Source organism: Squalius cephalus (genome assembly GCF_949319135.1).
Source record: "Squalius cephalus genome assembly, chromosome: 1".
In the NCBI taxonomy this organism is placed as follows: Eukaryota; Metazoa; Chordata; class Actinopteri; order Cypriniformes; family Leuciscidae; genus Squalius; species Squalius cephalus.
The window spans coordinates 16,221,827-16,510,184 of NC_137122.1; the positions used below are offsets into that span (position 1 = coordinate 16,221,827).

The window sequence follows — 288,358 nt, forward strand, 5'->3', positions numbered from 1 at the left end:
ACAATGTTTATTAAATATTTTGAATTATAAGTAAAGTACTGATAATCATAGGCTGAATAATCACTAAACTGCAGCTAACAAGTTAAAGCAAACTATCTCAAAAAGTTTTCTTTTTCAGATCACAGCATGATTATGTCAAAACATAACCAACACTATAAGATAACACTTTACTTTATTCATTTAACTGTTATAAATCAATAACAGCAGACAAACAACAGTAAATATTAAAATAAACATATAATTGTCTAGTGCCCAACTAAAGCAAACACCCATCACCTTAATGGTAACTTACAATTTGTGATTTTCTCCTTCAGCGATTCTGCTTGTTAACATCAGGTGTCTTCAATAATGCTCAATCATCACTAAATTAATCACTTAATTATCTCATCAGCCCTAAATGCCGCTTCATCTGAAAGCAGGTGATGGTGATTTACTACTAATGAAGGAACCGGCTTTACTGACGAGATGCGCATAACAATCTCACGATATATATCGCACAGCCCTAATCTAAACCTCTGTTAATTCTCAATAAGATCTTCTGTAGACGTCTGGCAGAAATAAAGTCAGTCTGGTTAGTAATAAGTGAAGCTGGTAATGCTGTTTGTGGAGTTGTTTAATCAGATCTTGATAGAGTTAATGTCTTTTATCTTCAGTTCATCGTGTCTGAATAAAGTTGTAGTTTGTGTTCTTATTACTCTTTCATTTTTATATTCTTGTAATGTTAGAAATCAACGTTCCTATAATGTTGAATTTTAAAGGAGTCATAATGTTGTGTTACCTTGGATACCCAATGCTCTATTATAGTCTTTCAGGCACTTCTAAAAAAGAAAAGTGGAAAAAAAATCAACACAGAGCCCCTCAGACCCTTATTTCTAAAGGCATTATTGTCTCGCGAGATCTGATGCGATGTTTTGGCTGTCGTGGACGGTCATTATAATAATGCAAATGAGGGGCGCGTTGATTGGTCGTTGAAAAAATACACCATTTCCAGATACATTCTTACAGAAGCCCCACTAACTGAAAGCTATTTTCAAACTGCATGTTTTGCATGAGTTTGGCTAATAATGTTTAGTGGTATATTGTTTTCATACTTGCATTTAAACAGTTTTAGCCACTGAGCATGGACTCCTGTACCGTCACTACTGTAGCTGCTAGTGTAAAACAAAGTGGAAAGATGTGGCTAGCATTCGTAGAGTCCATTCCCCGTGTTTACCTCGAAGGTAACGTTACATACAATAGCCGCATTAGCAGTTAGCTGCTATTTGTTAACCACAGTAGAGCAATAAAAACACAGTCTTACCTTTTCAATTTCTGGCAAGTCCCTGATGGTTGGGATGGCACCTTTTCCCAAACGGAGCTTCGAGGCCAAGTTCGCCTGATATTGCCCCAAATTTGTAAATGATTCCGGTGTAAAATGTTTAGCGCACACACCTAACGATACGCCACTTGAAAGAGTTGTTGGGACAGCGTCATTAAAAATGAATTTCCTCCACTGTTCCCTGATAGTTTCGTCCGTTTTTGGTAGATAAAACACATTTGCATGTTGTTTGTGGCAGTCAACCACAGAGCATCTCAGGTGTGCACTCGGTTTCTCCATCTTTTTCGAGTCGACTAAACTGAATCTGAGGGGGAGAGGGGGAGAGGGGGAGAGGGGGAGAGGGGGAGAGGGGCGGGCTTCCCGCGGCATAGGTTTGCGGTGTCCATATTTGGTATATCCTCCCCCGTCTTGACGTCAAGAGGGGGAAGAAATCAAAATCTCGTTTTTTCGTGCGCGTGCACGTGGCCTATTTTACAAACCCCGAGGTAAACAAACGCTTCACTTTTAAATATCGGCTTCCCGGCCAGTGTATAATCATTATGCAATCATAACATACATTGATTCTCGTGGAAAAGTGAAATTTCTACATTATGACTCCTTTAAATCAAAATTAAGTTAAAATAACGTTTGAGGACCATTATACCTTTTGAAACACGTTCCTCTAACGTGATAACATTTGTTACATTCCCAGAACACTGAATATTTTGGAGAACGTTCTTATAACAAAAGTCTGTTAGCTGGGTAATAGAGAGTCAGAGAACTCTCTAAGTCTCTATTATATCTGACATATCATATAATCATATAAAATTATATCTAAATATCTATACAATATTTTCTCAGTTGCAACATTTTAATTAAAATTCAAATGCAAACTTGCTTAACTGTTATCTTCATGAAGTTTTCTCAAAAGCAATTTGAAGCATAAAAATGTACAGTACACATTGAGCAAGCATGAAACATTTTATTGTACTTTGTGTTCACATGCATTCTGTACTTGACTATTGATTAAATTGTTTTGCATCTGCCTGTTTCACTTTTTTTTTCAAATTACACATCTGAGTAATTAGTAATTAATTACTCAGATGACACAATTTGTGTTAATATGACACATCTATTTTGTTAAATTTGTCACAACATTTTGTCCCTGAGCACACAAACTGATACAACTGATACATGTGTTAAAACTGATACAACATGTGTCATTTTTAACACATCTCTTTTGCATCACACCGCACCTTAATGCAAACCGCCTCATGCTCCTTTTGGTAACAGATAGCAAAACAAAACTGGCCTTTCACTATTCAGTAGTGGGTCTTTAACTACAGCACCAGACGGAAACCGTACACTCTAAAAAATGCAGGGTTGTTATAACCAAAATGTGGGTCAAATATGGACAAACCCAACCGTTGGGTTAATTTTCATTTAACCCAACAGCTGGGTTTGTCCATATTCGACCCAAATTAGGGTTGAAACAACCCTGCATTTTTTAGTGTGTACCCTCTTCAGTTTCTTCTCCTGAAGTTTCCCTCGCCGTTCGCCCGTCACTAGTCCTCCCCCCATCAGTGTTTAACCTCACAAAGCTGTCTGCTTTCTGTCAACTTGACATTTGATACTCACGCTGAACAAATATGCTCTAATTTTAGCTGTCTGCCTGTGTTGAGCACTATTATTCCTTGATGGCCTCTTATGGCCGTACTCATCGCACACAGGAAGGCCTGGAATGCTTACAGGAAGGCCTGGAATGCTTTTGTAGCATGTGAACATACCGTATTTCGCACACGTCGTGTGTGTGTGTGTGTGTGTCTGTGTGTGTGTGGTTTCGAGTGTGAGGTAAGAGCAGGACGAGATTCCATTCAGAACAATAATCTAGCGTTACATAAGCAGGCGGCGTTTAAGAGAATAGGACGATGAATGCTTTCCATTGGGTTTCATCAGCCTCAGATTTCCTTGGATAATGTCTTTGATGAATAGCTCAAGGATTCCATGAAGGGTTTTGGTTTTAAAGTAGTGGTTTTGGTCTGGCACAGTCCCGACTAACAGGCCTTATACTTTATGTGAAGGGTCCGATAGCTCGATTAGACGTTTAACCCTGTGTAAAGCCTGACATATAAAATAATAGTCTGAAATGTATTCAAAATCTGAAAAAAGTTTGCATCATATCAGTATCAGGTTTTTATGGCTCATATAATCTGATATAGTGAGAATATGAATGATGAAATCCATATGTCTCAGTAAGTTGATATTTAGAATGCTTAGTTTCATGATTTAAAGCTCTTTAGTTTTAAAACATATAATGCAATGCAATACAGTAATGACTGAGAGATGAACACATAAACCTTCCTCAAAAGCCTGATGATCATATTTGATACTCATGATTTCAACTGACTCAACTGATGTCTGGATAATCAAGTAAATTGAAGTTGCTTCAGTCCAGTAAGTGTTCATCTTGACATATTACTAACAATATCAAGTTATTCTCACGTTTACTTGATAAAAATCAGTGCAGATTTGACAGCAGAAAGGCATCCCAGCGTGCACCTTGATGTCAATATTAGGTCAAGAAATAGGTCAAAAATGAAAGTCATATTGACGTCAAAGTGTCGATGTCAATTTGACGTCAAGAGTTTGACCTCTGCTGATGTCATTTTGCCAAACAAAAAGGTGAAACGCATGGCCGTACACTTATTACCAGCTTCACTTAAAACTAACCAGATTTACCTTATATAATTTCAATTTTAATGAAATCATTAAAATTTTGTATTTTAAAGTCACCATGATGGTGGTTAGTGTTTGCTTTAGTTGTGCTCTTGACCCTTCACTCTTTAATATAAAAGTTCTTTGGCTGCTATACTTGTTATAGGCAAAATAGTCATGAGAAGATAAGGTCAGGGGATGTTGGCTGTTTATAGATGATGACGACAATACCATCATGTAAATGCCTGATTCCCTAATTGTGTTCAGTGTCAAATGTTTTGATTATATAGAATTTATGGTTTTTATTCCATATTACAATAGAATCTATTTAATTTTTACAGCATTAGAGCAATTTTGTTTAACGAAGACTATAAGGGATTTTAAAAACATTTAATGCATTAAACATTTTCCTATACATTGTTACTTAACCATCAAGAATCAGTGTATGACTCTCAACAATGGTGACAATCAATGAAATGCTTCATGCCGCAGTGCATGCTGGGTACCACCAATCAAAACTCAACAAAATCTCCCAGCATGCATTGCAGCTTTAATAAATTATGCACCTGGAGTTGATCTGATTATCTGGATATTTTGTTTGATTGTCACCATTGTTGAGATTCATATGCTGTTTCTTGATCTCTGTGTGCGTCTAAGTAATGCCATAGATGACAGGGTTTGTGCACTAAATAGTTTTTAAAAACCAAGTACATTATTTGATAAACAAAAGTGCTAGACATGCTGTAGAATCAAATGACTTCTGTTATGAATAAAACAGTTTTGAAACCGCAAGTCCTATATAATCAGAACATAAGACACTGAATAAGATCAGGGCTTCAGGCATTTACATGATGATATCATCATCATCAATAAACAGCCAACATCACCTGATCTCATTTTCTCATGGCTTTTTTAGCTACAACAACAGAACTTTATAAACACACAATTATAACAGCCAGAGAAAATTTAATATTAAGAAGTCAAGGGTCAAGAGCACAACTAAAGCAAATGCTAACCACCATCATGGTGACTTTAAAATGCAAAATATGATTTCATTAAACCGGAAATTAAATAAAGTAAATCTGGTTAGTGTAAGTGAAGCTGGTAATAAGTGTACGGCCATGCGTTTCACCTTTTTGTTTGGCAAAATGACTTATTATCAAACTCTTGATAGAGGTCAAACTCTTGACGTTAAATTGACATCAACACTTTGACGTCAATATGACTTTCATTTTTGACCTATTTTGTGACCTAATTTTGACATCAATTTGATGTCATATTGATGTTAAATTGACATCAAATGCCCACTGGGATGTGAAGCTCGAGCTGAAAGAAGTTTGTACAATTATACTAAATGACTTTTACTTGCTAAAAAGTCTAAACTATCAATCAGATGACAGAAGGAGTATATGAGATTGTGCACGACACGTTTATCAGCAAAGGGATTCATTTAGATGCCTTAAATGTGCATATCAGCTATGATACAGTAGGCTTTAAAGGGTTAAGGATGCACGTTAATTGAGTAGTTTAACAGTCTGTCATTGCATGTTGTTCGATACAGTAGCTAAGTTTACAAGGACACTTTTTGCTTCAGTCTGAATGAATGAATTCCGATTAATGAATCCGAATGTAGTGTTTACGCAATATGCAACGACAAGCACATGAACCGTTGCCGCTTGTATTCATCCAGCAGTAAAGCGCCCCTTTCCGTGCCCAAACCTGTGTGTTCTGTGGATGAGCGTCTGAAATGAGGACTGTCCTGCTCCACTTCACAGACGATGAGTGAAAGGAGAATTTCAGAATGACAGGACACTCATTTGACACTTTATTCAACAGGAAGCGTCATTACCCTATTTCTACGGCTTCTTGAAACTGAAACAGCTGAAGCAAATGTGGCATATTAACACCCGTCTCCACGGGGACCCCTAGTGGTCAGAACAGTGTAAATGCAACAAAAACCCAGGCCAAACATACATAAAAACACATTGGCAATTTTTTTATTGACAGTAAAATCTTTTAAATTCAATTATCTAATCATCTAATAAGATTATCAAGTGACTATATGTTCTTTTATCAATTGTCAGGGTTGGTTTTTGTTTGTTATATAAATGGCTCAGCTAAACAGGCCAGTAAAAGACTATTAACTACTAGTATTCATCTTAATTATACTAATGTCTAATTAAAACATCTACAAATGTATAAATCTGATCAGAGATCAGGTAAAACCCACAGACACTTGTTCTCATCGCCCCCAGTGGTGAACAATTGAAATTTTGAAGTGTTTCGAAACGTTTGAAACAGTTATGACATAATGAAGCCTCGTTTACTGAAAAACTTGACTCTGGCATTTTGATACACGCTCCGAACCATTGATTCGAAACCAAAGATCTGTAAATGTTTCGAAGCTTCATGAAGCAGTGTTTTGAAATTGCCATCACTAGCTATCTCGTGCATTTCTTGTGTGATGATTCATTATGCTTGCTAGCGGTTACATTACAGTACATGAGATTTCACTTACCAAATAAAGAGTAGAGTAAGGAGAGATGGCTGATAGGACAATGGTGAATGGTTTGCAGATCCTGAACGCCATGTAAATACAAACATGATTCTGAACCTCATCAACATCGAGCCAGCAACAAATTCATCAGTTACTTTATAGACAAACTGAAACATTTCTTCAATTAAAAACAAGTATTAACCTTTTTATGTAAAATAATGGCATTTTTAGCAATTAAACTTCTGTCTGAACGCACAGCTGCACAGTTTAAAACAATGTGCTCAAACTGATGAAGAAATACGTTCAGAAAAACTCAGAGCTGAATAAACAAAAATACAAAGACAGAACATACACATGGTATTCACTTCAGTTTTTGCTGACAGAAGCAATACAGATTCTGAAGGAAACACAAAATGGATGCAAGTCAACTTATCGAGGAACAAAGGTTGAATTTGACGAGAATGTTCTGAACACAGAGGTTCGTTTCGGCTCATTTACATCCTCCTCTCTTAATCGTAGAGAAGCAGAAGCATATGGAACTAAATCTTGTTTTGAAATCAAAACTTGTGAAGGTGCTGATCTGACAAAATACTCAAAGTTTCCTGATGAGGAAGAGGTGCTGATTCCTCCATATGAGATGTTTAAAGTTACTGATGTCAAGACGATAAGAGATCATGCAGGTCTCTGGTGTGACACTGTGTTTGTGTTGGAAAGCATTGGAGTAAGAAGTGAACTGAACTGTGATCTAACAATAAGATCAAGATTCAGGAAGTATCGGTTTGGTAGACGCTTACGAAGACAGCGATTAACTTCGCATTAAAGGTATAGAGGCCATGCGTTTTCCAGTTTACGAGGAATTTATGAGGACCCCATGACCTTGGCACTGCAATTCTGCTCTTCAGTTTGAGCTGTATAATACTCAGAGGTGGAGATTCCAGGGGTCAGAAAGTAAAAGTCCTGCCATATGTTTATTCCACCCATGAACTCACACAGCAAAAACTCCAGTGTTAAATTAACTCTCCTGGGAGTTTATTTGGCTCCAGACTCAAGAGTGTTGAAGTTAATGAGATAATTAAGTGATTGTTTGAGTGATGATTGACCATTATTGAAGACACCTGATGTTAACAAGCAGAATCACTGAAGGAGAAAAATCACAATTTTAGACACCGTTATGGAGATTAGTGTTCGATTTAGTTGGGCAGTTGACCTTCAAATGATTATCTTTAGATTTTGTTTGGCTGTTGATCTGAGTTATTACAGCCAGATGAACAAAAAGAAAAGTTGATCAGGTGGTGTTGGTTATATTTGAACATAATCATAATTTGATCTGAATCACTGAACTCAATTAGAGCCTAATCTCTGACTTAAATGTGTATTGGTCATTACAACATCACAGTAATTCTACAGATTAAGTTCCAGATTTTTCAATATAATTCAAATTATTTCTTAAAAGTTGTTCTGATAAAGAAAAAGAAAATCTTTCTTTAAGGCACACACAGACATCAAGATTCAGTGTATGAATCTCAACAATGGTGACAAAAAGAATATTCAATTAGGAAAACAAGACAATTCAGATCATAATTTATTCATACCGCAATGCATGATGGGAGCCATGGATGAGTTTTGATTGGTGGCACCCAGAATGCACTGCAACATGCTTTATTATTGTCACCATTGTTGAGATTCACAGGCTGATTCTTGGTGTCAGCGTGTCCAAAATATATATTTTTTTTAGAGTCTTTTGATCAGAACAACTTTCAAGAAATCTTTCTGATTACATTGAAAATGATTAACATGGCATAATATTAGAATCACAGGCAGCTATACTCACCAAGGTAAACTTAACTCTCTAAATGAGTTTTGTGATTCAGGTCAAATTATGATTATGTCAAAACATAACCAACACCACCTGGGGTGCGTTTCCCGAAAGCATCGTTGGCCAACTATGGTCGCAAGTTCATCGCAATGTCCATTGAACTCTATTGGTAACGACGGAACTTGCGACCATAGTTGGCCAACGATGCTTTCGGGAAACGCACCCCTGATCAACGTTTCTCTTTGTTCATCTGAGAGTTATAACCCAGACAGCCAAACAAAATCTAAAGTTATTAGTTTAAGGGTCAAGAGCCCAACTAAAGCAAACACTGATCACCATAATGGCAACTTGCTAACAAAGCTAATATGATTCTTTAGGGTCTAAATTAAAAGTTTGTAATATACTTTAATTAAAAATTCTCATTAGTATTGTAAGAAAACACTAATTTTACCTGGTCAAAAACAGCTCTGTTTTCAGCACGCCGTTTAAGTGCATGGGTCTTTAAATGATAATGAGCTTTGCTCACCCCGCCCCTCTGTTCTGTGGGCGTTTTGCTACAACAACACATGTGGAGTGTTGCCTTGACAACAGTTGAGGGTAACGTTATATTTTGAAGAATGGCAGCGGGAGTCTCTGAGGACACTGTGCAACCTTATCAATTTGAACCGGAGTTGGAAAACAGGATGTTTCTGAATGGTTGGTTAACGTAATGTCACTTTGATCTATCTTTGTATGTACTGGGGGATGGGGGGGTCTGCAATATATGTACACTGTAAAACCCAACAAGTTAAGGTAACTCATTTCATTTGAGGCAACCGATTGCCTCAATTCAATTAAGTTTATAAAAACAATAGTTATGAGTACTCTGAACTTATTTTAATCGAGTTCACTAAAACAATAATATTTCTTAATACACAATTAAACTTTACACTGCATTTGAATACTTTATATAGCTGAAACTTCACTTTATTGAGTAAAAACAGTGACATGACAAACTTTAAATGAACTCAGAGCACTTGCAGTTACTGTTAGCTCACAATGTCACACACAAAGTCAAATTCAATAAGTTAAGCTAACTTATTACATTTGAGGAAACCGATTGCCTTAATTCAATTAAGTTTATAAAAAGATTTTTGTTTCACCAGGTTCAGTCCAAACTGGGTTCAGAGATGATCAGTTCTGTGTGGGTTAAGATGTCAGTTTCTCTTCTTTAACCACATGAGTTTCTCTAATAGCATGTGTGGTTAAACTAACTGAGTTCTCACACTCAGCAGAAACATGTTTCCAAACCTCAATGGGAGGGGAAGGAGAGTATTAAAACTGCAACCATCATCAGAGCCGTGTTGGTCGTGGCTTGACTGTGTGCAACAGCTTTGAGGTCTCGTCTTCAACCCCAGACTTGATGTTTTGTTGAAGCCAGTAGTTGATAGTGTATCTCCACCTCATGTTGTGTTCTACATATTGAAGTAGAGTCTGTCTCTCCTTAGTCTCTTTTTGATCACACTATGATTTTAGACTTAAAAGACAGAAGTGTGTTAACTTTAATGATGATTTATTGTATGGTTTAATTAATCTGTTTTTCTCTTGGTTTACTTGAAATTTGCTAGTTAATCTTTTTTTAGTTTTTTTATTTGTGGGGTTAGGGAGGTGTGTGCCATTTATTTTGAACTTGACTTTTTCTCCTGTTTATGTTAGCAAGCGAGTTAGCTTATTTTGCTGTACTTTTTTTGCTGTACAATTCTGTGTCTGGAGACGGGGTGACTTAATGCTGTTGCACATTCATTTCACCACCATCCAGTTTTGCTGTTGCTTTCCTCCCCTAGACCAATCAGGAAATCGTAACACCGCTCTGAAAATACTGCTGAAAATATGTAGTCACACTAGTTCCACATTGCTAAATGAAAACTAGACCAAAGGTTATTAAAACAATTCTGGAAGCGCTAGAACTCAAAGCCAGAACACAACCCACATAGCAACATTGTTTCGGCCCAGATCCGGCCCACATCTGACACTTGTGGAAGACTGATCTGGCCCACATGCAGCATGAAAATAAACCAGAACTGGACCTTATCTGAGGCACAAAGTCTGTGTATATTAAATATGGAGTCATTTCAGCCTTAAAGGGGTCATATAATGCCATTTTTGTGCAAGCTAATATGATTCTTTAGGGTCTAAATTAAAAGTTGGTAATATACTTTAATTATAAAATCTCATTAGTATTGTAAGAAAACACAAATTTTACCTGGTCAAAAACAGCTCTGTTTTCAGCACGCCGTTTCAGTGCATGTGTCTTTAAATGATAATGAGCTTTGCTCACCCCACCCTCTGTTCTGTGCGTACACCGTTTGTAACACAATAATACAATAACCATAACGCGTTGTTCATTATAAACGTAGGATTATGAATTATATTGAGAATGTCGTACATAGAAAACATGCCTCAACCCAGCCAGCACAGCCATGTGGGGCCCAAATGGGTTTGACCTGGGCTATCTAACTGGGGCCCAGCCAGTTTTGTCCTCGGTTTCCATGTAGGCCCCACATGGGTTTGCCCAGATGAAATGAACACTGCTTAGTGTGCACAGTACAGGCTGTTTAATGTAACACTTAATCAGTGTTGGAGGTAATGAGATAATTAAGTGATTGAATAATGATTTTGTATTAGTGAAGAACACCTGCTGTTAACAAGCAGAATCACTGAAGGAAAGAGAAACACAAGAACTACTTCCAGCCACAACCTTGGATGAAATCAACTGAAGATAAAATACATTACAACTCTCAAGATCGGATTAAACAACTCCACAAACAGCATTACCAGCTTCACTGATTAGTAACCAGACTGACTTTATTTCTGCCAGACGTCTTCAGAAATTCTTATTGAGAATTAACAGAGGTTAAGATGTTGATTACTTATTTCAAAGTAATAGTTTGATTTGATGTTACCATTGTGGCGATCCGTGTGTGCTTTGGTCAGGCTCTTGACTTTTTGTCATTTGTTTTTTCTCAGGCAGCTGTATCTGTTTGTTATGGCGAGAACAGCAAGAGAAAATGCAATCAGATGCTGTAAACTTATTGATGATAAAAATATAATCATCGTCATGTAGTGGCTTAACTCACTGATATTTTGTGTAAGGTTTATACAGGTAGTATGCCATTCTTTTTGTTTTATTGTTGTGATTCTGCAGCAAGAGATCCAGCACAGTTTAATCAGAACATCAAATGATTTTTAAACCCCATTTACACATGTTGGACTACTGAAAGTTGTACTTGCACACAGACATCAAGAATCAGCATATGAATCTCAACAATGGTGACAAGCTTCATGCTGCAATGCATTCTGAGTAGGGCTGGGCGATATATCGCACAATATTGTTATGCGCATCTCATCAGTAAAGCCGGTTCCTTGATTAGTAGTAAATCGCCATCACCTGCTTTCAGATGAAGCGGCGTTAAATTAACACTCCTGGGAGTGTATATGAGTATACACTCAAGAGTGTAAAGTGTTAAAATATGAGTGTTAAATTAACACTCAAGAGTGTTAAAGTTAATGAGATAATTAAGTGATTAATTGAGTGATGATTGATCATTATTGAAGACACCTGATGTTAACAAGCAGAATCATTGAAGGAGAAAATCACAAATTGTAAGTTACCATTATGGTTATGGGTGTTTGCTTTAGTTGGGCTCTTGACCCTTGTATGTTTAAATTTTACTGTTGTTTGTCTGCTGTTATTGATTTATAACAGTTAAATGATCAAAGTAAAGTGTGATCTGATAGTGTTGATTATGTTTCGACATAATCATGCTGTGATCTGAAAAATGAAACTTATTGAGATAGTTTGGTTTAGCTTGTTAGCAGCAGCTTTGTGTTTCTACAGCATATAATTATCAGTACTTTACTTACAATCCAATATATTTAATAAACATTGTTCTGATCAAAACACTTTCAAATAAATTCATTTAGAAACACAGACATCAATAATCAGCCTGTGAATCTCAACAATGGTGACAATAATAAAGCATGTTGCAGTGGCTGCCACCAATCACAACTCATTAATGGCTCCCATCATGCATTGCGGTATGAATAAATATAATCTGAATTGTCTATGTAATTTACTTTTCCTAATTGAATATTCTGCGCGTCACCATTGTTGAGATGCATAGACTGAATATTGACATCTGTGTGTGCCTAAAATAAAGATTTTTTTTTTTTAAACAACTACTAAAGAAATCCTTTATATTATATACAAAATTCTGGGCATTTATGCAGATTCACAGTTATGCTGTGTAACCAACAACATAAATCGAAGTCAGAAAGAAGGATCTTAATGAGTACAGTGATCAAGTTCAAATGATGATAGTCATAATATAACCAACACCATCAGATCACTTTATTCTTTGTTCAACTGGCGGTTATAACTCAGATACAACAACCAAACAAAATCTAAAGTAAACATATAATGGTCAAGAGTCCAACTAAAGCAAACAATGATCACCATAACGGTGGCTTACAATTTGTGATTTTCTCCTTCAGTGATTCTTCTTGTTAACATCAGTTGTCTTCAATTATGTTCAATCATCACTAAATTAATCACTTAATTATCTCATTAACTTCTTGAGTGTTCATATACACTCCCAGGAGTGTTAAATTAACACTGGAGTTTTTGCTGTGTACAAAGAGCCGTAGTTAACTGACAAGCTGAGCCATATCGCATTAATTATCGCTGGTGATACGTCCGCGATATTAATGCGATATGGCTCAGCTTGTCAGTTAACTACGGCTCTTTGTAGTAAATGCCGCTCCATCTGAAAGCAGGTGAAGGCGATTTACTACTTATCAAGGAACCGGCTTTACTGATGAGATGCGCATAACAATATCGTGCGATATCGCCCAGCCCTAATTCTGAGTGCACCATACGAAACTTATCCATAGCTCCCAGAATGCATTGCACCATGAAGCATGTCACCATTGTTGAGATTCATATGCTGATTCTTGATGTCTGTGTGCGAGTAAATCTCACTGGAGTCCAAAATATGTAAATGGTGTGTTAAAAATCATTTGATGTTCTGATTAAATTCTATTATTCTCTTGCTGTAGAATCACAACAATAAAACAAAATGAATAACATACTACCCGTATAAACCTCAGACATAATCAGTGAGCTAAGCCACTACATGACGATTATATTCTTATCACCAATCAGATAACAGCATCTGATTATATTTTATCTTGCTGTTCTTACCACAACAAACAGATACAGCTGACAGAGAAAAACTAATGTTAAAAAGTCAAGAGCCTGACTAAAGCACACACTGATCCCCCACAATGGTAACATCAAATCAAACTATTACTTTCAAATAAGTAATCAACATCTAAACCTCTGTTAATTCTCAATAAGAATTTCTGAAGATGTCTGATAGAAATAAAGTCAGTCTGGTTACTAATAAGTGAAGCTGGTAATGCTGTTTGTGGAGTTGTTTAATCTGATCTTGAGAGATGTAATGTATTTTATCTTCAGTTGATTTCATCCAAGGTTGTGGCTGGAAGTAGTTCTTGTGTTTCTCTTTCCTTCAGTGATTATGCTTGTTAACAGCAGGTGTTCATCAATAATGCACTATCATTATTCAATCACTTAATTATCTCATTACCTCCAACACTGATTCAGTGTTACATTAAACAGCCTGTACTGTGCACACTAAGCAGTGTTCATTTCATCTGGGCAAACCCATGTGGGGCCTACATGGAAACCGAGGACAAAACTGGCTGGGTCCCAGTTAGATAGCCCAGGTCAAACCCATTTGGGCCCCACATGGCTGTGCTGGCTGGGAATGTACCCTGAGTGTAAACCGCATTCATCGTGAAGCGTGCAGCAAGCGATTTGCAAAGATTAAAGCTGCCATCGGCACAAATTTTTTGATCATATTCAGTGAAATTGACACTATAATCCGACAGAACAACATAAATAAGGTGGTTTTAGAAAAAAAAAAAGAGCTTCTAACTCCACCTGAAGCGTGTTATTTGTTTTGCAAAATCATCGGGTCCAATCAGCGCAGGGGGGTGTGAGATCTGACTGTCAATCACAGGTCATGCACACGCCACAGATCCCCCCTCCCTCACGCACGTTACAATATCACATGCACACGACACGCCAGAAGTTCGCCTGAAGATTGTACGAAGCGTGATGGCGGAGAGAAAATCTACTAACAAGCTTCCAATTCCTCGGTTATTGCTATCTATGGGTAGATTAGCCAGGGCAGCCTACCTCCGAGTCCATGGTGTTGATCGATGCTGAAGAGATGGACGCGTTCACAGAAAATCAAGTTCACACGCACAGTGAAGCACTGACGAGCACGACCTCAATGGGAGGGTGCTCGCTGGTAGTGGGGGAGGGGCATGAGAGTTGTAAACATTCAACATTTTGGCTAAGTCGACCCAATCTGACAGACTTGCCGACTGCAGCTTTAATATAAAGGTCAATAAAACGTTACACTCATTCAGTTCTTCTGGAGGTTCAGCAGGAACACGGATAGTTGGTACTGATCCTTTTTTCAGGAGCAGCTTCTTAGCAAAACCAGCTTTTTACTGACCCTCGTTTATAAAGCAGTCTGGTGTGAAATGATTCGCGCAAACATGAAAGCATTGACGTTGATCGTGGGGAATATTCCCTTCGAAAACAAACTCAGCCACTGCGTCTTCAGCGGTTCGGATTTAGGAACATCAAAATGACTGCTGTGTTCGTTATTGCACCCAAGAACAGAACACCACAATCGCTTAGACGCCATTCTGCTCCAGCGTATCAACAGCGGGCTATGATTGACAGCTCGCTCACGAGCGAGGGCGGGTCTGTGTTGAAATGCTGCTGTCAATCAACAATTGTGGGAGGGGCGTCGATTTTGTGACGTCACACGTTATGACGGCTCGATTTGAGAGAGTGGAAAACATATAAGAAGATTTAAAAAAAAAACACTGGATGGATTTTTATCATTTTATGATGGTTGTGTACAGGCACTGCCAACACACATTTCAGTACAATCAACTTGTAAAAGTGCATGTACCATTATATGACCCCTTTAATAAGCCTGTTAACAAGCAGAATCACTGAAGGAAAGAAGAGAACAGAAAAAGAGACGAGCAGAAACACAAGAACTACAACTGACTCCAGTCTTAGATGAAATCAACTGAAGAGAAAAGAAGACATTACATCTCTGAAGATCTCAGCAGAGGAGGATAGTTTTGTCTGCAGCCGGAATACCACACAACAATAAGTTATGATGCTTTTTATTGTGCAGCGGTATAGAAGCTGATCAGCAGTCTGGGGTTGTGTCTGATACAAATATAGCAGTTGTAGAATTTGAAAAGTACTGTATTACAAAATATAAAGTGATTTGTAAAGGCCTACTGCATATTTTGGCTTCCAGATATTATGAGGTTATGTATTACCAGAAACCTCTAAATGACTCAAAGACTTATTTACATTACAAGTTAAAAAGTGTGTTGTGCAGTTAGAAAGTCAATTTGAATGTCATACTTGCAAAATAAGCTTGAATCTCTAGAAGCATGATGCAAGCTTGCTTTGCAACTGAGGTGTTTGTGGTTTCCTTAAACCAGTGGTCTCAAACTCAGTTCCTGGAGGGCCACAGCTCTGCACAGTTTAGCTCCAACTCACACCTGCAAGGAAGTTTCTAGTAATCCTGAAGACTTGATTAGCTGGATCAGGTGTGTTTGATTAGGGTTGGCGCAAAACTGTGCAGAGCTGTGGCCCTCCAGGAATTGAGTTTGAGATCACTGCCTTAAACGGACAGTATGGAATTTTTCTCCACTATGGGTCGCTAACCTCTTTACAATAACAAAGGCGTAGTTTGATGACGCAACATTTGCTAAGAACTATGGATCTTGTCGTCAACGTCAAGCCGACCGATCTAATAATGTTTATGGATGAGTGAATACATCGATGCTTTTATCATGACTGTGATATGAAGCAGTTCGGGATTGCTAAGAGACCTGGTTTGTCTCCTGGTTTGAAAGTTGTTGGAAACAGTCGGGATAATGTAAGTACACAACTAAAAAAAAATATATAACATAGGTATAGTGATTTTTGCTATTTTTAAAGCAAAAAAAATACATATTGTGCCTTTAAATCTATCTGAATAGACTGTTGTTAAACGCAGGTGTTAAAACGACATGCCTGCTAGAGATGCGCGGTTGGCGGTTACAGCCGCGGACTCCGCGGATAAACCGCGGATCGGGCGGATGACGTGACGAAAAATAATATTTTAATTAAATTCGGGCGGGTGGCGGGCGGTTGAACGAATCAAATGAAAAATATATGTATACACCAATCAGCGGATGGTGAGCAGGTGCGGTTTTGAAAATTGGTCAAAAACGTTGGTGCGGATGGATGGCGGACGGATGATGAGTTTTGTGATGCGGTTGCGGATGAAATAATAGCCCATCCGCGCATCTCTAATGCCTGCTGATTTGACCTTTTCTATGTTTAAAGGGGGGGTGAAACACTCAGTTTCAGTCAATCTCATGTTAATCTTGAGTACCTATAGAGTAGTATTGCATCCTTCATATCTCCAAAAAGTCTTTAGTTTTATTATATTTATAAAAGAAAGATAGGCTGTACCGAGTCTTTCCGGAAAAAAACGAGCGGCTGGAGGCGTGCCGTGTGGGCGGTGCTTACGCACCGATAGCTAACAACACACAGACATTTGAAGCAGTTTGTCTATAAGTTTTACTCACCACCTGCGGTTCCAACGCACGACCGTGAACCTTTATCGTTGGGACTGCTAAATCCGGCATCAAACTGGGCCTTGTTTATAAAACAATCATCGTCGAAATGCAGGGAACAAACAAAGTCCTGTGACTGCAGCGAGCACAGAGCTTTGATGGGCGTAGCTGCTACTTCTTTCGCTCTCTTGCTCTGGTCTATGGACGCGTGCGCGCCCTTCCGGGAGAAGTGCCCTTAGGACCGTATAAGGAAATTCCGCCCCATCTGACGTCACACAGGCCCATACTCGAAAAAAACTTTCCGAAACTTGTGACAAACCGGAAGGAGTATTTTTGGTACAGAAATACTCCATCAAACGTACAACTTAATTTTTGAAACTTTGTCCATGTTTAGCATGGGAATCCAACTCTTTAACCCCCTGGGGTCGGTGGTATCGCCGGCGATACCAGCTCGCTTTTTTTTTTTATCAGTTCAAAAGAGATTAATTTTGCTCTGTTGACTTTGATATTACAAACAAGTTTCATACATCAATCGATTCTGTTAAATGTGTATTATTTTTGTGTATACTCACAATAAAAACAAAGTGTTGTGCTTTTTGCCAAATAAAGAAAAATAAACACGAAGCGAGTTCTGCCTTCTCTCTGTCAGTAAAGTCCATTCTTAAACGCGTCCGAAAATGAACTGTAACTCAGCGAATACTCAGTCAAACAGACATACAGACACACAGGCATGAAGCTTGAATTATCTTCTTTTAAATGAAGTAATTTATATAAAAAACAAATATTCTCATCTTGTGAAATCTGTATTAAAAGAGAGCGATTCCAGTCGAGTTAATTAGAGCTAATTCAAATGTAATGTGACCCGCCCACGGAGAGCGTGCGCTATTCAAACGCAAATGACTGAGGCAATCCACGCAAACCTGTGAACCCCCATATCAGCTCGAGAAAACACAAGTTTATTCAGATCATTACTTGTTTACACAGTCTCGCAGCGCTGTGAGGAATAATAATAATGGAAAATGTACCTCAGAAGTGCGGGTATTTCGAGGAGCAAGGATCCGACTGAGCTGAGGAATACTGTAGAAAGTTTTTTTCCTTCTCAAGTGAATCGCGTTTCTGTTTGTGATGAATGAACGGCAGAGATGCGCGCTGTTTACCACAGCTCGCAAAAAGACAGTTTAATTTAAATCGCTTGTGTGAATGAATGATGATGTTTTAGCAAACTGTATTGCTATACTGAGATGAGTAAAAATCGACTAAAATATGTTGAAATAAAATGTAGGCTATTTGTATAAGCAACGTATTAAACTGCAAATTAATATTTATATGCCCTAATATTTCATAAAAACAACGTTACAGTCAGGCGAAATATGAAAGACAACATTTGTTGACTAGATTTGGGTACAGTTTTTAATGTAGAATATACTGCCACATCAAATAAGCTTTTGTTTAGCAATTTCTGCTCATATTTATAAAATACTATTTTTGTCAAAAATAAAGTCATCAACTAAGATGTTAGCTGTTCCAATGTTGGCTATATTCAAACTAATGAATACATATGATAAAATGTAGGCCTATAATCTTTTTTTTACAAAGAAAGAGTACACTTTAAATATTGTTGAAATTGTAATTATTGTTGTAATTGTAACCTTTTTAATAAAATAGCAAAACATATTTACAAGATAGATGTAAGCAAAATCTTAAATGGTCAATATAAGTCTTCTTCTAAATATATCTTTTGTCCTTGCATTGTGGCTCAGTCAGTGTCACACCTGAATGAATGGCTCATTATGCATAATGGGTGGGACATTGTATTCTCAGGTGTAAACTACTCCCCCTTTACGCCCCCCTCGCATATTGGCTTTCCAAGCAACACAATTTAAATCAATGTATTGTTTTATTGTGAACGATAAAGCAAGACTATTTTCACATAATTTTGAAGCTAGAACTCAAAGGGACAACATCCATTATAGTCCAGGCAAAGTAGCGTTTTACGACAGACTAATTGTAAAATAATTTTTTTCAGCATAGATCTTTTCTATGAGGTGTCCAGAACAACATACTAAAAGTCCTAAGAAATCCTAGTTGAGGAAATATGTTAAATTCTCATCAATCCGAGATGTGTGCCAATAAGGCCAGGCAACAATACACCCCAATGGGGCTATTTTTTTCCTTTATTCCTATCAAAATGAAACTTTACACAATGAAAGTACCCATGAAAAGTAAAATTTTTTGTATTACAAGTTTCTTTGAAAATGAATTTTAATATGCAAATGAGCTATAGACTAATCGAATATGCCCAAAATACACCCAAATAGGCTTAATTTTTTTCTTTACTCCTAACACAATAAAACTTTACATAGTAAAAGTATACATGAAAAGTTACTTTTTTTGTATTACAAGTTTCTTTTGAAATGAATTAGAATATGCACATGAGGGCCACACCTATTGAATATGTCCTAATTTGCATAGGCAGAAACACCATTATGACAAATACATCGGCCCAATATTCATCCAATCATCCTACTGCCAATGGGTGATGGCAATGCTGCTTTTAGACTGACCTCTAACCTGAAAACTGCCTGGCTTGGTAGTACCTGCCAGGGGTATAACCCCCGGCGGTAGTCTTCAGGGTCACGGAGGCACACAAGCCTCTCCACCACGACAAGGTAGCAACAACAGGGGAGGTTTCTTTCTGGTGTTTTTTATTTTATTTTAGATTTTTTTTGTTTTTCTTTAACTAACTAGATATTGCTGTTGCTAGCTTCTCATAACACTGCAAAGCTACTTTACAAACGGTGGAAGTCTGATGTGTGGCCCGCCTGGTCTGAAATACTTGGTAACTACAAAAAGAGAAGCAGTTTTGGTGTCTGGCTAAATTATCTTAAAGGGATACTTCACTTTAAAATGAAAATTCTGTCATCATTTACTCACCCTCAAGTTGTTTCAAACCTGTATGAATTTCTTTCTTCTGCTGAACACATAGGAAGATATTTTGAAGAATGTCAGTAACCAAACAGTTAACTGGAACCATTGACTTCCATAGTAGGAAAAAAAAAGTACTATGGAAGTCAATGGTTCCAGTTAACTGTTTGGTTACTGACATTCTTCAAAATATCTTCCTATGTGTTCAGCAGAAGAAAGAAATTCATACAGGTTTGAAACAACTTGAGGGTGAGTAAATGATGACAGAATTTTCATTTTAAAGTGAAGTATCCCTTTAAAGAGCTGTAATGTCTGGAAAGTGTGTCTATCTGGTTTTTCATCTGTCTTCTGTGTGAGAGTGAATCGTTTAGTTGGTAAGAATGACTTCTCCCTGTAATCTCGTAATCTCACCAACAATACCAATCATTTGTAAATCTACCAGCCCAAAATTTAATCTCACCATGTTACTAATGACTAAGATGGCTATTCTGACTTTCTTCTTATGTTATCTATGGGGGAATGTCATTAGGTAAGGCTTGAAAAGAATAAGAAAAAAAAAATAAAAAAAAAATTTAGAAAGCAACTGGAGGCAAGATTGTGCAATCAATTCTTAAGGTCAATATAAGTCGTTTTGTGGCAACTGACCCAGGTAAGTGTGGCAAGTGACTTTAAAGGATTAGTTCACCCCAAAATGAAAATTTCCTAATAATTTACTCACCCCAATGCCATCCAAGATATCCATGTCTTTCTTTCCTCAGTGGGAGAGAAATTATGTTTTTTGAGGAAAACATTTCTGGATTTTTCTTCTAACAATGGACTTCATTGGTGACCATCGTTTTTAAGTCCAAATCAATGCAGTTTCAAAAGTCTTTGAAGTGTTTAAACGGGCTGTACGCAATCACAGCTGAAGAAGAGGTTGTTATCTAGCGAAACGATCGGTCATTTAAAAAAAAAAAGCTGATCAACAAACGGACAGGGAACTACGTCATCACGTTGAAAGGTCACGCCGGCGGCGGCAATACTGTTTGAACTACTATTCTTATTCATCAGAATGTTATTCATATACTATTCATATTCACTGAATACTATTACTATATATATAATAGCAAACAATACTATTGGATCTATCCTCCTACGTACGGTCGCATTGTAAACATTGTACTTCTGCCGGCGCCGGCGTGACCTTTCAACGTGATGACGTAGTTCCCTGTCCGTTTGTTGATCAGCTCAAGCCGAACTATTGAAGTTAAAGCAGGGCTCAGTAGTTTCGGGATTTCTTCGCTGTATTCTCGCTTTTTCTCTCTAGAGCTCCCCCCGCAGCTTCGGTATAGATATTTGACAACACTGTTGTAAAAACTCGTTGGCGATTCTCAGACACCAGAGGCTAGTAGATCAACGACATCAAAGCAGATGGGACATTCTTTCAAACATGTTCTTCATTCGGGTTCGAACAGCGTGAGGGAGCGCAATAATGACAGCATTTTAGCAGTTTTCTTTTGGCCGTAAAGCAATTGTTTACATCGCGAGACCTGATATCACGCGATATTTCCTGCCCCGGCGGCCCGCCGGCTCAAAGTTGCAAGTGCGAATTTTCCGCTCACGGGCACCAGGGGGGTGCGAAACGACCACCATTCAACACGAAATAAGTTATATAACCATTCCAATGACTCCGAAGCTGTTCAGTTAAGGTAAAAAAGTTACTTAGTTCACCTTTAAAAAGTCCACAAATTATTATTATTATTTTTTAAATGACCTATCGTTTCGCTAGATGATAACCTCTTCTTCAGCTGTGATCGTGTACAGCCCGTTTAAACACTTCAAAGACTTTTGAAACTGCATTGATTTGGACTTTAAATCAATGGTAACCAATGAAGTCCATTGTTAGAAGAAAAATCCAGAAATGTTTTTCAAAAAACATAAAAAAAAACATAATTTCTCTCCCACTGAGGAAAGAAAGACATGGATATCTTGGATGGCATTGGGGTGCGTAAATTATTAGGAAATTTTCATTTTGGGGTGAACTAATCCTTTAAATTTATCGTGTTTATTCATAGGTTAACTTACTGAATGGACATGAATGTGTTAGTTATTTGGCCCCTGTTTTTTCTACTTGTGACTTTATGGTATCTTGGCCATACAGTAAGTCAATTAGGCATAGTGTTGAGCTCATTTGCATATTTAAAATAGATTTTTCAAAGAAACTTGTAAAACAAAAATGTTACTTTTCATGTATACTTTCACTGTGTGAGGATTGATTGTGATAGGAGTAAAGGAAAAATTAAGTCCATTAGGGTGCATTCTGGACATATTCGATTAGTATATTGCTCATTTGCATATTCAAAGTCATTTTCAAAGAAACTTCTAATACAAAATGTTTTACTTTTCATGTATACTTTTACTATGTAAAGTTTTATTGTGTTAGGAGTAAAGGAAAAAATTAAGCCTATGCAGGTGTATTTAGCCTACACTGTAAAAAAAAATCCAAATTTGACAGAAAATAACTGTGATTTTTTTACGATCATTTTCTTTCATTTTAAATTGTATTTAAAACACTGTAAAATTACAAAAAATATCTGTAAAATAAAAATTCAGCTGTTATTTTAGGTATTGTGACATTAATGACAAATTACAGTAATTCACACTTTTTATACAGAACATTTGTTGTATTTTTCATACAGTATTTTTTCTGTTTTCTTAAATTACATAAAAATGTATGTAAAATTACAAATATAATCTGTAATTTAACAGAAAGAAAACAGTTAAATGATAAAATGGTCAAATGACTGTCAGCTCCCCAAAAAACTGTAAAACATCCTAAATTAAATAAACTGAAAAACACTGTTATTTTACAGGTATTTCCTGAATAATCACGATCAAAAACCTTCATTGTAAAAAAAATCGTAAAAAAAAGGGTCAAATGACTGGCAGCTGCGGCTGCCAAACAAAAACCTTAAAATTAAAGTCAAATATGGTAATTTAAATAAACCGAAAAAGCACTGTTATTTCACAGGTATTTCCTGCATTATTATGATCAAACACCTTCATTGTAAAAAAATCGTAAAAAAAGGGTCAAATGACTGGCAGCTGCGGCTGCCAAACAAAAACCCTAAAATTAAAGTAAAATATGCTAATTTAAATAAATTGTAAAAAACTTTAAAATAAATTTGATGTCACCATGATTGAGATTAGTGTCTGCTTTAGTTGGGCTCATGACTTCAATTTTTAACTGATGGTTTTCTTTGGTTGCTTTAACTGTGTATTTCATGCACATTTGTTATAGCAATAAATGCTGGAAAAAATTTCAGATGTTTTTGGTCATTCTTTGATGATGTCATCATATGATGGCTTGATTCTCTGATATGACAGTCAAAAATATGAATATATTAGCTTAGATTACATGTAGATGGAATTTAGCTTTATACAAAGTCTATAATGTCATAATTTCTCACATGCATATCATTTTTTAAAATCGTAATAATTCAGGAAATAGCTGTAAAATAACAGTGTTTTTCTGTAAAACATTTAAGGAAAATTTCTGTAAAAGTTTTTTGCACTTCTAAAATAGGATATTTTACTTTATTTTTACGGTTTTTGTTTGACAGCCGCAGCTGACAGCTTTAAAATAAATTTGATATCACCATGATTGAGATCAGTGTCTGCTTTAGTTGGGATCATGACCCGTGAGTTTTTAACATTAGTTTTCTCTGGCTGCTTTAACTGTGTATTTAATACACCTTTGTTATAGCAATAAATGCAGGAGAAATATCAGATGATCTTGATCATTCATCAGTGATGTTACAGTCATCGTGATGATCTGATTCACTGATATGACAGCCAAATCTCTGAATATATTAGTTTAGATTACATAAAATGTAGATTGTATTTAGCTTTATACAAAGTCTATAATGTCATAATTTCTCACATGATCCTTGGCAACAATATTGTAATAATCTGAAATTTAAAAAGATATGTATTATATGGAAAAAGTTTTGATCTGGTTAATTTTTTTTTTTTTTTTTTGGTGTATAGACATCAAGAATCAACATATGAATCTCAACAATGGTGACAACCCAACAAAGCCTTTTTGTGACTTTATAGTAATTCAGATTTTTTTTCGTTGTCACCATTGTTGCGATTCATACGCTGATTATTGATGTCTGAGTGAGTCGATATGATCCTGTCAAAACATTTTCTGTATAATGACATAAAATCTGAGTATCACTTCACTGCAGGATCTTATATAGCAGTTTTATCATGCAAAAATTAACAACTAATATTTAATTACTTAATCAGATATTACACTTCAGGTGGTACCAATGAAGCAGGACACTACATGATGACTATTGTCACTAAAAAGAGACCAACATCATCTGATCTGAGTTTCTCTTGGATTCCTACCATAACTAATATGCATCAAAGACACACAGTTAAAGCAGTTAGAGAAACTTTAAAGTCAAACACTAAAAGTTCAAGAGCCCAACTAAAACAAACACTGATCTCCATCATGGTGACATCAAACTTTATTCTTTTCAATAAAACTTCAACTTCTAAACCTCTGTTAATTCTCAATAAGAATGTTAGTATGAAAGAAATAAAGTCTGGATTGTAATAAGTGAAGATGCTGAGATCCTGATAGTGTTTAATGTTCTGTTGGGGTTTAAAGTGTTTCTGTATGGTGTGTTTCGTGTGTCACCATTGTGTTGAAGAGTAGAGCCTGAGCTTCAGTCCAGGATGAGCACAGAAACACTGATGAAATGCTGCATGTTGCTTTATTTAACAGACAGTAACTGTGTAGTTGCTGATGTAGTGACGTATAGTCACAGCAAATCATGCATATAATTAACTGCATGTTTTTCAGTAAAAAATCAGAAAAAATGTGAATTAACTGTGTTTTAACTGTGTGTTTCTGTTAAAAAAGATTAATGAAGATTTCTGTAAAAGTATTTTCCACTTATTTAAATTAGGATATTTTACATTAATTTTACGGTTTTTGTATGGTAGCCATTGCTGACAGTCATTTGACTGTTTTTTATGGGATTTTTTTACAATGAAGGTGTTTGATCGTAATAATTCAGGAAATAGCTGTAAAAAAACACTGTTTTTCCGTAAAACATTTAAGGAAAATTTCTGTAAAAGTTTTTTGCACTTAATTTAAATTAGGATATTTTACTTTATTTTTACGGTTTTTGTTTGGCAGCCGTAGCTGACAGTCAATTACTGTTTTTTTACGATTTTATTTTTTACAGTGTATATTTGATTAGTCTATAGCTCATTTGCATATTCAAATTCATTTCAAAGAAACTTGTAATACAAAAAATGTTACTTTTCATGGGTACTTTCATTGTGTAAAGTTTCATTTTGATAGGAATAAAGGAAAAAAATAGCCCCATTGGGGTGTATTGTTGCCTGGCCTTATTGGCACACATCTCGGATTGATGAGAATTTAACATATTTCCTCAACTAGGATTTCTTAGGACTTTTAGTATGTTGTTCTGGACACCTCATATAAAAGATCTATGCTGAAAAAAATTCTTTTACAATTAATTCTATTTTTGGCTCCAAAATGAGTTACTTTGCCTGGACTATTAGTCAAAAGTCTTATTGACACATATTTAGCATGAGTTTTGTGGTCTTATTTCAGCAACTTTCATTTTTATTTTTTCCAATAACCACGCATAAACATTATTCTCTTAAAAATACAAACATCCACATTCATGTTGCTCACATATTATGGTAGCCCTGTTTGTGCTATATAGAGTGAATTTACACCTTTGCCATTATCATGTTTATAAATAACTGAAAAAAGCACAAATGTCAGAGCATGTCAAAACATCCCAAGGGCCCCAAAAACACCTTAGACACCAGAGGGTTAACAGTGTAAAAAACTCAGTATGCATGTCACCCCCCCTTTAACAAGACGTGTGGCCCCTAACCACCAGAGAGAGCAGCTGGCCATGAGGAGCGGGATGTGGTTTTAACAACTGCAAGTGAAAGAACAGTTAAATGTACATTAAGCTTTATAGCGTAGGTGGCGAAAGATGAGATATATGTGTCTTTGTAAGGGATTGCTGCATTATAAGGACAGCCCTAAACTCTTAAGACGGCCCCAATCAAACCATATAAAAGGTTTTGTTTCCCGTTGCTCGGGGCCACAATTCGGGTGAAGACGTATATGCATTTCAGTTATTTTTTTCCTTTTTGAATTATTGTCTTTGTTTTATTTTGAAACTTTTTAAGTAAAACAAAACCATTCTTTGGTGAGTATTTTTCATACAGTATATTTTTCTGTTTTCTTAAATTACATAAAAATGTATGTAAAATTACTGTTATTTTACAGGTATTTCCTGAAATATTACAATCATATATCTTCATTATAAAAATTAAAGTAAAATATGCTAATTTAAATGAATTGATATTTGATGTCACCATGGTGGAGTTCAGTGTTTGCTTTAGTTGGGCTCATGATCCTTGAGTTATCATCATGAGTTTTTCTCTGACTGTTTTAACTGTGTTTTTGATACACATTTGTTAAGGCAATGAATGCAGGAGAAGAATCTCATCATATGATGTTGGTCTTTTATTGATGATGATAAGAGCATTACATGTTGACCTGATTCACTGATATGACTTTGAGTCAATTCTCTGAATATATTAGATGAGGTTACATAATATCCAGAGAGACTTTAGTTTTTTACAAAGTCTATATTAATGTCCTACTTTATACACACAACCCTAATTATATTGTGGCAGTATTATAACATTCTGATATTTCAAATAAATATATACTATACAGAAAATGTTTTTGGGCTGGTTTATTTATTTAGGAGTATAGAGACATGAAGGATCAACATATGAATCTCAACAATGGTGACAATCAGCAAAGCTTTTTTGTGACTTTAGTAGTTTGTATTGTGACGAGGTCAGAGTTGCGATTCATACGCTGATTCTGGATGTCTGAGTGAGTCTATATGATCCTGTCAAAACATTTTCTTTATAATGGCTTCATAAACTCTATCAGAGTATCACAGCACTGCAGGATTTTCTGCACCAGTATTGGCATGCAAACTTAACAACTAATATTTTACACATTAATCAGATATTAGACATCACGTGGTAGCAATAAATCACATGATAACTATCACCAGTGAAAAAGTAACCAAGTTCATCTGATCTGAGTTTCACTTCCTTGATTCCCACAATAACAAATATGTATCAGAGACTCAGTTAAAGAAACCAGAAATAATCTAATGTTAAAAACTGAAGGGTCAAGAGCCCAACTAAAGCAAACACTGATCACCATAATGATGACAGCAAACTTGATTATTTTCAATAAAACATCAACTTCTAAACCTCGGTTAATAACAGTGTTTCTGTATGTTTTTTGTGTGTCACCGTTGTGTTGAAGAGTAGAGCCTGAGCTTCAGTCTAGGATGAGCAAAGAAACACTGATGATATGTTTTATACGTTGCTTTATTTCGCAGACAGTAACTGTGTAGTTGCTGATGCAGTGAAGTATAGTCACAGAAAATCATGTATTTAATTCACTGCAAGTGATGCACTTTTTACTAGCGATGGTGAAGTGAAGCTTTGTGAAGCACTGAGGCTTTCCCCCTTGACTGTATTGTAAAATGGTTCATTACTCAAAGCCTTTCAACACGTTGCACACTATCGACATCTTGTGGTCAAAAGGTGGAAAAGCTGCCTTTCTGTCCCAGAAGACCAATCCATTTTTTTATTGTTTTGTTTAATAAATATCTTTGTGCTCTGTAAACCACAAAGCAGTACAATTAATCCTCATAATTCATGTGTTAGTGTTGATGTAGTTCTTACACAATGTATGAACAAACAACTGTATGAGTGAATTTATAAAAAAATAAAAAAATAAATGAGACTAATTACCTTGTACAGAACAGTTCTTATGAATCTGCTTTGATCAACAAATGCAGCCTTATTCACATAAACTTTAGCCTCAGTCCTAATCCTACGAGTTCAGGCAAGGCTCATGTAGGCATATATAATCAAAATAAAAGAATATTAATGTAGAATGGTGAAGTGTGAACTGGGTAGTGAAAGTGCTTGTGAACTGGGGAGCTGACATTGTATTTTGTGGGTAATTTAATAAATTAATGTTTTTTATTAAGGAACAGGACTTGTTCAACAGTGTGAGGGCTAAGTCTATTCATTTATTTTTTTGTATTTACTACTACCGAAGGGCATGTCACTCGAAACCTGCTCAAGGGGTTCGCGCTATTTCTGAATCTGAATATGAAGCAGTCACATGACTGTGTGTGGAAATGAAGCTTCGGACGTTACATCACTACTTTTTACAGTGAATGTGTTGTTTAGTAAAAATTCAGGAAATATATGTGAAATGACCGTGTTTCTGTTAAAATATTTAATGAAGATGTCTGTAAAAGTCTTTTGCAGTCTTTTAAATTAAGAGATTTTACATTTATTGTATGGGTTTTTGTTTGCCAGCCACTGCTGACAGTCATTGACCGTTGTTGTTTTTTGGGGGTTTTTTGTACACTGTATAGATAGTAATGAAACTGAAATATGAATACCTGTGTACTAGGGCTGGGCGATATATCGCATGACATTGATATGCGCATCTCGTCAGTAAAGCCGGTTCCTTGACTAGTAGTAAATCGCCATCACCTGCTTTCAGATGGAGCGGCATTTACTACACAGCAAAATATGTAGTAAATGGGCGATATATCGCCCAGCCCTATAAAACTCCAGTCTTAAATTAACACTCAAGAGTGTTAAAGTTAATGAGATAATTAAGTGATTAATTTAGTAATGATTGAACATTATTGAAGACACCTGATGTTAACAAGCAGAATCACTGAAGGAGAAAATCACAAATTGTAAGTTACCATTGTGGTGATGGGAGTTTGCTTTAGTTGGCCTCTTGACCATTATATGTTTACTGTTGTTTGTCTGCTGTTATTGATTTATAACAGTTAAATGAACAAAATAAAATGTGATCTGATAGTGTTGATTATGTTTTGACATAATCATGCTGTGATCTGAAAAAGGAAACTTATGAGACAGTTTGGTTTAACTTGTTAGCAGCAGCTTTGTGATTCTTCAGCCTATGATTATAATATAGCACTTATAATTCAAAATATTTAATAAACATTGTTCTTATCAAAAAACATTTAGATAAATTCATTTAAAACACAGATATCAATAATCAGCCTGTGAATCTCAACAATGGTGACAATAATAAAGCATGTTGCAGTGGCTGCCACCAATCACAACTCATTAATGGCTCCCATCATGCATTGCGGTATGAATAAATTATGATCTGAATTGTCTATGTAATTTACTTTTCCTAATTGAATATTCTGCTCATCACCATTGTTGAGATGCATAGACTGAATCTTGACGTCTGTGTGTGCTTAAACAAATGATTTTTTTTTTTAAACCAACTTTTAAGAAAACCTTTATATTATATAAAAAAATTCTGGGCATTTATGCAGATTCACAGTTATGCTGTAACCAACAACATAAATCAAAGTCAGAAAGAAGGATCTTAATGAGTTCAGTGATCAAGTTCAAATGATGAATGTCATAATATAACCAGCACCATCAGATAACTTTTTTTTTGTTCAACTGGCAGTTATAACTCAGATACAACAGCCAAACAAAATCTAAAAGGAATAATATAAGGGGTCAAGAGCCCAACTAAAGCAAACATTGATCGCCATAACGGTGGCTTACAATTTGAGATTTTCTCCTTCAGTGATTCTGCTTGTTAACATCAGGTGTCTTCAATAATGTTCAATCATTACTAAATTAATCACTTAATTATCTCATTAACTTCAACACGTGGACTCATATACACTCCTTTTTTTTTGCTGTGTACAAAGAGCCGTAGTTAACTGACAAGCTGAGCCATATCGCATTAATTATCGCTGGCGGCTCTTTGTAGTAAATGCCGCTCCATCTGAAAGCAGGTGATGGCAATTTACTACTAATCAAGGAACCGGCTTTACTGACGAGATGCGCATAACAATCTCACGATATATATTGCACAGCCCTAGTGTACACTGTAAAAATCCACCTAAAAAAGTTTAAATTTAGTTAAAAAAAATTATGAGTTAAAGTAATGTAAATACAGAAGTTTTTCAACCTTACCTAAGAATATTGTTCTTTTTGCGTTTCAAGAGCAATTCAGCCATACAACTCTTCTAACTAGGTTGGCTTTTTATATATCAGTGGACATCACATGGATTTTGTATGTGTGAAACCCGGTTGTTTCTTGTCTGTGCTTCACAATAGCTTCACTAGATCTACTGGATCATCTGAGGGATTCGACTGAATCAAGATGCTGTTGATCATTGAAGCTCTTCTTCTCATTTCAGCTGCTGTAGGACAGGTGAGCCTGTGTTTGAGTATGAATATTACAGACATAAATACTGATGACTGATCATTATGATTCCTGTCACTGCAGGATCACAGAACTGCTGCTGAAGGAGAGATAAATCCACTGGATATGGAAGATTCATTTAATTACCTATATGATTATTTTAACATAAGTAGTTACATGGACTATGAAGTAGCAAGCAGTGGAAACCAAGTTGCTTTTTTAAATGCTTTATTAATTTTAATAGTTTTTTGCTCTGTGTTTAGCTACTAATCAGATAAACACTGCATGTTTCTTGTTGTTATTAAACATCAAATTAATTGTCATGCTTTATTGAATCAAATATTCATGCGCTGGTCAGGAGTGGGATATTTTTATTATGATTTTTATTATGTACTTTGTTATTAAAATGAAACCATTGAAAGTGGTGATTCGTAAAGCTTCTCTATAACAAGTCTCAGAGTGATTTTCTTCTGAAAACTATTATCTGAACCTGGACAAAAATCCCACCGAGCCTCAAGAGCATGAACATCCAGACTGAGTTTGGCACAGACTCCCCTTGGGAATTTCTAACCAGCGGACAGCGCTGATTTGTAGTTCCAAATCTTTTTGGGTACTATACTGTTATCCGGACCACACGTGACCACACCGGACCACACGTGACCACACGTAAATAATTTATCCGGACCACACCTGACCACATGTAAATAATTATCAAAATGGCGCCAAAACCATTTTTAAATTCCCTCCAAAACTTTTTCACGCTCATGCGATCTCCTTGCCTCTCATCTCCCTCAATACCACACAGCTCCCCATCACTCACAACAAGAAGATGAATCTCTGGAGCCTACCAACTAGGGCTGTGCGATATATATATCGTGAGATTGTTATGCGCATCTCGTCAGTAAAGCCGGTTCCTTGATTAGTAGTAAATCACCATCACCTGCTTTCAGATGAAGCGGCATTTAGGGCTGAGGAGATAATTAAGTGATTAATTTAGTGATGATTGAGCATTATTGAAGACACCTGATGTTAACAAGCAGAATCACTGAAGAAGAAAATCACAAATTGTAAGTTACCATTAAGGTGATGGGTGTTTGCTTTAAGTTGGGCTCTAGCCCATTATATGTTTACTTTAATATTTACTGTTGTTTGTCTGCTGTTATTGATTTATAACAGTTAAATGAACAAAGTACAATGTTATCTTATAGTGTTGGTTATGTTTTGACATAATCATGCTGTGATCTGAAAAAGAAAACTTTTTGAGATAGTTTGCTTTAACTTGTTAGCTGCAGTTTAGTGATTATTCAGCCTATGATTATCAGTACTTTACTTATAATTCAAAATATTTAATAAACATTGTTCTGATCAAAAGACATTCAGATAAATTCATTTAAAACAAAGACATCAATAATCAGCCTGTGAATCTCAACAATGGTGACAATAATAAAGCATGTTGCAGTGGCTGCCACCAATCACAACTCATTAATGGCTCCCATCATGCATTGCGGTATGAATAAATTATGATCTGAATTGTCTATGTAATTTACTTTTCCTAATTGAATATTCTGCTCCTCACCATTGTTGAGATGCATAGACTGAATCTTGACGTCTGTGTGTGCCTAAAAGAATGATTTTTTTTTAAACAACTTTTAAGAAATCCTTTATATTATATAAAAAATTCTGGGCATTTAAGCAGATTCACTAACCAACAACATAAATCGAAGTCAGAAAGAAGGGAGTTCAGTGATCAAGTTCAAATGATGATTGTCATAACATAACCAACACCATCAGATCACTTTTTTTCTTTGTTCAACTGGTGATTATAATTCAGAAACAACAGACAAACAAAATCTAAAGTTAATATATGGGTCAAGAGTCCAACTAAAGAAACCATTGATCGTCATAACGGTAACTTACAATTTGTGATTTTCACCTTCAGTGATTCTGCTTGTTAACATCAGGTGTCTTCAATAATGTTCAATCATCACTAAATTAATCACTTAATTATCTCATTAACTTCAACACTCTTGAGTGTGGACTCATACACTCCCAGGAGTGTTAATTTAACACTGGAGTTTTTGCTGTGTACAAAGAGCCGTAGTTAACTGACAAGCTGAGCCATATCGCATTAATTATCGCTGGCGATACGTCTGCGATATTAATGCGATATGGCTCAGCTTGTCAGTTAACTACGGCTCTTTGTAGTAAATGCCACTCCATCTGAAAGCAGGTGATGGCGATTTACTACTAATCAAGGAACCGGCTTTACTGACGAGATGCGCATAACAATATCGCGATTTAAATCGCCCAGCCCTAGTTAAATCATCACTACAACTTCATGGATCCAGAAACTGGCGCTCACACCCAAACCGTGGAAAGGATGTGGGGATCGGCAAAGTGGCGGAACAAGAAACACCGGGGCACCGATCGGCAGTTTCTCAAGTCGTACCTGGCTGAGTTCATGTGGAGGAGCACTATTGGCGAAGAGGACCCGTTCGATGCTATTCTGAGGGAAGTGAAGACACGCTGGCCGCCTACTGTTCGAGGATGCCGGAACAAGAGTTTTGAATAAACTTTGTTTATAGGAGAACTCTAGCGAACTCTAGTCACTTCTTCGCTGATTTTCCCTTTTGTTGTCACATGTTTTCCCCACGAGCTCCCCCTACAGCTGTGGGGAGGGTGTATATTTCACAACACGGTCGTAAAAAACTCACTTGCGGCGGCCTCCTCCCCCTCTCTACCGCTGCTCATGTGCGTTTGTTTTGATCGGAGCAAGCCAACTGTATGGTGTGGAGCTATGTCTACTGAGGTGGGTAATCTGGTAATACATCATACATGCGTGTGTTTATGTCGAATTGCCGTAAAGCAATTTGTGTTTCGCGCTCGTTCTCGTTCTAGTTCTCGCTTCTCATGAGACTTCCAATTTCTATCTTGCCGGGATGGTAGTCCCCAAGTTGCAAGGTTGGTTTTCCGCCTGGGAACGCTGGGGGGAGCGGGGAAAGTCACCAATATCACCAGAACAGGTTGTTTAACCATCCAAATGATTTCTAGACAGTTTTATTAAGTTAAAAAAGTTACCAAGTTCTCCTTTAAAATGTTCAGAAATAGGTGTGGTTTTTGAATAAAGAAATAGGTGTGGTCCGGATAACCGAATAAAGAAATAGGTGTGTGGTCCGGATAAATTATTTACGTATGGTCACGTGTGGTCCGGATAACCGTATAGTACCATATTTTTTCCATACTTTTTGGACTGAGCCTGTTTCTTTTCTTTTTTTTTCTTTTTTTTTGCTCACAATTCTCCAAATTTAGAGAAAATTTGTTCAGATGTTTTTATACAGACTTGAGACAGCTATTATAAAGGCTACTCATAGTTACAGTTCTATAACTCTACTTGTTGCCTAATATTTAATAATAATATTTAACAGCCAGCACACATACACAGTAAATTCCCCAGTGTTAAATTAACACTGCTCAGAGCACATATGGTCCCACTCTACATGGTGTTAAAGTAACACTGAAACAGTGTTAAAGTTAATGAGACAATTAAGTGATCAATTGAGTGATGATTGAGCATTATTGAAGACACCTGATGTTAACAAGCAGAATCACGGAAGTAGAAAATCTCAAATTGTAAGCCACCGTTATGGTGATGGGTGTTTGCTTTAGTTGGGCTCTTGACCCTTAAATTATTAACTTTAATTTTTGTTTGGCTGCTGTATCTGACTTACAACTGCCAGATGAACAAAGAAAAAAAGTGATTTGATGGTGTTGGTTATGTTATGACAATCATCATTTGAACTTTGTTTTTGATTTATGTTGTTTGATTTATAACTGTGATTCTGCATAAATATCCAGAATTTTAGATAAAATATAAAGGATTTTTTTTTTTTTTAATCTTTCGTTTAGGCACACACAGACATAAAGATTCAGTCTATGCATCTCAACAATGGTGACGAGCAGAATATTCAATTAGGAAAAGTAAATTACATAGACAATTAAGATGATAATTTATTCATACCGCAATGCATGATGGGAGCCATTAATGAGTTGTGATTGGTGGCAGCCACTGCAACATGCTTTATTAGTGTCACCATTGTTGAGATTCACAGGCTGATTATTGATGTCTGTGTTTCTAAATAAATACATTTGAAAGTGTTTTGATCAGAACAATGTTTATTAAAAATATTGGATTATAAGAAAAATGCTGATAATCATATGCTGTAGAATCACAAAGCTGTTGCTAACAAGTTAAATCAAACTATCTCAATAAGTTTAATTTTTCAGATCACAGCATGATTACGTCAAAACATAACCAACACTATCAGATCACACTTTTTCTTTGTTCATTTGACTGTTATAAACAATAACAGCAGACAAACAAAGTCTAAAGTTAATAATATACAGTAAGGGTCAAGAGCCCAACTAAAGCAAACACTGATCGCCATAACGGTGGCTTACAATTTGAGACTTTCTCCTTCAGTGATTCTGCTTGTTAACATCAGGTGTCTTCAATAATGCTCAATCATCACTCAATTAATCACTTAATTATCTCATTAACTTTAACACTGCTTCAGTGTTACTTTAACACCATGTAGAGTGGGACCATATGTGCTCTGAGCAGTGTTAATTTAACACTGGGGAATTTACTGTATACTTTATCAGGAGCGATCAGAATAAAGTTTTCCCACGTCAGAACGACCTCTCTTCCTAGATGCTTCCATAGTAATGAAAATAAATTGATATGAACAAACTAATGCTTGTCACTGTAGAGGCTACTACGAACCAAACGCAGTGTTGTATTAAAGTTTTTATGCTTTGAGCGCGCTACAATTCAGACTGGAAACGAGGCGGTGCCAGTCGCAGTGGCAGCACTGACTGGTTCACGTGTGGCGGTCGCGAACCTCTCAGGTGATTCATTTAGGGAATGAAGCAGTTGCTGCTTCGGACGTCATATGTCACATGATTTTTCCGTACCAAAGCAACCTTCGGAGCAGTGCTTCAAATGGAGTTGTAGTTAATGGTTTGAAGCACGTATCAAAGCTTCAGTGTCAGACTGCCATCAATACTCACAGGTGTCTGACTCTGATCCACTGCGAGAAGAGAGAACTGTCCGGCTTGCCTGCGCTTTTTTCACTCCTCCTCTCCTCCTCACTCATATTATAAAACTAATGGCTCCCAGCATGCATTGCAGCATGAAGCATGTCACTATAAGCTGATTGTTGATGTTAGTGTGTGTCTTTGCGTTGTCTTATCTCGCAATGTATTAGAAATTAAAATTAAGAATGTTTGATCTTTGGCAAAAAAAAAAGTATTGATGGTAAAAATCTGTTAGTAACAAATAACCTCTTTTGGTCAGTGATAACATTTGTCAATTTGTTTTCTTCATGGCGTTGAAACAAAAAAATATTATTATTATTATTATTATTATTATTATTATATATATTTTTTTTGGTTCCTTTGCAACAAATTATGTGTTTTGGTAAACACTATTACAAAGACCACAACTAACATACAGTGTGTGGTGCGCAGCCACACGGCAAAATCAACACATCACACACGAACCGATTTGACTCCCGAGCATTCCCAGGTCAGACGGGAAATCTCGCAGACGGGGCTCCCAGCATGCATTGCAGCATGAAGCATGTCACTATAAGCTGATTGTTGATGTTAGTGTGTGTCTTTGCGTTGTCTTATCTCGCAATGTATTAGAAATTAAAATTAAGAATGTTTGATCTTTGGCAAAAAAAAAAGTATTGATGGTAAAAATCTGTTAGTAACAAATAACCTCTTTTGGTCAGTGATAACATTTGTCAATTTGTTTTCTTCATGGCGTTGAAACAAAAAATATTATTATTATTATTATTATTATTATATATATTTTGTTTGGTTCCTTTGCAACAAATTATGTGTTTTGGTAAACACTATTACAAAGACCACAACTAACATAAAAAGTTATGAAGAGTCAAACTGGCCAACTAAAGGAAAAACTGATAACCATAATAGTGACCAAATATTTTCAATAAAACATCAACGTCTAAAACTCTGCTCATTCTCAAAAAGAACTTCTGTAGATGAATGACAGAAATAAGCTCAAACTGGTTTGTAATAAGAGAGATTTCATGTCTTTTCATTTGATTTCATCTAAAGCCTGGTTCACACGGGACGATTTTAAAATTGTCGGCCGATTTTCCAAACCTGAGTGACCCCACACACGGCGATAAAAAATCACGGGTCTACCAGTTTTGGTCGTACAGTGTGTGGTGCGCAGCCACACGGCAAAATCAACACATCACACACGAACCGATTTGACTCCCGAGCATTCCCAGGTCAGACGGGAAATCTCGCAAAATACCTCAAGATCAAACGTGACTTCAGACTAAACAATCATGGCGGACGAAGAGGATGCAGTGGCGATAGTTTGTAGTTTGTTTTTAAACGAAAAAAAACTTTATCAAAAGAAAAGGTGATGATCTCCAACGTCCACCGGACTTTCTGGTGCGCCATGCCGCCGGCTGTTTTGATTATGTTTCCCGGTGCTTCCTCGCCGCCTCGTCACCTCGCTTTCTGATTGGCTACACGCCACAGTCCACAGGCTGCATGCTCGTTTGTCTTCGGGGGACACCACACACGAGAAGAAATCGGGCCAAATAAATCCAACATGTTGGATATCCCCGAATTGAGATCGGAGCGGTCCTGACGTCCTTCCGAGCAGACGAGAGCAGTCTTAACACACCACACACGGCAGGAATATCTGATCAGATTATTTTACGATAATCGGAGCATCCTTAAGATTGTCGGAAGGGGTGAATCGGGGCTAAAATCGGCCTAATTATCCTGCCGAGTGAACCAGGCTTTAGGCTGTGTCTGGAAGTCAGTTGTAGTTCTTGTGTTTCTCTTTTCTTCAGTGATTCTGCTTGTTATCATCAGGTGTCTTCAATAATGCTCAATCATCACTCAATTAATCACTTAATTATCTCATTAACTCTAACACTGCTTTAGTGATACTTTTAACACCATGCTGCTAGTTCCCATATGAAGACATCCAGCACAAGAAAGGAATTGACAACATTACTGTCGATGCCCTGTCCAGAACTCATTCCTTAGACAGGTAAATGTTTTGATGATTAAATTTAATTAATACATTTTTCTCTTGGTTTACTTGAAATTTGCTGGTTAATTATTTTTTTCTTTATTTGTGGGGTTAGTAGGGAGGTGGGTGCCATTTATTTTGAACTTGACTTTTGCTCCTGTTTATGTTAGCAAGCGAGTTAGCTTATTTTGCTGTACTCTTTTGCCTGTTAATAAGCAGAATCACTGAAGGAAGAGAACAGAAAAAGAGACGAGCAGAAACACAAGAACTACAACTGACTTGAAATCCACTTAAGATAATAGAAGACATTAAATCTCTGAAGATCTCAGCAGAGGAGGATAGTTTTGCAGCAGTGCAGCCGGAATACCACACAACAATAAGTTATGATGCTTTTTATTGTGCAGCGGTATAGAAGCTGATCAGCAGTCTGGGGTTGTGTCTGATTAGGGATGGCCCGATACCGATACTGGCATCGGGGGTCGGGCCGATACTGTCCTCATATACTCGTTCTCGTACTCATAAAAATTCGCCGATACCACGCACCGATACCACGTACATTTTGCAAAACGAAACTGGCCGCCGCGAGTGCTTTGTCGAGGTGAACTGAGGCATAATCGCACGAGCTGGTCAAGCACATCCCTTTAAACAGACATCAGTGGAAAGTTTTTAGCTCAGTCGGATGTTGGCAAATAAAATAAAACGAGGCGTGTAGCTTATTATTAACGTTAACTGACGAGAGAGAGATAGAGAGAGAGAGAGAGAGAGAGAGAGAGAGAGCGCACTTCGGTTGAATGCTCTTGATTGTTGATCGTTTACTCAGCACATGTTATTTGGATGAAAACTAAATCGTATATGTAAGTAAAGTAAAACATGAACTGTTACCTGATTTAAACGTACAGTATGGAAATTTTTTTGTCCACTAGGGGTCGCTAACGTCTTACAATAACAAAGGCGTAGTTTGATGACGCAACACATGCTAAGAATTATGGATCTTGTCGTCAACGTCAAGCCGACCGATCTAATAATGTTTATGGATGACTGAATACATCGATGCTTTTATCATGACTGTGATATGAAGCAGGTCGGGATTGCTAAGAGACAGCTATCAGCTCCACACGCGACGCGAATCCGGCGGATATAAAAGGAATATGGACATTTCATTCTACCGAACTACACGCGAGTGCATAATTACAACTCGCAGGTCAGTTTATTAGACAAATTAAACTCGTGTCACGAGCCTGTGGCCTGTGGTGACGAGCAACAGCCAGGCAGCTGTTTTTTCATTATAATGTTTTACTCACCTCCAACTCTCCAAGACAATGCTGCCCACGTGTGCTTATCAGTGATGCGCGGGTCAATGTATAAACAAACCGCACCCGACCAACGTTTTCAACTAACCCGCCCGCAACTCGGACCGCAAAAAACGAAAAAGAAAATATTGTACCCGACCCGCTTCCTGACCCGCATTTTTTTAAAAGTAGTAAATGCTCATCGTAGCGTCTTAATATAACTTAAAATATTCAAATTTTGTCAAGAATTATAAAAAATCGTCAATATAAGCTCATAATTTGTACTAAAATAGTCTAAATGTTTAGTTTTAAAAACAATTTTAAAAAGCTGGCTATGTCTATTTTGATGTTCCTGCGTTCCGATCAGAGCTTGTGAGCGGAGAGCGCATTTCTGAATATTCCGCTCCGCTCACGGTCGCTCGCCCAACCCAGAATGGCCTGCTGGTTCGAAAATATGTGGAATAAGGGCTGCCTCCGACTAATTGTTTTTCTAGTCGACTAGTAGTTGTTCATTTAAGCCATTTGTGGACAAATCGCCCCTTTATATTAAATTAATTACTTAAATAGGCTAGCCTACAGGATAATAAGCGTTATGACCGCACGCATAAAGCTTGCCACAAAGAACCGGTTAAAGTAATGATTATGAATGTGTCTAAATTAGCACGGAGACATTTAATTAATAAACTGGTGTTTTCTGTGTCGCTGCAAAGATGAAGTTGACAATGCGGAGATTGCGGACTCGCCATGAACGCCAGAGAGAAATGCACATTTCATATGGATTAGTCTACATAATCAGAGAGTAGCCTATTTATTTTGGTTTGAATATTTTCGTTTAAAAGTAGACATTTCAAGCTTTCTGTAATATATAGCCTATATTTCTCAAATCTGTGAGGCATACCCTGTAACTACATGGAACAAGAATATATTTCCCAGTTAAAAAAAAAAAAAAAGCAATAGTTTCCTTGAAGCATGTAAGACCAAACTTAAACAACTGCACTTTCGCTACAAAAAAAAAAAAAAAAAACTCTATGCATATACGTACCCTGTAATTTTTAAAAATCCTATACAGTTTGTATTGGTACACCATTATTACAAAAAGGTATGCAGTGTATGTTCTTGCTAAATTGCTCCCAAATGTAAGATTGTTGTTTCATAATAGTAGAATAAGTAGCCTACCTCTTAGTACTATAATACTTACAGTATATATTGCTTTAATTCTCATGGCTGTTACCCATTTATGCCCCAAACTTTGCATAATTATTGTTCCCTTATACTTACATGCAAGTACTTCATAGGTACACTATAATTACCGAAAGCTAAGCTGTAAATTCGTCTTAATTATGCAGTACTTTCCGGGCTATAATCTAAAGCATTACCCATTTGGCTTTTCTTGAGGTTTGAATGAAAGTGAAATCATTTAGAGTCGTTTCTAAGCAGTATAATAGTAAACATTGATTATCTTTATTATCGCCCCAACTAAATAAAAAACTGCAAAAATGATTTTCCATAGTTTAGTTTGTTCTTGGTGAGGACGTTAAAGGGTTAAGAAGGGTTTAACCCTTTATAGGTAGGGATGGGCGATATATCGCACGATATTGTTATGCGCATCTCGTCAGTAAAGCCGGTTCCTTGATTAGTAGTAAATCGCCATCACCTGCTTTCAGATGGAGTGGCATTTTCTACAAAGAACCGTAGTGACAAGCTGAGCCATATCGCACTAATATCGCGGACGTATCGGCAGCAATAATTAATGCGATATGGCTCAGCTTGTCAGTTAACTACGGCACTTTGTACACAGCAAAAACTCCAGTGTTAAATTAACACTCCTGGCCCTGGGAGTGTAGCCTATATGAGTCCACACTCAAGAGTGTTGAAGTTAATGAGATAATTAAGTGATTAATTTAGTGATGATTGAGCATTATTGAAGACACCTGATGTTAACAAGCAGAATCACTGAAGGAGAAAATCACAAATTGTAAGTTACCATTGTGGTGATGGGTGTTTGCTTTAGTTGGGCTCTTGACCCTTATATGTTTACTTTAGATTTAGTTTGGTTGTTGTATCTGAATTGTAACTGCCAGTTGAACAAAGAAAAGAGTTGTCTGATGATGTTGGTTATATTATAGCATTCATCATTTGAACTTGATCACTGAACTCATTAAGATCCTTCTTTCTAACTTCGATTTATGTTGTTGGTTAAAGCGTAACTGTGAATCTGCATAATTGCCCAGAATTTTTGTTATACTATAAAGGATTTCTTAAAAGTTTTTTTTTTTTAAAGAATCATTCTTTTAGGCACACACAGACGTCAAGATTCAGTCTATGCATCTCAACAATGGTGATGAGCAGAATATTCAATTAGGAAAAGTAAATTACATAGACAATTCAGATCATAATTTATTCATACCGCAATGCATGATGGGAGCCATTAATGAGTTGTGATTGGTAGCAGCCACTGCAACATGCTTTATTATAGGGTGGTGTGGTGCAATGGATAAGACACATGCCTTTGGTGTGAGAGACCCGGGTTCGAATCCACTGTGAGACACCAATGTGTCCCTGAGCAAGACACTTAACCCCTAGTTGCTTCAGAGGCGTGCGACCTCTGACATATATAGCAATTGTAAGTCGCTTTGGATAAAAGCGTCAGCTAAATGAATAAATGTAAATGTATTATTGTCACCATTGTTGAGATTCACAGGCTGATTATTAATGTCTGTGTTTTAAATTAAGCAATCTGAATATCTATTGATCAGAACAATGTTTACTAAATATTTTGAATTATAAGTAAAGTACTGATAATCATAGGCTGAAGAATCACAAAACTGCTGCCAACAAGTTAAACCAAACTATCTCAATAAGTTTCCTTTTTCAGATCATAGCGTGATTATGTCAAAACATAACCAACAACATCAGATCACATTTTACTTTGTTCATTTAACTGTTATAAATCAATAACAGCAGACAAACAACAGTAATAATTAAAGTAAACATATAATGGTCTAGAGCCCAACTAAAGCAAACACCCATCACCTTAATGGTAACTTACAATTTGTGATTTTCTCCTTCAGTGATTCTGCTTGTTAACATCAGGTATTTTCAATAATGCTCAATAGTCACTTAATTAATCACTTAATTATCTCATTAACTTTAACACTCTTGAGTGTGGACTCATATACACTCCCAGCCCCAGGAGTGTTAATTTAACACCGCTCCATCTGAAAGCAGGTGATGGCGATTTACTACTAATCAAGGGAACCGGCTTTACTGACGAGATGCGCATAACAATATCGTGCGATATATCGCCCATCCCTATTTATAGGGTTAATTTTTTTTTACTTTATTCACTAGGGGTGTAACGATTCGTTTTAACGATTCGATTCGTATCGCGATTCGTGGTTGTCTATATGATTCAAGGACGATATTGGTTAATTTAGAACGATACGATCCGAAACGATTCAGTGACTTGAAATCGATTCAGTGACTTTTAGCCAAAAATTCTTGTAAGGGAATCAGGTATCAATTAATTATGGATATAAACAAACAAGTCAACAACAATTAATGTCAAATGCATTCACATTTTATTTGAATAAAGTAGGGCTGCACGATTATGACAAAAATCATAATTGTCGATTATTCCCTTGAAATTGTAATTGCATGCTCGTATTTCTTTTGTGCTTTAGTGAAGTGATACAGCGTGCTCGTGCAATTGAAGAGTGTGCGCTACTGAAGAATAGTGGCTGAGAGGACAGGAAAGTCCGTTTTTCTGAGGTGAGAGACTTTGCGCTGCTTGTTTTCTTTGCGCTGCTGCTGGCGCGTCACGTATGGCTATGAATCGAGTAACGTTTAACGCCTTTATCATAAAAAGTGCTGAGAAAAAAACATCCATATAAAGTCTGACGTGCTTAAATCCAATGCGTTATTTTCTAGTATCGATACAATTGATTGATTACCATTTAAAAACGATGTTAGATCGATATATGTCGTCCGGAAGGCCAACTTGCTGAGCACAGATCGATGTAGTTGGATCCAGTGTTAATTTTGGCAGCCATTTTTGATTTAGTCTTAGTTTTCATCTTGAGACGAAAATACTTATTGGTCTTAGTCACATTTTAGTCATTTTGTCTTTCATAGTTTTAGTCTAGTTTTAGTTGACGAAAAGTCATTGCTTTTTGTCAACTTTTTGTCAAACTGCAGTTACCGACATTAATTTTGGCAGCTATTTATATGTAGTCTTTAGACAAAAAATGTCATTATATTTTTTTCTCTCTAGGCCAATTCAATTTAAGCTTATGAGAAATTTAAATGAAGGTAACATGCTGTATTGACATTGCACTTTTTAGCAGCAGCACTTCTACATACCCCTTATCCTTAGTTCAGTGGTTTTTAGAGTGCCGTACCCCCTCTCTTCTACTTAGACTGCAGTCACACCTTTTCCATTAAGGGACAATATTTGCCCCCTTTAATCGATTCTTCCAGTTCATTTTTTACCTTTATAAGTACCTTTATAAAATAAATAATGCTTTAAATTAAACAATGTTCAATAAATATGCAATGATGGTAAAAACGAAGTGATACTTTTATAGAGTCATTCATTCAGTAACGAAGCAAGTTGCATTTTATGAATGGGTCATTGAATCTCATGATTCGTTCAAAGCCACAGATTTGTTCACGAATCACCGCTGTGTGCAGCAGTTCTGCTATGGCTTTCGTTGCAAAATAGAGCAATAAGCCTACTGACAATCCTATTTTAAATGTAGTAGGCTACATCACTTAATGTTACCCTTCTGTTTGTTGAACTAAATCAATGTCACATTTGAAATCGTGTGGATATTTGGAAAACATTCTTGCTCGTATAATATGATCAACATTAAAAACACTGCTGGATATCAGCCTGCATTTTGATCGCAGATTAAGTCGTACAAACAGCGTGGCTCGTGACAGACACAGACCGACAGAATGCCACTTTAATTTAAGTAGAAAATCTCAAATGAAGATCGCTTACTTGTCTGTGTTTTTAGATCATCCGCGCTTCTTCAGCAGTGTAGAGAGCGCGCGTGCGCATGGTTGCTAGATACTATTGACAAGACCGGGTAGAAAAACGTGTTCTTTTAACAGAAAAGCTCTGACTGGGGGGATAAATTATTGAAATCTGGCAACCGTATGCATGAAGGCTTGTAAAAACAGTCGATGTGTTGTCGTCTCCTTTATTTGACACAAACAAGTGGTTTTGGTCAAGTAAAAAATAAAATAAAAATTAAACACATTTCAGTCTCGTCTTTTTTCGTCAACGATAATGCATGTGTTGATATAGTCACAGTTATCGTTTAATGACGTGGGTGTCGTCTCTCATCGTCTTGTCTTAGTCAGGGGAAAAAAGGTCGTCAACGAACATTTTTCGTCATAGTTTTCGTTAACGAAATTAACACTGGTTGGATCATAGGAATATAAATCGATACATCGATGTAGTTGATGAATCGTTACACCCCTAGTAATAACATTTGGAAAAAAATAAATAATAATTATATAGATAAACATTTTATGAATAATAAATAACCATTTACAACATAACTTAAATATCATCTGACAACATAATTTAAATGAACAGTACATTAAACAAGATTTCAGCTGAGCAGGGAGACCCAGGTCATGTGTCATGCACTGACCTGGTCCAGCCCACGTAGGTGTCAATGAAGCGGTCCTGGTTGGAGGCTTGATTTGGACATGGCAGCCGTCGATTGCTCCTGCAGCTTTCAAGAAAGCTCTGTGTCTGGCCAGCCCTGCAAACCCACGGCAAACGGCAAACTGCCTCCAGGTCTTCTGGGGTGTTGGGGAACCGAATGACCTGGTGGCGGATGGCCACTACCTCCTCAGCGACCCGGTGGACAGTGGAACGAGGCATGTCAAACACTCCAGAGACGACCCTGTAGGCCGGATGTACCACACGCCAGCCAGAAAAGAAATACCAGGGTCTCTATTGTGGAACCCCATCCGTGTTGCTGGTCACTTCTCAACAGGTCCAGCAGCACTCTCAGGGCCTCCCTGCTCAGCCGAAAACCAGGTCGAGTGTCTTCCATGTCATTAGAAAACCTGTCCAGCACTGGCACGCTCAGGTTTATCCTGCAGTACACGGGTCTGGTCTGATTTAGAGAAACAAACAAAAGAGAAATTGTTTAGAGTTGTGACAAAGTAATTGTTGGAAGATATAGTGATACTTAAACTACTTTTAGTTTATATTTCTGATTAATTGTTTTGCTCTATGAGAAAGACAGGTAATAAAAACATTCAGGGTTTAAGCCCCCTTAGCCCAGCCCTAGCGCCGCCCCTACTCTAACCCTAACTTGCTGCGCAGCATTAACTCTAGAAAATGCCTTCGAATATGCTTTAATCAAGGCCGGAGGAAAAACTACTAGTCATATTTTAAACCTTAATTATGCAAAAACAAACAAAAATAACGACTTTATTCCACTATTAATTTCCTTCTCTCTGGGCCTCGTAGTGTTTTTGCGCTGCGCGTCTGTGTTGCACGTCATCACGCATCACACACATGACCAGCGTCGGCCAATAGTGAGCCTACGTGGTGACGTGTAAACATGGGCGTCAGTTTGGTTTGAAATGTGCTGGGGACAGAGATCGACGCATTCGGAAGTGCATTTTCAGAAGTGCTGGGTACAATGACGCATTCATTTTTTTCTCTCTTTCGCGCAGGTTATGTTTTGAAAGGCGATGTCCTGTAGCTCAGGCACGCCCCCACTTTTCAACAGGCCCACCCAAAACTTAAAAAAAAAAAAAAAACTTTTACTATATTCTAATTTTGTCAATAATTATATTAAAAAAATCGCCAATAAGCTCATAATTTGTGCTAAAATAGTGTTTAAAAAACATTTTAAAAAGCTGGTTATATTTTGATGTTTCTGCGCAAGTTTAGCAGACAGTGAGGTTCGGGTTTGTTCCGATCAGTATAAGCCCGTTTCCGCCACATTCACTCTCAGAAAATAAAGTACATAATTGTACCTTTAGGGGTACAATGGCTTGTCACTGGGGCTGTACCCTCAAGGGTACAATATTGTACCCTTGGCATAGGGTACATATTTGTACCCTTGTGATTTGTACCTTAAGAGACCAGTCTTGTACCTGTGGTGACAATTTTGTACCTTTATTTAACAGTACAAAAATGGACCCTTCAAAAATGGTACAAAATTGGCTTTGACAGGGTACAATCGTTGACTATAATGAGATATATATTACACACACGCAGAAGTAAAATAAAAATTTATTAAATACTTTGCATTTTCACATTTTCCAACATTTCATTTTAAACTTAATGTCTAGCTGTGACATAAATTATTATCATCTGAGTAAGTGTCATTTGCCTGAAAGTCCATTTCATGTCCTTTCATCTCGACACCGGTTACTTCTATGCCTGCTTCTGATATTTTCTGAAGGACCTCCTCGGTTGAAAGCCCTGTAAGAACCATGAGTAACCGTGCTATGACTTCTTCTCCACCGATGGCCAAAAGAAAGAAAGGCCGCGAACTGGACGTTATTTTAAATTGAGATTCAAGCAGCCAATCAGGGCTGGCTCTACATACACTCTCAGAAAATAAAGTACATAATTGTACCTTTAGGGGTACAATGGCTTGTCACTGGGGCTGTACCCTCAAGGGTACAATATTGTACCTTAACCTTTAAAGGAAACGGTACACTCTCAGAAAATAAAGTACATAATTGTACCTTTAGGGGTACAATGGCTTGTCACTGGGGCTGTACCCTCAAGGGTACAATATTGTACCCTTGGCATAGGGTACATATTTGTACCCTTGTGATTTGTACCTTAAGAGACCAGTCTTGTACCTGTGGTGACAATTTTGTACCTTTATTTAACAGTACAAAATTGGCTTTGACAGGGTACAATCGTTGACTATAATGAGATATATATTACACACACGCAGCAGTAAAATAAAAATGTATTAAATACTTTTCATTTTCACATTTTCCAACATTTCATTTTAAACTTAATGTCTAGCTGTGACATATAAATTATTATCATCTGAGTAAGTGTTATTTGCCTGAAAGTCCATTTCATGTCCTTTCATCTCGACGCCGGTTACTTCTATGCCTGCTTCTGATATTTTCTGAAGGACCTCCTCGGTTGAAAGCCCTGTAAGAACCATGAGTAACCGTGCTATGACTTCTTCTCCACCGATGGCCAAAAGAAAGAAAGGCCGCGAACTGGACGTTCTTTAAAATTGAGATTCAAGCAGCCAATCAGGGCTGGCTCTACATACACTCTCAGAAAATAAAGTACATAATTGTACCTTTAGGGGTACAATGGCTTGTCACTGGGGCTGTACCCTCAAGGGTACAATATTGTACCTTAACCTTTAAAGGAAACGGTACATATATGTAACTTTTAATGCTTTTTGATCCTAAAAAAGTTACATATGATCAAGGAGATACATACCTTGAGGTCCAACAGCAAACACTCCAGTGTTAATTGAACTCTCCTGGGAGTTTATATGACTCCAGACTCAAGAGTGTTAAAGTTAATGATATAATTAAGTGATTCATTGAGTGATGATTGAGCATTATTGAAGACACCTGATGTTAACAAGCAGAATCACTGAAGAAGAAAATAGATTTTTTTAAGACACCGTTATGGTGATTAGTGTTTGCTTTAGTTGGGCTCTTGGCCCTTAAGTCATTAACTTTAGATTTTGTTTGGCTGTTGTATCTGAGTTATAACTGCCAGATGAACAAAGAGAAAATTTGATCAGGTGGTGCTGGTTATGTTTTGACATAATCATAATTTGACCTGAATCACTGAACTCATTTAAAGTCTAATCTCTGACTTAAATGTTTATTGTCGATTACAGCATCACAGTGATTCTGCAGCAAAAGATTTTCAGAAATTTCAATATAATCTAAATATTCGTAAAAGTTGTTCTGATCAAAAGACTTTGAAAAGTCCTTTATGTAGACACACTGACATCAATAATCAGCCTGTGAATCTCAATAATGGTGACAATAATAAAGCATGTTGCAGTGGCGGCCACCAATCAAAACTCATTCATGGCTCCCATCATGCATTGCGGTATGAATAAATTATGATCTGAATTGTCTATGTAGGGCTGGGCGATATATCGCGCGATATTGTTAGGCGCATCTCATCAGTAAAGCCGGTTCCCTTGATTACTAGTAAATCACCATCACCTGCTTTCAGATGGAGCGGTGTTAAATTAACACTCCTGGGGCTGTGAGTGTATACGAGTCCACACTCAAGAGTGTTAAAGTTAATGAGATAATTAAGAGATTAATTAAGTGATTATTGAGCATTATTGAAGACACCTGATGTTAACAAGTAGAATCGCTGAAGAAGAAAATCACAAATTGTAAGTTACCATTATTGTGATGGGTAGTTGCTTTAGTTGGGCTCTAGTCTAGACCATTACATGTTTTCTTTAATATTTACTGTTGTTTGTCTGCTGTTATTGATTTATAACAGCTAAATGAACAATGTATAATGTTATCTTATAGTATTGGTTATGTTTTGACATAATCATGCTGTGATCTGAAAAAGGAAACTTATTGAGATAGTTTTGTTTAACTTGTTAGCTGCAGTTTAGTGATTCTTCAGCCTATGATTATCAATACTTTACTTATAATTCAAAATATTTAACAACCATTGTTCTGATTAAAACACATTCAGACAAATTCATTTCAAACACAGACATCAATAATCAGCCTGTGAATCTCAACAATGGTGACAATAATAAAGCATGTTGCAGTGGCTGCCACCAATCACAACTCATTAATGGCTCCCATCATGCATTGCGGTATGAATAAATTATGATCTGAAATGTCTATGTAATTTACTTTTCCTAATTGAATATTCTGCTCCTCACCATTGTTGAGATGCATAGACTGAAACTTGACATCTGTGTGTGCCTAAAATAATGATTTTTTTTTTTTAAACAACTTTTAAGAAATCTTTTATATTATTATATCAGAAATTCTGGGCATTTATGCAGATTCACTAACCAACAACATAAATCGAAGTCAGAAAGAAGGATTTTAATGAGTTCAGTGATCAAGTTCAAATGATGATTTTCATAACATAACCAACACCATCAGATCACTTTATTCTTTGTTCAACTGGTGATTATAATTCAGAAACAACAAACAAACAAAATCAAAAGTTAATAATGGGTCAAGAGCCCAACTAAAGCAAACACTATTCTCCATAACGGTAACTTACAATTTTTGATTTTCTCCTTCAGTGATTCTGCTTGTTAACATCAGGTGTCTTCAATAATGTTCAATCATCACTAAATTAATCACTTAATTATCTCATTAACTTAAACATTCTTGAGTGTGGACTCATAGACTCCCAGGAGTGTTCATTTATCACTGGAGTTTTTGCTGTGTACAAAGAGCCGTAGTTAACTGACAAGCTGAGCCATATCGCATTAATTATCGCTGGCGATACGTCCGCGATATTAATGCGATATGGCTCAGCTTGTCAGTTAACTACGGCTCTTTGTAGTAAATGCCGCTCCATCTGAAAGCAGGTGATGGCGATTTACTACTAATCAAGGAACCGGCTTTACTGACGAGATGCGCATAACAATCTCACGATATATATCGCCCAGCCCTATGTCTATGTTATTTCCTTTCCCTAATTGAATATTCTTTTTGTCACCATTGTTGAGATTCATACACTGATTCTTGATGTCTGTGTGTGCCTAAAAGAAAGATTTGTTTTATCAGAACAACTTTTAAGAAATCCTTTAGATTATTTCAAAACTTCTGGATCTTATGCTATAGAATAACAGTGATGCTGTGATCAACAATAAACATTTAAGTCTGAGATTAGACTTTAAATGAGTTCAGTGATTCAGGCAATTTATGATTATGTCAAAACATAACCAACACCACCTGATCAACTTTTCTCTTTGTTCATCTGAGAGTTATAACTCAGATACAACAACCAAGCAAAATCTAATGTTAACAGTTTAAGGGTCAAGAGCCCAACTCAAGCAAACACTGATCACTATAACGGTGTCTTAAAAAATGATATTTTCTCCTTCAGTGATTCTGCTTGTTAACATCAGGTGTCTTCAATAATGGTCAATCATCACTCAATTAATCACTTAATTAGATCATTAACTTTAACAATCTTGATTGTTAATTTAACATTCATATTTTAACACTTTAACACTCTTGTGTCTAGAGCCAAATAAACTCCCAGAGAGTTCATTTAACACTGGAGTTTTTGCTGTGTTTAATATTTATCAGTATTTAATATCAGTAAATTGACTTACAAAATGTGTATTTCCTTTATTTCAAGGCTACTCAAATATAGTGATAAGTTAAAATATACCTTAAATGATTAAGGTATCATTAAAACCTTAAAAAAACTTTTTTTTGTACAAAAAAAAAAAAAAAAAATTACTTAGCAGAGGCTGTCTTTTGATATTGTACCGTAACCTTTAAAAGAAACGGTATATATTTGTACCTTTTAATGCTTGGGGACATATATGTACCTTTTTGACCCTCAAAAAGGTACATATATGTACCTTGGGGGACAGAAATGGACTCCTGCTGTACCCCTATTTCTGACAGTGTACATATATGTAACTTTTAATGCTTTTTGATCCTCAAAAAGTTACATATGATCAAGGAGATACATACCTTGAGGTCCAACAGCAAACACTCCAGTGTTAATTGAACTCTCCTGGGAGTTTATATGACTCCAGACTCAAGAGTGTTAAAGTTAATGATATAATTAAGTGATTCATTGAGTGATGATTGAGCATTATTCAAGACACCTGATGTTAACAAGCAGAATCACTGAAGAAGAAAATACATTTTTGTAAGACACCGTTATTGTGATCAGTGTTTGCTTTAGTTGGGCTCTTGGCCCTTAAATCATTAACTTTAGATTTTGTTTGGCTGTTGTATCTGAGTTATAACTGCCAGATGAACAAAGAGAAAAGTTGATCAGGTGGTGTTGGTTATGTTTTGACATCATCATAATTTGACCTGAATCACTGAACTCATTTAAAGTCTAATATCAGACTTAAATGTTTATTGTTGATTACGACATCACTGTGATTCTACAGCAAAAGATTTTCAGCATTTTCAATATAATCTAAATATTCGTAAAAGTTGTTCTGATCTAAAGACTTTGAAAAGTCTTTTATGTAGACACACTGACATCAATAATCAGCCTGTGAATCTCAACAATGGTGACAATAATAAAGCATGTTGCAGTGGCTGCCACCAATCAAAACTCATTCATGGCTCCCATCATGCATTGCGGTATGAATAAATTATGATCTGAATTGTCTATGTTATTTCCTTTCCCTAATTGAATATTCTTTTTGTCACCATTGTTGAGATTCATACACTGATTATTGATGTCTGTGTGTGCCTAAAAGAAAGATTTGTTTTATCAGAACAACTTTTAAGAAATCCTTTAGATTATTTCAAAACTTCTGGATCTTATGCTGTAGAATCACAGTGATGCTGTGATCAACAATAAACATTTAAGTCTGAGATTAGACTTTAAATGAGTTCAGTGATTCAGGCAATTTATGATTATGTCAAACATAACCAACACCACCTGATCAACTTTTCTCTTTGTTCATCTGAGAGTTATAACTCAGATACAACAACCAAGCAAAATCTAATGTTAACAGTTTACGGGTCAAGAGCCCAACTCAAGCAAACACTGATCACTATAACGGTGTCTTAAAAAATGATATTTTCTCCTTCAGTGATTCTGCTTGTTAACATCAGGTGTCTTCAATAATGGTCAATCATCACTCAATTAATCACTTAATTAGATCATTAACTTTAACAATCTTGATTGTTAATTTAACATTCATATTTTAACACTTTAACACTCTTGAGTCTGGAGCCAAATAAACTCCCAGAGAGTTCATTTAACACTGGAGTTTTTGCTGTTTAATATTTATCAGTATTTAATATCAATAAATTGACTTACAAAATTTTTATTTCCTTTATTTCAAGGCTACTCAAATATAGTGATAAGTTAAAATATACCTTAAATGATTAAGGTATCATTAAAACCTTAAAAAAAAAAAAAAAAATTACTTAGCAGAGGCTGTCTTTTGATATTGTACCGTAACCTTTAAAAGAAACGGTATATATTTGTACCTTTTAATGCTTGGGGACATATATGTACCTTTTTGACCCTCAAAAAGGTACATATATGTACCTTGGGGGACAGAAATGGACTCCTGCTGTACCCCTATTTCTGACAGTGTTGAGTAAAAAGAAAAAGATTCTTTAAGTCATAATAATGAGAAACTTTCTCATAATAATGACTTAACATCTCGTAATAATGAGAAACTTTCTCGTAATAATGACTTAACATCTCGTAATAATGAGAAACTTTCTCATAATAATGACTTAACATCTCGTAATAATGAGAAACTTTCTCGTAATAATGACTTAACATCTCGTAATAATGACAAACTTTCTCGTAATAATGACTTAACTTTCTCGTAATAATGACTTAACATCTCGTAATAATGAGAAACTTTCTCATAATAATGACTTAACATCTCGTAATAATGAGAAACTTTCTCGTAATAATGACTTAACATCTCGTAATAATGACAAACTTTCTCGTAATAATGACTTATTTTCTCGCACTTCTACGCATGCGCAAAGCAGCGGAGCAGAAGATCCGCTGGTCAAAGCCGTGTAAATGCATCACAGCAAACATGGCACACTCTGCAGTGAATAACATTAATGATAAATTATCAGTATATGAGATGGGCTTCCATACTAGATAGTCTTTTATTCATTTGTAATATTAATTTGTATTTTTGTGTATGAACAAGTAGCAACACAGAATGTGATCCATGGATTTCAAATAGATGGAGGAATGATAAGACAGCACACCTTTCCAAATCTGTTTAAGAACACTTCATCTAGAAATCTGTGTTTATACAGAACGCGCTTTTTCACTGCTTTTCTAGGCATACGCGCACTAGACGGACGTTGCTCTCGCTCTTTTGCAGCGTCTCGCGCATGACACGGCGTTCTAAAAACGCGGCGCTCAATTGAAAAGTTCAGCTTTTAAAAACACATCTCGACCTTGCGTTTTCCCCCATTCCACTGCCCACTTATGTGTAAATGACCCCAAAGTCATAAACATCTTAAACGTGATTTCTGTATTGATATCTTCCAGATGAACCTGCACATCAAATATCCTAGAAGTATCTGCAAAATACATGTTATATTAACACACAATACCCATATATTTTATGAAGATGTTACACTTAAACTTGACGAATGAATGTAATATTCCAACTTTAATCTGATAGTTTTGTAAATTCATGTAACAATTTCCATCGGTGTGCACAAGCAGGCGTCCGATCGTTACCATGGTAACCGTCCTGCTTCTGCATTCCACTTTCACACCTTATCGTGCGCATGGAAAAGTATGGAAGATATAGGCCTACTGATGATGTTATTTAATGATACTACAGATTGCACTTAGTAGATCACACTGACTTTTAATGAAATCAACTGTTTTGCAGAGCGTGTCATTTTTGCTGTGATGCATTTACACGGCTTTGACCAGCGGATGTCGCTAGTGTGGCTCGCTCTTCTGCTCCGCTGCTTTGCGCATGCGTAGAAGTGAGAGAAAATAAGTCATTATTACGAGAAAGTTTCACATTATTATGAGATGTTAAGTCATTATTTCGAGAAAGTTTCTCATTATTACGAGATGTTAAGTCATTATTTCGAGAAAGTTTCTCATTATTACGAGATGTTAAGTCATTATTTCGAGAAAGTTTCTCATTATTACGAGATGTTAAGTCATTATTACGAGAAAATTTCTCATTATTACGAGATGTTAAGTCATTATTACGAGAAAGTTTCTCATTATTACGAGAAAATTTCTCATTATTACGAGATGTTAAGTCATTATTACGAGAAAGTTTCTCATTATTACGAGAAAATTTCTCATTATTATGAGATGTTAAGTCATTATTTCGAGAAAGTTTCTCATTATTACGAGATGTTAAAGTCCGCGTTAACCGGAAGTTGCAAACGACTTTTCTCCAGTGCTGTGACGTATTTCCCAGTGAAAAGGAATATTGAACAGAGGGCAGGGTTTTACTCTAGCGCTCCTCCTCTCCATCTCTCGCTCATTACAGACTAACGGTTTGAGGGGAGTGGTTAAACATTTCCCAAACCAAGCCATCAAACCTACGTCATCAGGGAAGGTCCTCCAATGCAGAGGGGTGGGGCATTTTCAGATTTTGATTAAAGATTACGAAGCCAAAAATGTTTTTTCTGTGTTTTAACTTGCACGGATTAATTGTTCACCACAATAATAATAATAATAATAATAAACTTTATTTTATAAAGCGCCTTTAAAAGCAACTTCTCAAAGCGCTGTACACAAATTAAACAATACAAAACTCAAGCAATAAAAATAACATCAACAATCAAATGCTAATTTAAAAAAATAAGTCTTAAGTCTACCTTTAAAAATGTCGTAACTCTGGGCTTCCCTAAGATCAAGAGGCAGAGAATTCCAAAGGACAGGAGCATATGAAGAAAAGGCCCTATCACCCATAGATCGTAAGCGTGTATGAGGAACAACCAACAAGTTGGATTGCGAAGAACGCAGTCTCCGTGTTGGGGTATAGGAAGTTAACAATTCAGATAAATAATACGGAGCCAAGCCATGCAATGCTTTATATGTCAGCATCAAAACTTTAAAATCTACTCTGAATCGGACTGGGAGCCAGTGTAAGGACTCCAAAACTGGAGTGATGTGATTGCATACCCTGGACCCAGTCAATATCCTGGCGGCCGAGTTTTGTACATACTGTAGTTTGTTGAGTGTGGATTTAGAGACTCCGGCTAGAAGGGCGTTACAGTAATCTATCCTAGAGATGACAAAAGAATTCATCAGCTTTTCAGCTACTGAGAAATTTAACATAGGACGTAATCTTGCTATATTTCTGAGGTGAAAAAAGGATGATTTAACTGTACTCTGAACGAAAGAATCAAATGAAAGCCTAGAATCAAAAATAACTCCAAGATTCCTCACTTTAGCTTGAGTAGCCAAGACAGAGCCATCAATAGTCAAAGATAAGGAACCAGCTTTGGAAATTTGATGAGGGGAGCCAATAAGCATAACTTCAGTTTTACCACTATTCAGACACAGAAAATTTGTAGTCATCCATTCCTTAATCTCAGAAACACAGCCGGACAGGGAATCAACATCAAGATGTTCACCAGGTTTTGAGTGTATATAAATCTGCGTATCATCAGCATAAAAGTGATAATGGAGGCCAAGCGATCGCAGCAACTTTCCAAGCGGTGACAGATAAATATTAAAAAGCAGAGGGCCCAAGACTGAGCCCTGAGGAACCCCAGTGAGAACAGAGCTAATCTCAGACCTGAAACCACCCATGGAAACGAACTGAGAACGGTCAGAAAAATAGGATTTAAACCACTTCAAGGCTGTCCCCGACACACCAAAATCTTGTTCAAGGCGGATGAGTAATAGACTATGATCCACAGTATCAAAAGCTGCTCTTAAATCAAGAAGGATGAGAATGGAAATTACACCAGAGTGTACACTCTGGTGTAATGGAAATTACACCAGAGTGTACACATGAGTACACATGAGAAAGTTTCTCATTATTACAAGAAAGTTTCTCTTTATTACGAGATGTTAAGTCATTATTACGAGAAAGTTTCTCATTATTACGAGATGTTAAGTCATTATTACGAGATGTTAAGTCATTATTACGAGAAAGTTTCTCATTATTATGAGATGTTAAGTCATTATTACGAGATGTTAAAGGGATAGTTCCAGAGTTGTATAGTCCAGGGGTCAGAAAGTAGAAGTCCTGCCATATGTTTATTCCACCCACCCATATGAAAAAAACCTGCATGGTTCATATACAGCAACCATATATCTTCCTTACTTAAATCGGATAGAATTACCTTCTGTGTTTCATGTAAGGACAATACATGTCCTATACAAAATCAGACCGATTATGGCCACTTTCATACTAAAAAGCACACATACAACTTGTATGGGAATTTTGCATTATATGTGAATACTGTAAGAAGTCTTATATGACTTTTACATGAAAAAAGTATGCAATGGTATATGGTATTAGTAGAAAAAACATGATTTTCATATACAAATCATTTAAAGTTCTTATATTGAATCATATGCTTATTAAAATATAAGTCATATAGGATTTATATATATATATTGTGTAATTTGTTTATATGTATTTTATAAAGATTTCATGTTTTGTTTTATAGGAAAATGGTGTGCCTGCTCTTTGATTTTTATATGTTTCTACCTAATTCCTCATATTACAGCTATAATATTTCTATATTTATAATATAATTACAATACATGATTTTCATTCAATAATACTACACCTCTGCATATATTAATCATATATGATTTCAGTCAATGACTTGCATATACTAATCATATATGATTTCAGTCAATGACTTGCACAAATTTGCTATGGAAACACGTTTATTTCAATAAAATCAAAGTAACAACACACAAATCAAATTATACTCCACATGAGTAATTAAGAATTCCACCTTGATAGCAAACTGAACTTTGCTCAGAACAAAAAAAAAAAAAAAAAAAAAAACATCAACAACAAACCTTCGACACATTGTCATGGTCATCAGTCATCAAAGAGCATTAAGGTTTCTGGATGTTTTTGTGTTTTCTTCTTCACTCTGATTTCAGTAAGTTTGGCATTGATGGCTGCACCAATGCTGGAGGGCACCACATGAGGCCACTTTTGCAACGTTGCTCCTGTGAGACAAATTAATAAAAAGCAAAACATAGATGTTGTTAGGAAGCAAGGTGGCCCACAGTTCATGACAACATATCAAGTTAGATAAATCATCAGCAGCATGGGTGTGGTCTAGTGTTTAGGGTTCTAGTGTTAGCAAAAAAATAATTTCATGTCATTTTTTATATCATCTGGACTTAAGTAAAACATATAAAAAATAAATTTTGAAATATTTGATATATTTTGGATTGTATGAGTTGTGTGACCTGTAAGTCACATTGCCTGTTTTGGGTATAAAAAGGGACCAGTTCATTAATCTGTTTTGCCACTGCATGATTAAAACAATTATATCCTATACTTCACCTAATCTAATGTTAACAAATTATATATCATTGGAAAGCTTACGAACTCAAGATTCAGCCTTGTTTTGAAATTGGACCTTGCTTTATCACAAAAATGGTACTTTTACACTTAACTCTCACCCCCTCTTTTGAGAATGCACTATTCAAACTTAAATGGTTGTAATTCAAGAATGCTTTAGACCCAAGTTTGGTCTTGTTTTAAAGAAAACACTCAGTAGCTTATTAATGAAGTGAAATCACTTCAATGAAAGTATGAAAAAGTTATGGAAGTTTAAAGTAAATCAAAAATACTGTACCTAATACTTTTTATTTTATATAAAATATTTATTTTACCTTCTCTAAAATTGATATAAAATCAAATCCATATATCTAACCAAGTTGTGTTCCAAATTTGAAGTTGATATCCCATGAGATTTTGTTTAGGCACAATATCTAACTATACCACATGTATGCATTCAGCCATAACAAATTAATACATTTCTGTCCAAATATCACTTCTGTCACAAAATATGGAACCTTGAGACTCAGACCTTTCTGACAATAGGCTATGTGTTTTGTCAAGATTAGAAAAGGTATTGAACATAAATTATGAAACATGATGATGTTCAAAAGTGGAGGAGCCAGATAAAATAATTTAGAGTACCGTTTCTATGGTAAAGCAACGTCCAATGTCAATTTCAACAGGATGAATTCTGAGTTTGTAAGCTTTCAAATGATATATAATTTGTCAACATTAGATAGAATAGGATATAATTGTTTTAAACATGCAGTGGAAAAACAGATTAATGACTTGGTCCTTTTTTTATACCCAACACAGGCAATGTGACTCAGGAGTAACATATATTTCAAAACGTGCTAAATAACCACATGAACAACATTTTTATAAATTTTCTTTTTCAGCACCTTAAGATAATGTTCATAATTAATGTTAGCAGTGTTAGTATTATTTTTTTTTTTCAAAAGAAAAGTAAGTTTAATATATATTTACTTTCTTCAAAATCTGAATGTCCTGCACCACTGGCAGCCATGTTGGATTTAGGTCAGGCTGACTAATCTCAAAACATTTTAAACAAATCATGTGACCAGCATACTCAAGACAGACCAGGCTGTGATAAATGATAAAAGGATTTGATGAAAAAATCATTCTTACGCCCCAAAAAAGACAACAAAAACTATGTTACTCCCAGATCACATTGCCAGTTTTAGGGTTAAACCCTGTAGTGCAGCAATATAATATGGATCAAATACTCACTTCTAAATAATTACAATACTCTGAACTGATTTGAAACTTACTGTAGATAGCTTCAACTTTCAATTTATCAAGAGCCTGGCGTTGTGGCCCAGAATCCCTGGATGTTCCTCGAAGATTGCTCACAAGTAGCACATCAATTGGGAACACTGCAGTCAGGAGCGTTCTCACAAAACAGGAGGCAGAGTTTGCATTTTGGGCCACAGCCCAAGCCAATCTATCAACAAATACATTGGATCCAGGAGAAATTTCCACCTGTTTTTATGAAGAGTATGAAAACAATTAATTATGCAGTGTTGCAATAGTTTTATATAGATACTGATTACCAAATGGTTTATTGAAAAGTGCAGTCTTTATTGCCCAGAATAAACTACTACACTACCTGTTCTTTAGACACTCCTTTCGGTGGGAAGGGCTCTGCATTACTCTGTGGCAAACATTGTCCACCTTCAAGGTCAGAGCTGACTGATGACGACATTGATGAACACTGAGACTTCAGGGCCATTTTCACGTCATTTATCATATTTGGTAGCTCTAGAAAAAAAAAAAAGTTATAAAGAATTAGCAATACCGATTTACCTACTCAATTAACTCCTATGTGTACATATGCTCATGCATGTTACAGAGGTTGAATGTTTCAGGTTTCTTGTCATATAAATATAATTATGAACTATTACCAGTTATTATTATTTTTGTCTTAACTGTACATACCAAGTTAAATAATAATATTGAAACAGAATGGTAGTTCAACAATAATTTAAAGTCTTAATGGTGGTATCAGTGATTTCAGGCCCAAAAAAAAAAATCACATTCATCTAATCTTTCCGAACGATCCGCTAGCTGCCCGCCCCATAAGCAGGCCGTCAAAAAAACGCTCTCTGTAGGCAGCCTAGACTCTGAGATCTGCACACAAAAACAAATGGTTTCACCAACCACTCAAAACCAAAACAAATAGTTTTGTGTGCAGATCTCAGAGCCTAGGCTGCCTACAGAGAGCGTTTTTTTGACGGCCTGCTTATGGGGCGGGCAGCTAGCGGATCGTTCGGAAAGATTAGATGAATGTGATTTTTTTTTTTGGGCCTGAAATCACTGATACCACCATTAAGTGCAAAGACAGTAAAAAATAAACCAAGTTAAGTTCAAATCTAAACCATCAAACAGTTTGATAGCTGATTCACCACAACAGGGAGTAACTGTAATACATGCCTTGAATGAGCATTTTTCTCAATTGTTCGTTGTCATTTCTCAATTTTTTGTTTTCTTCCTCCATTTCTTTTAGCTGCCTCTGACTCTCCGTCAAGGTGGTGTCTTGGTACTTATCCACAACCATTTGGGCAACATTTTTCTGTTTTTGGGGAATCATTTTCTTTTTCTTTTGGGTCTGTCAAGGAACAAGAAACGAGAGATGGAGATGATACATATTTGTCTTCTTACCTCTGTAAATGTAAACAGACTGACATAAAATTCCTGGCCAGGGGTACGTTTCCAGAAAGTATCGCTAGCTAACTATTGTCGCAAGTTCTGTCATTATCAGCATTGTTCAACAAGTCGTTGTTTCCCGAAAACATCGCTCCAATGAACATTCGCAAACTGCATAGCAAAGTTGTGTGGTTAGAACGACAGCTCCAGGAGCGAGTGAGCGTGATCACCTGTTCCCCTATCATAATAGTTACAGAATAAACGTGAATGAACATCTGAGGGCATGTTCTCAATACTTTTCAAGTTCTGGAAATTACTTAAATCAAATTAAAGCCCTGCCCAGTTCCAGATGTATCTGAATACAGATAAGAATAATTTTGAAATTGTTACAAATACAGATATTGTCTCCGCTGCAAAACACTTATTTACACTATTGGTTTGTTTATCAGTTATTCTGCAATGTGACCTAACAAGAATGTTTATTTTTCTTTTTGCAATTTATTAATGTAAAACTAGCAGTTACTAGCTTCAAATTGTTTAGTAAACATAACAGAGTGTGAGGTACATTACTACCAGTGTTGGTCATCTTACTTTAAAAAAGTAATTAGTTACAGTTACAAATTGAACGTGGATAAAGTGGATAAAGTTTTTTTTTTCCTGCGTGCATGTTACATAAACATTCCATGTACATTCCATCCTTCAAATGTTTAATAATGGGTAATATGTCCTTACTATTTGTTAATCATTAATTACTAGTGTACTTGCTTAATGCTTAATTAATGCATAATTCTGGACTATTAAAATAAAGTGTTACCAGAGTTCTTAATGGCATGCATATTTTGGACATAGTCAGGAGCAAAAACAAGGTTATCTTGCCTTGTACACATGTCCACGACGTCGGTGTTTGTGCATAGGTTGCGTATGTTTGAGCATAAATAACGAATAATCGCTTGCACCTTGGAACCTATTTCCGGGAGTGCGATCTCGAGCCACCAGGCTCTGTTTTGTGCGGATGGGCAGCCAGAGCGTGTTAAGGGTTTTCTGTTAAAACGTTGTCGTTAATAACTAATGATCTTTGCATGTACTGTAAGTGAATCAGTCAATCAAAACTAACTTTAGCTGGACAATAACTTTATTCTGGGGGCCTATACCACTAAGCTGGTTTAGGTGGCTAGCCAGCTATGTTTCAGTTTAGTTTCCGCCAACCCTGAGTTTTAGGTACTATGAAAGTAGCTTGGCTTTAATCGGTGTTCGTCGCCGGTGTTACACTGCACGGCTAACCTGCTCCTGGGCTGGTCATGTTCTGGATTCAAGATCTCAGACTGAAGTTTGACCAATCCATGAGCAAAGTGACACATGTCTGATGTGATAAAGTCACTTCACCTGTTTCTACTCCAAATTAAAGGTCACGACATAGCAAATGATTTTTTAAAGACAAAATCGTCTGGCTTTTAGTAATGCTAATTTTGAATAATATATTTGTATGATTTAAGTATTATTTATGTAATTATTATACCCTTAAACGATCACAGGTACAATTTTAGTTCATCTATTATTATTATTACGCAGAGTTTAAATGTATACATATATAAAGGTAATATAAATACGCTTTAGATTCAATAGATGAAGATGTAAAATTACTACATGTTCATTTCTCTATATACCTTTATCAACTGTATAAAATAACTTCACAAATTTTACTTGTACTGATTTACAGTAGCAAGACCTTTACCTTTAGCTTTCCTCTTATAGACAACTTTCTTCTTGCTGTAAATTTGTTTAAATATTTAATATTTTAATACTTTTATTTATTAAGTGTATTTCGCTTCTCTCGTGAGAAATGAATCGCAGTTTCACTATTTCTCAGCATGTGATTGGCTGTTCGCTACTGATGTCACACCTAAACTCCTAAATGCAGGATCAAAGCCTGAGTTGACAGAGAAAGTTGATGATCAGCATCATGGTACCAAAAAAGCCTGGTTGGATTGGTTTGGTTTTGTCAACTCGAAACTAATCCTGTAACTCTGAGTTTGTTCAACTATCATCATGGTACAGGCCCCAGAGCAGCTGTAAAGCCTAAACAATCTATGTTACTTTAATTTCATATTATCACTGTAAAGCTGCTTTGAAAGAATTCATACTGTTAAAAACGCTATATAAATGAAGTTGACTTGACTTCCCTTGCATAGGCTTTTTGTCACTGTTGGTTTAATGTTCTAAATAACAATAGGACTTAGCCTAGATATAATACCAGGGGTGCGTTCTCCGATAACGTTGTCTCTTAGCGCGCTACGAAGACTCAAAAGGTACACCTTAACTACAGGTATACATTTCCTACGTGTGTTCTCCGAACTATACCTTAGGATGTTGCTTAAGGTAAACCTTCTTAAGTTCGACCTTAGCAGGCGCTGTCCATGGTGGAGGCGCTGAATAGGTTGATATCGATGCCTCGATGATCGATTGTGCGCTCTTTCCTTCACAGCGGTATAGGTAAAGTATTGAGAAAACAATGTTCTTTATAAAGAAGCGTTTTAGAAATAGTACAAACTGCATTTATCGGGGCTCATTGAAATATGTACATGCAGAAATAAATATGAGTAGGCTATGTGTTTATAATTTAGCAAGTGTGCAATCCCAAACCCTCACGGCCATAATGTTCTCCACAACGTATGCTGATTATCCACCAGCCATGTAGTTGACATACACTAACTGGCTCCGCGGACGTCTTTGATTTAAAACAAGTAGCCTACTCGCTGTCTCGCTGCCATAGCTATAAAGTTTGTGTAAACTCATCTTTCTTTATATAGACTCCTAAGCCTTTTCTGTCAAATGGTTCGCCAGCTGATGTGCCTTAGGATAGTAATTAAAAAAGCTAACAACCATTAGTGTATGGAAACTTTATTAATGAAAACACTTCCATACACTGGGTGTAGGCTATAACAACTTAAGTATTTTATGTGTAAAATTTTAAAGTAAAGTAAAAATGTAATTTTAATACTAAATCAGATTTTATATTAAATGTTCATATAAAATTTTCTATGTGTAATTAAACTGCGATGTAAAAAAGCTTTTTGCGTAGTGGTGGCCACTAGCGGTATGAACCGTCAGCAGCGATAAGGTATAGCTAAGAGCGCTCCAGACCTACCTTACGAACGTATGACTTACAGAAGGTATACTTAACTAAGAAGGTTTCGGAAACCACGTATTAACGATAAGGTACTTCTTAAGGTACAACTTAAGAACGACGTAGCGTTAAGGTAGTTTCGGAGAACGCACCCCAGATCTCTTTGTTTATTAAGTCTGCAAATATTTCAAATGTATTATTATGTAAATTGGTACTTAAATAAATGGTGTGTGATTATGTGCATGAAATTCATTCAGTGACAGTAGAATACAAACAGTCTTACCGGTGTATGCTCAACATCAGTTTCATCTGAATCTGTATATCTTGACGGCGGGACTGAGGGCCTTTTCTTAGGCATTGGGTTGTTCATTTCGTCAGACTCCAACCGTAGAAATTCCCTAATTTTAGAATTAGTATGAAATCGATTGCCTGAAAATGAAAATGTCAAAGTTGGAGGATAGATCAGATTAAGGCACTTTACAGTAAAGAAAACAATATTTAGTGCACTTAATAATTTGTGTGCATATTATTGTGTGATAGTAGTCGTAACTTCACACATCATAACTGCTTCACATTATTTATTGGACCTGACACTGTAAAAAAAAAAAAAAAAAAATGCATAAGATAGATCTACTTACTGCTCACAAACTTGATAGAGGCAGCATACACTGGCCAGCCATGTTTTGGCTTTTTCCCTTTCTGCCATTCCACAGCAGCTGAATAGTCAGTTTGCGGGTATCCATCATCATCCATCTTGGTGTCATCATATTTACGTATGGCTTCGGTTTTCACCTCGCTGTACATCCCTGCATCCTCCCCACTGACCCATTGGACCACTGCAAACTTTCTCATCACACCTTGGGCATTAAAAGAGTTAGGCTTTTAGCGAATTTAGATAGATAAGGTTGTTTACGGCATATAAGGTTGTTTCATCAGATCTCACATGGGAAGATCACATTTTTGTGTCTTGTAAGTCAGATTGTAGCGTCATGGGCATCATTTTTGCTGTGTAATAACAGTTTGCCAGACACAGACATATTGCTAGGCCAGCTAAATGTCAGATGCATGCAAGTTATCTGCAGATTTGTGAAAGATCATTACAGTAGATAATTAAGGCTGTCGATTTAACGCAGTAATCTGATTAATTAACGTTAGTTGTGAGAAAATAACACGATTAAAATATTTTAACTCAATTAGCCCACCTGCCCCTGACCAATAGGTAGATTTGTGTAATTAAATAGATTCAAAACTTAATCGCTTGACAGCCCTAAAGTTAGAAATAATATAAAAAAGTAAAAGTCGTCTAATGTTAATGGTATAGCCTAATACCAATACATAAACCAAAAATACATTCAGTTAACGTTACCATACACGAAGAAACGGCAATTTCAAAGTTGTTGCTGGATGTATTTATACATATATAGCTTATAAGCTCCTAGCAACGTTAAGTTAACCTTAACTCTTGCAAGTCTTATAGGCTAACAAATTTGAACAAACCAACTTGTTAATTTGCTTAGAAATTACTAGATGAACCAACCTGAATCAACACAAATGACTGAGTAATAACTTACTTGTGTAGTATGTCTTTGGGTGACGCTAGAAATCCACGTTTACTTGATCTAAAAACTCTGTTGAAACTTGAGCAATGGCCCGTTTTACCGCTCTCTGGGAGCTTAAATTAATCAGTGAGCTCAGCTGGATTTCTATTGGATCCCGCGCAGATATACATGTGTTCAGAAAATAGGCTAATGCAAAATGCCGAAACGAAAATTGTATTGCTTTAACAGCCACGGAGGAGAAGAAAGAATGATTCCTATTCGTACTCGGACCAGGTGGAAAAGAAGGTAAACCATGTTTTTCCAGCAAAGTTTTTTCCCTATAAATGTGTGTATTAAATATGATATAATATATTCATAAATATGCATTATGCTTAGCCTATTGTTTAACATAATTTTACAAATAATGTTTAGTTATATAGTTTTAAGGTTATTTGATTAAAATGTTGTAACACGCATTGCCAAACAATTATTGTTGATTATTATTACAGGCATTCTATAAATTAGCAGCCTGGCATTAGTACTGTCAGTAAATTATTATGCACGGCTAATAATTTTATGTCATAATAATATATTCATCTGTGGTTTCCATGTCAAGACAACAATATAACTTTAAGCACAACAGCAATGCTAAAATATATATTTTTTATTCTGTCAGTAAAAGTGAAAGGAGCATACAGGTAAATGGTGGGTTGGGTTGTGAACACTAGCCTTAATCTGATTATCATTCTCAGGGGTTGTTACTCAAAAAAGGTTGAGAACCACAGATCTAGACTAACAATAAGTAGTGTAGAGTTGTAAAGCTGTCTCTCTTATATTATGTTGTGTCTGAAACTGTACAGGAACATTGAAAACTGTCTGCATGACTTGGAGGAGGTACATTTCCAGAGTGCCAATAATGATGTAAGTACTAAGTCAGAAAATAAATCACACAAGTGAGGCTACAATTTAAAAAAAATGGTGGCAATTGTAAATTGATGCAAGTTTTATTAGGCACAATTAAATTTAAGGGTTTCTCATCTTTTTAAAAGAAATAAGTCAACTTTATCCGCATTAAAATTGATTGTCCTGTTGTCTTCCTCTTTTGTATATTTCCTTCTGCCCTATATTAGGATGATGTTTCACATTCACCAAAAGGGACTGAAGAATCCATCCTCACATATATAGATCTACAGGTAGAAATGATTGAAGTAAATTACATTAATCTATTGATATGGGCCTATTGTTTTTTTCTTTCACATAAATGAATAATGTTTTCTCCTCTTTCAGGACCATATATTATTACAAGCAGAGACCACAAGAGATTTGCCATCCATAGAAAAACAGGTGAGGAAAAGTTTTGTTTAAATGTCCTCCAGCTGTCAGTAAGGCATATGGATACTGAGGATGACCAAAAGCTATTCTGTTGTTTTTTATGAGTTGATTTATTGTCTTCTTTTAGGAAATGTTACCCCTCCCAGAAAGGAAAGAACAGTCACAATCACCAGACACTAATGTAAGATTTCTTCCTTTGAAAATAACTCTTAATACTTCAAATGGTTTTTCTTAATGAACCTTCTCTTTCACATACACATTTATTAGTTAATTTTGTCATTTAGTACATCCAGGTCAATGTACCGCTGAGGACAGGGCAGGTTATGTCCAAAGAAATACAGGTAAACATTGCCTATTTCTTTTTTAGTTCAATTTCTATTCATTTGTATTGCTGTATTTACTATTGATAGTTCAAATTATATATATATATATATATATATTAAAAAGTCTTGATCTTTTTAGGATGACAGCCCTATGTCACATTCACCAGAGACTGCAGAAGAGGGAACCTCTTCAGAAATACTGGTAAATAAGTCATTTACCCCAGACTATATGTAAATAAGGAATGGTGTATGTCATTTTGGTTTAAATTGTGTTGCATACATGTGTATAACAATTGTCCCTAAATGTGTAGAGACAGCTGAATTTGAGATCAGATGCTTAAATCAGTACGTAGCATAATTCATTGTTGATAACAGTTTCGATTTTTTAATCATTCGCAGGATATGAATTCTTGATATCAACAATTACATTTTCAATAGTAAAAATGCTCATTCTTGATATCAGTAATTAGATTTCAACTAGAAAATTTGTAATTCTTGATATCAGCTATGACGTCATTACTCGCAGAAATACAAGTTCTAGATATCAAGACTAGAATTGCAAATAGTAAAAACTATAATTCTTGATATGTTCAATTGAATTTTCACTAGTTAAATGTCACCATAGGCTGCCATTCAAAATCAGTTGTTGATATCAATTATTGATTCCAATTTCACATATCCGAAATGCAATTGTAATAAAAAATGTATAGTGATACTTAGTAAACATATATATTTCTGTTATCAATAACTCAATTTCACTAGTTGAAATGTTAATTCTTGATACCTGTAAATGTATTTTAACATGTTACATTAGCTAGTGTCAGTAAAATATTATGCATGGATAATAATCGTATGCAATAATACAATATTCCTCTGTGGCCTATGGAGGTGGCTTCTCTGAAAAAGTAATGTTATACCAACTAAAAGACACCAATATAAATTTAAGCCCTACAGCAATGCTAAAATGTAATCTATTATTCTGTCTGTAAAAGTGAAAGGAGCATACAAGCAGATGTTGGGGTGGGTTGTGACCACTAGATTTAATCTTGATGAACTTCCTGGGTATTAATAAAAGTCAAAACAGTTTGCCATATTGTTGAACAAGAATATCAACATTTAGAGTAAAACATGTTTCTTTTGGTACACACTTCGCTTATGATCACTCATATTTGGATTATTTCTTATTTGTTACAGAATACCAACCAATCGAACCATGCGTCTTCAGGTCCCTCGAATGACCATGTCACAGATGCCAGTTGGCTGAACATCCTCGCATTTTCCATGAAGCACAATGTAACAGGCGCTTTAATGGAGGACCTACTGAAGCTGTTAAGGTTATGTAGTGAGGACCCTCTAAGCATCCCAAGTAGCAAATACATGCTAGAGAAGGAGTTTAAAGATTATGTAGACAAATCAGAATACCATCATTATTGTGGTATTTGCAGCTCTTACATTGGCCTCTCAGTGTCAAAGGACGGTGAATTAAAATGTCAGATTTGCTCATCAACCCAAACTGTGAGACAAAGTTTAGAGTTGGGTATTTTTTTTATTTGTATACCTTTGAGGCATCAACTTAAAGCTCTTTTGGAGAATGAGCCTATTCCAAATATTTACAATGACCAAAACAGAGATGGAATAACAGATATTTCAGATGGGAAGTTGTACAAATATCTGAAATCAGTTAGTGATCCATTCTTTTCCCTGTCATTCAATTGTGACGGAGTGCCAGTGTTCAAGTCATCTAAATACAGCATATGGCCCTTACTATGCTCTGTTAATGAATTACCCCCAGATGAAAGAGATAAAAATGTCATACTATGTGCCTTGTGGTTTGGGTCATCAAAACCACAAATGACTAGCTTCCTCAAACCTTTTGTGGAGGAATGCAAAAGTCTTGGACAAACAGGTCTTCAGTGGCAGGATCCAGTAGATAACTCAATCAAAATGACAAAGGTTTATGCATTATGTGCCATATGTGATGCTGTTGCACGACCTTTACTGCAAAATTTCAAACAGTTTAATGGAGAGTATGGGTGTGGGCACTGTCTTCATCCAGGTGTTCAAGTGAGAAAAGGCAATGGGACTGTGCGAGTGTATCCTTGTTTAGAGGAGATGCCAGACCTTAGAGATCATGACACAACTGTGCAAATAGGTGAGATTGCCAAAAATAATGAACAGAGCATTTTGGGCATAAAAGGGCCATCTCCAATTTTGGACTTGCCAGATTTTGACCTGATCAATGGCATGGTCCCTGATTACATGCATTGTGTGTTGCTGGGGGTTTGCCGGCAAATAGCCACTTTATGGTTTGATTCTAAAAGCTATAGTAAACCATGGTATATTGGTTTGAACACTGCAACAGTGGATGCAAATCTTTTAGCAATCAAGCCTCCAAGCATTTTTTCCAGAATCCCACGGTCTATTGTTGAGCGAAGGTTTTGGAAAGCTCACGAATGGCAGAACTGGCTTTTATATTACAGTTTGCCAGTCCTGAAGGGGATACTTCCAAACAAGTATCTTTGCCACTGGGCTCTACTTGTCGAGGGTGTGAGCATTTTGCTAGGTTCAGACATTAGCCAAGAGGATATTGACCATGCTCATGAGGCTCTTGAGTTTTATGTTAAATCAGTTCAGTCTTTGTACGGTGAAGATCAGATGACCTACAATATGCATTCACTTCTGCATTTGACTAAGACTGTGGAAAATTTGGGTCCTCTCTGGGCCCAGTCTGCTTTCATGTTTGAGAGCTATAATGGCTATTTGCTCAAGCAAGTCAAAAGCAGTAATGCAGTGCCTCAGCAGCTTTGCAAAAGAGTAGCATGGTCTCGGGCATTGCCACGCATAGCTAAGGCCTGCTTATCCAATGATGTCTCACCAGAAATTAAATCTTTCTACACTGAAATGACCTCTGGTAAACATCATGTAAATAACTATGCTACATATGATAGCGTGACTGCACTTGGAGTGCCAAAGATCAGGCAAGTGTCTGAAAATGATATGAATGCATTGCATGCATTGCTAGATGTACCTGAGACCTCTATTGGCAGGTACTACAACAGAATAGTTGTCAACGGAGAGGTCATTCACAGCCAAACATACACAAAGACAAAGAAAAGGAACAACTCGGTTGTGATATTGAAAGATGGCAGTATTTTCAAGGTTTCACACTTTCTCTGTGTCAGTGATGACCAACATCACTTGTATGCAGTTGGCAAATTTGGAAATTGTACAGTGCAGAAGCTGGTTCGAGGATCTGCTGTCAAAATATCACTGACCTTTATGCGGACTGTTCATTTTCCTACAGGATTTGAAAGAGCAGTTGACAGCAATGACATTGTGAGGCCGTGTATTTACATAAACTGTGAACAGTTTGGGTCTGTTATTTGTGAACCAATCAGAACATATTATTGCAAATGAATTGAGTCAAATATGTTTCATGAATCGTGATTAAAATGTTTAAAATTGGCTGGAATAAATTGTTGTATATGTGACATGTACTGGTGGTGATATGCATAATAATCACTTCACATTTTGGAAAGATTTATGTTTGTAGGTTAAGAATAGAACTGTTGTAACGTAACTTAGTAATTAGTACTAAAGTTTAGAGAAATTGTGACAAATGAACATAAAAAATCTGGTGATGCAAGATTTAAAATGAAAACTGTATATATATGAAATATGAAACTGTAGAATACACTAATAAATAATTTTCTAATTAAAATGTGTGCTTGTGTGTAGTTTAAATGTGTTTTATCTAAGATAGATACAGTATATGACCATGTTTAATTATAGGGGCTCAATTTAGGACATGAGCATGAGTTAAGTACAGCCTTATACTGCTAAACTGCACTGTTTTATACAAGTCTTAATACGCTGGACATTCATATTAAATTTGCATTATTTTCCTATGTTTTTACTTCATGAAAAACTATGGCTTTAGTTGTATGTAGGACATATATGATTAAACATACATTAATATTATGCAATTTATATATGCTTTTTTTTGCAGCATATATGTCCCTTACAATATTCTGTTGGAACATATAAGAATCACACGTTTTTTTAGCAAACCTTTTCCATATGGGCATGACCTCAGACAGCTGATTTCTATCTCCGGTCTGAAAAACTGCTTATTAGCAAATCCAGGTGACTGGAACAAAATTCTGAGCAGGACTTTTACTTTCTGAACCTGGACTTTACACCTCTGAAGAGAACAGAAAAAGAGACGAGCAGAAACACAAGAACTACAACTAACTTCAGCCACAGCCTCAGATGAAATCCACTGAAGAGAAAAAGAGGAGGATTAAACAGCTCCACAAACAGCATTACCAGCTTCACTTATTACTAACCAGACTGACTTTATTTCTGTTAGAACTCCTTATTGAGATGTTTAATTTGGAGTTACCATAACAGTGATTAGCGTTTCCATTAGTTGGGCTCTTAACTCTTATTTAGATTTTTGTTTTTTTGGCTGCTGTGACAGTGTGTTTGTCAAACATGTTTGCAGCAGCAAAGAAAGCTAAATTTAATCAAGGCAGGTGATGATTGTAACCTATTGATGGTTATGTAATCATGATGCTTTTGCCTGAATTACTGATGAAATTTGTATAATAAAATTATTTTGTACAATTAATATATTGATTTCATAAACCCTGTGTTACTGCAGCATGAGATCAAGCAGAATTATACCTATCAGTTCAAATATTTTAACAAACTTGTTTTTTACCTATCATGTGACACTCACACTTATCAACAATCAGCGTATGTGTCTCAACAATGGTGACAATCAAAAATATTCAGATAAACAGATCAATTCTGAACATTACAAAAAAGCTACTAAATGTCACTACAAAAACAACAGCAAAAAATAAAAGCAAATATTTAGAATTAAACAAAATAATAGGACAATTCAGCTGCATAATTTATTCATGTTGCAATGCATGCTGGGAGTTTTGTACTCTGCTGGTACCCAGCATGCATTGCAGCAAGGTACTTTTGATTGTCACCATTGTTGAGATTAATACGCTGATTATTGATGTTTGTCATAGTAGATTAACATTTAGTGCTTAAGTTTATAAAATTCTTCTCACTGATTCTTATAGTACTTCTGTATCTCATGCTTTAGTAATACAAGGTTTGTGTTTTGAAAAAAATATGGATGTGTAAATAATATAATATTTCTGGATCTCATTCTACAGTAACACAGGGTTTGTAATGTGAAACTATTAATGGAACACAATTGTTAGATTTGAAAAGCAACAGCGGAGCAGGATACTTCATGATGATTATAAAACCATCTTCAGGTAACCATCATCACCTGATCTCAGCTCACTTTAGCTTTCTTTGCTGCTGCAAATGTGTTTAACAAACACACTGTCACAACTGCCAGAAAAGGCAAAAGATATAATCAGAGTTAAGAGCCCAACTAATGGAAGCACTAATCACTGTTATGGTGACCTCAAATGAAACACATTAGAGTTAAACCTCTGTTAATTCTCAATAAAAACTTTTGTAGACGTCTGACAGAAATAAAGTCAGTCTGGTTAGTAATAAGTGAAGCTGGTAATGCTGTTTGTGGAGTTGTTTAATCCTCCTCTGCTGAGATCTTCACAGATTTAATGTCTTCTTTTCTCTTCAGTTGATTTCATCTAAGGCTGTGGCTGAAGTCAGTTGTAGTTCTTGTGTTTCTGCTCGTCTCTTTTTCTGTTCTCTTCTTTCCTTCAGTGATTCTGCTTGTTAACAGGCTTATTAAGGATGAGATGAATCCATATTTAATATACACAGATTTTGTGGCTACGATAAGGTCCAGTTCTGGTTTATTTCTTTACTCTTGGCTGACATGTAGTCAGAGGTGTAAAGTCCAGGTTCAGAAAGTAAAAGTCCTTCCCAGTATTTTGTTCCAATCACCTGGATTTGCTAATTCAGACAGGAGAGAGAACTAATTAGTGAAATCAGCTGACTGAGTTTATGGGTGGAATAAACTATGGCAGGACTTCTACTTTCTGACCCCTGGACTATACAACTCTGGATAGTTCACCCAAAAATGAAAATTCTGTCAGTAATTACTCACCCTCATGTTGTTCCAACCGCGTAAGACCTTCGTTCATCTTCGGAACACAAATTAAGATATTTTTGATGAAATCTGAGCCTTGTCTCACTCCTCCATAGGCTGCTAGGTGGCCCAAACTTGCTGGCCCAGAAAAGTTATTAAAGAGATTGTTAATATAGTCCAAGTGACTACAGTGGCTCAATCTTAAGTATATCAAGCGACGAGAATACTTTTTGTGCGCAAAAACAAGCAAAAATAACGACTTTATTCCACTATTCATTTCCTTCTCTCTGGGCCTCGTAGTGTTTTTGCGCTACGCGTCTGTGTTATACGTAATCACGCATCACACACATGACCAGCGTCGGCCAATAGTGAGCCTACGTGGTGACGTGTAACACAGACGCGCTGCGCAAAAACACTACGCAAACCAACTAGAGGTCGAGAGAGAAGGAAATGAATAGTGGAATAAAGTCGTTATTTTTGTTTGTTTTTGCGCACAAAAAGTATTCTCGTCGCTTGATATACTTGAGATTGAGCCACTGTAGCCACTTGGACTATATTAACGATCTCTTTAATAACTTTTCTGGGCCAGCAAGTTTGGGCCACCTAGCAGCCTATGGAGGAGTGAGACAAGGCTCAGATTTCATCAAAAATATCTTAATTTGTGTTCCGAAGATGAACGAAGGTCTTACGCGGTTGGAACAACATGAGGGTGAGTAATTACTGACAGAATTTTCATTTTTGGGTGAACTATCCCTTTAAGTCATTATTACGAGAAAGTTTCTCATTATTATGAGATGTTAAGTCATTATTATGAGAAAGTTTCTCATTATTATGACTTAAAGAATCTTTTTTTTTTTACTCAACGTGGCGGAAACGGGCTTCCATAGATCAGAGCTCGTGAGTGGATAGCGCATTTCTGAATATTCCGCTCCGCTCGTTCGTAAAAGTAATGATTATGAATGCGTCTAAATGTGTCTATATACACTGTGAATGTGACTGTGCATTATATGCTGAGTTTCGGTTCATTTATGAGACGAACTCCAGTTCACTCGCCGACGCCTCCATGTCGTGATTCTACGGTGACGCATTGCTACCACATATTATTTTTTTCCCCCAATTATGTCATAATAACGAGATCTTATGTCGTTTTAACGACATCTTTTCTCGTAATAACGAGATGTTATGTCGTTAAAACGACATCTTTTTCTCGTAGCCTAATAACGAGATGTTATGTCGTTAAAACGACATATTTTTTGCCCTTATAAGGACATGTACAAAATATGCCTTTATCCACATGAAATTGACAGCCTATCGCGCCTTTATCACACGTTCAAAAAGCTTAAGCAAATAGTAGCTGCCCCCAATCATGAAAAATTAATCAATGAGGCCCTTTTTGAAAATATATTTTATATAGGCTTTTTTATATTTTATATTTTATATACAAGTTTTTTTTTTTATATGATATATTATATAGGCCTAATAAGATTTATTTTTGTTAATAGGCTATATCTTCATTACCTAGAGATATAATTAAACAAAAAGTTGTCAAAACACATCTAACAGAACATAGCCTAAGTTGTTTATTTTTTACAACATCGTGTTCTTATTTTGTTTAATTAACGAAATGTCAATCTTCGTCTTTATAACAGAAGATACAATACAATTTACAATACAAAAATCTTCAAGATGTATAACGGATTGTCACCTTATAAACAGTCCTTTTTTAATGGAATAATACACCCTTATAATAAAGAAAAAGCTTCAGTGGTAAAGAATATGAACGCAATGCATTTAATTATACATTAAGCGTTTTCCTTCCATAGAAACCCTTTATTATAAAGAAAATAGGTGGCTCTTAACGTGTCTTTCTATGGGAGGATGGCATAGCGGTGCACAGCAAATATTAAATGAAAATATTCAATGGTATTCAATGCAAAACAAAAATGAAAAATACAATTAGCCAATAAAATAAACAAATTATTGTGGCATTAATTAGCCCATAAACAATATTTATTTTAAAGCCTAAACGGATTTGTTTAAAGAAAAACACCAGCGTTGGGCGTTTATCTGTATAGGCTAAGTGTTTCAGCCGCCCTTTTCAAACTGGCGCAATAAAATGCAACATAATTTGATTAGTTAAACATGAAGAGGATTATCCGTCTGGCATGGCCGCTCGCTCTAACGTTAACCTAGATAAATGTTTGCTATTATGAAGCGCATATCCGAGTGTTTGTGCGGAGTGTGGAGCGCGCACTATGACATGGATGGAGGCGCCGGTGCCATCACTCGCATTTTCCTATCAACAGTGGAAACAACTTAAAATACTCCATCATTTCTGGTCATACAGAAAATAATAATACATCAGTCGCAACTACTTTTATTTGTGTAAACTCACAACAACAAGAAAACGGTGTGCCTTTGTAAAATAAAAGAAAATGAACAGGGCGCGCTTTCATGATCTCTGTGAATTGGAGCGCGCCTCAAAAATGACCTGACAAACAGTGTATAGACAAGCCTCACAGACATGAGAAATATAACTATAAAGTTATTAAAAAAAATGTCCACCAACGAAAAAAAATCCAATCGAAAGCAAATACGGTAGCTACCATCTGATTATGTAATCCTGTCCATATGAAAGGCGCATCTAGGCTACATTACAGCGGAGATGTGGAGATATGTATGCAGGCAGCCTACTGATTTAGAAAAGACTAGTTAATTAATAAACAATTAAAATGCATCGTTATTTTAAAACAACATAAGATCTCGTTATTAGACATAATTGAGGTGAAAAAATAATATGTATGTGGCAGTAATGCGTCACCGTATGATTCTGCTATATTTACTTTTTATATATTAAATCCAGGCAATTGGTTCATGAAACATTGATTAAAATTAAGATATAATTAATACAAAACGAAATTCACTTTAAAGAAAGGCAGTTGTTCTGTTTGAGGTCTCTGTGAAAGTTTTAAAGCAGTCTTTTAGTGCCGCTTTCAGAGCGCTCACGTCTGTAACTGAGAACTGTCATGTTGTTTTTTCCCTCATAAATGCAAACACGGAAAATAAAATAAAATGAATATTATAATGTTTTTTTGTTGGGTCAGACAATGATTACCAAATTTCTCTTTCATATTGCTCCTCACAACCACTGAAAACGGTGAAAAAAAGGGAACCAAAAGTCAAATTAATATGGACGGAAGTTAAAAGTGGTGGGAAAATGACTCATGACGAAATCTGGTGGGTACGCGTCCCCCCCGTCCCCCCCGAAATCGACGCCTATGCGTGTAACACAGACGCGCTGCGCAAAAACACTACGCGAACCAACTAGAGGTCGAGAGAGAAGGAAATGAATAGTACAGATGGTGGACAACCAGAATGCCTAATACCGCCGCGGTGGCGAAATCACCGCGGCGAAAATAAACCAGCCGCATTTCAAAGTCGTTCCCGAAATGACCGCCAGGTGGCGCAAAGGGACATTGTGCAAAACAGCGGCAATTGCCGTATTTTAAAATGTAAGTGGGTTAAATATAAAACCCTAAGCCTAATAGGCATATTTTTCATATATATAAATAGGCCTATTAGGCTACAACAGAATAGAACCAAAGATAGAATCAATTTTAGAACTGAAAAAATAGAATCAAAAGTTAAAAATAGAGACGATATTAGGAGCAATGACGCGGAATATTTTTACTATTCTATTGAGGAATTAGATAAATGAAGAGCTCTCGTGAGCGATACAATTGCATAGTAATTTATAGTGATTTCAAAAGCAGTCCTTAAAAAAAAAAAAATACATGGAGTAGTGTGGCATAATTTTTGAGAGATTACTCGGAACGCGTTTTAGTTAAGATCCTGGTTTCAATGCCCTTAATGTATATAGGCTAGGCTACTGCTTTAAAAAAAATGTCACAACGCGTTTTGAGATTGTTTTGAATTAAACATTGAAGTTTAAAATGTAGTGTTTTGGCACACCAGGCCGAGTGGCGTTACGCATTGTTCAAAAATCAGGTTTTATTCTGGCATGTTGAATTGTTAGATTTTTTTTTTTTTAGATTTATTAGATTTAGATTTTAGATTTCGTTAGATTTTTTTTTCTCATAACAGCTAAAATAACTAATATATGCCTTGTCTTAATATGACCTACTTAATATAGGCAATATATAGGCATATAATAGCCTATATAATAAATTAGCAAAACTTGGCCACTAAATATTTAATTTTCAATTATTTTAATTATCACAATTAAAGTTTTAATTTTATTAAATTGAACAAGCGCAACAATCAGCATTTAATCAAATATTCTAAAAGATGTATTATTAATAATAATGTTATTTCAACATAATATTTCGTTTTTTCGACATAATGTGTGCGTGCAACAAGCAAGATGTGTATTTGTAAATCCGGTGATGCGTGCATTGATTTTTATCAATAAACTAGTGTTTTCTGACAGTGTCGACTGCAAAGATGAAGTTGACGATCGCCATTTTTGTAGTGAACGCACCTAGAGAGAAATGCACATAAAGACATAATCAGAGAGTAGCCTTTTTCTTTTCGTTTTGAATTATTTCGTTTGAAGACATTTCAAGCTTTGTGTATTTGATGTATTTATCATGTCTGTGTGAGGCATACGCTGAGTTTCGTTAAGTTAGGAGGATGAGATGCGCTCCAGCTGACGTGCAATGCAAGTGACCGCGCGGGCGCCTCCATGATTAGTGTCTGTTATATTTGCTTCTCTTACTTATTTAAATCCAGGCAATTGGTTGATGAAAAATTGATTAAAATTAAGATACAATTTATAGAAAACGAAATTCACTTTAAAGAAAGGTTTTCTACTAAACAGAACTTAATGAAGTGGTCAAAATCATGTCTGACCCACTCCATATCCATCTCTCGATATAATGCATCCTATCTTACTCGTGCTGTTCACTTTTCATATTCAACATAGATGGAAAAAAATAAAATTATAATATTTTAACAAATATGATACTAAATGAGATTATTTAATGGCTACAACAGTATAGTAGGCCTATATACTTTTTTTTTTAGAATAGATTTTTGCTGTGCACTTGCATATTAGTGTCAGCTGGGAAGGAAATATAGAGACCAGGGCCCGGTTTCCCAAAGCGTTCTTATCTCTAAGTAGTTCTTAACCTATTCCTTAACCCCTCTCTTAACCTTATGGGACGGTTCCCGAAACGTTCGTACGCACAGCAAAAAGTCCAGTGTTAAATTAACTCTCCTGGGAGTTTATATGGCTCCAGAGTCAGTGTTAAAATATGAGTGTTAAATTAACACTCAAGAGTGTTAAAGTTAATGAGATAATTAAGTGATTGTTTGAGTGATAATTGACCAATATTGAAGACACCTGATGTTAGCAAGCAGAATCACCAAAGGAGAAAATCGAATTTTTTAAGACACCGTTATGGTGGTCAGTGTTTGCTTTAGTTGGGCTCTTGACCCATAAAGCATTAACTTTAAATTTTGTTTGGCTGTTGTATCTGAGTTATAACTCTCAGATGAACAAGATAAAAGGTGATCAGGTGGTGTTGGTTATGATTTGATAATCATAATTTGACCTGAATATCAACTCTCATTTAGAGAGTCAGATTTACCTTGTTGATTACAGCAGCCTGTGATTCTACAGCAAATGATTTTTATCATTATCAATATAATCCAAAATATTTCTTAAAAATTGTTATTATAAAAATACTTAGAAAATTACTTTATTTAGACATACTGACATCAATAATCAGCCTGTCAATCTCAACAATGGTGACAATAATAAAGCATGTTGCAGTGCATTCTGGGTGCCACCAATCAAAACTCATTCATGGCTCCCATCATGCATTGCGGTATGAATAAATTATGATCTGAATTGTCTTACTAATTTCCTTTCCTAATTGAATATTCTGTTTGTCACCATAGTTGAGATTCATACACTGATTCTTGATGTCTGTATGTGCCTAAAAGAAAGATTTTGTTTTATCAGAACAACTTTTAAGAAATCCTTTAGACTAGTTAGAAAAAAAGATTGTATGCTGTAGAATCACAGTGATGCTGTAATCAACAATATACATTTAAGTCAGAGATTAGACTCTAAATGAGATCAGTGATTCAGGTGAAACTATGATTATGTCAAAACATAACCAACAAAACCTGATCAACTTTCTCTTTGTTTATCTGGCAGTTATAACTTAGATACAACAGCCAAAGACAATCTAATGTTTACAGTTTATGGGTCAAGAGCCCAACTAAAGCAAACACTGATCTCCATAACGGTGTCTTAAAAAATTAGATTTTCTCCTTTGGTGATTCTGCTTGCTAACATCAGGTTTCTTCAATAATGCTCAATCATCACTAAATTAATCACTTAATGAGCTCATTAACTTTAACACTCTTGAGTGTTAATTTAACACTCATATTTTAACACTGACTCTGGAGCCATATAAACTCCCAGGAGAGTTAATTTAACACTGGACTTTTTGCTGTGCGCTAAGTATATCTTTTGTAAGTCACACTTTCGTAAGGTTGGTCTGGACCATTCGTAGCTCTCTCTTAGCGTTGTTGCAGGTCTAAATGAATATAATTCTGAAGTTTTAATACACCCAGACAGTATTAAATTAGGCTAATTCAAGTGTTTTCATGCAAAGAATAAAATTGTCATTACACTGATTGTTGTTAAATTTTTAATTATATTATTTTACAATATTATTAATTGAATTAAAACGCTCTTTTAAAGGCCAGTGAAAGCATAGGCTACTGTCAGTTAAGTCCTATTCGGACGCTAATATTGTTTCTCATGGGCTCGTCCGGTATTTTAAACATTTACAGGGGTAAGTCGGTGATTTTAGTGCCGTCCGAATCCATAATATCAGTGTTTTTCTCACCCAATCCGCGTAAAAATCCCTGGCCAAATTAGTACCTTCTGTTTTTTGACAAACAGGTCGTGTGGTAATTTAATTGCCGTCTGAATCCACATCTCCGAGTTTACAAGAGATTCAAAATTCACGGTTTAAATCCTTTTTGATCACTGCCGAGCACCGTACGCAAGATGTAAACTTTTATTACTGAAATGCTGGAAAGTATTTACAAGAACAATATTTCATCGCAGCTCCACCTCAGCGAACAAAAATGGGAAAGAAAAGGCGGCACGTAACTTTTTGAAAAGGTTATTGTGGCAGCAATAGGCTATATGTTACAATTTTAAAATATGTAGGCTAGGCTATTATAGGCTATTATAGTTTGAATTATTTTTTATAATATCCAATAATCATAATAAATTGAAATTTCAACTATTTCTGAAGTGCTTCTTTTATAAAGATGACCGCTTTTTCACATAAACAGCCCCTGCACGAGAGAATAATTGATTCTCGAGCAATCGATTTCAAACAATTCAGCACCATTGGCACGGACAGCACCGGGTAACGTCCCACGTAAGAAGGTATATCTTAAGCGGCTTCCTAAGGTATAGTTCGGGGAACACACTTAGGAAAATAAACAAATTTGGTAAGATATATCTTTCGAGTCTTCTTAGCAGGCTAAGAGTGAGCGTTATCGGGAAACCGGGCCCAGACCTCTTGGAACTTTAATTGAATACATAGCGTTGGTAAAGCATACTGAAATTACATCCCTACAAATTTATTAGGCCCTACTGAAAATAAATGTATCGAATTTAAGCAAAGTATAGCCTAAATGTTAAGACTGTAAGCCCTTTGCTTTTTTACGTAGCCTATACAGGACTCTTATAGCCGACTTTGTGTTAATTTAATTTGTAGAGGATTTTTTTAACTCAAACATTAACACTGAAATAAATGAAACTAAATTATTGTAATTTTTTTGGCACACCACGACGAGTGGCGCTATGCATTGTTCTAAAGCCAGGTTTTATTCTGGCATGTTGAATTAGTGTTCGACAAACGCGGCGCGGCGCGTTCATTTGAATGAAGAGCGCGCTTCTCGCTCGTTTGAGCGAACACACACTGGAACATTAGGCCATGGCTCAACGAGTGAATCGTGGCCGAGTGGTTGAACTTACGTTACGATCATTTAGATGACACGGGTTCGAATCCCGAACTAACTTGGACTACTGATATTTTTATATTAGCCTATTAATGCATTTTATAGTCTATTGTTGATGCAGAGAGATTTGTCTAGTTCTAAAACATAGTTTTTTGCTTATAGCCTATTTACAAAATAAAATCACCATGCATTTCCATTTTACACTAATGAGGAATATTATACAATGACTTTACTTCTGTAGCCTATAATAATTCCAATCGTAATTTCAAAAGCAGTTCTGTTAAAAAAAAAAAAAAAAAAAAATATATATATATATATATATATATATATATATATATATATATATATGACGTTTAAACGACAAACAATAAAATCAGAACCAGTATTCTGTTGCATTCATGGTTTCAGTGGCAGTAATGCATCCACGGCTTTTCAAAATGTCACAAAGCGTTTTGAGATTGTTTTGAATGAAATATTGAAGTTTATAATTAAGTGTTTTGGCACACCACGACGAGTGGCAAACTCTTTGTTTTGTTTTGCAAACTCAGCTAGCCTGTGGGGGGTTTGGAGAAGGCAATAGTTGCTTTATCGTGGGGGTGCAGGACAGAGGTGTTAATGTTCCGTCTTTCATATGGAGAGTGTCGGAGCCAGCCTGATGAGCAGGCAAAGGCTAAATTCTTTTAAGGATTAATCTCAAAATCTCCAAAAGTCCATAGCCTATGTACAGTAGGCCCTATATCTTATTAAATTATATATTGTAGTTTTATTGATTGTATTTAAAGGTTTTCCACACACAATTTCAATTTAGCAGATACAGAGCTCTTTAATTCGCGACCCACCTCGTTTTATTGTAAGGTGAATTCAGCAAGGCATGCTTTATCTTTGAAGGAACAAAAGCTATTTGTTACAGTTTTTTCTTTCGTGATTTGTGTGGATGACACACAGCGACATATACAGTATTATCAGCTGTATTATTAATGCTTAATTTCGAGAAAGACCCGCCGCGCGCAGTGAGGGAGACCAAACTTAGTAAAAAAATATCCAGCGCGAGAGAGGCAAAGAAAAACGCCTGTTCTTAATTTATGTTGCTTTGAACTTTTTTCGTTTTGTACCGTTTTAATTTTTTAATTTAGCTGCAATTTCTTTGACAATAGAAATTTAAAATGTTGCAAGAATAAGATTCTGTGTTTCTTATTTTGCATCACAAAAGGAATAAACTCTATCGATGCAACCCTGTTTAAATAAATAAACTGTCCCGACACTTTATTCGTACCTTGAAATGTGCGATGGGAATTAATTTTCTTTTTCTTTTACATTTTCATTGTTTATTTTTTAATTGAAAGTAATACTGTATTGAAAGTATTTTTATGATTTGTTCGATCTGTTTTGAAAAATGTCTTCCGTTGCTATGGCCGGGTATCACTGTCAGTCATCTCAATCTCATGAATGATTCACACACACACAAAAAAAATAATTTAGCAGATTAAAGACGAGCTTCATCATCTTCATTTTCTGGTGCAATCGGCTTACAGTCTTCCTTCATCAGATGTGTCGTCTTTGCAGCGGCACAACATGTTGCAAATTTATGTTGTAATGTACAATTGATAATAAAAAAAGACGATTGACTTTAATAAACAGATGCATATTTAAGCATCAAGAACGGAAAAACATAAACACTGTCGGCCACACTGAGATTCGATCTCAGATCGTTTGAAGCTCCTAGAGGTTATTGTTAATGCATTGACCACAGAGCTATCGTCTGAATAGCCTAGGTTAGCTACTGTTTGTTCGGGATTTGAACCGATTTAAATTCAGCCACGAATTTGTTTAGTTTTATTTTGTTTTAAATGTATTTTTACATATTTTGCTTTCATTAATGTTAACCAATTCTGTTGTAGCATAATAGGCCTATATTTTTTCCCTAAAAGTTTGTTTTATTCTCTGCTTTGTTTGTTTATATTTTTACATATTCAATCAGTCTCATTTTTGTTCAAATAATGAAAAAATATATATATTTTTTTTTTTACAAGATCTTGCGCCATGTTTCTTTTTTTCAAAAATTTTTTTTTAAATAAACAGATAGGAAACTTACCTTTTAAAATGCCGCAGTTGCTGCTGTTTTGCCCTGTCACTTGCGCCACCCGGTATAGCCTAGTCATTTCGCGAACGACTTTGAAATTCGACTGGTTTATTTTTGCTGCGGCAGTAATAGGCATTGTGGTTGATTATTTATTAAATAATTCAATTGATAATCATAACAACATGTAAGCCTATTTAATTCTGAATATAACAAAGAATGCTTAAACCGACTAACATCGGTTAGTAACTGCAAGTCCTGAAAATGTTTTAATTTTACGTAAGTAAATGACAAGTAGCCTAACCTATTGATTGACATAGCCTTTCTAAATTATAGAAAAACTGGGCACACAATTTTAACGTGTCTACTTTGTTTAAATTTAATGAATTTGAATTCGTTTAACCACAGTATTTATCTTGAATTTATCTGTGGCCTCTCAGCTCAGATTACTGCCGCGGCAGATTACGTCATAAAGAGAATAAACTGACACTTTTCTCATCATATGGTGACCTAAGTCTGTGATTACAGCGCCACTCAGCGGTAAAAGGCAGCAAATACACATCCCAATTCTGCCGCCGCGGGAACGGCGGCGGTAAAAGTCTCATTCTGGTTGTCCACCATCTGTAGAATAAAGTCGTTATTTTTGTTTGTTTTTGCGCACTAAAAGTATTCTCGTCGCTTGATATACTTAAGATTGAGCCACTGTAGCCACTTGGACTATATTAACGATCTCTTTAATAACTTTTCTGGGCCAGCAAGTTTGGGCCACCTAGCAGCCTATGGAGGAGTGAGACAAGGCTCAGATTTCATCAAAAATATCTTAATTTGTGTTCCGAAGATGAACGAAGGTCTTACGCGGTTGGAACAACATGAGGGTGAGTAATTACTGACAGAATTTTAATTTTTGGGTGAACTATCCCTTTAAAGGTCCCGTTCTTCGTGATCCCATGTTTCAAACTTTAGTTAGTGTGTAATGTTGTTGTTAGAGTATAGGCTAAATAATATCTGTAAAATTATAAAGCTCAAAGTTCAATGCCAAGCGAGATATTTTATTTAACAGAAGTTGACTACAAAAAAACGGCTCGATTGGACTACAGCCCTCTACTTCCTTCTTTAATGACGTCACTAGAACCGTGTTTTGACTAACCTCCGCCCACAGGAACACAGGCGTATTGATGGCGAACAATTGCTCTGTCCATTTCACCACGGACTGTTTTTCTAACCTGGAATAATATCAAGCAGGCTTCTCTCAGCGTTTCATACTGACGAAGGGGACAATTTCAACTATATTCCAGCAAGCGGTAAGTAGTGATTTAATATGGAAGTAGCGATCAACTTCACATCGTTTCTCTTATAAGGATGAAAATAATCTTACTTAAACTGTGATTAATATACAGAAAGCGATCACAGAACAATCCCTTTCCAATCGCCCAAGCTGTCAATCACACAGCGCGAGTTTATCTGGACACTTGCCAAAACTCGTTATGAAATCAATGATGCTGTTACACTGCACAACAAATCTTTTAGTGTATTTATATACCTCATGTTTGCATTGTTGAAATCATTAGTGATAGTGCAGAAACTGCGTTGCAATGATAAGATCTTTTTTCACGCGATCAACAGACTGTCATCTGCTCAATGCTCATCACTGCAACCTTTTATGTGATTGAAATATATCTAAATACTTAAAAAACTTCTCACGATTCGTTAATCCCGATAGCTGTAATAGTAAAAACTTATAATAGCTGTAATAGTAAAAGTTTTCCAGATAGTTCCACATGTAATGCCAGATATTTCATATGCAAGCATGTCAGCCAATCACAGCAGAGGGCGTTTACATTGAAGTCTCTCAGCAGACACGCCCCTTCAAACAGAGCGTTCAAATCAAGGGATGAAATCAGGCTAGGAAAAATGCCTTTTATTTCTAAATTATAAAAAAAATTGATCTAAAAAACATACTAACATTATAAGGGCACCCCAGGAAACATTATAAAATAATAAAATAATCCATGGAATGGGACCTTTAAAGGGGTCATGACATGAGAAACCAAATTTGCCTTGATCTTTTGGTATATAAGAGGTATTTGTACCATTAAAACTTCCTGCAAGTTTCATAGCTTTAGACGCCCTCCCCATTATAAACGAATCATTTATTTAATCAAGCTCTAAATACAGCTCGTTCTGGATCCATGGTAAGAAGTGACGTCACGGTACGAAGTGACGCACCAGTCGTTTGCATATGACCGCCTCCAGCACAAGACTACTGTCTGTGCCTCATAGTCATTTCGCATCGTCGCATGATTCGTTGTCACGCGCCCCACAGGAGTTCAGTCGTCGACGTGCAGCGAGTGGGTCTCTTTACAAGATTGCTATGGGGCCGCCAAAGCCTTATTTGATCGGTGAGTGATGTGTAGAGACGATTGTGACAGGGCGCATGTTACTGAGAGAGCGAGCGAGAGCGCCCCGGCCGCGCACGCGCTCTCTCACTGTCTTTCTCTCTCTCTCTCCCTCCCTCCCTCGCGCATATGCATCAAAATAACCCGTATTCAAGTGTTTCTGGTTACAAATCTGACATATTCATTCAAAATAGCTTCACACTGTCCATGTGGACACGGGGTAATCCATTCTTAGTTGTTAGTGGTGGACAGATGGTTAATTTTCTGGCTTTCTATATCTATGTTAATAATTGATGCATAGGCGCTGACGTTAGCCAATCATAACAGTGGGTGTTAACACTGAACTCTTAAAGGGGAAACACCCCCAAAACAGACTGTTTGAATCAGAGCATGAGAAACAGGATGGGAAAAGGTCATAAATCACTCAATTTTAAACGTTTTTTGTCCAAAAAACTATAGTAATACTATAATTGCACCTAAGGGAACATAATAAAAGAAAAGAAAAAACCATGTCATGACCCCTTTAATACTCATTTTCTGCTTATCATTAAACTTGTTATCAGTGTCAATATGCAGGGCTGCATTTCCCAAAAGCATTGTGAGCCAAGGTTGATCGGGAAGTCCATTGACACCAATGCTTACGGTGCTTTTGGGAAACGCCATGGCATGAGACCAAACCAAGCTAAACTAATTAACCTTTAAATAATAAAACTATATTTAATTGAAACTAAGAAGCTCGCTTGCCAAAAGTCTTTGATTTTTTTACAAAAGTGAGCTGAACAGACCACAGAGAAGTCTTCTGACCTACGGATTGTGAGTATGAAAATTCAGATGCTTATGATTTAGGACAGATTCGACTTACTTTACCTAACCTGAGAATAATCAAAATAAGATTGAAGGTGTCTAGAAATATGCACCATAAAACAGATGGTTTTGCATTAATATTACTGTTGCACTACTGTTTATGTTGCATTTTGCTTCTGAATATTGTAGTGTAGGAAATATAAGCCGACTATGCCACCTTCTTATTTAAGGCAGGAGGAGCCCTCTAGAGATCACAATACTTGATTCTAGACAACAAATGTAGTTTGTAAAACAAGATCACAATTTTTATTGTTTCAGCTTGGACATCAAGTGTTAAAACATATCAATAGTAAAATTCACAAAAGTAGGAAATAGCTCTCCTCAAGACTGCAAGAGGGTCGGGCCTGCTCTTATGCAAGCCTGACCCTGTACAAAATCACTGAGCACTATAACACACAAAAAGAGGAGAGCAGTAGTACAGAAACAAAAGCAAATGACAAACAATATTTAAGATAATCACATTAATCAGTATCAAATAACAACAATAAACCTCAATATAAAACTAAAATATACAAGAAACAGTGGCTGGTCTGCCCCTTTAACAATAAAGAAAACATGCATGTAAGTACACATCAATACAGCCCACAATATAAAACAAACAAACAAAATATAGCCTACTTTAGCGAAAGTACAACTGCAGCACAGTTACCCAATCCCAGCTATCAATCCCCAAACATGATAGATAAAAAGGTACTATAAAGCAAGAGCACAAATATCAAATACATTTTCGTGTATTAATTGCATCAAACTCATAAGCGATCGGCCTCAATAAAGTGTATACTGCATTTACCGCTATTCAGCATTTCAACACGGCTGTCAGCCCATTGAAGGTACCGCAGCAATCAATGTTTGTCTCCCCCGCTTCCCAGACAGAGAATAAAAACCTCTCAGATAATCAACCTAAGAGAAGAAAAGATCACATAAAGATGGAATTCAACACGATCATATACCTTTATTGAAAAAAAATCTTAAAAAAGGGTCAAATGACTGGCAGCCACAGATGACAAACAAAAAAACATACAAATTAAAGTAAAATATGTAAATTTAAATAAAGCGAAAAAAAAGAAAAGAAAAAAAAAGGTTATGTCACCATTATGGTGATCTGTGTTTGCATTACTTGGGCTCTTGACCCTTGATATTTTAACACTGTTTTTTATCTGGCTGTTTTAACTGTGTTTCTGATATAAGTTTGTTTTGCCAAAAATGCAGGAGAAAATCTCATCAGATGATGACGGTCACTTATTGATGATGTTATAGTCATCATATGGTGACCTGATTCACTGATATGACTTTGAATCAAATAACTGAGTATGCTAGCTGAGTTTACGTTATATATATGTATATATTTATAATAAGTGAAGCTGGTAATGCTGTTTGTGGAGTTGTTTAATCCTCCTCTGCTGAGATCTTCACAGATCTAATGTCTTCTTTTCTCTTCAGTTGATTTCATCTGAGGCTGTGGCTGAAATTACTCCATATTTACAGATTTTTTTGGCTACAATAAGGTCCAGTTCTGGTTTATTTCTTTGCTCTTGGCTGACATGTGGCATTGCTATGCAGAGGTGTAAAGTCCAGGTTCAGAAAGTAAAAGTCATAATTTGCTAATTCAGACAGGAGACAGAACTAATTAGTGAATCAGCTGACTGAGTTTATGGGTGGAATAAACATATGGCATGACTTTTACTCTTTGACCCCTGGATTACCCACCGCTGTTCAAATGTCCTCCACATCGGTACATCACATTGATCTGGTGCCCCTTTTCTCCATTTGGCCAACTGTCCCTTCAAATATTTGAGAACAGCATTTGTTGGTCCTGCAAACATGTTTATTGAATATACAGTGGGTTCACACTCCCCTCCAGTATATATAAAGATAAACCAGGGCTCCGCTCCACAACGCAATATCCAGACGTTGATATTGATCTACTGAACAGGATTGTGTCACAAAAATACAAAACTTTGTAATAATTCATTCTGAATATTTCTGTTTCAGTATTCGTTGAGAAACAATGACGGTCTGGACTGTCTACCTGTCTCTCTGTCTTCTCACAGCTTTGAGAGCTTCAGGTAAAGCATTATTCAACGTTTCACATCATTACTGTTATTTTAACATGAATTGTAGCACACCTGGGACTCTGTAATGACTAGAAGAATGATCTAATACAGTATGTGCACTAAAGTAAACCTGAGTTTGTTTCTTAATTATTATAATAACATTTAGACAATAAAACAACAACAATTATATCAGCTAAAGTTATTGATTCTTATGAATGTATTATATGTATTTGTTGTTGTATTTTTTTGTCAACAATAAACATGTTAAATCTGTAGTATATTTACTATTATTATTATTATTATTAGTAGTAGTAGTAGTAGTAGTAGTAGTAGTAATAGTATAGCAGTACCACTACTGCTGCTGCTGCTATTAGCAGTTCTGTTTTAAAAATGTAGTATTTCTTTCTTTTTAAGTGGAAGCGAGGCCTGTTGGAAGTAATTGTGGCGGCTTCTCTTGTCTTCTACTTCTCTTATCAGTGTGTATACAGTCCAAAACCGTTGCATTTCTCTATCTTAAGTGTGTGTGATACCTGATGATCATGTTCTCCAGCATGCTTTAAAATGTCCTAAAGAGCATCTGAACAAGAACATTTGACTGAAAAACAGGTTTGCATGATTAATGTAAACAAAAACTAAAAAATACTTATTTTAATACTTTTTAATGGAAACAATGTTTCCATTAGTTGGGCTCTTAACTCTTAATATATCTTTTGTCTTTTTTGGCCGCTGTGACAGTGTGATTGTCAAACACATTTGCAGCAGCAAAGAAAGCTAAAGTGAAACGAGATCAGGTGATGATGGTTACCTGTTTATAATCATCACGAAATAGAAAGAATCATGTTTGTTAAAGTCTTCTAACTGATTGTTATAATATTGCTGGATCTCTTGCTGCAGTAACACAGGGATTGTGATGTGAAAATATTAATGGATCAACACAATTGTTAAGATTCAAAAGACATCAGTGAATCAGTCTATTTCATGATGATTATTAACCCAACAACTGGTAACCATCATCACCTGATCTCATTTCACTTTAGCTTTCTTTGCTGCTGCAAATGTGTTCGACAAACACACTGTCACAGCGGCCAAAGAAGACAAAAGATGTAATAAGAGTTAAGAGCCCCACTAAGGGAAACACTTATCACTGTTATGGTGACTTCAAATGAAACACATTAGAGTTAAACCTCTGTTAATTCTCAATAAAACTTCTGTAGACGTCTGACAGAAATAAAGTCAGTCTGGTTAGTAATAAGTGAAGCTGGTAATGCTGTTTGTGGAGTTGTTTACAGTTTTTCTCGATTGCTTAAACACATTTCTTGAAACTATGCCTCGTATTCTCAAAACTGTAAACACAAATCCATAACGTCTCACCCAATTCTCCAAACATCCTATTTTCAGGTCAAAATGAAGCTCTACACTCAAAACCATTCACTCTTGCTGAAAAACCAAACTTTGCCCTCAGACTGGACACACAAGCCCTCAAAATCACACACACTACAACATAGTCTAACACACTGGTGCAATAAATTCAAAACAACATTTCCAAAACTGGTAAGTTATGTTGCTTGTGGTTCCCCCCCCCCCCCCTCACAAACCTTTTCACATGATGAACACAAAAGACACAACCAATGGATACATTGGCACATTTTTATTCATTCATGTACTACACAGTACAACACACACACACAAAAAAAATAAAAAAAATGTTTTCCTATTTTACTCTTCTTCTTTTTTTACTCTCTCCTCTAAACATTTATTTTATATTTACTTACAGTAAGATGTGTGTGACCATCATTTAACAGTAAAAGAGCCACACAAGCCTTATTCTAATATGGAATTGTATTGGAATGGTAAAGAGTGTTGTTATGTGACAGGAGGGCCTCCACTCAAGGACACAATATGATGAACACGTCTAAGAATGTTCCACATATGGTTGAAATACCATCATTTGCCTAGAAAGATAACATTCTGGGAGTCAAGACTATAAAGGAGAAAGGATGCTTCACTGTCACACTATAAACATATGGCAGGACTTTTACTCTTTGGCCCCTGGATTACCCACCTATGCGGTTACTTTGCCATGTGTCTGGTGTGTGAGTGGCAGGGGTTAGCTTTCACATGAGCAAGAAAGGAAGAGATGGAGCAGCAAAAACCCGTTTTAAACAAACACCGAACAGAGGAGAAAAGAGAACGCGACAGAACTCGTAATAAAACAAGAACCAACATCAGCTTTAGGAGATGGAGAGAACTGAGGGATTTGAAATGTTGTAAAAGCGAAGTGGAGATGATGGTGTTTTTATTACTCAAAGGTGTTTTATTGAACAGATAGACTGTCTAACAGAGTTCACTGTAAAGCATCTATTGTGAAGCGTCGCCTTCATCTGCACTGTCATGCAAAGCTGAAGCACGACCACAACAATGTCGCATGCCTTTTTGAGTTTTAACCGGTAAAGGGACAAAAGTTACACACTGTACCTTAAAATGATGAATTTAATTACATGAAAGGTCATTAATGGTAAAAATGAAATAAAAAAATAATAACACACAAAACTTCCCTTTAACAGCCTGTTCATCAGGATGGTCTGCCTATGGATGCAAATGCTTCAGGTTTTTCAATTATGCTCAAATGTGGATTGATGCCGAGGTATGATACATTCATCTTCTAATATGACATAACAATCATAAATGAACATTCTTAGTTAAAGGAACACTCCACCAGTTTTTGAAATAGGGCTTATTCACATTCTTTCCTACATTTAGATTGGTGGGTAAATGCATTTTTGTCTCAGTGCATGCATTGTTTTAGTTTGACAGGGTCGGCGCTAGCTTAGCTTAGCACAATGAATGGAATCCTTTGTTGCCAGCTAGCATGGGCTGAGTAAAAGTGATAAAAAAACAACAACAAAAAAACACATAATTACTTCTTGTGGCCTGCGTATTCACAACGAGTACAAAGAGCAATGCAGATTAACACTAGGTGATTTCTTAGGCAGATATTGACTTGGGACTATATTAGGGGGAAGCACAGGCGAAGCACAGCTACTTAGGCGAAGCACTGCTACTTGGGTGCAGAGATATCACGCAACACATGAAATTCCACGACTTCCGTCAACATACCGGCGTGAATAGTAGCTGCCTGGCTATTTTCCCTACAGTACATGAATGGCGATGAACATGGCTGATTTTGTGAGAGACAAAGAGAGTGACTTCTCAGACAGTCAAGAGCCAGAAGGACCATACCTATATGACCAAGAGTTTACAGAAAATGAGTTGTGAGCTTTGGAAACAGAACGACAGGAGGAGGTTGCGATTGCTCAACAGCCCGAGGACGTGAGGATGAGAGCCAACACGAACTGGTGGTGTGAATGTGGGGGAATATGCCGACTGAAATAGAGTGTCTGTGCTGTGGCGAGTGGGACAAGTTTCTGCCATCGATAACCAGGCTCAACGTGTCAGATCAAGATGAGCGTGCCCGCAGTTGTGTCACAGCTACCGCGGATTTCACGGCGTTGATTCATCCGGCAGTACTCGATTTTTTTTTCCCGGTGTGATAAAGTGAATTGGAAAAAACGCCCCACGCCGAATAGACCAAATGGACAGCTGTCCACAGAGTAAGTGATTATTTTAAACATGACACATGTATAGTAAACTGCTTGTAGCCTTCTCCTCTCTAGTAGTTATACTAAAACTCCTGAGTCAAAAGAACCAGACTAACTCGGTGAGAGAAATATAGCTAACTTAGCCCTCAGTCATTTCATTTTACAGGTAACGATAACAGCGATTTTTATTTTAGTTTGCTTGTTCATGCTAAACAGGTTGAATTCAACATGAGGTTATACTAACGTTAGAGGAGGCTAACGTTATTTGAACCGTGGTCTTCTCAGCTTCTCAGCATCTATCTTACAACCGAATAAAGACACAGATTAACATAAGGAAGAGTAATAAAAGACAACTTACATGTGCACTTTGTTCTGCCTGTGCTTTGAAAATAGATGGGATGGGACGGCCGTATGTTTCAGACGTAGTACCGTCTTTCTGGGCCCATATTCCAGTTTTTCAAAGTAACTTAGTCCTCCGGTGCAAATGCAGTATCTCTTCGCAAACACGATACTGTTTGATTTTGTAGAGAGGCGTTGAAGTACAGATCTCCAGAGCAGCTAGCCATTTATTTCTCAGTTCCACATTCGATGGATATCTGTGAAACATTACATTCGTGTATTTCCTTTACTTGTTCTCACAACCTTTTGCTACGCAGGTAATTACCATGTTTGCCTGTAGTTGTAACTTCTCAAAAAAACAACAATCCAAAAGCGAAGACACTCGGTGCAGGTCACGCGTGTTATTCTTCTTCTGTGTTTTGACTCGTTGCACGCCGGTATGTTGACGGAGGTCGTGGGATTTCATGTGTTGCGTGATATCTCTGCGCCCAAGTAGCAGTGCTTCGCCTAAGTAGCTGTGCTTCGCCTGTGCTTCCCCCTAATATAGTCCCAAGTCAATATCTGCCTAGGAAATCGCCTAGTATTAATCTGCATTGCTATTTGTACTCGTTGTGAATACGCAGGCCACAAGAAGTAATTACGTGTTTTTTTTGGTTTTTTATCACTTTTACTCAGGACATGCTAGCTGGCAACAAAGGATTCCATTCATTGTGCTAAGCTAAGCTAGCGCCGACCCTGTCAAACTAAAACAATGCATGCACTGAGACAAAAATGCATTTACCCACCAATCTAAATGTAGGAAAGAATGTGAATAAGCCCTATTTCAAAAAACGGTGGAGTGTTCCTTTAAATACAACTTAAGCTCTGTAAACATTTGTGACAATTGTCAATTATCAGAGGAAAATAATTTCAACTTGTTCCTCAGTTTAAAAACAAAAATATGTTAACAGTAAATAAATTACAATGGAGCTCTAGGAAGATACAGACACAACACATCATGAGAGTAGTGTGTTAGGATCACTTAAAAACTAGATTAGTTATATCTAATCTATACAGTATAAGCAGGGCCGGCGATTGCTATAGGCGAACTAGGCGGTTGCCTAGGGCGACAAATGTGTTGGGGGCGCGGACGCACTCTAGTGTCGCCCTATCTACTTCCCATATTAATCATAAAATTAGAACGAAACGCGAAATAAAACATGTTTATTAAACATGATCAAAGGGCAAAGGGTGCCCCTCAACCACACGTTTAAAATTGCTTGTCAACCTGATTATTAGATTGAATTTATGATTTTTGTCGACCATTTCTGCATTGGCGGGGGGCGGGAGGGTTGCGTTACGTTACGTTAGGGAAGTGCTCAGCTGCTGGCGCGTTGATCGAAAATGAAGCGGTCTAAACCTCAGGTGCACAGGGACGAAAACGGAGAAAGGAAGAAGATAAAAAAATAAAGCTCAGTATAGAGTAAGTCTTCTCATCTTACCAATGAAATAAATTTACTTAGTATTGTAGCCTACATCACCTAATATTGTACGTTTCATTGCTGTCACTAAGCGTTTGCTAGCTATAAGTTAGTTACTTTGAAGGTGAATAGAAATGGCAGAAACAACTGTTAATATTTTATTATTTGAGATAGAACTAAAATAACTTAAATATTTTAATTTTGTAGTGGTACATACATTATCCATAATAGCACATTTGTTTGTTGGGTATAGTTAAACCAGTTTAATGGTCATAATTTGCTTAAATTAATCCAATTTGGGGGGGGGTGGACTCAATCTTGCCTAGGGCAACCAAAGGGCTAGAGCCGGCCCTGAGTATAAGCAGAACCTTTTCTACAAAAGTAGTCCCGCCTCAAAAGGCAGAATTTAGACTTCACACGTAAAATAATACATTTGAAGGCATGTCACAGATTTTGGAAAATTAATTTAAAATAACACTTTTTTTTTTTTAATAATAGTGGTGTTTGTTCATGTCTTTGCCTCTACAGAATATCTGTTCTCACTTTGATGGGAACCTTGCTTCTGTTCACAGCCTTGAGGAGTACACTTTTATACAGAACCTGATTAAATCCGAAACTAACACCGCAACTCGTACCTGGATCGGAGGCAATGATACTGTTCATGTATGCAAATTTTTTTTTTTTTATCATGCATTTTGTGCTTCTGGGCATTAACAGTTACACTTACATTAAAACAAATTTTACATTAAAACATTTTTCAAAATGCATGAAGATAGATATGTTTTTATATATATGTTTTTTTTTTCTTGGTCCTCTGAATAGTTAGTCTAGGGCATTGGCAACCATGAGATGGGCACCGCTCACCATGATCATGACATACTCGAGTGTTTGTATTGTGAAACTTGATGTGAAATAGATGCTGATATGATAATTGAGTAATTTAGCCCTGCCGTAAATATTTTTCACATGTTCTTTACTGATACCCTTTCTGTGAAATAATTTCTATTAATTTCTGTTTAAATTTCTTACATTTTTAAAGTGGAGATGCGGTTAGGGTTCATGAGGAATCATATTTTAGATGAATAAAGATTAAATTAAGCCATGTAAGCTGTGGACATAAACACAACTCTGTTCACAGGAGGGACATTGGCTCTGGAGTGATGGATCCAAAATGAAATTTCAAAGATGGTTGTATGGAGAGCCCAATAACAAGAACGGATATGAGCACTGCCTTGAGATTAATTCCTGTAAGTTACTGCTGTTAATGCTCATAAACTATCTAAATAAACTGAATACACTTTTTTTTTTTTTCATAATGCACAAATGATACAAACAAATATTTTGCAACAGATGGAAACTGGAATGATGACACATGTTCTAAAAAGAAGCCGTTTGTGTGCGTACTGAACCAGCTTAAGAAAAATCAATGCAGAAGAAACAAGCTACTTTGAACCATTTACTGTCCTTTAGAAATGTTCAGTGGAGGTAATAAATGTGTTTTAAAGAAGGTTAATTGTGTTTGTTTGATTGTGTTTTGTGAATGATAAGTTAATGACTCAGTGACACATGTTAAACGCCATTTTATAATTTGGGTATCACTCCACACTCTCTCTCTTTTCACACTAACACACATTAGAATAAGTAATTTGGCATCCTAAAATACCAACAGTAAAACAAAACCCCAAAACACATGGAGATTGCTAGAATAAATTCCACAAATAAATAAATAATGAAACAAGTAAAATTATAATTTGAAAAAGTTAGTCACACTCACCAAATATATTATTTATTTATGTATGTATGTATTTATATTGTTTTATTTATTTTAGAGTTTTTATGGGATACCAAATAAAATCATTTTCATAATAATGCCCTCCACCGAGTGCTATTCTATCCAGTTGCATTTTAACACAAAAATCTACACAACATGTGTGAAAATACCATTAACACACTCTGTTTTTTTTTGTGTTTTTTTAGTTTTTTTTTTTACAGTGTGTAGACTTTAAGTTCCTGTACTCTTTAAAAAAAAAATGTGCAGAAAACGGCAACATTGCTGATCTCGTGCCGTAGAACCACAAAAATAAAAACCTTTTTAAAAATCAAGCATCGCGTTAGTTCAGGCAGGCCGCATCAGCTGATAGCCAGCTGTTCATGACGCGTTTCAATCCACTGTCGACATCTATCACAGCTGCACATATTAACTATTTATCAATTTGTGTCATAGATGTGCTATTTGTGACCAGACAGTGTTTCGCTTCCAGCTAAATTTAGAGGATCAAAAAAATTACAAATATGACTGATCCAAACTACATTAAGAGCAGAACAATCTGTTGAAAATCAAAACATGAAAGTAAAACACTTATACTATAGCCTACAATAATTTATATAAATGTGTACTAATATCGAGTAAAACCCTTTTTAAAACCTTGCTTTAAATTTTTAACTAACTCTAACTGCGAGTTCCCACCAAAAAAACTGCTTTTTGTGATCAAAATCGTTGTACCTGACAGAAAGAGGAACAATCTGACAGACGGAAAGCAACAATATTTCAATACGCCAGTCACTCGACTCTTTGTCATCATCAATAACACAGAAGTAAAGGCGCATCATCAGGCCTGTGTCTGCAATGCTCAGTGTTGAATGACAATAATGTAAACACACACACCGATCTGCAGGCAGGTGCACGAGCGGGAGAGCAAACGTCATCACTGATATCTGGAATGGAGATTTGGCGCCATCTGCCGGACACTCAGCGCACTTTCTCCCTCACTAATTTGAACTTTTCATTGTTATTACTTTGCCTTTCCAACAGACTAGTGAAATATTGTTTAGATTAATTGTTTCAATCTGAATTATTAAATTCATTAAAATAACTAAATGTAAAGAAATAGAGAGACAGAGATAGATAGATAGATAGATAGATAGATAGATAGATAGATAGATAGATAGATACTTTATTCATCCACTAGGGAAATTCAGGTTTCCAGTAGCAACAGCTAAAAAACAAACAAGACAGACAAGCTGCCGAATTAATAAATACAATTAAATTAAATTAAATTACACCCTGTTCACAGGAATAAATTAAAAAGCCAGATCGCTTGAGGGACAAACGACTTCCTCAGTCTGTCAGTAGAACAGGACGGAGAGAGCATCCTGTCGCTAAAGCTGCTCTTCTGTCTGATGATGATCTTGTGCAGTGGGTGTTGGGCATTGTCCAAGATGGAAAGAAGCTTGCTAAGGGTCCTTCTCTCTGCTACAGATGTTACAGAGTCAAGTTTCACACCCACCACAGAACCAGCCTTCTTCACCAGCTTATCCAGCTGCGTAGCATCCCTTTTTTTAATGCCGCTCCCCCAACATACCAAAGGACGCTAGCGATGACTGTCTGATAGAACATCTGCAGCAGCTTCTTACAGATATTGAAGGACCCTAGCCTTCTCAGAAAGTAGAGTGGACTCTGTCCCTTCCTGTATAGGGCATCTATGTTTTTGGACCAATCCAGTCTTATCTGGATCCAGAGGGAGGAGGTATTTATTGATTGATTTATTGTATTTATTTATTGATCCAGAGGGAGGAGGTATTTATTATTATTAGGAGATCTGTGTGTCTCAATGTCAGTCAATAGCAATACAAATATTCTTTAATGATTTTGGTTATACACACACACACACACACACACAGTACAGTAAACAGTCGGACGAACAGCGGCACAGTGCTCATTCAGTAAACGCACAGCTCATCTAGTGGTGAGGTTGTGAACTGCACCCAACAGAAGTTACAGTGGCCGACAGGAAGTGATGTCGTAATGAGGTTTCTTTACAAAGATAAATTAAGAAATTTGGTTTAGATTATTCAGTACAATTATGTATTATTGCGAATAATATTGTCACTTGTTCATCATCGTGTCAGTGTTTTATTTGCTGACTTTAGCTTTAGCTTCTTTACATGAAGAACAACACAGTGACGAGACGCGTTTGTCCGTTCAGGGCCACCGTAGAAACATGTGGATGTAAGGAGACCCGTGGTGTGTGTGGAGAGAAATGCCTCATTCTACGGTAATAAAAACATAACGGTTCATTTATGTTACGGTTCATTATCATTTATACAGTTCGGTATATTATTTTGCATTTCTGTCTGATCCTCCTAAATATTACACAATGCACCTTTAAGAATTAAACAGCATTGAATAAAACAGATGAGGGAATGAAAAGAGTTGAGAAGCTCAGAATGAACTAAAATCCCTTTCTGTGAAGATGACGATGAAGATCATCCTGTGGACACGGAGATGTTGAACTGCAGTGAATCAGATTCATCAGATTTGAGCTTCTTCAGTGAATCATCATCAGATTCAGGATCCCTGAGAGAAACACATTCAGTTTCAGCAGATCAAGCTTCATTCACAGAGTCTCAGCTGAACGTCTGTTTCACTTCTTCATGATCTTCTGATTCAGTCAAACTCTCTTCAACTCTCTCTCGGTTTGATTCACTCTCACCTGTTTTCTGGATCATTACGCTGAAAGATGATCGTCTCTGCTTTTGGAAAATACCTGACAACACATTGACTGATTATTAAACACTATTATATTCAGCAAAGTATTTTCTATTTATTCGGAGAGATTTTATAGTTTAGGCGTCCTTTAATATGACTTATTATTCTTTTAGACACAATTAAACACTCATGACTCACCCAAAGATCCTTTTAGGCAGCATGAAACATATCAAGATGAAGATGATGAAGATGATGATGAAGAGAGCAAACAGCCACCACAGCTGATCTATACAAGTGATCAAATATCAAATCAGCTGATCTATAATGATAAATCAATATTAGAGTTGGTGTTTAAAGCTCTTAAATGTTTGACCTGAGATCTGGAGAGACGGAGTCACTTCATTCAGAACATCTTTAAAACACACAACGATCACAAATATCAGACAGTATGACAGAAAACATTCCCACTGGATTGAGTCTGAATCAGTGTTTTATTAGTGAATCAGACACACGTTTATCAGCTGAAACTCACCTGAGTTTGGAGTCGCTGCAGTTTCATTCCTCACTGAAAAACACATTCACAATCATCATGATTCACTTCCAGAAGATTCAGTTTTAGTCTGATTCAGGACTGATGTTTTACTCAAGAGTCTCTCTCACCTCTGAACAGGGTCTCCATTCTGAACTGTGAAGAAAGAAAGAAGCATTAGAGAATCATGTTCATGAAAGATTAAATATGCAACATGACATCATGACTTTGCGTAAACATACACGCCACTTTCAAGTCAAGTGGCGTGTTGTCTATACGCATTTTGAGCTATCCGCGTGTATGTCCGCGCCGTCATCTTCCGCGTGTATGTCTACGCCGTTAAATGTCAGAGTTATTTCGCGTGTATGTGTACGCCGTTAAATGTCCGAGCGAAACCGGAGCAAAATGTATATCTACATCTGGGGAGCAATATTTTTTTTCCTAGGATGGTAGGGGAAGACTCATAAATGGTATTAACCCCAGTGACGGGTAGGTTTAGGGACGGAGCTGGGGTAGGTCATATTTATACAGTAATGTAACGTTAAGTCAACGGCGTTGATAAACACGCTGAAAAGCAATTATGCGTGTTGATAGCACGCCAAAAATGGAAATACGAATTGGCGTGTCATACATACGCCATTTCATGAGATCAGTCTGAAATATGAAAACAGAGGAATGATGTGTTGAGAGTTGATTTACTCCTGAAGCGTCACAGAGGATCTCATGAAGGACGTTCACACAGCGAGACGTGACGAGACGATCCGATGAGACTGAACTAACAGGATCCATCAGTGTTTCAGTCCTGAACACACACAAGAGGATCAGATCATGAGAGAGTGTGTGTGTGTGTGTGTGTGTGTACAACTATCTTTGTGAGGACCAGTTTGAGTTTTAGACCATTGGAGTGAGGACAAAGAGAGTAAAGTGAGGACATGTTGGCCGGTCCTCCCTCTCTGAGAGCCCTTTAAAGGCCTGTTTGAGGGTCAAGAATTGGTTTTGGGGATCAGGTTATAATGAGGTTAAGGGTCGGTTTAGGGTAAGGGGTCGGGTTAGGCACTTAGTTGTGATGGGTAAGGTTAGGGTAAGCGGCTAGAGGTTGCATTGTGTCAATGAAAGTCCTCATAAAGATAGATGTACAAGAATGTGTGTGTGTGTGTGTGTGTGTGTGTGTGTGTGTGTGTGTGTGTGTAATAGACACCTCTGAATACCAGCTCTGCTCACAGTCTTCATTGAGTGTGTGATTCAGTATAACAGGCAGAATCACATACACAAACCCCACAGCGCTCTCAATCTCTCCACAACACACACTGATGTTAGACATCATGATTCAACTCAAATGAAGAACCTGTTTTAAAACAAAAAATTACCGATTTTCAGCGTGTAGTGATTTAGATATTCACACATCAAGAATCACAATCAACTGAAATATGCAGATTTACAGTGTGTTAGAGACGGCTCTGAGTGACATCAGCAGTTGCATCGAGACCCCGTGGTCATGTGATGCTTTAAACTTCATTAAACTTCAGTTTATTTTTTTTATTTTTTAGCTCAAATATAACAATATACATTATGGGTGAGTCGTGGCCTAATTGTTAAAGAGTCAGACTGTTTTTTGAAAATTATTTTCCATTTAATTAATTTAATACATTTTAGTCATCAAAATCATGTCAAATCAATTGAGTTGAATCTATCTTTCATCATGTAATAAAATGGCAATTGAAAATTTAGTTCGCAATGAAACAATGATTCTTTTGGTGAAATGCAGTGCTGCACAACAGAACTGTATACGAAGCATATGTATTTATCAGTGCAAATATAGTTATAGTACATTCATACTTGTAAGTCGGTATAAGTGAAGGTCTGGTTCTCCTGCTGGAATCTCTGCTTCTGATTGTGTTGTGATTGTGACTGATTGACCTGCAGTGTTTATATGAGCAGTTTGCAGTGGGCGGAGCTTAACATAGAGTGGGGGGTTTCCACTGTCAGCACTGAGTAGTTCCACACAGAGAATCCTCGGTGAGACAGATCACACACACCATTCTCAACTTACTCGTTGAAGTTTGTCCATATAGTCCATATAGTGATGAACATCGAGAGACCAGCTGATCCTTCATCTTCTCCATCTTCTCTTTATTCAGATCTGGATCCAGTAGATCTGGAGAATCAGTCACACACACCTGCTTTTCTCCTATCTGTGTTTTACCATCACACACTTCAGACTCATGATTTTGAACTTTAAACTTTCTTTCTCCCAGTATAGTGTATCTATGAGCTTTTCCCAGAGCCGTTTCTGCCCATCAGAAGAACCTGGAGCACTGGATCATCTGGACTGGATCTCTTGATCACTGAAAGAGACAGAAAATAAGAAGTATGATCGTATAAAAAAAATATACAAGATCAAGTGTATCTTCATCCCTCACATTTAAGAAAAGAATGAAAAACTTCGACACACAAGACAGCATCAGCAAACAAACTAAATGTCATTTAAAGCCGTCAGTAATTGATATATCTTAGCTCAATCTGAAGGTGGTCTGGATAGGAACCAATTGACTTTTGAAGAAATGATCTAAAACTGAACTACAAGATAAATCAACTATGAACTCTAACAGAATGCACTTCTTATTACTCAAACACAATTTCATCAGGAAGTGTTTTAGATGTCGTCACCATTTTAACTGTCTCTCAGTATGAACAGGAGCTCAGGATAATGCTTCTGAGAAAACAAAGACCATTCAAAATGTAAAAACAATCTCAATATTTGTTTATCATTACCAAACATATTAATAAATCAAGAAAGAAATACAAACTCAGCAGGAGTCGAGCTGCTCAGATTTACTTTCACTTCCGGCTCTACGTAATGAAACTCGCTGAAGAAGTTACATAATCTCTGATTTGACCTTTTAAAGGTCAAAGTTCTGACCTTTAGCTGAGAGCATGAATAAGCAGATGTTCACATCACACAAAACAACCATTTCTGAGCATTTCACAATATCTTTCTCACTGTATGCACATTTATGGCAACATTGTTTTGGTATAAGTGAGAGCAGGAGTTTTCAAACTCTGATGCTAAAAGTTGCCGTAAATATGATTATCCTCCTGCAAAGGAACCTATTCCCAAAGCATAAAAGAAGTTTATATCGTTTTTATGGATGAAACCCCATTTATACTGAGTTAGAAAAATGCTAAGTGTTATATTATAACGGCAGAATGTTGTATAATGATATAATTTTGCAATGAATTGTACTGAACGTGGAAATGATTTACTTTGTGTTGAGGTGACAGAGTAGCCTATCTTTCTTCTGTTAGATTAAATGTCAACTTTAAAATTAATTTATTATGTATTATGACGTGCTTTGTATTACAAGCACAACTCTCAGTTTTATTTTGAGTCACGGTTGTTCATAGTCTGAATGTCACGTGAATTTTTTTTTTTCACAATTTCTAAGAAACATTGAAACCCTCCTTACGGTTAAAGCTGTGTGTGTGTATGTGTGTGTGAGAGAGGTTAAAACGCAAGCAGATCATCTATGGGACAAGCTGGATTCCACCATGTCTTTATGTACACAATACTAATATTTTACATTGTAATCCTTTTATTTTTAATATTTGGCATGTTTGTGTGCCTTGTGGGCAGGCAAAAGTTAAACACAACTACAACACAGTTGTCATCGTTTAAACACAACGACTCAAAATAGTTCACACTTATTTCTAATGATGTGACTAAACCAACTGTACATAATACAAGTCCGTTCAGAGAGCCAAAACTGTTGCTCTAATGTTGATAGTAACACTGGATGGAAACAACATAAGAGTGAGAGGAGGAACAGTTTGTGTGTAAGAGGAGGAAGAGTTTTTTTACTGTAACCTTTTTGGCTTTTGCCGTTGAGTCACTGTAATTTCACAATACACAAGTGCTGAATATACAGACATTCAATACAATATTCAGTGTAATACTACACTTGCAGGACATACAGTATTTATTTATCTAACTACGGTAAGCTGTCATTCCTGTACTTTTTTAAGTAATTGCTAAATTTGTTTACTTTGTTAAAATATACTTTTTTTCTGTAACTGCATCTCCATTTTTCTCTGTAGTGTTTATAATATTGACTGATGTGTGTATGATCTGAAAGCATTGTCAGAGTCTCTCTGGATGTGGTTTGAAGATTTGGTTTTGTGTATAAGGGGTTTTGAGAAAGTCAGTGATGGTTTCAAGAAATGTGTTTTAGCAATTCAGAAAACCTGTAATCGATCAGGAATCATGTAATTTCATGCTTTTAAAGAATAATATTTTAAATTCTCATCATTTACCAGATATTTAGTCTAATTCTCATTATTTTTAGCTACATTATATTTACACAAAATACAGTACCAAGTGACCAGTGGAAAACTGTCATTCAGGAGATAATCTTCTGACGAGCTTCACTTCTGAAACTAAAACACCAGTGCACACAGAGTTAATAAAACACTGGAGTTTTTGCTGTTCAGTGCAGACAAAAAAAAACTAAAACAAAAAACAGATGAAAAACAGGAAGCCTGACTCTCTGACGTCTCTGCTTAAATTAGAGCTATTTAACTATTATACACACACACACACACACACACACACACACTGTGCGCAGAACTGGATCTCAGAGGTGAAACACACACACACACACACACACACATACACACCTACTTTGAGCAGAGCTGATTCTCAGAGGTGAATCACACACGCACACACACACCCACACCCACACACACACACACACACACTTTGAGCAGAGCTGATTCTCAGAGGTGAATCACACACGCACACGCACACGCACACACACACACACACACACACACACACACACACACACACAGACATACTGACTGTGAGCAGAGCTGGTTATCAGAGGTGACACACACACACACACACACACACACACACAAACAAACACACATACACGTCTAGTTTACTAACAGGGGACTATCGCTCTACACTGGCCAAGAGGGGACTAGTGTTTCTGGTCATTTTGAAGAAACGAAAATGACATACAACATTTTCTTTAAAGGTCTTTTTTCATAATATAACTTTAAATATGCTTCTTCTTTTTTTTTTTACATGCCAAGTGGGGACCTGGATCTCTGACCGATCTCGACCTATCGAACAGGGTACTTCCATAGCCTGCAATGGAACTGTGTGTGTGTGTGTGTGTGTGTGTGTGTGAAAAGTGAAGTCTGTCTTATGTTCACACAGGCATCAGAGATCACAATATGCATAGATAAACATACACAATGTACAATTTAAAAAAAAAAAGATATCATAAAAAATAATTGCTTGAGGAAAGACCATTTAAATCTACAACGGTGTAAAAATACAGACGGCCCTGCGGCAACAGTTCAAAAGCAGAGGCGAGAAGACGCCTCTTATCATTCATAATATAATTTTTCTTATTTAACGCTCTATCTTCATAGATACTTTCTATGCTTGGTTATGCAGTCCCTAACAATTTACTTGCCATTGTTATGTGCCATTGCACACACACACAACATGTCTACAGTGAGGAAAATAAGTATTTGAACACCCTGCTATTTTGCAAGTTCTCCCACTTGGAAATCATGGAGGGGTCTGAAATTGTCATCGTAGGTGCATGTCCATTGTGAGAGACATAATCTAAAAAAAAAAAAACAGAAATCACAATATATGATTTTTTAACTATTTATTTGTATGATACAAAAGATTTATTCTTTTGATCAGAACAACTTTCAAGAAATATTTTGGATTATATTGAAAATGCTGATAATCATTTGCTGTAGAATCACAGGCTGCTGTAATCAACAAGGTAGACATAACTCTCTAAATGAGATTTGTGCTTCAGGTCAAATTATGATTATATCAAACCATAACCAACACCACCTGATCAACTTTTCTCTTTGTTCTTCTGGCAATTATAACTCAGCTACAACAGCCAAACAAAATCTAAAGTTAATGATTTAAGGGTCAAGAGCCCAACTAAAGCAAACACTGATCACCATAACGGTGTCTTAAAAAATGAGATTTTCTCCTTCAGTGATTCTGCTTGTTAACATCAGGTGTCTTCAATAATGCTCAATCATCACTCAATCAATCACTTCATTCATCATTCAATCATTCATTTAACGCTGGAGTTTTTGCTGTGTAGGAGTCAGTGCGTTGGTGGAACAAAGTGGATTGTAAGTTTACAGTTGAGAAATTAACTAAAACAACTGTGAATGCGATAACGTATAAAGATGTTGAATACTTTGAAAACACACTGATTACTTTTAATAATTTGAACATAATTGGGGAAAAAACTTGTAAAACAAACTGCTGATCAGCAGCAGAGAAAACTGACTGATTTTGGTTCCTGTATTTTATTTTAATGTATTATGTATGTGTTGAATTGGGTAATTCTTCCATGTTATGTCTTTATTTTGCTTATAGTTACCCTTGTAATGAAGAGAAACGGATGTTGGCAGAAAGTGTGGTAACACTGTTTTATTCTCTGAAGATCAAGATGGGAGAAGAGAATGAAGGATTTGTAAGTTGCACTTATTAAAACACACAAAGCCCACTTTAAATAAATGCAAATTGGAATAGTAAGTGTGATGTTAATTAGTTAACAGGTTACAAATCAATTAAAAATTTAGTGACTGTAATTGGTTTTATTTTAATTTTTTAAATTACCAATATTACAGTTACAATAACACCAAAAGTACATCCACTCTGCTGGTTTGCCCGTCACACATCATGGGTTCTTGTGAAAGTTACAATTGTTATCCTCCCCCTTTCATCCAGGAACATTTCTATGACCCAGTTTCCCACAGTGGATTTATTGAGAAGAGACTTCGGAATCTACGGAGGAAACTTCATGATGATCAGCGTCGCTACCAGCGCAAACGTAGTCGAATCAGTGATTCCTCTGGAGTGTCTATCACTTTGGAAATAACTGCTGAAGTGGAGGAGGAGTCCTCTCGGGAGTGGACGACTGTGATCAAAAGGATGAAACCATCTCCAGAAAACCTCAATACCATCAAATCTGGCATGGAGAAAACATACAGTAATCGCAGGTTATGGGTCGCAAACAAGTCCCCAACAGATTTTTGAAAAATATCCTCGATTTGTAGACATGCCTTACTTGAATTTTTTTTTTTCTACTGTTATTCATAACATGGAATGACCCACAATGCCTCTCTAAAGTTAAGATTGCATAGACTTGACTTGAAAAGACTCAATATTTTGTGAACATACTGAGGAAACACAGTAGTGTTGTAATTGTGTATTCTATCCTGTGTTGTAGCTTGACACTGAGTTTGGAAAAAATGTTTCCTGGGAAGGCTGACCTCTTTCTCCGAAAATGGGAAGGAAATATTGTTCCAAAATTGCAAAAGATGTCTACAGTGATTAATCCTCTGGTCATGCCAACTGATAATGAAGGTAGTGAAGGTAGGCTACTTTGCACGTTCTGTCAAAATGTTATTTTTTCTTTCAGTGGACACCATTAGTTTTAGTAGTTCAAAGAGTTTAAAGTCAGCCATTATACCAGCCATGAAAAATGTCATTATATTGTGTGTTTTTCTATCATACTACAGATTCATGTTACAGAGCTTTTCAAATTCTTATTACATTGTTAAGAACAATAACACACCCTTCAAAGACAACGATGATGGGTTAGGTTTAAAACACATTGTGAAGCCAGTATACACTACCTGAGCAGTACATTTTTTGACCTTCTCCACAAACAGAAGGGACTTGGTGGGTATGAGAGTTTCTAAAAGGCATTCCAGTTGGAATTGGCAGTTGAGCAGTTTTTTTTGGGGACGGCCAATTTGCGCAACATCAAGGCAGTATGCCTCACCCCTTGGTGTTTGCTCCACCAACGCAAACAGCATATCTCGAATGAGGGGATTTCTCGGCCTGAGTCCTATTGGTTCGGCAAGTGTGGGTGAAGGTCCTCCTCCCCTGGGGACATGGATCAAAAATGAACTCCAGAAGTTAAGAGTTCTACGTCTCTTTCCCCTAAGAAAGGTGAGAAATCAGCCCAGAACTACACGGGAGGAGCTGGTCAATGACCTGGAAAGAGCTGGGACCACCGTTTCCAAGGTTACTGTTGGTAATACACTAAGACGTCATGGTTTGAAATTATGCATGGCATGGAAGGTTCCCCTGCTTAAACCAGCACATATCAAGGCCCGTCTTAAGTTTGCCAATGACCATTTGGATGATCCAGAGGAGTCATGGGAGAAAGTCATGTGGTCAGATGAGACCAAAATAGAACTTTTTGGTCATAATTCCAGTAAACGTGTTTGGAGGAAGAAGAATGATGAGTACCATCCCAAGAACACCATCCCTACTGTGAAGCATGGGGGTGGTAGCATCATGCTTTGGGGGTGTTTTTCTGCACATGGGACAGGGCGACTGCACTGTATTAAGGAGAGGATGACCGGGGCCATGTATTGCGAGATTTTGGGGAACAACCTCCTTCCCTCAGTTAGAGCATTGAAGATGGGTCGAGGCTGGGTCTTCTTTTTTTTTTTTTTTTTTAAGAAGAAAGTTTTTATTCACATACACATACATATATTCATATGCACTTGAGATAAAACAAAGAACAAATAAATAATCATGCATGTGAACTGGTCCCCAAAGAAGCTATCTAAAGCTTATACTAGGGGGCCATAACAAACCAGGAAAAAAGAAAAATGAAAAATGAAAAAATGTGACTTCCAACATGACAATGACCCGAAGCATACAGCCAGGATAACCAAGGAGTGGCTCTGTAATGGCGCTTTTCCACTGCATGGTACGGCTCGGTTCGGCTCGGTACGGTTCGACTCGGCGCGGAACGGTTCGGCTCGCTTCGCTTTTCCACTGCGTGGTACGACTTGACTCGGTACGGCACGGTTCGGTTCGCTTTAGCTCGGTTGCTTTTCCACTGCAGTTAGTACCGCTTCAAAGTGGGTGGGACTGATCGTTATTACCGTCTCTACTGCCATGACATCATCACATTAAATGCGAATTTTTCATTCCGTGTTTCCCCATCCACTCCTCGGCAACCAACGAGAGGAACGTCTGCACCTCGTCCACTGACCACGATTCAGCCATTTCTTTTTTTTAAGTTTATACTCTTTTTTTTTTTTAAGCAAATACTTTTAAAACAGGCGCTACGGTGTTGGCTGTTGTCTACTGGCTATTTAAATCTAGCGGGTTTAGTGTCTCGTGTCGTAAATACAATGACGCTGACCAAGTGATGATTCTGTCTGACCAATCAGTGATCTGCAGTGTTTTCACGTCACATTTTAGCATCGGTACGGTCCGCTTGGAACCTCAACAGAGGTGGTACCATTTAAAGCGAGCCGTACCGAACCGAGCCGTACTGTACCATGCAGTTGAAAAGCGCCAAAGCGTGCCATACCGAACCGAGCCGTACCGTACCATGCAGTGGAAAAGCGCCATAAGAAGCATATCAAGGTTCTGGCGTGGCCTAGCCAGTCTCCAGACCTAAACCCAATAGAGAATCTTTGGAGGGAGCTCAAACTCCGTGTTTCTCAGCGACAGCCCAGAAACCTGACCTGATCTAGAGAAGATCTGTGTGGAGGAGTGGCCCAAAATCCCTCCTGCAGTGTGTGCAAACCTGGTGAAAAACTACAGGAAACGTTTGACCTCTGTAATTGCAAACAAAGGCTACTGTACCAAATATTAACATTGATTTTCTCAGGTGTTCAAATACTTATTTGCAGCTGTATCATACAAATAAATAGTTAAAAAATCATACATTGTGATTTCTGGATGTTTTTTTTTAGATTATGTCTCTCACAATGGACATGCACCTACGATGACAATTTCAGATCCCTCCATGATTTCTAAGTGGAAGAACTTGCAAAATAGCAGGGTGTTCAAATACTTATTTTCCTCACTGTATAACACAGATTGTGTTGTTTTTAACACATCCATTTTAAGAGTGTAAGATTGTCGTATCATAATAGTAGAATAAGTACCCCTTAGTTCTATAATACTTACAGTATAAATATTGTTTTAATTCTCCTGGTTGTTACCCATTTATTCCCCAAACTTTGCATAATTATTGTTCCCTTATACTTACATGCAAGTACTTAATAGGTACACTATAATTACTGAAAGCTAAGCTGTAAATTTGTCTTAATTCCGCAGTACTTTCCGGGCTATAATCTAAAGCGTTACCCATTTGGCTTTTCTTGAGGTTTGGACACTGAATGAAAGTGAAATCATTTAGATTAGTTTCTAGCAGTATAATAGTAAACATTGATTATCTTTATTATCACCCCAACTAAATAAAAAACTGCAAGAAAATGATTTTCCATAGTTGTGTTTGTTCTTGGTGAGGACGTTAAAGGGTTAAGAAGGGTTTAACCCTTTAAAAAAATTCTTCATTCACTTTATATTTCAAATACATTTATTTGTGTGTACAATATTATTACATGTTTTGTTATGAAAGTGATTAATATAAAGCACATAATATACACACAATGACATCTATAATAAAATGCAGAGCAAAAACAATCTTACTCCTGAATGTCTGAATTCAACAAAGTATCAATTTCCTTTATCTAAAAACAACAACTTATTTCTGACTTTTGACAACGTAAACATCAGTTGTTGTAGGACAATAAAATGTTGAAATTATGCAATACTGCTCATTATCTGTCAGGTGGATCCAATAACAAGTTGAGCCTCAGTAGTTCATACTTTTTAATTTTGTCATGTTAAATTCAAACTGTCTGATAGTCTTTCTGCCTTTTGGTTGAATTCTTTCACTCCATTTTTTAACTTGCAAATTCCTCTCCGTATTTCATCAAATAAAAAAAGATTAACAAAAGAAAAATGGCACCCTTCTCCCTATGAGTTACAAAAGGCACATTCAGCTTAACAAAAGAATTAGAAAAATTATTAAGTATTGTATTAAAATTTTTTAAGTATTAAATATTATAAAATATTGAGTTTTGGGGTTAACACCCTCGGCAGGAGCACAATAACAATACTGACTAGAACAATATCACAGTTTTTACCTTTTAATACTAGGGATCCGCTCAAACCAACTTTCTTCTTGTTTTTGGCAGATTACTACTTTTGTATTATACCGCCACCAACTGTACAGGAGTGTGTAATACATACCATGAACTTCATAGAGTCTTAGGGCGCTTTCACACTTGGTTCGATTGCTCCCCCCTCCCCCTGCCCCCGATGGACTGTGTTCACATTATATTATTTGTATGCGAACTGCGGTACGCTTGCGTCATCAAGTTGCAGCTGGTGCGTAATCGTGTTGCTTGGTAACCGCTATGAATGAAAAGGCACCAAAATGGAAAGAATTGCTCGCTTCACATTTGTTCTTCTTTTTTTGAACCTTTGGTTTTGTTTTCAAAGAAAAGATACAGAAAGAGAAACACAGTTGTGTCTGTCTGCCGCAAAAGTACTAAAATCGTTCCAAAGACAGCGGGCTGTCCGCCGAAGACAATTTTTGCGGAGGCAGCCAGAAATCGCTTGCAGTGCGTCAATCCCGCTTTTCGTCAAGGTAAGTGTATACACACACACACACACACAAGGTAAGTAAATCACTTCCGCGATTTGGTACGACTGCGTTAATATCAGCAGCGAACCATACTGGATTTCACATGAACGGTACCCCAGACCACCCCTTTGAAGCGGACTCGAGTACGGTTTGCGGGTGCGCACCCGAGTTCGGAAGACAGCGTTCACATCATCCAAATGAACCGAACTCTGACGTCATTCGAACCCGGGTGCGCACCAATAGTGCTAGTGTGAAAGCACCCTTAGACTTGAATTAGTTCAAAACTAAACCAACTTTTGTCTTAATACACAGACATCAATAATCAACATATCAATCTCAACAATGGTGACATGCTTTGAAAATTTTCATGTATTAAAATAAAATTCCCCATAATGTATTTTAAAAATCAAAATTCAGAATGTCCGATCTGTGGCAAGAGAGTATTGTTAGATATCAAATAACTACTTTTGGTCAGTGATGAGATTAGTGAATTATTCTACTTTTATGTTGTTGAAAACTATCTGATCATCTTTGTTTCTGTCTTTTCAAATCAGTATAACAGTAAACGTTGATTCTTTCGCCCCAACTAAATAAAAAATTTTTTTTTTTTTTTTTTTGCGGGCAACATAACCACCAGCCAACCTGCAATACACGAATAACTCGCACGGATTGTGGGCGTACTTGAACCTGATGTCAATCAAGTGGAAAGTACAGCCCACTACTTCGTTTCAGTTCAGGGAAGAGAGCAGAAGAATGGCTGAAGCCCTTGGCAAGAGACCATTACCACCACCACAACCACCCGCTGCATGGAAAAAACCGCGCTCGGAGTCACAAATACAATCAGATAAAAAACGGAACAGAACTAGAGTTAACCTTGGGACTGCTTTCCATCGCTGGAGGCAACTTATGGACACGAAAGAAATGAAGTTCGACTCCGAAGTTGCAACATTTCTTTTGGATTGGTAAGTAAGATGCTGTTATTATGTCGCTAGAAGTTAGTTTTATATGTTTGTGTAGTTTTTTAGGTGAAGTTCTAACATAGAAATGTATCGAAGGCTGTCTGATAAACGTGCAACTGTTAGCGATGGCTAACCGTAGCCTATCTGTTAGCGTTTCATAGTTAGCTTTAACTTACCCAGAGATACGATCCGTTTTTCACCTGTTATCTACAGTGGGTACCACTTGGAATTGTACAGTTTCACGTGTGATTCTTAAGGGACCTCATGTGTCTTTTATTTAAATTTCCCCAGTGAAACTACAATGACCCAAACAACCATAAATAATATGTTGCAAGTTGTACATAATATGTCGTAATACGTTGTACGTTATTAGTTGTAATAAATTTCACACAGCTGCGTAAATCACGGAAAGCGTGAATGAAGTGGCCACTTCTAAATGGGACCCACTGTATCAGTGGGCAGTTCACAAGTGCGATGGCTTATTTATACGGTTAATTTACAATAAGATTTGGTAAATTAAAAGGGAGAAATGACACAAAACTTACCAGGAACTCTTCATAGGAGTCGGCTGTTTTGCAGCACCACCAGAAGTGATTTACGATATCTTTCAGCCAAAGGAGTAAGACCGACAGTTCTTTTCCCTGGGCAGCCTGGGTATAAGGATAAAAACCGTTATTAATAGCAATGCACAACGACAACATTATAATGCGCAGGGGTGCAATTAAACTGCTACTATGGACACTCACAGCCGCAATCTTCTTTGCCAAATTCTTGGCACCATGCCACATATCTAAACTGTGATGAATCATATGGTCCTTGTACCTCCCCTTTACAGGATCTACAAAACATGTACATGCACAGATGGAAATAAGTCAAATGTTGACTACATGTTAAGTAACAACTAGGACATGTGGATATAAACTCACCCATCAGGGCACCAATCTGCGAGTGGGCATCTGTACAGATTTCGACCAGTTTAACTTCAGTGACTAGTTGATCCATAGTCAAGATGAAGGCCTCCTTCTCCATCATGGCAGACCGTCTGTCGGTTTCTCTTTTGTCTACTGTGACAACACTGATTATCTCCAATGTCTCGTTTTCCATTGTAGTGTAACTACAGTACTGCGCACAGTGACCCGGAGTGTCGTTTCTGCCATCAGCTAGATGTGTAGGATAAGAGAGTTTGTGTTAGATAAAAATACTGCAACATAATTTCTAGAAAGATAAACTGTATGTGTATCACTAACCAAGGACAACAACATCTTTGTCCTGAAGTCTTGCAATCACATCTGCCCTTTTTTCCATCCAGTAATTTTTGATGGAGTCAACACAGTACGTGTCTTGGGTGGTGAAAAAATAGTTTGGGCCAAAAATGCCCATGTTCATAAATCTAAATAGCAGTGCAATTTTAGCGTAGTTGTTTCCTGATAGCAGGATGTTGGTGCTCAGCATAAAGTCTCCAGCCTGGAGTCCGTACTTCATCAAGGGCTGTGAAACCCATCGCCACACAATGTGTCCATCAGCACAGCTCTAATGATAAGAACAGATAGACTTATAAAACAGCTATAGTAGTTTTTGTACCAGTTAACTTTTTCTTAAAAACATTTAGAGGTAAGGGTACATGTTTGTGTCCATTTGAAGTGTACATTCACATATTTATTGTCATAACAAAAGTGTCACATACCCATTCTAACATGCTTGCTGTGCCTTTCCCTTTGATGTTCACCAGGAACGGTGGATGGTGTTGGCATGTTGCACCGGTCACATTTTTTGCTGTGCACCGTTTCACCGGTGGTGTAACAAAGGCCGCAAGGTACTTCAAGCAGTCATCATACACAATCGATGCCTTCCCAACCAACACGTTTATCTCACAGTGATCTCTCCATATGACCACAATGTGAGTTCACAGTGAGCTAAAAGTGTAACCGCACTGTGCACTCACTGTGTGCTCATATTATGGACACTAGGGCTGGGCGATTTAAATCGCAATATTGTTATGCGCATCTCGTCAGTAAAGCCGGTTCCTTGATTAGTAGTAAATCACCATCACCTGCTTTCAGATGGAGCGGCATTTAGGGCTGAGGAGATAATTAAGTGATTAATTTAGTGATGATTGAGCATTATTGAAGACACCTGATGTTAACAAGCAGAATCACTGAAGAAGAAAATCACAAATTGTAAGTTACCATTAAGGTGATGGGTGTTTGCTTTAGTTGGGCTCTAGACCATTATATGTTTACTTTAATATTTACTGTTGTTTGTCTGCTGTTATTGATTTATAACAGTTATATGAACAAAGTAAAATGTTATGTTATAGTGTTGGTTATGTTTTGACATAATCATGCTGTGATCTGAAAAAGGAAACTTATTGAGATAGTTTGGTTTAACTTAGCAGCAGTTTAGTGATTCTTCAGCCTATGATTATCAGTACTTTACTTATAATTCAAAATATTTAATAAACATTTTTCTGATCAATAGACATTCAGATAAATTCATTTAAAACACAGACATCAATAATCAGCCTGTGAATCTCAACAATGGTGACAATAATAAAGCATGTTGCAGTGGCTGCCACCAATCACAACTCATTAATGGCTCCCATCATGCATTGCGGTATGAATAAATTATGATCTGAATTGTCTATGTAATTTACTTTTCCTAATTGAATATTCTGCTCCTCACCATTGTTGAGATGCATAGACTGAATCTTGACATCTGTGTGTGCCTAAAAGAATGATTTTTTTTTTTTTTTTTTTAACAACTTTTAAGAAATCCTTTATATTATATAAAAAAATTCTGGGCATTTATGCAGATTCACTAACTAACAACATAAATCGAAGTCAGAAAGAAGGATTTTAATGAGTTCAGTGATCAAGTTCAAATGATGATTGTCATAACATAATCAACATCATCAGATCACTTTATTCTTTGTTCAACTGGTGATTATAATTCAGAAACAACAGCCAAACAAAATCTAAAGTTAATAATATATGGGCCTAGAGCCCAACTAAAGCAACCATTGATCGTCATAACGGTAACTTACAATTTGAGATTTTCTCCTTCAGTGATTCTGCTTGTTAACATCAGGTGACTTCAATAATGTTCAATCATCACAAATTTAATCACTTAATTATCTCATTAACTTCAACACTCTTGAGTGTGGACTCATACACTCCCAGGAGTGTTAATTTAACACTGGAGCTTTTGCTGTGTACAAAGAGCCGTAGTTAACTGACAAGCTGAGCCATATCGCATTAATTATCGCTGGTGATACGTCCGTGATATTAATGCGATATGGCTCAGCTTGTCAGTTAACTACGGCTCTTTGTAGTCAATGCCACTCCATCTGAAAGCAGGTGATGGTGATTTACTACTAATCAAGGAACCGGCTTTACTGATGAGATGCGCATGACAATATCGCGATTTAAAGCGCCCAGCCCTAAGACCAAAGAGACCAACTACAGCAAACACTGACCTCTACAATGGTGACCAAACTCTTCAAACAAACTTCAACATGTAAACCTCTTAAACATAATTTCTAAACATCGAAAGTTCCCGCTATAACTGTCTAAGAATGTTAGGGGGGATAATGTTCTATCAATGTCATCACTAAACATGTTTGAAATGTTTATAGAGAGTGTTATCCTACCTTTTAGGAGAACATTCTGGTTACAAAAATAAAATTAACTACAGAAAATATTACAAGAACATAACATAATGCTCTCAAAACATTCATAGAACAATAACATTTCTAGCTGGGATGAGCTCATATTGTGGTCATAGTTTGAGCACACAGTGAGAGCGCTGTGCGGTTACACTTTTAGAACACTGTGAACTCAGATTGCAGACGTTGTGACCACATGGTGACATCACTGTGAGATCATAGTGTTGACTGGGTTGGCACCAACAATGTCCTCTGCCTTCTGTACAGTTGGCACATTTGAATCAGCTGGTGAGGCAGTGGAGCTGTCAGGATCTGTAGATGGTTCAGACTCAAATTCTGCAGTGAGGTCGTGTACAGTCTCTTCCAAACCAATGACTGGCAGCGCATCAAAGTTTGGAACATTTGGTAAAGCTCCACCCAACCTGTTTCAGTCAAACAGTACAAACATAGATATGTTACCAAAAACATGAACAAACATTTTCATTGCAAGGCAGTGTCTGAAGGAGAACTGGCATGTGAGTCCTTTTATCAACATCATAGCATGAAATTTCACCTATTCACCTTATTCCGCATGCAAACATGGGGGCTGACATGACACTTTGTCTCGGAACATCCAATTGGGCAATGCACTGGAATGAATTAGTGATGGTTGTCGTTTCAACTGTCTGATATACGTTGTCTTTTTATAAAGTTGTGCCTCCATAATAAAAAAAGTTTGTAGAGTAGGTCACCAGAACAACCAGGCTGTTTTCAACAGTACGAATACAGCCAAGAATTCTAAGCTATACATATGTGACTTGATGGTAGTATTAAGTTGCAGTACAAGAGACATTAGGAAACTTACCGAAGAGAAAGTGGAGGGATGTACTCTTCATCAGAGCTGTCCTGCTCCTCATCATCAGTATCTGATGCATTTACAGGTGGAGGGTTAACTGCCCAGTCAATCCTGATGAGACAAAACAGTCAATAACATAATATACACCGAGATAACATTCTTCAGTGACATCAACTGCGATGATCAAAATACTCACGTGCTATTCCTCAAGTCATTGATGGCTTGTTCATCCAGATGTTCATCCGCACCAATGCTCATTTCACCAAGGCTAAGAAACAGCATTATATAAGACAGAACATTAAATTAACACAAAATCAGAAAGAAGTAACACTGAAAAGCTCTTAGAAGAAGCTGCAATCACAGTGCACATTATGACCTACCTGCACTCAAGCCTGGTCAATTCTTCCACACCTGCTGAGCCCTTGCGGGCCTTTTCAGAGGTATGCTTGTCTCTGTAACAGGTTGAACACAAAAAATTGACTGGACTAAATAATAAAAAGGTAATGTGACATAACATTCTGCGGCAGAAATGTGAACTTTTCAATTAGTCATGATAATGACATCTAGTTCACAGTAAAACATGCCTGTGATGGGAAAAGTAGGACCTGAAACAAGTCAGGCACACTCACTTATCAGAATCACTTGAGCCGATGCTCGTTAGAGTGAGATCTGTCAGTACTGGGCATTTTTTCATGGGAGTGGATGACAGTGGTCCTTCATACCTAAAAAAAAACAAAAAAAACACACAGTTCAACACTGCAGGTACAAATGTTATGCCTAATGCCAGAAATAGTCTCAGATCACAAAATCAGCTGGTCAGTCGATCGCCACGGCATAACTTCACCATCACTTTACCTAACATCGTCAAAACTGTTGTAGTTTACTTAAAAATTATTTAGTATTCTTAGCTGCACATATAACATTACAAGTGAAACTAGGGACAACATCTATTTCGAGTGGTACGTAGCCTATGCTGTCCGCCTGATACTTATTTACCAGCATATATCAAGTTTGATTTTCATTAGCAATACCTCTTCTAGCAAAGTTATCATTAGTCACCAAAAAACATTGCGTCTCATTACACCTTGCAATGTTTTCCGTTACGTTTCGTGCGTCCATTTGGGGTTCATTATCATCAATGACATTTCAAGCTTCTTAGCTAATTTTACATTGAGAGATTTAATGTATTTTATCTTCAGTTGATTTCATCCAAGGCTGTGGCTGGAAGTAGTTCTTGTGTTTCTCTTTCCTTCAGTGATTATGCTTGTTAACAGCAGGTGTTCATCATTAATGCACAATCATTATTCAATCACTTAATTATCTCATTACCTCCAACACTGATTCAGTGTTACATTAAACAGCCTGTACTGTGCACACTAAGCAGTGTTCATTTCATCTGGGCAAACCCATGTGGGGCCAACATGGAAACCGAGGACAAAACTGGCTGCCCAGCCAGCACAGCCATGTGGGGCCCAAATGAGTTTGACCTGGGCTATCTAACTGGGACCCAGCCAGTTTTGTCCTCGGTTTCCATGTAGGCCCCACATGGGTTTGCCCAGATGAAATGAACACTGCTTAGTGTGCACACTACAGGCTGTTAAATGTAACACTTAATCAGTGTTGGAGGTAATGAGATAATTAAGTGATTGAATAATGATTGTGCATTAATGATGAACACCTGCTGTTAACAAGCAGAATCACTGAAGGAAAGAGAAACACAAGAACTACTTCCAGCCACTGCCTTGGATGAAATCAACTGAAGATAAAATACATTAAATCTCTCAAGATCTGATTAAACAACTCCACAAACAGCATTACCAGGGGCCTGTTTCAATAAGGAGGTTCAACCAACTCTGAGTTAAAACTTGAACTCTGAGTTGACTTACCCTGAGATGGGAAACTCTGAGTTTTCGGTTTCAGAACAGCTGAAATGAGTTAGTTCAATCAACTCTGAGTTGACCTACTCTGAGTTAAGCGCGTGCACCACAACTATAAAAAGCCATTATCAATGGAGCGCAGATATTACGAGTCACCATGGCAACAGCGCCAAACAAAAAGAGGAATTACTGTTATACAGTGTTGGGTGTAATTAATTACCAAGTAATCTAAATATTGTGATTTAATTAAAGGGATAACTCTTAATTCTTCTGTAATTTAAAATAAAATCTGATGTAATTACATTAAATAGGCTACTGCATAGACTATAGAGAACAATTCTGTATAAAACAATAGTGGATTTAACATACATTTTTAAAAGGTATATTTTTGATGTAACCTTCTCCCTCTACACACTTTGGTCAATTCAAGAATAGTTCATGCAATTGTATATTGTTTATTTGAAAGCATTAAAAGTGCAGTTTCTTGTCTCTCCTTGTATTGTTCAAGTGGTTGAGGTTGACATGGGATTTAGTAATTAGTAATAAATAGACCAATACTTTCTAAAGATAGTAATTATTACATTAATCTAATTACACTGTTGAAGATAACATTGATAACTATTTTAGAGTAACTTACCCAACTGTTATAATATCAGAGGTGAAACTGGAAGAACAGTAGGCCTATGTTATTCAACCTAATTTTAATTTTCATGTGGAGCAATCCTGCAGGCATTAAAAGAACATGGCAGCAGCTGAAAATTAAATATAAAAACATAATTCAATCAGGTAAGGCTTGAGCATATCATGGGTGAAGGCTACCTGACTTTACAGACATTTGACATATTAAATAACTAAAGCATCCAGTGTCTAGCAGTGCAGCAGCATTTACAGCTGAGGGAATTCCTGGAGGGACTTCAGAGCCAGTCACTCCCGAAGATCCAAGGGCCTTCATAAAATGTAAGAGGTTTACATATGTGTTATTTTTTAGATAGGCTATTTTTGATATTTCCATTTATTTTACTTTGAGGTTGGGTTTTTTGTTGGTCCCAACAGATTCTGATGGTAATATCTGATCAACAGAACCTGTCCCAACAGAACCCCAGGCAGTTGTAAGTCACCTACTCAATACACCAGAAATTAAATAGTGTTATAAAGTGCACTCGACCAAATGCTCATCTTCACAGGACGATGAGGATAAATAGTTTCTGCTGCCACAGAGAGGCCTACATCAAACAATCTACCCATTCAGATTTTTTCACATTTTTATGTGGATAATCTAAGTTTAAATCTAAGTATAAACGGGTATTCTTATCTCTCCCTCCGCCCCCAGAGTGTGGAAGAACAGCAGGAGGACGGTCCATCAACTTCTGTTGCACAGATGAACACATTTCAGTGATTTCCAGTAAATGCCACAGTTTAATTCTGTAGAATTTGTTTAGAACTACATTATGTAACTCTAATCTACTACTGTATTTTCAGTTGCCAGTTAAGGAGTTATATAGACTTCATCTTATTAAAAAAAAAAATAGAAAAAACTGCAGTAAAAATAGCAATATTTTATTTATTAATAAAATATTAATTTTATTAATAAAAAGGTACTGAAAGAATGAATGAGGTGTTTAAACACCGCTTCCCCTTTAAAAAAGGGGAGGAGACCGATAGAAACTCTGGGTTTACCGAAGAAAACCTGCTCCCGACCAGGGGTGCGTTTCCCGAAAGCATCGTTGGCCAACCATGGTCGCAAGTTCCGTCGTTACCAATAGAGTTCAATGGACATTGCGATGAACTTGCGACCATAGTTGGCTAACGATGCTTTCGGGAAACGCACCCCAGGTTAGGTTCAGAGAGTAAGTTACCATGGTAACTGACTCTGAGTATAAGTTACCTCTCTTTCAGAAACAGGCTTGACTTACTCTGCTTTCTCAGGTTTAACATACCTCCCATTCTGAAACAGAAAACTCAGAGCTTCCCTCATTTCAGGGTTAACATACTCAGAGTTTTCACTTAACCTCCTTTCTGAAACAGGCCCCAGCTTCACTTATTACTAACCAGACTGACTTTATTTATGTCAGACATCTACAGAAAAGAATTAAGAAGAGGTTTAGATGTTGATTATTTATTTGAAAGTAATAGTTTGATTTGATGTTACCATTGTAGCGATCAGTGTGTGCTTTAGTCAGGATCTTGACTTTTTAACATTAGTTATTCTCAGGCAGCTGTGTCTGTTTGTTATGGCGAGAACAGCAAGATAAAATATAATCAGATGCTGTAAGCTGATTGATAAGAGTATAATCTTCATGTAGTGGCTTAGCCCATTGATTATGTGTGAGGTTTATACGGGTAGTATGTCATTCATTTTGTTTTATTGTTGTGATTCTACAGCAAGAGAATAATAGAATTTAATCAGAATGTCAAATGATTTTTAACACACCATTTACATATTTTGGGCTCCTGTGAGATTTACTCGCACACAGACATCAAGAATCAGCATATGAATCTCAACAATGGTGACATGCTTCATGGTGCAATGCATTCTGGGAGCTATGGATAAGTTTCGTATGATGCACTCAGAATGCATTGCAGCATGAAGCATGTCACCATTGTTGAGATTCATATGCTGATTCTTGATGTCTGTGTGCAAGTAGATCTGTCAGTAGTCCCACATGTGTAAATGGAGTTTTAAAAATAATTTGATGTTCTGATTAAACTGTGCTGGATCTCTTGCTGTAGAATCACAACAATAAAACAAAATGAATGACATACTACCCATACAAACCTTACACAAAATATCAGTGAGTTAAGCCACTACATGACGATGACTATATTCTTATCATCAATCAGCTTACAGCATCTGATTATAATTTCTCTTGCTGTTCTCGCCATAAAAAAACAGACACAGCTGCCTGAGAAAAAACTAATGTTAAAAAGTCAAGAGCCTGACTAAAGCACACACTGATCGCTACAATGGTAACATCATATCAAACTATTACTTTCAAATAAGTAATCAACATCAAAACCTCTTCTTAATTCTCAATAAGAACTTCTGAAAACATCTGACAGAAATAAAGTCAGTCTGGTTAGTAATAAGTGAAGCTGGTAATGCTGTTTGTGGAGTTGTTTAATCAGATCTTGAGAGATTTAATGTATTTTATCTTCAGTTGATTTCATCCAAGGCAGTGGCTGGAAGTAGTTCTTGTGTTTCTCTTTCCTTCAGTGATTCTGCTTGTTAACAGCAGGTGTTCATCAATAATGCACTATCATTATTCAATCACTTAATTATCTCATTTCCTCCAACACTGATTCAGTGTTACATTAAACAGCCTGTACTGTGCACACTAAGCAGTGTTCATTTCATCTGGGCAAACCCATGTGGGGCCTACATGGAAACCGAGGACAAAACTGGCTGGGTCCCAGTTAAATAGCCCAGGTCAAACCCATTTGGGCCCCACATGGCTGTGCTGGCTGGGTGGGTCCCAGTTAGATAGCCCAGGTCAAACCCATTTGGGCCCCACATGGCTGTGCTGGCTGGGAAGTTCTTCCAATGAGCTGGGTTGGGTTTTTATTAATCCTCTGCATCAATGGGAAAGCCATAACAAACATTAACATTAAATATTAAAACAATAACAATATCTCACGACATGGTAAGTGGTTCATCCATGCTTCCGCGTCGGTGACGTCTGGGTGGAGCCATTGTTGCTGTGTGTGAATAACACAAGTTTTATTTATTATGCGTCAGGATCAGATAGGGACACATTGCACATTTAAGTCACATTTAATGCAAACAGTCAAGCCTGGCTAAGTTACCAATTTCAAATTTCAACCTGCCGGACAGACTACGACTCAGCAATGAACTTAACCTCTCAGTGGTGTATTTCAGACTCCAGTCAGAAGGAGGTGTATAGAAAATTCTGAATAACAGAAATCACAGACTCATAATGCAGCCAGGAATCATCTTGTGTTGTGTTTGATTAGGCCAGAAGAGAGCTATAAGGTGTAATCTAACTTAGGGGCTGTTTACACCTGGCCACTTCATGCGTTTTCTCAGATGGGATAGCTATCCGATCGTGAAGAGACCAGGTGTAAATGCCCTCCGAAACGCATTCAAGACGGATTTGAATCCGATCGCTCAAACCACTTCAGGAGGAGGTCTGATACGCATTCCAGACGAAACTGGACAAGTGTAAATGCATCTGGTTGTTGAAACCACATATGTAAATTGTACTCCTCCCAAAAATGCTGAAATATAAACGTGTGAGAGCGTGTTATATATGTAAGGTTATAGTCAGATATGACGACGCTACTGGAACACGCGCGTCACCGCAGATGAGCATCTATTCATTAAGCCAACGTGCAAACTATCGCAAATCAAAGTGAAAGTAAATCGCAGACTCTTAACACACAATCATCATCATTAAAAGTAAAGAAACTAAATGATCTTACCAGGGCTGTTGCCGCTCTCTCTTATTGCGGTCTCTGATTTAGAAATTTTAGCTGATGATCAATAAAATGCAGCTCATTACTCATATCTGTTGCTTTCGTGACGTGCACTTCATTAAATCTGCATATAGCGCGGGAATTGAAGATCGGATTTAAATCCGTTTCGCAAAAACACATTTATGTGACCAGGTGTAAATGGAATTTTATGTAGTACATGGTGTGGCAGGGACAGTGGAGCATTTACATTAACTAACCTCATGAGTTAATTTTGAAGTTAACTTTCTGTTACAAGTGGATCACGGAAGTGACGCAGCCAGGTAATAGAAAGTGTGATACTTTTGCTGCTTTCGTTCAAGCTGAGATTTGTTGTTGTGTTAAATGTTATAAAGAATATAAAGGCTTGTGAAGTTATACTTAGCTAATATGTACAGTAGTTGTATTTTGAATGGTTACTTTTGCCCAAACGTCCTTGTAAATAATGTAATACTCACATTTCAGTAAGAAAACACTTGATTGTATCTGATCTCTTTGGAATTCATGTGGATGACATTAAGTTTATTTACTTTTTTTTTTTTTTACTCTTCTTTCATAGTGTTATGGAGAGAGTGACATCTTTGCAGTTAGAACTGGTTGAATAAAACAGTTGTGGAAAACGGAGAGGGTTGTTGTTGTAACGTCTGCCAGAGGGTGTGTGTTCTGTCCAGGTGAAGTAAAAGACGGATCGAGGCGAGAAGGAAAACCCGAGGCACAGGACTGGTAGTCCTTATGGATAGTTCGCACAAGCACACTCTTAACATACATGTCAAGGAGTGGATAAAACAGTAAAAGAGACAAACAGCACGAAATTAAACCGTGTAGTGTCCCGTAGCAATTCGCGGAGGAGCGGCCATCTCCCACTTCCGCGCAGTGTCTCCAGGGTTCTCAAGTCTCACGCATTGGCCGTGAGACACACGCAATTCAGCCAGTTCACACGCTCACACGCCACACCGTGCATTTCTCACGCTGAAAAGGCAATGCCAACCAAGTTGTCCTGCAAGCTTTATATATAACATTGTAAACGAGGCGCAGGCACAAGTTTCCTGCCGCCAGCGCGTTATCTCGGCCAGATTGCGTTCGTTACAAGGCAACATAGATGCGCGAACACACGGAAGTTGACGGAACACTCTCGGCCACCGTACGTTCGTTACTAGGTAACCAACAACATCGCGCGAACACACACGTCGTGATGGAGAAGGCAAGTTGGAAGAAAGCTCGTCTAACAATTTTATGCTAGAACATTTAATATATAACCCATCGTATACATTATTATTGATGCAGTCAAAAATTCTACAACTACTTTACAACCAGGCCAGACCCACTAAGCAAAATGATGTCCGAAAGACGTCTTTTCAATGTCTTTGTTACAAAAATCGGACGTTGAAATGACGTCCACTGAGGAGCCAGAATGAAAGTTTATATGACGTCTTTTTTTGATGTGTTCTGCACGTCCGATATAGACGTTCATCGAACCTTCGTACAAGGTTAAAACTAGTTCAAATGTGGCCATTGTGGACATATTTCAACGTCATTTATGGTCTCATTTAGACATAATTACTTTGACTATTGCTGTCGGATGATCTTAGTGAGAATTAACAGAGGTTTAGATGTTGATATTTGTTTCATTTGAAGTGTCACCATTGTGGTGATCAGTGTTTGCTTTAGTTGGGCTCTTGGTCCCCTTTCTTTTTACTTTAACTTTTCTTTGGCTGCTGTAACAGTGTGTAACACAATTGTTGTGGCAGAGAAAGCCTAGAAAAGGTTTGAGGTGTTATCAGCTCAATGTTGATGATGACATAATCATCACAAAATGGGCATCTAATATTGTGTTTAAAGATTTGTGTTTATATTTGGCATTAATAACCACCAACCTTGTGGAACTGCATTATTGGTGCCAAAAACATTATAATTATGACTTATTTGAAGGTATATAAAAAGCATGTGCACATGATGTTTTGAGCAAATGTATCATATAGTCACACACAGACATCAAGATTGTGCATATGATTCACAACAATGGTGACAATAAAAAAAAGTGTATTCCTTTAAGTACACTTAAGTGGTCTTTCATTTTAATTATATTATATTATCTGCAAGTGCACTTTTCAAAAAGTATACTTTTATGATTTGAAGCACACAAAAAAAAGTCAGCTTTTAATACAATTAAGCACACTTTTTTCACGAAGGTTAGCTTAACTTATAGGATTTGACATTGTGTGTGATATTGTGAGCTAACAGTAACTGCAAGAGCTTAAAAGTTCATTTAAAGTTTGTAATTTCAGTGTTTTTCACTGTCAGTAATACGATATTTAAATGCAGTGTAAAGTTTAATTGTGTATTAAGAAATATCCTAGTTTTAGTGGACTCACGTTCAGGGTAATTATAACTATTGTGTTTTATAAACTTAATTGAATTGATGTTATCGGTGTCCTCAAATGAAATGAGTTGTCTTAACTTGTTGGGTTTTAATTAATTTAGCAAATTAACTGATTTAACTATGAAATTGTTCACTCATTCAAGTGGACTATATTAGTGAACTAATGTAGGGAATAGTGAATGAGGGTATAGGGTTTGATTGGGAAAACAGCCTCTGAGTGTTGACTTTGAGCGCTGTTAATTCACAGTATATTCCTGTAGGCTACTTTCTCGAAAATGACAAATATCACCCAGAATGCATTTTTTTATATGGTATGTTGCTGTTTTAATGGATATTGTTACTGTCAAAATTTGGCCATTTTTTTACAGCATATTTTTTACAGTGAACACTGATTTAGGGTTGAAACCTCAACAAGAATCCGAGCTCTGCGATCAAAGCTCTCCTGGAAGGCTCTACGGATGTGTTCTTCTGGAACTCCATTAGGCACGATTACCTGAGACACGGTGGTGCTTTGACCAGGACCCCGGTTTGTGTTCATCTGGATCTGCAGGTTGTAGTATCTCTGATTGTTGCGGTTAAACGTGCCCTGCATGTCGATACGGAGATGATCTGATTTGATCAGTTCTGATTTTGCCTGGTCCACCAGATAGCCATTGTCCCAGCGACTGATTAAGTTTTCCGCCTCGTTACTCCATTTACTGCCATTAGCGATGTCTTTAGGCGCTGGAACTGCAGTAAGGGTGGATGTTATCTTGTTAGGCTCGTCCTTAAGTGTGCATATCAGTTTTTTGTCACTTGGAGTTTTTTGTTTTTTCTTCTTGCCACCTGGGGCTCTCCTCTTGCGATGTTGAGAGGTGATGTAAGTGCACTCTCCAGATTCAATGGGTCCACAGTAATCATAATCTGACTCTGAGGTCCAGCACCAGTTGTACATATAATAATGTAAGTCACATGAGTGGTCTGAGCGACAGGGCTTGCCTTTATAGGTTACATCTACCTCTGGAGAGCAGTAGTCCCAGCTGTTGGCAGTGTGGCACCAGTAGTAATCACCACTCTCATAATACTGGCACTCGTCTATACAACTATAATGACTCATAGACAGGTGAAGAAACATCTTTGGTTCCACAAGCCCACAGTAACCCCAGCTTCCCTCCGTCAGCCAGCACCAGTTGTAGTTATTACCCTGCTTTCCACATGGACTGTCTTTTTTACACTGCTTATTATTGTAATCTGTGTTTTCTGATGGCGAGCAGTAATCCCATCCGTCCGCAGTATGGCACCAATAGTAGTCTTGATATCTTTGGTCACAGTGGTCGTAACACAGTGAACCTGTCTTAGATCCATAGTGGTTCTTGTCGTCCATCACCAGCCCACAGTATCCCCAATGAAAGGTACCAGTTCCGCACCAATAGTAGTCTTGACCATGCTTTCCACACTTACTGTCTTCCCAGCATTGCCTACCCCAGTAGTCCATCTTTTCCTGAGGTGAACAGTACATTTCTTGGCATTGTCCATCTTTATCAATAGACTTGCACTTGTACTCGCCACCATTGAGCTTGCAGTCTTCTATACACTTTGTTCTGAGATGAGTAAAGAAAGTTTTCCCAGCACATGGTGAACAGAAGAGGAGAAGCAAAACGAGAGAAGTGTGTAGATGTCCCATTCTTTCTGTGTAGAGGAGAAAAAAAGTGAAGAGTAAGGGTACGTTTACACGACAACGATACGCTTAAAAAGGAGAAATTTTTCCTTTGAGTTTTCCGCATACAGACGACACTGTGGAGCTTATAATATGACAAAATGATTTGAATTTTGAAATGTGTAAATTTGAACTACAGACAAGTGTAATCTAACAAAACTGAATATTATGTGGAATTTTAAATAGTTCTGAATTAGATTTCTTCAGACAGATGTTGAGCATTTTAAATGTAACGAATGTAAATGTTTTTTGTATGGCTGAATTCTATAGACATGTATTTTCAAACAGCTGTGTGTTTTTTTTTTCTGAATTCTTAGACTGCAAATATACAGTTTTAAAAAATACAGATTCAAGTTTTCAAGATGAAGAAGAAATTCAGAACTTCAAATTCAGTTTTCTAAAATTCAAAACGCAGATATTTAGATCGTTCAGAAAGTAGTTCACAGGTCATCCACAGGGAAGAGTAGAGGCTCTCCGAAAAGTAGTTTTCTGGCGCAAATGTGGCGGTGTACCTTTGGATAATTTGTTTTCTTATTTTTGTCTTGTGACCAGATGATATCAGCAATGTGATGATGATGATGATGATGATGATGATAACGATGTAAGTGTATAAGATGTAGTGCTCTGATCAGCTGATCTCTTCTAGACTGTCATGTGTGTTATTATTTAATATAATTGATTACAGTAATGTTTCTACAGCATGAAATACAACAGTGTTTTAATAAGAAAATCTGTATAATAAAAAAACACTAAACATTTAGACCTACTCCTAGATAGCAACATTGAACCGGCCCACATCTGGCACTTGTGGAATACTGATCTGGCCCACATGCGGCGTGGAATGATGGCACTTGGGCAGACCGCTCCTGTTTGCCAGATCTGGGCCACAAGCAGGCCATAGCAATGCCACATGTCAGCCAAGAGCAAAGAAATAAACCAGAACTGGACCTTATCTGAGCCACAAAGTCTGTGTATATTAAATATGGAGTCATCTCAGCCTTAATAAGCCTGTTAACAAGCAGAATCACTGAAGGAAAGAAGAGAACAGAAAAAGAGACGAGCAGAAATACAAGAACTACAACTGACTTCAAACACAGTCTTTGCAGAATGTACAGTTGTGAGAATATCGGATGTGCATCATTGCAAATGGATCTGCACACTCGGTCTTAAAGTGACAGTGCGCAATAAACCTAATAGTGTCTGTACACTTAATAATAATCAAACAACAAAATAAAAAGTGAAAAGCATTATCTGCTCTTTAAAAGTCCGATATTGTCAAAAATGAAATTTCCTGGGTTTTTTTTCATGATAACAGAGGTTTAGGGGCTATGAAACTACACTGTCAGAAATACACTGTTAAAAAAAACAGCAGGATTTAAATGTGTGGTAAAAAAAACATCAGCTGTGGTTCCCAGTACTTTACCATAAAAAATACAGTAGGAACCTTTTAGTTTTCATGGGACAACCGTTATATTACATAAACCGATAAATGTTATCATTAAATTTCACTAAAGTATTAAAGTCTGCTTTATATCTTTGTAATATACTGATAACCATCATAATAACACAAGAGATAAAAAAGAAAAGCACACGATGATTTAAGTATACCATTAGTTTTCCACAAACTGAGGCAAATGTTAATATTTAGAAGGTGCACAGTGTCATACACACAAACACAAAACACCATCATGGTGACACACACATGACTCCAAATAATGCCATAAACATTCATTAAACAATATATGATGTAATATAAACCCCAAATGTATAAAACTGATAACAAAAACCAAGAAGAAACATAATTATTTAAATTAAATAGTATCAAATGTGAAGTGTCACACAGGGAATTCTGGGAATGTCCATTTAGAGAAACAACAGGAACAGAAAAAAGAGACGAGCAGAAACACAAGAACTACAACTGACTTCAGCCACAGCCTTAGATGAAATCAACTGAAGAGAAAAGAAGACATTACATCTGTGAAGATCTCAGCAGAGGAGGATTAAACAACTCCACAAACAGCAGTACCAGCTTCACTTATTACTAACCAGACTGACTTTATTTCTGTCTGACATCTACAGTTCTGTTTGAGAATTAACAGAGGTTTAGATGTTGACGATTTATTCTTTCATTTGAAGTCACCATGATGGAGATCAGTGACTGCTTTAGTTGGGCTCTTGACCCTTGACTTTCTGACATTAGGTTTTCTCTGCCTGCTGTAACTCTGTGTTTATAAGACATGTTGATTATGGCTAGGAAATCAGAGAGAAAATAAATCATGTGATGATGGTTGTGTATCAGTGATGGCAATCACCATGTTTAATTCACTGAGCTCTTATCTTTGATTATATGTGTTATTAATTTTACATTATTGATTGTAGTAGCCCTATGCTTCTACAGCATGTGATCCATCATTGCTGTGATAATCAGAAGAATTTTTATAACATTGTGTACAATAACGGTTTGAATTGCTGGATCTTTCAGACACACACAGACATCAAGAATCAGCATATGAATCTCAACAATGGTGATGATAAAAGTGCAGTGCACTTGATGGAGCCTCCAATCAAAACTCATCAGTATCTCCCAGCATGCATTGCAGCAGGAATACATTATGCTGAATTGCCTTAGTATTTTCTTTCATTATTATATCTGCTTTTATTTTTGATGTTGTTTTTGTTGCAGCTTTTTAGTAGCTTGTTTTGTGATGTTCAGAGTTTTATCTGATTATTGTGTTGATTGTCACCGTTGTTGAGATTCATACGCTGAATCTTGATTTCTGTGTTGGTTTAAATCAAACTATAGTTCAAAACTTTTTTTCTACACCATGTATTTTTAAAGTTCTTCAGATTATCTGTTGCTCACTTACAGAGATAGTATACTCAATAATATGAAATATTTATTTTTAATATTATAATTAATATTATCAATTTGCTCATAAAGTGAGAGATAAGACTCTTTATGAGATCAGTGATTCAGGCCACAATATGACGATTATCTCATCATTAACCTGCCATCATCACCTGGTCACAATTTCTCTCTGATTTTCATGCCATAACGTTTGTGTTATATAACCACACAGTTAAGGCAGTCAGAGTAAAGGCCATTGCACACTGAGTCCGAAATTCGCATCCGAAATTTTCGCACGTAAAAAAAAAAATTCGACCTCATGTTATGTCAATCATGCTTGCACACTGTCTACGAAACTTTCGTCTGTAATAAAAAAATTCGGATCGGGTTCGATTTTCTGCGTTTTTCACATCCACAGCCAGTATTTTGAGAGGTTTTTTGACAATTCAGAGCCACCGTACAAGCGAACGACAAAATCCAGAATGACGTCTGACAAGTTGATACACTTCGTCTCGCAGCACAAGTACTGTATGAAAAACAAAATGCGGATTACAAAGACACTGAATAAAATATAACCTGTAAACAGCTGTTCTGTCTGCCCAGCGCTTCTGCCGGCCGCGTGTGTGTGTGTCCGTCCATAGACATGCCAGTCTCTGTTCAGGATCGATTGGTTCACGGAAATTGGTGGTCTTCTTTTTAATATGTGGCTCCAGTATCGCTAGCAAAGCATCAAACTGTTCCACTGACATTCTGAGGTAAATTTTTAATCGCTCGGGATAATTTAGCAACTCCTTGATAAGGAGGTGAAACTCTCCTTCCTCTCGGCACAATCTCAGGATTGGATGGACCCAATATTTCCTCTTTCTTTTTCTCTTTTTAAGAAGAAAGAGGGCAACAAAATCATCCTCACTGCTTGACGAATCCATTTTGTATTTTTTTGCGTTTTTTTCCGCAAAGGTTTAATAAATACGCATCGGACTCAGTGTGCAAGGTTTCTGTGCGTGACGAATTTTAAGGCTGACGAACACGAAAAAATGCATACGAAAATTTCGGACTCAGTGTGCAATGGCCTTAAATCTAAAGTTAAAAAGTCAAGGGTCAAGAGCCCAACTAAAGCAAACACTCATCTCCATAATGGTAACTTCAAACTTTATTATTTTCAATAAAACATCAACGTCTAAACCTCTGGTAATTCTCAATAATTAGATTACAGGAAACCACAGCTGGCAGGTTTTTATTTTTTATTTTTTATATAAAAGTTCAGTTCAATGTTCAATGCCATAAAACCTAAAATTTTACTACCGTATTTTTTACGGTAAAGCACTTGCAAGCTGCTAGTGTTTTACCGTAAACTTTAGTTCAGTGCCGTAAAAGCAAAAAAAATTCTACCGTATTTTTTACGGTACAGTACTGGCAACCACAGCTGCCAGTTTTTTTCCGTAATATTTAGATCACTGCTGTAAAACCTAAAATATTACTACCATATTTTTTATGGTAAATCGCTTTCAACCAGCTGCCAGTTTTTTACCGTAAACTTTAGTCCAATTCCGTAAAACATAAATATTTATACCGTATTTTTTACGGTAAAGTACTGGCAACCAGCTGGCAGTTTTTCAACGTAATTTTTAGTTCGATGATGTAAAACTTTGTAAAATTAGTAAACATTTGCTACAGTATTTTTTACGGTAAGGTACGGTAAATGCAACATTACGTTTTTTTTTTACAGTGTACTTCCAAAATCCGTACATTTAACAGTATATTAATGTAAAATTACATGAAATGTCCCGTGAGAGCTATTACAGTTTTTCACTGTATATAGTAAGGGTACATACCGTTAAGGAATTAACTTTTTTTTTTCGTTGCTTTTTTACAGTTTTTTACAGTTAAAATTACGAACATTTTTTACAGTGTAGGTAGCCTGGTTAAAACCAGACCATTCTCAGTAGTAACTGAGTTATAGTCTGGCAAAGCTTCTTTAATAACTCATTTCCAAAGGGGCGTCACCAACGGATGTCGCTCAAATGCCCCTGGGCGCAATTGGATAGAACCTAAAACCAATCAGAGCGATCGGCATGTGTAAAGCCATATGCTGCGTCCCAATTCGCCTATGTTACACTATGCCATAAAATATGTACTCTTTTTGTGAAGAAAAGGTTTTTACTTTTGAATGTGTAGCAAAAAAGTAGGCAAGCTTTGGGACATACTACTTCGTCATCTTTATCGGACGGATCTGTTGCGTGCGTCCTGTCACGTAAACTGCCCTGTCAATCATCTTGTCACAGTTAAAATCCTCTATTAAATCTAATTTAATTTCCTACCGTTTCGGAGAGAAATGTAGTAGCACGTTCATCTGCCAGTGGGTCTTTCATGGAGACTGTCCTCATGTGTTTGCGATCTGAATATAATAATGCTGCATTTAAAAGTTGGTGCGCTTCACCAACGGAATGGACGTTGCTCAAATGCCTCTGGGCACAATTGGATAGGTTAGACCTAAAACCAATCAGAGCGATCGTCATCTTGTAAAGCCCGCCTCAACGTTTCTGATTGGTGCCGCGATTTCTCGGCATGGGGAAATGGACTTGAATGAGCTCTTTGCCAGACTACTTGCAGAGCAAATCTAAATTTGCCGGAAGTTGTCTGGGTTTTCCCAGGCTAAGAAATAGGGGTACAGTATGTCAAATGTCTTCAATAATGGTCAATCATCACTCAATGAATCACCTAATTATCTCATTAACTTTAACACTCTTGAGTGTTAATTTAACACTCATATTTTAACACTTTAACACTCTTGAGTTCAGGGGCGTCACTAGGCCCTTTTTAGGGGGGCTTCAGCCCCCCTTAAAAATATTTGATTAATACATTTTTGATCGCTTCAGTCCCCTTTAAAAAAACTAATTTGAAACGGCGGTCAAGCTCCTCCCCTTATCTGAGTCTGCTTGGAGTTAGCGCATTTTTCAATCTGCAGGGGCGCCGAGCAGAGCGAACATCAGAGAGTACAAGGTTTGTCGTGAGTGCATTTATTGTCAGATTGCTATGATATTAGGCCTACATCTGCATCGGTGCAGTTCTTTGTCATAAATGCATTGCAATTTACATAATGTAATGTTACTGGAGCATTGGGAGCAACATGGGACGGTTCGGTTTCTCATCCAATACCAATACGTTTCGCTGCGTTCACCTTCAGCCCTTATCACAGTGTGATAGTTGTTTTTTATTCCTACAAAAATGAAGCGATTAACACCCATGAAAACATACTTTAGAAAACGATCATGATTTATTTTAATTTACTTTTTAAACTTTAAAACATATTATTTTGTATTTCGGCATTACATTATGCAGCCATGCACAGAAATGATTAAAGACACACATCATTGTCTGAAAGCACTAGATGGCCCAGAGAGAAACATCATGTGGAGTTATTTTGTTTTGTATTAATAAATATAGTTTTGTATTGAGTAATAATGAATCAGGAGGAGTGTATCATGATACATATATTAGAGTAAGAGTACACAGTAAATTCCCCAGTGTTAAATTAACACTGCTCAGAGCCAGAGGTGGAGATTCCAGGGGTCAGAAAGTAAAAGTCCTGCCATATGTTTATTCCACCCATGAACTCACACAGCAAAAACTCCTGTGTTAAATGAACTCTCCTGTGAGTTTATTTGGCTCCAGACTCAAGAGTGTTAAAGTTAATGAGCTAATTAAGTGATTCATTGAGTGATGATTGACCATTATTGAAGACACCTGATGTTAACAAGCAGAATCACTGAAGGAGAAAAATCACAATTTTAGACACTGTTATGGAGATTAGTGTTCGATTTAGTTGGGCAGTTGACCTTCAAATGATTATCTTTAGATTTTGTTTGGCTGTTGATCTGAGTTATTACAGCCAGATGAACAAAAAGAAAGTTGATCAGGTGGTGTTGGTTATATTTGAACATAATCATAATTTGATCTGAATCACTGAACTCAATTAGAGCCTAATCTCTGACTTAAATGTATATTGGTCATTACAACATCACAGTAATTCTACAGATTAAGTTCCAGATTTTTCAATATAATTCAAATTATTTCTTAAAAGTTGTTCTGATAAAGAAAAAGAAAATCTGGTAACACTTTAAAATACGGATCCTTCGTTAATGAATAACTACACAGGAACAAATGAGTAACACAATATTAACAATCTAGTAACTACAATTAACTAACAAGTAACTCTGATTAACGAATTAGTAAGTAATAGCACACAGATTTAAGTGGTAGTTCACTATTAACTAATCAATAACTACTATTTTTTAATACTTCCCAGAGAACTACTGAATTTTTTTACAGATTTAAGTGGTAGTTCACTAATAACTAATCAATAACTACTATTTTTCAATACTTCCCAGAGAAATAATGAAAAAAATTCACAATTCATGCAAAACTAATTAATAACTAATGCAGGAAAAACTACTAGCACTAGATTAACATTACTGCTAGATACTGTACACTAATTATAAATATGTAATAGCGTAGCAGACTTATGATTTGGGAAAGCTGTCAATAATTAGCCTATGCACTGCTGTCTTTTAGAGAACTATTCAAAAACTAAATAATTTTTAAGAATTGTTTTTATAAATGCACTTGTCTGGAACACTTACCCTGTGGCCGATTTTCCGGCATTCCTCTGGACTGGCTTTGAATAACTACTCATCATGGTGAGTAATGGAACATACTGAGTCATCAGCCATCCAAATATCAGTTATTTTATTATAGCTTGAGTCATTTGAGACACTTGAGTCATTACTAGTTAGTTAACATGATCTTCACTTTAGAATACGGATCCAAATAATTAGTAGTTCCTATAGGGGTATGTAGTAACACTTGAGTCATTACTAGTTAGTTAACATGATCTTCACTTTAGAATATGGATCCAAATAATTTGTAAGTCCTATAAAAGTATGCATTAACACTTGAGTCATTACTACACTCTAAAAAGAGATGTGTTAAAAATGACACATGTTGTGTCAGTTTTAACACATGTAGTGAGTGTGCTCAGGGACAACACATGTTGTGTCAAATTTAACACAATAAATGTGTAAGTCATTTTAACACACAAATTGTGTCATTTTAAAAAATAAAGCGAAAGCGGCAGATGCAAAAATATTAACCGTTTAATCAATAGTCGAGAACAGAATGCATGTGAACACAAAGTACAACACAATGTTTCAAGCTCAATGACTGGACAGACTCACTGTACTGGACATTATTCAGTTATTCACGCTTCAACCCCTAACTGATAATGCTGCTTTTGACAAAAGTTCATGAAGAGATAACAGTTCACAGAGTTTGCGCTTTGAATTTAATTAAAATGTAACAACTGACAAAATATTGTATATAAATAACTTGTATTCACACTGGCCTGTTTGTTTGAGAACATAGCAAACACTGCATACCATTCACAGTGATGGTGAGTGTCGGCGCTCAAAATGATGAGTTGAAAACAACACAACCTGTAAAAAGAGATGTTAAAAATGACACATGTTGTGTAGATTTTAACACATGTAGTGTGTGTGCTAAGGGACAACACATGTTGTGTAGATTTTAACACATGTTGTGTAGATTTTAACACATGTAGTGAGTGTGCTCAGGGACAACACATGTTGTGTCAAATTTAACACACAACCTGTGTCGATTCTTAACACATCTCTGTGTTTATAAGGACTACACATTTTGTGTTACCTTTAACACAACTAATGTGTTATTCCTCTTACACAGAAGTGTGTTGAAACCTTTTACACACTAATGTGTTATAGTTACACAACTTGTGTCAGATATGTGTCACATGTGACTGTAGTCGGTGTGTATTTGCCAGAGTTACTTCCTGTGTTTTTACAACTGAGTGTTTGGATGAACACTGAAACGTATTGTTAACTTGTGTTTATGGAGTCCAGTGACGTTTAATAAAGAGTTTGTTTGAACATTTGGATGTTTTAGACATCATGAATCTACATAGACAAGCTCTTATTGAGAATTAACTGAGGTTTAGATGTTGATGTTTCATTGAATGTTTTATTTGAAGTCACCAGAATCGTGATTAATGGCTCCTTTATTTGAGCTCTTGACCCTTTACTCATCTTTTAGTTTTTCTCTGGCTGCTTTAACTGTATTTAATAAAATACTTTTGTTATGGCGAGTGAAAAGATGATCAGATTTTTCTTGATGATGTCATAATCAACAAGTGCTGATCTGATCAAGTTTATGAGTAAATGGATGGTGTGCATTTAATTTATTTATGTGCTGTTAGTTATAATGATCTTGTGACACTATATCATGCTGTGCAGAAAAATAAAATAAATGTTTTCTGAAAATATTAATCTGCAGCAGAAATTAGTCAAACACAGACCTCAAGAATCAGCGTATGAATCTCAACAATGGTGACAAACAAAAAGCTTCATGCTGCAATGCATGCTGGGAGTCATGGATGAGATTTGCACTATTGTGGCACCCAGCATGCATTGCTGCATGAAGCTTTTTGTTTGTCACCATTGTTGAGATTCATACGCTGATTCTTGATGTCTGTTTGATACCTTAGACTGTAAGATTCTGTACGAACTGTGTATTTAAAAATTAATTTTAAGCTAAGTGCATTATGCTAATCTTTTATGTGTTACACTCATCTTTCAAATATTAAACTCTTTCTGAGCTCCATTTGAATAATCTTACATGTTCATGATGATAATATTATCATCTGAGCATATTTTTCTCATGATTATTTCTGCTTTTTCAAATGCGCAGATTAAATACACATTTACAGCAATCAGAGAAAACTAATGTTAAAGAGTCAAGGGTCAAGAGCCCAAATAAAGCTGACACTAATCACGATTCTGGTGACTTTAAATGAAACATTCAATGAATCGTCAACACCAAAACCTGTTAATTCTCAATAAGAGCTTCTGTAGAGTCTGACAGAAATAAAGTTAATCTGGTTATTAATAACAAGTGAAAGCAGCATTTGAAAAAGACATTGAAAAAGAGGTATGATGTGATTGGCTGAAAAAAAACCACCCGTTAAGTTTTCATTAATTCAGATTTAATTTATTTATTTGAATATATTGCTTTATTTATTTTAGAGCATTTTATGGGATGCCATATAAAATATACCTATAATTTTTTTCATAAAAACAAACTCTCCTCCACCCAGTGCTATTCTATCCAGAGTTACATTTTAACACACATTGTGTGTTAAAAATCTACACAACATGTGTCAACATACCATCAACACATGCTGTGTGTTGTTTTTTTAACACATCTCTTTTTAGAGTGTTTCCAGAGTTACATTTTAACACACATTGTGTGTTAAAAATCTACACAACATGTGTCAAATTCCATCAACACATCTTGTGTGTTGTTTTTTAACACATCTCTTTTTAGAGTGTACACTCTAAAAAGAGATGTGTTAAAAAACAACACACAAGATGTGTTGATGGCATTTTGACACATGTTGTGTAGATTTTTAACACACAATGTGTGTTAAAATGTAACACTGGAAACACTCTAAAAAGAGATGTGTTAAAAAACAACACACAAGATGTGTTGATGGCATTTTGACACAATGTGTGTTAAAATGTAACTCTGGATAGAATAGCACTGGGTGGAGGGCAATTTTTATGAAAGAATATTATAGGTATATTTTATATGGTATCCCATAAAATGCTCTAAAATAAATAAAGCAATATATTCAAATAAATAAATTAAATCTTAATTCATGAAAACTTAAAGATTAACGGTTGTTGTTTTTTTCAGCCAATCACATCATGCCTCTTTTTCAATGTATTTTTCAAATGGTGCTTTCACTTGTTATTAATAACCAGATTAACTTTATTTCTGTCAGACTCTACAGAAGCTCTTATTGAGCATTAACAGGTTTTGGTGTTAACGATTCATTAAATGTTTCATTTAAAGTCACCAGAATCGTGATTAGTGTCAGCTTTATTTGGGCTCTTTACCCTTGACTCTTTAACATTAGTTTTCTCTGATTGCTGTAAATGTGTATTTAATTTAACACATTTGAAACAGCAGAAATAATCATGAGAAAAATATGCTCCGATGATAATATTATCATCATGAACATGTAAAATTGTTCAGCTGAAGCTCAGAAAGAGTTTTATATTTGAAAGAAGAGTGTAATACATAATAGATTAGCATAATGCGATTATCTTAAAATTAATTAATAAATACACAGTTCGTACAGAATTTTACAGTCTAAGGTATCAAACAGACATCAAGAATCAGCGTATGAATCTCAACAATGGTGACAAACAAAATGCTTCATGCAGCAATGCATGCTGGGTGCCACAATAGTGCAAATCTCATCCATGACTCCCAGCATGCATTGCGGCATGAAGCTTTTCATTTGTCACCATTGTTGAGATTCATGCGCTGATTCTTGAGGTCTGTGTTTGACTAGTTTCTGCTGCAGATTAAAATTTTCAGAAAACATTTATTTTATTATTCTGCACTACTGGACAGCATGATATAGTGTCACAGGATAATTATAACTAACAGCACATAAATAAATTAAATGTGCACCATCCATTTACTCATAAACTTGATCAGAGCTGCACTTGTTGATTATGACATCATCAAGAAACATCTTATCATATTTTAACTCGCCATAACAAATGTATTTTATTAAAATACAGTTAAAGCAGCCAGAGAAAAACTAAAAGAAGAGTCAAGGGTCAAGAGCTCAAATAAAGGAGCCATTAATCACGATTCTGGTGACTTCAAATAAAACATTCAGTGAAACATCAACATCTAAACCTCAGTTAATTCTCAATAAGAGCTTGTCTATGTAGATTCATGATGTCTAAACCATCCAGCTAATAAAATGTCCAAACAAACTCTTTATTAAACGTCACTGGACTCCATAAACACAAGTTAACAATACGTTTCAATGTTCATCCAAACACTCAGTTGTAAAAACACAGGAAGTAACTCTGGCAAATACACACCGACTACAGTCACATGTGACACATATCTGACACAAGTTGTGTAACTATAACACATTAGTGTGTAAAAGGTTTCAACACACTTCTGTGTAAGAGGAATAACACATTAGTTGTGTTAAAGGTAACACAAAATGTGTAGTCCTTATAAACACAGAGATGTGTTAAGAATCGACACAGGTTGTGTGTTAAATTTGACACAACATGTGTTGTCCCTGAGCACACTCACTACATGTGTTAAAACTGACACAATATGTGTTAAAATCTACACAACATGTGTTAAAATCTACACAACATGTGTTGTCCCTGAGCACACACACTACATGTGTTAAAATCTACACAACATGTGTCATTTTTAACATCTCTTTTTACAAGTTGTGTTGTTTTCAACTCCTCATTTTGAGCGCTGACACTCACCATCACTGTGAATGGTATGCAGTGTTTGCTATGTTCTCAAACAAACAGGCCAGTGGAAATACAAGTTATTTATATACATAGATTTTGTCAGTTGCTACATTTTAATAAAATTCAAAGTGCAAACTCGGTTAACCTTTATTTCTTCATGAACTTTTGTCAAAAGCAGCATTATCAATTAGGGGTTGAAGTGTGAATAACTGAATAATGTCCAGTACAGTGAGTCTGTCCAGTCATTGAGATTGAAACATTGTGTTGTACTTTGTGTTCACATGCATTCTGTTCTCGACTATTGATTAAACGGTTAATATTTTTGCATCTGGCCCTTTTGCTTTATTTTTTAAAATGACACAATTTGTGTGTTAAAATGACTTACACATTTATTGTGTTAAATTTGACACAACATGTGTTGTCCCTGAGCACACTCACCACATGTGTTAAAACTGACACAACATGTGTCATTTTTAACACATCTCTTTTTAGAGTGTAGTTATCATGATTCCATGCTGTAGTTACTAATGAAGAGCCAACCCGAAAGGGTAGAATCATCTAATCATTCACAGGATATATATACACACACCTATTTATATATATATATATATACATGAACAAAGAGACATACATAAAAACAATTTTGAGAGGTAGATTAAATAATAAAATAACTGGTATTTGGATGGCTGATGACTCAGTATGTTCCAGTACTCACCATGATGAGTAGTTATTCAAAGCCAGTCCAGAGGAATGCCGGAAAATCGGCCACAGGGTAAGTGTTCCAGACAAGTGCATTTATAAAAACAATTCTTAAAAATTATTTAGTTTATGAATAGTTCTCTAAAAGACAGCAGTGCATAGGCTAATTATTGACAGCTTTCCCAAATCATAAGTCTGCTACGCTACTACATATTGATAATTAGTGTACAGTATCTAGCAGTAATGTTAATCTAGTGCTAGTAGTTTTTCCTGCATTAGTTATTAAGTTTTGCATGAATTGTGAATTTTTTTCATTATTTCTCTGGGAAGTATTAAAAAATTGTAGTTATTGATTAGTTATTAGTGAACTACCACTTAAATCTGTAAAAAATTCAGTAGTTCTCTGGGAAGTATTAAAAAAATAGTAGTTATTGATTAGTTAATAGTGAACTACCACTTAAATCTGTGTGCTATTACTTACTAATTCGTTAATCAGAGTTACTTGTTAGATAACTGTAGTTACTAGATTGTTAACATTGTGTTACTCATTTGTTCCTGTGTAGTTATTCATTAACGAAGGATCCGTATTTTAAAGTGTTACCGAAAATCTTTCGGTAAGGCACATACAGACATCAAGATTCAGTGTATGAATCTCAACAATGGTGACAAAAAGAATATTCAATTAGGAAAACAAGACAATTCAGATCATAATTTATTCATACCGCAATGCATGATGGGAGCCATGGATGAGTTTTGATTGGTGGCACCCAGAATGCACTGCAACATGCTTTATTATTGTCACCATTGTTGAGAATCACAGGATGATTCTTGGTGTCAGTGTGTCCAAATAATATAATTTTTCAAAGTCCTTTGATCAGAACAACTTTCAAGAAATCTTTCTAAATACATTGAAAATGATTACCATGGCATAATATTAGAATCACAGGCAGCTATAATCAACAAAGTAAACTTAACTCTCTAAATAAGTTTTGTGATTCAGGTCAAATTATGATTATGTCAAAACATAACCAACACCACCTGATCAACGTTTCTCTTTGTTCATCTGAGAGTTATAACCCAGATACAACAGCCAAACAAAATCTAAAGTTATTAGTTTAAGGGTCAAGAGCCCAACTAAAGCAAACACTGATCACCATAATGGCAACTTAAAAAAGAGATTTTCTCCTTCAGTAATTCTGCTTGTTAACATCAGGTGTTTTCAATAATGCTCAATCATCACTCAAACAATCACTTAATTATCTCATTAACTTTAACACTCTTGAGTCTGGAGCCAAATAAACTCACAGGAGAGTTCATTTAACACTGGAGTTTTTGCTGTGTGAGTTCATGGGTGGAATAAACATATGGCAGGACTTTTACTTTCTGACCCCTGGACTCTCCACCTCTGACTGCGGAAACAAAGACACCTACATCTTGGATGCCCTTGAGGTAAGCTAAAACATACCAAAATTTATTTTCAAAGTGAACTATCCCTTTAAAATGGCGCCGAAATTGAAAGAATATTTTGAGAGAAGAGCATACTATTGGGTTTTTCGTGTAATGTGAAAGGGACATAGGGAGAGAAGAGAATACCATAGCAGGGAGAGATGTTAAAATGCAAGACTTAGCTTCTAAGCGGCGCCATGGTAAAGAGGGGGGTCTGTACCCAAAACACTAATTTCTGAATATTCGCCGCCCAGTAATAATACATAAAGTTAGGCAGGGAAAGCCCTCCACTTAGCCGACTTTTTTGGAGCAAAATTTTGGAAACTCTATTAGTTTGTCTATATTCTTGAAGAAAGATTTGGGTAAAAACAGAGGAATAGCTTGAAAGAGGTAAAGAAATTTTGGCAGAATGTTCATTTTAACAGCGTTTATCCTACCTAGTGGAGATAATGGGAGAGTTGCCCATCTTAAAAAAGCGGACTTCATGTATGAAACCAAAGGTGTAAAATTTGCTGCTTTTAAGGCGGAATAAGAAAGCGTAACATTAAAGCGGGGCTCAGTAGTTTCGGGATTTCTTCGCTGTATTCTCGCTTTTTGCTCGCAGGTTTCTCTCTAGAGCTCCCCCCACAGCTTCGGAATAGATATTTGACAACACTGTTGTAAAAACTTGTTGGCGATTCTCAGACACCAGAGGCTAGTAGATCAACGACATCAAAGCAGACGGGACATTCTTTAAAACGTCTTCTTCATTCGGGTTCGAACAACATGAGGGAGCGCAATAATGACAGCATTTTAGCAGATTTCTTTTGGCCTTAAAGCAATTGTTTACATCGCGAGACCTGATATCACGCGATACTTCCTGACGCGGCCCGCCGGCTCAAAGTTGCAAGTGCGGATTTTCCGCTCACGGGCACCAGGGGGGTGCGAAACGACCACCATTCAACCCGAAATAAGTAATATAACCATTCCAATGACTCTGAAGCTGTTCAGTTAAGGTACAAAAGTTACTTAGTTCACCTTTAACACCAAGATACTTAAATTTAGAATTCACCAAGTGGAAGGGTATGTCATTCTGTTTTAGTTTTTGGCCAGACTGATTTATGGGTAGACATTCACTCTTCTGTAAGTTCAATTTATACCCAGAAAATTTCCCAAAATCATCTAATAGATGTATTATCCCGGGGATAGATGCAGTCGGGCTGGTAACATACACTGTTAACCCTTGCTGTAAAAAAAGCCGTAATTCAGACAGTATCATACCATTTTCCATTAAAACAGTAATATACCGTAGAAAACAAAAATAGCCTACAGGAATATACTGTAAATGAACAGTGCTCAAAATCGACACTCAGAGGCTGTTTTCCCAATCACACCCTATACCCTCATTCACTATTCCCTACATTAGTTCACTAATATAGTCCACTTGACAGAGTGAATGAAAAGAAGTGAGTGAATTGAGAAACTGATGAACACCTGATGAGCAGAATCACTGAAGGACAGAGAAAAAAGAACAGAAAAAAGAGAAACACAAGAACTACAACTGACTTCCAGTAACACTGAGTGTGAAACCAGTTTACAAACCAGTTTATGATTATTTATTTCATACATGTACAAAAGTTATTGTTGAGAATTAACAGAGATTTAGTTAATAATAAAATTTGTTGTCACCATGATGGAGATCAGTATTTGCTTTAGTTGGTCTCTTGTCCCTGGACTTCTTACCTTTCATCTCTCTCTGACTGCTGTAACAGTGAGTTTATAAAACACATTTGATATGGCAAGAAAAAGTTAAGAGGAAGTTGATTAGGTGTTTTTGTTCTTTTGTGATGATGTCACAATCATCTTGGACTATCTGATTTTCAAATTTTTCCTGTATATATTAATTGAAATTATGGGTATGTCATATTTAGAATAAATCTGTCTATCTACAAAGCTTCGGAATAGATATTTGACAACACTGTTGTAAAAACTTGTTGGCGATTCTCAGACACCAGAGGCTAGTAGATCAACGACATCAAAGCAGACGGGACATTCTTTAAAACGTCTTCTTCATTCGGGTTCGAACAACATGAGGGAGCGCAATAATGACAGCATTTTAGCAGATTTCTTTTGGCCTTAAAGCAATTGTTTACATCGCGAGACCTGATATCACGCGATACTTCCTGACGCGGCCCGCCGGCTCAAAGTTGCAAGTGCGGATTTTCCGCTCACGGGCACCAGGGGGGTGCGAAACGACCACCATTCAACCCGAAATAAGTAATATAACCATTCCAATGACTCTGAAGCTGTTCAGTTAAGGTACAAAAGTTACTTAGTTCACCTTTAACACCAAGATACTTAAATTTAGAATTCACCAAGTGGAAGGGTATGTCATTCTGTTTTAGTTTTTGGCCAGACTGATTTATGGGTAGACATTCACTCTTCTGTAAGTTCAATTTATACCCAGAAAATTTCCCAAAATCATCTAATAGATGTATTATCCCGGGGATAGATGCAGTCGGGCTGGTAACATACACTGTTAACCCTTGCTGTAAAAAAAGCCGTAATTCAGACAGTATCATACCATTTTCCATTAAAACAGTAATATACCGTAGAAAACAAAAATAGCCTACAGGAATATACTGTAAATGAACAGTGCTCAAAATCGACACTCAGAGGCTGTTTTCCCAATCACACCCTATACCCTCATTCACTATTCCCTACATTAGTTCACTAATATAGTCCACTTGACAGAGTGAATGAAAAGAAGTGAGTGAATTGAGAAACTGATGAACACCTGATGAGCAGAATCACTGAAGGACAGAGAAAAAAGAACAGAAAAAAGAGAAACACAAGAACTACAACTGACTTCCAGTAACACTGAGTGTGAAACCAGTTTACAAACCAGTTTATGATTATTTATTTCATACATGTACAAAAGTTATTGTTGAGAATTAACAGAGATTTAGTTAATAATAAAATTTGTTGTCACCATGATGGAGATCAGTATTTGCTTTAGTTGGTCTCTTGTCCCTGGACTTCTTACCTTTCATCTCTCTCTGACTGCTGTAACAGTGAGTTTATAAAACACATTTGATATGGCAAGAAAAAGTTAAGAGGAAGTTGATTAGGTGTTTTTGTTCTTTTGTGATGATGTCACAATCATCTTGGACTATCTGATTTTCAAATTTTTCCTGTATATATTAATTGAAATTATGGGTATGTCATATTTAGAATAAATCTGTCTATCTACAAAGCTTCGGAATAGATATTTGACAACACTGTTGTAAAAACTTGTTGGCGATTCTCAGACACCAGAGGCTAGTAGATCAACGACATCAAAGCAGACGGGACATTCTTTAAAACGTCTTCTTCATTCGGGTTCGAACAACATGAGGGAGCGCAATAATGACAGCATTTTAGCAGATTTCTTTTGGCCTTAAAGCAATTGTTTACATCGCGAGACCTGATATCACGCGATACTTCCTGACGCGGCCCGCCGGCTCAAAGTTGCAAGTGCGGATTTTCCGCTCACGGGCACCAGGGGGGTGCGAAACGACCACCATTCAACCCGAAATAAGTAATATAACCATTCCAATGACTCTGAAGCTGTTCAGTTAAGGTACAAAAGTTACTTAGTTCACCTTTAACACCAAGATACTTAAATTTAGAATTCACCAAGTGGAAGGGTATGTCATTCTGTTTTAGTTTTTGGCCAGACTGATTTATGGGTAGACATTCACTCTTCTGTAAGTTCAATTTATACCCAGAAAATTTCCCAAAATCATCTAATAGATGTATTATCCCGGGGATAGATGCAGTCGGGCTGGTAACATACACTGTTAACCCTTGCTGTAAAAAAAGCCGTAATTCAGACAGTATCATACCATTTTCCATTAAAACAGTAATATACCGTAGAAAACAAAAATAGCCTACAGGAATATACTGTAAATGAACAGTGCTCAAAATCGACACTCAGAGGCTGTTTTCCCAATCACACCCTATACCCTCATTCACTATTCCCTACATTAGTTCACTAATATAGTCCACTTGACAGAGTGAATGAAAAGAAGTGAGTGAATTGAGAAACTGATGAACACCTGATGAGCAGAATCACTGAAGGACAGAGAAAAAAGAACAGAAAAAAGAGAAACACAAGAACTACAACTGACTTCCAGTAACACTGAGTGTGAAACCAGTTTACAAACCAGTTTATGATTATTTATTTCATACATGTACAAAAGTTATTGTTGAGAATTAACAGAGATTTAGTTAATAATAAAATTTGTTGTCACCATGATGGAGATCAGTATTTGCTTTAGTTGGTCTCTTGTCCCTGGACTTCTTACCTTTCATCTCTCTCTGACTGCTGTAACAGTGAGTTTATAAAACACATTTGATATGGCAAGAAAAAGTTAAGAGGAAGTTGATTAGGTGTTTTTGTTCTTTTGTGATGATGTCACAATCATCTTGGACTATCTGATTTTCAAATTTTTCCTGTATATATTAATTGAAATTATGGGTATGTCATATTTAGAATAAATCTGTCTATCTACAAAATGAAATCAACATTTCTGTAATCAGGTCTTCTGAAAAATAACAATCATATAGTGCATTCAATTTTATTTTACTCCTACTTGGTTCAGACACACAGATATCAACAATCAGCATATGAATCTCAACAATGGTGAAAAGTTTCATGTCGCAATGCATGCTGGGTTCCAGGATAATATAAAACTCCCAGCATGCACTGCTGCATGAATAATAATAAAAAGAAAATAAATATTGCCACCATTGTTGAGATTAATGTGCTAAATTGTGATATCTCTGTGTTTCTAAAACACACTGTTGCTCTGTTTTTTTTGGTTTATGCATGATGTGTTAAAAAAAAAGAGTCATAGTAATTTATTGCTGTAGTTTCACAGTAGTGCTAATGTAACACTTTTGATTGAGGATAAAACTCTGAATGAATAAGAATTAATTCCTTAGTGAATGAACAGGCAATATGATGATTTCGTCATCATAAGCATTACAACCACAATCATTCATAAACTGTGTGCGCACAAGTGTGACTTGCAAAAACGCAGCTCAAGCAGCAAAAGAAAAATAAATGTTTTAGCATCAGCATCCCAACTAAAGCAAGCACTGATCTCTATAATGGTAACTTCAAACAAACATTTTCAATAACAATTTCTGTATGACAGAAATAAAGTCATACTGGTTAATAATAAGTGTAATAATGTGTAATGGCTGGAAGTCAGTCGTAGTTATTGTGTTTCTCTATTTTCTGTTCTTGTGTTTCTCTTTTCTTCAATGATTCTGCTTATTAACAGCAGGTGTTCATCACTAATGCTCAACAATCACTTACATATTCCCTTAATTATCTCACTGCAACACTGTCTCAGTGTTACTTTTTACTCTTTGTAGTGTGGATTTCCCTGTGGGGTTGGAAGGGTTAACAGTGTAAGATAAAAAGACACACCCACAAAATGTATTTTAACAGTAATAAACTGTAAGTTATGAAACAGGTTTATACTGGCAACATTGTTGCCAGTAGTTTACTGTAAAATTTCGTTTTTGGGGTCACCATTGTGCAGAAGAGTAGAGCCTGTGCTTCAGTCCAGGAGAAGATCTACAACCATTGATGATATGCTGCATGTTGCTTTATTTAACAGGCGGTGACTGTGTAGTTGCTGGTCCAGTGGAAATCTCTTTATTTACAAAAGTTTTGTTGTGGTTTCAAATGAAATAAGTTCACAGTAATACTTTGCTCACGTTATTAATGCATTATACATTTTAGTTTAATACATGTAAATGACAGTTGGTCAATTTAAGGTTTCTGCAAGTGAAATTAGTTAACTCGAGTTTTAGTGCATTTTACAGTAACATACTGTAGATTACAGTAAAGAACTGCACAATTAACAGTAAATTACTGGCAACAGTGTTGCCAGTATTTTACTGTAAAAAAAAACGGTAAGGTCTAACAGTGTAGAGTAACAAGTCGTCAGCATATAAAGCCAATTTATATTCAGTTCCCTTGCGGATTATGCCCTGAAATATCGGAAGTGTTCTAAGCATTATTGAAAGGGGTTCAATAGCTATGGCAAAAAGTATTGGAGATAGAGGACATCCCTGGCTCGTACCCCGTGATAAAGTAAAATACTCAGATTTTGCATTATTAGTATAAACTGAAGCTTGAGGGCCAGCATATAATAAACGTATCCATGAAATCAATCGATCCCCAAAACCGAACTCCTCTAATGTCCTAAACAGATAAGCCCATTCTATCCTATCAAATGCCTTTTCGGCATCTAACGAGATGATCACCTCAGCGGAGCTATTGTTTTGTCCTGAGTATAAAATATTAAAAAGAGTACGGATATTAGAAAATGAATGCCGTCCTTTTATGATTCTGCTTGTTAACATCAGATGTCTTCAATAATGCTCAATCATCACTCAATTAATCACTTAATTGTCTCATTAACTTTAACACTGCTTCAGTGTTACTTTAACACCATGTAGAGTGGGACCATATGTGCTCTGCCCAGTCAACACTATGATCTCACAGTGATGTCACCATGTGGTCACAACGTCTGCAATCTGAGTTCACAGTGTTCTAAAAGTGTAACCGCACAGCGCTCTCACTGTGTGCTCAAACTATGACCACAATATGAGCTCATCCCAGCTAGAAATGTTATTGTTCTATGAATGTTTTGAGAGCATTATGTTATGTTCTTGTAATATTTTCTGTAGTTAATTTTATTTTTGTAACCAGAATGTTCTCCTAAAAGGTAGGATAACACTCTCTATAAACATTTCAAACATGTTTAGTGATGACATTGATAGAACATTATCCCCCCTAACATTCTTAGACAGTTATAGCGGGAACTTTCGATGTTTAGAAATTATGTTTAAGAGGTTTACATGTTGAAGTTTGTTTGAAGAGTTTGGTCACCATTGTAGAGGTCAGTGTTTGCTGTAGTTGGTCTCTTTGGTCTTAGGGCTGGGCGCTTTAAATCGCGATATTGTCATGCGCATCTCATCAGTAAAGCCGGTTCCTTGATTAGTAGTAAATCACCATCACCTGCTTTCAGATGGAGTGGCATTGACTACAAAGAGCCGTAGTTAACTGACAAGCTGAGCCATATCGCATTAATATCACGGACGTATCACCAGCGATAATTAATGCGATATGGCTCAGCTTGTCAGTTAACTACGGCTCTTTGTACACAGCAAAAGCTCCAGTGTTAAATTAACACTCCTGGGAGTGTATGAGTCCACACTCAAGAGTGTTGAAGTTAATGAGATAATTAAGTGATTAATTTTGTGATGATTGAACATTATTGAAGTCACCTGATGTTAACAAGCAGAATCACTGAAGGAGAAAATCTCAAATTGTAAGTTACCGTTATGACGATCAATGGTTGCTTTAGTTGGGCTCTAGGCCCATATATTATTAACTTTAGATTTTGTTTGGCTGTTGTTTCTGAATTATAATCACCAGTTGAACAAAGAATAAAGTGATCTGATGATGTTGATTATGTTATGACAATCATCATTTGAACTTGATCACTGAACTCATTAAAATCCTTCTTTCTGACTTCGATTTATGTTGTTAGTTAGTGAATCTGCATAAATGCCCAGAATTTTTTTATATAATATAAAGGATTTCTTAAAAGTTGTTAAAAAAAAAAAAAAAAAAAATCATTCTTTTAGGCACACACAGATGTCAAGATTCAGTCTATGCATCTCAACAATGGTGAGGAGCAGAATATTCAATTAGGAAAAGTAAATTACATAGACAATTCAGATCATAATTTATTCATACCGCAATGCATGATGGGAGCCATTAATGAGTTGTGATTGGTGGCAGCCACTGCAACATGCTTTATTATTGTCACCATTGTTGAGATTCACAGGCTGATTATTGATGTCTGTGTTTTAAATGAATTTATCTGAATGTCTATTGATCAGAAAAATGTTTATTAAATATTTTGAATTATAAGTAAAGTACTGATAATCATAGGCTGAAGAATCACTAAACTGCTGCTAAGTTAAACCAAACTATCTCAATAAGTTTCCTTTTTCAGATCACAGCATGATTATGTCAAAACATAACCAACACTATAACATAACATTTTACTTTGTTCATATAACTGTTATAAATCAATAACAGCAGACAAACAACAGTAAATATTAAAGTAAACATATAATGGTCTAGAGCCCAACTAAAGCAAACACCCATCACCTTAATGGTAACTTACAATTTGTGATTTTCTTCTTCAGTGATTCTGCTTGTTAACATCAGGTGTCTTCAATAATGCTCAATCATCACTAAATTAATCACTTAATTATCTCCTCAGCCCTAAATGCCGCTCCATCTGAAAGCAGGTGATGGTGATTTACTACTAATCAAGGAACCGGCTTTACTGACGAGATGCGCATAACAATATTGCGATTTAAATCGCCCAGCCCTAGTGTCCATAATATGAGCACACAGTGAGTGCACAGTGCGGTTACACTTTTAGCTCACTGTGAACTCACATTGTGGTCATATGGAGAGATCACTGTGAGATAAACGTGTTGGTTGGGTGAGCAGTGTTAATTTACTGTGTAGAGTAAAGGGATTTGTGATTTTCTTTTAAGTAGGCTACTTGATTTATAGAAGTGGCAAATTGATAATTCATGTTGTTATTTTTAATAAATAGAAATAAATATAGAACAGATTATTCATATTGCCAATAGACAATTACATTAATACACATTTAGCTGGTTAGTTAAATGATTTGAAATTACTTTCTTCACTGACAGACAAAAATAAAAAGCCTATATCAGTCAAAGCTCAGCTTTAGGAGGGGAAAAGACAGAGCAAGATAAAAACAAAGAGAAAAAGAGTGTGATGCTGATGAGGTGAGAAAAAAAAAAACAGCTGCCCGCACATGGTTTTAAAGCTATTGTCATCCAATTTTTTTTGGCCTTCAAAACATCTTAAAATGCACACATGTAGATCAGAGAAATCAAAATTTTCTCGGGGGAGCATGCACCCGAACCCCCCTAAATACATTGCATTCAGGACCTCAGTGATTATAAAACCCTGCCATATGCATGTTACTGGATGAATGAATGAAACTAGTTAATAGTGAGCATTAGACCATAAACTAACTTTTTTTTTTTTTTTTTACATCATACCCTCATTGGGAGCTGAGCCCCCCTAAAATGAAAATCCTAGAATCGCCCCTGCTTGAGTTAGGAGTCAAATAAACTCCCAGGAGAGTTAATTTAACACTGGAGTTTTTGCTGTGCACCATTTTTGTTTTTTGATGTTATAATGATTTAATATCAACAAATTGACTTACAAAATAATTTCCTTTATTTCAAGGCTACTCAAATATAGTGATAAGTTAAAATCTACCTTTAAATAATTAAGGTATCATTAAAACCTTTAAAAAAACTTCTTTTTTTTTTTTACAAAAAAAATTACTTAGCAGAGGCTGTCTTTTGATATTGTACCTTAACCTTTAAAAGAAACGGTACATATGTGTACCTTTTAATGCTTGGGAACATATGTACCTTTTTCACCCTCAAAAAGGTATATACCTTGAGGTCCAATAATAAGCCCTATGGGATACGTTAGTGTAGATTGTACCTTGGGGGACAGAAATGGACTCCTACTGTACCCCTATTTCTGACAGTGTATCTCTATTAGATCAAACAGCGCTGCCGTGGAAACCAGGAGAAACATTGTGCCATGATTAAAGGGATACTTCATCTCTGGAAAGATGAATGTGTATTTAAATTGGGTCATTTATGTCGTAGAAATGTGAATGAGAAAAGCCAGAAATGTATTTTTGGCTTATATGGATGAAAGACAACAACTCCCAGAATGCACTTCACTGCATTCGTAGGCAACAGACAACAACTCCCAGAATGCACTTCACTGCATTCGCTGCACAAGGAGGCCACTCCCAAGCCACGCCTACCGGTTAGAGAGCAGTTGTAAACAATAAAGCTAAGCTACTAGTCTCCGTGTGTCTGCCCGGGCTTTTGGGATCGCACAAAATGTCCGGGATTCGGCTTTTGCGTTCTGTCGCCATTCATTATGTTTACTGTGGCGAGCAGGACGAGGCTGAGGGGCGCGGGAGAACGGCGTGAGGCCGGCGGCGTGATTACTGATGACCGACACCTGTGAGACGCACCGGTCTCGTATCTCTCACGGAGGAGCGGGAATTTTCTTAACAATGTTAAAACGCACATTAACCGATCACTTGTTTAGCGTTCATGTAAACACTACAATCAGATTCACCAATCGGAATGAATTCAGTTAGATTGAAACAAAAGGTGTGCATGTAAACAATGAATGGCGACCACAAAAGCAAAAGCTGAATCCCGGACATTTTGGACAATCTCGATGGCTGGACATGTCCGGCAAAAAGAGGATGTATGGTAACCCCTACTACTTAGCTTTCTCCACAGAATAAGAACCCGATAGCTTAGCTTCCAAAGAAAGACGGCTGACACTGTGTACATTCTGTGAGTGAGATCCCACCCTCTATGGGCGGTTTGAAAACATGCAGGACACCCCCTACTACAACACTAACCAGCACCATCACTTTTTTCTTTGTTCATCTGGCTGTTATAACTCACCAACAGCAGCCAAACAAAATCTAAAGTTAATAATATAAGGGTCAAGAGCCCAACTAAAGCAAATACTGATCACCATAATGGTGGCTTACAATTTGTGATTTTCTCCTTCAGTGATTCTGCTTGTTAACATCAGATGTCTTCAATAATGTTCAATCATCACTCAATTAATCACTTAATTAGCTCATTAACTTTAACACTCTCGAGTGTGGACTCATATAAACTCCCAGGAGTGTTAATTTAACACTGGAGTGTTTGCTGTGTACTAACAATATAAGGGCACCCCAGGAAACTTTATAAATCATAAAATAATCCAGTTCATGATCCCTTTAAAGCATAAGGGTAGAGTGAGGGGAAATGCCCCCTTGGGGTAAAATGCCCCCCTTATAATTAATGCCTTATTCTGAATGATCATATTTTAGATCCCTTATTCCGACCCCATACTTACACTTAACAACTACATTACTAACTATTAAAAAGCAGCAAATTAGGAGTTTCTTGAGGCAAAAGTTGTAGTTAATAGTTAAACGTGAAACCTTAAAATAAAGTATTTCCCTTTTGGGTCCCCATTAACCCTACTACAGGTGTGAAAACTTACATAAAAAAAAAAAAAATACAATTTACATTCAGTTATTTCATTAGTTGACTGGCTATTTAGTATTAAAAAAAAAACATATTTAGAAAATGAAATACATAATTCTTACCTTCAGTTCCTTCACAGTCCAGTTATAATTATTAAGTTTAGTTAAATGTCTATAAATCACCTGTTGTTGCATTTAAACAAATTAAGCTGACATTTGTCTCTGAATAGTCTTTTGAATAGTCTTTTTTTTTCTGCATTTTAATGTTTAGAAATGACACCAGTGACTTGTACTTAAGCTCTTAACAGTAATATTAATATTGTTTTAAAATCACATTTTACCTTATTTCTTTGTGTCCCTGGTATGTTAATAGATTAAATCTTCTGATTATTTTCAACTGAATCTATAGCTCATTTCGGCAGTGATATTTATATAAAAAAACTGTCTCTTTGCCCTCATGGACCCAGGGCAGGTTGGTTAATATTTTAGATTGACGTCACCACCAGCACATCATTGTGGGATTAGTGTCTTTAACCCCTTCCCCTTCACCCCCAATTTTGGCAAGTGCTGCATACATGAAATGCCCAAAATAAAAAGGTTACTGCTCATAAGTAATTCTGAATAGAAACATAACACACATACATTTAGAAAGCCAACACTTGAGAGTTTATAGTTCAAGACTCAAAATTAACCAGACTGTTATTAATATTGAGATATATAAGCTCAAACATATTTTGAACTAAAATAATCTGGGATCACCAGTGATTTCTACAGGAATGTACTGTAAATTAACAGCGCTCAAAGTCGACACTCAGAGGCTGTTTTCCCAATCACACCCTTTACCCTCATTCACTATTCCCTACATTAGTTCACTAATACAGTCCACTTGACAGAGTGAATTAAAAGAAGTGAGTGAATTGAGACACTGATGAACACATGATAAGCAGAATCACTGAAGGACAGAGAAACAAGAAGAGAAACACAAGAACTGCAAGTGACTTCCAACTAGTGTGAAACCAGTTTACAAACCAGTTTAACATTATTTATTTCATACATGTGCAAAAGTTCTTGTTGAGAATTAACAGATATTTAGTTGTTGATATTTTAGTGAAAATAATAAAGTGTGTAGTCACCATGATGTAGATCAGTGTTTGATTTAGTTGGTCTCTTGACCTTTGACTTTATAACATTAGTTTCTCACTAGATGCTGTAACTGTGAGTTTATAAAACACATTTGTTATAGCAAGAAAAAGCCAAGAGGAAGATGATCAGGTGTTTTAGGCTGTTGTGATGATGCCATAATCATCCTGGACATGTCTGATTCTCTGATCACATTCTGTATATAAGCTTTGACTTTATGGGTATTTAATATTTATTGTTTATCTGTTAATATACAACATGAAATACAGTAATATTTCTGTAACCAGTTAATTTGAAGGATATTGAAATCATAGAGTGCATTAAAACATTTAGAACTCTTGCTGGACTCAGACACACACAGACATCAACAATCAGCATATGAATCTCAACAATGGTGACAATCAAAAGTACCTTTCTGCAATGCATGCTGGGTTTCAGGATAGTATAAAACTCCCAGCATGCACTGCTGCATAAATAAAATAATGCCACCATTGTTGAGATTCACGTGCTAATTTTTGATATCTCTGTGTTTCTACAATATAGTGTAGCTTTGTTTCATGATGTGTAAAAAAAAAAAAAAAATCATCATTGTGACTCATTGCTGTAGTTTAACAGTGGTGGTAAATATAACACTTATAATACAGAATTAAACTCTGAATGAGGTTAGTGATTGAACAGGCTATATGATGATTTGGGCATTGCAATCAAGATAACTGCAATCATTCACTAACCATGTGTGTATGCACATGTGTGATCTGCAAAAACACAGTTCAAGCAGCAAGAGAGAACCTAATGTTAAAAAGTCAAGAGTAAAGAGTCAAGAGTCCAGAACCCAACTAAAGCAAACATTTATCTTTAAAATGGAAACTTCAAACCAAACATTTTCAATTAAACATCTCAATAACAACTTCTGTAGATGTATGACAAATATAAAGTCATACTGGTTAATAATAAGTGTAATAGTGCGTAATGGCTGGAAGTCAGTTGTATTTCTTAGGGATGGGCGATATATCGCACGATATTGTTATGCGCATCTCGTCAGTAAAGCCGGTTCCCTTGATTAGTAAATCACCATCACCTGCTTTCAGATGGAGCGGTGTTAAATTAACACTCCTGGGGCTGGGAGTGTATATGAGTCCACACTCAAGAGTGTTAAAGTTAATGAGATAATTAAGTGATTATTAAGTGACTATTGAGCATTATTGAAAATACCTGATGTTAACAAGCAGAATCACTGAAGGAGAAAATCACAAATTGTAAGTTACCATTAAGGTGATGGGTGTTTGCTTTAGTTGGGCTATAGACCATTATATGTTTACTTTAATGTTTACTGTTGTTTGTCTGCTGTTATTGATTTCTAACAGTTAAATGAACAAAGTTAAATGTGATCTGATAGTGTTGGTTATGTTTTGACATAATCATGCTGTGATCTGAAAAAGGAAACTTATTGAGATAGTTTGGTTTAACTTGTTAGCAGCAGTTTAGTGATTCTTCAGCCTATGATTATCAGTACTTTACTTATAATTCAAAATATTTAATAAACATTGTTCTGATCAATAGATATTCAGATTACTTCATTTAAAACACAGACATCAATAAACAGCCTGTGAATCTCAACAATGGTGACAATAATAAAGCATGTTGCAGTGGCTGCCACCAATCACAACTCATTAATGGCTCCCATCATGCATTGCGGTATGAATAAATTATGATCTGAATTGTCTATGTAATTTACTTTTCCTAATTGAATATTCTGCTCATCACCATTGTTGAGATGCATTGACTGAATCGTGACATCTGTGTGTGCCTAAAAGAATGATTTAAAAAAAAAAAAAAAACTTTTAAGAAATCCTTTATATTATATCAAAAATTCTCAATTTAACCAACAACATAAATCGAAGTCAGAAAGAAGGATCTTAATGAGTTCAGTGATCAAGTTCAAATTATGAATGTTATAATATAACCAACATCATCAGACAACTCTTTCCTTTGTTCAACTGGCAGTTACAATTCAGATACAACAACCAAACAAAATCTAAAGCAAACATATAATGGTCAAGAACCCAACTAAAGCAAACACCCATCACCACAATGGTAACTTACAATTTGTGATTTTCTCCTTCAGTGATTCTACTTGTTAACATCAGGTGTCTTCAATAATGTTCAATCATCACTAAATTAATCACTTAATTATCTCATTAACTTAAACACTCTTGAGTGTGGACTCATACACTCCCAGGAGTGTTAATTTAACACTGGAGTTTTTGCTGTGTACAAAGAGCCGTAGTTAACTGACAACCTGAGCCATATCGCATTAATTATTGCTGCCGATACGTCCGCGATATTAATGCGATATGGCTCAGCTTGTCAGTTAACTACGGCTCTTTGTAGTAAATGCCACTCCATCTGAAAGCAGGTGAAGGAGATTTACTACTAATCAAGGAACCGGCTTTACTGACGAGATGCGCATAACAATATCGTGCGATATATCGCCCATCCCTAGTATTTCTTGTGTTTCTCTATTTTCTGTTCTTGTGTTTCTCTTTTCTTCAGTGATTCTGCTTGTTAACAGCAGGTGTTCATCACTAATGCTCAACAATCACTTACATATTCCCTTAATTATCTCACTGCAACACTGCGTCAATGTTACTTTTTACTCTTTAGTGTGGATTTTCCTGTGGGGTTGAAAGGGTTAACAGTGTACGATAAAAAGACACACCCACGAAATGTATTTTAAAAGTAATAAACTGTAAGTTATAAAACAGGTATATACTGGAACAATGTTTTTTGGGTCACCGTTGTGCTGAAAAGTAGAGCCTGTGCTTCAGTCCAGGAGAAGATCTTTGCTGTTTTGACATGTAATGTATATTGCATTAATAGAAATATAATGTCAAAAGAAAGACTCAATATCACGAAATAACAAAATATGTTTGTTTTTTGTTTTTTTCCCATCTTGCAGTTCAAGGTGTCCATAGGCTCTGAGTAAAATAAGGGTGAATAAATAAATGTATTAAGCATTTATAAAATGTAAGTTAATAATGGCTTACTATTTGGCAGGTATTGTGTTAAAGTCAACCTTTTTATGCAGTTTTAACTGCATTGACTAAGTTTAATGCATCTTTAAATTAGTTATTAGTCATTAACAAACACCTTTAAAAACTCTTTACAAAGGGTTGTCACAGCGGCCAAAAAAACACAATAGATATAATAAGAGTTAACCCTCTGGGGACTAAGCCCTTTTTGGTCCGTTTTCTCTATTTTTACATTTGGGGTTATAAACCATATAATGGAGATGGAACACCATGTGTTTGGTATCTATGGATTCAGAAGACCCACTGTAAAAAAGAATACATTGATTTTATTAATATCTAATTAATAAAAATGAGGCAACAGATTACAAGCAATATTATTAATTAAATTTAACTAATTAGAATTGAGTAATAATTAATCAAATGAATTCCTTAAAAGTTAACCATTTAAAATGAGTAAAATTTACAAAATATCTTTTATTGCCAACATTGAAGACACCTGGTGTTAACAAGCAGAATCACTGAAGGAGAAAACCATAATTAAAGTCACCATTGTGGAGATCAGTGTGTGTTTTAGTTGGGCTCTTGACCTTAAATTGTTTACTTTAAAGGTGCATTGCGCAAGAGTCTGAGTTTTCGCAGAACTACGCCCCCTCTGGCGGCAAGCGAAACTGCAACCAGAGGTGTGCACGCTCACGGACCACACGCACACGCACGAGCACGAGCTGGTCATAACCCAAGGAGCATCAGCCGCACAAATCTTTTGTTTACAATCATAATGTCTTCAGAGGTAATAAAGTTTTAAATCTGCAAACTAATTTAAAATATGTGAAAGGAAAGGCAATTGAGTAAATAACACACTTATGTGTGAGGGAAAAAATGGGGGTAGTAGAAAATTCCCATCTATCTCCATGTTGAACTGTCTTATGTGTTTACTGTAGCCTATCCACTTATGACTATTATTATGGAAACACGTTCATGAACAATATAAGTTATTACTTTGTAAAAGCTCAAAATAGTAATCATGATACCATACCATACACAGTCGGTCAACAAAGTACACCCAAATGTCTCAAGGTAATAAACAATCAAGTGGCACTATGACGTTACCATAAAAGCCAAACAGGCCAATCCGCCGAAGATTTGCGGGGGTTTAGCCTGTTTTATTGATCAGCTAAGTAGCATATTCCAATAGCAATACATCGTATAATTTGCTCAAAATTTGTGTCTAAGTATCTAACTTATATATCAGCATTTTATATCACAATCATTCTGAACCTGATCACTGACAATGGTTAGTAAAACCTATTCCGATTGTACATTTATCTAGCTTACGCTAAAGCATTACACATTTTATGGATCGTCATTTATTGTCATTATTGGCCGTATCAGACATTAGAGAATGGGATATATCTTACCTTTTTATCAAGAAAAAAGCCAACTGAGGATCCCGTTTGAGCCCTAGAGCAGACCGGAGATCTCTCCATTTGTTGAAAGCCTTCCCTATGTTTACTCTCGTCTTACCCCGACGCCTGTCTGACTCCAATTTGGACCTTTTGGTTGCACTAGACAAAAGTTCTCTTTTTTTATCTTACGTGGAGTTTGCGTTGGTGTTTGAAATGAACTACAAGCCGGTCTCTTATAATCTCTTAGAATCCATTTTCTACGGAGAATGGCGGCGTCGGCGCATACACAAACCTGCCAGACATATGAGCGTGCCGTGAACGCGCATGACGTCACACCCAGTCTCAGATTCCGACCCGAATCCCTCTTATTTATTTTACTGTACAGGATTATAGAGGCAATCGCAGTGATCAGAGAAGGGCTCATTCAGACCATCAGGCAATTGTTTAAGCATGTATGGGTTAGAAAACGGGTATTTTTAACATGAAAAGTTGCGCAATGCACCTTTAAGTTTTGTTCGGCTGCTGTACGAGTTATAACAGCCAGATGAACAAAGAGAAAAGGTGATGTAATGGCGTTGGTTGTGTTTTAACATAATCATTATTTCACAATTATTAGACCAGAATCACTGAACCTCATATAGAGTCCAATTTATGAGTTAAGTTAACTTTATTAATTACAGCAGTATAATATTATTAGCGGTTTCAATGAAATCCAAATGATCAAATCAATAATAAAAAATAAATAAATATGTATGTATGGTGTTTTTTTTTTTTGTTTTTTTTTTGGCACAAACACACATCAAGATTTTGCGTATGAATCTCAGCAATGGTGACGAACAGATCACTTCTGAACATAAGCTCATTATTTATTCATGCAGCAATGCATGATGGGAGCCATGAATGAGTTTTGATTGGTGGAACCCAGAATGCACTGCAACATGCTTTATAAATGTCACCATTGTTGAGATTCACAGGCTGATTAGTGTCTCCTTTTTATGTAAGAGAAACTTTTTTGAAATTATTTGCCTTACATTGTATAAGTTAAAAATACTATGCCGTACAAGGCCAGTGCTGCTATAATTAATAAAGTAAACCTAACTTATAAATTGGACTCTATATGAGTTCAGTGATTCAGATCTAATGATTGTGAAATGATGATTATGTTCAAACACAACCAACACCATCAGATCATCTTTTCTATGTGTTCATCTGACTGTTATAACTCATGTACAGCAGCCAAAAGAAACTTAAAGTTAATAATTTAAGGTCAAGAGCCCAACTAAAACACACACTGATCTCCACAATGGTGACTTTAATTATGGTTTTCTCCTTCAGTGATTCTGCTTGTTAACACCAGGTGTCTTCAATGTTGGCAATAAAATATATTTTGTAAATTTTACTCATTTTAAATGGTTAACTTTTAAGGAATTCATTTGATTAATTATTACTCAATTCTAATTTGTTAAATTTAATTAATAATATTGCTTGTAATCTGTTGCCTCATTTTTTATTAATTAGATATCAATAAAATCAATGTATTCTTTTTTACAGTGTAAGCTAACATAAGAATGCATAGAATGTGTTTATAAAGGAAGTATGAGTAAAAAATGTACAATAAACTAGAGAATTTCAAAAACGAAAGTTTTATTTTAGTCATTTATTACTGAAACTCACACCTCACACAACAATAGTGAACAGTTTTTGAACTAAAAGTATATTTTTCAAACCCTTTGCTAGACAGATATTTGTAATTGTTCAATCAAAAGTGTAAAGAACAATGAAATAATGAACTTTATATACAGCGTTTTTTCAAAAAGCTGTCAGCTTCGGATTTCTCCTCGTCACTTTCCAATAATTGTTCCAGAGCTTGTTCTAAGGTAAATCTTTTACTACTTGCCATCATACAAGTGCTAAAACAATAAAAAAACAATGCTATAATTGCTAATATGCTATAAATATTAAATATTGCTAATATATATAAATATTATAATCGTTCTGTCTCTCTCTCATATAAATCTCTGTGTATAATACTCCGCTCCGTTCTCTCTCTGTCTCCTTCTCCACTCTACGCTGTTTAGGGTCATATCACTTACTATAATACCACCCTTTGCAAGGCTACTTAGTCCTCTGATTAGCTAGAATATGTCATGGTAACCTTCCTCTGATTGGGTAAGAAAAATATTCCTCCGAGCAGCAATTTTTCCATTGGTCTTTGCACGTGGAATATACCAAACAACATCGATTACATTGGCCTTATACGCAGTGGTATTACGCAACAAGGAAGTGTGTATACCATATGCCATTGTTTTCAGCGGAATCTGAGGAAAACGGCAAAAAAGACCACATCTCTCTATCATTAATAGTTTTTAAGATAATTACACATTTGTTAAAGTATGCCATTTTGGGCGATACCGCCCAATCCGTACCGAGAGGGTTAAGAGCCCAACTAATGGAAACACTAATCACTGTTATGGTGACTTCAAATTAAACGCATTAGAGTTAAACCTCTGTTAATTCTCAATAAAAAACTTCTGTAGACGTCTGACAGAAATAAAGTCAGTCTGGTTAGTAATAAGTGAAGCTGGTAATGCTGTTTGTGGAGTTGTTTAATCCTCCTCTGCTGAGATCTTCACAGATTTAATGTCTTCTTTTCTTTTCAGTTGATTTCATCTGAGGCTGTGGCTGAAATTACTCCATATTTAATATACACAGATTTTGTGGCTACGATAAGGTCCAGTTCTGATTTATTTCTTTGCTCTTGGCTGACATGTGGCATTGCTATGCAGAGGTGTAAAGTCCAGGTTCAGAAAGTAAAAGTCCTCCTCAGTATTTTGTTCCAATCACCTGGATTTGCTAATTCAGACAGGAGAGAGAACTAATTAGTGAAATCAGCTGACTGAGTTTATGGGTGGAATAAACATATGGCAGGACTTTTACTCTTTGGCCCCTGGATTTCCCACCTCTGTCTGTTGCCCACATGCATTCCGGGACAGATTTCGTAATCCATCACCCTGAACCCACTGTATATTCAATAAACATGTTTGCAGGACCAACAAATGCTGTTCTCAAATATTTGAAGGGACAGTTGGCCAAATTGAGAAAAGGGGCACCAGATCAATGTGATGTAAATAATCTCCAAAACAGAGATACAAAAACAAAAGAGTGGAGGACATTTGAACAGAGGTGCACAGCAAACACTCCAGTGTTAAATTAACACTCCTGGGAGTTTATATGAGTCCACACTCAAGAGTGTAAAGTGTTAAAATATGAGTGTTAAATTAACACTCAAGAGTGTTAAAGGTAATGAGATAATTAAGTGATTAATTGAGTGATGATTGACCATTATTGAAGACACCTGATGTTAACAAACAGAATCACTGAAGGAGAAAATCTCAAATTGTAAGCCACCATTATGGTGATGGGTGTTTGCTTTAGTTGGGCTCTTGACCCTTATATATTTACTTTAGATTTTGTTTGGCTGCTGTTAGTGAGTTATAACAGTCAGATGAACAAAGAAAAAAAAAAATTGATCTGTTGGTTATGTTATGACAATCATCATTTGAACTCGATCACTGAACTCATTGAGACCCTTATTTCTGACTTAAATTTATGTTGTTGATTACAGCATAACCGTGATTCCACATATCTAGAATTTTAGATATAGTACAAAGGATTTCTGTTTTGAAAAAAAAAAAATCTTTCTTTTAGGCTCACACAGACATCAAGATTCAGTCTATGCATCTCAACAATGGTGACGAGCAGAATATTCAATTAGGAAAAGGAAATTACTAAGACAATTCAGTTCATAATTTATTCATACCGCAATGCATGATGGGAGCCATTAATGAGTTGTGATTGGTGGCAGCCAGAGGAAAAGTTATTGTTACCATTGTTGAGATTCACAGGCTGATTATTGATGTCTGTGTTTCTAAATAAATTTATTTTAAAACTTTTGATCAGACCGATGTTTATTAATTCTTTTGGATTATATTAAAAATACTGAAAATCATATACTGTAGAATCACAGAGCTGCTGTAATTATCAAGTTAAACCAAACTTTCTCAATAAGTTTCGTTTTTCAGATCACAACATGATTATGTCTAAACATAACCAACACCATCAGATCACATTAGTTCTATGTTCATCTGACTGTTATAAATCTATTGATTTATCTATTGACAAAAAAGTTAATTTAGAATCCTGGTTTACTTTAGATTTTGTTTGTCTGCTGTTATTACAGCAGACAAACAAAATCTAAAGTAAACCAGGATTCTAAATTAACTTTTTTGATCACCAGCCAATGTGGCTGGTAACTTTCTAAAGTTACCAGCCAATCAGAATATCCAAAATATATTTTTTTTTGAGTAGGCTACATGTGGCAATCCTGACAATACATGATGACATTATTGTGATCAAACACTAGCCATTCACGACCCGTCAGCCATTTGGCATTACATTTTCTTTTCTTAGTTTCTCTGTCGATACCAGTGATGCGCGGGTCAATGTATAAACAACCCGCACCCGACCGACGTTTTCAACTAACCCGCCCGCAACTCGGACCGCAAAAAAAGAAAAAGAAAATATTGTACCCGATCCGCTTCCTGACCCGCATTTTTTAAAAGTAGTAAATGCTCATCGTAGCGTCATTGGGCCATAGACGTAGTAACTAGGGGTGCAGGGGTGTGTGAGCTCCGATCAGAGCTCGTGAGCAGAGAGCGCATCTCTGAATATTCCGCTCCGCTCACTCATTCCGCAGGGTCGCTCGCCCAACCCAGAATGGCCTGCTGGTTCGAAAATATGTGGAATAAGGGCTGCCTCTGACAAAATTTTTTTTTTTTTTCTAGTCGACTAGTAGTTGTTCATTTAAGCCATTCATGGACAAATCGCCCTTTTATATTAATTTAATTACTTAAATAGGCTATAGCCTACAGGATAATAAGCGTTATGACCGCACGCATAAAGCTTGCCACAAAGAACCGGTTAACCTGTTAAGCTGCAACCCCACTTTTGAAAAATCCCAAGAAATGACATACCCAAACTGAAACAGATACAGTTCATGAACCCTTTGCATTAAAAGCACAAGTATGATCTCATTTGAAAGCTGACACCTGGCAGTTTATTGTAAATGTAGAATTAATTATTGTCATAATGACAAAAATTGTTATAAATAGCTTCAAAGTTTTGTAAAATTATTAGAAATTAATTTTTATGAAACATCCTCATGAAAATAAAATTGAAGTTGGCACTGGAGCAATCTAGAAATGCACTACAGCTAAAGCCATATGTCTAAACATTCTATGTTTAAAATCTGAAGATAATAAGTCCAAAACTCTGTATTTAGTTAAATGTTTTTCAAGACCATGTCAAATTACTTTATTTTGATTTGACGCTAAAATGCTACTGATGTTTATTGTCATCTTCTAACCATCTATCCAGTATATTGTCTCTATTGTTTTGTGGTGCAGACGATCCCCATTCAGTCTCAGTCTCCCCCTGCACACATTCACACCTCTCCAGCCTGGTTATGGCTCGAAATATGCATTTCTTTTGTCTGCATTATAGCTACTAACGACTGGCTATTCACAGGCTATTCATAGGGTTTCAGTCCCTAATTTCTTTTCTCAAAGTTTACCTCACATTTTAAACTGTATCAAATGCATTTCTTGAATAAAGACACATTTCAGGTAGCATTCAAAAAATAATAAAAGTATAACTTCTAGGTAGCAGGTGCACCTAGGGCTAGCTAGCATGTTAGCTTAGCACACCATCAATACACGACAATTTATGAGATTAAAACCATGTTTGTGCTCTAAACTTACTTTTTAACGCACGTTGAGTATTTTAAATAATCTTCTGTGATCTAATTTGGCTTCAGATAAAAAAAATCAGACAGAAAATATACTATTGGATAGTGTTCTGCACAATGATAGTCTATATAGATTAGCATTACATTATAAATATAATCTATTATTATGAAAATACCTGGCATGGCTTGAAAAACACAGGTAACTCAAATATCAGTGCAATCATGTTTATTGTCTTCAAAACATGTATCTGCATGTTACAGCGCGATCTCTTGTTAGCTTTGTGTGTATCAGTGACGTCCTGGAATGTCACATGGTCATGGCTCTTCTTCATGTTCCATATATGGACTATTATTGTGCATGTAGCGCCCTCAGGCTATTGGTATGAATTAAAAAACACAGTATGGAATACCAAATGCTCATAAAGATTACATCGACGCATTTGGGTATAAATTCAATAAATATTATTCCTGTCTATAGAAATATGATGTAAATCTATGAGAATCTATCAATATTTCTCCAAATCTGCACATTTTTGAGCTAAAGCCCTGAGGGACGTTGTTTTGTGTATCGCTGTCATGACGACAGCACAGAGTTTTTTATGAATGAAAGCGGCTGACGCGCATAATTCATATTAAAGGTATCGACTCATTTTTTCATTTCATAACTCCTGACACAAATTAAGACATAACTGTCACTATGAGTTTCTCAGAATACAATAGTGGTCAAATACTGAAACTTGAGTATTATATCTTTTTAATTATGTATAGTTTGTCAAGGTATAACATTAAATCTGATAGTAATTTTGAATTAAATAAATAAATAACGCTTCAGTGCGCGGGCGCACTGGCAACGGTTAACAGGTTAAACTAATGATTATGAATTTGTCTAAATTAGTAAGGAGACATTTAATTGTTTAGTAATAAACTGGTGTTTTCTGTGTCGCTGCAAAGATGAAGTTGACGATGCGGACTCACCATGAACGCCAGAGAGAAATGCACATTTCATATGGATTATAATCAGAGAGTAGCCTATTTATTTTGGTTTGAATATTTTCGTTTAAAAGTAGACATTTCAAGCTTTCTGTAATTTATAGCCTATATTTCTCAAATCTGTGAGGCACAAGCTGAGTTTCGGCGCCCTCCAGTTCACATGCAATGCAAGTGATCGTGCCAGCGCCTTATTACATTGTCTGCTATTTGCTTCTTATTTATTAAATACAGGCAATTGATTGATAAAACATTGATCAAAATTAAGATACAATTTATACAAAACGAAAATCTTTTAAAAAGAGTTTTCTATAAAACAAAACTTAATGAAGTGGTCAAAATCATGTTTTACCAAAAACAGCGCCGTTGCTAGGAGGGCGCCAGCGCCTCTGCCTTTCAGCGCCTCTGCCTCGGGAGTGGATGATAGCCCTGAAGACGCCTAGCAATGATATACCTTTAGTGGTAGTATACCTTTAGTTAAATTATACCTTAGTCTTCGTAGCGCATGATGCGTATGATGCGTAATGGAGATTCCAAAGCGCTCTTCTTTGGCCAGAACCATGGAGAGCGATCGCGGATAGGTCCGTCCTATGCACCGAAACTTTTAAAAATGCAACAAAATATTTAAAGAGCATCAAGCTATTAAAATATTATATACGCACAGATAATATAACAGTAGGCTATATTAGTCAATATTTTTTATTAGGTTAAGCAGTGATTGGATAATGTTTTTTGTTTTAATTTAACGTTTTTAATTTAAGGCCCACCCACAATTGGTCTGGCCCATCCAAAACTGGAATCTTGGCGCCGTGCCTGGTTGGTCGTGCCAGTTTTGTGGCTATCACATGTGTAAATAGCATCGCAAGAAGTACACATGACAAAGCCAGCACTTTGGTCATCATCTTTCATTATTTCGGCAAATGTCTCCCACACTTTGCTCTTTCTATTTGTGTATTTGCGGAGCTTCCACTCCCCAGTCTTCACCTTTTCTCTTGCCGCCTCCATCTCTACCTGCAGACTGAGCTCGTGTGTCATCTTCGCGCCAGTTATTCAGCCAATAAAGTGTAGGCCTATGTATTTCATAGAAAATTGTGTCTAGAACTATATAAATTACAAAGGTTTAATTGTAGGGATGGGCGATATATCGCACGATATTGTTATGCGCATCTCGTCAGTAAAGCCGGTTCCCTTGATTAGTAGTAAATCGCCTTCACCTGCTTTCAGATGGAGCGGTGTTAAATTAACACTCCTGGGGCTGGGAGTGTATATGAGTCCACACTCAAGAGTGTTAAAGGTAATGAGATAATTAAGTGATTAATTAAGTGACTATTGAGCATTATTGAAAATACCTGATGTTAACAAGCAGAATCACTGAAGGAGAAAATCACAAATTGTAAGTTACCATTAAGGTGATGGGTGTTTGCTTTAGTTGGGCTCTTGACCATTATTGCAACATCAGTTTGAAGCTCAAAAAAGTCCATCTATCCATCATAAAAGTGCTTCACACAGTTCTGAGGGGTTAATAAAGGCCTTCTGAAGCAAAGCAATGAGTTTGTAAAGTTTTAAATATTAATATTTTTCTTACATGAAGTAAAATTACTAGCTTCCGACCAAAAGAACAATAACATACAGATTTTACTCTAAAGCGCCGCAACTTATGCAACGTACTGCTGATATTTACACTACGCCATGACGCACTACACTACTTCTGACCAGAGTTGTATAGTCCAGGGGTCAGAAAGTAGAAGTCCTGCCATATGTTTATTCCACCCATGAACTCAGTCAGCTGATTTCACTAATTAGTTATCTCTCCTGGCTGAAAAACTGCTAATTAGCAAATCCAGGTGACTGGAACAAAATTCTGAGCAGGACTTTTACTTTCTGAACCTGGACTTTACACCTCTGAAGAGAACAGAAAAAGAGACGAGCAGAAACACAAGAACTACAACTGACTTCAGCCACAGCCTTAGATGAAATCAACTGAAGATAAAAGAAGACATTAAATCTGTGAAGATCTCAGCAGAGGAGGATTAAACAACTCCACAAACAGCATTACCAGCTTCACTTATTACTAACCAGACTGACTTTATTTCTGTTAGAACTCTTTATTGAGATGTTTAATTTGAAGTCACCATAACAGTGATTAGCGTTTCCATTAGTTGGACTCTTAACTCTTAATATATTAATTAGTCTTTTTTGGCTGCTGTGACAGTGTGTTTGTCAAACACATTTGCAGCAGCAAAGAAAGCTAAATTTGTTCATGCCAGGGCAGGTGATGATGGTTACCTGCTGATGGCTTTTGTAATCATGATGCTATATCCTGAATCACTGATGTAATTTGCATAATAAAATTGTTTTGTTCAAATAACATCAGAAACCCTGTGTTACTGCAGCATGAGATCAAGCAGTATTATACCTATCAGTTAAAATATTTTAACAAAGAATTTTAAACAACATTGAGAATAAAAGTTTTACCTAAATTGTGACACACACACTTATCAACAATCAGCGTATGTGTCTCAACAATGGTGACAATCAAAAATATTCAGATAAACTGATCAACTCTGAACATTACAAAAAAGCTACTAAATGTCACTACAAAAACAACAGCAAAAAATAAAAGCAAATATTTAAAATTATACAAAATTATAGGACAATTCAGCTGCATAATTTATTCATGTTGCAATGCATGCTGGGAGTTTTGGACTATGCTGGTACCCAGCATGCATTGCAGCAAGGTACTTTTGATTGTCACCATTGTTGAGATTAATACGCTGATTATTGATGTTTGTCATAGAAAATGATCATTTAGTGCTTAAGTTTATAAAATTCTTCTTACTGATTCTTATAGTACTGATGTATCTCTTACTGAAGTAACTCAGGGTTTGTGATGTGCAAATATTAATGGAACACAATTGTTAGATTTGAAAAGGGTCAGTGGAGCAGAATACTTCATGATGATTATAAAACCATTATCAGATAACCATCATCACCTGATATCATTTCACTTTAGCTTTCTTTGCTGTTGCAAATGTGTTTAACAAACACACTGTCACAACTGCCAGAAAAGACAAAAGATATAATCAGAGTTAATAGTCCAACTAATGGAAGCACTAATCACTGTTATGGTGACTTTAAATGAAACACATTAGAGTTAAACCCCTGTTAATTCTCAATAAAACTTTTGTAGACGTCTGACAGAAATAAAGTCAGTCTGGTCAGTAATAAGTGAAGCTGGTAATGCTGTTTGTGGAGTTGTTTAATCCTCCTCTGCTGAGATCTTCACAGATTTAATGTCTTCTTTTCTCTTCAGTTGATTTGATCTGAGGCTGTGGCTGAAGTCAGTTGTAGGTCTTGTGTTTCTGCTCGTCTCTTTTTCTGTTCTCTTCATTCCTTCAGTGATTCTGCTTGTTAACAGACTTATTAAGGCTGAAATTACTCCATATTTAATATACACAGATTTTGTGGCTCAGATAAGGTCCAGTTCTGGTTTATTTCTTTACTCTTGGCTGACATGTAGTCAGAGGTGTAAAGTCCAGGTTCAGAAAGTAAAAGTCCTCCTCAGTATTTTGTTCCAATCACCTGGATTTGCTAATTCAGCCAGGAGAGAGAACTAATTAGTGAAATCAGCTGACTGAGTTCATGGGTGGAATAAACTATGGCAGGACTTCTACTTTCTGACCCCTGGACTATACAACTCTGCTTCTGACGTCATAAGTTGCGTAAGTTGCACTTTGAATGCAAGTAGACTGCGTATGGTCGTTAGCTAGAATGTTACTTTGTGACGTGTTAAATATGGATATTTTTCTTACACAAACTCTTCGCTTCAGGAGGCCTATTTTAACCCCTCAGAGCCGCGTGGAGCTCTTTTATGATGGATAGATGCACTTTTTTGAGCTTCAAACATATTATATAGCTTATAAAGCTTGTATTTAACTCAGATTGTATTTGTCTGAAAGAATGGCTTGGAGGTACGTAAATCATGGGGTAATTTTCATTTAGGGAAGAATATACCTTGTACAATTAAGCAAGGTGTGCTTGGTAGGGTCTCTCTCTGGATATCAGCAGCTGTGGCAGAGGGCTAGGGAATAAAAAATGTAAACATTACCAAATGTATTACCAATTACACAACAAATACCAATTACAAATCTATTATTATTTTAATATTCCATACAGTCTGCCAGGCAGCCACATATATTTTGAGACAAACAAAACGTTTAACTTGATTTAAATACTCCTGATAATTTGCTGCCTTCTCTGAAGACAAAGAGAGCAGTGAAAGCCTTTCAACAGAACCCAGGATCCGAAAAAATATTTAATGATGATGCTGGTTAGTTTAAGTTGCGCACGCGCAGTTTATTTTAGATAAAGACAGCTTACATGACTGCTCTTTCACCCTGGTTGGCCAAGCACAAAGTAAAGTTATAACATCTGAACATACCAGATTCTATATTCAGCTTTTATCACAGTTAACGTTATAGCTAACTTACATAATTAAATGAAGATACCAACATTGTCATTTAATTAAAGCCCATTTCAATCTCGTTATTTGAAATATGAATTAAATTAAAATCCTGGTATCTTAATTTAATTCTCTAAGTAACGTTATTCAGTGACCGTAAAATCTGCAAGCTACGTTTATGCTAAGGTTAGTGTGCCAACCACCACGACTTCAAGACCCCCGATTAGACAGCAAAACAGAAGTCATACGTTAACGTTACAACAGCCTGTCCGGTAGCAAGTGTAATCAATGCAATAATAACCTGAGCTAAGAAAGCTTACCGGGCAAACGTTAATGCTTATTTTTACAGTCTGGGCTAACGTTATTTGAGCTATCGTCATTGTGGTGGTTTTCTATTAACGTTACGTTACAAGCTCAGCTCGACTCGATTCTACTCACCATGTTTGTTTTTCCATTGTGAATATCTAGAGTCTTGTACCTGATGTGGTAACTTACTTTTTTCCTTATGGATTGTGCAAGACACCGCCACTTCACCGGGGTCAGTTCAGGTTGTTTATACCGGGAGTGGGCGAGTCGAGTCGGGGCGAGTTGAGCTAACATTATAGGGATCTAACGTGTCTAGCTAATGTCACTAAAATATACCAAACGAAAAACTGAGAATATCTCGTACCTTTACACCTGCATGTGGTCCTTTTCCGTATGGATTGAGAAAGAAGACGCCACTTCACCGCGGTCAGTTCAGGTTGTTTTTTCAGTCGACTCGGGGCGAACGTTACTGAAGCTAATGTCACTGAAATATACCAAACGAAACAATCAGCAGCACTCACTCATATCAACGGTATTAATAGATCCATATACTTATATAATAGATTTCATGTTAACGTTTCATACCTGAGATGTGTTCTTCTTCCAAAAATGTTTGATTCTCTGGTACCGTTGGCCGCGCAGCGCGCAATTTCAAAATTCAAACAGCAGCTATCCCACAATGCTATGCGGTGGCTGTAAAATAATGCTTCTACAGTGTAGTTACAATAAAATTACAGGACTGTCCATAAATTTCCCATCATGCATTTGCATTTACAATAAAAACATGAATACAATATGTTGTTGTAAAATTTATTGTAAAAATTACATCAATTGCTAACAGTGTAGTAAATCTCCTTCACCTGCTTTCAGATGGAGCGGCATTTACTACAAAGAGCCGTAGTTAACTGACAAGCTGAGCCATATCGCATTAATATCGCGGACGTATCGGCAGCAATAATTAATGTGATATGGCTCAGCTTGTCAGTTAACTACGGCTCTTTGTACACAGCAAAAACTCCAGTGTTAAATTAACACTCCTGGGAGTGTATATGAGTCCACACTCAAGAGTGTTTAAGTTAATGAGATAATTAAGTGATTAATTGAGTGATGATTGAGCATTATTGAAGACACCTGATGTTAAGCAGAATCACTGAAGGAGAAAATCACAAATTGTAAGTTACCATTGTGGTGATGGGTGTTTGCTTTAGTTGGGCTCTTGACCCTTATATGTTTACTTTAGATTATGTTTGGTTGTTGTATCTGAATTGTAACTGCCAGTTGAACAAAGAAAAGAGTTGTCTGATGATGTTGGTTATATTATAACATTCATCATTTGAACTTGATCACTGAACTCATAAAGATCCTTCTTTCTGACTTCGATTTATGTTGTTGGTTAAAACATAATTGTGAATCTGCATAAATGCACAGAATTTTTGATATAATATAAAGGATTTCTTAAAAGTTGTTTTTTTAAAAAAAAAACATTCTTTTAGGCACACACAGATGTCAAGATTCAGTCTATGCATCTCAACAATGGTGACGAGCAGAATATTCAATTTAGGAAAAGTAAATTACATAGACAATTCAGATCATAATTTATTCATACCGCAATGCATGATGGGAGCCATTAATGAGTTGTGATTGGTGGCAGCCACTGCAACATGCTTTATTATTGTCACCATTGTTGAGATTCACAGGCTGATTATTAATGTCTGTGTTTTAAATGAAGTAATCTAAATATCTGTTGACCAGAACAATGTTTATTAAGTATTTTGAATTATAAGTAAAGTACTGATAATCATAGGCTGAAGAATCACAAAGCTGCTGCTAACAAGTTAAACCAAACTATCTCAATAAGTTTCCTTTTTCAGATCACAGCATGATTATGTCAAAACATAACCAACACTATCAGATCACATTTAACTTTGTTCATTTAACTGTTAGAAATCAATAACAGCAGACAAACAACAGTAAATATTAAAGTAAACATATAATGGTCTAGAGCCCAACTAAAGCAAACACCCATCACCTTAATGGTAATGTAAGGAATATGACTTAGCTCAAATGATTATAGGGAATCAAACTTATGAATCGGGTTGATTCATCTATATTCTTACAATATTAATAAATTATTGAAGCTGAAATTTAGACCCATTCGTATACATCAATATTCAATTACAATGAATTATAATTTAATCATTAATATACCAAAAGGTCCCTCTTTCAGATCAATTAATCAGAATAATTTTTAAGGGAAATTAATGTATTAATTAAACAGTTGTTTGTCCCGCAAACTGGTCGTAAAATTAATTCCATCAACTCTCAACAAAATTATCTCTTTCTTATAATTCAAAGAAAGCTATTTTCTGGCCATGAAAACAACTCTCCTGTTCTTATAAAATTAGGTTACTTAAAAGTAACAAATCAGCTCTGTAGCTTAAGATCAACAAATCATTGACTTCGTAAATGAGCATTGAGACAATCAGGAATATATGGAATTTAATAATTGAACTAATGAATACATAACTACGATTCACACAGAGTAAATAGGTATGTATATACAGAACACGTAAACAAATAGAAGACTAAACGCATAACGAAAATGAGGGAGAGAGAGAGATCGGACAATGAGGGAGATGAGACCGGAAAATGGGAGAGATGAGAGAAAGTGAAACTAACATGTGCGATCAAAGAAAAGATCACAGTTAGGCAAAGTCACAGGCAGGGTAACCTTGAGAGACAACAAGGAATCAGATCACATTAAAAGTTCAATAAACTTATCTTGCAAAATGGTTCTCTTTGTTGCTGAAGAACGCCGAGTTTGTGCGTGTGTCCTAAGAGCAGCGTGCGTGTTTCTTTAAGAAAGCAGGGCTTGCTTCGGTTGAGCGCGGCCGCGGGATGTTCAAAAGAGTCTTTTTCTTTGAGTTGACGTTGCTTGCTGCGTTTGCTTCGCTGAGTCCGAATACGAAAATAAAGAAAAGACTTAAAGAAAATAAAAGAGAAAACGGAGAATGAATGCTCCCTTAAAAGGGAGCCATATGGATCTTCTCGCTGACGAAGAGGGTTCGTAAAAGTGCTTTTTTGAAGAACTCTCTGAGTTGCTCTTTTATGGAAAAAGATGGGTTCACGCCTCTGTGCATGGGGGTGCACCTGGGGCGGGGCTGCCCACAATGCTTCTCATTGGTTAGTGGCAAGTGATGACGTCGATCGAGGCGGGGCCACACCTGGGGCGGGGCTGCACGTCTCTTCCCGCCAACATCTCTTCTCATTGGCTAGTGGCGTGAAGTCATGACGTGATTCTAACATGTTTTCATTCCGATGTTCATCGCTGCATGGTGAGTACATTACAGGCAAGCTACTCTTTTTTTGTTCTAATTTTATTTACATTTTATTTTACAATTTTTAATTTTGAAGTGGCGTTTAGTGTGATGTTAATTGGTGTACAAATGAGATCGTGTATTGCTAACTTTACTTATCATATCACACAAATAACTAGGACAGCGTAGGTCTGTGTGTGCGTAGTGTGTGTGCGTGTGCGCGCGCGCGTTTGCGTGGTGTCTGTGGTTTTGGTGGGATTAGGATATAGTCTTAAAACCATAGGTTAAAACAGAGGCCCTTAAAAAGAAATACAGTGGCAAAACTAAACCAGGAGAAGAAGTATAGGATTTAAGAGTTAATAGTAATATACAAAGATATATTGTAGGATATTTTTTTCTATGAATACATTGATTAAATGTATTTTGATATTATTGTTATTAATATATATAAATATATATATAAATATAAGGTTATGAAAACCTTCAAGCTTTAAAACTATTTCAAACTTTTACGATAGGCTTTCTCAAGCCAAATTAAAGTTTGTGTTGACAAACTTTTTTAACTAGTTTGTTGTTCATAAAGTCACCTAAGTCTCTTAGGTATTTTACAGACAAAGCCAATAACACTCAAGCATATCTTGTCTAACATTTTCCTATAATATGTTTAAAATATATAACAAATAAATTCCTTGTATGACTCTGTACTATGTTAATGGCTCTCTTTAAAATGATTCCATATTGTTTGTTCTGTATTTTATCTAAATTAGGTGTTGTGAACTGGAGTGCATTGTCCAGACAATATAGGCAAGAGTTCCGGGTGCCCTACTCGCTGACCCTGTGCTTGCACTGCACTGAAGTACACAAGCACTGCCCACCTGGGTCTGTGGGTGATGGCCGAACGGGAGTCCTGCGGGGAATTTATTCTGAGAAGGAGGCTGAGGGCTATTGCTCGGTTGACTGTTTTTTTTTTTTTCAGGCTGAGTAGATTGTGTGTGAGTGTGTGTGAGTGTACGTACGTGTGTGAGTGTGTGTGAGTGCGTGTACGTGTGTGAGTGCGTGTACATGTGAGTGCGCGTACGTGTGTGAGTGCACGTACGTGTGTGAGTGTACGTATGTGTGTGAGTGTACGTGTGTGAGTGTACGTACGTGTTTGAGTGTATGTACGTGTGTGAGTGTACGTACGTGTTTGAGTGTACGTACGTGTGTGAGTGTACGTACATGTGTGAGTGTACGTACGTGTGTGAGTGTACGTACGTGTGTGAGTGTACGTACGTGTGTTTGAGTGTACGTACGTGTGTGAGTGTACGTACGTGTGTGAGTATATGCACACATACAGATAATCACGTACATCAACCGTACACACACACATACACACACATGTACGTACGTACGTACACACACACGCGCGCGTGTACGTACGCATACGTATACACACAGACAGACGCGTACGTGTGTGTGTGTGTGTGAGTGTACGTACGTGTGTGAGTGTACGCACGTGTGTGTGAGTGTACGCACGTGTGTGTGTGTACGTACATGTGTGAGTGAACGTGAGTGTACGTACGTGTGTGTGTGTACGTACGTGTGTGTGTGTGTGTGTGTGTGAGAGTGTGAGTGAGTGAGTGAGTGTACGTACGTGTGTGTGTACGTGTGTGTGTGTGAGAGTGTGAGTGATTGAGTGAGTGAGTGTACGTACGTGTGTGAGTGTACGTACATGTGTGTGTGTGTGTGTGTGTACGTGCGCATGTGTGTGTACGCACATACGTGTGTGCGTACGCGTGTGTGTGTACGTACGTGTCTGTGTGTGTGTGTGTATGTACGTACGTACGTACGCAGGTGTGTGTGCGTGTGTGTGTGTGTGTGTGTACGTACACGTCTGTCTGTGTATACGTATGCGCGTGTGTAGGTACACGCGTGCGTGTGTGTAGGTACACACGTGCGTGTGTGTAGGTACACGCGTGCATGTGTGTACGTACGTACAAGTGTGTGTGTGTGTGTGTGTGTGTGTGTGTGTTTGTGTGTACGTACGTACGTACGCGTGTGTGTGTACGGTTGATGTATGTGATTATCTGTATCTGTGCATATCTCTTTTACACAATTATTTTTGTTTTGAAATAAAAGTTATCACTGGTTTGAGTTTGTTTTTTTTGAGTTGGCATGCATAATATGGGATACAGACAGAGATTGACAATGTACTATATGTAGTTAGTTTAACTTAAAACTACTTTATTGGCATAAATGTTTTATAATAACCTAATGCACAAAAATAAACAAGAACTATTACAGAGGAATGATTAAAATAAAAAATATATAAGGTGCCATTAATGTTTACAGTAATTTTGTAATTTACACAGTGAAGTGCAACAGAATGTAAAAAAAACCTCTGTAATTCCTTATGTTTACCTTAGATCAGACATAGTTAAAACTATGGATATATGCTCAACTACTTTTTGCTGCTTTCATTATTACTTTAGAATTGTTTTAATACTTTATCATTTTATTAAAGTATTATTTCAAATTTGCGCAAGCGTTTTTAAGACGCGTGATGTCACCACTTAATGCAAATACAACGCCTGCGCTGTCAGCGCGATATGGCACGAGTTTTCAACCGCATTTCCTGTTTACCGTGGCGTCAACGTCATTACTGTGCCACTAACCAATGAGAAGGTGCGGCCCCGCCTCGATCGACGTCATCACTTTGCCCCTAACCAATGAGAAGCGTTATGGGCGGGGCTGCACGTGCAGCCCCGCCCCAGGTGCAGCCCCGCCCCGATCTGCAGGCTGCAGCCCCGCCCCGATCTGCAGGCTGCAGCCAGGTGTACTTGGAGATTTCAGAGCGGGAAAATTTATTTTGTCTCGTAAGCCACGCCTACTCGAATGAGTAATGAGGGATATCAAATTTGAGACGATTTGCTCAAGACATATGCAATATATAAAACAATGTACATTACTGCATTCTGCTATTGAAATTCGACTCTGTTAGATTGAGAGAATTACAGAGATATGAAACTTGTCATAGGAAGATTGTAGGGACACCAAGTTACATAAGATATGCATAATTACAAACATTTTAAAGTTTTGATTAATACACGATAACATTGCAGATACACAAATTTGATATGGGAAAATCAAATCCTTGTTTATACATTTCTTATACATAAATGTAGGATTAACACTTTATTCCTACTCCTCTCCTGGAATCTCAGTTTGCTTGACATTCCATTAGGGCAATAAAAACAAAGTGGGGGGGAAGCCAATTGCCAGAGAATGTTAGTGAACATTCTCTAATTAAAACACTATTGATTAAAGAATACATTTCGAAACCACACCTCTATTATAAAGCAAACTAATCACACATACATTTCGGAAGGTATACATTCAAGAGCCATATTTCTATATGAAGTTGCACCCAAAGGATGTTTGGTGTGTGTGTGTGTGTGTGTCACATAGAATGTTTCATTATCTCTCTGTGGTCCAGAGAGGGGAAGGGGGTTTGGAATGCAGAACTTTGCAAAGTTAAGGGAAGGTGTTGCCTGGTTATCCTCCAAGGTGCAATAAAGTGTCGCGAAAGACCATTTGTTGCCGACTAGCTGGAGCCAAAGCATGATTTGCACTCAAGAGTTCAAAGTGCACCAGCTTTTGTATTCAAAAAGAAATGTTTTTAGCAACACAGAGTATTTGAATTTGTTAATTCAAACCAACGACGAATGATTCAATAGCCAATGTTGTTACAGTAACTTACAATTTGTGATTTTCTCCTTCAGTGATTCTGCTTGTTAACATCAGGTATTTTCAATAATGCTCAATAGTCACTTAATTAATCACTTAATTATCTCATTAACTTTAACACTCTTGAGTGTGGACTCATATACAATTCCAGCCCCAGGAGTGTTAATTTAACACCACTCCATCTGAAAGCAGGTGATGGCGATTTACTACTAATCAAGGGAACCGGCTTTACTGACGAGATGCGCATAACAATATCGTGCGATATATCGCCCATCCCTAGTAAATCTGACTGTTAAGTTTTACAGAATATTACTGTTTTTCCTTGATTTTACGGTAATCTACTGGCAGCTGGGTTGTTCTATACTGTAAAACCTGATGAGTTAGTTCAACTCAAACCGTTTGAGGAAACCGATTGCCTTAAATCAGTTTATTAAGTTTATTAACTCAAACAATTTAAGCATAAAAAAATATTTGATTTGTGTCCAAGTAACTCAATAACTCATTAAGATAACTTGGGTAAATAAAGTTAATAGTACTAAGTCCATTCAATTAATATAACACAAATATATGAAGTACACTGTAAACCTGAATAAGTTGGCAGAACAATCAATTGCCTCAAATTTTTTAAAGTTCTGAAACTCAAAGTACATTAATTCATACAATTAATTTATAACTTTCATTTCATCTCAGTGTGAACACTTTTATTAGTATAAACTTAGCTTTTAATAGCTAATCTGCTAACATAGTAATTTGTTAACATACAGTGAGGAAAATAAGTATTTGAACACCCTGCTATTTTGCAAGTTCTCCCACTTGGAAATCATGGAGGGGTCTGAAATTGTCATCGTAGGTGCATGTCCACTGTGAGAGACATAATCAAAAAAAAAAAAAAAATTCCATAAATCACAATGTATGATTTTTTAACTATTTATTTGTATGATACAGCTGCAAATAAGTATTTGAACACCTGAGAAAATCAATGTTAATTTTTTGTACAGTAGCCTTTGTTTGCAATTACAGAGGTCAATCGATCAGTGTTTCAGCAGCGGAAAGACGCCAATAAAACATCTTAGTTTGTCACATAGCCTTATATTTACCTCAGGCAAGTCAGTCAGTGCCCACAGCTTGTTGGTTCCTAAATGAACTCTTGCACTAAATAAATGCACTATATTAGCCTATATAATATATTTTACTTAACAATTTAATGATTGATATCTTGATTATTTAATGTAGCCTATGTTTTAAATATCTGTCATGAAAATGACAGCAACTGTGAAAATATTTCAATAACAAATTAGAGTAGAAAACATAAGTTAATGAGAAAACTGCCTTATGTGCAGTTAGGGCTGGGCGATTTAAATCGCGATATTGTTATGCGCATCTTATCAGTAATGCCGGTTCCTTGATTAGTAGTAAATCGCCATCACCTGCTTTCAGATGAAGCAGCATTTACTACAAAGAGCCGTAGTTAACTGACAAGCTGAGCCAAATCACATCAATATCGCGGACGTATCGCCAGCGATATTTAATGCGATATGGCTCCGCTTGTCAGTTAACTACGGCTCTTTGTACACAGCAAAACCTCCAGTGTTAAATTAACACCCCTGGGAGTGTATGAGTCCACACTCAAGAGTGTTTACGTTAATGAGATAACTAAGTGATTAATTTAGTGATGATTGAGCATTATTGAAGACACCTGATGTTAACAAGTAGAATCGCTGAAGGAGAAAATCGCAAATTGTAAGTTACCATTATTGTGATGGGTAGTTGCTTTAGTTGGTCTCTGACCCTTTCATGTGTACTTTAGATTTTGTTTGGTGGTTGTATCTGAGTTAAAACTGCCAGTTGAACAAAGAAAAAAAAGTGATCTTTGTTATTATGACAATCATCATTTGAACTTGATCACTGAGCTCATTAAGATCCTTCTTTCTGACTTCGATTTATGTTGTTGATTACAGCATAATTGTGAATCTGAATAAATGGCCAGAATTTTTGATATAATATAAAGGATTCCTTAAAACTTGTTTAAAAAAAAACATTCTTTTAGGCACACACAGATGTCAAGATTCAGTCTATACATCTCAACAATGGTGAGGAGCAGAATATTCAATGAGGAAAAGTAAATTACATAGACAATTCAGATCATAATTTATTCATACCGCAATGCATGATGGGAGCCATTAATGAGTTGTGATTGGTGGCAGCCACTGCAACATGCTTTATTATTGTCACCACCATTGTTGAGATTCACAGGCTGATTATTGATGTCTGAACGTCTTTTTGGACAGAGCAATGTTTATTTTGAATAATAAGTAAAGTCCTGATAATTATAGGCTGAAGAATCACAAAACTGCTGCTAACAAGTTAAACCAAACTATCTTAATATGTTTCACTTTTCAGATCACAGTATGATTATGTCAAAACATAACCAACACTATAAGATAACATTTTACTTTGTTCATTTAACTGTTATAAATCAATAACAGCAGACAAACAACAGTAAATATTAAAGTAAACATATAATGGTCTAGAGCCCAACTTAAGCAAACTCCCATCACCTTAATGGTAACTTACAATTTGTGATTTTCTTCTTCAGTGATTCTGCTTGTTAACATCAGGTGTCTTCAATAATGCTCAATCATCACTAAATGAATCACTTAATTATCTTCTCAGCCCTAAATGCCGCTCCATCTGAAAGCAGGTGATGGTGATTTACTACTAAATCAAGGAACCGGCTTTACTGACGAGATGCGCATAACAATATCGCGATTTAAATCGCCCAGCCCTAATATATATATACATACATCTTCATTATAAAAAAAAATTGACTGGCAGCTACGGCTTCCAAACAAAAAACATAAAATTAAAGTAAAATATGCTCATTTAAATACCGTAATGGAGGTAAGTGTTTGCTTTAGTTGGGCTCATGATCCTTGAGTTTTCATCATGAGTTTTTCTCTGGCTGCTTTAACTGTGTTTTATATATATTTGTTAAAGCAATAAATGCAGGAGAAGAATCTCATCAGATGATGTTGGTCAGTTATTGGTGATATTAAAAGCATCACATGTTGACCTGATTCACTAATATGCCTTTGAGTCAATTCTCTATACAGAGATATTAGTTTCATACAAAGTCTATATTAATGTCATACATATTATACACATGACCATAATTATATTGTGGCAGTTATAACATTATGATATTTAAAATACATATATTCTATACAGAAATGTTTTGGGCTGGTTTATTTATTTAGGAGTATAGAGACATGAAGGATCAACATATGAATCTCAACAATGGTGACAATCAGCAAAGCTTTTTTTGTGACTTTAGTAGTTTGTATTGTGCCGAGTTCAGAGTTGATCAGAATTTTTTTCATTGTTGCGATTCATACGCTGATTCTTGATGTCTGAGTGAGCCTATATGATCCTGTCAAAACATTTTCTTTATAATGGCTTCGTAAACTCTATCAGAGTATCACAGCACTGTAGGATTTTCTGCACCAGTATTGGCATGCAAAATTAACAACTAATATTTTACACATTAATCAGATATTAAACTTCACGTGGTAGCAATAAATCAGGCAATGATGACTATCACCACTGAAAAAGTACCCAAGTTCATCTGATTTGAGTTTCACTTCCTTGATTCCCACAATAACAAATATGTATCAGATACACAGTTAAAGAAACCAGAAATAAACTAATGTTAAAAACTGAAGGCTCAAGAGCCCAACTAAAGCAAACACTGATCACCATAATGGTGAAAGCAAACTTGATTATTTTCAATAAAACATCAACTTCTAAACCTCTGTTAATTCTCAATAAGAATGTCCACCTATCCACCTAAATCCTAAAAAATCCACCTAAAAATGTTTAAATTTCATTTAAAAAATTATGAGTTAAAGAAAGAAATAAAGTCTGGATTGTAATAAGTGGAGATGCTGAGATCTTGAGAGATCCGGAAGTGTTTAATGTTCTGTTGGGATGTAAAGTGTTTCTGTATGGTGTGTTTTGTGTGTCACCATTGTGTTGAAGAGTAGAGCCTGAGCTTCATTTCAGGATGAGCAAAAAAACACTGTTGATATGGTCCGTGTAACGCTTGGCAGTTCTTTGTTCAATTTGAAATTTAATAATCAGAAATGAGAAAACGGCCCGTTTTTTCGTTTTTTCAAAAAAAACGAAAAAACGAGATTTCGGCTTGATTTTTCGTTTTTTGGTTCACAGGCAAAAAAACGAATAAATGACTTCAAAATTCGTTTTCAACATCTGGTCGGCCTGACACGCCCCTTTCCGCCGATTGGTCAAGCAAATCTGAGCATGTGACGCTCAGCTATGGCTACAGATTCTTAAACTGTACAGGGCAGGTCCTATTGGGCTTTCTTCTGTGCAACTTTACACGTTTCACAGAAATCATTACATCAGAAATATTAATTATTAGTCTGCCACCAGCCTGTTTTATTTAGCTGTGTGTGGTGAAGCTGCGCTTGACAGCGCCGAGCGGGAGAGGCTCACTGACCAATGTCCAGTCAGCAGTCAGAACTTTTCTTTTAGACGCTCCGTTTTGCCACGGGATGGTGATTGCAAATACTGTAATGCCAATCGGCTGAGGGTGGGTACCGATGATGGTGAAATACATTTTTACTGAAACTATAATCATATCCGCGACCCGCGAGAATGAGACAGGTGATTGACAGAACGATAGCGGTGGCAATTAAAGGCGCAAGATAACTTATGTTAACAAAAACATAAATAAAAAAAGTGTTTAACCATTTCATGCATGAATTATGATAACCTCAGTCAGGATTTTTTTTTTCCTATGTGTTTTTATTGCTCTTAGGGCATTGAAAACAAGATTTTATTTTTTATTTTAAATTTTACAAAATTTTCAAAGAGATTTTCAGATGTCCACTTGAATGGAGAGCATGCGTTTATGGTTTAAACTGAAGAGATATTGTATTAAATATAATACAATAATCAAACAGATAAAGTATGTGTATTTAACAAACTAATCAGTTAAATTATATCAAATCATCTGAAAACTATATACAAAAATATATAAATGCAAAATATTGCAAAGGCAATTGAACTCCATACGTTTTCTATGCAGTATCCTGACATTTAATCTCTTTTTTCTCTAATTGATCCTGTTCGAGTTCATGCTTAATAGTTTGCCTTACTGTCCTCTGAATTAAGTAGTTATTAGTAAAAATGGGGGAAACTGGATCAAGTTCCTGTGGAATCAATAAATGTTCTTGATGGCATGCATTGTTTCTCGTTTTTATTGTTTGATTATACAGCCAGAACTGGACTTCTGTTTGGGTTCCACCAGTAAGTGACATACCTTTACACACACACACACACACACACACACACACACACACACACACACATATATATATATAGCCTATATAATTTTTTTTCATGGTATAATTATGTAATCTGCTTATTGTGAGCCTAAATGAGTAAATTGGTATTCAATCATTATCAGGCTGACTTGCTTTTTTATATATTGAAAGTAGTGTTTCATGTTGTCACTTCACATTTAATGGCCGCTTAGAATTAAATTGCTATGCAAATTCACAGTGCCTCCTTTGAGCTGCATTAGACAGTGTGTAATGTAGCCTACATCTAAATGCAGGGTCAGATGCTGCTTCTGTGCCACCTACTGCAAAGCTGTGTGTTTGTTCATACAGAGTTAATCAGACAGCCTAAAGCCTCTTACGTTGTTGATTTATATTTCAAACAACAATTCGACATTTGCTCGCAATGTTTTTCTTACAAAAAACCTCATCATTCTGCAGGACAATTGTCTATTACAGTATACAACACGCTTTAAGAAAAGTTTATTTCCATCACACTGTAAAGTGTTTTTAAATATTACATATAGATTACATATACCAAAGATTTTACATGTTAATTACAGTTAGGCCTACCATGGGAAGTAGGGGTGCTGAGCGTGGAGCATGAAGAAATATGGTTGGGGATGAAAGTTCACACAAACAAAACCAAAAAACTGTGGTGTTTTGCCTATAGGCATACATATTACGTGTGTTTGTTTTTATTTATGCTGTATTATAAAATACCCATATTATAACAAATAAATAAAATATATTTGGAAATTGCCCTTTAAAACGAAGGCTCAGTTTGTGGTTCACAATTATTTGATTAAAAACAACAAAAACAATAAAACAAAGACAAAGTCACTTATATTAAACACTTTTTTTATTTATGTTTTTGTTAACATAAGTTATCTTGCGCCTTTAATTGCCACCGCTATCGTTCTGTCAATCACCTGTCTCATTCTCGCGGGTCGCGGATATGATTACAGTTTCAGTAAAAATGTATTTCACCATCATCGGTACCCACCCTCAGCCGATTGGCATTACAGTATTTGCAATCACCATCCCGTGTCAAAACGGAGCGTCTAAAAGAAAAGTTCTGACTGCTGACTGGACATTGGTCAGTGAGCCTCTCCCGCTCGGCGCTGTCAAGCGCAGCTTCACCACACACAGCTAAATAAAACAGGCTGGTGGCAGACTAATAATTAATATTTCTGATGTAATGATTTCTGTGAAACGTGTAAAGTTGCACAGAAGAAAGCCCAATAGGACCTGCCCTGTACAGTTTAAGAATCTGTAGCCATAGTAGAGGACTATTATTTTGTTGAACAGACCTGACCTGAGCGACAACTGATGACGTCAAATGCTCAGATTTGCTTGACCAATCGGCGGAAAGGGGCGTGTCAGGCCGACCAGATGTGGAAAACGAATTTTGAAGTCATTTATTCGTTTTTTTGCCTGTGAACCAAAAAATGAAAAATCAAGCCGAAATCTCGTTTTTTCGTTTTTTTGAAAAAACGAAAAAACGAATAAAGGGGCCGTTTTCTCATTTCTGATTATTAAATTTCAAATTGAACAAAGAACTGCAAAGCGTTACACGGACCTTGATATGTTTTATATGTTGCTTTATTTAATAGACAGTAACTGTTGATGATGCAGTGACATATGGTCACAGTAAATCATGTATAGTTCACTGCAAGAGATGCATTTTTTACAGTGAATGTGTTGTTTAGTAAAAGTTCAGGAGATATGACTGTGTTTCTGTTAAAATGTTTAATGAAGATGTCTGTAAAAGTCTTTTGCACTCTTTTAAATTAGGATATTTTACGTTCACTTGACGGTTTTTGTATGGCAGCCATTGCTGACAGTCATTTGACTGTTTTTGAAGTTTTTTTTTTACATTGAAAGTGTTTGATCGTTATAATTCAGGAAATAGCTGTAAAATAACAGTGATTTTCTATAAAACATTTAAGGAAAATTTCTGTAAAAGTTTTTTTGCACTTTATTTAAATTAGTATATTTTACTTTATTTTTATGGTTTTAGTTTGGCAGCCGTAGCTGACAGTCAATGACCTTTTTTTTTTTTGTACACTGTATAGATAGTAATGAAACTGAAAGATGAATACATGTGTACACTGTAAAAATCCACCTAAAAATGTTTAAATTTCATTAAAAAAATTATGAGTTAAAGTAATGTAAATACATACGTTTTTCAACCTTACCTAAGAATATTGGGTTTTTTTGCGTTTTCTTTTTGTTATTTCTCAGGAGCTCAAGAGCAATTCAGCCACAACTCTTCTAACTATAGGTTGGCTTTTTATATATCAGTGAACATCACATGGATTTTGTATGTGTGAAACCCGGTTGTTTCTTGTCTGTGCTTCACAATAGCTTCACTAGATCTACTGGATCATCTGAGGGATTCGACTGAATCAAGATGCTGCTGATCATTGAAGCTCTTCTTCTCATTTCAGCTGTTCTACAGGTGAGCTTGTGTTTGAGTATGAATATTACAGACATGAATACTGATGATTAATCATTATGATTCCTGTCGATGCAGGATAACAGAACTGCTGCTGAAGGAAAGATATTTCCACTGGATATGGCAGATAATTCAGTTGATGACCAATTTAACAGGTGTACAAAGAAGATGGATCATCGAGTGCAGACAGAATTTCTGAAGAAGGAAATGTCTAACCCTGAATTTGTAAAATCTTGGAAAGATGCTGAAAAGAAACACAAGTCACCAGGAGATAATTTGTCAAAGAATCATTCAGTCGCCATTTATGTGTACACTAACTCAGCTTTTAAGCTATTTGAGAAATTCAATAATGCTGTTCGTACTGATAAACAAAAATATAAAGCCGGGACATATTCATGGTATTCACTTCACTTTTGGTTAACAGAAGCGATGCAGATTCTGAAGAAAACACAAAGTAAATGCTACAATACTTACCGTGGTACTGACGTTGAATTTCATAAGAATGTTAAGGGCAAAGAAGTTCGTTTTGGCCAGTTTGCTTCATCCTCTCTTGATCGTACAGTAGCAGAACGGTTTGGAAAGAAATCTTGTTTTGAAATCTACACTTGTGAAGGTGCTGATCTGACAAAATAATCAAAGTTTCCTAAAGAGAAAGAGGTTCTGATTCCTCCATATGAGACATTTACAGTCAGTGATGTGCAGCCAAGAGCAAAGCAGAAAGATCCCTGGTGTGACACTGTATTCATTTTGAAAAGCTATAAAACAAGAAGTGACCTGAACTGTGCAGCAAGCGGTGGAAACCAAGTTGCTTTTTTAAATGTTTTATTAATTTTAATCATTTTTTGCAATGTGTTTAGCTACTAATCAGATAAACACTGCATGTTTCTTGTTGTTATTAAACATCAAATTAATTGTCATGCGCTGGTCAGCAGTGGGAAAAGTCAAAGGAGCTGATTTAATATAGAAGAATCAATCAAAATCCTAATCAAAGTGTGGTGTGATACCAGTCATCTATGAGAAAGTATTGGCATTATCGTCTATTTTAAATGTTTTCTATTGTATGCAATTTTATATAGGTTGTTGTATGTTTTCTCTCTAATGGACCTTGAGTCTGGAAATAAAGTTGAATATGAATATGAAATATATTGGAAAACTGATATTTGAATCTATGCAAAATATACAGATAATACAACTTTTAAAATCATTTGAATTATATTGTCTCAACCAAATGTAAAACTTGTTTATAATATGTGCAATAAATATTGTGATTTGTAAGGGTTACAGTGATAACCTGAACACATTCAGAACAAAACTCAAGATCAAGAAAGTATGTGAAGTTCAATGATCTGCGATACACAGCAATCAGGTTTACAAGATTGACAACAGGTGTAAATATGATGATGATGACGGACAGATATTTCCACTGGATATGGCACTGGATTCTGTTGATGACCTTTATGTCGGTTGCAAAAAGACCATGAAATGTCTGGTTGAGAGAGAATTGCTACAGCATGAACTCGATAACTCGCCTAAATTCAATGTGTCCTGGCAAATTGCTGTAAATAATTTTAAGCCTCCAGCAGATGACGGATAATCATTCAATCGCCATTCATGTCTACACTAACTCGAATTTTGATCTATATCAGGATTTTAATAATGCTGTTCATAGTGATAAACAAAAATACAAAGACAGAACATACACATGGTATTCACTTCACTTTTTGCTGACAGAAGCAATACAGATTCTGAAGGAAACACAAAATGGATGCAAGTCAACTTATCGAGGAACAAAGGTTGAATTTGATGAGAACAGAGGTGGGAAATCCAGGGGCCAAAGAGTAGAAGTCCTGCCATAGGTTTATTCCACCCATGAGCTGCTGCAGTAACACAGCGGGCACCTTGATGTCAAAATGACGTCACGAAATAGGTCAAAAATGAAAGTCATATTGATGTCAAAGTTTCGATGTCAATTTGATGTCAAGATTTTGACCTAGAGCTGCTGATGTCATTTTGCCAAACAAAAAGGTGAAATGCATGGCCGTAGACTTATTACCAGCTTCACTTAAAACTAACCAGATTTACTTTATTTAATTTCCGGTTTAATGAAATCATATTTTGCATTTTAAAGTCACCATGATGGTGGTTAGCATTTGCTTTAGTTGTGCTCTTGACCCTTGCCTCTTTAATATATATTTTTTCTCTGGCTGCTATAATTGTGTGTTTATAAAGCACATTTGTTGTAGCTAAAAAAGCAGTGAGAAAATGAGATCAGGTGATGTTGGCTGTTTAGTGATGATGGTGATGATATCATCATGTAGTTGCCTGAATCCCTGATCTCAATCAGTGTCTAATGTTTTGAGGACTTGTGTTTTTGATGTTATTTTCTAATAGAAGCCGTTTAATTTTACAGCATGAGAGCAGTGATGTTTATCAAGTAATATAAAGGATTTTAAAAACATTTAGTGCATTCAACTTTTTCCTCTACATTATTACTCAGCCATCAAGAATCAGTGTGTGACTCTCAACAATGGTGACAATCAATGAAATGCTTCATGCTGCAGTGCATGCTGGGTATCACCAATCAAAACTCACCCATATCTCCCAGCATGCATTGCAGCTTTAATAAATTATGCAGCTGGAGTTGATCTGATTATCTGGATAGTTTGTTTGATTGTCACCATTGTTGAGATTCATATGCTGTTTCTTGATGTCTGTGTGTGTCTAAGAACTGCCATAGATGACAGGGTTTTGTGCACTAAATAGTTTTTAGAAACCAAGTATATTATTTGATAAAACTTCTAGACATGTTGTAAAATCAAATGACTTCTACTATGAATAAAACAATATTAAAACCACAAGTCCTATATAATCAAAGCATTAGACACTGATTAAGATTAGGGATTCAGGCAATTACATGATGATATAGCCATCATCAATAAACAGCCAACACCACCTGATCTCATGGCTTTTTTAGCTACACCAAATGTGCTTTATAAACACACAATTATAGCATCCAGAAAAATTTTTATATTGAAGAGTCAAGGGTCAAGAGCACAACTAAAGCAAACGCTAACCACCATCATGGTGACTTTAAAATACAAAATATGATTTCATTAAACCGCAAATTAAATAAAGTAAATCTGGTTAGTTTTAAGTGAAGCTGGTAATGAGTGTACGGCCATGCATTTCACCTTTTTGTCTGGCAAAATGACATCAGCAGAAGTCAAAATCTCGACATCAAATTGACATCGACACTTTGACATCAATATGACTTTCACTTTTGATCTATTTCGTGACATCATTTTGACGTCAGTGTTGACGTCAAGGTGCCCACTGGGAGGGTTTGTGTTGTGAAAAAAATATTAATGTGACAACACAATTGTTAGATTAAAATGCCTCAGTGAATCAGTCTATTTCATGATGATTATAAAATCATCAACAGGAAACCATCATCACCTGCTCGCATTTCAAATGTGTTTGACAAACACACTGTCACAGCAGCCAAAAAAAGACAAAATATATATTAAGAGTTAAGAGCCCAACTAATGGAAACACTAATCACTGTTATGGTGACTTCAAATGAAACACATTAGAGTTAAACCTCTATTAATTCTCAATAAAACTTCTGTAGACGTCTGACAGAAATAAAGTCAGTCTGGTTAGTAATAAGTGAAGCTGGTAATGCTGTTTGTGGAGTTGTTTAATCCTCCTCTGCTGAGATCTTCACAGATTTAATGTTTATGTTAATGTTTACTCTTTGGCCCCTGGATTACCCACCTCTGGATGAGAATGTTCTGAACACAGAGGTTCATTTCGGCTCATTTGCGTCATCCTCTCTTAATCGTAGAGAAACAGAAGCATATGGAAATACATCTTGTTTTAAAATCAAAACTTGTGAAGGTGCTGATGTGGCAAAATACTCAAGGTTTCCTGATGAGGAAGAGGTGCTGATTCCTGAGATGTTTAAAGTTACTGATGTCAAGACAATAAGAGATGCAGGTCTCTGGTGTGACACTGTGTTTGTGTTGGAAAGCATTGGAGTAAGAAGTGTACTGAACTGTGATCTAACAGTAAGATCAAGATTTAGGAAGTATCGGTTTGGTAGACGCTTAGGAAGAAATAGGGCTGGGCGATTTAAATCGCGATGTTGTTATGCGCATCTCATCAGTAAAGCCGGTTCCTTGATTAGTAGTAAATCGCCATCACCTGCTTTCAGATGGAGCGGCATTTACTACAAAGAGCCGTAGTTAACTGACAAGCTGAGCCATATCGCATTAAAGGGATACTTCACCTCTGGGAAGATGAATGTGTATTTAAAATAGGTCATTTAAGTAGAAGAAATGTGAAGAAATTTTTGAATTTGGAGCTTTCTAGACTGAGAAAAGCCAGAAAATGTATTTTTGGCTTATGTGGATGAAAGACAACAACTCCCAGAATGCACTTGCTTCGCTGCCTTAGGAGGCCACGCCTACCGGTAAGGGAGCGCAGTTTAAAACAACAAAGCTAGCCTACGTGATGTGTTTGCGAGGGATTTAGAGATAGCCCAAAATGTCCGGGATTCTGCTTTTGGGTTCTACAGTCGCCATTCATTCATCATGTTTACTGTGGCGAGCAGGACGAGGCTGACGGCCGCGGGAGAACAGCGTGAGGCCGGTGGCATGATTACTGAGACGCGCCGGGTCTCCCATCTCTCACGGAGGAGCGGGAATTTTTCTTAGCAATGGTAAAACGCACATCAACCGATCACTTGTTTAGCGTTCATGTAAACACTACATTCAAATTCACCAATCGGAATGAATTCAGTTAGATTGAAACAAAAGGTGTGCATGTAAACAAGGAATAGCGACCGCAGAAAGCAAAAGCTGAATCCCGGACATTTTGAACGATCTCACACGCCGGACAAGTCCGGGAAAAGGAGGATGGTTACTTACTCAGCTTTCTCCTACTATTCAGCTTTCTCCACAGAACAAGAGCCTGCTAGCTTAGCTTCCAAAGAAAGACGGCTGACACTGTGTACATTCTGTGAGTGAGATCCCACCCTGTATGGGCGGGCTGAAAACATGCGGAACAACGCCATCTACTGGCTGTAGTCTTTAGCCTCTGGCCAGAAAATCCTCCGATGACGCAAAATGACGATTTTTGCGTCATCGGAGGATTTTTTCCAGACAAAAAATACATAAATCTCTTGTCTCAGGGGGATATGAGGGTGGAAAGCATGGTAATTCTAAAATACTACAGGTTTTCTACTAATACAAAGCTTAATGCTAAATCCTGAAGTAACCCTTTAATATCGCGGACGTATCGCCAGCGATAATTAATGCGATATGGCTCAGCTTGTCAGTTAACTACGGCTCTTTGTACACAGCAAAAACTCCAGTGTTAAATTAACACTCCTGGGAGTGTATGAGTCCACACTCAAGAGTGTTTAAGTTAATGAGATAATTAAGTGATTAATTTAGTGATGATTGAGCATTATATAAGACACCTGATGTTAACAAGCAGAATCACTGAAGGAGAAAATCACAAATTGTAAGTTACCATTATGACGATCAATGGTTGCTTTAGTTGGACTCTTGACCCATGTATTATTAACTTTAGATTTTGTTTGTCTGTTGTTTCTGAATTATAATCACCAGTTGAACAAAGAAAAAAAAGTGATCTGATGGTGTTGGTTATGTTATGACAATCATCATTTGAATTTGATCACTGAACTCATTAAAATCCTTTTTTCTGACTTTGATTTATGTTGTTGGTTAGTGAATCTGCATGGATTTCTTATGAGATTCACAGGCTGATTATTGATGTCTGTGTTTTAAATGAACTTATCTGAATGTGTTTTTATCAGAACAATGTTTATTAAATATTTTGAATTATAAGTAAAGTACTGATAATCATAGGCTGAAGAATCACTAAACTGCTGCGAACAAGTTAAACCAAACTATCTCAATAAGTTTCATTTTTCAGATCACAGCGTGATTATGTTAAAACATAACCAACACTATTAGATTACACTTTACTTTGTTCATTTAACTGTTTTAAATCAATAACAGCAGACAAACAACAGTAAATATTAAAGTAAACATATAATGGTCTAGAGCCCAACTAAAGCAAACACCCATCACCTTAATGGTAACTTACAATTTGTGATTTTCTCCTTCAGTGATTCTGCTTGTTAACATCAGGTGTCTTCAATAATGCTCAATCATCACTAAATTAATCACTTAATTATCTCCTCAGCCCTAAATGCCGCTTCATCTGAAAGCAGGTGATGGCGATTTACTACTAATCAGGGAACCGGCTTTACTGACGAGATGCGCATAACAATATCGCGATTTAAATCGCCCAGCCCTAGGAAGAAAGCGATTAACATCGCATTAGTGATGATTGAGCATTATTGAAGACTCCTGATGTTAACAAGTAGAATCGCTGAAGGAGAAAATCGCAAATTGTAAGTTACCATTATTGTGATGGGTAGTTGCTTTAGTTGGTCTCTGACCCTTTCATGTGTACTTTAGATTTTGTTTGGTGGTTGTATCTGAGTTAAAACTGCCAGTTGAACAAAGAAAAAAAAAGTGATCTTTGTTGGTTATATTATGACAATCATCATTTGAACTTGATCACTGAGCTCATTAAGATCCTTCTTTCTGACTTCGATTTATGTTGTTGGTTACAGCATAACTGTGAATCTGAATAAATGGCCAGAATTTTTGATATAATATAAAGGATTTCTTAAAACTTGTTTTTAAAAAAGATCATTCTTTTAGGCACACACAGATGTCAAGATTCAGTCTATGCATCTCAACAATGGTGAGGAGCAGAATATTCAATGAGGAAAAGTAAATTACATAGACAATTCAGATCATAATTTATTCATACCGCAATGCATGATGGGAGCCATTTATGAGTTGTGATTGGTGGCAGCCACTGCAACATGCTTTATTATTGTCACCACCATTGTTGAGATTCACAGGCTGATTATTGATGTCTGAACGTCTTTTTGATCAGAGCAATGTTTATTAAATATTTTGAATTATAAGTAGGCTACTGATAATCAAAGGCTGAAGAATCACAAAACTGCTGCTAACAAGTTAAACCCAACTATCTTAATATGTTTCATTTTTCAGATCACAGCATGATTATGTCAAAACATAACCAACACTATAAGATAACATTTTAATTTGTTCATTTAACTGCTATAAATCAATAACAGCAGACAAACAACAGTAAATATTAAAGTAAACATATAATGGTCTAGAGCCCAACTAAAGCAAACACCCATCACCTTAATGGTAACTTACAATTTGTGATTTTCTCCTTCAGAGATTCTGCTTGTTAACATCAGGTGTCTTCAATAATGCTCAATCATCACTAAATTAATCACTTAATTATCTCCTCAGCCCTAAATGCCGCTCCATCTGAAAGCAGGTGATGGTGATTTACTACTAATCAAGGAACCGGCTTTACTGACGAGATGCGCATAACAATATCGCGATTTAAATCGCCCAGCCCTAGTCTGAAGTCAGTTGTAGTTCTTGTGTTTCTCTTTCCTTCAGTGATTCTGCTTGTTAACAGCAGGTGTTCATAATTAATGCTCAATCATCACTTAATTATCTCATTAACTCCAAGACCGCTTTAACTCTGGCTCTGAGTAAAATAAGGGTGAATAAATAAATGTATTAAGCATTTACAAAATGTAAGTTAAAAATGGCTCACTATTTGGCATGTATTGAATTAAAGTCAACCTTTTTATGCAGTTTTAACTGCATTGACTAAGTTTAATGCACCTTTAAATTAGTTATTAGTCATTAACAAACACCTTTAAAAACTCTTTACAAAGGGAACCTTAATGTAAAGTGTTACCTAATTTTATAAGCACGAGCATTTGTTGCCCACATGCATTCCGGGACAGATTTCGTAATCCATCACCCTGAACCCACTGTATATTCAATAAACATGTTTGCAGGACCAACAAATGCTGTTCTCAAATATTTGAAGGGACAGTTGGCCAAATGGAGAAAAGGGGCACCAGATCAATGTGATTTAAGTAATCTCCAAAACAGAGGTAAAAAAACAAAAGAGTGGAGGACATTTGAATGATATTAAACATTGGGCTAAAACCACAGAAAATTATAGTTTGAACCAAAATCAAGTAAAAAATCTATATATGGATTCTCCCTATGTTTTATCGGTAACCCTTCCTTTTACAGTCCCCTAATTACTAGGTATTTACCTGGTAAATATATGGTAAGTTATAGTTGGTTATTGGTAATTACCACAGGTAACAAGTATGTAAATGCAGAGAAACTACAAACTAATTACTAAGTATTTACCTGGTAAGCATATGGTAAATTATAGTATTTTAGTGTGTAATTACTTAAGGTGATTAGTATGCAATTACAGAGAAACTACCAGGGAAAAAAACACCACTGTTAAATATCAACTCAACAAAGTACTGTGTACTTGTTACCTGTTTAGGTTGGTAATAACTCAGATTTAATTGTGTACTTCCTCAGAATGTAGGCAGACTATTTTTAGAAACACCTCCAGTATTACCCATCAATTCAAGTTAGGTTTGTAGTTATCCTAGGGTTATGTTGGTAACAGTCCATGTTTATTTATTACTATCTTGAAATTAAGACGGTAGTTTCCAATAAATTACCTTGTCTTACATAGTTGTTGTTCATTTCTACACCCAGAACCGCAAGGTAAAAAAAAAAAAAAAAAAAACACATTTTGTTATTTCGAGATATTAAGTCCTTCTTTCGAAATATTAAGTCCTTCTTTCGACATAATATCTCGTTATTTCGACATAACTCGTTATTTCAACATAATATCTCTATTGATGCAATATACGTCACATGACAAAACGTACGTCAAAGTTTTTAAATACCTCTGTTTTGACAGTCAACACTACACTGTTAGACCTTACCAGGCTTTTTTACAGTAAAACACTGATAACACTGTAATCTACATTATTACTATAAAAATATCATTAAAAAAAAAAAAACTTGAGTTAACTAATTTCACTTGCAGTAAGTAACTGACTGTCTTAAATTGACCAACTGTCATTTAAATGTATTATCTAAAATTTATAATGCACAAATAATGTGAGCAAAGTATTACTGTGAACTTATTTCATTTGAGACCACTAAAAAACTATTGAACATAAAAAGATTTCCACTGGACCAGCAACGCAGACACCACCTGTTAAATAAAGCAACACACAACATATCATCAATTAGGGATGCTCATTTCGATTAATTTTCCCGACCGACAACCGCCGCTCGTTAATCAATTATTATCCGTTAACTGATACGATTATAATATTGAATTGGCATTAAATACAAATAAAATTGACGCGTATCTGTGACCCTTTTAAAAAATACAAAAATTTTTTTTTTTTATCAAAGGGTTTATTTTAACGTGCAAAGTGCAAACAGCAGCATACAGAACAGATCAACAACATAACCTGGATTCATTTTAAATTTCCACGCACCTGCAGCATTTCTGACAGTGAGAGAAAATTAGAATAAAATAATACAAATAAAAAACAAAATAGGCCTACACTAAATATATTTTTTAAAATGAAATAATTAACAAATTAAGATGACAAAAAGAAAACACTGAATCCGTTTGAACGAAGCTTTCAAAAACCGGCAATTTTTTTCCGTTAGACTAAGATTTTTCGTTAAATAAAAATAGCATCCCTACCTCAACACCTTGTCTAATTTTTATTTAAAAAAAGCAACATATCAACGTGATGTGGGGTCAGTCTGGAGCGCAGCCTGTTGACAGTTAGACCCGCGGCAGAAAACACCCTCTCCGATGGGACAGATGTCCCGGGAATACACAGGTAACGTCTCGCTAGAGTGGCCAGCTTCGGGAAGCGCCTTTCATTTGCTTTCCACCAGTCAAGAGGATTAATATCCAGAGAAGGAGGATCGTCTCTCATGTAGATGTCAACCTCTGCTTCTGGATAATCAGTGGCTTGACGAGGGGTGCTGTAGTCACCTCCCAGGAGCATCATCATGGCGTTGCTTTGGCTGCGGTCTTCATCTCCAGCTTGGGTACACAGCAAAAAGTCCAGTGTTAAATTAACTCTCCTGGGAGTTTATATGGCTCCAGAGTCAGTGTTAAAATATCAGTGTTAAATTAACACTCAAGAGTGTTAAAGGTAATGAGCTCATTAAGTGATTCATTGAGTGATAATTGACTAATATTGAAGACACCTGATGTTAACAAGCAGAATCACCAAAGGAGAAAATCTAATTTTTTAAGACACCGTTATGGTGATCAGTGTTTGTTTTAGTTGGGCTCTTGACCCTTAAATCATTAACTTTAGATTTTGTTTGGCTGTTGTATCTGAGTTATAACTCTCAGTTGAACAAAGAGAAAAGGTGATCAGGTGGTGTTGGTTATGATTTGATAATCATAATTTGACCTGAACATCAACTCTCATTTAGAGAGTCAGATTTACCTTGTTGATTACAGCAGCCTGTGATTCTACAGCAAATGATTTTTTATCATTATCAATATAATCCAAAATATTTCTTTAAAATTGTTCTGATAAAAATACTTAGAAAATTACTTTATTTAGACACACAGACATCAATAATCAGCCTGTGAATCTCAACAATGGCGACAATAATAAAGCAGTTGCAGTGCATTCTGGGTGCCACCAATCAAAACTCATTAATGGCTCCCATCATGCATTGCGGTATGAATAAATTATGATCTGAATTGTCTTACTAATTTCCTTTTCCTAATTGAATATTCTGTTTGTCACCATAGTTGAGATTCATACACTGATTCTTGATGTCTGTGTGTGCCTAAAAGAAAGATTTTGTTTTATCAGAACAATTTTTAAGAAATCCTTTAGACTAGTTAGAAAAAAAGTTCTTATGCTGTAGAATCACAGTGATGCTGTAATCAACAATATACATTTAAGTCAGAGATTAGACTCTAAATGAGATCAGTGATTCAGGTGAAATTATGATTATGTCAAAACATAACCAACAAAACCTGATCAACTTTCTCTTTGTTCATCTGGCAGTTATAACTCAGATACAACAGCCAAAGATAATCTAACGTTAATAGTTTAAGGGTCAAGAGCCCAACTAAAGCAAACACTGATCACCATAACGGTGTCTTAAAAAAATTGATTTTCTCCTTCAGTGATTCTGCTCGCTAACATCAGGTGTCTTCAATAATGCTCAATCATCACTTAATTAATTACTTAATGAGCTCATTAACTTTAACACTCTTGAGTGTTAATTTAACACTCATATTTTAACACTGACTCTGGAGCCATATAAACTCCCAGGAGAGTTAATTTAACACTGGACTTTTTGCTGTGTAGCAGACACCGCTTTCTCATCTCCTTCCGCATTGGCCATTTCCAAAGCAGCACACATTTCAATAAGTTTAGCTTTTGCGGCTTCTTTCTCCGTTTGTGCAAAAAAAGGGAGATGTTTATGGCGAGGGTCCAGGACAGAGGCGATCAGCGCAGGTTTGGCCACCAGATCATCCTTGTCAACCTGTGACGAACATATAACCTCCTTATTAATGCAAAACAACGACAATAATAAATAATAATAATAATAATAATAATAAATAATAATAGGCTAATAATAATAACTACCTCCATGCGGCCACTTAAGGACTGCCGAACCTTTGCCTTGAACTCCGTCACTCTGTGGCCGTCATCCTCGGCTCTAATCAGGTGTGTATTCAGCAGGCTAAAGGTGATGGGGTAAATGTTGGAAATTGAAACGTTCTTTTCTGATGACATTATGGTGGTTGTACATTTTAAAGTTTCCAACACGGGCGCAATCTCCTCCATTATTTGCCAGTGTTCGTCTCGTACTGTATCTCCAGGGTTCTGGCATCTTGCAGCCTTGTAACTGTTCGGTCAGACAGAACAGCTGTAACAGCCCACCTTTGTTCGAGAAGTCTTCCGAACATGTCACACACCGAGTTCCATCTTGTTTTACAAGACTGAATGAGCTGGTGTTTCGGAAGTTTCATTTGTGATTGTTTATCTTCCAGTGCCTTGCATGCAGGGGTGCTGTGGTTAAAATGCCTAACCAGGCGCCCAGCTGCAACGATGACCCGATGCACAAACACATTAAATCCATCATTTACAGCGAGCTGTAGTGTATGAGCAAAACAGGGAACCGAGTCCCAGTTCACCCGTTCTGGAGAGTTTGCAGCCACGATGTTGCGTGCATTGTCATGAACACATGCAGACACTTTCCCATCAAGTCCCCATGTCTCCACCGCATCAATTAGTTTAGCTGCGAGGTTCTCAGCTGTGTGTCTGCTTGGCATACTCTGTGTTAGAAGAAGAGCTGTATTAACTTGCCAGTCCTCGTCGATGTAGTGGCACGTTATTGTTATATAGCTCTCCGTTGTGAGTGCCGTCCAGCAGTCAGTCGTAAGGGCCACAAACTTTGTGCTTTCGAGTTGTGATTTAAGCGATTTTTTTCGCTCCTCAAAACTGGCCTCAATTCTACGGGTAATAGTGCATCTTGATGGGATTTCGTAATTGGGCTCAATATAGCCCAGTAGCTCTTGAAAACCTTCACCACAGACGACACTTATGGGCAAAGTGTCTTTTACTACCATTGAACAGATTCTCTGCGTTATCTCCTCAGATCGCCGTGCATCGCATCTTCTCCCTGATAACATGGAGGGCAAAGTTTGTTGCCCTTCATCACTCGATGCTTGTGGGTGTTTGCTTCGTAAATGGTACTGCATCGTACTTGTGCTACTGCTGTATTATAATATGGCGCCGCATAATTTACAGGTAACTTCGTCGCCCTTTCTGTTAAAATGATCCCACACAGTGCTTCTTTTCGCTCGCTTCATTTTGCTTGCCTTGTTCAGAAAAAAAATTCTGCAGGCATGTGTCACGTGTGTGGTTGCGCGTGCCGACGTGCTCCATGAGTTAATAAATATAAGCTATATAGTATTTTATTTTTAAACCATGCAGCAAAAAAAAAAAAAGAAGCTTAAAAAAAAACTTTTATTAATCGGTCAAAATTTTTACTTTCGGTTAACGGTTAAACGGTCAATATTAGCATCCCTATCATCAATGTTTCTAGATCTTCTCCTGGACTGAAGCACAGACTCTACTCTTCAGCACAACGGTGCCCCAAAAAATGAAATCTTACAGTAAACTATAACTTACAGTTTATTACTGTTAAAATACATTTTGTGGGTGTGTCTTTTGTATCGTACACTGTTAACCCTTTAAACCCCACAGGAACGTCCACACTACAAAGAGTAACAAGTAACATTGACAGTGTTGCAGTGAGATAATTAAGTGAATATGTAAGTGATTGTTGAGCATTAGTGATGAACACCTGCTGTTAACAAGCAGAATCACTGAAGGAAAGAGAAACACAAGAACACAAAATAGAGAAACACAATAACTACGACTGACTTCCAGCCATTACACATTATTACACTTACAGTATTATTAACCAGTATGACTTTATTTCTGTCATACATCTACACAAGTTGTTATTGAGATAAAACAAATGTTTGGTTTGAAGTTACCATTGTAGAGATCAGTGTTTGCTTTAGTTGGGTTCTGGACTCTTGACTTTTTACCATTAGTTTCTCTCTTGCTGTTTGAACTGTGTTATTGCAGAGCACACTTGTGTATACACATATGGTTAGTGAATGATTGCAGTTATATTGATTATGATGCAAAAATCATTATACAACCTGTTCAATCACTAACCTCATTCAGAGTTTAATCCTGTATTAAAAGTGTTACATTCCCACCACTGTGAAACTACAATGAATTACAATGATGATTTTTTTTTAACACATCATGCACAACCAAAGAAACAGAGCTACACTCTATTGTAGAAACACAGAGATATAAAAAATTAGAACGTGAATCTCAACAATGGTGGTATATATATATATATATTTTTTTTTTCATGCAGCAGTGCATGCTGGGAGTTTTATACTATCCTGAAACCCAGCATGCATTGCAGCAAAGTACTTTTGATTGTCACCATTGTTGAGATTCATGTGCTGATTGTTGATGTCTGTGTGTGTCTGAGTCCAGCAAGAGTTCAAAATGTTTTAATGTGCTACATGATTTCAGTATTCTTCAGAATAATTGGTTAAAGAAATATTGCTGTATTTCATGTAGTACATTAACAGATATATGATAAATATTAAATACCCATAAATTCAAAGCTTATATACAGGATGAGATCAGAGAATCAAACATGTCCAGTAGGGTTATGGCATCATCACAACAGCCAAAATCACTTAATCATCTTCCTCTTGGCTTTTTTTTTTTTTGCTATAACTAATGTGTTTTATAAACTCACAGTTACAGCAGCCAGAGAGAAACTAATGCTATAAAGTCAAGGGTCAAGAGACCAACTAAAGCAAATACTGATCTCCATCATGGTGACTACAAACTTTATTATTTTCAATAAAATATCAACAACTAAATATCTGTTAATTCTCATCAAGAACTTTTGCACATGTATGAAATAAATAATGTTAAACTGGTTTGTAAACTGTTTTCACACTCAGTGTGGCTGGAAGTCAGTTGTAGTTCTTGTGTTTCTCTTTTTTCTGTTCTTGTTTCTCTGTCCTTCAGTGATTCTGCTTATCAGGTGTTCATCAGTGTCTCAATTCACTCACTTCTTTTCATTCACTCTGTCAAGTGGACCATATTAGTGAACTAATGTAGGGAATAGTGAATGAGGGTATAGGGTGTGATTGGGAAAACAGTCACACCCTATACCCTCATTCACTATTCCCTACATTAGTTCACTAATATGGTCCACTTGACAGAGTGAATTCAATGGAAAATGGTATGATATTGTCAGAATTTGGCCTTTTTTTACAGCAAGGGTTAACAGTGTGGGTATATTCATATTAACTGTAAAAATAAAAAATGGTGCATATGTGTTGTGAGGATTATATGTTTGAGTTATAGTGCTATGGTTGATTACAAATCTGGTTGGTGGGTCCCTACTTCAAATTTAACATGTAGTCTGCCTTTTTTTTTTTTTTTTTTTTACAATAAATCATAACCAGACATTAAAGACACTATCCCACAATGGTTTGCCGGTGGTGACGTCAATCTAAAATATTAACCAACCTGCCCTGGGTCCATGAGGGCAAAGAGACAGTTTTTTTTATATATATAAATATCACTGTCGAAATGAGCTATAGATTCAGTTGAAAATAATCAGAAGACTTAATCTATTAACATACCAGGGACACATAGAAATAAGGTAAAATGTGATTTTAAAACAATATTAATATTACTGTTAAGAGCTTAAGTACAAGTCACTGGTATAATTTCTAAACATTAAAATGCAGGAAAAAAATTCAGACTATTCAGAGACAACTGTCAGCTTAATTTGTTTAAATGCAACAACAGGTGATTTAAAGACATTTAACTAAACTTAATAATTATAACTGGACTGTGAAGGAACTGAAGGTAAGAATTATGTATTTAATTTTCTAAATATGGATAAAAAAAATTTAAATTAAAAAAAAAAACAGTCAACTAATGTAATAACTGAATGTAAATTGTATTTTTTTTATTTAAGTTTTCACACCTGTAGTAGGGTTAATGAGGACCCAAAGGGGACATACTTTATTTTAAGGTTTCACGTTTAACTATTAACTACAACGTTTACCTCAAGAAACTCCTAATTTCCTGCTTTTTAATAGTAGTAATGAAGTTGTTAAGTGTAGGTATGGGGTCGGAGTAAGGGATCTAAAATATGATCATTCAGAATAAGGCATTAGGAACTACAACTGACTTCAGACACAGCCTCAGATGAAATCAACTGCAGATAAAAGAAGACATTACATCTGTGAAGATCTCAGCCGAGGAGGATTAAACAACTCCACAAACAGCATTACAACAAAAGATTGACATATGCATCTCGAACGGCTTGAGGGTGAGTAAATCATGGGTTTAATATCATTTTTGGCCGAACTATCCCTTTAAATCTGTGAAGATCTGTGAGGATTAAACAACTCCACAAACAGCGTTACCAGCTTCACTTATTACTAACCAGACTGACTTTATTTTTTTTAAGTTTTTAAGTTTTTATTAAAGTCATCATAACAGTGATTAGTGTTTCAATTAGTTGGGCTCTTAACTTTTATTATATATTTTGTCATTTTTGGCCGTTGTGACAGTGTGTTTGTCAAACACATTTGCAGCAGCAAAGAAAACTAAAGTGAAATGAGATCAGGTGATGATGGTTACCTGTTGATGGGTTTATAATCATCATGAAACAGTCTAATTCACTGATGTCTGTTGAATCTAACAGTTGTGTTGTTCCACTAATATTTTCACATCACAAACCCTGTGTTACTGCAGCATGAGATCAAATTGTGATTATGTCAAAACATAACCAACACTGCCTGATCCATCAATATTATAACAATCAGATTAAGTCTTTTAACAAACATGAGATTAAAAAATAAACTTATGCTGACACACACAGATATCAACAATCAGCGTATGAATCTCAACAATGGTGACAATCACACATATTTAGATAAACAGATTAATTCAGAACATCACTGAAAAGCTACCAATTCACATAAAAAACAACAGCAAAAAATAAAAGCAAATATAATTTATTCATGTTGCAATGCATGCTGGGAGTTTTATACTATGCTGGTACCCAGCATGCATTGCAGCAAGGTACTTTTGATTGTCACCATTGTTGAGATTCATACGCTAATTGTTGATGTCTGTGTGTGTCATATTAAACTGACTTTTTGTGCTCATTTTTTTTTTTAAAAAGTCTTCTAACTGATTGTTTTAATATCGTTGGATCTCATGCTGCAGTAACACAGGGTTTGTGTTGTGAAAATATTAATGGAAGAACACAATTGTTAGATTCCAAAGACTTTAGGTTTCACTTTAGGTTTCTTTGACGCTGCAAATGTGTTTGACAAACACACTGTCACAGCGGCCAAAAAACACAAAAGATATAATAAGAGTTAAGAGCACAACTAATGGAAACACTAATCACTGTTATGGTGACTTCAAATGAAACACATTTGAGTTAAACCTCTGTTAATTCTCAATAAAACTCCTGTAGACGTCTGACAGAAATAAAGTCAGTCTGGTTAGTAATAAGTGAAGCTGGTAATGCTGTTTGTGGAGTTGTTTAATCCTCACAGATCTTCACAGATTTAAAGGGATAGTTCGGCCAAAAATGATATTAAACCCATGATTTACTCACCCTCAAGCCGTTCGAGATGCATATGTCAATCTTTTGTTGTCAAATTTTTCAGAGGAACACATGTTCAGTTATTTTAGAAAATGTCTTGGATCTTTCAGTGGTTAAAATGTCAAGTTATGGGGTCCACCTCCTTCAAGTCCCAAAAATGTGCATGTATCCTTCACAAAAGTAATCCATCCGGCTCCAGGGGGATAAACGAAGGCCTTCTGAAGGTAATCCGTGCAGTTTTGTCGTAAAAATATACATATTTAAAACTTTATAGTTGAAAATAACTGGCTTCCGGCAACGGTCGACGCGCGTTCACGGGAGATAGATGCCGGCGTATGACGTAGGACGTAGCATTTGATTTAGCTATACTTCGTTCTACGTCACAACGCTTCCTACGCTACGTCCTACGTCATACGCCGGCATCTATCTCCCGTGAACGTGATCGGACTCAAACCTTTTTGGACTCGGTCTTGTCTTGGACTCGAATCTCTTTGGACTCAGTCTTGACTTGGACTCGACTAGTCCTGGTCTTGGACTCGACAAAGGTGGTCTTGACCACAGCCCTAGTATTGGATCTGTATCGGTATGTCAGCAGATGGTCTGGATCATCTAAGTGGTTTGGACTGAATGCTGCTGATCATTGAAGCTCTTCTTCTCATTTCAGCTGTTCTAGGACAGGTGAGCTTGTGTTGGAGTATGAATACAGACATGAATACTGATGACTGATCATTATGATTCCTGTTACTGCCTGTTACCTGTTACGGATCACAGAGCTGCTGCTGATAATGATGATGATGATGATGATGATGATGATGATGATGGACACATATTTCCACTGGATACACAGCAAAATCTCCAGTGTTAAATTAACACTGCTGAGTGTTAATACACTGCACTATATTATATAAACATATAATCCACACTCAGAGTGTTATAAGTAACACTGAAGCAGTGTTAAAGTTAATGAGATAATTAAGTGATTAATTGAGTGATGATGGAGCATTATTGAAGACACCTGATGAACAAGCAGAATCACTGAAGGAGAAAAAATCATCCTTTAAGTCATCATTATGGAGATCAGTGTCTGCTTTAGTTGGGCTCTTGACCTTTAAATTATTATATAGGTTTACTTTATTGATTATAGCAGTACTGTCCTTGAACAGCATAATTTAACATTTACAATGTAATCCAAATGATTTCTTAAAAAAAAATTCTTATTTAAAAAATGTTTTTATTTTTTTTTATTTTTTTAAGTGTAGTTCCCTGCAGTGCACACTATTAAGGCTAATATTGCCCACAACCCATTGCGCTTTGGAGGAGGAACTACAAACACGAGTAAAAAGTGTTAAAAAACTACAAACATGCTGGGTGTACACGACAGATGGTTAAGTAGAGAGGTTTAGATAAAGGGATTTGACTGACTAATAATCAACATTTAATCTGATAAAAATATGTATTTAATGTTATCCATGTTATATTTAATATGCAACAACAAGTACGTGTGTTATGTTCGACCTCTTCCCGGAACCATTGCGCACACACATTGTTTTTTTTGGTTTATTTTTGTGATATGAAAAAGCGAACTTCCTCATCTGTTGGTTTGAATACTGCTGTTGTCGTCTGGCTTGATGCCTTTTCTGATCCTCTCCTCTCATCATTGCTCCTGAGCTCCTGAAGAACCTCATGAAAAGACAACATCCCAGATTATTAGGAGGATAGAGTAAAAGATTAACATAACATTTTCGTTGTTTTGTTGGGTTTATCTTGCCTTATGTCTTAGATTGTTTGCTGTTTTTCAGTATCTGAGCTTCAGATGGTCTGGATCATCTGAGGGAATCGACTGAATCAAGATGCTGCTGATCATTGAAGCTCTTCTTCTCATTTCAGCTGTTCTAGGACAGGTGAGCTTGTGTTTGAGTACGAATATTACAGACATGAATACTGATGATTGATCATTATGATTCCCGTTACTGCAGGATCACAGAACTGCTGATTATGAAGGACAGATATTTCCACTGGATATGGCACTGAATTCTGTTGATGACCTTTATGTCGGTTGCAAAAAGACCATGAAATGTCTGGTTGAGGGAGAATTGCTACAGCATGAACTCAATAACTCGCCTAAATTCAATAGGTCCTGGCAAATTGCTGTACATAATTTTACGCCTCCAGCAGATAACTTGACGGAGATTCATTCAATCGCCATTCATGTCTACACTAACTCGGATTTTGATCTATATCAGGATTTTAATGATGCTGTTGGTAGTGATAAACAAAAATACAAAAACAGAACATACACATGGTATTCACTTCAGTTTTTGCTGACAGAAGCAATACAGATTCTGAAGGAAACACAAAATGGATGCAAGTCAACTTATCGAGGAACAAATATTACATTTGATGAGAGTGTTCTGAACACAGAGGTTCGTTTCGGCTTATTTTCTTCATCCTCTCTTGATCGTAGAGAAACAGAAGCATATGGAAATACATCTTGTTTTGAAATCAAAACTTGTGAAGGTGCTTATGTGGCAAAATATTCAAGGTTTCCTGAGGAGGAAGAGGTGCTGATTCCTCCGTATGAGATGTTTAAAGTTACTGATGTCAAGAAAATAAGAGATCATGCAGGTCTCTGGTGTGACACTGTGTTTGTGTTGGAAAGCATTGGAGTAAGAAGTGAACTGAACTGTGATCTAACAAACAAGTAATAAAAACTCAGTGAGTGTTTTAGCGCAATTTTCTCACGTCATGGGATCACAACACTAAGAGATAGTAAATGAAAGAGAAAATAAGTTGCTCGAGAATATAACTTTCTCTTGAAATTCAAATGAACTTTCTGAAATCAAATCAGCAATGGATAATAAAAAAGGCACAATCACTTGACTAGTTGAACATCATTTTTTTTATTAGCTCATTATTTTTTACATCTTGAAGAATGTAGTTTTCTTTGAACTTTTCATATATTCATGCAAATAAAAATCGAAGTACTGTAGCTAGGGATGGGATTCTTCAGAACCGGTGCCCAGTGAATCGATTCTTTGGAACCGTTAGCATTCCTGCTTAACGATTCCGCTTATTGGTTCCGTTCGTTGCAAATGACGTCACACACGCTTATGTTGTTTTGGTTCAGAACGCAGCAACATGGTATCGAGCCAGAAGCGCTCTAAACTGTGTCCTAACTAACGTTACACGCGGCGCGACACACGATAAAAGGTATATTTTCCATGTTATCAGAGTTTTTGTCCTAACCAGCCACGCCGGGACGATTCTATTTTAGAAACGGATCCTATTTCTTTGACTTCGTGCTGGAACAACAAACTCAAAGTGTGGCAATGATATTATCACTGGTAAGTGGTAACAACAACGTACTGTTTATGTGTTTTATTTAATGTTAAAAGCGTGTATAATGTGACTGAATATCATTTAGTGTTAGCTGTAAAAGCAACAATGGATAAATCACATCAGATCTTGAAATTAAACAAATGGAAACAAAAACGTTCAAACTGTGAAGAAACCCATGTATTATTTGACAAAGATTGTTTTAGCAACTCAGTAGCCTAACCCGAATGAGCTGTTAATATTCCAAAAGGCACAAGCTCTTCCTTGACTGTTTTCAGTCTGTGTTTTTAGTTTTTATGGCGCATAAATGGCAGTTTTTATTATTATTATTATTATTATTATTTATTTTTTTTATTTTTTTTTCTCTGGACCAATGAATGTCAAAATTAACAATTTCCTAATTCTAAGGCACTCTTCTTGATAATCTTTCTAGACACACACTAGCGTACATGGCATACTGGTTGAGAAACACTGCCCTAGGCTTTAGATCCCTGGACTTTACTTTGAGAAGTAGCTCACATACTTTTAGGTTAGTTCTGAGGTTGCTAAACATAATTTGTGTAAACTCTGTGCTGTGTCTTCTGATCAGATATTAAAGCGAGTTAATACAAACAAACACATTTGTACTTATTCCCTCACTCAATGAGAATCGATAAGGAATCGGATCGATAAGCAATATCGATAAGGGAATCGGAATCGTTAAATTCTTATAAATTCCCATCCCTAACTGTAGCAATTAGTATAGTCCATAGACTGTAATTTTTTATCAATTGACATCTGTGATTTTATGTACAAGTTAGATTTGGACTAGATGTACAAAACAGACCATTAATATATATTTTTTTTTACTGAAGAGAATTCTTTGCAGTTCACTCAGCAGAAGTTAGCTTCAACACTCCTTGGCTGCTCTGATCCCACAATCAATACAGCAATATTTATACTTTAACAGAGATCAGTAGGTTATGCCATTCCTCCAAGTTTTATTATTTAGATTTGTTAAGCCAATGGAGGCATTGAGAAACCGCATGTTTAACTCTTTCACCGCCAGCATTTAAAAAAAAAATTGTCAGCCAGCGCCAGGGTTTTTGACGATTTTCGCTAAACTTTAATGGCCAACAGAATATTTTCTTCTATGAATATATGAACATTCTAACATTCAAAATAATGATCTGAGATTTTGCTTTTAAACAACAACAACAACAACAAAAAACGATTCTATTTTATCTTAATTTGTTCTTTTTTTTATTGCCACTTGAACATAGGTAGGTTTTGCCAAAAACGCAACATTTTGGACAAAAAAGCTGAGCATTTTATCAAACAAGTGCATTTTCAAGCAGAATACATTCAGATGTCGTTTCCATCATATATAAAATCGTTCAGAGCATGCGCACAGGTCTTCCTTAACGTATACCACCAAAAAAGGAAACCCGAAAAAGCGGGTTTTTTAAAATATAAAACCCGGAAAATTCTGTGTTTGGCAGCGGTTAAGTTAGTAGATGATTGGACATTACATTAAATCACTTTTGATCTCATAAACATTTCAAATCAGGATAACAAGCACATTTTGGAAATAGTCTATAAGAATCTGATAGAGAGTATTCTAACCTTTAACATGGCGATGTGGTATGGTAATTTAAACGTAAAAGGGAGAAGCAAGCTGCAGAGAATAGTAAACCTCGCCTCAAAAATTATAGGGACAAGTCAGAAACAATTAAGTTCCACGTACGAGGAAGTTCTCAGGAAAAAAGCTTTTAAAATAGCAAACGATCCCTCTCATCCACTCAATTCACCTTATTTTCGAACGCGGAAGTAAACATGGGTCCAATATCCGTTTTTTGTGCGGCACTTCCGTTTCCTCGCTTCCCTGGGCTAAATAACGATATTGATCGCGAAGGATTATGCAGAGTTGACAGAAAAATGTTACACATGCCATAGCAGATGAATACAACAAAGAACTAAAGCCCCACCTCACTCAGTTAGGGTACCGGACCTGGTTGAAAACACTCATGCATCTAGCTGGCAGAGTGCCAAAACTTCGCGGGCGCCTTCAGCACCGCCCTAAACACGGTCGAGCCAATGCTGGACTAATATATCTATGGAGGTATTTTGTCATGTCAAATGTATTAATAATGCCATCAGAATGCAACCAAAGTAGCAATAGATGGCTATAAATAATTGTAAATCATACAAAATAAATGCCATGATCATGCCATTATCACTACAGCGGCGGTTTCTTCATTAGGGCGATTGGGCGACGCACCACCAAAGTGTGAAAGGGACTTTTTCAATCACAATCTCATTCAACCACAGAGTTACGCTAGCAGTCACTCACTGTTGTTCTGCCTCTGGATATAGTCCAATCAGCGCCAAGTCACGTTCTGTGGAGTACCGCCTCTTTTTGGGCGATTTCACTCTGGCTGAGAATCGCCCAGAGTGTTCCCATAGACTTACATTCAAAGATTTTTTTTTTCGAACTGCAGGCACTGCAATGCATTCTCTATGGCTTCCGGGAGGGCTCGCACTAACGTGCTTTCGTCATCACACGTAAACTTCACTTGTGCAGCGATTGGTTGAAACAAATATACCTCTAATAATATTTAGCCATAAGCTGAAGTGACATCCAATAATCTCCTCAGTGCATAACTTACATTTCACGGACATATTCTCCATCTGTAAATGTTAGAAAGTCAATATTTCCAGCTTGCTGTCATGAGCTAAACTTCTGTGAACGAGCGTCGCCGCGTGCATGCGCGCCGAACAGACGGAGCGCAATAGAATAGGAGCGCAATTATTCTGACTAAAATATACATTAGCACTAAATTATAAATATATTTAGCTAAAATATTTGTTGTTGAATATTTGTTGTTGTTGGTGAACATAAATGTGCTAGAGAATTTCAAACCTACATGTGTATTTTTATGATATTAGCTTTGTTTTTATTTTTTATTTTAAGTTTAGTAAATTTAACTACTTCTTTAAAAAGCATTATTTTGTTTTTAGATTGTAATGTTGCAATGTTAGAATGTAATGTGATTTGACCCCTTTTTTGGATAGACTGCAGATAGACAGCAAGGTTTCACTATGTTTGTTTTTATAACCTTCAATATGAACATTGTTTGTAGGACAATATTGATCAGGATATTAAATATAAAAAAAAAAAAATTAAATACAGTTTTTTTTTTTATTCAAATAGAAAAATAATAATTAAATACTCAGATTATACCATACATCGCCATTTAGCCCAAAAATTCAGATTTATTTGGCAAATGGCTATTTCCCAACCCTACCGGCTGAAGTTTTAGCTAAACGTTAGGCTAATGATAGCTACATTATCACTGTTAAATTGTTATTTAACAATTAGCCTACATTCAGTCCTGAATTAATAATTCAGTTTGTTGCGCCCCCCCAAATTTTTTTAGCACCAGCCGCCACTGGGTTACTATAATGATTTTGTTTCTCCTTGGAGTTTTTATCATGGTTTTTATTGAGACTTCATAGCCCATGCAGCCACTTTTCTGGTATCGGGTGGTCTTCTGTAGGTCTTGTGTTCACGAAATGAAAAGAACAAACATACGGTCGTTTCGATAGTTTCTTCAAATGTAAAGCTTTTAACCACAGGCGAAGGGATCAGGCCGGCGACACACTGGCTGCGTGGTGGTCCGTTTTTATTTCGGCTACATTGTTAACAGGTTAGAGCTTGCACACTGCCTGCGTCTGACGCGCGTCTCAGGCCGCGCGGAATAACGTGTGCATGCTAGAAATAGAATCGACGCCTATTTTTCACGAGACACGCAAGCGTTTTGGAAGCGTTTCCAGGCCAAATAGAATAGGAAAAGATGTTTGTAAGTCATTTTGACACGAATACATATTAATAAATGACATTTTGATGTTTGAAAGTTTAGGTTTTGACAAATGCAGATATAAATGCAATGTAAAAAAAAAAAGCTCTATTTTCTAATATTGCACCTGTCAATACAGAACGAAATATTCTGTAGCCTATTTTGCCGTCAATACTGCCGACGTTGTCTTTGCTGCTATATATTTATGTTTAACATTAAGTCTAGGCCTTCCACAACTCTCTCCCCATTATGTCGAATATATCACCAGTATCATATGTCACCTAGCAGCAGCAGTGCCGCGTCAGACACGTTTTTGGTGTGCAAAGACATGTAAAACGCCACGCAACAGAAACGCCACGCAGCCAGTGTGTCGTCGGTCGTAGGGCGCCTGATAATTAAAATGTCAATGATTTCGATGATTAAAACACTCCTGCTCCAAGTAAATCTTTCTTTGGTACCAGTTATTATGACAACCTCTAACTGCACAAACAATCCCGGTCTTCCTCGAACCCATAACGATGAGTTAGTTGTTATGAACACTTGTTTGATTAACCGCTATGGTGAAAAGTGAGTTAGCGCGCCAGTGACCGGAAGTGCCTGACCGGAAGTCTCGCACAAAATACCGTCAACTGGCTGCGTCCGTATTTCCGTTAAAAATAAGGTGAATAGGGAGTTTGAACTTCTTCCCTCTGCCAGACGTTACAAAGTACCTAGGGAAAATCGTAATATTTTTAAAAATTATTTTATTCCTAATGTAATTCGGACGCTGAACAACACGTCCCGTTGATGTATTGTAACGTAATTTCTACTGCTGTACTGCATTTTGCCCTGAAGATGTCGGTGTGTTAGTCTTGTTGTTCTTGTTGTTTTTGTTGTTGTTGGTTTGATTGTTGTTGATTGTTGAGACCGAAGGCAAATTTCCACATTGTGGACAATAAAATGAAAATGAAATGAAATAAAATAAAATATATATGAATTAGTAAACTAATTAACGTGGTTAGAGAAATTTGTTTTACATACATAGTTTCTCATTTTAAACCCATCCGAATGTGCCAAGTCTGTTATTTCTTGCACAATCTCTATACAAATTATTTTACAATTTAGATAATTTTCGGCAAACTCATCACTGTCAGTTGATAGGAATTGGAACTCAAATGTTGTTGAAAACAATGTCTAAATGTGGTTTGAGATTCTTCTGTTGATTGTCTTTCATTTGTTAAAGGCAAGCTTCTCGACATGAGGGATCCGAGCTATCTGAACTAAGAGACAAGATTGAGGAGGTCCTTCTTGCGTCAGAAGGGTTACCAGCTGTGTCAGCCAAGCTCAGGGAGCTGTGCAAACACAGTAAGGGTCTAACAGAGCATCAAAGCGAAATTCTGAGGACCTCATTTAAGTGCAACGTATGCAGAGGCAAGTAATCACCCAGACATCACATGTTTGTAGATTAAAAGAGCAACCATTCTTTGGTCCTTGGGTAAGCACTTTCATATAATATTAACTATAAATGGTAAATGGACTGTATTTATATAGCGCTTTCACAGACTAATGGCCACCAAAGTGTTTTACATTTTGCCTCACTTTCACCCACTCATTCATACACATAATGCCTATAATCTATATGGGCAGTATGTAAGGGACAGTGTTGTCATCTGGTCATTATTACAAAATAAACCCAAAATGGATGATCAGGATCCCAACAAGTGATTTATAGTAGCACTGATGTCAGTTACCTGGATCATTAGTCTGACACTTAGGTGTGGTGTTGTGGCAATTTTTCTCCTTAAACATCATCACTGCGTAAGAGACACTCTGAATCAAATTGTAATTTTTTTAAATGATTTATTCTTGCAAGAAGTTCCCTGTCACCACACAGAAGTGCCCTGTGAAGTGAGTGAGACCCAGATGGGGAGGGCTGTGCACATTTTATACCCATTTCAAGGTTAACTTCAGTTGCTCTTCCTAGTAGTTTTCCACAGGCCAGGACCCATTACTGCTAGCTTCAATTTATGGCTAGCTGACCCTTAAGCCCACCCACAAACTAGATGACCTCTGACCAGCCGTTCCCAGTGTCTCGCTCCTTCACTTCAGATGTATAAACATACATAAATTTCATAAACAGAATCTTCTCTCACTACAAGTGAGAGACTCATATGTGACATTCTTTGAATCATCTATATTTTACTAAAGATCAATGAATATCATAAAATTGCTATCACAGTGGTTTCCCAGAAAGGGCTTAGATTAAGCCAGGACTTTGCGTTTGTATTTTTAGGGCATTTAAAGAGGTTTTACAAACTTACCTTACAAAAAAACATAACAGGTTGTGTATATTGAGAAAAAACAATGGCTCGAAGATATGTCAGTGCAAGCTGTTTTCAGTTTAGACAGTTCTGACATACATTATAGTCTGGGACTACTTAAACCCTGTCCGGGAAACCGCCCCATAGTGTTGTATATTAAAAGATATCTGACTGCTGAATGTCACAAATAACCATCAGCATCAAATGTCACAAAGAGCTGTGTAATAATGTCCTGTAAGTTTTCTTTTATTGCAAATGGTATTTTTAAATCTGATTCTTAATTATGTATAATGTCTGTTACAGGAGTGATGGACAACCCTGTGCTGGCACGCTGCTGTCGCAGTTTAATTGGCTGTCGACAATGTGTCGACGTTATACTGCAGGAGGGTCAAGGGTGTGTTAAATGTCGGTCTGCAATCACAGGAGAATCCCTGGTTGCTGTAGCTGGCCTTTCGGAAGTGCTAAATGTTATCAGGGCCTTAGAAGAGCAATTCAGTTCAGATTAAAATTCCTGCTGTGGTAGTTGTTTCAAATGTTCAGTTGCTGTTCAAATGTTTCATTATAACTCAGAATATAATTGTGGTCTCTTAATATTGTAGCGCATGTTTGAATGCCACCAGAAGCGTTATTTTTAGTTCATTTTTTCAGTTAATATAACTAAAGTATTCCGGCACCGTGCCGGATCTCCGGTGTGCGGCCGTGAGGAATTTGTTTTTAATAAAACATTTGGGAGACTTGCATGTTGTTTAATATTTTCAAGTCAATTCATTTCACATACCAATCATATGAGAGGGACGCAGCTCAAACTAATACTTTACAAGCAGAGCAGGGGAGGTCCTGACACGCACGTTAGCGTTGTCTGTTAAAGCGTGGAGCGCAAGTTCATGAAGCTTGGGGAGGATGTCCCCACGGGCGTAATTTCCTATGGGGACCGACACTTGTGAAAATCTTCTGATAGGTAACTTCTGAATATTAAATGTAGAACATTCTGTGTAGCTTACTAAAAATGGAAACAATATAGAATAATAAAACATCTCATTCACCAGCTGCCAGCAGCTAAAGTCTCAGGTACCCACACCCATTGTAATCACGTCTAACAGGAATGCACATACAGTAACAGGAAGTCAGTAATGAGCGATAAGACAAAAGAGAACATGCGCTGTGATTGTCCTGACACACACACACGACGCACAGAAAGACACGCGCGGCAGTATTGCGCTTGAACGACCAATAACAGATTTAAGCCAAACTGTCCATTTCATCTAAGGATTAATCTAAATTTAATTTACATTTTTTGCAGCTGTGTTTTTTTTAACCGTATTCATTTTCTATATATGACAGACAGTAAAGGTACAAGTAAAAATTACATTTGTTACGGGGTTAAAGTGAGGATGGTTTTAAGTTCACTTAAATTAAAAAATATAGTTTTTGAAGCTTAGCAAATGTAAATTTCGTAATTTTTTTAGTAAAATTTCATCAATACATCAGTAGCTATACTAATATCAGTGGTACTGGCCTTCATTCATAAAAAGATCCATTAACATATAGCCGAAATTACACTACAGGGCCGTTGAATGCTTGAATCTGATTGTGTGATAAACGTTATAAAGTGTGCACTATTTTCAGGGAAACGCACGGCTAAAGTAGTTCCAGGCAGGACTGTTCCATATCACTTTGCGTAGTCAACAACAGAAAATACGATGATTCTATATAACGGTAGTATAAGCAAAACAATTGACTCCAGGCCGTTGAATTATTAAACAAATAATGCACAGCCAAGATAACGGCCACTCCGCTTCATGACCTCTGTACCACCTCGGGTGTGCATTATTGTTCTAATAGTTTGACGGCCTGTCATCAATTATTTTTTTACATAAGTGGTGACATTGAAGATCAATCTTCAAATCCCCCCAACACACACACACACACAAAGGTTCATGCTTAGGTTTTTTTTTTTTACTTTAACCCCTCGTAATATAGTATACAGTTCATGCTACAGTATAAAAAATAATAATGCATGACAAGATCAGTTTTGGTAGTCAAGGTAGTGCTACAAGATAAAGCAGTTCTATGCACATCTTCTTGTTATGTTAATTAGGTCAGTCAAACAGTCTTGGTAATACCTGTAATGCTCATTTACAGTGTAGTTGAATACATTTCCCAGGTCACAATAAAGTGAATTAAACTCTGTCTCCGCCCTAATTTTGTCCTCTTCAGACTGAAATGGGTCAATGCCAAATGCTGATGGAGTGGTCAAACTGTTTCCCATTTCCTGTCTGTAAAGCTCTGCAGCTTCTGAAGCCCTCGGCAGCAGTTGCTCTAAAATCCTTGACTTGCAGCCATCTCTGGCCAGCAGATTGGGAATGCCTTTGCCTATAAATAGAAACATTTGAATTGTAAGTAAAAATAAATAAAAATACTGTAAGAACATCCTACCAGTCTTGCAGAGTTCAGGTCCTGCCTTGCACACACTTACTGTAACTAATTGTCAAGTCATTCTGAAGACCTTCATTTGCTGGTTTAGGGTTGGAGGTTAGATTTGGGTTGGAGCTAAACTGTAGGAACTAGCTCTCCAAAACATTGTGTATATATTGGCAGTTAGATTAGAACACAATTTTAGAAGTGATATCAAAGCAATATCTCGCATACCTAGAATATTATGGCTATTCCATGCCTGAACAAATCTCTGTACCCCAATCTGGCTGATCTCACATGTGAGATTGGATACACAGTATCTGGTCAACCCATCCTCCATATCCAAAGCCTCCTGGTCAACCATCTGAATGAGTGCAGTCTTGATTGGAAAATTTACCCGCTTATTGACTTCAGGCCATATTCTCTCTACGGTGTGGTTCTGTCGAGTAAAAGAGCATTCCCACAATGTAAAGCACAACTCAAATTACAGTATAAAGTACAAAATACACTTTCATGTTAGTTCATTACAACTTCTGATTTTTAAAATGTATTAGTAAATGCTGAAATCAATAAACAATGATAAATAAATGCTGTAGAAGTGTTCATTTTTAACTTGTGTTAGCTAATGCATCCACTAAGGTTAACAAATAAAACCTTACTGTTACCAATACCTTACTCAGAACAGTATACATGTCATACAAATGATAATAATAAATAATTCAATCTCACCTTAGTTGATGTTGTCTGGAGGTAAGGCAGTCGTTGCTGGTTATGCCTGTATTCTGACAAGATGTCTTGCATGAAGAGGGTTAGATAAAACTCTCTACCATGGTCCACTCTGACCTGATCCCACATCCCATGGGAAAGGACAGCATTTCTAGGAAATAAAATATAATTTAATTTTGATGTTATTGAGTGTAGCAAAAATATGGTAAGATTAGAGTAGAAAATCTTAGACTTACTTGTACACCTCTTCATAAATTGTTAAATTGTTTTTTATTGGCATGGTAGAATGTCCAACAAGTTTTTTACTAAACCCATCAATGGCTATGACATGGGTCACACCAAACATGCAAAGTTTCTCGTTCTGGTCCATATGAAGTTTGTGACCCACGTACTCAGCATTATATGGGACAGGATTTAAATTACGTGCACCCTGAAACAAAACAGATTTAATTAGGTTACATATAGAAAGTATTCAGCCCCTAGTTTTAGAAGCACTGGTGTAGAGATTATGGGGTGGTTTCATGGACAGGGTTTAAAGGCACAATATGTAATAATTTTGCAGTAAAATATCCCAAAACCACTAGGCCAATGTTATATATTTTGTTAAGTTGATTACTTACAATATCCCTACGTTTGTACTCCGCTCGTACTGCCATAGTAACCAGAGCCCTCTGATAATAACCAAGGCGACTGACGTGGACAACTGTGTAGTTCGTAATGTCTATCTGCACGCGGTTGTTGTTTCGTTCAAACATTATGGACCATGGCAAGCAGACTTTGGATAAAAAATGACAACTAAAATGAGAATCAATATCAGCGCGCCGTTTTCGAGATGCCGAGAGCTCCACGTCCGAGACTAACTTCAACCGCTCCTACATGTACTTTATTAGACAGGTGAGCACATTTATATAAAACGAATCAATGTTATATAGTTCAACATTGATAAAATGTTAGAATATGATCTGTATGTTATTCTAATGTTGATCTAGCTTACTGCCAGTCTCCTACAGACAAACTAACACATAGAATAACATAAATTTCAACACATTCAAATGCAGTTTAGTGTGATAGTGTAATGTTAGACCAAGTGAAACAGCGCTGCGTTACCTCACAAGTTTCATTCGTCTAATAAACTGACCTGTGAGTAGTAATTCTGCACTTGCGTGTAGTTCGGTAGAATGAAATGTCCATATTCCTTTTATATCCGTGGAACTTACGTCGCGTGTGGAGCTGATAGCTGTCTCTTAGCAATCGCTCCTGCTTCATATCACAGTCATGATAAAAACATTGATGTATTTACTCATCCATAAACAATATTAGATTGGCCGGCTTGAATTTGACGACAACATCCATAATTTTCTAAGCAAGTGTTGCGTCATCAAACTACGCCTTTGTTATTGTAAGAGGTTAGCGACCCCTAGCGGTGAAAAAAAGTCCCAGACTAAAATGCATGTTTGAGCTGTCTTAACTTAAAACAGCTTGCACTGACATATCTTAAAATATATTATTTTCATTGTTTTGCCTCAAGATGCACACCAATAATGTTTTTTGGGTTTTTTTTGTAAGGCATGTTGGTAAAAAACTATTTAAAAGTCCTAAAATATATATCTAAGGTCTAGTCCAAGCTTAAATAAACCTTGCCCAGGAAACCGACTCTATACACATCCTGCACCCATGTCATTTTCAAATGTAGATTTTATCTCTACTTTTGAAAATTAAAGACTAAATAGACAAAGTTAAAGACTAAAAAGACATTGATGTATTATTATGTAATGTTTAATATATTAAATTGATAACACATGACAATTATTTTTAATGATAATTGTTTTTTTTACTATGGCACCCAAGTCTACCTGGCATCGAGCTTGATGATAAGGTTCATGCATCTGTGCTAATGTCCGACCCACTCGAACCTCTGATGCACGAACTCCTTGTGCAGCAAGATAACCTGTCATCATTTTACGTCCGTAATATGGTCCAGTCTGTATAGACAAATAAGTCAAAATTAACCAATAATAGTCACTTAGATACAAGATGATTACATACATGTAAAGCAATTCATTGCAAAACTCAATTTCTCTTTTTCAAGTAGTAAAAAATATTTCAGATGTTTAGGCATATTTTTATAAATCTTTAATAATAATAATAATAATGTTTACCGGTAACGTTATATACAATATGCGCCGCCCCAGAATAACGCAATGTGACGTAGGTTCACATTCTCTATAACAGGGGTCCCCAACTGGCGGACCGGGGTCCAGGTCCGGACCCCAAGACCTTTTCCGGACCTCTAAACATTTTTGTTAAAAAGTTTTGGAATAAAAATAAAAATTAATTTTTACCGAAAGTTATTTTTGAATAGGCGTGCGCGAGGGCAGCTATGTCTGTATCAGGTCCTTTGCAAGAGGCGGGGTCCGGAGAGATCACAAACTTTGGCTTGTAGACACATTATTATGAGATTCGTGAATGGATTATTATGACTTTGTCAAAAATTAGAAAAGTGGACTCTGAAAATCGCATCTTTCGAGATGAGTGGACTGAAGCGTACGCGTTTATTTTGCCGTCATCGAGCTCTACGAGACCCGTGTGTCTTATTTGTTCGGAGTCTGTTGCTCTTGTTAAAAGTGGAAACATCAAGCGGCATTTCGAGACAAGACACAAAACTTTCAATGAAAATTATCCGCCAGGATCACCCGCGAGGACGAGGAAAATTGGTGAACTTAAAGGACAGTATGAGCGTGCAACACGGGTGATAACACAGTCCCTTACAGCACAGCAACGAGCCTACGAGTGCTCACTTCGAGTACAGTGGATTTTGGGCAAACATAAAAAGCCTTTTACTGACTCCGGAATGGTGAAAGAATGTATGGAGGCGTTGGCAGACACGCTGTTTGAGGGTAAAGAAGGACAGCAGCTAAAACAAAAGGTTCGTCAGATTCCTTTATCATCCACAACAACAACAAGAAGAGCTGAGCTACTGTCGGAAGATGTGCAGTCCCAGCTTGACAGCGCCATCCAAAGTGCCCCGTGCATTGCGTTAGCTGCTGATGAATCAACTGACGTGAGTGACAACGCTCAGCTCTTGGTGTATGTCCGATTCTATCATGAGGAGACTAAAACATTTGTAGAGGACATTTTAGGCGTCACAGCTTTAAAAACGCATACCAGGGGAGAGGACATATATTTGGCCATAAAGGAAATGCTGACACAGAGGAGAATCGATGTAAAAAATGTTGTCTCTATCACCACTGACGGGGCTCCGTCTATGATGGGAAGAGAAAAGGGTGCAGTCAGTCGACTGAAAGAGGACAACCCAGAGCTCTTGTCATATCACTGCATTATCCACATGTCTGTTCTCTGCTCCACACTTTCAGAGCACCACGCAGAAGTTATGAACACCATTACCAAACTAGTTAACTTTCTCAGGGCTTCATCAGCTCACCAGCATCGTCTGCTCAGGGAGTTCTTAGCAGAAGTAGATGCTCCTGCCAATGACCTGCTCTTGCACTCCAATGTCAGATGGTTGAGTAAAGGAAAAGTGCTGGCTCGCTTTTGGAAGATAAAAAATGAAATTAAAGATTTCCTTGCACAACAAAAGAGTCACAAGGCTCAGGTGTTTTTGCACTTTTTAGAAGAGGAAAGTAACATGGACACACTGGCCTTTCTGGTTGACATCACAGGGCATTTAAATGACCTCAATCTGAAACTTCAAGGGAAAGACAATTCTGTGTGTGACTTGGTGGCTGCAGTCCAGTCTTTTCAGAGGAAACTGGACATTCTGAAAATGGATCTTGAGCAGGACTGTACACATTTTCCTTCAATGAAGGAGATACAGGAGAGCAATGTCACTGCTCATTCTGACTTTATCCAAAAGTTGATTGAAAACTTTAAAGCTCGCTTTGATGGCTTTACATTGGGAGATCAGCTGATTCTCTTTGTTAGGAGTCCATTTTTGGTTAAGAATGTCATTTCTTTCTCAAAGGAGGCAGTACATATGTACAAATGGGCTAATGCACAGGCCCTTCAAATGGAGCTATTAGATTTACAGGCTGATGTAGTGTTAAGAGAGCAATGTGAATCCTCTGACCCTGTCACATTTTGGCTGCAGACTGTGCCAAAGGCAAAGTTTCCTGTACTTAACAAAGTGGCAGTGTACACATTAACAATGTTTGGCTCTACCTATAGCTGTGAGTCAGCCTTCTCTACACTAAACATCATTAAGAATAAGTACCGCTCACAACTGACAAATGACCATGTGCATGCATGTCTGAGAATGGCTTTGACTCCATTCCTACCCAGATTTAAGAGATTGGCTGCCAGTGCCAATGCAAATTTCTCACACTGAGCTAAGTTTACAAAGTTGCTTGTTTACAAAAATGTTTACTTTATTTTTTGTTGCACTAATAGAAGTATTGTTTAACAATTTGTATGCATTATGAGGTGCATTATTTGTTCCCTTTTTGCACTTTTGAAATACAATGTGTGCAAGTTTATGTGCAATAGCAGCTGTTCACAACACTGAATGTATTTTTCTTTGAGTGGTTATGAAGGTAAATCATTTACACCTAATATATTAAGATTGTGACTTTAAGTATTTATTTTTATGCTTCTTGTTGCTTTTATTGATGTTGAAAGGTTTGACATTTGAATAATTTGCACTAAAATGAAATAACATACTTGAATGAATTTCAACAAATTCAGTTGAATACATTTAAAGATAAAGATTTTATTGTCAAAGGTTTTATTGTCAATTTGTTGACATGGTTACAATTTAATAAAAGGAAAGAAAACTGAATTATTGCCGGGTGTTTTTTCATGTCCGGACCCTCGTTTACTGGGCTGATCGGGTTAGTGGACCTCTTGCCAATTTAGTTGGGGACCCCTGCTCTATAACGTTACAATAACCAATTTTAATTGAACAACTCTCTGTAGCAAATAGTAGTAATAAAAAAAATCTCACCTCTACAACAGCTTACGAAACCACCAACTCCAACTCGTCTTCGGAGATGCATTTTCTTTTAAGGCCTTTTTCAGAACGGAATTTCCCCTCTGCATACCAAGCTCTGATAAACGATATGAAATTTCCGTGTCTGTGTGTCCATCTTCATACGCTCTTTATAACGTCTTCATAAGCTAATAAACTCATTGTAACGAGCTACCGACTAACTAGACTGTATTTAAATTACGCGGGATATACAGTTTTCGTAGTGTCTGCACTCATACGCACTGCGCGCCCCCTTCGAATTTCCGGTAAAATCCAATGGTACAATCTTTTCCTATATGGGGAGGCTGCAGACCTGGAGCCGATAGATATACGCCCCAGCGGTTTTACGCCCCTGCTGTTCCAGATGCGTCCAGTAGGGGGATATACTGCGAAATAACACCATTAAATCGATGCTCAAAACTTACACATTAATAACCTTCCCGTTCATAGACTTTGCCCAATTGTGTGTTTTTTGTTAATTTAAATATAAACTTTACAGTGTAGATCTGCACTATGGATTAAAATATCTGTAGATATTCAGTTGGGCTTCACTCTCTTCACTCGGCCTACAGAAGACTATTTGTTTTTGTGAATTAAAAAATTAATAATACACATAGTTGAATCAGATGACAAGTAATGATATATGACCTACTGTAGAATAGTTCATTGCATATTGAATATAGAATATATTTTTATAATATAGAATATTTTTATATACAGGAGACAGAGTGAAATATGTTGTTGTGAATTTATATAAAGTTACATTTAGATATTAACCATATTTAGCCTATTAGACATACAGCACCGTGTAATCATATGGATCCTCGATGAAATATCTACTGTACTATTCGCTATTGGTCATCATACAGCAAAACAGTGTCCTACATAGTATTTTATGAAGACAAACACAATGTATCCCTTTTCTAAAATTCCAAGGGCCATTTAGAAGAAATAGACAACATTGTTGTTCACAAAAACATTATTTATCAACACCATTTATGAATTATGATGACTCCTGTAGAAGACTTCCCTATGGCTTGCCACTCTTCTTTAACTGTTTTTCTATCCTCCTGTCAAAGTGTTTCTGCTCACTGATTTAAAACATTAAAAAAAAGGACATCCATGGTGAATTTGATTTTGTCAAATTCACACGCAGCAGGACTCACTGTTAAATTTTGTATTGAATACTTAATTTTTTATCACAGGTGCTTTGGTACATTTCTCCGATCACTACTGAAATTCTCATAACTACTTTTGAACAAATTGCCAATGCTTTGGTAAATTCATGCAACTGATTATGAATTGCCTTGCTGCTTCCTAATTTATCAATTCATTATTTCCTTAGTGAAATTCTAAATACACCTCCGCAATTCATCAATTCAGGACACATTTACAAAATAAAGTCTAATAGAAATGTATTGAAAACATGCTTGACAGTTTATAGTCAACCATTTTGCATTTAATGACTTATGCAAGGAACTAATGCCTATGTTTTGAGAAGTATGACAATTCAACAGAGAAATAGTATAATAGGCCTATATTTTGATCAACATGACATAAAGAGTTGATAATGTAGGAAACAGCAGACAGTTGTACATTATCAATTGCATGAATGAACTGAAGCATTTGCAATTTGTATAAAATAATGAGAAATTGCTTTTATGATGTGCACAAGTGACAAGATGATGTGATTTCAGTTGTGATCTGAGAAATGCATCAAAGCAAATAAGATAAACTATAAGACTTATTGGAGACCCTGCAGAATCACTGCCCAGATAGCAACATTGTTTTGGCCCGGATCCGGCCCACATCTGGCACTTGTGGAATGCGGATCTGGCCCACATGCGGCGTGGAATGACGGCACTTGGGCGGACCGCTCCTGTTTGCCAGATCTGGGCCACAAGCAGGCCATAGCAATGCCACATGTCAGCCAAGAGCAAAGAAATAAACCAGAACTGGACCTTATCTGAGCCACAAAGTCTGTGTATATTAAATATGAAGTCATCTCAGCCTTAATAAGCCTGTTAACAAGCAGAATCACTGAAGGAAAGAAGAGAACAGAAAAAGAGACGAGCAGAAACACAAGAACTACAACTGACTTCAGACACAGTCTAATATTAAATCAACTGAAGAGAAAAGAAGACATTAAATCTGTGAAGATCTCAGCAGAGGAGGATTAAACAACTCCACAAACAGCATTACCAGCTTCACTTATTACTGACCAGACTGACTTTATTTCTGTCAGACGTCTACAGAAGTTTTTATTGAGAATTAACAGAGGTTTAACTCTAATGTGTTTCATTTAAAGTCACCATAACAGTGATTCATGTTTCCATTAGTTGGGCTCTTAACTCTTATTATACCTATTATCTTTTTGGCTGCTATGACAGTGTGTTTGTCAAACACATTTGCATCAGCAAAGAAAGCTGAAGTGAAATGAGATCAGGTGATGATGGTTACCTGGTGATGATTTTATAGTCATCATGAATTAGCCTGTTTCACTGATGTCTTTGTAATCTAACAATTGTGTTGATCCAGTAATATTGTTACATCACAAACCCTGTGTTACTGCAGCATGAGATCCAGCAATATAATAACAATAAGTTAGAAGACTTTATCAAGCATGAGCACGAAAGAGTCAGTTTAATATGACACACACAGACATCAACAATCAGCGTATGAATCTCAACAATGGTGACAATCACAAATATTTAGATAAACAGATTAATTCAGAACATCACTGAAAAGCTAATAATTCATAACAAAAACAACAGCAAAAAATAAAAGCAAATATTTAGAATCAAACAAAATTATAGGACAATTCAGCTGCATAATTTATTCATGTTGCAATGCATGCTGGGAGTTTTGTACTATGCTGGTACCCAGCATGCATTGCAGCAAAGTACATTTGATTGTCACCATTGTTGTGATTTATACGCTGATTGGTGATGTCTGTGTGTGTCATATTAAACGGACTTTTTCGTACTCATGTTTGATAAAGTCTTCTAACTGATTGTTATAATATTGCTAGATCTCGTGCTGCAGTAACACAGTAAATATTAAATATTAATGGATCAACACAATTGTTAGAGTCCAAAAAACATCAGTGATTAAAGGTTATTTCATGATGATTATTAAAACCATCATCACCTGATCTCGTTTCACTTTAGCTTTCTTTGCTGCTGCAAATGTGTTTGACAAACACACTGTCACAGCAGCCAAAAAAGACGTAAGATATACTAAGAGTTAAGAGCCCAACTAATGGAAACACTGATCACTGTTATGGTGACTTAAAAAAGAAACACATTACAGTTAAAACTCTGTTAATTCTCAATAAAAACTTCAGACGTCTGACAGAAATAAAGTCAGTCTGGTTAGTAATAAGTGAAGCTGGTAATGCTGTTTGTGGAGTTGTTTAATCCTCCTCTGCTGAGATCTTCACAGATTTAATGTCTTCTTTTCTCTTCAGTTGATTTCATCTAAGGCTGTGGCTGAAGTCAGTTGTAGTTCTTGTGTTTCTGCTCGTCTCTTTTTCTGTTCTCTTCTTTCCTTCAGTGATTCTGCTTGTAAACAGGCTTATTAAGGCTGAGATGACTTCATATTTAATATACACAGACTTTGTGGCTCAGATAAGGTCCAGTTCTGGTTTATTTCTTTGCTCTTGGCTGACATGTGGCATTGCTATGGCTTGCTTGTGGCCCAGATCTGGCAAACAGGAGCGGTCCGCCCAAGTGCCGTCATTCCACGCCGCATGTGGGCCAGATCCGCATTCCACAAGTGCCAGATGTGGGCCGGATCCGGGCCGAAACAATGTTGCTATCTGGGTGTAGACCCCCTAAGAGTCACAGACCACATAAAAGAAAGTTATGAGAACACAAACTGCCTTTTTAATTTGAGTTTCATATCTGTGGGTATTTCATTTAAAAAAAATAAATAAAATAAATAAATAAATAAACATTAAAAAATGTAAAAAGGACATTCATGGTGAATTTGATCTTGTCACAGTGTGTGTGGATGTGCTGCCCAGAATTGATGTCAGGTGAGTGTGGATTGCATCAATTTGCTCCTGATCTTCAAGTACAACGGCACAGGCACTTGTTGGTGGAACACTTTTGGAAAAAGTGTCAAGACACTTTGATTTCTTTTGGCCACTGATGATGAACTGTGCAGAGAAAATTGAAAATGACATTAAAAACATGTCCATGTATGTAATGTAAGTCCTCTGTAAGTCATTTATTTACTAGATAAGCTATTGGTTTGGAGATAGTTAGATCATCTCATTTATAAGAAACAACTCAAACCAGAAAGGAGTAAACAGAGGAAGAAGAGGCCATCTCACGCAAGATAAAGACAAGCAACAAAAGAAAATGCAAAAGAAAATTAATTTTGAAAGTGACTAGGGCAGCTAAACTTACACGTGGTTAGCTAAGTTTAAGCAAGACAGAACATCAACCTGGCCGTCCAGAACTTTTTGCTCTATCAAGCTAATCGTTTATAAATAATAAATGTTGCTTCATGGCTAAACAACAATAACTTTAGCAGATTATTTAATATACCTCAATTCGTGTCGCTGTACAGGCTCCCCCTACTGGACGCATCTGGAACAGCAGGGGCGTGAAACTGCTGGGGCGTAAAACTGCCTGGGGCGTATATCTACCGGGCTCCAGGTCTGCAGCCTCCCCATACTCATCTTTTCCGGTGTCTGGGCGGAGCTTACTTGAATATTCAGGAGTTTCCTGTTTTGTGTTATTGAAAATATTAGTGTTACTCTCTTCATGGCTATAATCACATAAAGTGATTGTGTCTGTGTTTCAATGTTGAATGAAGTTAAACTTATTTTTTTTGGTAGCATAACTGTTGTAGGCTATTCTCAATTGTTTGTACACAGTGAATATAATTTAATGATTAGTGGCCTATCGTTTGTAATATGATGAGCCAACAGACATCATGTTTTTTTTATTATTATTATTTTTTTTATTCTAATTTGCATTGATGGTCTTTTAGTAATTTAATTTGATGACTTGATATACTTGGTATGAATGTAGGCCTATCTGTGGTGGCATAATAAAGTTTTAGATTTGTGATTTTTTTTTTTTATTTGTCCTTTGATAGCATGCATAACTTCAACCAGACATAAGTATTAAACACAATGAGAAAAGTTTATGTTTTTTTACATGTATAAATGCATTATGTTAAAGTTTGGGCACCCCTGACAAATCATAATTTCAATTAATAATCAACTGGCCTTTCAAAGCAGTAACTTCATTTGGATATAATTTATATGGAAACAGTAACATTTCAGTTCTAAAACAACATTTATTGAATCAACAGTAACAATGCAATGTGAATCATAACAAAAACAGAGAGGTGCAAAAATTTGGGCACCCAAATGGAATAATTACATCAATATTTAGTAGATCCTCCTTTTGCTGAAATAACAGCCTGAAGACGTTTATAGCCACTGATATGTTCACAAATTCTAGTTGCAGGTATTTTGGATTCTCCCTTGCAAAATGTCTCCAGTTCAGTCAGGGTTGATGGTTTCCGAGTGTGGAAAGCCCGCTTCAGATCATTCTATCGATTTTCGATGATGTTATAGCCTGGGGACTGGGATGGTCATTCCAGAACATTGTATCTGTGTCTGTGCATGAATTCCTTGGTAGATTTGGAACAATGCTTTGGATCAATTGTTCTGCTGAAAGAACCAACCCTGGCACAACTTCAACCTTTTGACTGATTCTTTAACATTGCTCAAGAATCTTCTGATACTGGGTGGAATCCATGCGACCCTCAACTTTGACAAGGATTCCATGACCTGTGCTTGCCAACAGAGCCCTATAGCATGGTTCAACAATTTGTACAATAAAGAGCAGGTTCTTCTCCTGTGATGCTGTGTCCTTTTTCTGCCATGCAAAGTGCTTCTGATTGTGACCAGAATCTTAGTTTATCTGTCCACAGCACATTGTTCCTAAATCATTCTGGCTTGTCAAGATGAGCCTTTGCATAACTCAAACAACTCATGCTTGTTACAGTATAAGCTTTTTTCACATCACCCTTCAATTGAGCTGTGCACTAGTGTACAATAACTATCAGCAGCAATATGTTCTTGGAGCTGCTTGGAGGTGCTATGTGGTTTGTCTGTGACTATTCTAATTCTTCACCTTTGCCTATTTTTTTTCACATCTTATTTCACAAGGACGGTTTCTGTGGCCTTCCATTCTGTAACAATTTTTCTGACTGTCGAGACAGAGACCTTAAACCTTTTTAAAAAACTTTGTCTATCCTTCTCCTAATTCATAATGATGAATAATCCTAGTTTTTAAGTTGTTGAGTTCTTTTGAGGTTCCCATGTTGTTTACCAGTAAGGAGAAGCACAACTAAATTAGCTACTTTAAATAAAACAATTTCATGATTTGTTGCACTTCTGTTTGCAGTGTAAAGTTTATTGAGCCAATCAAATTTTTTTGGGTGCAGTCAATAGTATTAAGTGACTAAGCATGCAATTGAAAGGGTGCCCAAACTATTTGCAAAGCTGATTTTATTGCAATACTGCTACACTTAAGCATTTTTGTCTGAAAAACATCCCATTCTAGCTTACGACAACAATTAAAATGTTAAAATTATTATAAGTGGTTAAATTGATCAACCACAAACCTAAAAATTACTAATGGTTTTTATTTTATTTACAAATGTATATGGAGAAGACATGATTGGCAAAAGTATGAGGATTGTTGTTAATAATATGGTAATTTGACATAGGCTATGCACACTGCTGTGATTGTTCTCTTAGTTTTACATTGCTTGCTCAGTTGGTAAGCAAACTTATCTAAATCCTAAAGTGAAGTTTTTTTATTTCTTTAGTATCAAAAACCATTCCCAAGCTTTTTCCCCCAAAAACGATGCATTTAGTTTAGAAAATGAAAAAAACATTAACATTCAAAATTATTTTGCACGGTGAATCAGGATTAGTTTTTTTTTTAGGTCCATTTAACCTATATGTAGCCTACACAGAGAGTGTTAATTCAACACTAGGGATTTTGCTGATATTCACAAAGAAATGTTTTAGTTCTATTCTAAAGGCTTTTTAACAATTAAAATGTTCACATAAATAATAAATAGACCAATGTAGTAATTTGCACATTTAATCTAAACATCAAAGATAAAAGTAAATCATAAGAGTTTAAATTTTAATAATATTAAAAAAGAGCTACATTTATTTTAACAAACACATTAACACACAAGGGTCTTGGGATCCCAGACCAATCTAAGTTTGGTCTGCTCATGCAATCCCAGTCACACCAGCCTTTGCAACTGACAGATTTAATCAAATATTCAAATAAAACATAATAAAATAACATTTACAACAAACATGTATTATTAAAACTGTAAATAGCCTACACTCTCATGTTCAAAACAAAGTGAAAAATAAAACTATATCCTTTGTCTAGTGTAGCTAGAGATATATTTATTGACTCAAGTCATCTTCTTTGGAAAATAATCAAGGTTATTATACACATCACCTGCAGTGGGCATGGTGACCAGTTTGAGAACCAATATTAGGTTTAAATCTATGTTAAAGGACTTTACAATAATATTACACAATGGAGGTGCACTCTAAAAAGAGATGTGTTAAAAAACAACACACAAGATGTGTTGATGGCATTTTGACACATGTTGTGTAGATTTTTAACACACAATGTGTGTTAAAATGTAACTCTGGAAACACTCTAAAAAGAGATGTGTTAAAAAACAACACACAAGATGTGTTGATGGCATTTTGACACAATGTGTGTTAAAATGTAACTCTGGATAGAATAGCACTGGGTGGAGGGCAGTTTTTATGAAAAAAAAATATAGGTATATTTTATTTGGTATCCCATAAAATGCTCTAAAATAAATAAAGCAATATATTCAAATAAATAAATTAAATCTTAATTCATGAAAACTTAAAGATTAACGGTTGTTTTTTTTCAGCCAATCACATCATGCCTCTTTTTCAATGTCTTTTTCAAATGCTGCTTTCACTTGTTATTAATAACCAGATTAACTTTATTTCTGTCAGACTCTACAGAAGCTCTTATTGAGAATTAACAGGTTTTGGTGTTGAAGATTCATTGAATGTTTCATTTAAAGTCACCAGAATCGTGATTAGTGTCAGCTTTATTTGAGCTATTGACTCTTTAACATTAGTTTTCTCTGATTGCTGTAAATGTGTATTTAATTTAACACATTTGAAACAGCAGAAATAATCATGAGAAAAATATGCTCAGATGATAATATTATCATCGTGAACATGTAAAATTGTTCATCTGAAGCTCAGAAAGAGATTAATATTTGAAAGATGAGTGTAATACATAATAGATTAGCATAATGCAATTAGCTTAAAATTAATTTTTAAATACACAGTTTGTACAGAATCTTACAGTCTAAGGTATCAAGCAGACATCAAGAATCAGCGTATGAATCTCAACAATGGTGACAAACAAAATGCTTCATGCAGCAATGCATGCTGGGTGCCACAATAGTGCAAATCTCATCCATGACTCCCAGCATGCATTGCGGCATGAAGCTTTGCATTTGTCACCATTGTTGAGATTCATACGCTGATTCTTGATGTCTGTGTTTGACTAGTTTCTGCTGCAGATTAAAATTTTCAGAAAACATTTATTTTATTATTCTGCACTGCTGGATAGCATGATGTAGTGTTACAAGATCATTATAACTAACAGTACATAAATAAATTAAATGCACACCATCCATTTACTCATAAACCTGATCAGATCTGCACTTGTTGATTATGACATCATCAAGAAACATCTGATCATCTTTTCACTCGCCTTACCAAAAGTATTTTTTTAAAATACAGTTACAGCAAGAGAAACACTAAAAGAAGAGTAAAGAATCAAGAGCTCAAATAAAGGAGCCATTAATCACGATTCTGGTGACTTCAAATAACACATTCAGTGAAACATCAACATCTAAACCTCAGTTAATTCTCAATAAGAGCTTGTCTATGTAGATTCATGATGTCTAAACCATCCAAATGTTCAAACAAACTCTTTATTAAACGTCACTGGACTCCATAAACACAAGTTAACAATACGTTTCAGTGTTCATCCAAACACTCAGTTGTAAAAACACAGGAAGTAACTCTGGCAAATACACACCGACTACAGTCACATGTGACACATATCTGACACAAGTTGTGTAACTATAACACATTAGTGTGTAAAAGGTTTCAACACCCTTCTGTGTAAGAGGAATAACACATTAGTTGTGTTAAAGGTAACACAAAATGTGTAGTCCTTATAAACACAGAGATGTGTTAAGAATCGACACAGGTTGTGTGTTAAATTTGACACAACATGTGTTGTCCCTGAGCACACACACTACATGTGTTAAAATCTACACTACATGTGTTAAAATCTACACAACATGTGTTGTCCCTGAGCACACATACTACATGTGTTAAAATCTACACAACATGTGTCATTTTTAACATCTCTTTTTACAGGTTGTGTTGTTTTCAACTCCTCATTTTGAGTGCCGACACTCACCATCACTGTGAATGGTATGCAGTGTTTGCTATGTTCTCAAACAAACAGGCCAGTGGAAATACAAGTTATTTATATACAATATTTTGTCAGTTGCTTCATTTTAATAAAATTCAAAGTGCAAACTCGGTTACCCTTTATTTCTTCATGAACTTTTGTCAAAAGCAGCATTATCAATTAGGGGTTGAAGTGTGAATAACTGAATAATGTCCAGTACAGTGAGTCTGTCCAGTCATTGAGCTTGAAACATTGTGTTGTACTTTGTGTGCACATGCATTCTGTACTCGACTATTGATTAAACGGTTAATATTTTTGCATCTGGCCCTTTCGCTTTATTTTTTAAAATGACACAATTTGTGTGTTAAAATGACTTACACATTTATTGTGTTAAATTTGACACAACATGTGTTGTCCCTGAGCACACTCACTACATGTGTTAAAACTGACACAACATGTGTCATTTTTAACACATCTCTTTTTAGAGTGTGTGCACTTAAATCTATTAGAAATTCGACATTTTAAGATATAACGTTACCATATAAGAATGGGACTGTCATGCCACTATCTTATGCCGTTTTACTCTTTATTTGATTAATAGCTATATTCTAATGTTCCAAATATAATTGCGTTCTAATAATTCAGCTATAAACAATCATTATTTGATTAAATCTTGACTAATACCGGTTTGCGTTAACTTTTATTTTGAATTTCTTTAAACTGGTGCTCCGCCTCTTACTTCTTAACCCTCTTGCTTTATGCCGTACTATGATACCGTGCTGGGGAAACAGCAAAAAACATTGTGCTTTGCGAGTTATTCATCGCGTGTCGGTAAACGGGGTGTACCACATTTTGCTTTGCCGATTGCTAAACGTGATTGGCAAACGGTTTGCCAGAATATACCCTGACCCAAATGGACAGCAGTCCACAGAGTAAGTGATTATTTTAAACATGACACATGTATAGTAAACTGCTTGTAGCCTTCTCCTCTCTAGTAGTTATACACAGCAAAATCCCCAGTGTTAAATTAACACTCCTCAGTGTTTATATGTGTCCACACTACAGGGTGTTAAAAATTAACACTGAAGCAGTGTTGAAGTTAATGAGATAATTAAGTTAACACTGAAGCAGTGGTGAAGTTAATGAGATAATTAAGTGATTAATTAAGTGATGATTGGCCATTAGTGGTGACACCTGATGATAACAAGCAGACTCACTGAAGGAAAGAGAAACAAGAACAGAAAAAAGAGAAACACAAGAACTACTGACTTCGAGCCATTATTGCACTTATTATTTTACCAGTTTGACTTTATTTCAGTCATACATCTACACACGGTCTTATTTAGATTTAACAGAAGTTTAGACGGTAATGTTTTATGGAATGTTTCGTTTCATGTCACCATTATGGTGGTCAGTGGTTGCTTTAGTTGGGCTCTTGACCATTTATTTTTTAACATTAGTATTTCTCTGGCTGCTCCAACTCTGTGCTTATAGAGCATATGTGTTGTGGCAAGAGAAACTATGATTTGGGCTGTGTTTCCTGAAAACATCGCAAGCCTAATTTGATCGTACAGACCATATGTTGCAGTTGGTCTGCAATCAAGTAAGGCTTAAGATGCTTTTGGAAATTCAGCCCTGGTTATGTTTCAATGATGAAATTACTAGTGACCTGATGTTACCCAGCATTATAAACTGGTTATCTAATTGTTTTATTAATTTTTCACTACAGTAGTTACTTCCAGCAATGTTTTAAAGATCTGAAGATTTTAAAATCACACACTGACATCAAGAATCTAGATATGAATCTCAACAATGGTGACAATCAAACAAATGCTTCATGTTGCAATGCATGATGGGAGCCACCAATCAGAACGCATCAATGGCTGACATCATGCATTGCAGCATGAATAAATTATGCAGCTGAATTGTCCTGTAATTTTCATTGTTTTCTTCTGTTGGCTTTTATTTTGCTATTGTTTTGTTCTGACTTTAGTAGCTTGTTTTGTGATGTTCAGAGTTGATCTGTTCGTCACTAGTTTGTTTATTGTCACCATTGTTGAGATTCATATCCTGATTCTTGATGTCTGTGTGTTTAAACACAATAACTTCTTTGCTCAAAGTATTTTCAAAATGTTTCATATTGCTGTTGGATCTCAAACTGTAGAATCTCAGAGCTACAATCACCAATACTAAAACAAGACATCAAGCATATAGTCAAAGACTCTCACATCAGTGAATCAGGACACTACATGATGATGTTTTTATCATCAAAACATATTGTGAGCAGGTCATGTTTTCTCTTGCAGTAACAGATGTGCTTTATAAACACAGAGTTGTAGCAACCAGAGAAAAACTAATATTAACAAAATGAAAAGTGTCAAGAGCCCAACTAAAGCAAACACTGACCACCAAAATGGTAACTTGAAAAGAAAAATCCCATAAAATATTACCGTCTAAACTTCTGTTGACTCTCAAGAACTTTTGTCGATGTATGACAGAAATAAAGTCAAACTGGTAATAATAAGTGCAACAATGTGTAATGACTCGAAGTCAGTAGTTCTTGTGTTTCTCTTTTTTCTGTTATTGTTTTTTCTCTTTCCGTCAATGATTCTGCTTATTAACATCAGGTGTCACCACTAATAGCCAATCATCACTTAATTAATCACTTAATTATCTCATTAACTTCAACACTGCTTCAGTGTTAACTTAATTATCACATTAACTTCAACACTGCTTCAGTGTTAATTTTTAACACCCTGTAGTGTGGACACATATAAACACTGAGGAGTGTTAATTTAACACTGGGGATTTTGCTGTGTACTAAAACTCCTGAGTCAAAAGAACTCGGTGAGAGAAATATAGCTAGCTTAGCCCTCAGTCATTTCATTTTACAGGTAACGATAACAGCGATTTTTATTTTAGTTTGCTTGTTCATGCTAAACAGGTTGAATTCAACATGAGGTTATACTAACGTTAGAGGAGGCTAACGTTATTTGAACCGTAGTCTATATACAGCTTCTCAGCATCTATCTTACAACCGAATAAATTATGTATGTTTCAGACGTAGTACCGTCTTTCTGGGCCCATATTCCAGTTTTTCAAAGTAACTTAGTCCTCCGGTGCAAAATGCTCTTCGCAAACACAATACTGTTTGATTTTGTAGAGAGGCGTTGAAGTACAGATCTCCAGAGCAGCTAGCCATTTATTTCTCAGTTCCACATTCGATGGATATCTGTGAAACATTACATTCGTGTATGTCCTTTGCTTGTTCTCACAACCTTTTGCTACGCAGATAATTACCATGTTTGCTGTAACTGTAGCTGTAACTTCTCAAAAAAACAACAATCCAAAAGCGAAGACACTCGGTGCAGGTCACGCGTGTTATTCTTCTTCTTCTGTGTTTTGACTCGTTGCACGCCGGTATGTTGACGGAGGTCGTGGAATTTCACGTGTTGCGTGATATCTCTGCGCCCAAGTAGCCTAAGTAGCTGTGCTTCGCCTGTGCTTCCCCCTAATATAGTCCCAAGTCAATATCTGCCTAGGAAATCGCCTAGTATTAATCTGCATTGCTATTTGTACTCGTTGTGAATACGCAGGCCACAAGAAGTAATAACGTGTTTTTTTTTTTGTTGTTTTTTGTTTTTTATCACTTTTACTCAGGACATGCTAGCTGGCAACAAAGGATTCCATTCATTGTGCTAAGCTAAGCTAGCACCGACCCTGTCAAACTAAAACAATGCATGCACTGAGACAAAAATGCATTTACCCACCAATCTAAATGTATGAAAGAATGTGAATAAGCCCTATATAAAAAAACGGTGGAGTGTTCCTTTAAATGAATATGTTAAATGAGTAGATAGATAGACAGATGAATGTGAAGTATGACATTGATTTATGTGGAACTAATGTGATGCAATCATGTAAATCAGCACTCAATATATGTTTATTAATGTATTATACAGCTCAAACTGAAGAGCAGAATTGCAGTGCCAAGGTCATGGGGTCATAATCACTGTCTTTCCTAAATGTCAAACCAAACCGATACTTCCTAAATCTTTTTAGCGCAATTTTCCACCGGACAAAATTGCGATTAACAACTCATGATTTCTGTTCTGTTCTGTCTGTGCGCACCAATCTTGCACTTCTATCTACTCCTCAACCAGACCACCTAGAGACTTCGGGTTTTCGGCATTATGTTAAGGAAGGTCTAATCTCAGGAACGCACAAAAAAAATCCAGGAAAAGATTTTGGATTTCCTAGAAATTCCAGAAAAAATTCAGTTTTTTGCAAATTTCTCAGCAACCATAATAGCTATCGACTTGAAACAAATTGCAATCGATAGCTTCTAAAATTTACAATAATATTAGAAAAAAAGAATTGATCAAAGATATTTCCTTTATGCTTCAAAAATTAATTAAAACTTTATATGAAGGGAAATAAGAAAAAAATATTGCCTTTTCACCTATAAAACTATTGTTCCACAGAAATACGTAAGGAAGGTATTCACAAGAGTCATGAGCACAATTAATTCCACTGAATTACGGCAAGAAATCAATGAAGGTATCGATCAAGATTTGGAGAAGGAGCAAGAATATATGAGAAAACGAAAAGAGGTTGTTGCAAAATAAATGGAAGAACGTTCAGCAAAGCGACAAAAGATGGCGACATCCACACCAACGGCTTCCTCATCAGGCGTATCTGATTTCTACGATGACTCGTGGCTTTCAGAGGATGTTTTGGCAAATATCTCGAAAGCAGAAGAAGAGTTTACAAAGTCACAAGCCAATAGTCAAGCAGAAAAGAAGGAAGAATCTGAAGAGGACAAAGCAGAAAAGGAAGCTGATACAGAGAAAATCGAGGATATTAAGTGAACACACACTCAAAAAAAAAATTGTGTCTAAAAATAAGATTTATGTATTTTAATTGCATAACAAATTTCCATGCATTTGGATTACATACACAGCAAAAAGTCCAGTGTTAAATTAACTCTCCTGGGAGTTTATATGGCTCCAGAGTCAGTGTTAAAATATGAGTGTTAAATTAACACTCAAGAGTGTTAAAGTTAATGAGATAATTAAGTGATTGTTTGAGTGATAATTGACCAATATTGAAGACACCTGATGTTAGCAAGCAGAATCACCAAAGGAGAAAATCGAATTTTTTAAGACACCGTTATGGTGGTCAGTGTTTGCTTTAGTTGGGCTCTTGACCCATAAAGCATTAACTTTAAATTTTGTTTGGCTGTTGTATCTGAGTTATAACTCTCAGATGAACAAGATAAAAGGTGATCAGGTGGTGTTGGTTATGATTTGATAATCATAATTTGACCTGAATATCAACTCTCATTTAGAGAGTCAGATTTACCTTGTTGATTACAGCAGCCTGTGATTCTACAGCAAATGATTTTTATCATTATCAATATAATCCAAAATATTTCTTAAAAATTGTTATTATAAAAATACTTAGAAAATTACTTTATTTAGACATACTGACATCAATAATCAGCCTGTCAATCTCAACAATGGTGACAATAATAAAGCATGTTGCAGTGCATTCTGGGTGCCACCAATCAAAACTCATTCATGGCTCCCATCATGCATTGCGGTATGAATAAATTATGATCTGAATTGTCTTACTAATTTCCTTTCCTAATTGAATATTCTGTTTGTCACCATAGTTGAGATTCATACACTGATTCTTGATGTCTGTATGTGCCTAAAAGAAAGATTTTGTTTTATCAGAACAACTTTTAAGAAATCCTTTAGACTAGTTAGAAAAAAAGATTGTATGCTGTAGAATCACAGTGATGCTGTAATCAACAATATACATTTAAGTCAGAGATTAGACTCTAAATGAGATCAGTGATTCAGGTGAAACTATGATTATGTCAAAACATAACCAACAAAACCTGATCAACTTTCTCTTTGTTTATCTGGCAGTTATAACTTAGATACAACAGCCAAAGACAATCTAATGTTTACAGTTTATGGGTCAAGAGCCCAACTAAAGCAAACACTGATCTCCATAACGGTGTCTTAAAAAATTAGATTTTCTCCTTTGGTGATTCTGCTTGCTAACATCAGGTTTCTTCAATAATGCTCAATCATCACTAAATTAATCACTTAATGAGCTCATTAACTTTAACACTCTTGAGTGTTAATTTAACACTCATATTTTAACACTGACTCTGGAGCCATATAAACTCCCAGGAGAGTTAATTTAACACTGGACTTTTTGCTGTGTAGTTTTAACATAAACCAATCAATAATCTGAATGTGATTCATATTTTTAAGTCATATCTAAATGAAACAGATAAGATTTATGTAATTGTATTAATAAACTGAATGTGATTTATATTTGTCAGTCGTATGTAAATGAAACAGGTAAGATTTATGTAATAGTACACAGAAAAACGCCCATGTTAAATTAACACTCCGTTAATGAGCTCAGTGTTCATATGTGTGCACACTACAGAGTTAAAGCGGTGTTGAAGGTAATGAGATAATTAACTGATGATTGAGCATTAATTATGAACACCTGCTGTTAACAAGCAGAATCACTGAAGGAAAGAGAAACACAAGAACTACAACTGACTTCAGACACAGTCTTAGATGAAATCAACTGAAGAGAAAAGAAGACATTAAATCTGTAAAGATCTCAGCAGAGGAGGATTAAACAACTCCACAAACAACATTACCAGCTTCACTTATTACTAACCAGACTGACTTTATTTCATTTCCGTCTGAAATCAATAGTTGTATTTTAAAGTCACCATGATGGTGGTTAGCGTTTGCTTTAGTTGGGCTCTTGACCATTGACTCTTTAATATAAAATTTTCTCTGGCTGCTATAATTATGTGTTTATAAAACACGTTTGTTGCAGTGAAAAAGCCAAGAGAAAATGAGATCAAGTGATATTGGCTGTTTATTGATGAAGGTGTAATCATCATATTGTAGCCTGAATCACTTATCTTTTTCATTGTCTAATGCTTTGATTATTGGGGTTATGTGATTTTGTTTTATTTATTATAGTAGCTGTGTGACCTGACAGCATTAGATCCAACAGTTAATCAAATAATATAAAGAATTTTAAAAACATTTAGTGCATTAAACTTTCTCTTCTACATTATTACTTAGACATCAAGAATCAGTGTATGACTCTCAACAATGGTGACAATCAATGAAATGCTTCATACTGCAGTGCATGCTGGGTACCACCAATCAAAACTCACCCATATCTCCCAGCATGCATTGCGGCATTAATAAATAATGCATCAGGATTTTTTGTATCTTTTGTCACCATTGTTGAGTTTCTTGATGTCTGTGTGAGTTTAAGTAATGCCATAGATGAAAGGTTTTTGTGCACTAACTATAAAAAAAAATATATATATATTTATTGTTTGATAAACAACACTGTTAGATTTCATGCTGTAAAATCAAATGGCTTCTGTTATGAATAAAACAATATTAAAAAGCATTAGACACTGAACAAGATCACCGAATGAGGCAATTACATGATGATGACTTTGTCGTCATTATTATCAACAAACAGCCAACATCACCTGATCTCTTTTTCTCTTGGCTTTTTTGCTGCAACAAACATGTTTTATAAACACATAATTATAGCAGCCAGAGAAAATGCTATATTAAAGAGTCAATGGTCAAGAGCCCAACTAAAGCAAACGCTAACCACCATCATGGTGACTTTAAAATACAACTATTGTTTTCATTCAAACGGAAATGAAATAAAGTCAGTCTGGGGTGCGTTTCCCGAAAGCATCGTTAGCCAACTATGGTCGCAAGTTCATCGCAATGTCCATTGAACTCTATTGGTAACGACGGAACTTGCGACCATAGTTGGCCAACGATGCTTTCGGGAAACCCACCCCTGGTTAGTAATAAGTGAAGCTGGTAATGCTGTTTGTGGAGTTGTTTAATCCTCCTCTGCTGAGATCTTCACAGATTGAATGTCTTCTTTTCTCTTCAGTTGATTTCATCTAAGACTGTGGCTGAAGTCAGTTGTAGTTCTTGTGTTTCTCTGCTCTTCAGTGATTCTGCTTGTTAACAGCAGGTGTTCATAATTAATGCTCAATCATCACTTAATTATCTCATTAACTTCAACACCGCTTTAACTCTGTAGTGTGCACACATATGAACACTGAGCAGTGTTAATTTAACATGGGCATTTTTCTGTGTACTATTACATACATCTTACCTGTTTCATTTACATATGACTGACAAATATAAATCACATTCAGTTTATTAATACAATTACATAAATCTTATCTGTTTCATTTATGTAAGGCTTAAAAATATGAATCACATTCAGGAGTATTGATTGGTTTATGTTAAAACTATGTAAACCAAATGCATGGGAATTTGTTATGCAATTAAAATACATAAATCTTATGTTTAGACAATTTTTTTTTTGAGTGTACGGTAAGCCGATATTTTTTTGTGTGTGTTCGCATTTCTACATTGTTTCCACGTAACGTTATTTGGTTTGATTTTGCGGCTTACTACCGCGGCCGCGCAAGCAATTCACTCTGTTCCACCTGTTTAACGTTACCAAGTAACTTAACTAAGATATTTCACATAATAGGCAACATTTACCATGTTATTTGCATGACGTGCTTTTGATATATATATTTTTCGTTTCAGGCTTTGTAATCTGAAGATGGTCCAGTGCTAATGTAGCTAAGTGCTTTTAAGTAGTGTTACAGTTATAGTCTATGTGTATGTATAATCTATGTGGTAAAAAAATATGCTATCAAATGCTGTCAGTTCTGTGATCGTGCTTTTGAATCGTTGTCAGAATTTTGCTAGCACATGAAAATCCATATTCCTAATGTTGTTTTCAAATGTAGTATTCCTGATTGCCATGCCATGGTCCTACAACTACTCCCACAATTCAAAGAGAAGTTAGACGGTGTTATCCTTCAAGCAGATAAGTAGAGATTATTCAACAAATCTCATTAATCTGTAATATGTTTTATGTTTTGGTTCTGTTGATCATGGTTGTGCTGTCCTTTTTAAAAATTGTTTCAGGAATTTGCAACGCTGATGTCCAGCAATCTACATTTGCCAGAGAGTCCACGCCTTTTATTTCTTGGTATTTAAACATTAAAGGGGTAACGTTAGTTTAAACCTAAAATGAAAAGCCATAATTTACTCACCCCACTGCAAAATATGGTTTTCTTAATTTTGTAATTTTAATTTTTGTATTGTTTCCAGTCCAGATATTTAAAATTCTTACTTGAAGAAGCATTTAATAGACAAGTAAAAATTGTCTTGTTTTCTGAAAGAATAAGTCAAAATTAAGTGAGTTTATTTTTAAAACAAGCAAAATAATATGCCAGTGCGTTTTAGCGTTCTAACTATAATCAATTTAAATTTTTAGGTGACCATTTAATTCATATAACTATGAATAGACAACTACATCGAACCACAGTGGAACCCACAATAGTTATTTTAATTATTAATATTATTTATTAATTCTTTTTTTTTATTATTTTTTTTATTACAGGTCAATCTCTAAGCAACCAGTGCTGGATATTACGTTTGGAAGGTCAAGGTGTGTGTTTGAAAAGATCACAGCCTAACTTCATCATGGCCTGGCAGCGCTGTTTGCATCCTATAACTTCAGCTTGCAGTACAGGAAGAGGCAGCACCTTGAGTTTGTTCAGAGGTTAGTCATTAGCATATTTGCCATTCATATAAATATTAGACTGAATTGTGACTTGTCTTGACAGTATTTATTAAGATGACTACTGGTATGAGTAGTCAGAACACAAAAGTCTTGAGACAAAACAATGGCAGTCACATATTTTAAGATATTGTTATCAGTTAAATGATTTGTGAAAATTCTGTCATTAATTACTCACCCTCATGTTGTTCCAAACCTGTAAGACCTTTGTTCATCTTCAGAACACAAATTAAGATATTTTTGATGAAATCTGAGAGGTTTTTGAACCACCCATAGACAGCAACGTCTTTGCAACTTTCAAGGCCCAGAAAGGTAGTAAAAACATTGTTTAAACAATCCATGCAACTATAGTGGTGCAACCTTAATATTATGAAGCGATGAGAATACTTTATGTGCACAAAAAACCCCAAAATAACGACATTATTCAACAATCTCTTCTCTTTCACGTCATTCTGTTGACGTAGTGTAAACAGTGTCAAGTCACCTTCATTTATATAGTGCTTTTAACAATATAGATTGTTTCAAAGCAGTTTTACAGTGATGATAGGAAATTACAGTAACATAGATTTTGGGGTTATTTTGCGCACAAAAAGTATTCTCGTCACTTTATAATATTTAGGTTGAACCACTGTAGTTATATGTACTATTTACAGATTTTTTTTACCTCCTTTCTGTGCTTTGACAGTTGCAATGACATTGATGTGTGACATTGAAAAATGGAGGGACAGAAACCTCTCAGATTCCATCAGAAATATCTTCATTTGTGTTCCGAAGATGAACGAAAGTCTTGAGGGTGAGTAATAATGACAGAATTTTCATTTTTGGGTGCAAACATGCATTTTAGTCTGGTAAATGTCATGTTTAACATTATCATGTAGTCATGTATGCAATAAACATTGCAAGGCTTGCAATTACTCCATTGTTATTATTTCATTGTTTTTTTCTTCTTTCTTTTCTGCCTTTTAGACGCTTTCTTGACATCAATCCTGAACGTGGATCAAAAACAAAGAAAGGACAAGTTACTTCAAAGAAAACTGGCCAAGTTGTGCAAAAAAAAAAAAAAAAAGAACACCACTGTAAGCCTACAGGTGTCCTCACTTGTGCGAAAACTTGCAGACTTTGAATGGGATTTCGTTTGCACTTTTATGGACTTCAAAACAGAAACAGCAATTCACTGCCATTATAAAGCTTGGAAGAGCCAGGACATTTTTTAATAGAACTCTGATTGTATTCGTCTGAAAGAAGAATGTCATATACACCTAGGATGACTTGAGGGTGAGTAAATCATGTGCTAATTTAAATTTTTGGGTGAACTATTCCTTCAAGTGCTAACTGTTACCTGTTTGTTGTTAAGTGTTAAAATTGCATTTTATGTTTAAAAAATAATTCAGCCAACATGTTCACAGAAGGCAATTTTCTGATCTTTGCTTTTAACCAAAATAAATGTTTTAAAACCCAGAAAATGTTGTTTTCTTTTTCCTAGTGTGACTACATTTTAATTATGTAATAATAAAAGCAGTATTCCCTGTAAAAAATAAAATTTATTGCTGTAGACAAGTTTAATATTGTAAAAGTATGTGGTATATAATGTATTTGGTAATTAGTGTAGTACTGTAAATGCTGTTTACTGTACTAGTGCTGTAAAAATATAGTATGTGGCTGGCAACCCAGCTGCCAGTATTTTACTGTAAATTTACAGTACAACGTTTTACAGTACCAATACTGTAAATGCTGTTTACAGTACTAGTTCTGTAAAAATACAGTATGTGGCTGGCAACCCAGCTGCCAGTATTTTACTGTAAATTTACAGTACAACGTTTTACAGTGTAATTAAGTGATTCATTGAGTGATGTGAACAAGCAGAATCACTGAAGGAGAAAATCAATTTTTTTTAAGACACCGTTATGGTGATCAGTGTCCACTTTAGTTGGGCTCTTGACCCTTAAATCATTTACTTTAGATTTTGTTTGGCTGTTGTATCTGAGTTATAACTGCCAGATGAACAAAGAGAAAAGGTGATCAGGTTATGTTTTGACATAATCATAAATTGACCTGAATCACAAATCTCATTTTGAGAGTTATGACTACCTTGTTGATTACAGCAGCACTGTGATTCTATAACAAACTATTTTCAGCATTTTCAATATAATCCAACATATTCCTCAAAAGTTGTTCTGATCAAAAGACTTTGAAAATTACTTTATGTAGACACACTGACATCAATAATCAGCCTGTGAATCTCAACAATGGTGACAATAATAAAGCATGTTGCAGTGCAATCTGGGTGCCACCAATCAAAACTAATTTATGGCTCCCATCATGCATTGCGGTATGAATAAATTATGATCTGAATTGTCTTAGTAATTTCCTTTTTTCTAATTGAATATTCTGTTTGTCACCATTGTTGAGATTCATGCACTGATTCTTGATGTCTGTGTGTGCCTAAAAGAAAGACTTTTATCTTCATCAGAACAACTTTTAAAACATCCTTTGGATTATTTAGAAAATTCTGGATTTTGTGCTGTAGAATCACTGGGATGCTGTAATCAACAATATACATTTAAGCCAGAGATTAGAGTCTAAATGCGTTTAGCGATTCAGGTCAAATCTGCCCTACAAAGGCTAAGAGCAGTATCTTCAATTTTTCAAAAAAATTTTTTTTGCACAAATAAAAAGTGCAGGTCTGCGCTTCAATCTGTTAAAATTTCAAATTGCTACCTAATACATTTCTTATATAAATTTACATTTTTAGTTGCAGTATTGTATAGAAAAGTAGGGTGAAACCAAGGCAGAATGCAGTATCTGCCCGTACTGCCTTGGTTTCACTATGATACTGCAGTTTGCCTTTGTGTCAGCATGAACATTGTTGCAACTAGCTAAGTGGCATGAGTCAGGTTTTATACCATACAGTATGTATGCTATAAAACCTCTCTCAGAGAAGAAAGGAACTGTCAAAATGGCTTCACTTTTACGTGGAAAAATGCTGGTGAAACTTGCCTTAAACAACAAGGCACCAAAAATTGATACGTTTTAAACCTCTTAACTCATTTTTTGTCAATTTTGTCTGTTGAGCTCTTTCTAGCTAGCATTAGCTTTTTTACAGCATTGGGATAGCAACGATACCTTGGGGAATACCTTAGAGAAATTACCTTAAAGGTCAAAATTGATGTATACTGACTAGTGCTGCAGTAGTTACTGCAAAATAGTTACTGCAGTACAAATTCAAAATACTGGAGAGAGTCGTCTCCCCCGCCCCCTCCTCTCCAGACTCATGGTAATAAAAAAAAAAATTTGATTTATGATTTATGATATAAGAAAGTGATTATGATCACTTGCTACACTTACTGCTATATGTTATTGTATGGCCATGTAAGTATACACAGTAATGCAAAGGCAAAGCGCAGTATAGCCAATAAAACTACCAAATTTTGCCTGATTGTCAAAAAACTAAATGTTTAATATTCACCTTCCTCTGATCTATCTAATTGTACCCTTTGTTGTTAAATTTAATTGGATGCTTATATTTGGTGTAAGAAAAACACAAAAAGCTGTTTTTCTCAGTTTGGCATTTTTGCTGATACTGCTCTTTGGCTTTGTAGGGCAGAAATGATGATGATGTCAAAACATAACCAACACCACCTGATAAATTTTTCTCTTTGTTCATCTGGCTGTTATAACTCAGATACAACAACCAAACAAAAACTAAAGTTAAATATGTAAGGGTCACAAGCCCAACTAAAGCAAACACTGATCACCATAATGGTGACTTAAAATTGTGTCTTCAATAATGCTCAATCATCACTCAATGAATCACACCCTTGAGTGTTAATTTAACACTCGTATTTTAACACTTTAACACTCTTGAGTCCGGAGCCATATAAACTCCCAGGAGAGTTCATTTAACACTGGAGTTTTTGCTGTGTGGAAACAAGAACATTTGACTGAAAAACAGGTTTGCATGATTAATGTAAACAAAAACAAAAAAATACTTATTTTAATACTTTTTAATGGAAACAATGTTTCCATTAGTTGGGCTCTTAACTCTTAATATATATTTTGTCTTTTTTGGCCGCTGTGACAGTGTGATTGTCAAACACATTTGCAGCAGCAAAGAAAGCTAAAGTGAAATGAGATCAGGTGATGGTGGTTACCTGTTTATAATCATCACGAAATAGAAAGAATCATGTTTGTTAAAGTCTTCTAACTGATTGTTATAATATTGCTGGATCTCTTGCTGCAGTAACACAGGGATTGTGATGTGAAAATATTAATGGATCAACACAATTGTTAAGATTCAAAAGACATCAGTGAATCAGTCTATTTCATGATGATTATTAACCCAACAACTGGTAACCATCATCACCTGATCTCATTTCACTTTAGCTTTCTTTGCTGCTGCAAATGTGTTTGACAAACACACTGTCACAACTGCCAAAAAAGACAAAAGATGTAATAAGAGTTAAGAGCCCCACTAAGGGAAACACTAATCACTGTTATGGTGACTTCAACTGAAACACATTAGAGTTAGCCTAAATCCCTGTTAATTCTCAATAAAACTTCTGTAGACGTCTGACAGAAATAAAGTCAGTCTGGTTAGTAATAAGTGAAGCTGGTAATGCTGTTTGTGGAGTTGTTTAATCCTCCTCTACTGAGATCTTCACAGATTTAATGTCTTCTTTTCTCTTCAGTTGATTTTATCTGAGACTGTGGCTGAAATTACTATTTTGTGGCTGCGATAAGGTCCAGTTCTGGTTTATTTCTTTGCTCTTGGCTGACATGTGGCATTGCTATGCAAAGGTGTAAAGTCCAGGTTCAGAAAGTAAAAGTCCTCCTCAGTATTTTGTTCCATTCACCTGGATTTGCTAATTCAGACAGGAGAGAGAACTAATTAGTGAAAACAGCTGACTGAGTTCATGGGTGGAATAAACATATGCCAGGACTTTTACTCTTTGGCCCCTGGATTACCCACCTATGCAGCTACTTTGCCATGTGTCTGGTGTGTGAGTGGTGGTGTTAGCTTTCACATGAGCAAGAGAAGAAGAGATGGAGCAGCAAAAACCCGTTTTAAACAAACACCGAACAGAGGAGAAAAGAGAACGCGACAGAACTCGTACTAAAACAAGAATCAACATCAGCTTTAGGAGATGGAGAGAACTGAGGGGTTTGAAATGTTGTAAAAGCGAAGTGGAGATGATGGTGTTTTTATTACTCAAAGGTGTTTTATTGAACAGATAGACTGTCTAACAGAGTTCACTGTAAAGCATCTATTGTGAAGCGTCGTCTTCATCTGCACTGTCATGCAAAGCCGAAGCACGACCACAACAATGTCGCATGCCTTTTTCTGTTTTAACCGGTAAAGGGACAAAAGCTACATACTGTACCTTAAAATTCTTAATGCAATTACATGAGAGGTCATTAATGGTAAAAATGAAATAAAAAAATAATAACACACAAAACTTCCCTTTAACAGCCTGTTCATCAGGATGGTCTGCCTATGGATGCAGATGCATCAGGTTTTTCAATTATGCTCAAATGTGGATTGATGCCGAGGTATGATACATTCATCTTCTAATATGACATAACAATCATAAACGAACATTCTTAGTTAAATACAACTTAAGCTCTGTAAACATTTGTGACAACTGTCAATTATCAGAGGAAAATAATTTCAACTTGTTCCTCAGTTTAAAAACAAACATATGTTAACAGTAAATAAATTACAATGGAGCTCTAGGAAAATACAGACACAACACATCATGAGAGTAATGTGTTAGGATCACTTAAAAACTAGATTAGCTATATCTAGTCTATTTATACAGTATAAGCAGAACCTTTTCTACAAAAGTAGTCCCGCCTCAAAAGGCAGAATTTAAACTTCACGTGTAAAATAATACATTTGAAGGCATGTCACAGATTTTGGAAAATTAATTTAAAATAACACATTTTTTTATAATTTTTTTTTTTATAAATAGTGGTGTTTGTTCATGTCTCCGCCTCTACAGAATATCTGTTCTCACTTTGATGGGAACCTTGCTTCTGTGCACAGCCTTGAGGAGTACACTTTTATACAGAACCTGATTAAATCCGAAACTAACACCGCAACTCGTACCTGGATCGGAGGCAATGATACTGTTCATGTATGCAAATTTTTTTTTTTGATCATACTTTTTGTGCTACTGGGCATTAACAGTTACATTTACATTAAAACAAATTTTACATTAAAACATTTTTCAAAATGCATGAAGATAGATATGTTTTTATATATATATGTTTTTTTTTTCTTGGTCCTCTGAATAGTTAGTCTAGGGCATTGGCAACCATGAGATGGGCACCACTCACCATGTTCATGACATACTCGAGTGTTTGTATTGCGAAACTTGATGTGAAATAGATGCTGATATGATAATTGAGTAATTTAGCCCTGCCTTAAATATTTTTCACATGTTCTTTACTGATACCCTTTCTGTGAAATAATTTCTATTAATTTCTGTTTAAATTTCTTACATTTTTAAAGTGGAGATGCGGTTAGGGTTCATGAGGAATCATATTTTAGATGAATAAAGATTAAATTAAGCCATGTAAGCTGTGGACATAAACACAACTCTGTTCACAGGAGGGACATTGGCTCTGGAGTGATGGATCCCAAATGAAATTTCAAAGATGGTTGTATGGAGAGCCCAATAACAAGAACGGATATGAGCACTGCCTTGAGATTAATTCCTGTAAGTTACTGCTGTTAATGCTCATAAACTATCTAAATAAACTAAATACACTTTTTTTTTTCATAATGCACAAATGAAATACGGTGACCACGGCAAATCCACAGACTAACTAGTGAAAGCTGGAAAAGACAAGAGGCATGACGTGATTGGCTGCCAAAAAACACCTGTTAATCTTTAAAGTTTTATAGATTTAGATTTTATTTATTTATTTATGTATGTATGTATTTATATTGTTTTATTTATTTTAGAGTTTTTATGGGATACCAAATAAAATAATTTTCATAATAATGCCCTCCACCCAGTGCTATTCTATCCAGTTGCATTTTAACACAAAAATCTACACAACATGTGTGAAAATACCATTAACACACTCTGTGTTTTTTTTTTTTTTTTTTTACAGTGTGTAGACTTTAAGTTCCTGTACTCTTTTAAAAAAAAAAATGTGCAGAAAACGGCAACATTGCTGATCTCGTGCCGTAGAACCACAAAAATAAAAACCTTTTTAAAAATCAAGCATCGCGTTAGTTCAGGCAGGCCGCATCAGCTGATAGCCAGCTGTTCATGACGCGTTTCAATCCACTGTCGACATCTATCACAGCTGCACATATTAACTATTTATCAATTTGTGTCATACACAGCAAAATCCCCAGTGTTAAATTAACACTCCTCAGTGTTTATATGTGTCCACACTACAGGGTGTTAAAAATTAACACTGAAGCAGTGTTGAAGTTAATGAGATAATTAAGTTAACACTGAAGCAGTGTTGAAGTTAATGAGTTAATTAAGTTAACACTGAAGCAGTGTTGAAGTTAATGAGATAATTGAGTTAACACTGAAGCAGTGGTGAAGTTAATGACATAATTAAGTGATTAATTAAGTGATGATTGGCCATTAGTGGTGACACCTGATGTTAATAAGCAGAATCATTGAAGGAAAGAGAAACAAGAACAGAAAAAAGAGAAACACAAGAACTACTGACTTTGAACCATTATTGCACTTATTATTTTACCAGTTTGATTTTATTTCTGTCATACATCTACACACGGTCTTATTTAGATTTAACAGAAGTTTAGATGGTAATGTTTTATGGAATGTTTCGTTTCATGTCACCATTATGGTGGTCAGTGGTTGCTTTAGTTGGGCTCTTGACCCTTTACTATATAACATTAGTATTTTTTTGGCTGCTCCAACTCTGTGCTTATAAAGCATATGTGTTGTGGCAAAAGAAACTGTGACTTTGGCTGTGTTTCCTGAAAGCATCGCAAGTCTAATTTGATCGTATAGACCATTTGTTGCAATTGGTCTGCAATCAAGTTAAGTTTAAGATGCTTTTGGAAATTCAGCCCTGGTTATGTTTCAATGATGAAATTACTAGTGACCTGATTCAATGATGTCACCCAGCATTATAAACTGGTTATCTAATTGTTTTATTAATTTTTCACTACAGTAGCAATTCCAGCAATGGTTTAATGATCTGAAGGATTTCAAATCACACACAGACATCAAGAATCTACATATGAATCTCAACAATGGTGACAATCAAACAAATGCTTAATGTTGCAATGCATGATGGGAGCCACCAATCAGAACGCATTAATGGCTGACATCATGCATTGCAGCATGAATAAATTATGCAGCTGAATTGTCCTGTAATTTTCATTGTTTTTTCTGTTGGCTTTTATTTTGCTATTGTTTTGTTCTGACTTTAGTAGCTTGTTTTGTGATGTTCAGAGTTGATCTGTTTGTCACTAGTTTGTTTATTGTCACTATTGTTGAGATTCATATGCTGAGTCTTGATGTCTGTGCGTTTTCTTTGCTCAAAGTATTTTCAAAATTTTTGATATTGCTGTTGGATCTCAAACTGTAGAATCTCAGCGCTACAACCACCAATACTAAAACAAGACATCAAGCATATAGTCAAAAATTTAGACTCTCACATCAGTGAATCAGGCCACTCCATGATAATGTTTTTATCATCAAAACATATTGTGAGCAGGTCATGTTTTCTCTTGCAGCAACAAATGTGCTTTATAAAAACAGAGTTGTAGCAACCAGAGAAAAACTAATGTTAAAAAATGAAAAGTGTCAAGAGCCCAACTAAAGCAAACACTGACCACCAAAATGGTAACTTGAAAAGAAAACTTCCATAAAACATTACCATCTAAACTTCTGTTGACTCTCAAGAACTTTTGTCAATGTCTGACAGAAATAAAGTCAAACTGGTAATAATAAGTGCAACAATGTGTAATGACTCGAAGTCAGTAGTTCTTGTGTTTCTCTTTTTTCTGTTATTGTTTTTTCTCTTTCCGTCAATGATTCTGCTTATTATCATCAGGTGTCACCACTAATAGCCAATCATCACTTAATTAATCACTTAATTATCTCATTAACTTCAACACTGCTTCAGTGTTAACTTAATTATCTCATTAACTTCAACACTGCTTCAGTGTTAATTTTTAACACCCTGTAGTGTGGACACATATAAACACTGAGGAGTGTTAATTTAACACTGGGGATTTTGCTGTGTAGATGTGCTATTTGTGACCAGACAGTGTTTCGCTTCCAGCTAAATTTAGAGGATCAAAAAAATTACAAATATGACTGATCCAAGCTACAGGGTGGGCCATTTATATGGATACACCGTAATAACATGGGAATGGTTGGTGATATTAAAGTCCTGTTTGTGGCACATTAGTACTATATGATGGTCACCACCCATCTTGAGGAGTTTGCCCCCTCACATATACTAATGTGCCACAAACAGGACTTTAATATCACCAACCATTCCCATGTTATTACGGTGTATCCATATAAATGGCCCACCCTGTACATTAAGAGCAGAACAATCTGTTGAAAATCAAAACATGAAAGTAAAACATTTATACTATAGCCTACAATAATTTATATAAATGTGTACTAATATCGAGTAAAACCCTTTTTAAAACCTTGCTTTAAATTTTTAACTAACTCTAACTGCGAGTTCCCACCAAAAAACTGCTTTTTGTGATCAAAATCGTTGTACCTGACAGAAAGAGGAACAATCTGACAGACGGAAAGCAACAATATTTCCATACGCCAGTCACTCGACTCTTTGTTATCATCAATAACACAGAAGTAAAGGCGCATCATCAGGCCTGTGTCTGCAATGCTCAGTGCTGAATGACAATAATGTAAACACACACACCGATCTGCAGGCAGGTGCACGAGCGGGAGAGCAAACGTCATCACTGATATCTGGAATGGAGATTTGGCGCCATCTGCCGGACACTCAGCGCACTTTCTCCCTCACTAATTTGAACTTTTCATTGTTATTACTTTACCTTTCCAACAGACTAGTGAAATATTGTTTAGATTAATTGTTTCAATCTGAATTATTAAATTCATTAAAATAACTAAATGTAAAGAAATAGAGAGACAGAGAGAGATAGATAGATAGATAGATAGATAGATAGATAGATAGATAGATAGATAGATAGATAGATACTTTATTCATCCACTAGGGAAATTAAGGTTTCCAGTAGCAACAGCAAAAAAAAAAAAAAAAACAAGACAGACAAGCTGCCGAATTAATAAATACAATTCAATTAAATTAAATTACACCCTGTTCACAGGAATAAATTAAAAAGCCAGATCGCTTGAGGGACAAACGACTTCCTCAGTCTGTCAGTAGAACAGGACGGAGAGAGCATCCTGTCGCTAAAGCTGCTCTTCTGTCTGATGATGATCTTGTGCAGTGGGTGTTGGGCATTGTCCAAGATGGAAAGAAGCTTGCTAAGGGTCCTTCTCTCTGCTACAGATGTTACAGAGTCAAGTTTCACACCCACCACAGAACCAGCCTTCTTCACCAGCTTATCCAGCCGCGTAGCATCCCTTTTTTTAATGCCGCTCCCCCAACATACCAAAGGACGCTAGCGATGACTGTCTGATAGAACATCTGCAGCAGCTTCTTACAGATATTGAAGGACCCTAGCCTTCTCAGAAAGTAGAGTGGACTCTGTCCCTTCCTGTATAGGGCATCTATGTTTTTGGACCAATCCAGTCTTATCTGGATCCAGAGGGAGGAGGTATTTATTGATTGATTTATTGTATTTATTTATTGATCCAGAGGGAGGAGGTATTTATTATTATTAGGAGATCTGTGTGTCTCAATGTCAGTCAATAGCAATACAAATATTCTTTAATGATTTTGGTTATACACACACACACACACACACACACACACAGTACAGTACAAACAGTCGGACGAACAGCGGCACAGTGCTCATTCAGTAAACGCACAGCTCATCTAGTGGTGAGGTTGTGAACTTCACCCAACAGAAGTTACAGTGGCCGACAGGAAGTGATGTCGTAATGAGGTTTCTTTACAAAGATACACTCAAAAAAAAAAAATTGGTCTAAAAATAAGATTTATGTATTTGAATTGCATAACAAATTTCCATGCATTTGGATTACATAGTTTTAACATAAACCAATCAATAATCTGAATGTGATTCATATTTTTAAGTCATATCTAAATGAAACAGATAAGATTTATGTAATTGTATTAATAAACTGAATGTGATTTATATTTGTCAGTCGTATGTAAATGAAACAGATAAGATTTATGTAATTGTATTAATAAACTGAATGTGATTTATATTTGTCAGTCGTATGTAAATGAAACAGATAAGATTTATGTAATTGTATTAATAAACTGAATGTGATTTATATTTGTCAGTCGTATGTAAATGAAACAGGTAAGATTTATGTAATAGTACAAACGCCCATGTTAAATTAACACTGCTCAGTGTTCATATGTGTGCACACTACAGAGTTAAAGCGGTGTTGAAGTTAATGAGATAATTAAGTGATGATTGAGCATTAATTATGAACACCTGCTGTTAACAAGCAGAATCACTGAAGGAAAGAGAAACACAAGAACTACAACTGACTTCAGCCACAGTCTTAGATGAAATCAACTGAAGAGAAAAGAAGACATTCAATCTGTGAAGATCTCAGCAGAGGAGGATTAAACAACTCCACAAACAGCATTACCAGCTTCACTTATTACTAACCAGACTGACTTTATTTCATTTCCGTCTGAAATCAATAGTTGTATTTTAAAGTCACCATGATGGTGGTTAGCGTTTGCTTTAGTTGGGCTCTTGACCATTGACTCTTTAATATAAAACTTTCTCTGGCTGCTATAATTATGTGTTTATAAAACACGTTTGTTGCAGTGAAAAAGCCAAGAGAAAAAGAGATCAGGTGATGTTGGCTGTTTATTGATGAAGGTATAATCATCATATTGTGGCCTGAATCACTTATCTTTTTCAGTGTCTAATGCTTTGATTATTGGGGTTATGTGATTTTGTTTTATTTATTATAGTAGCTGTGTGACCTGACAGCATTAGATCCAACAGTTAATCAAATAATATAAAGAATTTTAAAAACATTTAGTGCATTAAACTTTCTCTTCTACATTATTACTTAGAGATCAAGAATCAGTGTATGACTCTCAACAATGGTGACAATCAATGAAATGCTTCATACTGCAGTGCATGCTGGGTACCACCAATCAAAACTCACCCATATCTCCCAGCATGCATTGTGGCATTAATAAATTATGCATCAGGATTTTTTGTATCTTTTGTCACCATTGTTGAGATTCATATGCTGTTTCTTGATGTCTGTGTGAGTTTAAGTAATGCCATAGATGAAAGGTTTTTGTGCACTAACTATAAAAAAAAATAAAAAAAAAAGTATTGTTTGCTAAATAACACTGTTAGATTTCAGGCTGTAAAATCAAATGGCTTCTGTTATGAATAAAACAATATTAAAAAGCATTAGACACTGAACAAGATCAGCAAATGAGGCAATTACATGATGATGACTTTGTCGTCATCATCATCATCAATAAACAGCCAATATCACCTGATCTCTTTTTCTCTTGGCTTTTTTTGCTGCAACAAACGTGTTTTATAAACACATAATTATAGCAGCCAGAGAAAATGTTATATTAAAGAGTCAATGGTCAAGAGCCCAACTAAAGCAAACGCTAACCACCATCATGGTGACTTTAAAATACAACTATTGATTTCAGACGGAAATGAAATAAAGTCAGTCTGGTTAGTAATAAGTGAAGCTGGTAATGCTGTTTGAGTTGTTTAATCCTCCTCTGCTGAGATCTTCACAGATTTAATGTCTTCTTTTCTCTTCAGTTGATTTCATCTAAGACTGTGGCTGAAGTCAGTTGTAGTTCTTGTGTTTCTCTGCTCTTCAGTGATTCTGCTTGTTAACAGCAGGTGTTCATAATTAATGCTCAATCATCACTTAATTATCTCATTAACTTCAACACCGCTTTAACTCTGTAGTGTGCACACATATGAACACTGAGCAGTGTTAATTTAACATGGGCGTTTTTCTGTGTACTATTACATAAATCTTACCTGTTTCATTTACATACGACTGACAAATATAAATCACATTCAGTTTATTAATACAATTACATAAATCTTATCTGTTTCATTTATGTATGACTTAAACATATGAATCACATTCAGGAGTATTGATTGGTTTATGTTAAAACTATGTAAACCAAATGCATGGGAATTTGTTATGCAATTCAAATACATAAATCTTATGTTTAGACACAATTTTTTTTTTGAGTGTAAATAAAAAAAATTAGGTTTACTAAATTATTCAGTAAAATTATGTATTATTGCGAATAATATTGTCACTTGTTCATCATTGTGTCAGTGTTTTATTCGCTGACTTTAGCTTTAGCTTCTTTACATGAAGAACAACACAGTGACGAGACGCGTTTGTCCGTTCAGGGCCACCGTAGAAACATGTGGATGTAAGGAGACCCGTGGTGTGTGTGGAGAGAAATGCCTCATTCTACGGTAATAAAAACATAACGGTTCATTTATGTTACGGTTCATTATCATTTATACAGTTCGGTATATTATTTTGCATTTCTGTCTGATCCTCCTAAATATTACACAATGCATCTTTAAGAATTAAACAGCATTAATAAAACAGATGAGGGAATGAAAAGAGTTGAGAAGCTCAGAATGAACTTTCTGTGAAGATGACGATGAAGATCATCCTGTGGACACGGAGATGTTGAACTGCAGTGAATCAGATTCATTAGATTTGAGCTTCTTCAGTGAATCATCATCAGATTCAGGATCCCTGAGAGAAACACATTCAGTTTCAGCAGATCAAGCTTCATTCACAGAGTCTCAGCTGAACGTCTGTTTCACTTCTTCATGATCTTCTGATTCAGTCAAACTCTCTTCAACTCTCTCTCGGTTTGATTCACTCTCACCTGTTTTCTGGATCATTACGCTGAAAGATGATCGTCTCTGCTTTTGGAAAATACCTGACAACACATTGACTGATTATTAAACACTATTATATTCAGCAAAGTATTTTCTATTTATTCGGAGAGATTTTATAGTTTAGGCATCCTTTAATATGACTTATTATTCTTTTAGACACAATTAAACACTCATGACTCACCCAAAGATCCTTTTTACGCAGCATGAAACATATCAAGATGAAGATGATGAAGATGAAGATGAAGAGAGCAAACAGCCACCACAGCTGATCTATACAAGTGATCAATTATCAAATCAGCTGATCTATAATGATAAATCAATATTAGAGTTGGTGTTTAAAGCTCTTAAATGTTTGACCTGAGATCTGTCACTTCACTCTAAAATTGGCTGGGTTAAAAACAACCCAATTGGCAACCCAGTGCTGGGTAAATATTGGACAGAACACATGCTGGGTTAAATTAACCCAGTGACATTTTAACCCAGCAGGCTGGGTTGTCTAGAAACCCAAGATGTAGTAATTTTTTTACCATTAATGGATTTGCTATTCTGGGTTATTTTTGCTGGGTTATTTTTCTTTTTCTTATAATTTCACCTGTGCTTTACTGTAAAACTTTGAATTAAGAAACAATGAAGAACATGTTTAGACTTAAAATAATTTTTAATGCTTGTCAACTGACATTCACAAATGTGTTAAAATTGGCAACAATGACAACAAACTGCACATTAAATTTAAATGCAAAAATCATTTAGTGCTGACATCAAAGTAGTTCAATATTGTCAGTTTTAATAAATAAATAAAGATTAGTTCTAAAACTATTACATGTTTAACGGTTTAAATACAGTGACATTGACAATTATATTTTAAATTCAGCAAATGCAAAATCATTTAAAAATACATCAAGTATTAAATAGTCAAATACAATTAAAGAAAGAAAGAAGATTAGTTCTGAACAATGACATTTATACGTTTAACTATTACATGTGTAACGGTCTAAATACGCAGTGAAATCAACAGACAATTCATTTTAAAGTCAGCAAATGCAAAATCATTTTTAAAATATGCAAAAATGTACATAAGTATAGTTAAATAAAGTCAAATACAGTTAAGAAAGAAAGAAAATTAGTTTTGAACAATGTAATTTATACCATTTAATTCTTAGGAAATTAAAATGAAATTCACAGATGTGCAAAATTGTAGGCCTATTTTACAGTATACACAGTGAAATTTACTTTTTTTTTGACTCCGAAGAAGAAGACGACTCTTAGACACGGGTTATGTAGACTCTGCCCGGTTTAGAAACTCCACCATGTTCGTTCCGACCTATAAAAGAAAATAAACACAAAAATACAGATTGTTTAAATGGCAACGGTTTCATTATTCAGTTGAAGTCAGTTCAGTGTTGATTCAATTCAGTTCAATAACTGTGTGAAGTTTATCATGAAATGGAGTTTATCATGATTTCAACAATCAATATTTTTATTTGGCGAAAAGCCATATAATAAGTGGTATGCTTTACATTATGTCTTGTTTGATCTTGTTTTTTTGTCTAGGATCAAAGTTGCTTAACAGGAATTGTTTTGAGGTAATGTACATCCAGTCAGTTTTCATCACAAAATAAACTCCTTCAGGGTGATACGAGATCCCTCCACTTTGTGTTGATTACCCTGTTGAAGTTTATTCTGCAATATCAACTGGCTGGATGTACATTATCCCTTGCGTAATGAACAGGCAGTTCCAGTCAGGTTACAATGCAATTTAAATAGCAGTTATGCGGTTTTATACTCACTAGTTGAAGATCAATGAAAGCCTTTCTAGCTAGCTTCGTCAATAGATGGCCGATTCTTCTGACCAATACACTGTGGCAGGAAGAAGAAGGGGAAGGACCAAAAGAGCAAAATCACCTCTATTCTCTGCAGAAAAGAGACATAACATCTCAGAAACAGGACCAGCTACAACAAATATACTAAAGTTTGTGCAAAAAGCTACAGACATAAAAAATAAATATGCAATAATGATACTAAATACCTTGCCTTTTTTGTTGTATTGAAGATTTAAAACAACAAACATCACCTTGTGGAATATTTTCCAAAGACTGATTAAATTTTTCTCAATTAATTGCAATCCTTAAAATTGTGTTACATAAAATAGGCTATCTCACTTTGGAGTGACTGATTTTTGTAACCTTACAGATCTTTTTTATGCAAACAGCAACACAACATACTAACTAAAGTTGAAAAAATTAAAAAGAATAGCAGGGCCATACTATAGTAGGTTTGAATAGTAGGTTCATTAAAAAATGAACATGTAGCTACTTATATTTATCCAAATGAATCGACATTGAATCAAGATCGGAATCGAACCACAAGCTTAGGTATAAATTGCTAAATTCAGAAGTTGGCAGCCTTGTGAGCTACCTATTAAGCACGGATCAAATTTATATGCGTTAAGTTTCGCGAGGTTGAGTTGATTATCACAGGCAGTCAATTATAGATGTAAAAGCAGCAAAAGTGTATAATAAACATGAACTTACCGTTAAACTTGTCGATAAGACTGGGTAACTGCCACTCGAAGAGAAGAGTTCATATCCATATGGTTTTCTAACTAGGAAAAAAAAACGAAATTTTAAATTACATCACTTACCAAAAACGAATTTATGTAGCCTATGTAAAAAATACTTTTTGTACCACACCAAATCACCTCACTGGTCCAACCCACGGCACTGATGCACGCACGCACTTTGAAAGTGTTCGCGGTGCTGATAAGTCGATTCATTTCCGGGAATCATTTTGTTTCAAACTTGCAAGTGTGAACCGGTTTATTTGAACCGGATGGTAGTTTCTTTTATACCTGCGGTCCCACGACATTTACGTAGGCTACTTTTTATGTCTTTTACATGTCGGTAAGGACAATTGCAGGCGTTTTACCTAAGGGCAGCGAGTCATATTACTCAATTGATTTGTTTTGAGTGACTCGACTCACTTTGTTCAATTCGCTTGTCAGTGACAGAAACGACTCTTTCCTCTGTTTTCACAGATATTCACATATTTCATAATTCCGTGTGATACGGAATCATTAACTGTATTAATCTGTCGTCTCACATTAAAATGACTATGCGAGTCAATATCTGATTCTGAGGTAACTTAATAGCCGTTTGTCGTAAGTTGCATCACCAATTTTAGTCTGACTATATAAGTTTAAGAATTATTGGTGCGAAAAAAGTTATAATTGTGCTAATTCAAACTAATTATTAAGAAAAAATAAAATAAAACATTATATAAACTTACCTTAAAACAGTTGCACCCAGCTGCTTTGCCCCTTTGTCCTCTCAAAATGACAGCTTGGGAGCGAATTTAAACATCTCCAAGGCGGGAAGCTCGTGAAACAACCCAGCGTTGCGACCCAGCAGGTTTAACCCAAAAACTGGAAAATTAAAACTACCCAAAGGTGTTTTAAATGTGATAAAATAACCCAACAAAATTACCCAACAGACTTGACCCAGCATTCTGGGTTAAAAAACAGCCCAGCATTTTTTAGAGTGTTCTGTCACTGAGTCACTTCATTCAGAACATCTTTAAAACACACAACGATCACAGATATCAGACAGTATGACAGAAAACATTCCCACTGGATTGAGTCTGAATCAGATCTGAATCAGTGTTTTATTAGTGAATCAGACACACGTTTATCAGCTGGAACTCACCTGAGTTTGGAGTCACTGCAGTTTCATTCCTCACTGAAAAACACATTCACAATCATCATGATTCACTTCCAGAAGATTCAGTTTTAGTCTGATTCAGGACTGATGTTTTACTCAAGAGTCTCTCTCACCTCTGAACAGGGTCTCCATTCTGAACTGTGAAGAAAGAAAGAAGCATTAGAGAATCATGTTCATGAAAGATTAAATATGAAAACAGAGGAATGATGTGTTGAGAGTTGATTTACTCCTGAAGCGTCACAGAGGATCTCATGAAGGACATTCACACAGCGAGACGTGACGAGACGATCCGATGAGACTGAACTAACAGGATCCATCAGTGTTTCAGGAGTTGATGGATCTGCTATCAGACGCCAGTCCTGAACACACACAAGAGGATCAGATCATGAGAGAGTGTGTGTGTGTGTGTGTGTGTGTGTGTGTGTGTGTGTGTGTGTGTGTGTGTGTGTGTGTGTGTGTGTGTGTGCAACTATCTTTGTGAGGACCAGTTTGAGTTTTAGTCCATTGGAGTGAGGACAAAGAGAGTAAAGTGAGGACATGTTGGCCGGTCCTCACTTTCTGAGAGCCCTTTAAAGGCCTGTTTGAGGGTCAAGAATTGGTTTCGGGGATCAGGTTATAATGAGGTTAAGGGTCGGTTTCGGGTCAGGGGTCGGGTTAGGCACTTAGTTGTGATGGGTAAGGTTAGGGTAAGCGGCTAGAGGTTGCATTGTGTCAATGAAAGTCCTCATAAAGATAGATGTAAGAATGTGTGTGTGTGTGTAATAGTCACCTCTGAATACCAGCTCTGCTCACAGTCTTCATTGAGTGTGTGATTCAGTATAACAGGCAGAATCACATACACAAACCCCACAGCGCTCTCAATCTCTCCACAACACACACTGATGTTAGACATCATGATTCAACTCAAATGAAGAACCTGTTTTAAAACAATTAATGACAGAATTATTTAGATATTCACACATCAAGAATCACAATCAACACACAACAACTTTCTGCTTAGCTTTCCCCTATTATCAGATGCCATTTTTCCATGTGTTCTTATAAATTTGAATAAATAATTATAGATATGACATTATTGCGGCACGACCGTCACATTCAGGCGTTCATTATAGTGACTGAAATATGCAGATTTACAGTGTGTTAGAGACGGCTCTGAGTGACATCAGCAGTTGCATTGAGACCCCGTGGTCATGTGATGCTTTAAACTTCATTAAACTTCAGTTTATTTTTTTTATTTTTTAGCTCAAATATAACAATATACATTATGGGTCAGTCGTGGCCTAATTGTTAAAGAGTCAGACTGTTTTTTGAAAATAATTTTCCATTTAATTAATTTAATACATTTTAGTCATCAAAATCATGTCAAATCAATTGAGTTGAATCTATCTTTCATCATGTAATAAAATGGCAATTGAACATTTAGTTCGCAATGAAACAATGATTCTTTTGGTGAAATGCAGTGCTGCACAACAGAACTGTATACGAAGCATATGTATTTATCAGTGCAAATATAGTTATAGTACATTCATACTTGTAAGTCGGTATAAGTGAAGGTCTGGTTCTCCTGCTGGAATCTCTGCTTCTGATTGTGTTGTGATTGTGACTGATTGACCTGCAGTGTTTATATGAGCAGTTTGCAGTGGGCGGAGCTTAACGTAGAGTGGGGGGTTTCCTCTGTCAGCACTGAGTAGTTCCACATCCATTGTACGGAGAATCCTCGGTGAGACAGATCACACACACCATTCTCAACCTACTCGTTGAAGTTTGTCCATATAGTCCATATAGTGATGAACATCGAGAGACCAGCTGATCCTTCATCTTCTCCATCTTCTCTTTATTCAGATCTGGATCCAGTAGATCTGGAGAATCAATCACACACACACACCTGCTTCTCTCCTATCTGTGTTTTACCATCACACACTTCAGACTCATGATTTTGAACTTTAAACTTTCTTTTTCCCAGTATAGTGCCTGATTAGCTTTTCCCAGAGCCGTTTCTGCCCATCAGAAGAACCTGGATCACTGGATCATCTGGACTGGATCTCTTGATCACTGAAAGAGACAGAAAATAAGAAGTATGATCGTATAAAATATACAAGATCAAGTGTATCTTCATCCCTCACATTTAAGAAAAGAATGAAACACTTTGACACACAAGACAGCATCAGCAAACAAACTAAATGTCATTTAAAGCCGTCAGTAATTGATATATCTTAGCTCAATCTGAAGGTGGTCTGGATAGGAACCAATTGACTTTTGAAGAAATGATCTAAAACTGAACTACAAGATAAATCAACTATGAACTCTAACAGAATGCACTTCTTATTACTCAAACGCAATTTCACCAGGAAGTGTTTTAGATGTCGTCACCATTTTAACTGTCTCTCAGTATGAACAGGAGCTAAGGATAATGCTTCTGAGAAAACAAAGACCATTCAAAATGTAAAAACAATCTCAATATTTGTTTATCATTACCAAACATTTCAATAAATCAAGAAAGAAATACAAACTCAGCAGGAGTTGAGCTGCTCAGATTTACTTTCACTTTCGGCTCTACGTAATGGAACTCGCTGAAGAAGTTACATAATCTCCGTCTGCATTTGCTCTTTCTTTTAAAGGTCAAAGTTCTGACCTTTAGCTGAGAGCACGGATAAGCGGATGTTCACATCACACAAAACAACCATTTCTGAGCATTTCACGATATCTTTCTCACTGTATGGACATTTATGGCAACATTGTTTTGGTATAAGTGAGAGCAGGAGTTTTTCAAACTCTGATGCTAAAAGTTGCCACAAATATGATTATCCTCCTGCAAAGGAACCTATTCCCAAAGCATAAAAGAAGTTTATATAGTTTTTATGGATGAAACCCCATTTATACTGAGTTAGAAAAATGCTAAGTGTTATATTATAACGGCAGAATGTTGTATAATGATATAATTTTGCAATGAATTGTACTGAACGTGGAAATTATTTACTTTGTGTTGAGGTGACAGAGTAGCCTATCTTTCTTCTGTTAGATTAAATGTAAACTTTAAAATTCAACTCTTATGTATTATGACGTGGTTTGTATTACTAGCACAACCCTCAGTTTGACTTTGAGTCACGGTTGTTCATAGTCTGAATGTCACGTGAAATATTTTTTTTTCACAATTTCTAAGAAACATTGAAACCCTCCTTACAGTTAAAGCTGTGCGTGTGTATGTGTGTGTGAGAGAGGTTAAAACGCAAGCAGATCATCTACGGGATAAGCTGGATTCCACCATGTCTTTATGTACACAATAAAAATATTTTACATTGTAATCCTTTTATTTTTAATATTTGGCATGTTTGTGTGCCCTGTGGGCAGGCAAAAGTTAAACACAACTACAACACAGTTGTCATCGTTTGCACACAACGACTCAAAATAGTTCACACTTATTTCTAATGATGTGACTAAACCAACTGTACATAATACAAGTCCGTTCAGAGAGCCAAAACTGTTGCTCTAATGTTGATAGTAACACTGGATGGAAACAACATAAGAGTGAGAGGAGGAACAGTTTGTTTGTAAGAGGAGGAAGAGTTTTTTTACTGTAACCTTTTTGGCTTTTACCGTTGGGTCACTGTATTTTCACAGTACACCAGTGCTGAATATACAGACATTCAATACAATATTCAGTATAATACTACACTTGCAGGACATACAGTATTTATTTACTTAACTACGGTAAGCTGTCATTCCTGTACTTTTTTACGTAATTGCTAAATTTGTTTACTTTGTTACAATATACTTTTTTTCTGTAACTGCATCTCCATTTTTCTCTGTGTTCTCAATTTTCCTCTGTAGTGTTTATAATATTGACTGATGTGTGTATGATCTGAAAGCATTGTCAGAGTCTCTCTGGATGTGGTTTGAAGATTTGGTTTTGTGTATAAGGGGTTTTGAGAAAGTGAGTGATGGTTTCAAGAAATGTGTTTTAGCAATTCAGAAAACCTGTAATCGATCAGAAATCATGTAATTCCATGCTTTTAAAGAATAATATTTTAAATTCTCATCATAAAGCAGATATTTAGGCTACTTCTCATTATGTTTAGCTACATTATATTTACACAAAATAAAGTACCAAGTGACCAGTGGAAAACTGTCATTCAGGAAATGATCTTCAGACGAGCTTCACTTCTGAAACTTCACAAACAAAAAAACAGATGAAAAACAGGAGGTCTGACACTGACGACTCTCTGACGTCTCTGCTTAAATTAGAGCTATTTACTATTACACACACACACACACACACACACACACACACACACACACACACACACACACACACACACTGTGAGCAGAGCTGGTTCTCAGAGGTGAAACACACACACACACACAATGTGAGCAGAGCTGGTTCTCAGAGGTGAACCACAAACACACACACACACACTTTGAGCAGAGCTGATTCTCAGAGGTGAATCACACACGCACACACACACACACACACACACACACACACACACACACACACACACACACACTTTGAGCAGAGCTGATTCTCAGAGGTGAATAACACACGCACACACACACACACACACACACACACACACACACACACACAAACGCACTTACACGTCTAGTTTACTAACAGGGGACTATTGCTCTACACTGGCCAAGAGGGGACTAGTGTTTCTGGTCATTTTGAAGAAACAAAAGATCAAAACATCTTTTAAGGTCTTTTTTCATAATATAACTTTAAATATATATTTTTTAAACATGCCAAGTGGGGACCTGGATCTCTGACCGATCTCTACCTATCTGTGGCCGTGTAAATGTGTACACTATATAAAACTCAAACACAACCAAACATCTAAAAAAAAGGGGTTCTTTATTTTCGACTGCGTATGAGAAAGACGCAGCGTTAATGTCTGGAGTTTCCGCTTGTGGTCAGGAATATAAACAAAAATTTATACAACGAGTTACAATAGGAGAATAACAAACATAAAAACTTTCAAACAGAGCTCGCCACGTACAGTGTGAATTTCAATGTTCCACAAATGTACAAAGAAACAACCCAAAATAAAGGATAATAGTTACACTTCCATATTTTCCCTCAGTAAATTCTCTTTCACAATACTCGATTTGTGTTAATTTTCCCTTTTAGTTTTTAGCAAATAATTGTATATACCCAAAAATAAAACAATACACAAAACGGTTTATGTGAGCACTTATACCCCAAATAAACAACGGTAGTGGCTTTATATGTTTTCTGAATAAAGAACAAAACATAAACATGATTAAAGACACATTCTCATACAGTAAGCCACTGACACACTTGTAAGACAGGAATAAACATACCTAACACTCTACAGTTAACATTACTATACTCATTCTCATCTCTTACAGATTATTAATAAACTTTGACATTACAAAAAGTGCAGAGCTAGCCAAATACTTTCTTTGAGTGAATATAAGCATTTACAATAAAAGAATGAAATAAAATGACACTCACTCTGTGAAGCGATGCACCGCACTAGAAAGCCCGCGCAACGGTCATCTCACGTGCACTAACGTCTCTTCGTTCTCCCCTCTGACATTATTTTATCACAGAAACAGAAGTATTGTTTATATTTCTCCTCAATAATAACATGAGCTGTAATAATGAGTTCAAATAACATGTTACATTTCCATTAAACAAACACTCACGCTCAATCGCCGTCACTGTGAAATGTATATGCTCGTTTCACACAGAAATCTCTGGCACTCTGGAGAAACAAAGATTCCGTGCGATGAATCACTGCTCCAGCCGCTCAACAAACAGAACACCAAATTGGGGGTTTCCCCTTTCGCTTTCGTAATAGCAAATGGTATAAGTTGGTGTTAGTTTCTAACGCGCCTCAGCTCACGCGTTCTCTGAAGGTCTATAAAAAGGCAAAACCGAAACTTCTTGTTCTTTCCGTTACTGCACTACTCGTGTGCACCAGAGTGCCCTCTAGAGGCGGGAAGCATAACTACAGGCTATTTTTGCCCTGGTTACACTCTCCCCTGCCATAAGTCAACGTCCACGTGGACTTCCCTTTTAACCGTCAACAACACTTTTCAGTTTTTCAGACGTGTACATTACCATGCCCGCCAAAACTTGAGACAAAACGTCTGGACTGAATGACACAGAGTTACAAACGGACTGGGGTAAATGGTACGGGTTACTGTGTTTACCTGCATTCTGCCTTTGAGACCGACGTGGCATTGGTGTAGGTGCTCTTGGATTCTCTGGGACGCCCAAACTATGTCTCTGAGCCGGGATTGGATGCTTCACCACAGTATCAGGAACTGAGTATGTTGGTACCACTTCCCCACTATCAATTCCTTCCTCTGACGCAGTTAGTGGTTCTTTAACACCCTCGCATCGAGGCTCTATCGAACCCTCTGCTTGCGGATTGGATTGCTCGTGACCTTCTTTCACTAAAGGCGATGACCGCCCTCTCGCTGTTTGCCATGTCTCATCCACAACTACACACTCAAGGTTCAAAGGCAATACTGGTCCTTTATCCAGGGAACTAACACCTTCCTTCACCTGCCGTACCTTGCTACGCGGTGCTGGCACCGGGGTTGGTAATGGACAAGGTTGAATATGCGACCGATGTACTCTTCTCTGTAAACCTCCTCCGACAGGTTCCACCGCATACGTAGTTCCTTGAATGTCTTTCACGACATAGACCTCTGGCGCCCACGCGTCCTGAATTTTATTTCTCCCTGCAGGACGGTGCCTCAAGTACACTTGCTCTCCAACAGCAACTTCAGGGCAATACACCTCACTCTCATGTCTGATAGTCCGTTCCACTGCTTTTTTCTCTGCGTACTCTCTCGCTCTAGCATGGGCATCCTGGAGTCTCTCCCTGTGAATGGACAACCAGTTGGTTTCCGTGCCTTCCTCAGGCTCCCTTCCCAACAAGGCATCAACTGGAAGGTGCGGTTGTGTCCCAAACAACATGTAATACGGGGAATATCCCGTGGAGGAGTGAGGCGTCACGTTGTAGGCATACACCAATTCTGGCAGGTGTTCAGGCCACCTCCTCTTCTTGTCGGGCGGTAATGAGCGCAGCAGGTCATGCAGCGTGCGATTGAATCGTTCACACTGGGGGTTCCCTTGTGGGTGATACGGAGTAGTTCTTGACTTCCGTACCCCGTACAGTCTGCACAGTTCTGCTATAACCGCGCTCTCAAAATTCCTCCCTTGATCGGAGTGCAGTCTCTGCGGTACTCCATACCTGAGGAACCACTCTTTCAAGAGGACCTTTGCGGTGGTATCAGCTTTCTGATCCCGGGTGGGGAAAGCCTGGCTGAACTTGGTGAAAACATCTGTCACCACAAGGACATTTTCTCGACCATCAGAGGCAGCCTCAAGGGTAGTAAAATCAACAGCTACCACTTCTAATGGACGGGAAGCCAGAAAAGGGGTCCAAGATGCCCGGATCTTAGGCTGAGGCATCTTTGCCAGTACACAGCGTTGACAATTTTTCACCCATTTGTCTACAGCTTCATGCATACCTGCCCAATAACACCTTTGCTTGAGCAAGCCCAACGTCCTCTCAATTCCTTGGTGTCCCATCTGGTCATGAACACTCCGTAGCACTGGCTCAACCAGACAAACGGGAAGTAACAGCTGCTGACACTCACCTAGAAACACATCATCGAATACCCGATACAATAATCCTCCATCTTCCTTGAACTTGTCCCATTGTTTGAGCAATGATCGCACTTGCCGAGGCAAAGTCCGTCTCTCGCGAGAAGAAGGCTTCCTACTCGACTGCCAAAACCGTTTTAGGACACTGAGAAAAGGGTCAGCATCCTGAAAGTGACAGAGCTCCTCCTTAGTATACCCAGGTAACGTTGGAGTGTTTCCGAGGGCAGGATCCAAGCTAGCTTCCTCTTTCATCAGCTCCACTGAACCCAATTCAGCTGTTGCAAGGTCTGGTTCTACAGCAGTTCCCACCTGCAGCTCATTGCAAATGGCCACACAGCCATCATACTCCGCATCTTCTGTCACAATCTCCCCCTCTTCCATTTCTGGCCTCCGAGAGAGAGCATCAGCAGCTGTATTACAACGCCCCGGCCGAAAGCGTACCTCGAAATTGAACACGGCCAGCTGTGCCACCCACCGCTGCTCCACCGCTCCCAGCTTAGCCGTGTTCAGATGGCAGAGTGGGTTGTTGTCCGTGAGGATAGTGAAACGAGATCCCAGCAGATAACCTCTGAACTTTTCGGCTACAGCCCACTTTAACGCCAGGAGCTCTAACTTCATGCTGCTGTAGTTCCGGTCGTTGCGTTCGGCACCTCTCAATCTCCGACTAGCGTAGGCTATGACCTTCTTTCTCCCATTCTGGTACTGATACAAGACAGCGCCTAAACCCAAGCTACTGGCATCCGTCTCCAGCATGAACGGAAGAGAGAAATCGGCATATCCCAGCACTGGAGCGCAGGTCAGCTCCCTTTTCAGACGTTCAAATGCCTGTTGGCACTCCGATGTCCATGAGTCCTGAAACAACTTATTGCACTGGGCCCCACTGCCCTTTTTGGTGCACTTATTCACAACATCATGCAAAGGTCCCGCCACCTTGGAAAAATCTGCTATAAACCGGCGGTAATAACTGCAAAACCCCAAAAAGGATCGCAATTCCTTCCCGGTGCTAGGTGTTGGCCACTGCTCTACTGAACTGATCTTGTCGGGGTCCGGGCCTACCCCTTGGGCCGATACTCTGTGCCCCAGAAACCTCACCTCCGCTTGGAGAAAGTGGCATTTCTCCACTTTAATCTTCAACCCGGACTCCCTCAGTCGGCGGAGCACTGTTTCAAGTCTGGACAGGTGAGTCTCGAAAGTACTCGAATAGACGAGAAGGTCATCCAAGTAGACAAGAACCATTTGGAACACCAGATCACCCATTACGGCCTGCATGAGTCTCTGAAATGTCGCCGGTGCATTGCAGAGACCAAACGGCATCCGTTGATATTCATACAGTCCGAATGGCGTGACGAAGGCGGTCTTATGCTGATCCTTCTCGTGAACAGCTACTTGGTGATAACCACTTGCCAAGTCTATGGTTGAAAACACCTGTGCTTTACCCAGCGCATCCAAGCTCTCATCTATCCGCGGCAGGGGAAATGCGTCTCGCAGAGTCTTCGAGTTCAGTTTTCGGTAGTCCACGCATAGCCGCAAACTTCCATCTGCCTTCCTGACTAAGACCACCGGGGAGGCATATGGACTTGAACTTTCCTTAATAACTCCTTTCTTGAGAAGTCCGGAAATATGCTCCCTCACCTCCTCGAACTGATTTGGAGGTATCCGTCTGTATGCTTGGGTAACGGGGGTATTGTCGGACACAGGAATCTCGTGTTTAACCCGATCAGTGTACCCAAGATCCTCATCACACATTGCGAACACATCCGCGTACTGCCTCAACAATGCTCTCAACTCTGCCTGTTGACCTGGAGTTCCCCCCACCTGTACCCTGTCTGAGGGACACGGTAAGTCACTGTGGGTCCCTGTCATCGACCTTACACTGACAGTAACTTCCTCATGATCTTGGGAAATCCGTCGGAATGCTACATTACAAGAACCACTCTCCACTGAGCAACCTTGGGACAGTACTCCAAGCCTTGCTTTCGGCCGTAGCCAAACATCTTCTGTCGCCCAATTTAAAACTTGCACTGGAAACACTCGTTTACCAGCTGACACCACCATGGGCACGAGGATCAAACCCCCTGGCAGCGGAACTGCCCCTGGTTCAAGTATGACCACACCCTTAGTATTGGGTAGCTCTTTATGTACTCTGACCTGAACCGTGGCAACAGAGGCTGCAGGCACGCACGTTTTGAATTTTCCTGCTAGTCGAACTGTAGAGCTTGCCGCAATTAGTGCCTCTTCCTGTACTTTACTGAACGCATCTCGCCAGTCCGAGTCTAGTGTTCCCGCTAGGCCATTATCAAACTCGGCCAAGATCAGCTGTTTGCAGCGCTGAGCAATATTCATGCCGAGAATTCCTGGAGGTGAATGATCAGCTTCTCCACCCTTCTGGTCTCGGATTATCAAGAATCCGCAGCCGGGTATTGTTACCCCCAACACCTGAATATCCAACTCCACATATCCCAAATACGGGAGGGGCAGTTTGTTGGCGGCCGTAATCCGCAACCACTTCATCGTGCTGTGCATATCCTTATCTTCCCCATGTAAGCGCCCTCTGAAAAAGCTTTCCGTCAACGTGCTCACGTTGCTGCCCGTATCTAAAAGACACTTAACAGCTATTCCCCCTATGCTGATTTCAACCTCGGGGCATTTGCCCACGGCACGTTCCAAGAACCGTTCTTTAGTCAGAAAGCTGCTGTTTGAGCCCTGGGACGCCCCTCTCATTGCTCGGCTCTGCGCAATGGAGGGAACACGTTTCCCGGCACTAGGGCTTCTGCAGGGGCCGCTACCTGTCCTTCCTGCTTACGTGGCGTGGTGCAACTGCGGGCTATATGTCCCACACCATCACACCTCAAGCAGATTGGCTGACCATCTGGGGTATATCGAGGCTTAAATTTAGGTCTTTGGGGCCTTTCCGAGCCAAAGCTGGCTCTTTGAGTCGTAAGGCTACGAACGGCATCAGTTAGCTCGCCGATTGCTTTTCCTTGTTGTGCCACTACTTTTACGACGTCTTGCAAGACAGCATTCAGTTCCTTTGAAGAAGATGCAGACACATTTGTGGATCTAGTAGCCTCCTCAAACCCCACGCCCATCAGGTAACGGTTTCTAGCGACGCTCGCCCCCCGGGGACGCTCCTCAGCACACCACAACAGAGCCTCTTCTCTGACCTCAATTAGAGTCACACGGGGCCGGTCCCGCACCATTTTGCGCAATTCCCGTCGAAGTACAGTGTCCCTTACCCCCTCTATGAACTGATCCCTTAACGCTAACTGCCCATCGGGCACTGCATCAGGTGACTGTTGGAGTGCCGCGTTTAACATCGTCGACAAGGCATGCGAATACTCTCGTAGATCCTCCCCTTCTAACTGCTTTCGTGCATAGAAGGCGTGTAACAGTTGAGGAGTCGTCCGTTTCTCTCGGAAAGCGGCCCTCAAGCAATCAAACAGGTCCTGGGGCGTTGCATCCTCCCTCCCCACACACAATTTAACCTCATCAAGTGCTGATCCCCTTAAGTGTGACAAAATAAAGTCTACTTGATCCTCTTCACTCAATCCCCTTATCCGAATTACTCGTTCGAGTTCCTCAATAAACTCGTCAATGGTCTGACCGTCTTTACTAGAGTCACCACAGTAGGGAACAATTTGTCTTTCTCTGGGAATATAGACATACGACCTAGTGTTAACAGTGTTCAGACTTGCAAGTGTCGACATCACCTGATCGTGTCTCTTCCCAAGCTCCTGAATTTGTGATCGGAGCTGTAGGAAAGGGTTATCTCTATCATCATCATCAGCCCTGAAGGCGGCGCCAGCCTCTTGGCTATCGACCATCTCCTCATGAGCGTCTTCCTCCATACCTCTATATCAAGAGTCTCAGTCTCTACAAAATTCACCTGCAAACACAGTCCAATGCAGCCTCCTCGTTCCAGCCGGTCCTGGCACTCTGGCTCCTTGTCCTCCCACAGTCCTTCCTGGCCCTGTGCACAGCTCTCTCTGCTGACTCTGGCACGCAATCCTCCTTGACCACTACCGTTGTTTATCTACCCACTTAGGCTAACGGTATGTTCGACTTAGCTTGTGTATTCGTTTTCAAAGAAAAAAACCCTCCCCACAAGAGGAAACCAGCAGAAAAACTACCCCACTCCTGGTACCAAAAAGATGTGGCCGTGTAAATGTGTACACTATATAAAACTCAAACACAACCAAACATCTAAAAAAAAGGGGTTCTTTATTTTCGACTGCGTATGAGAAAGACGCAGCGTTAATGTCTGGAGTTTCCGCTTGTGGTCAGGAATATAAACAAAAATTTATACAACGAGTTACAATAGGAGAATAACAAACATAAAAACTTTCAAACAGAGCTCGCCACGTACAGTGTGAATTTCAATGTTCCACAAATGTACAAAGAAACAACCCAAAATAAAGGATAATAGTTACACTTCCATATTTTCCCTCAGTAAATTCTCTTTCACAATACTCGATTTGTGTTAATTTTCCCTTTTAGTTTTTAGCAAATAATTGTATATACCCAAAAATAAAACAATACACAAAACGGTTTATGTGAGCACTTATACCCCAAATAAACAACGGTAGTGGCTTTATATGTTTTCTGAATAAAGAACAAAACATAAACATGATTAAAGACACATTCTCATACAGTAAGCCACTGACACACTTGTAAGACAGGAATAAACATACCTAACACTCTACAGTTAACATTACTATACTCATTCTCATCTCTTACAGATTATTAATAAACTTTGACATTACAAAAAGTGCAGAGCTAGCCAAATACTTTCTTTGAGTGAATATAAGCATTTACAATAAAAGAATGAAATAAAATGACACTCACTCTGTGAAGCGATGCACCGCACTAGAAAGCCCGCGCAACGGTCATCTCACGTGCACTAACGTCTCTTCGTTCTCCCCTCTGACATTATTTTATCACAGAAACAGAAGTATTGTTTATATTTCTCCTCAATAATAACATGAGCTGTAATAATGAGTTCAAATAACATGTTACATTTCCATTAAACAAACACTCACGCTCAATCGCCGTCACTGTGAAATGTATATGCTCGTTTCACACAGAAATCTCTGGCACTCTGGAGAAACAAAGATTCCGTGCGATGAATCACTGCTCCAGCCGCTCAACAAACAGAACACCAAATTGGGGGTTTCCCCTTTCGCTTTCGTAATAGCAAATGGTATAAGTTGGTGTTAGTTTCTAACGCGCCTCAGCTCACGCGTTCTCTGAAGGTCTATAAAAAGGCAAAACCGAAACTTCTTGTTCTTTCCGTTACTGCACTACTCGTGTGCACCAGAGTGCCCTCTAGAGGCGGGAAGCATAACTACAGGCTATTTTTGCCCTGGTTACATATCGAACAGGGGACTTCCATAGCCTGCAATGGTACTGTGTGTGTGTGAACAGTGAAGTCTGTCTTCATTATGTAACTTTTATATATGTATATTATATATGTTCACACAGGCATCCGAGATCACAATATGCATAGATAAACATACACAATATACAATTAAAAAAAAGAATGACCAAACCATGTTATCAAAAATTAAAACATTTGAATTGCTTGAGGAAAGCCCATTTGAATCTGTTTTTCATTCAACGGGTTAAGAAATACAGACGGCCCGGAGGCAGTTCAAAAGCAGAGGCGAGAAGATCCTCTTATCATTCATAATGCCAAGCTGCTCCAAGCTGGAGCAATTATTATTTGGGTTGAATGAAAATAAAGTGTCTATAATTTGTGGGGATTTCAATATAAATCTTTTGAATGTGTCAAATCATACTAGTAGTTTAGATTTTCTAGATTTAATGTACAGTAGAGGCCTTTATCCTACTATTACTAAGCCTAGCCGAATAACTTCCAGTTGTGCCACGTTAATTGATAATATTTTTGTAAATATATTTGAAAAAACGGTCAAACGTGGTCTTTTGATAAATGATACAACGGATCATTTACCGATATTTGTAACTCACTTCTGTGAAGTAAAAACAAATAAAGAAAAGTATAGTAAAGTTATTAGGTTAAGAACTGAGGAAAGATTAAATAGATTTAGGGATGATCTAATGAAAGAACACTGGGACAATGTTTATAGTACAAATAATGTAAATAAGGCATATGAATTATTTTTGAAAAAGTATTTATGGTTATATAATAATAATTGCCCAATAAAAATATTGAATGATAAAGCAAGAAATAATAATAAACCTTGGTTAACGAAAGGTATATTGAAATCGTGTAAAAAGAAGAATAAGCTTTATCGGGATTTTGTAAAATATCGGACGGTAAATGCAGAAAATAAATATAAAGCTTACAAAAATAAGTTGACTACTATAATGAGACGTGCAAAGAAAGATTATTATATAAACTTGTTGATGGAAAACAAAAGTAATATCAAAAATATGTGGAAAGTCTTAAGGGAGGTTATAGGCAGTAAAATGAATTATAGTCAGCCATTATATTTAATGAATGAACAGAATGTCGAGATACGTGGTGAAAAAATGGCTGATGAATTTAATTCATTTTTTGTTAATGTTGGTCCAAATCTTGCCAAAACTATACCATTACATAATAAAAGCTGGATAGGTGAAAGCAGAGTCATGCAATCCATTTTTTTTTGACGAAGTTAGTGAGAGTGAAATTATTTCCACTGTCTCTAAATTAAAAAGTAAAAATTCATGTGATAGTGATGGCTTAGATATGTATATTGTCAAAGAAACTCTACGTTGCATTATTAGACCATTAAAATATATAATTAATTTGTCTTTTAATACAGGTTTTTTTCCAGATAAAATGAAGGTGGCTAAAATTATTCCTTGTTTTAAAACTGGTGATAGGCATAGTCTTACAAATTATAGGCCTATATCTTTGCTTTCCCAATTTTCAAAAATTCTGGAGAAGCTTTTTGTTAAAAAATTTGATTATTTTCTTGAAAAACATTCTTTGATAAACGATAATCAGTTTGGGTTTCGTAGCACCCGCTCAACAGCTATGGCTTTGATGAAAATCACAGAGGACATTACTACAGAATTGGAGAATAAAAATCACACAGTTGGAGTTTTTATTGACCTTAAAAAGGCCTTTGACACTCTCGATCATGGAATATTGATATCTAAATTACAGACATATGGAATTAGAGGTGTAGTATTAAATTGGATTATTAGTTATTTAGAAAATAGACAACAATATGTAGAGTATTTAGGCCATGAATCTAAGTTGGAAACAATACAGTGTGGAGTCCCTCAAGGCTCTGTGTTGGGGCCTAAATTATTTATTTTATACATTAATGATCTCTGTGATGAATCAAAGATTTTACGTTTTGTTCTTTTTGCGGACGCTACAAATTTTTTTGTATCGGGGAAGAACTTAAAAATCTTAATCAAAACTATTGAACAAGAATTGGTCCTACTTCAGAAATGGTTTAACAAAAATAAACTGTCGTTAAATTTAAGTAAAACTAAATTTATGTTGTTTACAAATCAAAAATGTCCTGATAATGTTTGTTTGATTCTAAATGGAATAACTATTGAGAGAGTGTCAGAATTGAGGTTTTTAGGAGTACTCATTGATGAAAAATTAAAATGGAAATCACACATAGCCTACGTAAGAAATAAAATGTGTAAAAATATTGCTGTTTTGAGTAAAGTAAAGTTTATGTTAAATTATAAAGCAATGAGAATCCTTTATTGTTCCTTTATTTTGCCCTATTTGATGTATTGTTTGGAGGTATGGGGTAATTCATATTTTACTAATTTAATGCCCTTATTTATTTTGCAAAAAAGGGCAATAAGGATAATTAATGGAGTTGCTCCAAGAGAACATACTACAGGACTGTTTCTGAGGTCAGGACTACTTAAATTGAAGGACTTGGTTTCTTTACAAACTTTATTAGTTGTTCATAAAGCAAAACATTGCTTGTTACCACATGGACTGCAAACCCTTTTTACTGTAAATAGTGAGACAAGTAGAAGAAATAATGATTTTAAACAACCTTTTGCTGGAAATACCCTCAAACAAATGTGTGTTTCAGTTTCTGGTGTGAAAAGATGGAATTGTCTAGAGAATGAGTTAAAATGTTGTTCAAATATAGTTCGATTTAAATATAAGTATAAAGAGAAGATACTTAACTTGTATAAAGATGATGGTGAAAATTCTTAAAACTATAATATGAATGATCATGGTCTCGTCATTGTCTTTGATGCCAGAGTTGTCATTATTGCATTATTGTTGTTTTTGTTTGTTTAGTGTTGTGTAAGCAGAATTAATATAAAAAAAAAAAAAAAAAAAATTAAGGAAAATTGTTAAAAATGAAAGTAGATTACATCTGGTCTGCGTTATTTTTCATTTATTTTTTTATTTTTTTTGTCGCGGTTATTTATTTATTTATTTTCTTTCATGTCGGTTAGGCCATCTAATTTGTAACTTTCTTATTATAAGAATGGGGTAGGAGTTTATAAGATTTTTTTTTCTTCATCCTACTCCTGTTCTTCTTGTCATGGAATGTATTTTTGTTGCGTTTGTGTGGATTGTTGTTGTGGCATTTCGTGTTGCATTACCATGAAAAGAGAATAAATAAATGAAATGAAATGAAATAATATTCTTTTTCTTATTTAACGCTCTCTCTTCAGAGATACTTTCTATGCTTGGTTATGCAGTCCCTAACAATTTACTTACTTGTTACTAATTTTCTTAATAATTTCGTCTGTACCTCAGTAGCAGATCCATACCAACAAATAATCCAGAATATCATAACACTTTCGATGACAGCACTATCAAACATCAGAAGCTTTATGTTGTGGACATTACAGCAAAGTTATTGCTTTAAGAAATTAATTATCTTATACTTACAGTATATGATCTGTCCACATCTCCCATTTAAGCTTATTGTCAAGAACACCAAGATATTAATAATGCGACTGATAGTATTGGCTGCCTATTAATAAAAACATAATTTCTACTCTAATAAAATCAATAGACTTGTCCTTATTTTTTATGTTTCCTTTGTTTCTAGGATGTTGATGTACAGAGATAGTCAGTGTTTGAAATATTGCTCAATTTAAATGCAACCAAACATATGTCGCTCGTTACCATCCAACAGTGGACCTTTCTTGAAGATCAAATTCAAAACTTTTAAGTTAACTTGCTGCATCTGGTCATTTTGAAGAAACAAAAATGACATACAAAATTTTCTTTTAAGGTCTTTTTTCACAATATAACTTAAAATATGCAATATTAAGTAGCCTACACAAAGTAAACATGCCAAGATGGGACCTGCAACTCTGAACGATGTCTACCTATACTTCATAGCCTGCAATAGAACTGTGTGTGTGTGTGTGTGTGTGTATGTGTGTGTGTGTGTGTGTGTGTGTGTGTGTGTGTGTGTGTGTGTGTGTGTGTGTGTGTGTGTGTGTGAAAAATGAAGTCTGTCTTATGTTCACACAGGCATCAGAGATCACAATATGCATAGATAAACATATACAATGTACAATCTTATAAAAAAGACCAACTACATCAGTTATCATAAAAAAAATTGCTTGAGGAAAGACCATTTAAATCTACAACGGTGTAAAAATACAGACGGCCCGGCGGCAACAGTTCAATAGCAGAGGCGAGAAGACGCCTCTTATCATTCATAATATTATTTTTTTCTTATTTAACGCTCTCTCTTCATAGATACTTTCTATGCTTGGTTATGCAGTCCCTAACAATTTACTTGCCATTGTTATGTGCCATTGCACACACACACACACATACATGTCTATATTACTAACAGACCAATATCGCTCTACACTCACCAAGAGGGGACTCTCTGACCGATGTCTACCTATCCAAGGGGGGACTACGTTCCTGCATTGATATGTAAATTGCGTGTGGGAGGAAGTGCAGCAACTCAATCCACACACACTAGAGTCTACACACACATGAAAATTATCTATATTAGAATATCAAGGATAGTAATGAGTTATAGTCAAATCATTCAATAATTTATACCACAGTCTTAAGTGATGTCTTAATGAGTGAATCATTCATCAGCTCATTCAAAACTGCTGATTCATTCAGGAGCAATATAAGTGAGTGACTTTGAGTAACTGAATCACTAACTCATCTAATAAAAACTACTTTGTGCTTTTTGTATTTCCAGCATCAACGTAATATACTGCCCTACAAAGGCAAAAGACCTTAAAGGGCACCTATTATGCAAAATTCACTTTTACATGGTGTTTGAACATAAATGTGTGTTGGCAGTGTGTGAGCAAAACCACCCTAGAATGATAAAAATCCACCCAGTAGTTTTTTTACTATCTCAATAAATCATAAGCACTGTCTCAGAACACCCTGTTCTAAGATTGCTCTCACTGTGACGTAGAAATGAGCTAAGCCCCGCCGACGTGATTTGATTGACATCTGGTTTTGGCATAGACCCCGCCCTCGGTGATCTACATCCTCCATTGTTTCAACGACAGCCGGTAATGTCTCCTAAGAAGTGTGTTGTGGGATGTAAGAATGGACATACTAGTCTTCACTGACATCAGAGCCACTGAAAACGCAGCTGATGGATTTTATTTATGAAGAAAAGGCACCACTTAAACGTCCTAAATACGAGATTCATTTTCTGACTGACTGTTAACGAGGGTCAAAGTTAATCCTAGAGTGTGGATCGTTGCCTAATTCGCGATCCAACGTCACCTCCAGAAAAAGTAAGTGTATTTTATGATTTTTGAGTAAATAGTCATTTCAATCGATGTCAGCCAGTTCAACAACAAATGCGTCTAAAGCTATTTATTGTCGTCGTCATAGGATGTCTCAACAAACAAGGTCAGACAGTTTTATGTCACGTAGGCATTTTTTTTGCAGCATTTACAAATGTAAATAAATTAAGGTCTGCTCTATCTCCATAGACAGTAGGCTATATAAACGTCTATCTCCCTCCCCTTAAGAAATAAATAAAAAAAATTGTTTGTACTTCACAGTAGTGTGTGTGTGTGTGTGTGTGTGTGTGTGTGTAGTTTCAAAAAATTGCGCGAACGTTATCACAGTTCGTGTGTGTGTGTGTGTGTTGCACATCCATAATGGCAAAAGGGACGCGATTAAAACTTTGTAAGTACATAAATGTATCATATAACCATTCCGAGACGTTTAGTCCATTCTCATTCGTGTTTATTCTGTGCCAGAGTCTTTTCATCATCTAGGTCCAGCAGCAGGGCGGGGATATGCAGCTCATTTACATTTAAAGTGGTAGACGCCAAAACAGCTCTTTTTAAAACAGGTCCCAAAAATGACATTTTCAAATGGTTATAATAAATTAACTGTGGGGTATTTTGTGCTGAAACTTCACAAATACATTCTGGGGACACCCAAGACCAATATTACATCTTCTAAAAAGGGGCATAATAGGTGCCCTTTAAGTCGCTAGAGTGTGGAACTGAGAAAAATGACTTTAAAGATTTTTAGTTGTCCCATCAAATTCATTATAGGTAGGACACTGGAAATCTGGCAAATAGATGTTTTAGTAATGGAAATGATATACATAAAAAAAATTTGAGCTCAAACTTGACTTTTGACCACTATTTTAAAGTTACTGTACTCTGCCTTTGTATTGTCAGCAAAAAGTGAGAAGTCATGCCAAGGCAAAAGGCAGTAACTTCCACATTATCAATATTTAGTTGCTGATCACCATTAACAAAATCAATATAGTAACACCTGTATAAAATCTAGTGATCATGGCATTTATTTTGTATGATTTACAATTATTTATAGCCATCTACTTATTGCTATCTTGTGCTTTGGTTGCATTCTGATGGCATTATTAATACATTTGACATGACAAAATACCTCCATAGATTAGTCTAGGATTGGCTCGACCGGGTTTAGGGCGGGGCTGAAGGCGCCGACGAAGTTTTGGCAATCTGCCAGCTAGATGCATGAGTGTTTCAACCAGGTCCTGTACCCGAACTGAGTGAGGCGGGGCTTTAATTCTTGGTTGTATTCATCTGATACGGCAATGCGTAACGTTTTTCTCAATTTGAGTGTTCCAAAACAAAGCCAAAGAGCGGTAACTGATGTTACGGTGTTCTGCCTTTGTTTCTCATGGGCTTTTGAAAGTTACTGTTAAGACAATTCATTATTTTCTCGAAAAAACAACAGAATTGATTTAAGATACTTATCCACATGATAAAGGAGGTCTTGAATGTGCCAAAAATATAAATAACTCATTTTCGACCAAAAACGAAGTTACGGTCTTTTGCCTTTGCACGGCAGTATAATTGATGTAGACACAATGCGAGCACTAATTGAAAGCAAAGGTCTGAGTATATGGATTATGAAGCTTCAGGAATGCTTTCAGAGACATCAAGAAACCTCCTTGTGAAGATAGGAGTCAGTGCGTTGGTGGAACAAAGTGGATTGTAAGTTTACAGTTGAGAAAATAACAAACAACTGTGAATGCGATAACATATAAAGATGTTGAATACTTTGAAAACACACTGATTACTTTTAATAATTTGAACATAATTAGAGAAAAAACTTGTAAAACAAACTGCTGATCAGCAGCAGAGAACACTGACTGAATTTGGTTCCTGTATTTTATTTTAATGTATTATGTATGAGTTGAATTGGGTAATTCTTCGATGTTATGTCTTTATTTTAGTTACCCTTGTAATGAAGATAAATGGATGTTGGCAGAAAGTGTGGTAACACTGTTTCCTTCTCTGAAGATCAAGATGGGAGAAGAGAATGAAGGATTGTAAGTTGCACTTATTAAAACACACAAAGCCCACTTTAAATAAATGCAAATTGGAATAGTAAGTGTGATGTTAATTAGTTAGGTTACAAATCAATTGAAAATTTAGTGACTGTAATTCGTTTTATTTTTATTTTTATTTTTTAAATTACCAATATTACAGTTACAATAACACCAAAAGTACATCCACTCTGCTGGTTTGCTCGTCACACATCATGGGTTCTTGTGAAAGTTACAATTGTTATCCTCCCCCTTTCATCCAGGAACATTTCTATAACCCAGTTTCCCACAGTGGATTTATTGAGATGAGACTTCAGAATCTACGGAGGAAACTTCATGATGATCAGCGTTGCTACCAGCGCAAACGTAGTCGAATCAGTGATTCCAGAGTGTCTCATGTTGCCTTTGGCTTGCTCAGTTGGGGATATTTGGGGATATTTAATTTAATTAATCAATCAACGATACTATTGATCAGCATTACCAAACGTGGACGTTCCACTAGAAACAAACATTGATGTATTGTTTTAATTGAATACTGTGAAGCTGCTTTGATACAACCTATGTTGTGAAAAGCGCTATATAAATAAACTTGACTTGACTTGACTTGACTTGTAATTGTGTATTATATCCTGTGTTGTAGCTTGACACTGAGTTTGGAAAAAATGTTTCCTGACCTCTTTCTTCGAAAATGGGAAAGAAATATTGTTCCAAAATTGCAAAAGATGTCCACAGTGAAAAATCCTCTGGTCATGCCAACTGATAATGACTTTGCTCGTTCTGTCAAAATGTTGTTTTTCTTTCAGTGGACACAATTAGTTTTAGTAGTTCAAAGAGTTTAAAGTCAGCCATTATACCAGCCATGAAAAATGTGTTTTTCTATCATACTACAGATTCATGTTACAGAGATCTTCAAATTCTTATTACATTGTTAAGAACAATAACACATCCTTCAAAGACAACGATGATGGGTTAGGTTTAACCCCCTGAGGTCGGCTATCGTGCCCGGCGCGTCAGTGTAGACCATTCTGAAACGCATCCGAAAATGAACCATAACTCAGCGAATACTCAGTCAAACAGACATACAGACACACAGGCATGAAGCTTGAATTCTCTTCTTTTAAATGAAGTAATTTATATAAAAAACAAATATTCTCATCTTGTGAAATCTGCATTAAAAGAGAGCGATTCCAGTCGAGCTAATTAGAGCTCATTCAGATGTAATGTGACCCCGCCCACGGAGAGCACGCGCTATTCAAACGCAAATGGCTGAGGCAATCCTGCAAACTGTGAACGCCCACATCAGCTCGAGAAAACACATCAGATCATTGTACTGTAATCATTGTCTCGCAGCGCTGTGAGGAATAATACTTTAATGGAAAATTTAGGAGGAGCAACAGATCCGAGGCTATGGAATAATGTAGTAAGTTTTTTTTTCATTCTCAAGTGCAGCGCGTATCTGTGCATGAATGAATGAATGAACGAATGAACGGTAGAGATGCCGCTGTTTACCACAACTGGCAAAAGACGGTTTAAATTTGAATCGTTTCTGTCTGTGAATGTTTCGCTTTTAGCAAACTGTATTGCTATAGGCTACTGAGTAAAAATCGAGTGAAATATGTTGAAATAAAATGTATTTGTATAAGCAACGTATTAAACTGCAAAAACGAAAGTTACTATGTTACAGACATATGAAAGACAACATTTCATTGATTAGTTTTGGATAGATTATACATTTTTACTGTAAAATATCTGCCACCTCAAATAAGCTTTTGTTTGCCAATTTTTGCTCATATGTTAAATATAGTATGTTTTGTCAAAAATCATCAAATACTATGTTATAGTGTTTATTCCAATGTAGCCTAGGCTATATTCAAGTAATGAATCCTTAACTTTGAAATATGTATGATAAAATGTATACTTTAGTTTTTACAAAGAAAGATTACACTTGAATTGTTGTTGTAATTGTAACCTTTTTAATAAAAAATAAAAAATACAAGGTAGATGTAAACAAACTAATAAAAGGTAAATATAAGCCTTTTCTTTAAAATAATTTTTTATTGTGTTTTATTAGTGACAAATTTGGGGAGAGGATAAATATTCCAAAACTGAAAATACAGTATGAGAATTAACTGCACAATTACTAGACATGTTTTCCTTTTGATATTATAGGCCAATTTGCAAGCACAATTTGTGGAAAAATAAAAAAAACACGAGATGCTTTCAACTGTTGCTCTTGCATTCTTTCTTGTGACACACCTGAATGAATGCCTCATTAAGTATGTGGGCCCCATTGTCTCCAGGTGCGAACCACTAAATATGCATGATCGTTGACGCCCACTCCGCATATTGCCTTTCCAGACAGAAAGTGTTTTGCAAAATTTAAATCAATGCATTGTGTTATGTAAATGATTAGGCAGGATAATTTTCACATCATTTTGAAGAAAACATCCATTAGTCAAAAGTCTTATTGACACATATTTAGAATGTGTTTTATGGCCTTATTTCAGAAACTTTAGTTTTTAGTTTTTTCAATAACCATGCATAAACATTATTCTCTCAAAAATACAAACATGTACATGCATGGTGCTCACATATGATGGTAGCCCTGTTTGTGCTAAATAGAGTGTAAATACACCTTTGCCATTAATATGTTTATAAGCAACTGAAAAAAGCAAAAATGTCAGGGCATGTCAGAACATCTCAAGGACCCCAAAAACACCTTAGACCCCAGAGGGTTAAGACACATTGTGAAGCCAATATGTGTCTTAACACTAGAACTCCCAAGGCGGTCATTTTGACCGTTTTTAAATTTTACAATGTAATAACTTTGTTAAAATAAAATAAATGTGGCTGTAGGACTCTGACTTTTCCTAAATATGTGTATATTTTATTCTGACACTGTTATTTTATTAAAATCATAAAACACACAACAGTTCTGACTATTTCTACCTAGAACTACCATAACGGTCATTTTGACCGCACGCGTTATAGATATCATAAGTCCGCTACATTGCAAGTTTCGCAGAGGGACTTCATCATACGACTGGCGAGTGAACTTCACTCCGACCACATGGAATCAAAAGCCATACAACTGGAGGAACTGCAAACAAAATAAAACCAAGGAGATGTATCAAATGTCACAACGTGTGTGGGAGCTGCACGCGAAAGGCGGTGTTTACCTGTGTGGTAGGCTATGTGCGTAAGCGTCAATGATGCGGTATGTTTGCGCCGTTCAAATGGGCAGTTAACCTGATTTTGTTCGTTAATATTTTTTGTTCACTGAAACGAATCGTTCTGAAGCAGTTCGTTTTCTTGTTTAGCTAATGTTCATGTTTTTTCTTAGCCTGTTTGTGTGTGTACATTTTCACATTCATTTGAATAAAAATTGTGTGTCCTGTTTATCATTACCTATCATTGTAGATCCATTTATTTTTAGATTTTGTATTGATTATTGAACTTATTTACAAACAGAGCTGTACTAACTGTATGAAGCTTTGACGTTTCCTAACTTTTGTACGTGTCTATTCACGTGGTGAGTGCGGTGAAAAAAAATATTATTTTGATGCAAAATGTTCCTCAAATAGAGGCAGCACCTGTCGGGGCAATCTTTCTTTTGTGCTTGTTTTAAGGGCTTTGACGACAGGAATTAAAAGCTTCATTGGAAAAGAGAAGGTTAACATGTACAATAGATATTACATGACGAAAATGACGTTCAGTACGGCCATATGAACGTCAAAGTATGAGCGGTCAGAATGACCGCTATGGTCGTTCTAGTAGTTATGGAATTCCGGTATTTCTTGTGTTAACTGAGCAGTACCTTGTTTGACCTTCTCCACAAACAGAAGAGACTTGGTGGGTTCCTAGAAGGCATTCCAGTTGGAATTGGCAGTTGAACAGTTTTTTTTTTTTGGACGGCCAATTTGCGCAACATCAAGGCAGTATGCCTCACCCCTTGGTGTTTGCTCCACCAACACAAACAGCTTATCTCGAATGAGGGGATTTCTCGGCCTGAGTCCTATTGGTTTGGCAAGTGTAGGTGAAGGTCCTCCTCCCCTGACATGGATCAAAGATGAACTCCAGAAGTTAAGAGTTCTACGTCTCTTTCCCCTGACAGATTGCCTTCTGGCCGGCCCACAAGTGGTGGGTGAAGATTTGGTCAGGATTCTTCTGTCGACCTATATGATAGGAATGATCGCATTTCAATGGATTCCTGGAAAGGGCCTGACCGTCCAATTGGGTGATTAACAGACTGCCGGACAGTTGGTGAGTTGGCAAGGGAAGTCTGTGAACGGAAAGTGTTCGGCTATCCCCACACATTTGGTAGGGCAGTGGAAATGGTCACTTCCATGAGCCTGGATCCTGTCCGTTGTCTGGAGTTTGGATTGTCCAAGCTGAAGTTCTTCCCACATATAAAATATTGGGATGAAAACCAGAACCGGAAGGCACGTTGGAATTTCAAGAACTTTGTTGAGCTCTATCGCCCAACTCAAATTCCATCTGCTGCGTCTCGAGCAGCAGCTTACCTCGGAGATGTCTGCGCAAAGATCGAGGAGTGGGATCTGTCCTACTCACGGAACTTGGTGAAATATCGTGAGCATGGGATGCCATGGTTGGAGACATGCAGAGACAGGCTACCAAAGTGTTTGCCAAAAGAGCGATTGATGACTGTGCTGTCCTTCCTCAGCTCTAAGGGGATGATCCATAATAGCGACTTTGTGTCATTTCAAAAACTTGGAGAGTTGGAGCACCAGCGTCCAGTCACTCAGAGGCACATGAAAGAATTGTGGATCCTGTTCCAACTTCTCCTGGTGCAGTCTGCTGCAGTCTGGAGATTCCATGAATCTATACCAACAAAGCTGGTCCTGCCTCCGGTTGTGCCACCTAGACCGGCCCGTCCACGTCATCCTGTTCAGAAGGAAAGAAGAGAAGTGGCAGACTTTGAGATTGATGGGGAACCTGAAGAGGAGTTAGTAGAAAGGATCCAACCATCCACAGTTCCTGCAAGTGCAAATGCTAGGTGGACACACCTGAAGACAAGCTACTGTACATCAGTGTGAGCCGAGAATTAAGCCACATCCGAGCCTATGAAGAATACCTGAGACGCTGTAAGGAGAATATCTGTTGCTGTCCGAACGTTCAGTGCGTTCAAGAGAAAACGCCAGCGCCTAATGTCAGATGTGTAATTCACACCCATCTTATTTTTTGTTTTCAATGTTCTAAATGGTTCCTTTTTTAGAAAATAATCTACTTCAAAGTGAAGATTTTTTTTGTTCGGTTTTTGAAAGTATTTTACTTTTCCTGTTTAGGAAAAGAATATAACTCCAAGTGAATATTTTTTATGTTGGGTTTTTGAAAGTATTTTACTTTATTTTCCCTTTTTCAATCTATAGATCAAAGTACTATAGAATTTTATTTTACAATGCCAGTAGATTGTTAACAAATGGTTCGATCATGCAAAAAAAAAAAAAAAAAAAAAGTAAAAAAATAACAATAACACACTGGTTGAGTTAAAAGTAAAACAAAATGAGTTGTCCTTAACTAGACACACAGGTGTGTTAAGATATAACACATATTGTGTTGTTTTTAACACATCCATTTTAATTAAGAGTGCAAGATTGTTGTATCATAATAGTAGAATAAGTACCCGTTAGTTCAGTATAAATATTGTTTATATCTCTTGGTTGTTACCCATTTATTCCCCAAACTTTGCATAATTATTGTTCCCTTATACTTACATGCAAGTACTTAATAGGTACACTATAATTACCGAAAGCTAAGCTGTAAATTTGTCTTAATTCCGCAGTACTTTCCTGGCTATAATCTAAAGCGTTACCCATTTGGCTTTTCTTGAGGTTTGGACACTGAATGAAAGTGAAATAATTTAGATTTGTTTCTAGCAGTATAATAGTAAACATTGATTCTTTTTATTATCGCCCCAACTAAATAAAAAACTGCAAAATAAAACTGCTAAATAAAAAACTTTTGTTTGTTCTTGGTGAGAACGTTAAAGGGTTAAGAAGGGTTTAACCCTTTAAAAAAATTCTTCATTCACTTTATATTTCAAATACATTTATTTGTGTGTACAATATTATTACATGTTTTGTTATGAAAGTGATTAATATAAAGCACATAATATACACACAATGACATCTATAATAATGCAGAGCAAAAACAATCTTACTCCTGAATGTCTGAATTCAACAAAGTATCAATTTCCTTAATCTAAAAACAACAGCTTATTTCTGACTTTTGACAACGTAAACATCAGTTGTTGTAGGACAAGGAAATGTTGAAATCATCCAATACTGCTCATTATCCGTCAGATGGATCCAATAACAAGTTGAGTCTCAGCAGTTCATAATTTTTCATTTTGTCATGTTAAATTCACACTATCTGATAGTCTTTCTGCCTTTTGGTTGAATTCTTTCACTACATTTTTTAACTTGCAAATTCCTCTCCGTATTTCATCAAATAAAAAAAAGATTAACAAAAGAAAAATGGCACCCTCCTCCCTATGAGTTACAAAAGGCACATTCAGCTTAACAAAAGAATTAGAAAAATTATTAAGTAGCTCAAAAATATTGAGTTTTAGGGTTAACCCCCTCGGCAGGAGGACAATAACAATACTGACTAGAACAATATCACAGTTTTTACCTTTTAATACTAGGTATCCGCTCAAACCAACTTTCTTCTTGTTTTTGGCAGATTACTACTTTTGTATTATACCGCCACCAACTGTACAGGAGTGTGTAATACCATGAACTTCATAGAGTCTTAGGGCGCTTTCACACTTGGTTCGATTGCTCCCCCTCCACCTGCCCCCGATGGACTGTGTTCACATTATATTATTTTTATCCGAACCGCGGTACGCTTGCGTCATCAAGTTGCAGCTGGTGCATAATCGTGTTGCTTGGTAACCGCTATGAATGAAAAGGCGTCAAAATGGATAGAATTGCTCGCTTCACATTTGTTCGTCTTTTTTTGAACCTTTGGTTTTGTTTTCAAAGAAAAGATACAGAAAGAGAAACACAGTTGTTTCTGTCTGCCGCAAAAGTACTAAAATCGTTCCAAAGACAGCAGGCTGTCCGCCGAAAACAATTTTTGCGGAGACAGCCAGAAATCGATTGCAGTGCGTCAATCCCGCTTTTCGTCAAGGTAAGTGTATACACACACGCACACACACACAAGTTAAGTAAATCACTTCCGCGATTTGGTTCGACTGCGTTCATATCAGCAGCGAACCGTACTGGATTTCACATGAACGGTACCCCAGACCACCCCTTTTAAGCGGAATCGGGTACGGTTTGCGGGTGCGCACCCGAGTTCGGAAGACAGCGTTCATATCATCCAAACGAACCGAGCTCTGACGTCATTCGAACCCGGGTGCGCACCAATAGTGCTAGTGTGAAAGCGCCCTTAGACTTGAATTAGTTCAAAACCAAACCAACTTTTTTTCTTAATACACAGACATCAATAATCAACATATGAATCTCAACAATGGTGACATGCTTCATGCATGTATTAAAATAAAATTCCACAAAATGTATTTTAAAAATCAAAATTCAGAATGTCCGATCTGTGGCAAGAGAGTATTGTTAATGAATGTAATCTATTAATATCAAATAACCACTTTTGGTCAAGTTGAGTCTCAGCAGTTCATACTTATTGCCAGGTTAAAATCAAATTAAAAGTCAAATAATTCAAAAAAATCCAAAGTCAAATTATCTGATATTATTTCTGCACTTTGGTTGATTTCCTTTACTCCATTTTTTAAGTTGCAAATTAATCTCCGTATTTCATCAATGACTTTCTCTGCGTTCTTCTTGAACTCTATTTGTTGATGTGTGGGTTTTGCGGGTTTGTCTCGTTTCCTCTTGTTGTCTTCGATAATCTCTTTGAGGATTTCAGGCACAGAACAAATCTTGGAGATCATTTCTGAAAGGTTTCTAGACAAAAGCACACTTTTAGACATCCAGTCGTCTACTTTACTGCTGTCGTGTTCCTGAAAGAAGTGCCTTTCATCAAAGCAGGAGGTAAGACGTTCACTCAACGCCTGGGCTTTGTGGTCTGATGGTGAAGCGTCTCTCAATATTTCCTCAGTACGGTGACAGATTTTTTCCAAGATGTCAATAATAGGGCTGTGTTGATCCTGAATTCCCTGAAGTTCCTTTTCAATGTTTTGTTTTATGTTCTTCAGCTGTCTTGTCTTGTATTGCCCAAAAGCAAATCTAAATCCACCAACGACAGCCATTCCTGTCCCGGCTGCAGCAACAATGAGAGAAACCTCTTCATCAAACACATATAAAGCGAATCCCACAAACAGGATTGCCAGTCCCAATCCTCCCATTCTCGCTCCTGCGTTAGAGCTGCAAACAGCACTTATGTACACTTCTTTTAACCCATTGATGAGAGTAGATATCGTCCTCAAATGCTTGTTGCATTCAGAAGAAAAGTCCTCATTGAGTCTATTCAGTTCCTCATAGAGATGAATCACATCAGATCTAAAGGAAAAAACAGAACAGAAATATCAGGGATTTTTATACGGTATGTTCTGTATGTTTTGGCACATTTATGGTAAAGGTGTGTTATAGATGATATGTAAAGATGAAACAGTTTCTTTAGTTTGATACTTTAAAACTTTATATCTACCCAGGCTCTGGAAATACGTGCCTCTTTTAAGCGAAACTCAAAAACCGTACCTATACGTACAAATCGCTGAAGTTTCCAGTTTAAATGAACACTAAAGGCAGTAAAACTCTGATGACATTTTTTGCTTTTCACACAAAGTACGATTTACAGGGCCAGAGTTTTGATTAATAAATGTAATACAATTATTTTATTTTCACACAATTCCTTGCACAATATTATGTTACGACTTTTTTTTAACAATTCTAAGATTTGAAAACTGATACTTTTGAATGTTATCTATGAGTTTTCTAACTATGAGTTCTTCCAATGAGCTGGGTTGGGTTTTTATTAATCCTCTGCATCAAGTGGAAAGCCATAACAAACATAAACATTAAATATTAAAACAATAACAATCTCTCATGACATGGTGAGTGGTTCCTCCATGCTTCCGCGTCGGTGACGTCTGGGTGGAGCCATTGTTGCTGTGTGTGAATAACACAAGTGTTATTTACTATGCGTCAGGATCAGATAGGAACACATTGCACATTTAAGTCACATTTAATGCAAACAGTCAAGCCTGGCTAAGTTACCAATTTAACATTTCAACCTGCCGGACAGACTACGACTCAGCAATGAACTTAACCTCTCTGTGGTGTATTTCAGTCTCCAGTCAGAAGGAGGTGTATAGAAAATTCTGAATAACAGAAATCACAGACTCATAATGCAGCCAGGAATCATCTTGTGTTGTGTTTGATTAGGCCAGAATAGAGCTATAAGGTGTAATCTAACTTAGATGAGAACAAATCTTGATCTGATTTGAGCTGAATAACGACATTATCTTCTGTTGAGCTTCTTAATAGCTGAAATTGAGAACTTTGCAACACTGTCAGTTATTTTCCAGGTAGTTTGTTGTGCTGAGTTTGTCCACAATGTGGCAATTATAACATGTACCTGTACTACCATTTTTTTTTTTAACTTGCATTGCAATGCCATTATATCATCATTAAAGAGTTTTTTGCTCATGAATTTGTATTTTATGTAGTACATGGTAATGTGGCAGGGACAGTGGAGCATTTACATTAACTAACCTCATGAGTTAATTTTGAAGTTAACTTTCTGTTACAAGTGGATCACGGAAGTGACGCAGCCAGGTAATAGAAAGTGTGATACTTTTGCTGCTTTCGTTCAAGCTGAGATTTGTTGTTGTGTTAAATGTTCTAAACAATAGACAAAGGCTTGTGAAGTTATACTTAGCTAATATGTACAGTTTGTATTTAGAATGGTTACTTTTGCACAAACATCCTTGTAAATAATGTAATACTCACATTTCAGTAAGAAAACACTTGATTGTATCTGGTCTCTTTGGAATTCATGTGGATGACATTGAGTTTATTTACTTTTTTTTTTTTTTTTTTAACTCTTCTTTCATAGTGTTATGGAGAGAGTGACATCTTTGCAGTAGAACTGGTTGAATAAAACAGTTGTGGAAAACGGAGAGGGTTGTTGTTGTAACGTCTGCCAGAGGGTGTGTCCTGTCCAGGTGAAGTAAAAGACGGATCGAGGCGAGAAGGAAAACCCGAGGCACAGGACTGGTAGTCCTTATGGATAGTTCGCACAAGCACACTCTTAACATACATGTCAAGGAGTGGATAAAACAGTAAAAGAGACAAACAGCCCGAAATTAAACCGTGTAGTGTCCCGTAGCAATTCGCGGAGGAGCGGCCAACTCCCACTTCCGTGTCTCTTTCATCTGCTCGAGCGCGTGCGCGGCGCGCTCACGCGAGGATGGGAAAGGCATCCTAAAGGCACATCAACATCGAAGTCAAAAACAGCATTCAATAGTAGGAAAAGTTGCTTTAAGAATTTCAGAAGAGTAATCGCACATGTGGAAAGATACAGACTTTAAAGTCTTAAATATCTCATTGGCAGAGGTAGGCTATTATTTCTGCATGTTTCCCCCATCACATTACCGGTATGTGAAACATTTACGAAAATGAAATTGTTTGAATGAATGAAATGTGTTTTACTTAATATGACAATAGACTTAATGCATGGAAATGTAATACATGTACATTACAGGTGTGTATGAGTATATATATGAGGATTTTTCATCACTCTCAAGAGCAGGTGCTGATCTCTGTCCTCCGCCATTTCTGCTCATAGTCCCTTCTGTGAGTTTACTTTCTGCTTATGACTATTAAGTGTTTATTTCACTTCACAGGTCAAACATCAAGAGCTTTAAAGCTAAACTCTAATATTGATTTATCATTATCAGCTGATTTGATATTTGATCACTTGAATAGATCAGGGGTGCGTTTCCCGAAAGCATTGTTGGCCAACTATGGTCGCAAGTTCATCGCAATGTCCATTGAACTCTATTGGTAACGACGGAACTTGCGACCATAGTTGGCCAACGATGCTTTCGGGAAACGCACCCCAGTTTTGGTGGCTGTTTGCTCTCTTCATCTTCATCTTCATCTTCATCGCCTTTTTTCAGTTCTCCGCCTTGTAAACAAAGCCTGATTAATCTCATTTACTTATAAAAGAGCACAAGTCATCCTCAAAAATCGTTTAATTTAGAATGGCTATCTGCAGGAATAGCTCAGGTTTCCATAACCCGCAGTACTACGACAAGGAAAAGTGTGTACGTCTGCTCAGACCCTGAAGTGGCGCTGAGCACATTTCCGTATCGAAGACCGCTTGCGTTAGCGTGGATTTTAGCGAATACTAGTTCGCATGAACTAAAATAAATAAAATACAAGTTTATTTCGTTTTGACTCAGTGTTGTGTGCTTTTGAAACAAGAGGGAGAAAAGTGCTTTACAAAGAAAGGAATTAAAATAATCACAAAATGGAAGCAAGGAAAATTAAAACAGTTATGAAAGGAATTAAAAGAGATATGAATATGATACCGTTATAAAAATAATCTAAGTGTACAAAGATGAAACATATAGGGCCCTATTTTAACGATCTGAAACGCAAGTGTCAAAGCGCAAAGCGCAAGTAACTTTGTGGGCGGGTCTTGGCTGTTGCTATTTTCCCGGCGGGATAAATGACTCTTGCGCCAGGCGCAAATCTAAAATGGGTTGGTCTGAAGCAGCTTCATTATTCATAGGTGTGGTTTGGGCGTAACGTGAAATAAACCAATCAGAGCGTCATCTCACATTCCCTTTAAGAGCAGGCGCACTTGTTCTAAAGCGGATTCCTATTATAACGGCGGATTTGCCAGGCGCGCGCCAGGAGCAGTTCACAGCCAAGGAGAGCAACGCTCTCGTCAGGGACGTTGGGGATGGAGAAACCCACCCAAATTAACTTAGGTTAAAAAGGCGTATGATAATTTGGGTAAATGTGTAAGCTAGATGTATGCTTTTATAATAAATTGTCTATCTATCTATCTATCTATCTATCGTAATGTATGATTTGCAAAAATGAAAACTGCTGCTTCTGTGTAGATGAGAGAATCAAAGTGTATGCGCGTTGTGCACACGCTACATTGATTATGGCCAAGCATGCGCCCTTAAAATAGCATAATGAATAACATGCGCAACACGCCACTGACTTTAAACTATTTTTTCCTGGTTAGTGGCGCAATTGTTTTCTAAACCTGCAAAATAGCATGAAGGAACATTTGCGCCGGATCACGCCTCCTTTTTTGCGCTGAACCGCCCAGGGAGCGCAAGTTCATTCCCTAGTTTAGCGACGTGCTTCTGTGGAGGGAAAAGCGCGCTTTGCGCGGGTGCAAAATAGGAATGATACATGCGTCGCTGTACAAAGTCAATTGCGCTGGGTGCAAGATAGGGCCCAGAGTCTGCTTAGATCATATTGTCAAACTTGAGTCTTTCTGTCTTTTTTTAATGTCAAAACATGTCTTGGAAAATGTTCCTTTTGTAAACAATGTCTCTTGTAAACTGTGAATATATAATCTCAGTGTTTAAAATGGAGTCAGCTGACACTTCTCATTATTTCAATAAAAGGCCTGTATATATTATTACTTTTGGGTTGTTATACCTGCATAGAGCTATTTAAAATCAAGGTATATTAGACTGCATAGACGTCACTGGGTAAGTATTGGTCGTGCCGACGTTTCATAACTGAAGTGGCATGGTAAAATCAAGGTATTTGCATACAGCATATTTAACATATTTAGATTAAGTCTCTGATGTCCCCAGAGTGTGTATGTGAAGTTTTAGCTCACAATACCCCACAGATATTTTTATATAGATGTTAAATTTGTCACTTTTTGAGGGTGAGCAAAAACACACCGTTTTTGTGTCTGTCCCTTTAAATGCAAATGAGCTGTTGCTCCCGGCACAGGGGGCGGAGCTTCAAGAGCTCATGTCCTTTTACCTCACACACACATGCACTGAAAATTTCAACAACTTTTAGCCTTTTATGTTCAAACCGGAGTCAGACAACAATGATGGAGAGACTCAAGAAAAATTGAGAACATGTACAACATTTCTGAATGGTTAGTTGATGAATTTATGTAGCTTATGTGTAGATATATTCTAGTCATTGATTAGCATATTCTATCTTGATAATCTATGAATCGTGTTCAGGGGGCGGGTTTATGTAAATTCTAGGGTTGGTGATGTCACTAACCCGGGAGGAATGTCGTGTAGTCCCTACCAGCCGTTTGTTGTAGTCCTTA

General features: G+C 36.5%; 6 protein-coding genes and 2 long non-coding RNA genes across 18 annotated transcripts; 5 read left to right on the forward strand and 3 right to left on the reverse strand.

Moving 5' to 3' along the window:
* The first annotated feature begins 30,277 nt into the window (after positions 1–30,277).
* On the forward strand, positions 30,278–202,929 carry LOC307163798 (ecto-ADP-ribosyltransferase 5-like). 3 transcript variants are annotated; one of them, XM_079880020.1, is made up of 2 exons: positions 30,278–30,370; positions 202,038–202,929. In XM_079880020.1, the coding sequence occupies exons 1-2, from the start codon at positions 30,320–30,322 to the stop codon at positions 202,764–202,766; spliced, it is 780 nt and encodes a 259-aa protein (XP_079736146.1). In that variant the 5' UTR covers positions 30,278–30,319; the 3' UTR covers positions 202,767–202,929. The 3 variants fall into 3 exon arrangements, 2 of the variants coding, with proteins under 2 accessions (XP_079736146.1, XP_079736145.1); XR_013822153.1 differs by lacking the exon at positions 202,038–202,929 and adding an exon at positions 30,446–30,481 and having other exon boundaries at positions 30,297–30,370; XM_079880019.1 differs by lacking the exon at positions 30,278–30,370 and adding an exon at positions 201,906–201,962.
* On the forward strand, positions 84,330–94,301 carry LOC307163877 (galactose-specific lectin nattectin-like). 2 transcript variants are annotated; one of them, XM_079880178.1, is made up of 6 exons: positions 84,330–84,477; positions 87,331–87,404; positions 89,957–90,036; positions 93,319–93,453; positions 93,929–94,037; positions 94,141–94,301. In XM_079880178.1, the coding sequence occupies exons 2-6, from the start codon at positions 87,347–87,349 to the stop codon at positions 94,239–94,241; spliced, it is 483 nt and encodes a 160-aa protein (XP_079736304.1). In that variant the 5' UTR covers positions 84,330–84,477; positions 87,331–87,346; the 3' UTR covers positions 94,242–94,301. The 2 variants fall into 2 exon arrangements, with proteins under 2 accessions (XP_079736304.1, XP_079736305.1); XM_079880179.1 differs by lacking the exon at positions 84,330–84,477 and adding an exon at positions 86,779–86,843.
* Positions 94,780–113,441, reverse strand: LOC307163764 (uncharacterized protein). 5 transcript variants are annotated; one of them, XM_079880001.1, is made up of 9 exons: positions 99,859–100,153; positions 99,007–99,153; positions 98,508–98,610; positions 97,940–97,964; positions 97,812–97,844; positions 97,653–97,691; positions 97,478–97,565; positions 97,284–97,337; positions 94,780–97,147 (listed from the first exon to the last, which is right to left on the reverse strand). In XM_079880001.1, the coding sequence occupies exons 2-9, from the start codon at positions 99,036–99,038 to the stop codon at positions 97,057–97,059; spliced, it is 465 nt and encodes a 154-aa protein (XP_079736127.1). In that variant the 5' UTR covers positions 99,039–99,153; positions 99,859–100,153; the 3' UTR covers positions 94,780–97,056. The 5 variants fall into 5 exon arrangements, with proteins under 5 accessions (XP_079736127.1, XP_079736126.1, XP_079736125.1 ...); XM_079880000.1 differs by having other exon boundaries at positions 99,645–100,088; XM_079879999.1 differs by lacking the exons at positions 94,780–97,147; positions 97,284–97,337; positions 97,478–97,565; ... (4 more) ...; positions 99,007–99,153; positions 99,859–100,153 and adding exons at positions 104,269–104,833; positions 110,844–110,948; positions 111,045–111,136; ... (1 more) ...; positions 111,546–111,828; positions 111,983–113,441.
* LOC307164087 lies at positions 103,955–104,672 on the forward strand. Its single transcript, XR_013822210.1, has 3 exons — positions 103,955–103,988; positions 104,239–104,335; positions 104,593–104,672. It is a non-coding gene; the product is annotated as an uncharacterized lncRNA (long non-coding RNA).
* Positions 113,055–151,266, reverse strand: LOC307163452 (uncharacterized protein). 4 transcript variants are annotated; one of them, XM_079879491.1, is made up of 7 exons: positions 150,933–151,213; positions 120,310–125,192; positions 115,427–115,519; positions 115,178–115,249; positions 114,994–115,065; positions 114,807–114,908; positions 113,055–114,384 (listed from the first exon to the last, which is right to left on the reverse strand). In XM_079879491.1, exons 2-7 carry the CDS (start codon positions 120,363–120,365, stop codon positions 114,168–114,170), a joined length of 612 nt encoding a protein of 203 aa, XP_079735617.1. In that variant the 5' UTR covers positions 120,366–125,192; positions 150,933–151,213; the 3' UTR covers positions 113,055–114,167. The 4 variants fall into 4 exon arrangements, with proteins under 4 accessions (XP_079735617.1, XP_079735615.1, XP_079735614.1 ...); XM_079879489.1 differs by lacking the exons at positions 113,055–114,384; positions 114,807–114,908; positions 114,994–115,065; positions 115,178–115,249; positions 115,427–115,519 and having other exon boundaries at positions 120,832–125,192; positions 150,933–150,992; positions 151,151–151,213; XM_079879488.1 differs by lacking the exons at positions 113,055–114,384; positions 114,807–114,908; positions 114,994–115,065; positions 115,178–115,249; positions 115,427–115,519 and having other exon boundaries at positions 120,832–125,192; positions 151,151–151,266.
* Positions 202,930–203,161: 232 nt separating the features above from the next.
* On the forward strand, positions 203,162–212,526 carry LOC307164068. Its single transcript, XR_013822203.1, has 3 exons — positions 203,162–203,405; positions 208,459–208,646; positions 209,840–212,526. It is a non-coding gene; the product is annotated as an uncharacterized lncRNA (long non-coding RNA).
* Positions 212,527–215,528: 3,002 nt separating this feature from the next.
* On the forward strand, positions 215,529–217,022 carry LOC307171114 (SCAN domain-containing protein 3-like; the record flags this gene model as incomplete). The annotated part of the gene is made up of 1 exon (XM_079892529.1): positions 215,529–217,022. One exon carries the CDS (start codon positions 215,529–215,531, stop codon positions 217,020–217,022), a length of 1,494 nt encoding a protein of 497 aa, XP_079748655.1.
* A 33,075-nt stretch (positions 217,023–250,097) lies between these two features.
* On the reverse strand, positions 250,098–261,347 carry LOC307163939 (uncharacterized protein). Its single transcript, XM_079880286.1, has 10 exons — positions 260,351–261,347; positions 260,157–260,234; positions 256,212–256,732; positions 255,450–255,596; positions 254,908–255,039; positions 254,794–254,818; positions 254,666–254,698; positions 251,146–251,234; positions 250,952–251,005; positions 250,098–250,815 (listed from the first exon to the last, which is right to left on the reverse strand). Exons 4-9 carry the CDS (start codon positions 255,573–255,575, stop codon positions 250,967–250,969), a joined length of 444 nt encoding a protein of 147 aa, XP_079736412.1. The 5' UTR covers positions 255,576–255,596; positions 256,212–256,732; positions 260,157–260,234; positions 260,351–261,347; the 3' UTR covers positions 250,098–250,815; positions 250,952–250,966.
* Between the last annotated feature and the right edge of the window lie 27,011 nt (positions 261,348–288,358).

Bases quoted from the DNA above. Each gene is read 5' to 3' on its own strand.
- LOC307163764 (XM_079879997.1), bottom strand. The intron at 111,459-111,545 runs GTTAGTGATACA...CTACACATCTAG, and splicing joins CAAAGATGTTGTTGTCCTTG to CTGATGGCAGAAACGACACT. The intron at 111,137-111,224 runs GTGAGTTTATAT...CATGTTTTGTAG, and splicing joins GCAGATTGGTGCCCTGATGG to ATCCTGTAAAGGGGAGGTAC.
- LOC307163877 (XM_079880178.1), top strand. From the start codon at position 87,347: ATGACGGTCTGGACTGTCTACCTGTCTCTCTGTCTTCTCACAGCTTTG. The intron at 90,037-93,318 runs GTATGATACATT...TTGCCTCTACAG, and splicing joins AAATGTGGATTGATGCCGAG to AATATCTGTTCTCACTTTGA. The intron at 93,454-93,928 runs GTATGCAAATTT...CTCTGTTCACAG, and splicing joins GAGGCAATGATACTGTTCAT to GAGGGACATTGGCTCTGGAG.
- LOC307163452 (XM_079879488.1), bottom strand. From the start codon at position 125,187: ATGGGACATCTACACACTTCTCTCGTTTTGCTTCTCCTCTTCTGTTCA.
- LOC307163798 (XM_079880020.1), top strand. From the start codon at position 30,320: ATGCTGTTGATCATTGAAGCTCTTCTTCTCATTTCAGCTGCTGTAGGA. The intron at 30,371-202,037 runs GTGAGCCTGTGT...CCGTTACTGCAG, and splicing joins TTTCAGCTGCTGTAGGACAG to GATCACAGAACTGCTGATTA.
- LOC307163939 (XM_079880286.1), bottom strand. From the start codon at position 255,575: ATGATGTCTAACATCAGTGTGTGTTGTGGAGAGATTGAGAGCGCTGTG. The intron at 254,819-254,907 runs GTAAATCAACTC...CTTTCTTCACAG, and splicing joins TCCTCTGTGACGCTTCAGGA to TTCAGAATGGAGACCCTGTT. The intron at 251,006-251,145 runs GTGAGTCATGAG...ATGTGTTGTCAG, and splicing joins TGCGTAAAAAGGATCTTTGG to GTATTTTCCAAAAGCAGAGA.